The 288,358-nt window shown below is 42.7% G+C and overlaps 5 protein-coding genes, 3 long non-coding RNA genes, 1 other non-coding gene and 3 pseudogenes across 14 annotated transcripts; 5 read left to right on the top strand and 7 right to left on the bottom strand.

The window, feature by feature from the left end:
* The first annotated feature begins 781 nt into the window (after positions 1-781).
* LOC144338806 (uncharacterized) lies at positions 782-3,205 on the top strand. Its single transcript, XR_013413189.1, has 3 exons — positions 782-959; positions 1,894-2,368; positions 3,071-3,205. It is a non-coding gene; the product is annotated as an uncharacterized LOC144338806 (long non-coding RNA).
* Positions 3,206-36,195: 32,990 nt separating this feature from the next.
* Positions 36,196-39,030, bottom strand: SLC25A5 (solute carrier family 25 member 5). Its single transcript, NM_001267009.1, has 4 exons — positions 38,854-39,030; positions 37,338-37,824; positions 36,975-37,115; positions 36,196-36,586 (listed from the first exon to the last, which is right to left on the bottom strand). Exons 1-4 carry the CDS (start codon positions 38,962-38,964, stop codon positions 36,429-36,431), a joined length of 897 nt encoding a protein of 298 aa, NP_001253938.1. The 5' UTR covers positions 38,965-39,030; the 3' UTR covers positions 36,196-36,428.
* Positions 39,031-39,258: 228 nt separating this feature from the next.
* Positions 39,259-43,395, bottom strand: LOC144338805 (uncharacterized). The gene is made up of 2 exons (XR_013413188.1): positions 42,946-43,395; positions 39,259-41,998 (listed from the first exon to the last, which is right to left on the bottom strand). It is a non-coding gene; the product is annotated as an uncharacterized LOC144338805 (long non-coding RNA).
* On the top strand, positions 39,260-41,537 carry LOC144338804 (uncharacterized). The gene is made up of 2 exons (XR_013413187.1): positions 39,260-39,373; positions 41,457-41,537. It is a non-coding gene; the product is annotated as an uncharacterized LOC144338804 (long non-coding RNA).
* Positions 43,396-52,940: 9,545 nt separating the features above from the next.
* Positions 52,941-102,721, bottom strand: SLC25A43 (solute carrier family 25 member 43). Of its 3 annotated transcripts, XM_077989517.1 has the most exons (6): positions 102,096-102,721; positions 94,466-94,707; positions 90,947-91,126; positions 81,600-81,685; positions 55,275-55,409; positions 52,941-54,571 (listed from the first exon to the last, which is right to left on the bottom strand). In XM_077989517.1, the coding sequence occupies exons 1-6, from the start codon at positions 102,368-102,370 to the stop codon at positions 54,371-54,373; spliced, it is 1,119 nt and encodes a 372-aa protein (XP_077845643.1). In that variant the 5' UTR covers positions 102,371-102,721; the 3' UTR covers positions 52,941-54,370. The 3 variants fall into 3 exon arrangements, with proteins under 3 accessions (XP_077845643.1, XP_077845644.1, XP_014983570.2); XM_077989518.1 differs by lacking the exon at positions 81,600-81,685; XM_015128084.3 differs by lacking the exon at positions 81,600-81,685 and having other exon boundaries at positions 90,954-91,126.
* LOC114675274 (U1 spliceosomal RNA) lies at positions 77,043-77,206 on the bottom strand. Its single transcript, XR_003726353.2, has one exon. It is a non-coding gene; the product is annotated as a U1 spliceosomal RNA (small nuclear RNA).
* A 99-nt stretch (positions 102,722-102,820) lies between the features above and the next one.
* Positions 102,821-241,430, top strand: LOC144338803 (A-kinase anchor protein 17B-like). 2 transcript variants are annotated; one of them, XM_077989520.1, is made up of 9 exons: positions 103,187-103,317; positions 107,709-107,799; positions 115,863-116,008; positions 117,815-117,925; positions 120,275-120,367; positions 151,670-151,756; positions 156,986-157,273; positions 158,620-158,722; positions 240,667-241,430. In XM_077989520.1, the coding sequence occupies exons 8-9, from the start codon at positions 158,691-158,693 to the stop codon at positions 241,097-241,099; spliced, it is 465 nt and encodes a 154-aa protein (XP_077845646.1). In that variant the 5' UTR covers positions 103,187-103,317; positions 107,709-107,799; positions 115,863-116,008; positions 117,815-117,925; positions 120,275-120,367; positions 151,670-151,756; positions 156,986-157,273; positions 158,620-158,690; the 3' UTR covers positions 241,100-241,430. The 2 variants fall into 2 exon arrangements, 1 of the variants encoding a protein (XP_077845646.1); XR_013413186.1 differs by lacking the exons at positions 158,620-158,722; positions 240,667-241,430 and adding an exon at positions 159,747-160,167 and having other exon boundaries at positions 102,821-103,317; positions 115,866-116,008; positions 156,986-158,040.
* On the bottom strand, positions 119,535-120,181 carry LOC106995306 (small ribosomal subunit protein uS17m pseudogene; annotated as a pseudogene).
* Positions 224,788-251,520, top strand: AKAP17B (A-kinase anchoring protein 17B; annotated as a pseudogene). The gene is made up of 4 exons (XR_013413176.1): positions 224,788-225,213; positions 243,564-243,699; positions 245,498-245,669; positions 247,276-251,520. The product of XR_013413176.1 is annotated as an A-kinase anchoring protein 17B (transcript).
* Positions 251,521-252,977: 1,457 nt separating this feature from the next.
* On the bottom strand, positions 252,978-261,201 carry PGRMC1 (progesterone receptor membrane component 1). Of its 2 annotated transcripts, NM_001194918.1 has the most exon segments (3): positions 252,978-254,295; positions 256,976-257,131; positions 260,761-261,201. In NM_001194918.1, coding segments are annotated over 3 exon segments (588 nt in total). In that variant the 5' UTR covers positions 261,089-261,201; the 3' UTR covers positions 252,978-254,191.
* A 534-nt stretch (positions 261,202-261,735) lies between these two features.
* On the top strand, positions 261,736-274,833 carry LOC100427534 (acyl-coenzyme A diphosphatase NUDT19 pseudogene; annotated as a pseudogene).
* A 616-nt stretch (positions 274,834-275,449) lies between these two features.
* Positions 275,450-276,614, bottom strand: LOC711588 (heterogeneous nuclear ribonucleoprotein A1-like). The gene has a single exon (XM_015128073.3). The coding sequence runs from the start codon at positions 276,551-276,553 to the stop codon at positions 275,651-275,653; it is 903 nt and encodes a 300-aa protein (XP_014983559.2). The 5' UTR covers positions 276,554-276,614; the 3' UTR covers positions 275,450-275,650.
* Positions 276,615-288,358: the final 11,744 nt, after the last annotated feature.

Raw genomic sequence — 288,358 nt, 5'->3', positions numbered from 1 at the left:
AACACACCTTTCCCAAACGTCAAGTGATGCCCTCCTTCTGGTATATAAGAATTCCCGGCCGGGCGCGGTGGCTCACGCCTGTAATCCCAGCACTTTGGGAGACTGAGGTGGGTGGATCATTTGAGGTCAGGAGTTTGAGACCAGCCTGGCCAACATGGTGAAACCCCATCTCTACCAAAAATACAAAAATTAGCCGGGTGTGGTGGTGCACACCTGTAATCCCAGCTACTCAGGAGGCTGAGGCGGGAGGATTGTTGGAACCTGTGAGGCAGAGGTTGCAGTGAGCTGAGATCACACCACTGCACTCCAGCCTGGGTGACAGAGTGGGAGTCTGTCTCAAAAACAAAAACTGTCCGGGCACGGTGGCTTACGCCTGTAATCCCAGCACTTTGGGAGGCCAAGGTGGGTGGATGACATGAGCCCAGGAGTTGGAGACCAGCCTGGCCAACATGGCAAAACCCCGTCTCTACCAAAAATAGAAAAAAAAAAAAAAAAAAAAAAAGGTTAGACGGGCATGGTGGCATGCGCCTGTAATCCCAGCTACTCAGGAGGCTGAGGCAGGAGAATCAATTGAACCTGGGAGGCGGAGGTTGCAGTGAGCCAAGATTGCATCACTGCACTCCAGCCTGGGCAATAGAGTGAGACTCTGTTTCAAAAACAAAACAAAACAAAACAAAACAAAACCAAAAAACAAAAAAACAGTAATGGGCTTTTGGCTGGGCGCGGTGTCTCACGCCTGTAATCCCAGCACTTTGGGAGGCCGAGGCAGGTGGATCACGAGGTCAGGAGTTCGAGACCAGCCTGGCCAACATAGTGAAACCCCTTTCTTTACTAAAAAACACAAAAATTAGCTGGGCATGGTGGCGCATGCCTGTAACCCCAGCTACTCTGGAGGCTGAGGCAGGAGAATTGTTTCAACCTGGGAGGCGGAGGTTATGGTGAGCCGAGATCAGGCCACTGTATTCCAGCCTGGGCAACAGAGTGAGACGCCATCTCAAACAAAACAAAACAAAACACACCAAAAAAAAAACCAAAAAACAAAAACTGATTGAGCTGACTAGGTACCAAAGATACCACTATGAATGACAGAAATGAAGTTCCTACCTTCATGGAGTTTATGGCCTAGTGAGAGCAAAAAAAAAAAAAAAAAAAAAAAAAGTTTTTGTTTGCTTTGCTTTTTTAACACGTAGATGTTTTCTAGCCACGTTGTCTGTACTCCATCATGTTCTGGTCAGGGTTGGAGTACCTCTGGGACCTTTGAACCTTGTGTTTCTGGTGCCAAAGTAGTTGTGAACCTTGGGCTTAACCAGTGGTGTGTTTGTAAATGTTTAATGACCAGCTCTCTGGGTGGGGTAAGGTATGTGTATGTTTGTGTATGTTTATGTACATAAGCTAATTAATTACAAATTTTACTGATGTAAAGGATATGTAGTACACGAATTATCCATAACAATAAAATATACAATATTATTTGTTGTAAATACAATATAGCCAAGTGATTCTCACAGAATGCTTTCATCGATTGTTGCCCAACTCTTGTTGCACTTGAACAAATGTAGTTCTTTTTTGTTCTTTTTTTTTTTTTTTTTTTTTGAGACAGAATTTTTGCTCTTGTTGCCCAGGCTGGAGTGCAGTGGCACGATCTCGGCTCACTGTAACCTCCGCCTCCTGGGTTCAAGCAATTCTCCTGCCTCAGCCCCCTGAGCAGCTATTACAGGTTGGCACCTAATCAACACTCAGTAAACATAGTAGATGCTCAATAAATATTAGTTGGATGAATGGATTAAATAAACATTTAATCTACTGTTACCCAGAACTTTACTATTATTATTATTATTATTATTATTATTATTATTTTATTTTTTTGAGACAGAGTCTCACTCTGTTGCCCAGGCTGGAGTGCAGTAGCATGATCTCGGCTCACTGCAACCTCTGCTTCCCAGGTTCAAGCGATTCTCGTGCCTTAGCCTCCCGAGTAGCTGGGATTACAGGGGTGTGCCACCATGCCCAGCTAATTTTTTGTATGTTTAGTAGAGACGAAGTTTCACCATGTTGGCCAGCCTAACGAACTCCTGACCTCAAATTATCCAACCGCCTTGGCCTCCCAAAGTGCTGGGATTACAAACATGAGCCACCGTGCCTGGCTGAACAAATGTAATTCTGACATGAATGTTGGTTGATATTTTCATTTAAGTGAGAAACAATGATGTCAGAACTGCATTCATTTGTCCACAATGTGAGTGATTTCTATTTTTTTTTTAATGGAGTCTCACTCTGTTTGCCCAGGCTGGAGTGCAGGGGTGTGATCTCGGCTCACTGCAACCTCCACCTCCCGGGTTCAGGTGATTCTCATGCCTAAGTGTCCTGAGTAGCTGGGATTACAGGCGCACGGCACCACACCTGGCTGTTTTGTATTTTTAGTAGAGACAGGGTTTGGCCATGTTGGCCAGACTGGTCTTGAACTCCTGGCCTCAAGTGATCCGCCAGCCTCGGCCTCCCAAAGTGCTGGGATTACAGATGTGAGCCACCGTGCGTGGCCGATTTCTTTGCTGAATAGGTTAGTGGTTTTCAAACTCTGGAAGACTGTTTTCTCATTTTTTGGTATGACTCACAATCTAACAGCTATAGATATGGCACACCTTTGAGTTTTATCTGCATTATTAACATTGTTTCTATTGCTTTCTTTCCTGTAGATAGACAACAAAAGAATAGATCAAGCCTGATTTATAGCATTTGCTGATTTCTGAGTTGTAAGTGTTCCCACCATGGCTGATTTCAAGCACTTAACTTCAATGTGATGTTGGGAAGAGACGCAACTGCACACTATTATACAGTATTTCAACTCTACAGATACTGTAGACATAAATAATCTGAAGAGCACAGGTAATAGTAAAATGAAGGCTGGTCGCGGTGGCTCACGCCTGTAATTTCAGCACTTTGGGAGGCCGAGGCGGGAGGATCACCAGAGGCTGGGAGTTCGAGATCAGCCTGACCAACATGGAGAAACCCCGTCTCTACTAAAAATACAAAAAAATTAGCCGGGCGTGGTGGCACATGCCTGTAATCCTAGCTACTTGGGAAGCTGAGGCAGGAGAATCGCTTGAACCCGGGAGGCAGAGGTTGTGGTGAACTGAGATCGTGCCACTGCACTCCAGCCTGGCCAACAAGACCGAAACTCTGTCTCAAACAAAAACAAAAACAAAAACGAAAATGATTAGGATATGATGAGTTTTGGGACATTGATTACCTTAGTTTTCAATATAATTTATTTAATTGTAATTTTATATATTTTAAAATAAGTGCTATGCTTAATGACTGACTCACAAAACTTCTGAAAATATAGCATCTGGTGCTAATGGGCCAGAAGGAGCCAGCTCCAGCGCATACCCGGGGCCAACTATATTTCCAAGTCCTGAACGACCCTTATCGCTACTCCCATGCCCCTCTGCCATTCATTCAGGGCCCCATAGCCCACCACCTTTGATGGGAGCTCCCGGATTCCAAAGCAAACCCTGGCTGGCACCAAAGCCTCACTGCCACCTTGAGCAAGAGTTCTGGGGACAGATTGACAACAGTGGCTTTTCCATGGGTGGGTGGCCTCTTTTTGCCTGGGAAGGGATGAAAGAGAGCCAGGGACACTTGCACTGACTCTGGAATGCACACCTGGCAAGCACTCAAGTCTAAGAGGAAGAGAAAGATAAAGGTGTGAGTGCACGGGAGCTCTGGCTCAGCCCTCTGTCAACTTGGCCCTGCTCCTGGCTGGGCTGAAATTGATTTTGGAAGGCTTTCCAGAAAGGCTGGTGATGCTGGAGACTGTGGGCTGGGGGGCAGGGCAAACCTTTCTCTTCTGCCTCCAGGATGTTACCCAGAGCTCTGGAAGCTACTCCCAAGGGTGATCCAGTGTTTGCCCTTGAAGTCTACATTTTCGGTCCTATTTCCTTTTCAGCAGCAGAAGTGGCTGGCAGTGGGATTTGGGTCTGGGCCTCATGCTGACTGGCTTAGTCAGCTTTGGAATCTGACCCTCCCTGGTGAAGAAAGCTGGGCCAGCATTTGGGGCGGTCTTCAGCGTGCAGGCCCTATATGCTGTCTCCTTTGGGCCGCACACACTTGTCTTTGCTCCTCAGGTAACCCCTGGGAAACTTATCAGGTGCAACTGCTCTGATGCAGTTGGGGCAGTGTTGTGATGGGCTGCTCTGATGTCATTGCATGAATGAAGGTTCTGTGTTTGCACCTAGGCTGGCAGCTCTCCAGGGGCACGGTCCTCAGCCTCACCCTAGGCAGCACTCAGTAGAAGGACCAGCCCTCAGAGACTGGCTGAATGAATTGATGAGTACAAGCCTGGCTGACATTCAGGATTTCTTCCTGGTGAAACAGAAGCACAGCGTGGAATCCTGTGTGGAAGTGCTCGTGTTGGCGTCTTGTACAAAGAGTGTCCTTCATTACTGCTAACACTTGGGGGGAGGGGAACCTCACTAATCCCCCCGTGCCCAACACATACACACACACAAAGGTTTCTACTAGCCAAATGTTCTGTAACCAGGAAGTTCAGATGCCATTTTTTTCTCCCAATCTATGAGAAAAGTCACCTCTGTCCCCACTCACACGTGCACCGCTATGCGCTGTGCCTACCAGGGCTGGCAGAAGTGTGCTGGCTGGGAGCGATTTGCTCTTGGCACCAGCCTGAGAACATCCTGTGCGACTAAGAGGGTGGTGCTGCCCTCCCTGCAACACAGGGATTGGGAATTGATTGGGGCGAGGGTGCAGACACTAAGAACTCAATGCGCTCTGAAAGGGGAGGGCTCCAACCTCAACAGAATTACAAGTGTGCCACTCCCTGCCATGCCGCCTGCATCCCAGCATTCACACACATCCTCCAGCAGATGCTGTCTGACACTATTCACATGGGTTTGGAAAAAAGGGAAGGCCTGCCATAAAGTCTGCAAAGAGGTGTGACTATGGAGTTTCAGTAGGAAAAAAATCTCTGGGGGACCACAATTCCTGTTGTCCTTATGGCTATGGGTCATGGTTATGGTTATGGACAATTAAGGAGGCGATGTAAAAACCACTGTCCAGGAACCCTCCCTGCATGTCCCCGAGGATTACACCTCCACACCCTTGTCAACATGTCCTGGGCTTTATGACCCTCTGAGTGCACCCAGCTTTGAAAGTTCTGGTGTTTGCACGTGTGTGTGTGTGTGTGTGTGTGTGTGTGTGTGTGAAGGAAAGAGAGAGAGACAGTGAGAGACAGAGAAAATTAATACTCTTGTTTCCAGACCAGACTTTGCTCCTGTGCTCGAAACACACACACTTCCATCCAAGGGCCTCCTGGACAGCCCCACTTACATGTCCTATAGGCAACTCAGATTGAATCTACCCAACACAACTTGTCATCCTTTCCTTGCCCCTCAAACTCACAGTTTGTCCTGCCTGATGATCCCTTTCTCAGTGAGTGGCACTGCCACTCACCCATCTGGCCAAGCAGGAAATCTGGGCACACACTCGTCTCACACCCCCATAGGCCTAGTCTTCAGGTCAGGCCCCCATCTATGTAGAAGTGCAGCAACACCTCCTGATGAGCTTTCCTGCCTCCAGTTCCCCCGGTATCCCCACCCCACCCTCCAATCCATTCTCAACCAACCAGTCCCAAAGGAAGTGCCCAAGGCAGCAGGAAGCAGACCTGCCTGACAAACAAGTCTTTCTCTCCAGATTGTAGGTGCCTGATGTTCCCCCTTATTCCAGTAGTTTCTGGGGACAGCGCTGCCGTATTAGCTAGCTCACCACTCTAGGTTATCTGATTCACCCTACTGGCATTGGCATTGGCAGAAAGGAAGGAATGTGAACTGAGAAGAAAGTTTTGAGACTGGGCGCGGTGGCTCATGCCTGTAATCCCAGCACTTTGGGAGGCTGAAGCGGGCGGAATACCTGAGGTCAGGAGTTTGAGACCAGCCTGACCAACATGGTGAAACCCCGTCTCTACTAAAAATACAAAATTAGCTGGGCATGGTGGTGCGTGCCTCCCAGCTACTCAGGAGTAGTCCCAGCTACTCAGGAGGCTGAGGCAGGAGAATTGCTTGAACCCAAGAGGTGGAGGTTGCAGTGAGCCGAGATCGTGCCACTGCACTCCAGCCTGGGCAACAAGAGCGAGACTCCATCTCAGAAAAAAAAAAAAAAAAAAAAAAAAGTTTTGACACCAATGAGGAAGTCAGGGGAAGGCCCAGAGAAGGATATGCGCATGTTCATAGGACCAGAGGGGACTTTTGGGGAGTGGCTTCCTGAAAAGGTGTGGGCTGGGTTCTGAAGGGACAGCCCATGAGGAAGCCCAACCCCGAAGAAGGCAGGGCCGGTGGAAGGGAGAGGTCTCAGCTTGTCAGCTCCTGCCACGACAGGTGACTGTGCTTCCCTCCCAAGGTCTTTCTGTGGGGAGAGCCAGCAAATAGCTCTCTGAAAAACTGACAGAGCCACACATTTCTTCCTTTGGGTGGGCAGATCCTGATCCTCCTCAGAGTCTGAGGGAGGCTTTTTCTCTTACAAAACTCAAGTCTCTTCTTAACCCCCATCCTCTAGGCCAGCTGGAGAGACAGCCCCCTATAAGATATAGCTTGCACCAACCCCTCTCCAGTCCTGCAAGGTGACATTGACGCCCACGCTCTTCCGTGGCTGCCTCTGACATCTCCAGGACACTGCCCCAACCAGTCCTCCAGGATGTGACACCACCAGACTTCTTGGGAAGAGCCCACCGTGCCTCATTCATCTTTGTGTCTGTACTGTGATGTGTTGTTCAAACATAACCAGAGCTAAGAAGATGACCACCATGCATCCTGCTACTCAGCCTGCAAAATGCCCATCTTTTCTGCATCCTGGTACTTCCTCCAAGGTCAACCCCTTTCCCTACACCCTTTTTGTTTTTTGTCTTGTGTTTGCTTTTTGGAGACAGGGTCTTGCTCTGTTGCCCAGACTGGAGTGCAGTGGTGTGATCATGGCTCACTGAAACTTGACCTCCTGGGCTCAGTTGATCCTCTCACCTCAGCCTCCTGAGTAGCTGGGACTACAGGTGCGTGCCACCACACCTGGCTAATTTTTGTATTTTTTTGTAGGGACGGTGGGGGGGTCTCTCTATGTTGCCCAGGCTGGTCTTGAACTCATGGCCTCAAGAGCTCTTCCTACCTTGGCCTCCCAAAATGCTGGGATTACAGGCATGAGCCACCATGCCTGACCCCTTTCACTCCTTTGAGAATACACCTTTTATTGCCCCAAAGTCCGATTCTGACCATGGTGAGCAGGTCTCTTCAAGATCTAGCTTCTGCTTTCATTTCTCACCGCTCCCTCCCTAATCCTTGGTACTCTGTGTCTTGCCATACTTTTATTTATTTATTTATTTATTTTTATTTTGGGACAGAGTCTCACCCTATCACCAGGCTGGAGTACAGTGGCATGATCTTGGCTCACTTCAACCTCTGCCTCCCGGGTTCAAGCGACTCTCCTGCCTCAGCCTCCCGAGTAGCTGGGACTACAGGCGCGTGCCACCATGCCCAGCTAATTTTTGCATTTTTAGTAGAGATGGGGTTTCACCATGTTGGCCAGGATGGTCTCGATCTCTTGACCTTGTGATCCCCCCGCCCGGGCCTCCCAAAGTGCTGAGACTACAGGTGTGAGCCACCACTCCCGTCCTATACTTTAAAAACTCCTTATTTGGAAGTAATTTCAGGCCGGGTGCAGTGGTTCACGTCTGTAATCCCAGCACTTTGGGAGGCCAAGGTGGGTGGATCGCCTGAGCTCAGTAGTTCAAGGCCAGCCTGGCCAACATGGTGAAACCCCATCTCTACTAAAAATGCCAAAAAAAAAAAAAAAAAGGAGCCAGCAGGAGGATCACTTGAACCTGAGAGGTGGAGGTTGCAGTGAGCTAAGATTGCACCACTGCACTCCAGCCTGGGCAAGAGTGAAACTCCGTCAAAAAAAATAATAATAATTCAAATTTATAAAATGTGCAAAAATAAAAAGAGCACGAGGAACATTTGTATACTCTTTACCCAGATTCATCTGCTTTTAACATTTTATCTCATTTCCTTTATCATTTGTGTTCTCTCTCTTTCTCGCTCTTTCTCCATACAGATACACACACACATTATGTATATACATTTTATACATGCACACTATGTATACACGTATACACATACACACATAATATATACGCATTATGTATATACATTTTATATGCATACTATAAACACACACACTTTTTCTGAACCATTTGAGAATAAGTTGTATATATCTTGGTCCTTTACTACTACACTTCAGTGTACATTTCGTAACAATAGAGATATCCTGTTCCAGATTTAAAAAAAGCTAAATGAAATACCTGACCCTAGAGTAGCTCCTGTACTTGAGAGGAAAAAAATGTTCTAAAGAACATTCCCACAGCATTTTTTTTTTATGGAGTCTCGCTCTGTCACACAGGCTGGAGCGCAACGGCACGGTCTTGGTTCACTGCAACCTCTGCCTCCCACGTTCAAGCAATTCTTCTCCCTCAGCCTCACAAGTAGCTGGGATTACAGGCGTCCGCTGCCATGCCCAGCTAATCTTTTTTTTTTTTTTTTTGTATTTTTAGTAGTGACAGGGTTTCACCATGTTGGCCAGGCTGGTCTCAAACTCCTGACCTCAGGTGATCCAACCGTCTCGGCCTCCCAAAGTGCTGGGATTACAGGCATAAACCGCCACGCCTGGCCCACAGCATTTGTGTGTGTGTGTGTGTGTGTGTGTGTGTGTGTGTGTGTGTGTGTGTGTGTGTGTGTTATGACCTTGATAGTTTTGAAGAATACAGTTCTTTCTCCTGCTAGCATTTTTTAACAGAGCATTGCCTGATATTTCCTCCTGATTAGATTGGGGACATGCATGTCTGCTGGCACACTGCACAGGTAATACGATATCTTATCTACAGGCACTTGATATACATCTGTCTTTCATCAGTGATGTTAATTTTGATCACTAAAGGTGGTGCCCAATTTCTCTACTGTATGGCTACATCTTTTCCTCCCTTGCAGGTAATAAGCAGGCTGTGGGAGATGCTTTAAAATCATGCACATATTCTGCTTCTCATTTAAAATCCCTCCTAGATGTTGCAGTGAGCCGAGATTGCACCACTGCACTCCAGCCTGGGTGACAGAGTAAGATTCCGTCTCAAAACAAAACAAAACAAAATCCCTCCTAGATCTAGCATCCATTGATAATTCCTGTCTGATTCAAATTTTTTTTAACAAAGGTGACTATTTATTTGAATAAGAAAATATATCACAACAAATTACAACCTGAAAAACTGACATATATCACAAACATCTCAAAAATCTACACACATAAGGTTTTTATTGACTGCCTGATATACTGCTATGCTTTTGCTATTCTGTTTTGTTCTTTATTCTTTGAAATTCTCTTCATACCATAATAATTTGTAGACCATTTCCTACGAAAAGAATAGAAAGATGATTTAGCATTTCCTTTAGCATAATCTGTATGGGAAAAGTTAGTTGCATGGTAAGAGTTAGTTTCATTCCCAGGAGCCTCAGTATCACTTCCGGTAATCTTCTTTTATCTGCAGCCATGGGAGTTTACTTGTACTCACCCTACTGAGCCCATCTCAGGCATAAATTCATGTCCTAAGGAATGCATTCATTATTCCTAGGGGTTTAATTTGTATCTCAGGTAAAGTGCTGAGCTTCCTTCGTAGATGTCTAGGTGGGCATCCTTGCCATATCCTTCACGTACACCTCATTCTCTGAGAGGTTTTAGAGTCTCCCAGAAAGAAAAAGTATTTCCCTTTTTTTGTTTTGTTTTTTTGAGACAGGGTCTCACTCTGTCGCCCAGACTGGAGTGCAGCGGCATGATCTCGGCTCACTGCAACCTCCACCTCCCGGGCTCAAGTGATTCTCCTGCCTCAGCCTCCTGATAGCTGGGATTACAGGCATGCGCCACTACCGCCCTTTTTTTTTTTTTTAAGTAGTGACGGGGTTTCACCATGTTGGCCAGGCTGGTCCCGAACTCCTGACCTCAAGTGATCCACCCACCTCAGCCTCCCAAAGTGCTGGGATTACAGGCGTGAGCCACCACGCCCGGCCGCTTTTCTAGTTTTCTGAGATGCCTCGTTAGGTTGTTTATTTGAAATCATTATACTTTTTTGATATAGTTGCTTATTGGTATAAACTTGGCATGTTGTGTTTCATCTGATATTTTTGTCTTTTCGAGACAGGGTCTCATTATGTCCCCCAGGATGGAGTGCAGTGGCACAATCATAGCTCACTGCAGCCTCTGACTCCTGGGCTCAAGTGATCCTCCCACCTCAGCCTCCTGAGTAGCTAGGACTACAGGCTTGCACCGCCTTGCCCAGCTTATCTTTTTAATTTTTTGTAGAGACAGAGTCTCGCTGTGTTGCCCAGGCTGGTCTTGAAACCCCCGGCCTCAAGTGATCCTCCCACCTAAGCTTCCTAAATCTCATGCCTGGGATTACAGGCGTGAGCCACCACATCTGGCTCATCTGATCTTTATAATGATATTTGCAAAATGATGTGTTTCTAACTCTCATGCTCCCTCCATCCACATTTGCCAGTTGGCCCTTGCACTCTAGCCATATTGAACCATTTTTGGTTCTCCACACCTGCTAAGTACTATTGGCTAACTCCTATTTATCCTTCAGCCTGGACTGTTACAATTGGTAATGCACAACATTCACATTGTAGCCATGCCACATGGCAGCTGTGGTTGAGATGGCACTTCCTTTTTTTCTTTTTCTTTTTTTTTTTTTCTTTTTTTTTTTTTGAGACGGAGTCTCGCTGTGTCTCCCAGGCTGGAGTGCAGTGGCGTGATCTCGGCTCACTGCAAGCTCCGCCTCCCGGGTTCACGCCATTCTCCCGCCTCAGCCTCCCAAGTAGCTGAGACTACAGGCGCCCGCCACCACGCCCGGCTAGTTTTTTGTATTTTTAGTAGAGACGGGGTTTCACCATGTTAGCCAGGATAGTCTCGATCTCCTGACCTCGTGATCCACCTGCCTCGGCCTCCCAAAGTGCTGGGATTACAGGCTTGAGCCACCGCGCCCGGCCGGCACTTCCTTTTTTTCTTGAGACACAGTCTTGCTCTGTCAACCAGACTAGAGTACAGTAGTGAGATCTTGACTCACTGCCACCTCCGCTTCCCAGGTTCTAGCAATTCTCCTGTCTCAGCCTCCCGAGTAGCTGGGATTACAGGTGTGTGCCACCACACCCAGCTAATTTCTGTATTTTTAGTAGAGACAGGGTTTTGCCATGTTGCCCAGGCTGGTCTCGAACTCCTGGCCTCAAGTGATCTGCCCACTTTGGCGTCTGAAAGTGCTGGGATTACAGGCATGAGCCACCACGCCCGGCCGAGATGGAGCTTCCTCTCGGAAGTGTTCCCAGATTCCCCACATGTCAGTTAGTTAAACATTCTTCCTTCTTTGCTCTGAAATCTCAGACTGCTGACCCCTCTTAACACTCTTGTCACACTATATTGTAATTATTTTTTGTTTGTTTGTTTGTTTTTTGAGATAGAGTCTTGCTCTGTCGCCCAGGTTGGAGTGCAGTGGTGCAATCTTGGCTCACTGCAACCTCCGCCTCCTGGGTTCACGCCATTCTCCTGCCTCAGCCTCCTGAGTAGCTGGGACTATAGGCGCTCGCCATTAACCCCGGCTAATTTTTTGTATTCTTTAGTATACAAAATTTCACTGTGTTAGCCAGGATGGTCTCAATCTCCTGACCTCGTAATCCGCCCGCCTCGGCCTCCTAAAGTGCTGGGATTACAGGCGTGAGCCACCACGCCCGGCCAACACTATATTTTAATTCTTACTTCTCTGCCTGCTTCACTGGGATATAAGCTCCACAAGGGTAGGATTTTTTCTCTCTTCTTCTTTGCTGTGTATCCCTTGCTCCTAGTACAGTGCCTGGCCCACATTATCTGTTCAGCAAATGTCAAGTCAATAAATAGTTTGATCTTATGGTACAGCTCGTTTTAATTCCACTTTATTAAACTAATAAACGAATTCCATTTATATATGTGTGACTGGCTTCTCTGGCAGAGGACAAAGTCCTTAAGGGAAAGGACTATGCTTAAATCGACTTTGCATCCTCTTCCCCTCCCCTTGGTACTTGGTACGGGACCTTGTTCATAAGGTACAGGAACTCAACAAATGTTTACTGAATGAGTCTGTATGTGCATATTGGTTGTTAAGGGTACACTTTTTTTTTCCTTTGCATAGAACTGCACTGAACTGTTAGTGAGCAAGATCTGAGAAGCAGGCGATGTGCTCTTTGAACTCCTGCTGTTCTGGCATGCCAGGGCCCAACCCTGACTGAGCCCGAGGCACAGGAAGGAAATGCAGTTGCAATGTGATTAGGGTCAGGAGGGTTTCCGTAATTGAGGCACACCAAAACCTGAGTGAGTCTCTGAGGGTGATCAAGGGTTGCCCAGGACCTATTCTGAAGTTCTGAAGCTTTCCTAGATGACAGTTTCTGGCTCCTCCTACGGAATCCCTCATAGGAGCCCCTGGCAAAGCTAGATCCCTAGGCTAGATGAGCTGACTTTGGAAGTCTTTCTGGCGCAATGTCACTTGCAAGTCAAGCTGTTTGTGTTGGGATAATGTACAAAGAAGAAGGCTGGAGAGAAGGCCTAGGAGGGGCTGGGCTGACAATCCAGCCCTTTGAAGAGCAGAGGCCACCTCTGTGGTCTAGGGCACAGCCTGCCAATCTGGCAGAATGACCTCAGATGATGGCTGAGACAACAGCTGGATTCTGGATCGTCGTCTTGCTCTGCAACCCCGGGGCCCCGTATCCTCAGGCCCATTGCCACAGCAGCACATGCTTCTCTGTGGAGGCTGAGACCTTTGATCAGCTCAGTAGCCACAGCAACTCTTCCTAGACGGCCCGGGCGGGGGAAGCTCCCCTGTGGACTCTTACCAGCCCTCTCGGGGCAGAGTGGGGGCCCCAAGAGCAGCACCAGGAAAAAGTGTAGTAAGAACTTTGGATGACACAATCTTGCCTTTACACAGGAATTTTAGCCTAGATACAGGCTATTTTTTAGTTTTTCCTTTCTGTGTAAGAAATGCACCATACAAGACAACATTTAGCTTTTTCCCAATAGGAAAAAAAAACGCACCAAAGGGCCCAAGATCAGTAAGTGAAAACCTTGAAACTTATAGCCAGGGAATAGAGGGACATGCATCTAACACAGGAACCACTGACATGGACATTTTTCGTTTTGTTTAAAAAGCATGTGTAGGCCGGGCGCAGTGGCTCACGCCTGTCATCCCAGCACTTTAGGAGGCCGAGGCAGATAGATCAACTGAGGTCAGGAGTTTTTGGCCAACATGGTGAAACCCTGTCTCTACTAAAAATGCAAAAATTAGCCAGGCATGGTGGTGGGCACCTGTAGTCCCAGCTACTTGGGAGGCTGAGGCAGGAGAATTGCTTGAACCCAGGAGGTGGAGGTTGCAGTGAGCTGAGATTGCACCATTGCACTCCACCCTGGACAACAGAGTGAGACTCCATCTCAAAAATAAAATAAAATAAAATAAAATGAAAATAATAAATAAATAAATAGCATGTATATGGCACTTACCACATGCCCAGGCACCGTTCTAAATGCATTACAGTCTGTTAACTCACCAACTCCTCATAACAAGTCTTTTAAAGTAGGTACAGTTATCCCCATTTTACGGTGGAAGAAATGGAAGCAGAGAGAGGTTAAATAACTTGTCCAAAGTTGTAACTGCCCAATGGGTTCACCTTGCTCACTGCCTAGACGGAGACGATTTATCAAGACAGGGGAATTGCAATGGAGAGTTCGGCCTATGCCCAGCAATGAACAAGGACAGCTTAAAGGTTAGAAGCAAGACGGAATCGGTTAGGTCTGATTTCTTGCACTATCATAACTTCCTCAGTTATAATTTTGCAAAGGTGGTTTCAAAGTCACACAGGTGATAAATGGCAGAGTCAGGATTCCAGCCCAGGCAGCCTCTGTTTGCTTCGGCACTCTGCCCTGCTGCCTCTTTAAGTTTACAAGCCTCGTGATCATAGAACAGGACAGGGAGTGGCCCTCTTACTCCTCCCTTTTTCTTTCTTCCTTAGGTTCTTTTATATGGATTAAGTGCAGGAGTCCAGCCTGTCCCCTAGCCACATCAGGGAGAAAAAAGTGTGTGTGTGTGTGTGTGTGTGTGTGTGTGTGTGTGTGTATGAGAGAGAGAGAGAGAGAGAGAGAGAGAGAGAGAGAGAGAGAATATGAGAGAATATGAAGGTGGCACTGCTGTCTGGATGCTTCTGGAAAACCCAGGTCTGTCAAGGACTGAGGAATACTGCAGTGGAAACTCCTGCATTTTATTTCCTGAGCCAGAATTCTGAGATGAGTATGCATAGAGACTCCCCTAAGATGAGCAGCATCAAAGTCTCTTTAACCCTTGCCTCAGGGAACAGTCACCTAACAAAGAGGAGCTGGGGCTAAGCTTCAGTTTTACACTGAGCAGAGCAGGGAAGAAAATCCATGCATTAGGGTGCTCTTTAGAATTCTATTGTGAAAGAGAATAACTTGTTTATATTAAGCAAGGCCCCAGTAGCCTCTTTGTAAATTTCAGTCTGGAGAAAATAAAGCCAGAGCTGCAAGTCCAAACAGGTAAAAAAAAATTTTTTTTGTTTGTTTGTTTTGAGACAGAGTCTCACACTCTTGCCTGGGCTGGAGTGCAATGGCGCAATCTCAGCTCACTGCAACCTCTGCCTCCCAGGTTCAAGAGATTCTCCTTGCCTCAGCCTCTCAAGTAGCTGGGATTACAGGCACCCGCCACGACGCCCAGCTAATTTTTAATTTCAGTAGATCCGGGGTTTCACCATGTTGACCAGGCTGATCCGCCTGCCTTGGCCTCCCAAAGTGCTGGGATTAGAGGCGTGAGCCACCACGCTTGGCCCCAGGTAAAATTTTGATAAGCTTGTGGAAATTTTAACTAGAGAGTTCAGGCACCCATGGCTGGGATGAGGGCAACAAATCTGGAGCAACAAACATGCAACCAACAAGATTTTTTTGATAGCACACTTGTTTGGCACTTCTCTAGGCACTGGGATACAAATATGAGAAAGAACGCTACCACCTAAAATAATAGATGCCTGGATAGGCATAGCTTATCTCTGGAAGGGAACACCAGAATGTGGTCATGGAGATTACCTATGGGTGGCAAGGGAACAGGGGTGGGAGGGAAACTAACTTGTTACTGTAAACCCTTTATACCTTGTCAATTTGGTATCTGAGGATATATTACCAATATATTACCCATTCAAAAGATAAATGTGATAACAGGGAGACACAAATATGTAAATGTGTAATAGAGAAGTAAATAGCAGCATGAGCTCACAAAAGCATGTTTACAGTGCTAGAGTTACTGACAACAATGGAGGAGCCATGATATAAAGACTGAATTTACTAGTCCAGGCATGATGGCTCAGCAGATCATCTGCGGTCAGGAGTTCAAGACCAGCCTGACCAACATGGTGAAACCCTGTCTCTACTAAAAATACAAAAATTAGCTGGGCATGGTAGCTCATGCCTGTAATTCCAGCTACTTTAGGGGCTGAGGTGGGAGGATCACTTGAGCCTGGGCTATCGAGGCTGCAGTGAGCTGAGACTGTGCCACTGCACTCCAGCCTGGGAGACAGGAGTGAGACCCTGTCAAAAAAAAAAAAAAGAGCGAATTTACCAATTTGGCTTCCTGGCTTAGGACAGAATTGAGGCTTCAGCCATGACAGTGACTTCTAAGAAGTCCCTCTACCTCTAGCCAGAGGTCCTGGCTAGAAGAAGAAAAAAAAAAAAAAAAAAAGGATGTTTTCTTGTCTTTTTCCAAACACATCACAAGAGCAATATATAATCTGACAAGAATGCAGAGACAGGTAAGACCCGCCTAAGGCAGAAGGAGTTTTGTCCTTCCATAGGCAATGGCCTCCTCCTCCCCTCACAAAGGTGACTGTGTCAGTAACAACTATTTACCTTGCAAGCACATACCTGTGCGTAGCCAGACCTACTCCCTGGCATAGAGAAGTGATTCCTGACACACTGCATCCAACTGGGCTTGGGGCAACGCCACCTGCTCACTCTAGCCTAAACCTGCTGAGGAGCTAGCACAGTCCTGAGAAAAAGGGCCAAGAAATCACATTCTGGCCGTGAGTGGTGGTTCACTCCTGTAATCCAAACACTTTGGGAAACTGAGGCAGGAGGCTCACTTGAGGCCAGGAGTTTGAGACTGCAGTGAGCTCTGATCACACCACTGCACTCCAGCCTGGGCAACAGTGAGACCCTGTTTCAAAAAAAAAAAAAAAAAAAAAAGAATAACAAGTGGATAATGCAATTATCCACAGGTGGATTGTTTTTTTTCTGGATTATAGGCTGACAATTTTTTTTTTTTTTTTTTTTTTTTGCGAGACAGAGTCTCACTCTGTCAGACAGGTATGATCTTGGCTCACGGCAACCTTTGCCTCTTGGGTTCAAACAATTCTTCTGCCTCAACCTTCCAAGTAGCTGGGACTACAGGCACCTGCCACGACACTCGGCTAATTTTTGTATTTTTTAGTAGAGACAGGGTTTTGCCATGTTGGCCAGGCTAGTCTCAAACTCCTGACCTCAAGTGATCCACCTGCCTCCGCCTCCCAAAGTGGTACGATTACAGATGTGAGCTACCGTGCCGGGCCGATACTGACAGTTTTTAATCCTGGCCTGACTTTTCCCTCATATACCCCTCCCCCAGGCTACCTTTAGACTTCCTTTATCCAAAGCCCAGTGGGTCTGCTAGGGAAATAATGTCGTGATAACTATGACTGCCTCCGTTTATTGAATGCTTCCAGGGGCCAGACATCAGGCTGTGTTACATGTATTAGTCTTCATGCAATCCTCACAAATACCCAAAGAGAAAGGTATTCTGGCTATATCTGTGTTTTGCAGATGAAGAAACTCAGGGAGATAAACAGCTAGCAAAAGGTGGTGACTAGACTGAAAACCAGATTGTGTGGCTGAGCGCCCATACCGCTGGTCTATAAAGGCTCTTAACCACTCTTCTATTCTGCATCCCATAAAGTTAATTTTAATTAGCCCCATCCAACTCTATTTAGGAAGAGAAATATGCTGCCAAAAATCACTTACAATATCCTAAAGCTAAATATAAAAGGCTTTTCTATTATCACTTGTTTGGGGCTATTTAGTCCGAGGCTTCCTTCCAAGGGCCTGTGTAACCAAGGGTTATATGGCAGCTTAGCATCTGGGCAAACAGGAAATGAGCCCAGCTCTGCTGGCTCTGTCAGGGCCCTAAAAAGATCTACTCACAGGGGAAGTTAAACTTAGAGAACCAGGATGGACCAGGTGCGGTGGCTCACACCTGTAATCCCAACACTTTGGGAGGCTGAAGGGGGGCAGATCACTTGAGGTCAGGAGTTCGAGACCAGCTTGGCCAACAGGGCAAAAACCTGTCTCTACTAAAAATACAAAAATTTAGCTGGGTGTGGTCGCACATGCCTGTAGTCCCAGCTACTTGGGAGGCTGAAGCAGGAGAATCGCTTGAACCCGGGAGGTTGAGGTTGTACTGAGCTCACGCCACTGCACTCCAGCTTGGGTGACAGAGCAAGACTCTGTCTAAAAAAACAAACAAAACAAGAAAACAAAACCCAGCATGGAAATGAAAACCTTAGACCAGGCCCTGGGATCAGAAATGTCAAGAATAGCCTTCCAGTTTACTGTCCCTGGGGTGGGGAGTTTGGGGGTCGGGGGACACAGGCCTGGGATGAGCATTTTGCAGTTGATAGCTGATGGTTTTGTGGGCTGGCTTCTGGGTCCCATTGGGTCATGTTCTTGGAATTCTAGATAGATGTTCAGGCCCAGAAGAAAGAAACTTGCAGAGTCGCTTATCCCATATTATCAGCTTCTCTGCACCTGCAGAGGGAGATTGGGCCTCATCTTCCGTAGCTTGCTGTCATGGATTTGCCTTCCTCTTCTAAAACGCTGTGGCTGGAGACCGAGAGACTTCTCTAACAATCATCCGAGACACTCTTTCCCTCATATTACTTCTTTGTTTTTACTTTTGTTTTTGAGACCGAGTCTCGCTCTGTCACCCAGGCTGAAGTGCAGCGGCATGATCTTGGCTCACTGCAACCTACACCTCCCAGGTTCAAGTGATTCTCTTGCCTCCGCCTCCCAAGTAGCTGGGATTACAGGCACCTGCCACCACGCCTGACTAATATTTGTGTTTTTTGTAGAGACGGAGTTTCACCATGTTGGCCAGGCTTGTCTTGAACTCTTGACTTCAGGCGATACACCAGCCTTGGCCTCCGAAGTGCTGGGATTACACGCATGAGCCACCGCACCCGGCCCCTCATATTACTTCTTCACTGACTTCTTAATGCACAGTCAGGGAGCTGAGCAGCTGCCTGAAATTGGCTGGGCTGGGCCTGAAACCACTCAGCCCTATCACAGCAGCCTCCGTCCTTGCTGATGCAGACCCATGGCGCCAGCCCTGAACACATCCTCTCTTTCCCTTTTTCTGGAATGCCCTCTCTGCTCCGTTCTCACACCTCCTGCCCCTTCACCTTCAATCACTCAGGGAAAAACCCACTTCCCAGCTGCCGGTTGTGTCTTCCAGGGTTTTTCTGTACTCAATATAGTCAGTGCTACCACCTTGCTTTGTTGTTACTGGAACGATAACATGGATTCCAGCTACCATTTCCTGAGCACTACCTGTGAGCCAGGCTGTATCTCATTTATGCAGTATCTCACTGAAACCCCACAACCACCCTGTGAGGTGGGTACTGTTTTTACCCTCCCCATTTTACAGATGAGGTAACTGAGGTTCAGGAAGTTAAGCAGCTTGACTTATAACATAGTGCTAAGAAGTGATGGGGCCGAGATCTGAACCCAGGTCTCTGTGATATCTGAACCAGTGTGGGCTTGCCTTTTCTCTTCCATCAGATTGGGTTTAGTGAAGGAGTCTTTGATTTCTCCTGGATTTCCACCTCCCCACACCCAATCCTGGGCTCAGCTTGCAGTGGGCACTTGCCCGACTGATCTCAGTTTGCAGGGGTCTTCCTAGCACCATCAGGCCCACTGGGCTTCACACTCTGCTCCTTCCTGGAGATGCAAATGGTGAGGTGTCCAGGAGCTAGAAGCTGGAGGAAGTGTCAAGTTTGGCCAATAACCAATGTCCCCTGTAGGGGACATTGGCTCTTTGGCTTCCCAGGGCTCGCCTCATTGCCACATGGCAACACGCACACCTCTGATGTTGCAGCTCCTGCTAATAGGGCCGGGGAAATGAATGGCATTGATATCCTCTTTGTGCTTGTTCAGATAGCTGAAGCACCTGTGAGGGGAGATTGCCCCTTTTTTTTTTTTCTGAGATGGAGTCTCGCTGCGACACCCAGGCTACAGTGCAATGGAACGATCTCGGCTCACTGCAACCTCCGCCTCCTGGGTTCAAGCCATTCTCCTGGCTCAGCCTCCCGAGTAGCTGGGATTACAGGCACGTGCCACCACGCCCAGCTAATTTTTGTATTTTTAGTAGAGATGGGGTTTCACCATATTGGCCAGGCTGGTCTTGAACTCCTGACCTCAAGTGATCCGCCCACCTTAGACTCCCAAAGTGCTGGGATTACAGGTGTGAGCCACAGCGCCCAGCCGGGAGATTGTCTTTTAATTTCACCAGTATTGCCATCATAATTGGACTTTGCCAGATATAATCTGCCCCCTTGTGGACTGTGCTGTCCTGACAATTTGAAGGAAGAGAGGGAAAAAAAAAATACAGGCAGTCTCTAAAATTCCTGGGAAAATGTCATTGCCCGAAAAATTTGCAGCGTCTGGGAATTGGTCATTCCGACTTTCACTGACCAGGGCCAGCAGAACCCCCTGTGAGTCTTCTGGGTTATTTTACACTTTGACAGGGGGTGGCAGACAGGCTCAGCTCTGTGCTTTTTGGCAGTAAAACACACGCAGCAGGTCTCCGCACCTTTCTGAGCTCATACCTATCTCTCTTTTCTAATTTACGTCATCTCTCCACAGTTTCCTTTCAAAAATAACGAGTTCTGGCCAGGCGTGGTGGCTCACGCCTGTAATCCCAGCACTTTGGGAGGCTGAGGCGGGTGGATCATGAGGTCAGCAGTACGAGACCAGCCTGACCAACATGGTCTCGTACTGCTGACCAACATGGTGAAAACCTGTCTGTACTAAAAATACAAAAATTAGCCGGGTGTGGTGGCACGCGCCTGTAATCGAATCCCAGCTACTCAGGAGGCTGAGGCAGGAGAATCACTTGAACCCGGGAGGCGGAGGTTGCAATGAGCCAAGACTGCGCCATTGCACTCCAGCCTGGGAGACAGAGTGAGACTCCGTCTCAAAAACAACAACAACAAAAACAAAACAACACAAAAACAAACAAACAAAAAAAACCAAGTTCTGTTATTCTGCTTTCTCTGCCATACCTATCCTTTCACTCCCATTGCCATCACCCTAGCCTGTCCCTAATCCCTTTGCTGTTGCAACAACCATGGACACCTGTGTCTCCTCTTCTCCTCCACTTCAACCCACACCTCACACCACATCTGTATTCATCGTCCAACACCCATCCTACTTTGTGTGTGAGCAAACACATATTGAGAGCCTACTATGTGTCAGGGACTGTGCTAGGCACTGAGGGTAGAGCAGAGGCAGAGGGCCCTGTCCTCCTGCACTTGGCATTCCCAATCATTCATATCTTCCTGCTTCTGTGCCCTTAGTGCATGCCCTTCCCTCTGTCTGGATTGTCTTCCCCATACCTCTTCACCACAGATCAGTGCAGTCATCAGGGCCCAACTCAAATCTCACCTCCACCGTGCAGCCCTGACCACCCGCCCCCAGTGATTGCTCTCTAAGCGAATCCATTAAATACTTATCATCTGGACAGCTCATTTGGCACATGTCAGATGTTCTGGCATTCTTAACTCTCATATTTATAAATGGATCCTATCACTCAGGAAACATTTCCATTCTCCTCAAGAAACATTAACTGGGTGCCTCCTATATATTTTAGCAGTGGTAAACATAATGAAGCTCTGTGGTACCTCTTTCAGTTACTAACAGCTTTCACAAGTATCTTATCATTTGGTTTTCACAAAACACCATCACTTCCATTTTATGTTTCAACTTAAAATATATAATGTATATCCCAGCTAGAACAGCTATTGTCAGAAAGACAAAAAAAAAAAAGTGCTGGGGAGGATGCAGAGAAAAGGGGACTTGTACATTGTTGATGAGAATATAAGTTAGTACAGCCATATGGAAAATGATATGGAGGTTTCTAAAAAAAATAAAAAATAAAAACCTACAAATAGGACTACCATATGATACAGCAATTCCACTCACTACCGGATATTTACCCCCAAAAAGGAAATCCATGTATTGAAGAGATACCTGCCTCTCCATGTTTATTGCAGCATTATTTACAATAGCTAAGATATGGAATCAATCTTAGTGTCCATCAATGGATGAATGGATAGAGAAAATGTGGTACATATACACAGCAGAATATTATTCAGCCATAAAAAAGAATGAGATCTTGTCATTCATGACAAGATGGATGAGCCTGGAGGACATTATGTTAAGTGAAATAAGTCGGGCATGCTCTGCATGTTCTCACTTATATGTGGGAGCTAAAAAAATCCCTGAGCTCATAGAAGTAGAGAGTAGAATTATGATTATTAGAGGCTGGGAAAGGTAGAGGGGAGGGGAGGATAGGGAGAGGTTGGTTACAAAGTTGCAGCTAAATGGAAGGAATAAGGCTGGGTGCAGTGGCTCATGCCTGTAATCCCAGCACTTTGGGAAGCTGAGGTAGGAAGATCACTTGAGGTCAGGAGTTCGAGACCATCCTGGCCAACCTGGTGAAATCCCATCTCTACTAAAAATACAAAATTAGCTGGGTGTGGTGGTGAGCGCCTACAATCCCAGCTACTCACGAGACTGAGGCATGAGAATCCCTTGAACCCAGGAGGTAGAGGTTGTAGTGAGCAGAGATCCTACCACTGTGCTCCAGCGTGGGCGGCAGAATGAAACTCTGTCTCAAAAATAAATAAGCCGGGCGCAGTGGCTCACACCTGTAATCCCAGCACTTTGGGAGGCCAAGGCGGGTGGATCACGAGGTCAGGAGATAGAGGCCATCCTGGCTAACGTGGTGAAACCCCATCTCTACTAAAATACAAAAAATTAGCCAGGCGTGGAGGGGGGTGCCTGTAGTCCGAGCTACTTGGGAGGCTGAAGCAGGAGAATGGCGTGAACCCGGGAGGCGGAGCTTGCAGTGAGCCGAGATCGTGCCACTGCACTCCAGCATGGGCGACAGAGCAAGACTCCGTCTCAAAAGAAAAAATAACCAACTAACTAACTAACTAACTAAATAAATAAAATAAATAAATGGAAGGAATAAATTCTCGAGTACTGTAGCACTGTAGAGTGGCTAGGGTTAACAACAATATATTGTACATTTCAAAATAGCTAGAAGATTTGAAATGGTCCCAACACAAAGATGATAAATGCTCAAGGTGATGGATATGCTAAATAGGTGGATTTGTTCATTACACACTGCATGCATATATGAAAATATGACAGGTATCCCATAAATATGTACAAATATTATGTATCGATTAAAAAATGAAAACATGTGGCTGGGTACAGTGGCTCACACCTGTAATCCTAGCACTTTGGGAGGCCGTGGTGGGCGGATCACTTGAGGTCAGGAGTTCGACCAGCCTGACCAACATGGTGAAACCCTGCTTCTACTAAAAATACAAAAAATTAGCCGAGCATGGTGATGCGTGCCTGTAATCCCAGCTACTCGGGAGGCTGAGGCTGGAGAATCGCTTGAACCTAGAAGGCGGAGGTTGCAGTGAGCTGAGATCACGCCACTGCACTCCAGCCTGGGTAACAGAGCGAGACTCCATCTCAAAAAATATAAATAAAAAAATAAATAAAATAAATAAAAATGTGTACTGTTAAAAATGTAATTTAAACTACTTACTTTAGGGCTAAATATGTTCTCATGAAAATTAAAACATTATAAATCTGGCTATCATTATAGATCTGACCACCCCTACCCTACTCCAGACTCCCTTAGAGATACAGAAGAGGAAACTGAGACTCAAAGAAGTGACATGATGTGCCCAAGGCCACAGAGCTAGTGCCTGTGGGGCATTTTCTGATTCTAAATCTCTCTCTCTCTCTTTCTTTTCTTTTTTGAGACGGAGTCTCACTCAGTCGCCCAGGTTGAAGTGCAGTGGTGCAATCTTGGCTCACTGCAACCTCCACTTCCCAGGGTTCAAGCGATTCTCCTGCCTCAGCCTCCCGAGTAGCTGAGAATACAGGCATGCGCCACCACGCCCGGCTAATTTATTTATTTATTTTTTTGTATTTTTAGTAGAGACAGGCTTTCACCATGTTGGTCAAGCTGGTCTCGAACTCCAGACCTCAAATAATCTGCCTCCCTTGGCCTCCCAAAGTGCTGGGATTAGAGGCGTGAGCCACCGCGCCCAGCCTGACTCTAAATCTCTTGCCATTCTCATTTTTCTACACTGCCTCCCATCACCACAAGAATCCTGTTTATTCCTCACTGTGTCCCTGGTGCCCAGCACAGGGCTCTGCACCAAAGCTGGGGTTCAGCAAATGTTTCCATATCAATGGATTCCCCGGCAGAGGGTTTCCTTTGCACGAAGGCATTACCTTCTGATGTGGGCTACACCGACCTCATCTGGTCAGTGAAGGCTTGAAGTGGCAACTGAAGCCATGCAGGCATCCTCCCAGGTGTCCCTTGTGCCACCCCAGAGCTTGGCGACATCAGGGATCCTGAGAGTCTCCTTTGGGAGCCAATACAGTGAGATCTAGTAGAGGTACACCAGGTGTTTGCTGGGCACACGCTTTGCGGCTGCCGGTATGCCAAGGGCCGTGTGTGACTCGGGGGAGAAATGCAAAGTGTGATATTGTTGAGCCAAGATTTGTACGATACGTAGGACACAGTGACCAGCCAGCACATATCCAAGTTCTAAATTATGCAGTGCTGATGATGCTTTGGGGGTTCGGAGGAGGAAGAGTTTGGCTGGAGCGGCCAGGGGAGGCTTCTTAGAAGGCGGTGGGTTTAGCTGAGCTTGGTGGAAAGCGGCCTGCGTAGAGGACACAGCTCTCCCAGCGGGATCGGCCGCGGTGCCCAGGCCGAGGCGAGAAGCAGCGCGCCCTCTGCAGGCAGCTGCGAGAGGCGGCCGGAGACCCGCCTGGGCGCGTGGACTGGAAAAGGAAGGAGTTGGCCATCGGCCGCTGCCGCTGCAGCTGCGCTGCGACTTTCTCAGCCAACCTTGCACTTCCGCGACTTTCAACCGCCATTAGGCCCGCAATAGCAGCGTTTTTCGCTCTGTGTGTGTCCAGCCCTCCTCGCTCCTAGTTGTCTGCAGCTCCCCGCCTGGCGGGCGGGGGCATTTCCTTCTGCTGCTACTCCGCACAGTCCTAGCGGACTGTTTCAGCCACCGCGCTGAGAGCGCTCTTTACAAAGTTTGCCAGATTACAAAACCGGCGCTTAAAGGGAAGGGGCGGACTCTGAGAGAGCCCGTAGTCATTTAACAAACACTTAAGCGCATATTATATGCTAGGCTTTGTGCCAAGCGCCTCGCAAATACTAATTTATTTCATCCTCACTACAGTGCCAGGCAGGTGGTGTTCTTGACCCCATTTTCCGGCTGAGCAAGCTGAGGCAGTGAGACTTAGAATCTTGCTCACCATTTCACAGCTGGAAAGGGGCGGAACCATGCTCTTAACCACTGCACCAAGCGCCTCTCCAGGGGCTCCTCACATGGAGTAGGTCCCCAGACAGGCTGATGGTCCCCAAAGAGCCTGAACCTCTCCCCTTCCTCTGGGTCTGCGTGCTTATTTTCCAGGCACGGCACCATTAAGTGCTGCTTCCTGACTCTCTCTAAGTTGGGGGAGGGGTTCCCTTTGTTTTCAGCTGCAGGTGTTACACGTGGCTTGCCAGGTGCCTCAGTTTCCTCATCTGGGAAATGGTAATGCTAGCACCTGCATCAGAAGGCCACTGAAAGGATTAAATGGGTACCCAGACACAATGAAAAGAGTGCCTGGCCCACAGTCAAAGCTCAAGAAATGACAAGGGATGTTACTCCTGAGCAAGTCTGCTGCTGCACTCCTGGAGGCCTCCCACTCACAAGTGAGAGAGAACAAACTGCCTGCTTCCTGAGCAGGTCAAAGAGGGCCACATTCACTCAAGGGTTCTCGAGGGCTTTTAGTGGCTGAAATTGTCTTAGAAGCTGGGAACATTAGGCCCAGGTCTGGGAGCAGGTCTGGCCTAATCAGCCCTAATCAGTCACATGGGTGTGCAGTTGGTACAGCTTTATTCACGGCGTCCTTAAGTGCCCCAGGAACATGTCTGTTCCTGTCTCCTTGGAGTGGCCTGAGTCATGTTTTGTGACAAGCCACTGTTCAATATTGTCATCATCACAACCAGACATCCATCAGGCACTTACTATGTGGAGGGCTCTGTGTTAGGGGCTCATGACAAAACGGCCAGCACATGTGTGGCACAGGCCAGCACCCCATGAACACAGTATGGTAGAAGCCCTGGATGTGGTTCTTCAGCTGTTTTTCACACAGATTTCAGGAGGGGAGGGGTGTGTGCCAAGGTCCTGCCTCTCGGATTCTCTAGCATGGACAACATAGCAGCAGTACAGGAACTAGTTGGTTTCCCAACCCCTGCAGTGTCCAGAGATCTTCCCTGTAAGCCTGGGGGCTGGAAAAACAATAGCGGCAAGTCAAAAGGCCCTGGACATTTGCTGAATTATGATGTAAGAAAATGAAAAAGAAAGAAAGACCCTGTACATTTATTGCTACAGAATTGTTCCCAGGTATCAAGTGGCTGGATTGAGCCAAAATTCATTCATGCCAATCAATAAGCAATGCACAAACCCTACAACATGCCATTCATTCATTCTCTATTTATTTTGTAATATATATATATATATATATATACATATATATTTATTTATTTATTTTTGAGACAGGGTCTCTCTCTGTTGCCCAGGCTGGAGTGCAGTGGCTCGATCTTGGCTCACTGCAACCTCCATCTCTCAGGTTCAAGCGATTCTTCTGACTCAGCTTCCCAAGTAGCTGGGACTACAGGCGCATGCCACCACACCTAGCTAATTTTTGTATTTTTAGTAGAGATGGGTTTTCACTGTGTTGGCCAGGCTGGTCTCAAACTCCCAACCTCAAGTGATTCGACTGCCTCAGCTTCCCAAAGTGCTGGGATTACAGGCATGAGCCACTGCGCCTGGTTATTTTATTCATTTCTTTATTAAGAGACAGAGTCTCTGTTGTCCTGGCTGGAGTGCAGTGGTGCGATCTCAGTTCACTGCAACTTCTACCTCCTGGGCTCAAGCGATTCTCCGGCCTCAGCCTCCTGAGTAGCTGGCATTACAGGCATGTGCCACCGCGCCCAGCTAATTTTTTGTATTTTTAGTAGTGACAGTGTTTCACTATGTTGGCCAAGCTGGTCTCGAACTCCTGACCTCAAATGACCACCCTCCTTGGCCTTCCAAAGTGCTGGGATGACAGGCGTGAGCCACCGTGCCTGGCCCATTTTCTCATTTATCTCCTCCTTCAGCAAACATTTACCACACGTTCACTATGTGTTAGGTTCTATCCTGAGCTTTAGGAATGTAAAGAGATACGAGACATAGCCCTTAATGAGGACAGACAAGTCAACACTTGGCTGTGATACCATGAAATAAACATTATAATTCATTCACTTAACAAATATTTCTTGAACATCTACTATGTGCTAGGCACTGTTCTAGGCACTGGGGACACATGAATGAAACAGACAAAATATCTGCCTGTGTGGAGCTGACAGAGATAGATTACTTTAGAAGTGCAGAGGAGAGAGCAATGAGTACGGGCAGGTGGAGTCTGGGAAGGCTCCCAGAGGTGGTGCAATCTGAGCTGGGTCTTGAAGGATAATGCCCTGGCAGAGGGGCAGGTAAGGGCATGCTGGGAAAAAATAATAGTACAGCCAAGCTTGGAAATATGGAAGTGAATGGCATAGGTAGGAAATGGCAAGTGGAACTGCAGATCATGTGCAGGAGGAGGAACAGAACATGAGGCGCACAGTACTGTCTCTCAATATAAGGTGCAATCAGATAAATAGCCCAAAGCCCAACTCACTGCCTTTTTCTTTTTCTTTTATTCTTTTTTTTTTCTTTTTTTTGAGGCAGAGTCTCACTCTGTCACCCAGGCTGAAGTGCAATGGTGTGATCTCAGCTCACTGCAGCCTCCGCCTCCTGGGTTCAAGCGATTCTCCTGCCTCAGTCTCCTGAGTAGCTGGGATTATGGGTGCCCACCACCACACCCGGCTAATTTTTGTATTTTTAGCAGAGATGGGGTTTCACCGTGTTGGCCAGGCTGGTCTCGAACTCCTGACCTCAGGTGATCTGCCTGCCTAGGCTTCCCAAAGTGCTGGGATTACAGGCATGAGCCACTGCGCCCAGCCTCACTGCATTTTTCTGAGAGCCAACCCTGGCTAGAGGTAAGGGTGCGGCCAACACCACCTCCTCCTGTGGTTGTGTTAGTTGGTATGGGCCTTACCCAGAGTCCTAATGACTTCAGCCTCAGGCTTGTAACCTTAGAGAGAGGCTCAGTATTCCTTGCGAAGAGCCGTCATTTAAAAGGAAGATCTGTCTTGGAAAAGCCATAGAAATGTGAATGAAATAGAATTTAACTCTGGAGCTTTAGGGTCAAGTAGTTTTTAATGACCATAATTCTTAAATTGGCCAAAAATAGAAAATAACCCATACTCTAAAAATGGACTTTATAAACAGTGCTTTGGTTATTATAATTTATTTTTTTCTTTTGTCATCTCTTTTTTTTTATCCAACTGAGGTTATTATAATTTCTATTTAATATTTGTCAGATGGATTTTGTCCGTTGGTATTGAAACTACTCGGCTTTCATATTTTTATTATTATTATTATTATTATTTTTGAGACGGAGTCTTGCTCTGTCGCCCAGGCTGGAGTGCAGTGGCCGGATTTCAGCTCACTGCAAGCTCCGCCTCCCGGGTTCCCGCCATTCTCCTGCCTCAGCCTCCCGAGTAGCTGGTACTACAGGCGCCGCTACCACGCCCGGCTAATTTTATTTTATTTTTATTTTTTTGTATTTTTTAGTAGAGATAGTAGAGACGGTGTTTCACTGTGTTAGCCAGGATGCTGTCGATCTCCTGACCTCATGATTCGCCCGCCTCGGCCTCCCAGAGTGCTGGGATTACAGGCGTGAGCCACCGCGCCCGGCCGGCTTTCATATTTTAATACAGTTCATGACCCCAAATAAATAGTTGGACAGGGTCACCTTGAAGTTCTCTTTGAAACCTTTTGCCGAGTCAGATAGCTCAGAGGACATTACCTCACCTCTCTAAGCTTCAGTTTCACAGCTGTGAAATGGAGTGAATAATAATACCTGCCTCTCAGGACTGTTGAGACAATCGGGAGAGTTAATCCGTGTAAAGTGTGTAGCACAACATCTGGCATATAAGATGTCAAAATAATGAGCTATGATCTTGATTCTGTAGTTTTAGAGAAATTACTGTTACCTGTTTGTATCGATTGTTTAATCTGAAGATGCAGGCTTAACTTAATTCAATCTGTCTAGCCCTAGAAACTCCAAAAAGAACCACAGCCCACAGTAGATTTGAGAAATTATATTGTAGCTTAAACAAGGAAAGTCGATTTCCAGGTTTCCTGGTAGACAAACTGAGCCACTAACAAGTGACGGGATGTGATATGACCGAAGACAAAGAAGCATGGAGCCAAAGTGGGATTACAGTTTCAGTAGTCAAACTCCTAGCTTTCTGTCTTAATTGGCAAACAGCATGCTTTTACCCAGAAGCCCAAGCGCCTTTACGCCCTGATCTTGACTTCCGGGGTAAAGCCACTATGAGGCTCAATTTTTGTAATAAATGGACTCCTGAACCCTGGACTTAGTTGTAAAAGTGAAAGGAGATCCTTTGCTTCTAAAGGTCTCGGTAAATTTTCTCCTCCCTGCAGCTTCTTTCCCTAGGGAGTGAAATCATATGGTTGGGTAATCAGGCTGGGACCTCATGGATTCCTTGAAATACTACAAGAGCAAAGGAAGCTGTGAGAAGAATCTTGGTGATCACACAGTGGCCCCTGGGTCAGGTGAGCAATGCAGTCTGGTTGTGAGGCAGGACGGATTTATCTTTGATCTTTGGTCTCTTTTCATAATCAGTGTTGTAAAATAAGGGCTCTGAGTTAGAGCTCAGGATTATCACCATAAGCACATGTTTCTATTCATTCAGTCCATTCCAAAAATGTCCTTTTCTTTCTTTACAACCTTCTCTCTCTCTCTCTCTCTCTCTCTCTCTCTCTCTCTCTGTGTGTGTGTGTGTGTGTGTGAGATCCACTTTCTATAGTATATATAGCATTTTCTTGAGACTGTTTTAGAAAATCTGCAGGTCAAGGAAAAATCCATTAAACCATTCTCCCATGAATGAAGTGAAAATAATTTAAAGCATTTCAATAAAACAATAACAGTTGGGCCAGGTGCAGTGGCTCCTACCTGTAATCCCAACACTTTGGGAGGCTGAGGCGGTTGGATCACTTGAGGCCAGGAGTTCGAGACAACCTGGCCAACATGGTGAAACCCCGTCTCTACTAAAAATACAAAAATTAGCCAGGTGTGGTGGCGTGCACCTGTTGTCCCAGCTACTCGGGAGACTAAGGCAGGATAATCGCTGGAACCCAGCGGGTGGAGGTTGCAGTGAGCCAAGTTCACACCACTGAACTCCAGCCTGGGCGTCAGAGCAAGACTCTGTCTCAAAAACAAAATCAGTAATAGTCATAATAAGAGCAAAATTGTGTAAAGCAGGTGCCTAGCATTGTTCTAAGCACTTTACATATATTAACTCCTTTAATCTTCACACTATTCCTATGAGGTAGGTACTAATGTTATCCCCATATTCCACATGGGGAAACTAAGGCACAAAACAGTTAAGTAAAAGTTGAATTGTTGTCAAGTAAGAAAGTTTGGTATTTGAAAATGAGACCTCTAGCCTCAAAGCTTCTCATGAGCGAGTCCTGAGCAGAAAGAAGATGAGTGGTGTGCTCTGAGGGAGGTCAGGTGGTGAGGAAACCCCAGACTGATGTACAGGGCTGCCTCCAAATTCCTTCATCTACTCCAGTTCCACGGGCAGGAGTGCATCTGGGTTTTGTGGAAGTGTCAGCTTATATGATTTTGGCTCCCTCTTTTTAAAAACACAAAATTTATCTTTTGAAAATGTTGCCAAACCATATGACCAAATGAATACGTGGTTAGGGCTTGGGAGGGGCCCATGCAAAGGGTGGCTTCAAAGGGGAAGCATCCTTAGCTCCACAGTACATCTGCCTTTGCCTCTGCCCATGAGATGTCTGTTTCTTGCCGAACCGGGTATTGGAGCTCATTTAGACAGAAGAGTTTTCCTTTTCATTCCCAAACACGAGGCCCTCAGAAGTTACCAGTCAACAGCTATTTAACTGATACTTTATTCTGGTTATGTCTTTGCAACCATAACCATCTCCATTCCGGGACTGAAAACGTTAGAGACAGTGTAACATGCCATGTGATCAAATTCGGCATGTTCTCTAAAATCTCAACAGTGCTAAATTGCCTCCCCATGTTACGAAAGTTGCCCAAGGAAATGAAATCCCAGGATGGATGCTCGCCATCAAAATAACCCCCTCCTTTCACTGTCCCCTTCCCTGATAGTCATGGAAAAGCCAAGGATTAATAGACTCCTTTAATTTAACTCAGTTTTGTCTCTGATGAGGGTCCAGTGAAAGCAACTGCCCAATCTGTCGCTTGAATACTGTTTATATTTGTTGCCGGGATACCAAAGGCTCTCTTAAGCCTTTGGCTAAGAAGAGCACCATGCATCTGACCTTGTTCACCTGCACATAAAGCAAATAATGGCTGAAATGATAGGAAAGCTCCTCCAAACATTTGGAGTGGAACACAAGGCATTTTTGTGTACAAAATTGCAGCGCCTAATATTTGTTGTTCAAATAAATCTCAACCTGCATACGGAAGTGCACATTACACATAATAAGATGAGGCTTTGAGAAGACAGATGTTAATTATTTTGAGGTAAATCAGAGCACCTCTGACCCAAACACTGAGCTGTAATTTGTTGCTCAGCTTCTTGGTCCTGAAATTAATGTAAATCTTTACATTCGTAATTTTACTTGCCAATGCCAACCCACTCACACAGTCTGTAAATGACTGCTCTGAGTCAGAGACTATTCATTTATGACTGTGTTAGATATTTTAAAATGTTCTCTGAAAGGATTAAATCACCTAATCCCAGTCTTTTCACCAGCTCTGCTTTCCGTAAAAATGATGGAGCTGGAGGACGTCTAAACTAGAAGGGACTTTAGAGTTTGTCTGTTCCCCAAATTTCTCCATTCAAGGATAAGAAACCAAGACCCTGATGTTAGAAGTGACTTGTCCCCAGGTCACTCAGCGGCCAAAACTAACCTCCCTCCGGCAAAACAAAAACAAACAAACAAACAAACAAAATACCCAGGTTAGGATTTTAATAAATGGCGACACTTAGAAATCCTTGCTCAGAGTCCGGAAGCTACCCTTTCCCTGCCCTCCTGCCTCCGACAGCTTCTGTTAGTCCTGGTACTCCACAGTCTGACTCGGTTCTAAAAGAATCATGCCATTTTGAATCCAAGTGGTCAGAATACGATTCCGATAAAACAAATCAGCGGCCGTTACAGCAATATGCATTCGTTTTGGGGGGATGGATAGCCAAGAAATTGCTAATAACGGTGACTTTTGAGGAGGGGACTAGTGATGGGAAACGCAGGACAGGAAGATGTTTACTTTTCATTTTACATATTTTCTTTACTATTTGACTTTTATTACCATGTACAGATGTTAACTATTAAAAACCTCAAAAGCAAATTAGAAATACTACGTTCACAAACTTCAAAGGAGAAATAGAATTTACCCCAGTAACACGGATGCTTGAAAATCTATGATACAGTACAGCAGTACTTTAAAAAATTTTTCTCCTGAAGTATCTATAATGGCAGAGGAGACTGAATTGGTTTCCCCAGGAGTCTGGGGGCAGTGCCAGAAATGGCTCTTGTATACCACAACTCTCTTTGCAGTTTGTTTTTAAAATGCATTCAAATTAATAGACTGTCTAGCATCTCTGCATCTCTTTTGATACAAAAATGACGGTTTAAATGACTTACCATTCACGAAAACTGCCCGTCTGGGAAGACACCCCTCGTTTCTTTCTCCGGCGTTCCGGAGCGCCCGTAGCACGCTGCTTCCAGTCACTGAGTGCAGAGGGCCTTGGAATAGGAAGCACGGCTGTGCACAAGCTGACCTGTGTTCTGGCTCTCTCACCTGGAATCAGGCTTCACGGATCCTGTTATGCATTGAATAGTAACAAAACAACGGCATAAATTAGGGTGTTGCTAAGATTGTGTACCATCAACGTTCGCATGAGCATAATGGACATAATGAATTCTATAGCACTATCGTGCACAGCTTGGCGAGATTAAAACCACTTTGTCTTTAAATTAAATTTCAAAAATCATTGAACAAGAATAGAAAGAACAACAACAAAAAAACCCCCCACCTCATCTATGTCAGCTACCCAATTGCAGGAGGCACCACTTCTTGCTTTCTGATCATTAATGCCTGGTCCTAGGTTTATTTTAATAGCTGCCAGCTCAGTGAGTCTACATCTATTGTAATAACCATAAAGGGGCTTGGGTCCTCTTGCATCGTGTATGCAGCCCTTACTGGAGAGCCTCTTATCCCCTTTCAGGAACAAAATCTACAGCTGAAAAACATCTAAGCTGAAGTTTATTTTGTATAAATGCTACACAATATAGTATGTCTAGTCTGTTGCAGAAAAAGAAAGGTGAGCTTGAATTCATTCTTAAGCAATGCTGTACTTGGGCAAATCTTCACTCAACAAACCTGGGTGCCATATTACGAGAAAGTTCACATCGGAGTGCTTGCTAAATGCTAGGCACCATAATTCTGGCGCTACATGCTTTCTTGTGCTTAACCCTCACTCACAACACCCCTAAGAAATATATGAGCAGGCCAGGCACGGTGGCTCACGCCTGTAATCCCAGCACTTTGGGAGGCCAAGGCAGGCAGATCACCTGAGGTCAGGAGTTTGAGACCAGCCTGGCCAACATGGCGAAAACCAATCTCTACTAAAAATACAAAAATTAGCTGGGTATGGTGGTGCATGCCTGTAATCCCAGCTACTTGGGAGGCTGAGGCAGGAGAATTGCTTGAACCTGGGAGGCGGAGGTTGCAGTGAGCTGAGCTCGCATCACTGCATTCCAGCTGTTAAAGATGTCATAATCTTTAACAGCACTGCAATCTCAGCACTATGTAACTGTGCCAGCTCTAATCCTCTACGCTGAATGGGTGACAGAGCGAGACTCCGTGTCAAGAAAAAAAGAAAGAAAGAAGGAAAGAAATATATGAGCGCTATTATATTCCCACTTCACAGACGAGGAAACTGAGGCTCCTGGGGATTAAGTGATTTGCCCAAAGTTACACAGTTATCAGCAGAGCCAGAATTAAAATCGAGGTACGTCTGATTGATTCTAGAGCCCCCGAAATCTGCCTCCTAGGAATTGTCAGTCACCATTTATGTAATACTTATTATGTTCTATGGTAGATGCTTTGCATAAATTATTTAATCTTTGTAACAATCCTCTGAGACAGTCATTATTAATAGCCTCATTTTATAGATAAGGAAAACCAAGGTTTAGAGAAATTAAGTAACTTGGCCTAACACAACTGAGCATCAGAGTCCAGATCTTCAGCCTAGGCCTCTTTGATCCCAGAACAGAATTCTTAACAACTAAGCTATACTATGATTCAGGTGCCTGGCCAGAGGATAAACATAAACTCTGGGATCTTTGGGCATTCATCCATGCCGTGCACACCTCTCTGTGAATAGCTCTTATACATGCCAGTGTGTGGCATGTTCCTCCGGAATGAGCTTTACATGTGCACATGGAGCACCCATCCTATCATTTTTTTTTTTTTTTGAGATGGAGTCTCGTTCTGTCGCCCAGGCTGGAGTGCAGTGGCGCAATCTTGGCTCACTGCAAGCTCTGCCTCCCGGGTTCACGCCATTCTCCTGCCTCAGCCTCCAGAGTAGCTGGGACTACAGGCGCCCGCCACCACGCCTGGCTAATTTTTTGTATTTTTAGTAGAGACGGGGTTTCACCGTGTTAGCCAGGATGGTCTCGATCTCCCGACCTCGTGATCCGCCCGCCCTGGCCTCCCAAAGTGCTGGGATTACAGGCGTCAGCCACCGCGCCCGGCCCCTATCATTTTTAATGTTGTGGCTTGACAGACATAATGCTTTATTCTTAGTACAAATCTCATGGCAAAATCCACTGGATTTGAGCCCTAATCAAGAGATACAGAAAGTCCAAACACTGTCACATGGATGCCAAATAAGGGTTTATTGAAAATAAACATAAATGCCCTCCATTGACTGGGCTTATTAGCATGAAGCAAAATGCAGATGCTATTTCCTCTTTGTGAGTTTTGAGGTCGTGGTCGATGTCTGGCCCTCTTTATAATCTTTAACAGCACTGCAATCTCAGTACTATGTAACTGTGCCAGCTCTAATCCTCTACTCTGAATGGGATTAAAAATGGCTTGAGACCGGGCGCAGTGGCTCACACCTGTAATCTCAGTACTTTGGGAGGCCGAAATGGGCAGATCGCGAGGTTAGGAGTTCAAGACCAGCCTGGCCAACATGGTGAAACCCTGTCTCTACTAAAAATACAAAAATTAGCCCGGCATGGTGGCAGGTGTCTGTAATCCCAGCTACTCAAAAGGCTGATGTAGAATTGCTTGAAACTGGAAGGGGGAGGTTGCAGTGAACCGAGATTGCATCATTGCACTCCAGCCTGGGCAAAATAAATTCCATCTCAAAAGATAGATACATAAATGAATTTTTAAAAATGGCTTGAGCCGGCCGGGTGCGGTGGCTCATGCCTGTAATCCTAGCACTTTGGGAGGCCGAGTGGGTGGATCATGAGGTCAAGAGATTGAGACCATCCTGGCCAACATGGTGAAACCATCTCTACTAAAAATACAAAAATTAGTTGGGCGTGGTGGTGTACACCTGTAGTCCCACCTACTCAGGATGCTGAGGCAGAATTGCTTGAACACAGGAGGCAGAGGGTGCAATAGGCCAATATTGCACCATTGCACTCCAGCCTGGCAACACAGCAAGACTCCATCTCAAAAAAAAAAAAAAAAAAAAAAAGGCTTGAGCCAGGTGAAAATGGATGAAGGCAACTGGATGAAATTGGTATTGATTCTAAAAATTTTTGTTTAAATGAGGTGATAGTCATAAAACAAATGTAACCATTTTAAAGTGGACAATTCAGCTCACGGTTCATAATTAATAACCATAGGACTACCAAAGGTGGGTTCATAGTATTTCTTGGAGAAAGCTCATTCAGCTATGACCATCCATAGGAAATGGAACAATGTTTTTTGGATGCACTGGGCCTGAATTCCTTTGCTAATGTGTTGGAAATGTTGGTAGGTGGCACAACCAAGTTATTCTTTGTTAAGTGGATGGCTGACAATTTTTTTTTTTTGAGACGGAGTCTCACTCTGTTGCCCAGGCTGGAGTGCAGTGGCCGGATCTCAGCTCACTGCAAGCTCCACCTCCCGGGTTTACACCATTCTCCTGCCTCAGCCTCCCGAGTAGCTGGGACTACAGGCGCCCGCCACCTCGCCCGGCTAGTTTTTTGTATTTTTTAGTAGAGACGGGGTTTTACCGGGTTAGCCAGGATGGTCTTGATCTCCTGACCTCGTGATCCGCCTGCCTCGGCCTCCCAAAGTGCTGGGATTACAGGCTTGAGCCACCAGACAATTGGTTTTAAAAAGACAGTTCTTCATCTCCAGAGATATTGTAGCATTTATTAAAATGTAGCATTCACTAAAAAGGTAGTATTTATTCAAATGTAGCACTCAAATATAAAATATATTTTTATATGAAAATAAACTGCAGACAAACAAAATTTATTTTAGATATTTTTATTTCTCCAAATTTGTTATTTATCAGGAGTGACTGAAATAAAAAATACAATTGAGTCCCATCATCATCATGGAAATGGCTTTAAGAGAAAACTGGTCAGATGAATATTATTGCTTCCCATTTTCAACCAGTAAATAGTTGCCACTGAGAAACTGACAGCCAGGAGTCTGTCAAGAATGTTCAAGATATGTTATATAATACAACATGCCTGTTCACAGGGGGAAAAATCCTAGGAAATAACTTATGTGTACTTCTTGATTTCATCATACAAGACAAGCACAAAAGCACCACCCATGCCCCTGAGAACATTGGACCATGCACCCTTGAAAAAAGCTTTGCCTCCTTCATCACGAGCTATCTTCCTCCAGCAGTCAAGCGTGCCTGTGTACATGATGTCAGCTGCAAAGAATAAAGACAGAGTTGGTGACTGAAGGCCGATGAAAAATCCTAAGATTCACTAGGCTAAATAAAGCAGAGCCCTACCTCTAAGAACATCAGCTTTAAACCCAACATTCACACATTAGCATGGGCAACACTGAAATATTAATGCTGTGACCACAGGAATACACAGACTACCCACTGGTCTTAATCTCTAATACCAGTTAAGCACCCTCATTCATAGGCATCTGAAGGGCCGGATCAAAGGCAGCTGTGGAATAGACACAGATGCTATCAACCCCATCCCTTGACTTGGACAGCCAGCCATTTCTAAAGGTGGGCATCACTAGTTTGTGGCCGCAGCTTGCCCCACGCCTACAATTTTATCTTCTGCTCAAGGGGAACTTACTTCCTTTGCGCCCTGACTGCATCATCATGCGGCGGCGAACAGTATCAAATGGATAGGAAGTCAACCCAGCAACAGCAGTGACAGTCTGTGCGATCATCCAGCTGATGACGATGTGAGTGTTTTTGGGATCCGGAAGCATTCCTGGGAATAGGAAAGAGATGCTTTTACCAAAAAGTAGAGTTTTACTGACTTCCTTTCCCCACATCCCCTAAACATGTCATCTGTGCATGAGGGTCGCACTGGATGATCTTGGCTTCCTTCAGCAATTAAAAAAACTCTCTAGCTCTTGGAATGTTAGGTTGGTACAACGCTCTTTTAAATTGTCTCCTAAGAACACAACTTTAAAGCCCACAGCAAACTTACCCTTTGCAGTGTCATAGATACCGAAGTAGGCGGCTCGGTAGATGATAATACCCTGCACAGACACGTTAAAGCCTTGGTACAGGCCCTTAATCCCATCAGATTTGTAGATCTTAACCAGGCAGTCACCGAGGCCTCGGAATTCCCTTTCAGCTCCAGCTTTACCCACATCAGCTGCTAGACGGGTACGGGCAAAATCAAGAGGGTACACAAAACACAGGGATGTGGCCCCTGCGGCACCACCTGATGCCAGATTCCCTGCAAAGTAGCGCCAAAACTGGGTCCTCTTGTCCACACCACCTAGGAAGATCTGCTTGTATTTATCTTTGAAGGCGAAGTTAAGAGCCTGGGTGGGGAAGTATCTGATGACATTGGCCAGGTTACCGCGCCAGAAGGACAGAACTCCCTGCTCCTTGGGAATACGGACCACGCAGTCTATAATGCCTTTGTATTGCTTATCTGCAGTGATCTGCTTGCTGGCATGCTGCACCTAACAGACAGGAAGAAGCCAACAGGGACAGTTATAACCATGCGGAAGGGAAAGAGAAGGGCATATGCCATATGGATCAATACCCTTTAAGGCTGGCTCCCCTCTCCCAAATCTAGTCTTCGTATATCATACTGGCTGGAGCCTCCCAACCATATGAGGCTGTCACAGGGGAAGAGGTGATCGGCACCAGAGGTATTAAGCCTCCACCCCTCTGAGTGGGGAGGGGGCATCCTCCAGCGGACTCGTGACCTTTAAACCTGAGATAAAGGTCATTACCTCAAACCCAGGTTCAGAGGCATTAGGGCGAGTCCCACATAGGGCGCGGTCACCTTGGGGACCGCAGCCTACGCCTCCGGTCTCCTGAGCTGCTTCCGTCTCGCTCCGCCCCCACTCCGCTTCCAGAGGTGACCCGAGCGCCGCCGCCGGCACCCCTACACGCTCGCCCAGGGGCGCCCTCTAGAGCCAGCACTGGAGAGCGCGCGGCGCAGGGAGGCAGGCGGAGGGGACACGGCGGCCGCGGCTGCGCGGAGGCGGACGTAAAAGGAACACGCGCTTCCCGGCGCCGGCTTCCGGCCCGGCGAGGTTTGAGCGCGTCCGCGGGCTGGGAGGCCGCCGGACCCGGGCGCATGGCCTTCCCCGGGCAGTTATCTCCTTGCCGCGACCTTGAGGTCTTCGTTAAGAACTGGCGTTCCTCTTTCTAACGCCGGCTTTCGGCCTTCGCCCTTGACGCCCAGGCCCGGGGAGGCCGTCACTCAGGGACTGCTCCATCCGAGTCGGCCGCCTCGGGGATGCCGAGAGCCTGGTCCTGCTCTCCGCCCCTGGCCCCTTTCTAGACTCACAACTTCAGGTCACTAAAGGCGCCTCCCACCAGTTTGCCTTCTGCTCTGCCTCTGCGCCCGGCTCTGGCCTCTCCTAGCCGCTTCCCTGGCCATGTCTTTGGAGTTCGCTCCCCGCCACCCCTCGGGCGCCCGCCTTCTGTGCGACCCTCCCCCCCACTTCCTGGTTGGGCTCCTGGATCCCAGGACGTACCTGCAGCAGCAGCTTGACCCGCTCGATAGGCGCTACCGCCGTCTTGGAGATGGCTGCGGCCACTCCACCTGCCAGGAAGTCCTTGGCGAAGGACACAGCGGCATCTGTCATGTTGAAAGGAAAGAGGCGGCAGGCTGCTGCGGGACGGGACTGGGCCGGGAACCGGCTTTGACTCCGGCGCTGCGGGGCGGAGCGAAGCAAATGGCCGATTTATATAGGGGGAGCCGGCGCCGGAGCGGCAGGCGTCGGAGGCGGGGCCGGGGCGGGGTCTGGGCCCCGGCGCGCTGGGCGGCAGAGCAGCTGAGTGGCCCAGCGCGCAGGGGGAGGAGTCGTGGAGGGCTGGCCGGGACCGCTCTCCGCGCCGCCCGGGCTCGCCCTCGGCACCTGACCCGGCAGGAGGAAGGGGCGGGTCCAGAGGACACCCGGGACTTGAACGCTGAACCCTGACAGAGGCCTCGGAGTGGGTAGGAACGGTGAGGTCACGGTGTGCCTGGACAAAAACCCTTGGAGCAGAACTAGGGTGAGACGCATTTGTTACAGGGATGCCAAAAGAACCCTTCAGTCATCGAGATAAACGATACTTTAAAAAAGTCGTATGGGCAAACATCCTGCTGGCCGGCCCCCTTGTTTTGTAAATAAAGTTTAATTGAAGTGTCAAGGCTGAATTCAGGGTGAGGCAAGCGAGACAAAGTCATGCAAGTGCAGGTTGGGATCCTGTCTGTATTTCAAATGCTGATCATTTGTTCATCATGAATTTTTGCATTGCTTTTGATTTTTTTTTAAATAGTGCATTAAAAATCATTTGTCTTAATTACTGAGTTGTGTTTCACCAAGGTGAGTGCCTCACTCTTCCCACCCTAGGCCGGGCACTGTCCTGGAGCCAGTGAAACCAGACGAAATTAAGGGAACAACAGACGAAGGAACTGCCACCGTGCCCCAGACCCTGGTTTGCAAATACAGTTCAACAAAGACCTTGCCAGGAATTGGCTTGGGAGAGTCCAAAGGACTGGGCTGGGGGTGGGGAAATGATTTTAGCCAGAAGGTAAATATAGAGGTTGTACCCAGAAGGTTAAGAGGCTTAGGAAGGTTAAGAACTACGTTGACATTTGGCTTCCAGGACCCCAGGTAAAGTGCCCTTGGATCGAATAGATTTCTGAACTCCAGAAACATTTAGAGGAATCAGTAGAATTAGATTGGCAGCCATTGCGCCAATGGACAAGTGCTTACTGAGCCCCTTAATCCCTTCACTGGGTAAGCATTTGCCACACATGTCCTCAAAAACCTACTTGTTCGCTTAAGTGGACTCCCTCAGGTTCAGAACAGGAGCAGAGAGTGTAATCACAAATTCCGTGTCTGAATAATCATAACAATGTTTATAAAAATAAGGATGACTGTTGAAAACGGCAACTGCGGCTGAACCTTATGTGCCCAGACTTCAGAATTCCCAAAGGCAAAATGCCAGCAGGCCTTTGCACGCTGAACACATAGTGGTCATATCCTTCACTTTCCTTTCCTGCCCTCTCCCATCTTCTCCAGATCTGCCTGTGAAAGGACCCAATTCTAGGACCCTCCAGGATGGTTAGGCCCTTCCTCTGAAAGTACACTTTGCAATTTGTTAGTCACCTCAAGAACCCCAGCGATCCAAACTGATACAGGCAAATTGCAGGTGTTCAAAGGAGCAATTTTGAATCTAGCTTTGTAGATCCTGGGAGAAATCTTTGACCTGCGTTAGTGAAAGGCTACAGTGTTTCTCAGCTGACTATAATAGTGAGGTAGCTGGATGCAAGAAAACAGCTTCAGAGAATGGTAGAGTATATCCTCCAAAGGCGATGTTCACTTCTCTATTCTGGTGAGAGAAACAAGAGCTAAGGCAAAATTCTACAGAGGGCTTTATTGGAGAGAGGTGGATTTTATTTATAGTGCATTTAAAAATAAAATTCAAAACCTTTCTAGTTTGAACTCTTGACATTCTGATGAATGCATTTTTATTCAACTGTTAATTATTCCTCAGTACACCTCGCCATCACTTGTGTATCCCTTTTCTTCATGTGACCTTGCCCTGGCCACATCTGCTACTCTCTTTGAGCATGATGCCTCTACTGCATTCTATTCCAGAGCTCATTGTTTTGTCAGTTTTTTTCTCTCCACAAAAAAAGGTGATCAAATAATTACATAGAATTTTTCCCTTCTCAGTCTTTGGGTAACTAAGTGTGGTTTTATTGACGATGAAATACAAGATGGGTCATTTAAAAGCAACTTCATGCCATCACTTGGTATTTTGCTAAATCCACAGTGAGCTGGAGCTCCCCTAGTCGCCTATCACCGTGTATATTTTAAGGAGTCAGATATTCTCGAAACTGTTAAGGCCATGAAAGACAAAGAGAGTAAGGAACTGTCATAGATTAAAGGAGACTAAAGAGACTTGACAACTGAATGTAATATATGACACTCAACTGGCTTTTGGACCAGAAAAAGGACATTGGTTATATTGGTGAGGTTCGAATATCTGTAGATGACCAATACTATTCTTGGTTATGGTGGTTATGTAAGATGTAGAGAAGTTGAATAAATGATATAAGGACATTTTTGTACTGTTTTTGCAGCATTTTAAAAAGTCTGAAAGTTTAAAAACTTTTTAAAGAAAAAAGAAGGAAAAAGAAACAAGGAGCAAGCATCCAGGAAAATAGAGAATAGAGTCTCATTCTGTCACCCAGGCTGGAGTGCAGCGGCACGGTCATAGCTTACTGCAGCCTCGAACTCCTCGGCTCAAGTGATCCTCCTGCCTTGGCCTTCCAAATTGCTGGGATTACAGGTATGAGGCACTGCACCCAGCCGAGAAGAATATTCATGATGATGATAATGATGATGTTGATAATGATATATGGCTGGTCAGTTAATCAAAACTAATTCCTCCATTGAGACATAGTGCTGTGTTAGAATTATTGTGTTTCTGGGAGGTATGTAAAATATAAGTCTAATAAAGAGGAACTAAAGCTAAGGCAATGCCTAGTAATTCTCAAGGAAAAACAAGGAAGAGAGTCAGAGATGACACTTTTAAGACCTCAGATATCTATGTACCAACACCCAGAATATGGGTAATAAAGGTAATGTAAAATTTTTTTTTTTTTTGAGACAGAATTTTTCTCTTGTCGCCCAGGCTGGAGTGCAATGGTGCGATCTCCGCTCGCTGCAACCTCTACCTCCTGGGTTCAAGCGATTCTCCAGCCTCAGCCTCCCAAGTAGCTGGGATTACAGGCATGCCAACCACCACACCTGGCTAATTTTTGTATTTTTAGTAGATACGGGGTTTCACCATGTTGGCCAGGCTACTCTCAAACTCCTGACCTCAGGTGATCTGCCTGCCTCAGCCTCCCAAAGTGCTGGGATTACAGGCGTGAGCCACAGTGCCCGGCCGGGAATGTAAAATTTTAATACACTCAGGAAAATGCAGTTTTATAGGTATTGTTTAGATTTGATAGGGTGGAACTTCTGGCTAGCATCTGGAAAACTTGGTTCAGAGATACCATACAGAAGAAGAGGAGAGCAGTAATAAATCAAGAAGGTATAACTAGTAATTCTGGAGGGTGAAAAGCATTCAATGAGAATGAAACAGATAAATGAAAGTGATTATAGTTGTAGAAGTATACAAGAGACTGCTCAGATTAAAAGTATGGGCCGGGCGCGGTGGCTCACGCCTGTAATCCCAGCTCTCAGGGAGGCAGAGGCGGGAGGATAGCTTGAGCCCAGGAGTTCGAGACCTGCCTGGGTAATATAGCGAGACCCCGTTCTCCACAAAAAGGAAAAAAAAAAAAAAAAAAAAAAAAAAGATAAAAGTATGAATGGGGCCGGGCGCAGTGACTCACGCCTGTAATCCCAGCACTTTGGGAGGCTGAGGCAGGTGGATCACCTGAGGTCAGGAGTTTGAGATCAGCCTGGTCAACATGGTAAAACCCCGTCTCTACTAAAAATACAAAAATCAGCCACGTGTGGTGACTCACACCTGTAATCCTAGCTACTCAGGAGGCTGAGGCAGGAGAATCGTTTGAACCCGGGAGGCGGAGGTTGCAGTGAGCCCAGATCACACCACTGCACTCCAGCCTGGGTGACAGAGTGAGACTCTGTCTCAAAATAAAAATAAAAAATAAAATAAATAAAAGTATGAATGGCACTTCATAAAACTGTCACACAGACGAACAAGAAAGGGTGATCAGAGACATAGAACATCTGAATATCTGCTGGAAGTTATTCTGATAGCAACATATCTGATACATTCTTTTTTCTTATTTTTAAGACCATCTTAAAGTGAAGAAAACATCTGACAGATTCTTGGCTCTCTTGCTGATACAGTGTCATTACAGTTCTCAAAAGAATGAAGAAGCAATGAAAGAAGCAATGAGGTAAATTGCTAAGCTGGGCTTAATCCTGATAATAAATAAGGAAGATTTGGTTAGCGAAGTGAAAGTGACAAGAATCTTGGGGAAAGTGATCCTGTCATCTGGATATCTGTTAAGCAAAAAAAACTAAAAAAAAAAAAAAAAAATTGCTGGGCATGGTCACATAGGTTAATTAACGTGTGTGTGTGTGTGTGTGTGTGTGTGTGCGCGCGTGTGCGCGTGTGGTGTATGTATGTGTATGTGTAAGGTAGACTTCAAAAGGATCAGAGAAAAGATAAGTATGATCTCCTGGCCTAACACCAAAAAAGAAAGATAGCTCAAGAGGGAGAGGGATCCAGTTGAAAATTCAGAACTGTAGAATTTGGAAAAGTTCCAATGATAAATTAAAAAGGAAGAGATTTCTAATAAACTACAGTGTCCTTATAGATTATTCTCTGATGAGCTCAGATCTTAAAAGTACATGTATATATGACAGAAGGAGGACTATGCTTCCAAGGACAAAGCCCAAAGAATGTCACAAACCTCTAGGAACTGAGTCATAAGGGCTAAAGTCCAGAATAAACCCAGGCTTATAAAATGGGACGCACCGCAATAAAGGGTTTTAATGCCCTATTTAATGCAAGACATTTAAGGATGAGGAGATAGAGCTTAATGGTAGCGTGTGTGAAGAAGAGAAGTAGGTCCTAGTTCACTGTGGGTTGGCAATGCCAAAAAATACCAATGAGTCTTGAGTTGCACTAAGAGAATGGTAGTGACCAGATCAGAGGGACTTTCCGTTCCACTTGGGTTTCTGTTGGCCAGCCCATAGAGTTTTACATTTAATTCTGGATGCTACATTTAAGAGGACATTAACAAACTGGAGCATATTCAAACAAGGCAATCAGGAAAGTGAAGTGTCTATAAGTCATGTATTATGAGAAATGGCTGAATGAATGAGAGATATTTAACTGGGAAAGAGATTTGGGTGAAAGAAGGACATCATAACTGTCTTCATAAATTAAACATTCTATGTGGAATTAACACCCACTGGTAGAAGTTTCATGAAGGTAGACTTCAGCTCAAAAAGACATTACTTTGTAAAATGTGAGCTACTTAAAGGTAGAATGGGTTGCCGTATGATGGGGTGAACTTTTTGTTACTGGGAAGGCTAAAGGTTGAGGCAGAATAGCCACTTGTTAGGGATGCTATGGAGGAGATCACTGGGTTGGTCTGGAAAACAGTTCTACACCCTTTCCAATTCTAAGATTCTATGGCTCTATCCTTTTGTGTCTATAAGATTGAGTGGATTTGAGCATCTGGGTCTGGGAATCTGGGGCAAATAAGAAGAGAAAGGTAATTTAGCCCAGTGGTTAAGAGGGTGGGCCCTGCAACCAGGTTGCTTAAGTTTAAATTCTGGCTCTGCCACTTGCTAGCTGTCAGGTCTTGGGTAAATTGCTTTACCTCTCCAAACTGCAATTTCTTCAGGTGTAAAATGAGAATGATAGTAGTACCTATACCTCAGAGGACTGTAGGCACATGCAAATGAGATAATATATGCATAGAACATCACTTAATATGTGTTAGATTTTATTAATTTTAAGAAAAATACAGCTGGGCATAGTGGCTCACATCTGTAATGCCAGCACTTTGGGAGGCTAAAGCGAGAGGATCGCTTGAGCCCAGGAGTTTGAGACCAGCCAGGGCAACACGGTGAAACCCCATCTCTATGAAAAAATTAAACAGTTAACTGGGCGTGGTGGCACATGCCTATAGTCGCAGCTACTCGGGAGTCTGAGGCAGGAGGGTCACCTGAGCCAGGGAGGTGGAGGTTGCAATGGGCCATGATTGCACCGCTGCACTACAGCATGGGTGGCAGAGTGAGACTCTGTCTCAAACAAAACAAAACAAAACAAAACAAAACAAAACAAAACAACAGTCGGTGGATTCCAGCCCATGGGTGACTGCTTAAAACAACAGTCTTATTGAGATGTAATCGTCAGACAATAAGACTGTACATATTTATAGAGCACAATTTGCCAAGTTTTTTCACATGTATACACGTGTTAAGCCGTCACCACAAGATCACGAACATATCCATTACCACATAAAATTTTATTGTGCCCCTTTGTAATCTCTCCATCCCCAAGCAACCTTTGATATGCTTTCTGTCACTATAGATTAGTTTCCTAGAATTTTGCATTTCCTAGAATTTTGTATAAATGAGATCATATATTATGTACTCTTCTTTCTGGGGTCTAGCTTCTCTCACTTTGCATGTTACTTTTTGAGATTCATTCATGTTGTGTGTATCAATAGTTATTTACTTTCTGTTGCTAAGTAGTATTCCATTGTGCAGATATGCCACTTTTTTTTTTTTTTTTTGAGATGGAGTTTCACTCTTGTTGCCCAGGCTGGAGTGCAATGGCATGATCTTGGCTCACTGCAAACTCCGCCTCCTGAGCTCAAGCGATTCTCCTGCCTCAGCTGCCCAAGTAGCTGGGATTACAGGCATGCGCCACCACGCCTGGCTAATTTTTGTATTTTTAGTAGAGACAGGTTTTCACAATGTTGGTCAGGCTGGTCTTGAACTCCTGGACCTCAGGTGATCCACCCGCCTTGGCCTCCCAAAGTGCTGGGATTACAGGCATGAGCCACTATGCCTGGCCCACGTTTTGTTTATTCATCATTTGATGGACGTTGGCTAATTTCCACTTTTTGCCTATTATGAATGACACTGCTATAAACTTTCCTATACAAGTTTCTGTGTGGACATATGGTTTTATTTCTGGAGTTGTCACCTAGAAGTGGAATGGCTGGGTCACGTGGTAACTCTATGTTGAACGATTTGAGGACCTGCCCAAGTTTTTTCCAGAGTGATTGTACCATTTTACATTCTCAACAGCAGGGTACGAGAGTTCCAGTTCCTCCACATCAGTCACTGCAACCTTGACCTCCTGGGCTCAAGTGACCCTCCCACCTCAGCCTCTCAATTAGCTGGGACCACAGGCGCCTGCCACCACCCCTGGCTAATTTTTAAATTTTTTGTAGAGACAGGGTCTCCCTATATTGCCCAATGGGGGTGGTTAGTTACCATTTAAATGCAATTTATAAATAATTTTTTTTTAGACAGTCTTGCTCTGTTGCCCAAGCTGGAGTGCAGTGGCGTGATCTTGGCTCACTGCAACCTCTGCTTCCCGGGTTCAAGCAATTCTCCTGCCTCAGCCTCCCAAGTAGCTGGGATTATAGGCGTGCACCACCACACCTGGCTAATTTTTGTATTTTTAGTAGAGATGGGGTTTCACCATCTTGGCCGTGCTGGTCTTGAACTCCTGACCTCAAGTGATCCACCAGCCTCGGCCTCCCAAAGTGCTGGGATTACAGGCATGAGCCACTGCACGTGGCCCAATTGCATAGAAATAATTTAACTCAGAAAAATTTAACTTAGAAATATTTATATATTTTAATAAATTTTATAAGCTGTGACTATCTTCTAAACCTGTGCAGGGTAAAATGTACATTATTCAGGTGATGGTTACACGAAGACGAGACCTCTCCACTAAGCATTATATTCATATAACAAAATTGTACGCATACCCCTAAATTTACACAAAACACCCCCTGCACATATACATTTTGCTTTATGGATCTCCAACTTTAGTCTGAATAAGACTAAATAACTTTATGGGGAAAATTACATATTGCATCTATATAATTAAATGTAATTTGATATATATAAAATCAGGCACCTTGGCATAACAATCAGGATCCCCAGGTGAGCTTATTGAAAATGGAGCACAGATTCATCTTTGATAAAGATGTATAATTTCTTCTAATTCCAAAGTAAACATAATGAGCACACAAAATTTTATTTCAAGTTTCCTTTTAGAAATGTGAGCAAAAATATTTGTTTCAGGATCTAATATGTGATATTTATCTTCTGATGACTACTCTAGCTGTATGTGCTTTGCTGTATGTCAAACACACCCCCCTCGTTTCCATCATCCTATTGTAATATTTTATTTATTTATTTATATTTATTTTTGAGATAGGGTTTCACTCTGTTGCCCAGGCTGGAGTGCAGTGGCATGATCATGGCTCACTGTCACTGCAACCTTGACCTCCTGGGCTCAAGTGACCCTCCCACCTCAGCCTCTTGATTAGCTGGGACCGCAGGCGCCTGCCACCACCCCTGGATAATTTTTAAATTTTTTTGTAGAGACAGGGTCTCCCTGTGTTGCCCAAGCTTGTCTTGAACTCCTTGGGCTCAAGCAGTCCTCCCACCTTGGCCTCCCAAAGTGCTGAGATTACAGGCCTGAGCCACTGTGCCTGGCCCCATTGGAATATTTTAGACAGTTCCTAAGTAACAGCTGTCAAATGGACCTGAATATTATATCAATTAGTTTGGATATTACTTTCATATTTGGCTAGCAGTGACAACAAAAGGGAGAGATGCAAATGACTGAATAATTTATTTTTGCTTTCTGCTAGTACACGACTTTCCCCGTGTCTATCCCTTCTCCAGTCTTCTATTGTTGTTATACTTGTTTTTTTCCTCCTCATTGTCTTTGTGATTAGATTAGGGGCACCTGCATCACAATAGAATGTATTAGGGCTTCAAGTCAGCATGCCCGGTTCAAGTCGCATCTTTTTTTTTTTTTTTTTTTGAGATAGAGTCTTGCTCTGTTGCCCAGGCTGGAGTGCAGTGGTGTGAGCTCAACTCATGGCAACCTCCGCCTCCCGGGCTGAAGCAATTCTCCTGCCTCAGCCTCCCGAGTATCTGGGATTACACGTGCCCGCCGCCACACCCAGGTAATTTTTGTATTTTTGTAGAGATGGGGTTTCACCATGTTGGCCAGGCTGGTCTCGAACTCCTGACCTCAAGAGATTCACGCACCTCGGCCTCCCAAAGTGCGGGGATTATAGGCGTGAGCCACCGTGCCTGGCCTCAAGTCACATCTTGAGGCCTTTCTTTAGCCACCATCCTCAGTGTCAGTTTTTGTTGCTTCCCACTCCCCCAGAAGTTTCTTCCCATCCACTCCTTTGCTGCTCTTACTCAGTCCCTTGCCATCTATTTGCTGATGACACCCAAATTCCTATCTCCAGTCATCACTCTTCCCCACACTCTAGACTTGTCCCTATTATCCTGAAATAATTATCAATAATGTTCTGATATACTAGTTTCCTATGGCTGCTATAACAAATTACCACAAATACATTGGCTTGAACAACACAAATTTATTAGCTTGTAGTTCTGTAGTCACAAGTCTGATGTGAGTCTCACTGGGCCAAAATTGAAGTGTCGACAGGCCTGCGTGCCTCTCTGGAGGCTCCAGAGGCAAATCTGTTAGTTTGCGCATTCAGGTTCTTGGCTGAGTTCAGTTCATTGTGACTGTAGGGTTGAAGTCCTTTATTTCCTTGCTGGCTGTCAGCTGAGGGTCATGCTCAGCTTCTAGAGGCCATACCCATTTCTTGGCACCCCGAAACCTTTGTCTTCAAAGCCAGCAATGGCGAGTCCAGTTCTTCTCAGGCCTCATTTCTCCTGCCTCTTCTTCCATCCTTGCATCTCCCTGACCCATTCTTCTGTCTTCCTCTTCCACTTGTGATTTTTTTTTTTTTTTGAGACAAAGTCTCGCTCTGTTGCCCAGGCTGGATTGCAGTGGTGTGATCTTGGCTCACTGCAACCTCCACCTCCCAGGTTCAAGTGATGCTCCTGCCTCAGCCTCCTGAGTAGCTGGGATTACAGGTGTGTGCCACCACATCTGGCTAATTTTTGTATTTTTAGTAGAGGCGGGGTTTCACCATGTTGGCCAGGCTGGTCTCAAACCCCTGACCTCAAATGATCCGCCTGCCTTAGCCGCCCAAAGTGCTGGGATTACAGCCGTGAGCCACTGTGCCTGGCCCCACTTGTGATTTTAAGGATTGTGATTAGATGGGGCCCACCCAACGAATCCAGGAGAATCCCTCCATCGCAATGTCTGTAACAGTAATCACATCTGCAAAGTCTCTTTTGTCATGAAAGGTAACATATTCACAAGTTCTGGGGGTTAAGGTGTGGACATCTTTGGTAGGGGCCATTATTCTGCTTACCATGACTGGTTTGGACAATTACACAGACAGCATGTGGTCCAGCCCACTGTCTACTTGACTTCTCTACTTGCATGTCTCATGGGCATTTTGAATTTAACATGTCCAAAACAGAACTTTTAATTCCTCCCCACCAAAACTCTGTCCCTCCTCAGTCTTCCTCACATCAGCAAATGGCAAGATCATCTACCTGTTCTTAAGTCAAAGGGCAAAAACCAGCCAGGCTCAGTGGCTCACATCTGTAATCCCAGCACTTTGGGAGGCCGAGGCAGGCCTTGATCACTTGAGCTCAGAAGTTCGAGACCAGCCTGGGCAACATGGTGAAATCCCATGTCTACAAAAAATACAAAAATTAGCCAGGCATGGTGGTGCATGCCTATAATCCCAGCTACTCAAGAGGCTGAGGTGGGAGGATTGCTTGAACCTGGGAGGCGGAGGTTGCAGTGAGCCGAGATTGCGCCACTGCACCACTGCACTCCATCCTGGGGGAGCAGAGTGATATCCTGTCTCATGAAAACAAACAAAAACCAAAAACCTAGGTGCCACCCTTGATTCCTTTCTTTAACTCCCTCCATTCAATCCTTCAGCAAATCATGCTGAGTCCACCTCCAAAAGACATCTTGAACTCATTCATTCCTCTCCATCTTTATTGCCACCATTCTAGTCCATGCCATCCTTTCTTGCTTGGACTTCCGAAATTGCTTCTTAACTGGTCTCTCTCACTTACAGCCTTGCTTCCCTCCAATCCATGCTCCACTCCAATCCATGCTCCACACAGCAACTGAGTAATCTTTTAAAAAATCAATTAGATTATGTCGCTTTTCTGCTTAAAAACCTTCAATGCCTCCCCACAGCATTTAGAATAAAATTTGACTTCTTGTTCTGGCCCACGTGGCCACATAAGATCTGGCGCTCTCTCTCCAATCTCATGTCATCCCACTCTCTCACCACACTCTGGCTACCCTTGCCTCCTTTCTGTTCACAAAGGCTTTCCCACTGCCACACTTCTGCACTTGTTCTTCCCTCTGCCAGGAATGCTCTTCTCCCTCGTTCTTTTTTCTTTCTTTCTTTTTTCTTTTCTTTTCTTTCTTTCTTTTTTCTTTTCTTTTCTTTCTTTTCTTTTTCTTTTTTTTTTTTTTTTTTTGAGACAGAGTCTCGCTCTGTCACCCAGGCTGGAGTGCAGTGGTGCGATCTTGGCTCACTGCAACCTCCACCTCCTGGGTTCAAGGGATTCTCCTGCCTCAGCCTCCTGAGTAGCTGGGATTACAAGCGTGTGCTACCACGCCTGGCTAAGTTTTGTGTTTTTAGTAGAGATGGGGTTACACCATGTTGGCCAGGCTGGTGTCAAATTTCTGACCTCAAGGGATCCGCCTGCCTTGGCCTCCCAAAGTGCTGGGATTACAGGCGTGAGTCACCGTGCCGGCCCTTTTTTTTTTTTTTTTTCTTTTTTGTAGGGCAAGTCAAGTGAAGCAGTGGGAGTGGGAAGAACAAAGAAATCTGTAGCTGGTTGTGGTCAATTACTTGTAAACACCACTGCACTTTGACCAGCCCTCCCTAGTTCTTTGCATAGTTGGCTCATTCTCATCCTTCAGGTCTCATCTCAAATGTCACCTGTCAGAGTGGCCTTCTCTGGCTCTGTGATTTAAAATATTCCCCTGTGGCTTCAGCCGGGGAGGCAGAGGTTGCAGTGAGCTGAAATCGTGCCACTGCACTCCAGCCTAGGTGACAGAGCGAGACCCTGTCTCAAACAAAACAAAACAAAAACCAAAAATAAAATATTCCCCTTACCTCCACATAATTCTCTAATAAAGCACCCTGTATATAAGCACCCTCGTAACATTACAGTCCATGATTACCTAAATTATTGATTAGTTTACTTGTTTATTGACTGCCACTCTCACTAGAATATAAGCTCCTTGAGGGCAAGGACCTTATCTGCCTTTTGTGCCACTGTGTCTGTAGTATCTAACAGTTATTGAATAAATGCACAAAGCTACTCTTCTTGCTCTGACCCACTTTTGCTTGCTTCCATCTCTGTGACACTGCATATGCCCTGCCTTTAACCTGCAATGTCTTCCTACTCGTGACCAATACATATCCCTTAACTTCCTTCAAAACTTAGCTCAAGACTCATGGTTGAGTGCGGTAGGCCATGCCTGTAATCCCAGCACTTTGGGAGGCTGAGGCAGGTAGATCACCTGAGGTCGCGAGTTCAAGACCAGCCTGGCCAACATGGTGAAACCCCGTCTCTACCAAGAAAATACAAACATTAGCCGGGCATGGTGGCAGGTGCCTGTAGTCCCAGCCACTCAGGAGGCTGAGGCATTAGAATCACTTGAACTGCGAGGTGGAGGTTGCAGTAAGCCAAGATTGCATCTCTGCACTCCAGGCTGGGTGACAGAACGAGACTCTGTTTAAAAAAAAAAAAAAAAAAGACTCACAACCTCCCCAAATCCCTGTTGATCACTAGTCTCTCTCCCATGTGATGATCCCTTTAGTTTTTTATTCACTAAGTTTGTATAGAGCTCCTTGGCAATCTTATGAACAGTTGATACTACATTATCATGCCTTTGCTTGTATTTGCTTTGTAATCAGTCATTTCATATATGTAGGTATGTTTTGTTCTTTAAGACCATAAATTCCTCCTGAGTCAATATTACATCACACATCTTTATAATCCTTCTCAAGTACTTAGTTCAGTGTGGTGCTCACTGTCAGCCACACAGCAGAAAGGCAGAACTCTCTTTTCGTACTCCCAAGAAAATGAAATTAGCTGGTAGTTTATTTTAGAAACAGAACAAAAGTTTTAGAGTTCTTCTGATATTAGAAAAATCAGGAATATTATTTTCTCCACTTAATTTAATGAAGAAAAAATCAAAACTGCAGCTCAGAAAACATTTCTGTGCATGACAACTGCAAGAGCTTAGCTATCTATTTAATAATACTTGTGGAAGGGCGGGGTGCCGTGGCTCACACCTGTAATCCCAGCACTTTGGGAGGCCAACGTGGGCAAATCACCTAAGGTAAGGAGTTCGCGACCAGCCTGGCCAACATGGTGAAACCCCGTTTCTACTAAAAATACAAAAATTAGCCAGGCATGGTGGCGGGTGCCTGTAATCCCAGCTACTCGGGAGGCTGAAGCTGGAGAATTTCTCGAACCCGGGAGGAGGTTGCAGTGAGCTGAGATTATGCCATTGGACTCCAGCCTGGGTGACAATTAAAAAAAAAAAAAAATTACTTGTGGAAGAATACACAAGATATTATCATGAAATAATGTGAGGTTAGGATTTTAGAGTTAGTTAAAAAAAAGGAAAAAATATTTTTGCAGCTTTCATAACTGTTTGAAAAGTTGTCTGTTTCAAGGAAAATAAAGAGTAATAAACATGAACTGTTCACTCTGGGTAAAGAATCTGCCACCCTCCAAACTCTAACAGATTGAGCTACAGATGAGATTTCCATGTGTGTGTGTTAACTGCCATTCTCCATAAAACAGAATGCCGCAGCAGTTGGAAAAGTGAATTATTTTGGTATACTTAAATAGGATAAGGCTCTGAGAGTTTACAGATTTGGCCAGTATGTATTTGACCATAGTTTTATAACTCAGACTAGCAATAAATGACCAACACATCGTTTTTTCTTTGGAAAATACATTTAATCAGAAAAAATACTTGCAACATACTGAAAATCTCTGTGTAGGAGTGTATGTCTGTGTATAAATTAACAATTTAATGTTGGATATTAATGCATTTTTAAGTGCATAGATAGGTGCTATTTGAAAAATATTGTTATTTAAACTTTACATAGAATCTCTAAGGTGGAACAATCCTGAAATTTGATTTTTAGGAAGTTTGATACAGATGATTAGGTTAAAGTGTTTATAGTCAGTTACATTTTTTTGGGTATGTGTGTCAAATGTTCCATTTGATCCTTTCTAGGCAACTGGGACATCTTTGAGAATAACTTGACTAAATAATTTATTTTCAGGGTAGGCTTGCAAAGCAAGTTAAAAAGGCAGAGAATTTAGGCCACTGAACTGTACATGACTTCAATCAGAAGTTCTTCGGGGGGATAATTAAGCAGTCATGGTATAAACTGTCTTTGTGAAACACAAGATTTATAAGCCTGGGATGCTTCAAATTTCAAAAAATAAGGATGACTCTACTACAATGGTGATCGCTTTTAAATGTTTGCTATTTCCATTTAGTTTCTGATAAGGCATAATTTACACTGTGGTGTGTGTACTCAGAAGTCAGCAAAAATTTGAGTTCAAGAAAGATTGTACTGGGGCAGGGTGCAGTGGCTCACACCTGTAATCCTAGGGCTTTGGGAGGCCAAGGCAGGAGGACTGCATGAGCCCAGGAGTTCAAGACCAGTCTGGGCAACATAGCAAGACCCTGCCCACCCCCCCCCCCAACAGAAAAATAAAATTAGCTAGGTGTGGTGGTGTGCACCTATGGTCCCAACTCTCAGGAGGCTGAAGCAGGAGGATGTCTTGAGCCCAGGAGTTCGAGGCTGCAGTGAGCTATGATTGTGTCATTGTACTCCAGCCTGGGTGACAGAGCAAGACCCTATCTCTAAAAACAAAACAACAACAGACTGTATTGGGAAGTCTCTGGTCAAACTGAGTGAAACTAGGCTGACGTTGGTTTGTGCAAGCTTTGCATGGACTACAAGTGACCCAGTGGCTGACCTCACAACGTGGTATCCACTCAGCCACTTCAATTACCTGTTGCTTTGAGATGTCATGGCAATGCCCTTTCTTTGGTGTCACGTTTCTATTCAGAGCATAAATTGTACATTTTGTCACTGCTAGACTCTGGTTATAAAATCTCGTGGAATGCTATCATGATACACTCTTGTTGGGAAACCTTCTCATGGTGCGGGTGTTCACAGGGACATCAGTTTGGAGATTTGAGGTGGTGCATGGCCAAACCGTCTCATTTCCCAGAGCAGCAGATAACAGTAGCTTCTCATCCCTCCTCAGGTGTACAGTTATGAGGCTACATTTATCTGTGATTGCAACACGCTGTCAGTCAGTGCACTTCTAGTTCCATTCCATTTTATAGAGTTGGTTTTTTAGACTTCAGTTTTCTCGTTTTGAAGAACTTCTTTAATTCTCGTAATTCCTGTGGCTGCAAACTCTGATCGACTCCTGGGGTCAATTTATAGCTCAGTGGAGACAGAATGTAACCATTTTGATAAAGACAGATTCTCTTGCAGAACTCAAAGGTGCTAAACATAATTCCAAAATACGGAGCTATCTGTTAAAACCGAAAATGAAGATCAAGTTAAATTCTTAAAAAGAAAACATCAATGTGTCTGCAGTCAACTTGGATCAGAGTAAATTATCTTGTAAAGTGAGATAATGGTGGTGGCAACACAAATGGTAACTCTTTTTGGAATCAGGGAAGATGGCAAAAGGAAAGCTGGTTCAGTGTGGGTTGGGAGAGGAATGACAGTGATTGAAGGGCATGACCCGCCTGGGAGGCGCTGGATCTGGGTCATATGCACGCAGACTATCTGATACTGCCTGTCACTATATGCTGACCTTGACTGGAATCATTTACATGCCAGCTAGTGCAAGGTTAGTCCAGAGCGCTTAACGTTTTTTTTTGGTCATGGAGTTCTTTGGGAATATGATGCACATATGCATATACACATATATTTTTGCATAGAATTTTAGGATGAGGGGTTAGGTTCCCCTTAGGGGCCCATGAACCTCCATATTAGGTATCTCTGCACTAAATGCTCAGCTCCTCTGGAATGGGGTATAAGATACTCCACCACTGCACAGGTTCCCTTCTCTACAGGGCTGACAGACAGTGTGCATTCATGGGCCTTGTGCTACCCATTAGTGCTAGAGGGGGTTTTCCAAGCAAACTGTGGTGGGGGTTGGGGGTGACAAAAGAAGAGGGTAGAATTGGAAGAGGCAGAGGAGCAGCGGACACTGGTGGCTCTTCTCACCTTCAGTAAATTGGCTGTCAATCCATTCCAGAGCCCCAGGATCCCCTGGGCCTTCACTATCTGCCGGAAGCAGTCCACTGCTCCTGAGAAATGGACATCTACTCCTCCGCTGTGTGGGAGGTAGGGGCTCTGAGCCTGGCAGGGAACAGAAGCTGGGATGAGGTGATTGAAACACTAGGAAATAAATGTCCTAGCAGAAGGAGGCAGGGTCTCAAGTCTACACTCTGGACGCTGGGCTCCTGGCCAAGATGATGGCAAAGAATGGCTGCTGTGGGGTTCTTCTTGTTCTATGGGCTTAGAATGGATATTAACATGCAATACAATCATGATACCCTGTCCATATATTTGTGGTTTATTTTGCCTGGATGGAAGCAGACATTAGGGACAGATTCAATTTCATACTTACATTCCCTCCCAACCTATGCCTTCTGGACATGATAAACATAATCCCATGCCCTTAGCCTTTTTAAAGTCTTCTTCTGTTTCCTTGTCTTTACTGGTCCTTCCCCTGTGGAGCTCCCAAGTGGAGGCTGTTCATTTCTCCACCTCATAGATGTGACAGGGTGGGGAGCAGAGCGATGGTGGCATTCTTCTCGCTCTCTGTTGCTGTTCCCAAACCCTTCCTCCTTCACTCTCATGACAGAAGCACTTAGCTGGGGCTGATGTCACTGAACCGTACTCCTTGGCCTGCTATTATCTACTAATCTGGCCACTCTCCCACATTCATTAAAGACTGTGACACCTGGTGGCTCACCCTCTCCTAGCCTCGCCATCATCTTAGGTAACTTTGGCATCTATAAAGATGACCCAGCCCATGACCAGTTTCTGGCCTTTGGCTTCAGTGATCCTCACCTTTATACCATTTTGGCCACCCCTTGGATATCATCACCACCTTCAGAGCCATCCTGACCGAACCCTATTATTACCAAAATGCTCCATCTCTGAAAGGAACATTTTATCCTTCAATAATATTATTTTTTTGAGACAGAATCTCACTCTGTTGCCCAGGCTGATGTGCAGTGGCATGATCTCGGCTCACTGCAGCCTCCACCTCCCAGGTTCAAGTGATTCTCCTGTGGCAGCCTCCACCTCCCAGGTTCAAGTGATTCTCCTGTCACAGCCTCCCGAGTATCTGGGACTACAGGTGCACAACACCACACCTGGCTAATTTTTATATTTTTAGTACAGACAGAGTTTCACGATGTTGACCAGGCTGGTCTGAAACTCCCGGCCTCAAGTGATCCGCCTGCCTCGGCCTCCCAAAGTGCTAGGATTACAGGCATGAGCTACTGCATCCAGCCATCCTCTTAGAAAAATAATTTTACGATCAGATGAAATGACTTTTCAATATACCATCTACATATAAAACTGGTACTACCTGTCCACTATGAAGGGGATGTCCCCTCATACCTGGCTTTCAGAAATGGTGTTGAGTTTAGATTAAGCTATGCATGTACTTTGGTTTGTTTCTGAAACATTTAGTTGGGGCGGTATGGCATTCTGTGGCAATGGAAAGAAGACTATCAATGTGGGAGAGGAGGTGTGGTACAACACTAAGAAGAGCACAACTCTGGAGTTGAGTAGGTTCATTTCGAGTCCTAGTTTCTTCACTTACTTGGCCCTGTGACCCGAGGCAGCTTATCTAACCTTCAGAGCATTCACTGCCTTTTAATACTTGGAATAATTTACTTATTTATTTCCTTTATTTACCTGCTCCTTCCCTGCAACTAGAATTTCAGCTACATGTAAGGAGGGATTTTTTGGTCTGTTTTATTGACTTCTGTATCCTTAGTATCCTTAACACACAGAAGATATTTAATAAACATTTGAATAAATGAAATGCATTCCATTGTCGACCTCCAGGTTGCCAAATCCAGTGGCTCTTTTTGGCTATATTATTACTGGATTTTTTTTTTTTTTTTTGAGACGGAGTCTCACTCTGTCGCCCAGGCTGGAGTGCAGTGGCCGGATCTCAGCTCACTGCAAGCTCCGCCTCCTGGGTTTACACCATTCTCCTGCCTCAGCCTCCCAAGTAGCTGGGACTACAGGCGCCCGCCACCTCGCCCGGGTAGTTTTTTGTTTTTTTTTTTTTTTAGTAGAGACGGGGTTTCACCGTGTTAGCCAGGATGGTCTCGATCTCCTGACCTCGTGATCCGCCCGTCTCGGCCTCCCAAAGTGCTGGGATTACAGGCTTGAGCCACCGCACCTGGCCTATTACTGGATTTTTTAGGGGGCAATATTTGGCACTGATATCCAGCAACTCTTTTGGTCCTCCTCAATTTATATACCTTTTCTGGGAAATTCTACCATAGCTTTTGCTTTAAACACCTCCCACAGGCAGATGGCTCCCAAATCTTTATCTTTGGCTCTGACCTCCCACTGACCTCCAAAACCAAGCACCCAACTGCCTACTGGGCAGCTCTACCTGGATAGTACACAAGTACTCAAAACTCGACACACCTAGAACCCATTGTTGCCTTTCTCCTTGACAGTGTCAGATTTATTCTTTCTTCTGTATTTCTTATCTCAGTGATGAACGGCCCAACTGTTTAACAAGCTACCTCAAACCAGAAACCTGAGATTCCTTCATTTTGCCCACCCTTACTGCCCTATCCAAGCAATCATCAAGTCCTATCAATCTCGTCTTCTAAATAGAGCATTTCTCAAATGCAGCTCCTCCTCTCCATCCCCACTGGCACTCCCATAATTCAGGCTACCAAAATCTCATGTGGGCATTACTGCAGCAGTCTGTTACTGGCCTCTTGGACCCACTCTTGTCCTTTTCAATTATTTTCTTTTTTCTTTTCTTTTCTTTCCTTTTCTTTTTCTTTTCTTTTCTTTTTTTTTGAGACAGAGTCTCGCTCTGTTTCCCAGGTTGGAGTGCAATGGTGCAATCACGGCTTACTGCAGCCTCAACCTCCTGGGCTCAGGTGATCCTCCCACCTTAGCCTCCCTGGTAGCTGGGACTACTGGCATGTGCCACCATGCCCTGCTACTTTTTGTATTTTTTGTAGAGACAGGGTTTCCCTATGTTGCCCAGGCTGGTCTCGAATTCCTGGGCTCACATGATCCTCCCACCTTGGCCTCCCAAAGTGCTAGGATTACAGGTGTAAGCCACCACACCCAGCCTCCAATTCATTCTTCTTCCTTTTTTTTTTTTTTTTTTTGAGACGGAGTCTCACTCTGTTGTTCAGGCTGGAGTGCAGTCACATGATCTCAGCTCACTGCAACCTCTGCCTCCTGGGTTCAAGCGATTCTCCTACCTCAGCCTCCTGAGTAGCTGGGATTACAGGTGCATGCCATCACACCTGCCTAATTTTTGTATTTTTAGTAGAGACAGGGTTTCCCTGTGTTGGGCAGGCTGGTCTTGAACTCCTGACCTCAGGCGATCCACCTGCCTCAGCCTCCCAAAGTGCTGGGATTACAGGTGTGAGCCACCATGCCCGGCCTCATTCTTTATACTACAGCCAGAACGCATTTCTAAGATTCCAGTTCAGACCACTGACTCCTTTGCTGACTTTTTACTGCTATAGGATAAAATCTAAGCTCCTTAGAATGACATGCAAGGCCCTTCATGACAACTTTTCCAGCATGAAAAGCATCACTCACCCCAATCATACTGACTGCACTCCTTAGCTCTTTTTTATACTCCCATTATCCCCTCTAAAGACTATTTATTTATTTGCATATTTCTTTTTTTTTTTTTTGAGACGGAGTCTCGCTCTGTCGCCCAGCCCAGGCTGGAGTGCAGTGGCGCGATCTCGGCTCACTGCAAGCTCCGCCTTCCGGGTTCACGCCATTCTCCTGCCTCAGCCTCCCGAGTAGCTGGGACTACAGGCGCCCACAACCGCGCCCGGCTAATTTTTTGTAATTTTTAGTAGAGACGGGGTTTCACCGTGGTCTCGATCTCCTGACCTTGTGATCCGCCCGCCTCGGCCTCCCAAAGTGCTGGGATTACAGGCGTGAGCCACCGCGCCCGGCCTGCATATTTCTTGATACTTACTATATGCCAGACACTCAGGATACATTAGTGAACCAAACAGACAAAAGTCCCTGTTCCTATAAAGCTGAAATTCTAATTGCAGGGGAAGAGTAGACAAAGAAAGAAAATAAATAAGCAAATTATGCCAAATACTAAGAGGAGGTGAGTGCTCTGGATAAAATAAAAGCAGGGGGAACACTCTGGCCTGAGTGACGGGATAGATGGAAGTGCCATGAACTGAGATGGAGGACGCTATGGGAGAAGCAGGTTGGCTTTTTGTTTTTGTTTGTTTTTTGAGGGTGGGTGAAAACATCAAGAGTTCAACTGTGCAATGCCTGTTAGCCATTCAAATGGAGACGGGGAGTTGGCCATTCAAATGGAGATGGGGAGTCTGGAGTTCAGGGGAGAGGTCAGGGCTGGAGACATAATTAGGGAGTCATCAGTACACAGATGGTATTTAAAGCAAGGAGACCAGATGAGATCAGTTAGGGTTTGAGCCTGGGGATACTTCCACATTTAGAGGTCAAGGGAATAGTAGGCCCAGAAAAGAAGACTGAGAAGGAGCAGTCAGTGAAGAAGGAAAAAGGAAAGTGTGGTGTCCAGGAAGCTGAGTGAAGGTGGTATGTCAAGGAGGAGGGAGTGGTGAGCTGCTGAGGGCCCAGTAAGATGAAGACTGAGAAGTGACCATTGGATCTAAACACATGGAGGTCACCGGTTATCATAAATAGAGAAGTTCTGGCTGGGTGCGGTGGCCCACATGTGCAATCCCAGCACTTTGGGAGGCCGTGGTGGGAGGATTGCTTGAACCCAGGAGTTCAAGACCAGCCTGGGCAACATAGTGGGACCCCTATCTCTGCACAAAATATAAAAATTAGCTGGGTGTGGTGGTGCACACCTGTAGTCCCAGTTACTTGGGGGGCTGAGGTGGGAGGGTTGCTTGAGCCTGTGAGGTTGAGGGTGCAGTGAGCCACGATTGTGCCACTGTACTCCAGCCTGGGCGACAGAGTGAGTCCCTGTCTCAAAAAATAAAAGAGAAGTAGGCCGGGCGCGGTGGCTCAAGCCTGTAATCCCAGCACTTTGGGAGGCCGAGGCGGGTGGATCACGAGGTCAGGAGATCGAGACTATCCTGGCTAACATGGTGAAACCCCGTCTCTACTAAAAATACAAAAAACTAGCCGGGCGTGGTGGCAGGCGCCTGTAGTCTCAGCTACTTGGGAGGCTGAGGCGGGAGAATGGCGTGAACCCGGGAGGCGGAGCTTGCAGTGAGCCGAGATCACGCCACTGCACTCCAGCCTGGGAGACACAGCGAGACTCCGTCTCAAAAAAAAAAAAAAAAAAAAAAAAAAAAAAAAAAAAGAGAAGTTTATTGGGTGGTGGAGCAAAAGTCTGACTGGAATGGATTCAAGAGAGAATGGGGCTGGGCACGGTGGCTCACGCCTGTAATTCTAGCACTTTGGGAGGCCAAGGCAAGTGGATCACCTGAGGTCAGGAGTTCGAGACCAGCCTGGCCAATATGGCGAAACCCTGTCTCTGCTAAAAATACAAAAACTAGCGGGGCATGGTGGTGGGCACCTGTAATCCCAGCTACTCAGGAGGCTGAGTCATGAGAATTGCTTGAATCTGGGAGGTGGAGGTTGCAGTGAGCCAAGATCACGCCACTGCACTCCAGCCTAGGCAACCGAATGAGACTCTGTCTCAAAAAAAAAAAAAAAAAAAAAAAAGAATGGGAAGAGAAAGATTAGAGACGATGATTATAGACAACTCTTTCAAAGAGGCCTCTTTCACAATTGTACTGTAATCATGTCCAATTTACATGTCTGTTTGTCATAGTGTTCTATGAACTCTATGAGGTCTGGGTCTTTTTAATTTCCGTGTCTCTAGTGCCTTAACCAGCAGTTGATATTTGCAGAAAACAAATATCAAAATTCATTTCATTTCTGTCTTCACAAGACAGATGGTTCTATTTTACTAAGATGTAATGAAATAGTACAGAATATCACACATGTAGTCCATATTACTATTGCCACTACTGATACATAGCTGCTGACATTTATTGACTGCTTATGTGTCTGTTGCAGTTGAGGAAACTGAGGCTCAGGGACAGGTTAAGTGATTTGACCAAGGTCATACAGCAGGTAATGAACACATTTCATTGTTAGTTGTTTCCTGTCTCTTTCCCTCAGGACACTATGAGACCTGTGATGGCTAGGACCACATTTTACTTAGCTTTTCTCTCTTTCACCCTCCTTAAAAATCTGTAGAAGAATGAATTACAATCAGAGAAGCAGTGTGAAAACTCGATTTTACTGATTCAAACCAGGCTTTCTGGACTTCTTTTTTTTTTTTTTGAGATGGAGTCCCACTCTGTCACTCAGGCTAGAGAGTAGTGATGTGATCTCAGCTCACTGCAACCTCTGCCTCCCAGATGCAAGCAATTCTGCCTCGGCCTCTCGAGTAGTTGGGACTGCAGGTGCATGCCACCACACCCAGCTAATTTTTGTACTTTTAGTAGAGGTGGGGTTTCGCCATGTTGGCCAGGCTGGCCTCAAACTCCTGACCTCAGGTGATCCTCCTGCCTCGGCCTCCCAAAGTGCTGGGATTACGGGCATGAGCCACCTCTTTGTTGCCCCTGACCATGAAAGCTGGCTTTTTCTTGCTCTCCTTCTGATTACTAGATCTCCAAGGCCTTGATTACTTTAGGCTCTGATAACGCAGATCCCTAAACCAGAGATCCAAATCTGAAAGGGACCCTAAGATCTTCCCTTCCAATTATTCGTTTCACAAACGAAAACCTACAACCTGGAGAAGCAGAGCAACTTAACCAAAGCCCCAGCTGGTGCGTAGCAGAGGCAGGCCTAGAGGTCAGATGCTCTGCCTACTGGGCCACTGCAATCTGCACTCCAGGATCCTGCCTCCTGGTGACTCTGTGACCTTGGCCTCTAGGCTCCAAGGCTTTGTACTACAACTTATGCCACACCTGATAGTCACCTAACTCATGCCCTTGCAGGACACCCCACCCCACTACTGTTGCTGCACAACCCTGGCAATGCCAGTCATCATCTTGTCCAAGTTAGACTTCAGCTTCTCTCATGATCCCCAACTATACGGACATTCAATACAGCATATAGTAAAAGGCCAATTCCAACTAGTGGGTATGTCGGCCTAAATGAGTGAAATCTAAATTATGAAATTTTGGAAAGACACTCCATTTTATTATATATGACTGGAACTAGATTAATGAAGGGCAACCTAGTAGAGACACTTTTCAGGCCTTACTTTCATGCATGGTTGAGTGATCTGTGGAAGCCTAGGTAGAGCACGAATGTTCTGCATGTGGGTTTTAGCATCACACACACCTGGATTGGAACCCTTGTCTCTCTACTCACTAGCTATTTGATCTTAAGCAAGTTCCTTAACTTTTCTTTTTTTTTTTTTTTTTTTTGGAGACAGGGTCTTACTCTGTCACTCAGGCTGGAGTGCAGTGGCATGATCTTGGCTCACTGCAACCTCTGCCTCCTGGGTTCAAGCGAATCTCCTGCCTCAGCCTCCTGAGTAGCTGGGATTACAGGCACGCACCACCACACCTGGCTAATTTTTGTATTTTTAGTAGAGACAGGGTTTTGCCATGTTGGCCAAGCTGGTCTCGAACTCCTGACCTCAAGTGATCCACCCACTCGGCCTCCCAAGGTGCTGGGATTACAGGCGTGAGCCACTGCACCCAGTGAGTTCCTTAACTTCTCTGAGCTTCAATTTCCTTATTTCAAAAATGGGAGTGATAATACCTAGCTCTTAGAGTTGCTGTAAAAATTAAATAAGACAATGAAGAGTGCCAGCAACATTATAAGTGTCAATAATGTTAGCCATTATTAGTAATAAATAGGTACTTCAGCAGGCTTTAAAAGCAGCTTCTTTCGGTTAACAGTTTAAATATCCCTATAATTATGCTATTTATATGACTAATTTGCTTACTAAGCCCTGGGTTATTAGAATTTTAGGTTGGTGGCATGCAAATCAATGCGATTTCACAATTCTTTATTTTATTTTAATGATTGTTATATCTTTCCTCATTAATCCAGCTCAAAGGATCAATATTCTATGCTTTAAAAATATAGAATGCCTGGGCGCGGTGGCTCATGCCTGTAATTCCAGCACTTTGGGAGGCTGAGGCTGGCAGATCGCTTGATCTCAAGAGTTCAAGACCAGCTTGGGCAACATGATGAAACCTCATCTCTACAAAACAAAAAAAAATTAGCCGGGCATGGTGGCATGTACCTGTAGTCCCAACTACTCAGGAGGGAGTAGCTCCTGAGGTAGGAGGATAGACTGAGCCCAGGAGGTTGAGGCTGCAGTGAGCCAAGATTGTACCACAGCACTCCAGCCTGGGCAACAGAGCAAGACCCTGTCTGAAAAAAAAAAAAAAAAGAATTCTCTATCAAGGTGAGGGGTGAAACTTGAGTTATGCCTTCTCTTTAAGGTGCAGTGACAAGCAAACACAGATGATTGTGAGAAACAGAATATGAAATGGACAAGCTGAATCTCCCAGCCTGGTCGTAATCCCAGCTACTTGGGAGGCTGAGGCAGGAGAATTGCTTGAACCCGGGAGGCAGAGGTTGCAGTAAGCTGAGATTGTGCCACTGCATTCCAGCCTGGGTGACAGAGTGAGACTCTGTCTCAAAAAAAAAAAAAAAAAAAAAAAAAGAGAGAGAGAATGGGAAGAGAAAGAGTAGAGATGGTACATAAATACAGACAACTCTTTCAAAGAGTTCTCTTTCAAAATTGTACTGTAATCATGTCCAATTTACATGTCTGTTTTTCCTAGTGTTCTGTGAACTCTGTGAGGACTGGGTCTTTTTAATTTCCATATCTCTAGTGCCTTAACCAGCAGCTGACACATGACCGGTGCTCAATGAATGGTTTGCTGAATGAGTACATAAAATGCTCAGTATAAGAGTGGGCTGGAATTTTTAAAGCATTTTCACATAATTTTATGCATGAGTTATAAAAATGGTGGATAAAGACTTACACAGTGTAATGTAGAATCTTTGTAGAAGACAAATATCAAAATTCATTTCATTTCTCTCTTCACAAGACACTGTAGATGGTTCTATTTTACAGTAGGCAAAATGGCTAGGGGTCTTCAAAATGGCTGGATGTCTTACTTTAAAGTGTTTCCTTTAGCATTGTTCAGACTCAACCTCCTTTCTTTATTACCCTCTCAGTAAAGAACTGTTACCAAAGGGATACTAAGCCTCCTTTTCCCTTACAAAGAATCTGCCTAATCACAAGCCTTCAAGTTCCTCCTGCTAATGTAAGACTGAAATATTGAAAAGAGGAAATTATGTTCATGCAGGAAAGTAACCTCCTTATTTTGCTACCAAATAAGATGATTGATTTATCATCTGCCAGTTTCTGGTAAGAACTGTAAAAAGCCCCGAGTCATGAGTCAAGGGAATCATTCTATAATCTAGTGCTCCCCACAGCTAAAACAAAAAGACACTAAGTAACACGAATTACATAACAGGTGAATTATAATCAACTTGTGATAAATCAAGGCCCATCTATATCCAGTCTTAGGACCTTAACAATCTTTCAAATTTCTTGACTGAACTCTACCTGCACTGCCAAGGCACCAGTGTGTATGTGGATTGTTGCAGCAGTTTTCCTAGCAATCTTGCCTTCTCCCGCTGAGAGTCCATTCTTGTACAGTGATTAATTAATTTTTTTTTTTTTTTGAGATGGAGTCTTGCTCTGTCACCCAGGCTGGAGTGCAGTGGCGCAATCTCAGCTCATTGCAACCTCTGTCTCCCGGGTTCAAGCGATTCTCCTGCCTCAGCCTCCTGAGTTGCTGGGATTACAGGTGTGCACCACCACGCCCGGCTAATTTTTTTGTATTTTAGTAGAGACGGGGTTTTACCATGTTGCCCAGCTGGTCTTGAACTCCTGACTTCATGTGATCCACCTGCCTCGGCCTCCCAAAGTGCTGGGATTACAGGCGTGAGGCACTGCGCCTGGCCACGTACAGTGATTTTTAAAAATCAGATCCTTTTACTCACCTGCTTAAAACGTTTTAATGACTTTACATTACTCTTAGAATAAAATCTAAATTTCTTACTGGAGCCTACAAGCCATAGTACTAATATGGTAGTAAAGTTTAACAACTGGTTCTCTGGGGGAAAATAAAGAAAAAGGGCTGAATTGTAGCATTTACCAATTTCAACAGCGTCAGTACCCCTACTGTGGCTGATTTCAGGCTGCCAAATGTGAAGTCAACCAGCTCCCAAATTTCCTGAAATTTAACAGTCAGTTTTCCTGAGCCAGTAGGAAGTGGTTCCAGCATGCTTGTAGGCTACAAGGTCCTATATGATCTGCTCTGCCCACCTTTTTTTTTTCTTTTTAAATATTTTTTAGGTTGGGTGCGGTGGCTCACACCTGTAATCCCAGCACTTTGGGAAGCCAAGGTGGGCGGATCACTTGAGGTTGGGAGTTTGAGACCAGCCTGGCCAATATAGTGAAACACCATCTCTACTAAAAACACAAAAATTAGCCAGGTGTGGTGGTGCATGCCTGTAGTCCCAGCTACTTGGGAGGCTGAGGCACGAGAATGGCTTGAACCCAGGAAGCAGAGGTTGTAGTGAGCCAAGATCGCACCATTGCACTCCAGCCTGGACGTCACAGCAGACTCTGTCTCAAAAAAAAAAAAAAAAAAAAAAAAAAAAATTTTTTTTTAGCAGAGATGTGGTGTCACTATGTTGCCCAGGCTGGAGTGGGCAACACAGGCTATTCACAGGTGCAATCCCACCTACTGATCAGCACAGGAGTTTTGATCTGCTGTTTCCAACCTGGGCTGGTTCACCCCTCCTTTGGCAACCTCGTGGTCCCCCACTCCCAAGAGGTCACCATAGTGATGCTGAACTTAATGTGGACATCTCATTAGCTTAGTGCTCTACAGTCCAGAACTCTTGGGCTCAAGTGATCCTCTTGCCTCAGCCTTCCTAGTAGCTGGGACCACAGGCATGCACCACCATGCCCGACCCTCCCACCTTTTCAACTTTATCTTGGGTCACTCTTTTGTTACCCAAGGGTCACAAAACCCTTCAACTGCGCTGGCCTTCTTTCTGTTCTCCTCTGCTTGATGATTTCCAAATTTCTATCTGTATCTCTCCTCTGAGTGACTGGATCATGTTGTCAACTACCTACTTGACATTGCCACTCAGAAGTCTACTGAACATCTGAAACTTTTTATGTCCTAATCAGAACTCTTGATTTTGCTCCACTCCAATCTTGACTGTCCTCTAGTTTTCCTCATGTCAGCAAATGGCACTGTCATCAACCTACTTGCTCAGGCCCAAAACCTGAGTTACCTTTAAGTTTTCTCTGTCTCTCACCTTTCTCTGATCTAATCCATCACTAGCCAAGTTCCAGTGACTCTAAATTTGTTTACTTTTCTTCCGTTCCACTCTCACCCTAGTCCGAGCCACCATCATCTTTTGCCCATACTACTACAACTGTTACTAGCTGGTCTACCTGCCCTTATCCCCCATCTAGCAGTCAGAGTGATTTAATCAGTTTACTCCCTTGACTTCAACTCTTCAGTGGGTCCCCCATTATCGTCAGGATAAACTCCAGGCTGTTTAATCTGGCTTACCAGGTGCTCCATGACCTGGCCTCTGCCTACTGCTCAGTCTGATCTCTTGCTGCTACCTGCATTATAATCTGTGCGTTGGATACTTTTCAAGTCTACTCCCAGTACCTCACATCGTCTCTCTTGAGGGTCAGTTTCCTTACCCATCGTTTGATCTTCAGTCTCTGCCCTCTCCAACTCATCCTCCACATTGCAGGCAAGTACCCTTCCAAACTCATCAGATGCCACCATTGCTTTGCTCAGAAGCCTTCAATAATTCCCAATTTTCTAAAGAAAACATTTTGAGAAGACAAATTCTCCAAAGAAGTTTACTAAAGACAATTTTAACAGAATTCAAAACCCTTTACAATTTGGCCCCTACCGGTTTTCCTAGTATCATTTCCCACTGCCATCCTGTGATGATTAATTTCATATGTCAACTTGGTTAGGCCACAGTACCCAGCTATTTGGGAAAACACTAGTCTAGATGTTGCTGTAAAGGCATTTTTAAGATGAGTCTGACATTTAAATCAGTAGACTTTAAGTAAAACAAATTCCTGTCCATAATGTGAGTGGCCCTCATCCAATCAGTGAGGGCCTTAAAAGAAAAAAGACTGAAGCCCCTCAAGGAAGAGGAGATTCTGCCAGCAGACTCCCTTCAGATTTAAACTGCAACATCAACTCACCCTAGTCACCCATGCCCAAGTCTGATGCTACCTCATACTGAAATTTTTCCTGATTCCACAATTGTGTACTGCTTGTTTTCTTCCTCTTCTTCAACTTTACCTCTCTCTCTATTTATTTTTTATTTTTTGAGACGGGGTCTCACTGTGTTGCCCAGGCTGGAGTGCAATGGCACGATCTCAGCTCACTGCAACCTCTGCCTCCCAGGTTCAAGCAATTCTCTGCCTCAGCCTCCCGAGTAGCTGGGATTACAGACACCCGGCTAATTTTTTTTGTATTTTTAGTAGAGATGGGCATTCACCATCTTGGCCAGGCTGGTCTCGAAATCCTGACCTCGTGATCCACCTGCCTCGGCCTCCCAAAGTGCTGGGATTACAGGCATGAGCCACTGCACCCGGCCGCAACTTTACCTCTTTTTAAAACTTTTTTTTTTTTTTTTTTGACGGAGTCTCACTCTGTCACTGAGGCTGGAGTGCAGTGGCACGATTTTGGCTCACTGCAACCTCTGCCTCCTAGGTTCAAGTGATTCTCCTGCCCCAGCCTCCCGAGTAGCTGGGATTACAGGTGTGTGCCACCACGCTCAGCTAATTTTTGTATTTTTAGTAGAGACGGGGTTTCATCACGTTGGCCAGGCTGGTCTCGAAATCCTGGCCTCAAGTGATATGCCCGCCTTGGCCTCCCAAAGTGCTAGCATTATAGTCATGAGCCACTGTGCCCGGCCCTCTTTTTAAAACTTTTTATTATGAAAAATCTCAACCATATATAAAAGTAGAGAGGCCAGTAAAATGAACACAAAGTTCTATCACCCAACTTCAACAATTAGCTATACGTGGCTAATCTTCTTTCATCTCTACCCCCATGAGACATCATTTCAATTCATCTGACTTACATATTATTAATTAGAATTATGTTTATCTAAACTATAATTGCTCCTTAAAAATATATGTATAATAATACTGCTATCACACCTAAAAATTTATAATTCCTTAATATAATCATATATTGAGTTCAGTTAGTATTCATATTTCCTTGGTTATTTTATAATTGTTTTCCAGCTTCTGTTTGAATTGGGGCTCTCTCTCTCCATATCCTGTGCTCCCTTAGCTTTTTTTTTTTTTTTTTTTTTGAGATGGAGTCTCACTCTTGTCACTCAGGCTAGAGTGCAATGGAGCGATCTCGGCTCACTACAACCGCCCCATTTCCCAGGTTCAAGTGATTCTCCTGCCTCAGCCTCCCAAGTAGCTGGGACTATAGGTGCCTGCCACCATGTCCAGCTGTTTTGTATTTTTAGTAGAGACGGGATTTCACCATGCTGGTCAGGCTGGTCTCGAATTCCTAACCTCAAGTGATCCACCTGCCTCAGCCTCCCAAAGCGCTGGGATTACAAGCATGAGCCACCACACCTGGCCTCCCTTAGCTTCTCATTTAGACCTCTGCTGTGGCACACTCTACCTTATATGAGTTATCTGGGTGTAAGTCTTTATGCTCCCTCCCAGTCAGCAAGCCAATCAGCAGGCACGGGGCCTTCCTAGTCATCCTAGCTCTTCAGGATCTTTCACTCTCCATCGTACATACCAGGCACTCATTAAATGTCAAGTCAAATTCCTGTCAATATCAGTGTCACTAGTAGCTTTTCCCAAACACAGCTGTTTACTCACATAAGCTACATGGATAGTCATGAAATAAAAAAATGGCCTAGCATTGAGTGCTTTCTTTTTTTTTTTTTTCTTTTCTCTTTCTTTCTTTCTCTTTTTTTTTTTTTTTTTTTTTGTTGGAGACAGAGTCTCACTGTCTTCTGGGCTGAAGTGCAGTGGCGCAATCTTGGCTCACTGCAACCTCCGCCTCCCAGGTTCAAGCGATTCTCTTGCCTCAGCCTCTTGAGTAGCTGGGATTAAAAGTGACTGCCATCAAGCCTGGCTAATTTTTCTATTTTTTAGTAGAGACAGGGTTTCACCATGTTGGCCAGGCTGGTCTCGGACTCCTGACCACAGGTGATTCGCCTACCTCGGCCTCCCAAAGTGCTGGGATTACAGGCATGAGCCACTGCGCCTGGCCCACTGATTGCTTTCTATATACTATCTCATTTAATCCTCACAAAAGCCTCATGAAAGAGGTAGTATTATCGTATTAGCTTGATTATATAGATGACAAAATGGAGTTGGTGAGAGGATAAACACCAGTCTCTAAAATCACAGACCATGACACAAAGCATCAACTTGAATCTGGGTCTGTTTGACTCAGAGCCAAGCTCCACTCCACTAAGCTCCACTGTCTCCTGATGCTCTGGACTGAAAATACTCTCTCAGCCCTTTACAGACTTGTTGCCACACATCATTGGTGGATGTGGCTGCCACAGCATGTACACTGAATGAGTTCTTTATGCCGAGACAGGAGCCTGTGCTGTGGTATGAATAAGTGCCTCTACAAGTGTCCTACTAATTGGGTGTCCAAAATACAAAGGCAAGTATGGGCTGCTGGTTGCTCTCAAAGGGCAAAGGAATGGCAAGGCTAGATCCCAGTACATCTAAACCCTTAGCCGCATTAGGCTGACCACGGAAGCTTTTAAAAACCCTCAGTGACTGGGATCCATCCCTAGAGATCGCAATTTAACTGAACAGGGATGAGGGCCTGGACACTAGCACTTTTTACGAGTTCCCCAGCTGATTCTGATGTGCAGCCAGCGTTGAGAGCCACTGATGTGGACCTTCCATGGCACAAGGCAGCTCTGGGCTCAAACTCGAGTTCATCAACCTGCTGCTGACACTGAGGGTGCCTGGGAGACAAAGCACGAGTCCTGAAGCCAGACTGTTTGGACTGAGTCCCCCCGCTTTGCCACTCACTAGCTCTGTGATGGTCGGCAAGTGCCTTTACCTTCTGGAGCTTCAATTTCCTCATCTGTAAAATGGGGTAAAAATAATAACACCTACCTTACAGAACTGCTGTCAAATGATTTAATACATGTAAATTGCTTAGAACTGTATTTGACATAGAGCAAGCGCTAAAGAATTAACCATCATTGTTGTTATTATTATTCAAACTTGTAAGAAAGACAAGTATGCTGAAGACCAAACCAACCCGTTAGATTGGAATGGCCATTCATCCAAACTGTATCTTACTAGTAAAGAGAAATGAAACATGTCAGGCAGCTTGTCACAAGAACCTGAACTTAAGTCCTCCTACACAAATCCAGGCAACTATCCCATAGCTGTCTAGTTCAGACCCACAGCTCCCAGGATGAGCACACTGGATTCTGCAACCTGGCATCATCTGAAACTATCAGAGCAGCCCGGCCTGACTTTGTTACTATCTGTGTAACCCTGGTCAAGTCATTTAGCTCCCTAAACTTTAGTCTTCTCACATGTCAAATGAGGAGACTGAAACACAATGACCTTGAAGACCCTTTCCAGATCCTGTAATCCATGCTGCTAGCCAGAATCCGTGCTCCTTCCTTCCTCTAGGACTTCAAACCTGCCATTTCTTCAGCCTTGCTAAGTCTGTCTTATTGATCAGAATAAACATCATTTCCCCAGGGAAGTCTTCTGAGACCTCCACACGAAGTCAGGAGCCTATTGAACACTTGCAGTCACCCTGTGCTTCTCCTTCATGACACTTAACACAGTTTGTAATGACTCAGTGTATGATTATTTCGTTCATGTGTACTCCTGCCCCCAACTGCTCCATCTCATAGACTGTAAATACCGTGGGGGCAGCAACCACATTTGTTGTGTTTATGGTTTTGGCTTCAAAGCTTACCTGGTGCACAGTAGAGGTGTTTAATACATATTGAAGGAAAGAAAGAACAAACTTGCAGTAGATACAAATAAAGAACAAAGACTTAAAAGCAAAGCACTTGATTATTCCTGTGATAAATTCCTCAGAGGTCTTCCAACAGAGGCAGCATTTTTGTTGTTCAACCTTTCCATGAGTACTGAAATAACTGAACAATATTCATAAAGATGTAAAACACAGCTGGGCGCGGCGGCTCATGCCTGTAATCCCAACACTTTGGGAGGCCGAGGCGGGCAGATCATGAGGTCAGGAGATGGAGACCATCCTGGCCATCATGGTGAAACCCCATCTCTACTGAAAATACAAACATTAGCTGTGCGTGGTGGCATGTGCCTGTAGTCCCAGCTACTTGGGAGGCTGAGGCAGGAGAATTGCTTGAACTCAGGAGGTGGAGGTTGCAGTGAGCTGAGATTCTGTCACTGCACTCCAGCCTGGCGACTCTGTCTCAAAAAAATAAAAATAAGAAAAAGATGCAAGACACATACGCCCTTTGACCAAAGCAAAAATTCTAGGAATTTAGCCCAACAGTCCCTAACCTTTTTGGCACCAGGGACTGGTTTCACGGAGGACCATTTTTCCACGGACAAGGGGTTGGGGGGAATGGTTTTGGGATGAAACTGTTCCATCTCAGATCATCAGGCATTAGATTCTCATAAAGAGTATGCAACCCAGGTCCCTTGCACACACAGCTCACAATAGGGTTTGCACTCCTATGAGAATCTAATGTCACCACTGATCTGACAGGAGGCAGGGCTCAGGCCGTAATGCTCACTTGCTGGCTGCTTACTTCACGCTGTGTGGGCCAGCCTGGTTCCTAACAGGCCATGGACCAGGGGTTGGGGACCCCTGTTTATCCTACAGATCTATTTGCATGTGCGTGAAAAATGTATGTAACAAGGAGATTTGTTACAGCATTGTCAGTAATAGCAGAAGACTGGAAATAATCCATATGTACATCAATCCAGGACTAGTTAAATAAACAGTGTATCATACTGTGGAATACTATGTCATAAATGAAAAATATGTGGCAGCTCTATCTGGATCGATGTGATATCATTTCCAAGATTTTTTTTTTTTTTTTTTTTTTTTTTTTTTGAGACGGAGTCTCGCTCTGTCGCCCAGCCTGGAGTGCAGTGGCCGGATCTCGGCTCACTGCAAGCTCCGCCTCCCGGGTTTACGCCATTCTCCTGCCTCAGCCTCCCGAGTAGCTGGGACTACAGACGCTCGCCACCTCGCCCGGCTATTTTTTTTTTTTTTTTTTGAGGCGGAGTCTTCACTCTGTCGCCCAGGCTGGAGTGCAGTGGCACCATCTCGGCTCACTGCAAGCTCCGCCTCCCAGGTTCGCGCCATTCTCCTGCCTCAGCCTCCCGAGTAGCTGGGACTACAGGCGCCCGCCACCGCGCCCGGCTAATTTTTTGTATTTTAGTAGAGACGGGGTTTCACCGTGTTAGCCAGGATGGTCTCGATCTACTGAGCTCGTGATCCGCCCGCCTCGGCCTCCCAAAGTGCAGGGATTACAGGCGTGAGCCACCGCGCCCGGCCAGTATTCCGGCTATGTTTTTGTATTTTTTTACTAGAGACGGGGTTTCGCCGTGTTAGCCAGGATGGTCTCGATCTCCTGACCTCGTGATCCGCCCGTCTCGGCCTCCCAAAGTGCTGGGATTACAGGCTTGAGCCACCGCGCCCGGCCTAATTTTTTTTTTTTTTTTTTTGAGACGGAGTTTCAATCTTATCACCCAGGCTGGAGTGCAATGGTGTGATCTCGGCTCGCTGCAACCTCTGCCTCCCAGGTTCAAGTGATTTCCCTGCCTCAGCCTCCCGAGTAGCTAGAATTACAGGTGCCTGCCACCACGCTCAGCTAATTTTTGTATTTTTAGTAGAGACGGGGTTTCACCATGTTGGCCAGGCTGGTCCTGAACTCCTGACCTCAAGTGATCCACCTGCCTCAACCTCCCAAAGTGCTGGGATTGCAGGTGTGAGCTACTGTGCCCAGCCAAGATACATTTTTAGGTGGACAAAAACAGGGCACAGAAGAGTGTATGTAGTGTGCTGCTGCTGATCTAAAAACAGAACATAAATATACAAGTTTATGTGGATCTTTGTATAGATCATCTTTGGGAAGATACAGGTAAGAAACTGCTAACAACAATATTGACTCACAGGAGAGCTGGGTGGCTAAAAGGACAAAGGTTAGAGAGGTTGACTTTTCAGCATATACTCGTTGCACCTTTTGGATTTTGTATCATGTGTATGTGTTACCCACTCAAAAGACAGAATACTTAATTTTAAAAGGGCATGAAGAAGGAAAGACCAGAGAAAGAAAAGGAAAAAAATTCACAGGGAAAGGAAAAGAGTCTTCGAGTTGGAGCGCACAGGAAGGAGCTCAGAACCTTCTGCATGTTATCTGGAAACAACTTGTATCTTCTGTGGATGTGGAGGACACGACCTTCTGACTAAGCTGCCCAATTCACAAACCATCTGAGGACATATATGTGGGGGAGGCGGTTGTGGCAGAAGGCTCCAGTCTTTTGGCAAATCTCCAATAATCAAACAAACAAAAAAAACCATGCCAATCATATTGGAGTAAACGAACCTTTCTGTCCTGTGAACCACATGACCCATGTTTCTCTTGGCATAGCCGGGACCCAAATAGTTGTCCTTGTACATCTGGGAAGCACCCGGGCTCTGCAGCGGGGACACTGGTATGAGTGGGTGTAGGCGGCTGCCCACCAGCAAGGCAAGCCTACAAGCTCCCCTTGATCCCCTATAGCGTGAATGCCTCCCGATTCAGTGGCAGGCTAGAGGGCTGACTAGCTGCTCAGAAAGCCTGCGATCACGATGGGGGAAGCAAGCAAACCACAGTAGGTTAGTATTCAGCTTGGACGGAGAGAAGAGAAACAGCCAGTTCCTGTGTGGTGATTGGGGGTGGGGGTGGGGAAACCCAAAGAGCAGCTGGGCCCGACTGCAGAAAGCAATTGCCATGCAAGTGAGCAGAGCTGCTGAGGCCCGGGTCACAGACCTGGCATGTGCTGCCTGCTGTGCCAACTTTGAGAGCGTCACCTTGCCTGGGGTTGAGATAGGGTGGGGAGGGTGAAGGAAAAGATTTGCCAGTGACAGTTCTCAGAAGGCTGGGAACATACAGATGTGTGCAGTGCTTGCGCATGGAGCCTCTCTGTAAAGCCTGTTGTTACACTAACCAAACCAAAAAATTCTGTACGAACTCTCGATTCCTGTTGCTGCTCATCATTAGCTATACATATTGAGGGTCTATTGAGGTTCTGTGACCCCAGCTCATTTGTGTGTTTACAGTAATCATAGGAAGCATGGAAACGCATCTGGACTGGGTTGTTTTTTGAGATGGAGTTTCACTCTGTCGCCCAGGCTGGAGTACAGTGGCGTGATCTTGGCTCACTGTAACCTCTACCTCCGTGGTTCAAGTGGTTATCATGCCTCAGCCTACTGAATAGCTGGGACTCCAGGCACATGCCACCATGCCCAGCTAATTTTTAAATTTTTATTAGAGACGGGGTTTCGCCATGTTGGCCAGGCTGGTCTGAAACTCCTGGCCTCAAGTGATCCACCCACCTCGGCCTCCCAAAGTGCTGGGATTACAGGCGTGAGGGGCAAGGATGGGATCCAAAGCCCACACTGCTACCCACTGAGCTAGTCTGCCCATTACAGCCTCAAGAGGAACACAGCCATCATAGGCAAATAAGCGACAGTTCTGCAGAAAAAAGGTGAAAATTGGTGCTTCACTAATTTTGAATTGAATTGAATGCTCCCAGCCAGCTGCGGGTCCTCCCTGTTGACAGCAGACCTTTCCTGGGACCTTTCTCTCCCTTTCCCTTACCTCCCTCTTCACCTCCACTTTGAAGTGGGGAGTGAGGGTGGGAAGATCCTATCTTAGGTGCTGTTACTGTTTAGCTGGAGTTCAAAGAAGCCCGCTCAGCACAGGGTGGTCATTTTGACTCCCAGATCTTTATCTGTTCCAAGGAATAAGCCAGCTCCGGTCAGGTGAAGAGGACAGAGTGATTTTACACTCAGTGTAGTTAGGAAGGCTCTTCCCCATGCCTTCCTTGCCTTCCCTCCAGGGACTAGTCTTGTTTCCATGCTCTACAGCTGCCATCCCTAAAGTATTTCGGGCACTCTTTATCTTCTGAAAAAAGAAAAAAAAGGGTGGGGGGGGGGAGACTTTTCCTTTCCTTTCCCTTTAATAGTGATGCTCATACAGAGCCACCTTGCCTAGATATCTACCTATATTTGAAAAGCATCCTTTTTTTTTTTTCCTGACTGCTAACGCAATGCTACTCAGTTAGAAGAATTTGGTTCACAAAGGGGCCAGACCTAAAAGTAAGATGACAGCAGGGACAGTTGAAAATACAACAAACTAAAGGTAAGGCTGCCCTCCTCTCCCACTACCCTGAAGGCTCAGAACCTAGCAGTGTTTGTACCTCTGGACAGGTAATTTGACTCTGTTAGGAAAACAGAACTCTGTTCCTACTGAGAGTAGATGCTATGCCAACCGGGAAATACTGAAGTAGGCAGAAAACCTGGAACTTTGTTAGCACCTCCTCGCAGGGATAGTTACAACAATTTACTCTCCCATTCTGGGGCTTTGCTTCTGCTCCCTGCCCTGCCCGCTGTGGTAGGCGGGCTTTCTTCCCAGTCCCTCTGAGCAGTTGTCGTTCAAGGCTGGCCAAAGGCCTGTGGCTACTGAATGGTCTATGCCTGTGGCTCACTGCTCATTATGGCTTCTCAAGTCAAAACCACAAGTAGGGCTTTCCATTGCCAGACTGCCAGGGACTAAAGCAGGCCCCAGGACAGCCCAGTTTTCCAAAGATTTTTTTTCTCTCTCTAACTCGAGTTAACCATTCCCTGGCCAAAGCCAGGCTCATTATGCTCTGAGTGTTTGTGTCCTCCCAAAATTCATCTGCTGAAATCCTCACTCCCAGGGTGATGGTTTTAGGAGGCAGGGCCTTTGGGAGGTGATTAGGCCATGGAAGCAAAGCCCTCATTGAATGGGATTAGGGTCCTTTTAAAAGAGATGCAAGAAAGCTAGCTCCCCCTTCCACCATGTGAGGGCAAAGCAAGAAGGCTCCAGGAAGCTGGCCTTCGCCAGGTATCAAATCTGCCTTGACCTTGGACTTCTCAGTCTCCAGAACGGTGAGAAATACATTTTGGTTGTTTATAAGCCATCTAGTTTATGATATTTTGTTATTGCAGCCTGAACGGAATAAGACAAGGCTCTGGCCTGTCAGTTTCTGAGCTTGCAAAGTATTGATTTTCTCAACTCCTCTTGCACTGAGGCTGTGGACTCCCAATATCAAGGTTTGCTTTCCTGCTCCCTCATCCTCTAGTCCGGCACCTGGGGCAAGGGAACTGAAGTCGAAATGATCCGATTACCTCGCCTACAGGATTAGGCTCCTGTACTCTTGGTGAATAAGGAAGGGCCTGAGGAAGGAGAGACATAGGTTCAAGTCCCAGCTCCGCCACTTACTTACTAGCTATGTGATGGTTGGGTAAGTGACTTACACCTTGTGCCTTGTTTCCTCATCTATAAAACAGGAGTACTAAGAGTACTTATTTCATAGGGTCAATAAAGACAGTTAAATGGAATAAACGGCCTTGTACACATTAAATGACCAATAAGTGGTAGTTATTATTATATTATTTTCTTTCTTTTTTTTTCCCTCAGAGGAAAGCATGAATGCAGTCCTCCACTACCACAAATTATGCAGTCGAGTTTCCCACATTTGGGGAAATCGCAGGGGTCAGCACATCTGGAGTGCAATGGATAAGCCTCGCCCTGGGAAAATCACCTTCATGATCATGGTATCTCGCCTGCCAGGTAAGTATATATTATTATAATTTCTTAATCGCAGGGAAGGCTTTCTTGTCATCACTTCCCTTAACATAGTTTGCCCCCATCCTTATCCCTGACAAAAACCTCCCCAACAAAGTACAGCATAGATTTACATGCATTCATTCAGATCTGGTCACATTTACAGAAAGCAATCAACTAACAAAATACAGTTGACCTTTGTTTTTCTTTTCTTTTCTTTTTTTTTTTTTTTTTTTTTTGAGATGGAGTCTTGCTCTGTTGCCCAGGCTGGAGTTCAGTGGTGCAATCTCAGCTCACTGCAACCTCCACCTTCCGGGTTCAAGTTATTCTCCTGTCTCAGCCTCCTGAGTAGCTGGGATTACAGGCAAGGGCCACCATGCTGGGATAATTTTGTATTTTTCGTAGAGATGGGGGTTTCACCATGTTGGCCAGGCTGGTCTCGAACTCCTGACCTCTGGTGATTGGCCTGCCTCGGCCTCCCAAAGTGTTGGAATTACAGACAGGAGCCACCATGCCTGGCCTACAGTTGACCTTTGAACAACATGGATTTCAGTTGTCCTGGTTCACTTATATGTGGATTTTTTTCAATAAATACAGTCGGCCCTCTGTTTCTGTGGGTTCTGCATTCACAACCAAATTTGGGATGTGGGACTTTTGTATAAGGAGGGCCAACTTTTTGTGTCCACAGGTTTCACAGGGCCGACTTCAGGGCTGAGAAATGAGTGGATTTTGGTATCAGAGAGGGGTTCTGCAACCAATGGCCTGCAGATACCCAGGGATGACTGTATAAATTTGATGGTGCTATGATTTGTCAAGCACTTCCAGCCACCATACAAAGCGCCAGGAGGCTGGAATGAAGAGGAAGTGTAAATCAAGATGGTGTCAAGAATTTTTCCTTCTGTCCTTTTAGCATATTTGTCTATCCTGAAACGTTAATGGCTGTTTGCACTGAGATGCATAGAACCTGATTGCTAGGGCAGGAGATGGAAGACAGTGCATTCTCAGAGTGAAGTGCATAGACAGTTTTAGACAGGGGACATGCAGAGGTTTTCTTAGGGCAGCAGGTTGAGCAGGAGGCAGGCTTGGGTGTTCTTACTTTCATCTTGGGTAGGTACAACCACACGGACTTGGGACTCACCCAGCAGACAGTGAGATCTCCTAAGCTGTCCCTAAACTTCATTCATTTTTAAACAAGTATTAGGTGTCTGCTACATGAGGCTGTATGTTGTGAGGATATACAAATGTGTAAGACATACTTCCCACAGGCAAAGAGTTTGCAATCTAGAGGAAATAAGGGACACAAAAGATTATAACAAAAGGAAGCATGTAGCATGGGTCATAAGACAGCTCTAGCAAGAGTGAGCTATTCAGGAGCGGGAGACTACTGCTTGGGGAGATGGGCGAAGACTTCAAGAGGCGGCTTTTATAGTGATGGGACACCAGGGCAATAGTGTTAAGATGGGAAGAGGTAGGGCATGGAGAGAAATGCCACGGAAAAGAAACTGGCTGGATCAGAGGGCACATATAGGCTAAAAGCATCATTTAAAAGGGGTTATTGGGCCGGGCACGGTGGCTCATGCCTGTAATCCCGGTACATTGGGAGGCTGAGGTGGATGGCTCACCTGAGGTCAGGAGTTCAAGACCAGCCTGGCCAACATGGTGAAACCCCGTTTCTACTGAAAATACAAAATTAGCTGGGCGTGGTGGCATGTGCCTGTAGTCCCAGCTACTCGGGAGGCTGAGGCAGGAGAATCACTTGAACCCAGGAGGCGGAGGTTGCAGTGAGCCAAGATTGCACCACTGCACTCCAGCCTGGGCAACAAAGTGAGACTGTTTAAAAAAAAAAAAAGGGGTGGGGGGTGGTATTCACCCACAAAGCTCTTAGAACAAAATAACCATGCCCTTGGGGGTTGGGTGGGGGACAGTGAAAATACAGCATCTGTAGTTATTAACTGAGTAGACTGTTAGTTAACTCAGCTTCTCTTGCCCCAGAATCCCCTCCGAAGTGGGCTGAAGCACCTCCATTGTGGTTCTACAAAGGCAAAACATCTACCTTGATCCATCAAGCTAGGACAGCTGTTTTAGGGGTTGGAAAAGCCAACTCATTTCTTAAACAACAGGTATGTGCTATAGTAGGTCAGAAAAGACAGCCATCACTGAGACAAACCTCAGCTGAGCCTTTAAGAAAATTGGGACAGATGTTCCAAGACAGAGGTAACCTCATGAACAAAGGCCTGGTGACTGGAATGTGAAATGCACTTAGTCTTCAGGGCTTGGGAGAAGGGGCTAAGAAGATTAGTTTGATGAACTTGGAGGCTTGAATAGAGCAGAGGTCAAACAAATGTGTGTTTTGTTTAGCCCAGCCAGTACCTAACAATTTTCATTTGCCAGCCGTGAAAAACTGGGAGATTTTACATAAAAATCTGGATTTTAGACTCCTTTGAAAACTGGGCCTACATTTCTAAATGGCATCCGTCCTTTGGAGGAGAGGAACTGGCCACAGCCTCTACTGGCTCTCTTTATTCCTTTCTGCTATCCATATTTAGATGCAAATCACATTTTGTGAGCACAGTGAAGTTTAGCTCTTCAGAATGCTTTTGAAAGCCATGATGGCTCAGAATGCATTTGAAGGCTTTTTTTTTTTTTTTTTTTTTTTTTGAGATGAAGTCTCGCTCTGTCACTGAGGCTGGAGTGCAGTGGCACAATCTCAACTCACTGCAACCTCCACCTCCTAGGTTCAACTTATCCTCCTGCCTCAGCCTCCTGAGTATCTGGGACTACAGGCACCTGCCACGATGCCCAGCTAATTTTGTGTGTGTGTTTTAGTAGAGACGGGGTTTCATTATGTTGGCTAGGCTGGTCTTGAACTCCTGACCTCAAGTGATCCACCCACTTCGGCTTCCCAAAGTGGTGGGATTACAGACGTGGACCACCAGGCCCAGCCTGAAGGCTTTATTCTTTACAGGGTAAGTATACGTTATCTGGGATTCCCTACATTCTCTTTTTCATGTTACTTCCAAGTTTCTGCAGGCATTTGTTTTTGTAACTTCTTATATAAAGGGCCTCTGTGCAACGAGGATCGCAGAGTTGGTAAGGGAAACATGCCAAGCCAAGGGGCTCAGCCTTTTTTCTCTGGGGACAATCAAGAAGGACACAATAGGCTGAGTACAGTGGCTCATGCCTGCAATCCCACCACTCTGGGAGGTCAAAGCGGGAGGATGGCTTGAGCCCAGGAGTTTGAGACCAGCCTGGTCAACATAAGGAGACCAGGAGACCCGATCTCTACAAAACATTTAAAAAATTAGTCAGGCATAGGTGGCGCATGCCTGTGGTCCCAGCCACTTGGGAGGCTGAGGTGGAAGGATTGCTTAGGCCCAGGAGGTTGGGGCTGCAATGAGCTGTGATTGTGGCACTGCACTCCAGCCTGGGAGAGACAGCAAGACCCTGTCTCATAAAGAAAAAAAAAAAGGATATAATACAGACAGATCTGAGAAAGACTCATCTGCCAGAATCCCATATGGGCTGGGCTGGAGAGGACTGAAATGAGCACTGACTCTGGAGACAAGTTTCCTGGGCTTATATCCCAGCTCAATGAGTCTATGGGTGAACTTGCAGGCTATAGAACCTTTCGGTGCCTCAGTTTTCTCATTTGTAAAATGGACTTAATAACAGTGCCCACGTTATAGGGCTGTTGTAAGGATTAAATGAGATAATGAACATGAAGCACTTAGCACAGTACCTGGTACATATTAATATTCAATGCTTAAGGTCATTTTTAGAATTAATCCTGGAGACCAATGAGGAGATTACTGTCATAGCCTAGATAGGAGCTGGTAAGGTCCAAGATTAGGGCAAGAGGCAGTGACAGAAAGAAAGACCAGCATGGGAACATTAGGAATGAAGAAGCAACTGGGCTCAAGGTTGACTGCGTGAGGGGAAGGGGAAGAGTCAAACACAAGTTGTGGATTTCCAGCCTGAGTCATTAGGGCAATGATGGAATTGAAATGGAAAACTCTGGGATGACAGTGTTAGGAAAAGAAGTCAGCTTGATGCATATTAAGTTGGAGGTAACAGTGGGGATACAATAGCCCAATAGTGATGTCGAGCAGGCTGTGGGAAATGTGGGACCATGGCTCAGAAGGGAGGTCAGGGTTGAAGATGTAGATATGAAAACGAAAAACTGCAAGAGGGGATGAGCGCCCTGAGAGGGAATGAATGAAGTGACTGTGTCCAATTCAGCAAAGGTAACCCGAGGTGTCGAGCATCTCTATTTGAGTAGGCTGGGGCCTCTGTTTATTCACTGACCATGTGTATTCTGCTCAGTCAGCTGTACCACTCAGATACCACCTTTGTCCTTCATCTTATGTGCTTTCAGTTCAAATGCTGACCTGGCCCAATCCTGCTTACCTTGTGAGCTGTGATGGGGTCAAAGTCCACTGGGGTATAAAGCAACAGGCTCATACTTGGTTTTATATTTGATGAAATGGAGACACCTAATATGGGCAATAGGGGAGGGTGTCAGGCAGAGTTGTGGGGGAACCAAGCATGTGTCTGTTGCCTCCCTCCTGATCCTTTCAGAAGGCCTGCCAGATTCCAAGGCTCCTACATTCTCAGCTGCTCCCTGGATTTTCAGGGCAGTATTCCCCAGCCTATCTCCCTCTCTTTTCCATATGCACCTGTGCAGAGAGCCATTTTCTCAGGACTCCCTGCTTCTTATTCGGGGTATACAGATTGATCAGATGAATTCATCTCTGTCAATATTTTACCCCTCCTACCTTTCTCTGAATACACTAAGTTCTGCCATCTCTTCTGGCCCAGGCCCTGGGCTAGGTGTGGGAAATAGACGAAAAGGCCGGGCTATACCTGGAAGGGCTTGAGCTAAGATGCACTGAAGCGTGAAGAAGGGGATTTCAGGCAGGGTGGTTGGGGTTCATGAAAGCACACCAAGTTGGGGGCACCTCATTCCATGTCTGCACAGGCCTGCCCCACCCCCCTTCCCACCAGAAGTCATTCTATCAAGACATGCACATGCATATTTATTTACCTCTCAATTCTCTAGCATGCCAGCCAGGAGCCAAGGCAAGAAAAGGAAAAAGGGATAAAATGAGTGTAAGCATGATGAAGGAAGGGCTCAGCTGGTTAAACAAGACTTCTGATTACTGTCATTATGTTCAAAGGAGTTCCAACCTGATGTGCCATTAAATGGGCTGTGTGTGTCTAGAGAAAAGCATATTAAGAGAAAGAGACATCCAGACAAAGGGGCCAGTCAGTGCAGGGATTGAGAAAAATTCCCTGTGTAGCGCATTATCCAACAGACACCTGCCATTGATTTGCTTCATGACAGGCAGTGCAATGGGGAAAGCCAATGGAATGCAAATGTTGCCATTAAGTGCGCTCAGGTCAGAGCAGCCCAGTGGCCCTGCAAAGGTCCCTTGTTACTTATTCTGCTGGCAAACCCTGCCTGCTCCAGCGGGGACAGACTGTTTTTAAAGCCCTCTCTTCTCGGTAAATTTGGAGTGTGTGCTTTGTAGGACAAATAACAATAACAACAAAACCAACAAGTTTAGCATTAGCCTGTGGTTTCTAGGCCTCTTAGTCTGCAAACCGAAGATGGATTTCAAGCGGGGATTATGAAGTTTTTAACTCGACAGAGATCACTGAACTTCAGGCTCCAATCAGGTGGTGCTCAGCTACTCTCTATTTACTGCAGTGACATCTAATGGCCAGAAAAGCCCAATGCCATGTTTGCATTTAAAAGCAGTGTGCAGTTCTGTCTTGGGGGTGATATATTTTTTTTAATATAGGGTGGACAAAGTATTAGTATGTTACTAACACACTAAAAAAGTGAAAAATAACACTTTCACTGAAACCCTAAAAGTTCACTTCCTATATCTTTGGATGACATTTATATTGTTATTCATAATTACATGCTGATCCTATTTTGTGAAAACGGTGCAATTACCTCTTCAGATTTTTTTTTTTTATACAATCATCATGACTTTGCATCTATTTAAAAACTTCTTCTGGCCGGGCGCGGTGGCTCAAGCCTGTAATCCCAGCACTTTGGGAGGCCGAGACGGGCGGATCACTAGGTCAGGAGATCAAGACCATCCTGGCGAACACGGTGAAACCCCGTCTCTACTAAAAAATACAAAAAACTAGCCGGGCGAGGCGGCGGGCGCCTGTAGTCCCAGCTACTCGGGAGGCTGAGGCAGGAGAATGGCGTAAACCCGGGGGGCGGAGCTTGCAGTGAGCTGAGATCCGGCCACTGCACTCCAGCCCGGGCGACAGAGCCAGACTCCGTCTCAAAAAAAAAAAAAACAAAAAACTTCTTCTTATGCTCTATATATGCATTATCTGGAAGGCTCCCATACAAGGAAAAAGATGATCAGGATTACCCCCAAATACCCACTTCTAGTGTATCTTACCCCAGTTTATAGTGGGTTGTTGTGGTAGGGGTATAGCATGCAGATGGTGTAGAAAGCAGTGTTGGCTGGATTCTCCCAGATGAGGTCACTGTTCTAGCTCCCAGGAAGAGAAAGCAAAACTAAGGTTTATGGGGAAGACTGGGATCCTTCCCCCCTCCCATTTAGATGTCATTGGACTTCATCTGAAACCGTTTTTCTTTCTTTCTTTTTTTTTTTGAGACAGAGTTTCACTCTGTCGCCCAGGCTGGAATGCGGTGGCATGATCTCAGCTCACTGCAACCTCCACCTCTGAGGTTTAAGCGATTCTTCTGTCTCAGCCTCCCAAGTAGCTGGGACTACAGGCACATGCCAACACACCTGGGTAATTTTTTTTTTTTTTTTGTATTTTTAGTAGAGATGGGGTTTCGTTATGTTGGTCAGGCTGGTTTTGAACTCCTGACCTCAGGTGATCCACCTGCCTCGGCCTCCCAAAGTGCTGGGATTACAGATGTGAGCCACTGCATTGGCCTGAAACCCTTTTTCACTGACTAGCCCTACCCCTTGAGGCTCAAGGCCCTGGTTTTGGACTGGCCCACTATGGGGAGGAAGCTAAGCTCGAGAAGCCTTGAACTATGCATGAAGTGGCAGAAAGTGCTGGAGAGATGCCACTGGCAGTGAGAAATTCTTAGGACCAGGATTAAAAAAAAAATGAATAAAACACTTAAAGTATATCATACTTCTTTCCCACCCTACTTCTCCCTAGATTTTTAAAGAGAAACTATTTTTTTGTTTGTTTGTTTGGAGAGAGCATAATTACGCTGTGAAGAAAACAACTTTTCTAAGGTTTGAACTAGATGAAATTGCTGTTTGAATGATGTCAACAAAGTTGAATATTGGCAATTTCATCTGGTTCAAGCTAAAGAAAGAAGACTGAAAGTAAAGGAGAGACATACTGTGTCTCTGAATAAAAGATGAAATATTTTACATAAATTACTCCAAGTGTATGGGTTTTACATAATTGCAATCATAATCACAAGGTAATTCTAAAGTTATCAGGAAGAACAAACGCCTGAAAATAATCAAGGAAATGTTGAAAAGAAAAACAATGCGGAGGGCTATATTCCACTAGACATTAAAAGGTGTTTTTCGGCCAGGGGTGGGGGCTCATGCCTGTAATCCCAGCACTTTGGGAGGCCAAGGTGGGCAGATCATGAGGTCAGGAGTTCGAGACCAGCCTGGGTAACATGGTGAAACCTCATCTCTACTAAAAATACAAAAAATTAGCCAGGCATAGTGGTGGCACACGCCTGCAGTCCTAGCTACTCGGGAGGCTGAGGCAGGAGAATCGTTTTAACCCAGGTGGCGGAGGTTATAGTGAGCTGAGATCGCGCCACTGTACTCCAGTGTGGGCGGCAGAGCAACACTCCATCTCAAAAACAACAACAACAAAAAAAGGCATTTTTCTAAAGTTATGGTCATTAAGATAGACAGAGACCCTAGTATGTGGCTAAAGTTGCAGCACAAAGTAGTGGAGAAAAGAATAATTATTTTAAAAATGGTGCTTAAACAATTTTATTTATTTATTTATTTATTTTTTTTGTATTTTTAGCAGAGACGGGGTTTCACCATGTTGGCCAGGATGGTCTCGACCTTTTGACCTCGTGATCCACCCACCTCAGTCTCCCAAAGTGCTGGGATTACAGGCATGAGCCGCCATGCCTGGCCATCATACTCAGCTAATTTTTCTACTTTTTGTAGAGACAGAGTCTTGCCATGTTGCCCAGACTGGTATCAAACTCCTGGACTCAAGCAATCCTACTCATTTCAAACTCCCAAAGTGCTGGGATTACAGGCGTAATCAAGTGATTCTACCTATCTCAAACTCCCAAAGTGTTGTGATTACAGGCAGGAGCCACAGCACCTGTGCACCAGTAAATTTTTTTGTTGTTGTTGTTGAGACTGAGTCTTGCTCCGTCGCCCAGGCTGGAGTGCAGTGGGACGATCTCAGCTCACTGCAACCTCTGCCTCCTGAGTTCATATGATTCTCCTGCCTCAGCCTCCTGAGTAGCTGGGACTATAGGCATGCATCACCACGCCCAGCTACTTTTTGTATTTTTAGTAGAGACAGGGTTTCACCATGTTGGCCAGGCTGGTCTCGAACTCCTGACCTCAGGTGATTCGCCCACCTCGGCCTCCCAAAGTGCTGGGATAACAGGCACAAGCCACTGCACCCTGACACACCAGGTAAATTCTTAATGTATTAAAATGTTAAGTATAAGGCCGGGCACAGTGGCTCACGCCTGTAATCCCAGCACTTTGGGAGTTTGAGATGAGTAGGATTGCTTGAGTCCAGGAGTTTGATACCAGTCTGGGCAACATGGCAAGACTCTGTCTCTACAAAAAGTAGAAAAATTAGCTGAGTATGATGGCCAGGCATGGCGGCTCATGCCTGTAATCCCAGCACTTTGGGAGACTGAGGTGGGTGGATCACGAGGTCAAAAGGTCGAGACCATCCTGGCCAACATGGTGAAACCCCGTCTCTGCTAAAAATACAAAATAAATAAATAAATAAATAAATAAAATAAAATAAATTAGCTGGGCATGGTGGCACGTGCCTGTAGTCCCAGCTACTCAGGAGGCTCAGGCAAGAGAATTGCTTGAACCAGGGAGGCGGAGGTTGCAGTGAGCCGAGATGGCACAACTGCACCTCAGCCTGGCAACAGAGCCTGACTCTGTCTCAAAAAAAAAAAATTGACTGGGTATGGTGGCGCATGTCTGTAGTCCCAGCTACTCGGGAGGCTGAGGTGGGAGAATCACCTGAGCCTAGGAAGTCGAGGCTGCAGTGAGCCGAGATCACACCACTGCACTCCAGCCTGGGCAGTAGTGAGACCCTGTCTCAAAAAAATAAAAAATAAAAAATAAAAAAGAAGCCAAGTGTAAAAATCACAACTAAAAAAGTATTTAAAGAACATATAAGTGAACGGTCATAGGATTATGGGATAGAATAGGCCTTTTAAGCAAAAAAGCAAAATCAGAAACAAAAAATAATACTAATAGATATAATTAGATAAATTTCTAAAAATATGTACAACATAACATCACCACTCCAGCCTGGCCAACATAGTGAAACCGTCTCTATAAAAAAATACAAAAATTAGCCAGGCATGGTGGCAGGTGCTTGTAATCGCAGCTACTTGGGAGGTTGAGGCAGGAGAATCGCTTGAACTGCTACTGCACTCCAGCCTGGGCGACATAGCGAGACCCTGTCTAAACAAAACAAAACAAAACAACAAAACCCACCACCACCACCACCACATAAACAGCATTAGAAGCCAAATGTCAAACTGAGAAAAATACATGAAATGTATGACAAAGGGTTAATATCTTTAATATATAAAGACTTCTTACCAATGAAGAGAAAAAGTTGAATATTCTAGAAAAATAGGGCAAGGACTATATAAATACAAAATTTACAAAGAAATACAAAGGGCCAATGCAACCCTGCTTATAATCAATCAAATTAAAATTAAAATGATGAGATACTACTTTTCAGCTATTAGGTTCACAATGCTTTAAAAAGTGACAATATTGATAATTAATATCAATTAATATTTAGAGTTTAGAAGTTGAACCACTCCTTTAGTGCTGGTGAAATTATAAACTTACAACCTTTCTGGAGTGCATATTTCATGAACAGTCTTAGAATTGTTCATATTTTGTGACCTGTAAGTCAATTTCTAAGAATATAGCCTAAGGATATCATCACAGATACGAAAAGAATATAAAGGTTTTCATTACAATGTTATCATAACTCAAGAATTAGAAAAAGCCTAAATATTAAAAAAATGAGAAATTGTTACATATTTTTGGCACATCCATATGGTGGAATATTATTTGATAATTAAATACTTAATGGCCCAGGGAAATACCCATTATATAATAAGTGAAAAAAGGATACTAATTTTTTTTTTTGAGATGGAGTCTCGCTCTGTTGCCCAGGCTGGAGTGCAGTAGTGCAATCTCGGCTCACTGCAACCTCCATCTCGCAGGTTCAGGGAATTATCTTACCTCAGCCTCCCAAGTAGCTGGGATTACAGGGACGTGCCACCATGCCCAGCTAATTTTTGTATTTTTTAGTAGAGACGGGGTTTCGCCATGTTGGCCAGGCTGGTCTGGAACTCCTGACCTCAGGTGATCCACCTGCCTCGGCCTCCCAAAGTGCTGGGATTACAGCTGTGAGCCACCGCGCCTGGCCTAAGGATACTACTTTTTATATACAGTGTGAACACAATTTTGTAAAAGAAATAACCTTACATATATTTATATGTGTGTGTGTGTATATGTATATGTATGAAGATCCATAGAAGGAAAACTATTAATCATTATAATCCATGGGTGTTGGACTATGGGTAATTTATTTTCCTTTTTGCATTTTTCTGTATCTCCCAAATTTTCTACGACTTATGTGTATTACTTTTTTTTTTTACTGTAGTCAAATATACATAAAATGAACCATTTTTAACCATTTTAAAGTATATGTGCATTCCTTTTTTTTTTTTTCTTTGAGACAGGGTCTCTCTCTGTCACCCAGGCTGGAATGCGGTGGCAGGATTATAGCTCACTGTGACCTCGACCTCTTGGGCCCAAGTAATCTTCCTGCCTCAGTCTCCCAAGTAGCTGGGGCCACAGGTACACACCACCATGCCCAGGTAATTTTTTATTTTTAGTAGAGACAAGGTCTCGCTATGTTGCTAAGGCTGGTCTCAAACTACTGGGCTCAAGTGATCCTCCCATCTTGGCCTTCCAAATGTGCATTATTTTTAAAATTAGAAATACTAAAAAAAAAAAAAAGATAAGCATGCACTAAGCAGACTTTACATTTATGCAGAAAAGCAAAGTCAAACAAAAAAAAAGTAATAGATATAATTAGATAAAATTCTACAAATATATACAACAAAACACCACCACCACCAACACATAAACAGCACTAGAAGCCAAATGTCAGCCAGGCACGGTGGTTCATGCCTGTAATCCCAGCACTTTGGGAGGCTGAGGCAGGTGGATCTCTTGAGCTCAGGAGTTCGAGACCAGCCTGGTCAACATATAGTGAAATCCCGTCTCTACCAAAAATACAAAAATTAGTTGGGTGTAGTGGCACATGCCTGTAGTGCTAGCTCTTGGGAAGCTGAGGCAGGAGAATTGCTTGAACCCAGGAGGAGGAGGTTGCAGTGAGCTGAGATTGTGCCACTGCACTCCAGCCTGGGTGTCAGAGTAAGACTCTGTCTCTCAAAAAAAAAAAAAAAAAAAGTGAAGCCAAATGTCAAACTGGGAAAAATGTGTGAGATGTATGACAAAGGATTAATATCTTTAATATATAAAGACTTCTTACCAACGAATAGAAAAACTTTGCACCTATACTACCATTACAATGATGTGACAATTATCTGTTTGGACAAGGACAGGAAAGGAATGCAACCCAGACAGATAAAGTTTCAGGGAGTGGAGTGGCATTATTGAGTGTAATCATAGTGTGTATTTGTCTGAAGGCAGTTTTGATAAGCACCTTCAGGCTGTTTAGTGCTGAGGTAAGCGATGGCCCCGGGCAGCCGGGAATACTACAGAGGGAAAGCGGAGCGGGGAGGGGCATTGAGCAAGCGAGGACAAGTTAGAGTCCCGGGGGAAAACCAAACTTGGTTGGGACTGATCATTTAAACTTGGATTCAGCTGACCCCAAATTAATTTCTATAGAGTTCTTCAGGAATATATTACTTGTATAAATCAGGGTTTGCCCAGAAGAGGCCATGGAGACAGGCTAGCCCATGGAAGTGGAATATTTTTTTTAATTTTAATTTTAATTTTTAGTTCTGTGATACATGTGCAGGATGTGCAGGTTTGTTACATAGGTGAACACGTGCCATGGTGGTTTGCTACACCTATCAACCCATCACCTAGGTATTAAGTCCAGCATGCATTAGCTATTTTTGAATTTTAAGGGCCTGAGCAGGGCTAAGAGAAGATACAGCACCTCAGCCCTGCTAGGATTCTGGGCCTGCTGCCACTGTACAGATATAACTGTTACCCATCCAACCTTATTTGAACTAGTCTGATTTTTCTTTGATCAAAATTGGCTTATTCTAGGCTAAGTCAATTACTCACTTTGGAACCTCTGATTCTAGGATTTTGCCTCAGTGGTCTCACTAAGGTGCCACCCTTTTTTTCTTTTTTCTTTTTTTTGAGACGGAGTTTCACTCTTGTTGTCCAGGCTGGAGTGCTATGGCGCAATTGCTCACTGCAATCTCTGCCTCCCGGGTTCAAGCGATTCTCCTGCCTCAACCTCCTGAGTAGCTGGGTTTACAGGCAAGTGCCACCACACCCAGATAATTTTGTATTTTTAGTAGAGACAGGGTTTCTCCATGTTGGTCAGGCTGGTCTCAAACTCCTGACCTCAGGTGATCCACCCTCCTGGGCCTCCCAAAGTGCTGGGATTACAGGTATAAGCCACTGCGCCCGGCCCAATGCTGCCCCATTTTAAATGCAGTTCCTTCCTCAGCGAGGGAGTCAGGGATGCTGGACCCTTGTTAGCTATAGTTCCTAGCTTATGTTGGTCCTATCCAGTCTGCTTCACTGAGGTAAGGCACAGTGTGGAAAGCAAGAGTGGCATCCTTGCTGTGGAGGCAGGAAGGACAGGGAGCATTATTAGCAGGCTGCATTTAATATTCTACTCTCTGCTGGTCTTGGAGGAAGAGAGCCACAAGTGATATAATCAGGAAGTCAGGAAAGAAAAGGGAAGCCTCATCTGGAGGCTTTTTTCTTTTTTACTTTTTTTTTTTGACAGAGTCTTTCTGTGTCACCCAGGCTGGAGTGCAGTGGCGTGATCTCAGCTCACTAAAACCTCTGCCTCCCAAGTTCAAGTGATCCTCCTGCCTCAGCCTTCCGAGTAGCTGGGATTACAGGCACCTGCCACCACTCCCAGCTAGTTTTTGTATTTTTAGTAGAGGCGGGGTTTCACCATTGACCAAGCTGGTCTTGGACTCCTGACCTCAAGTGATCCACCCACCTCAGCCCTCCCAAAGTGCTGGGATTACAGGCGTGAATCACTGCACCTGGCCTGGAGGCTTCTTAAAAGACCAAAAAACAGGATGGGAATGAGGAGGCAGCCTGGGCTCAAGCCAACAGCTCTGAGGTTAGCAGCAGAAATGCCACAGCGTGGGGGTTTGTGCACAGTATTTGTGTGAGCAGTCGGAAGCTCCTTGGAAACCTGGCATCACTTGGGGTCGGTGTTTTTTGCTGTTGTTACCCACCCACAAACACTGCAAAGCATTCCACCCCCCATCCCGCTCGGATAACTCCTCACCTGCATCTTTCTCTTCACGGTCTCAAAGGGAAAGGAGAGGGTCTGGGTCACTGCAGCAGCCAGACAGACATTAGCAAAGTTCTGTGGGAGAGAAAACTGATCTCGGGGTCCATTCCAGATTTTCTCCAGGTTCATGTGAACAAGAAGGGAGCCAGCAGAGAACGGGAGAGCACCTGTGAAACAAGGCCAGGGAGAGGTTGCTGCTGTGTTGGGAAAACACTGGCTTGAGAACATAAATTCCTGGGAGGATTCCGGGGAAAGAAAACAGGACGGGCTCTGGGGTTGCTAAAATCCCTCCAACTCAAGGAGCATGGGGGAACTTTCTTGAGTGACGATAATGTGCTATATTATATTGTCCACTTTACTGGATGTAAATTGTACTTTAAAAAAGAACCATACGGCTGGGTGTGGTGGCTCATGCCCGTAATCCCAGCACTTTGGGAGGCCGAGGTGGGTGGATCACGAGGTCAGGAGATTGAGACTACCCTGGCCAACATGGTGAAACCCCATCTCTACTAAAAATACAAAAAGTAACTGGGTGTGGTGGTGGGTGCCTGTAATCCCAACTACTTGGGAGACTGAGATAGGAGAATCACTTGAACCCGGGAGGTGGAGGTTGCAGTGAGCCGAGATCGCTCCACTGCACTCTAGCATGGGTGACAAGAGAGAAACTCCATCTCAAAAAAAAAAAAAAAAACCATACACAAATATTGAACTCTAGTTAATAACATACATGTTGAAGGGTTTAGGGGTGAAGTATACTGATATTTGCAAGTTACACTGAAATCATTAAAAAAAAAAAAAAAAAAGTGGACTGACTGAGCACAGTAGCGCATGCCTATAATCCCAGCACTTTGGGAGGCCGAGGTGGGCAGATCACTTGAAGTCTGGAGTTCGAGACCAGCCTGACCTCGTCTCTACTAAACTCCATCTCTACTAAAACGGAAACTCTGTCTCTACTAAAAATACAGAAAGTAACTGGGTGTGGTGGTGCATGCCTGTAATCTCAGCTACTTGGGAGGCTGAGGCATGAGAATCGCTTAAAGCTGGGAGGCAGAGGTTGCGGTGAGCCGAGATTGCACCACTGCACTCCAGCCCGGGTGACAGGGATGAGTAGCAAAATGTTAATTGTAGCATCTAGATGGTCCATGGATGTGTACTCTATATTTCTTTTAATTTTTCTAAATATTTGAAGCTTTTTTTTAATGTTTGGGGAAAAATCACTCAGGTAAAAAAAGTCAGTGGGCAGCCCCTCATTATGTTTTGGAGGACAGGAGGGACTGCTCTCTAGCTGAGAAGGAAACATTCTGTGAAAACTGGAAAGTGAGAGACTCTCGGTGGTGAGGGAGGTCACCTGACCTCACCTTTGGGAATTACGTGGTCATATCATGGCCCAGTGGGCACCCTACACTGTGTGGCTTCCTCACCTTTCTAAGAACTGAGATGGTAAGTAATATAGTAGGTGGCACTTTCACAAACTTCCAGAAACTTTAGGAGCCATCTTTAGTTTACAGAGGGACTACATTTCTCCCTCAAAATGAAATTTAAAATAGGGGATAATACAAGTGAGATTGCTTATCTTTAGAAAAATGTAATGTTTATTTAATTGGCTCACCAACCTTCCATTTACCTTCATTCAGAAAACATCTGGAAAGCTTAGGTTATGTGCCGGGCCCTGTGCCAGGCGCTGGGAATCCAAAGAGCAACAGGCTAATTTCTGGAGATGCTCATCATCGAGGAGAAGAGACAGTCAGGGAAAAGTAAGTATAACGCCCCTGATGTGTGCCACAACAGGGGGGCTATATGAAATGCATTAGGTACACAAGGATCAAAGGGATTAATTTTGCCTGGGGCTTCAGGAGGGACTTGATGGAAGAGAGAACTTTTGAACTGGATCTTTAGGAATGAGTAGGAGTTCATCAGACTTTGACAGAGTGGAAAGGCAAAGGGAACAGCATGTTTAAAGGGAGTCATATTTCCAGGAAATCCAGGTTTTTCTGAATGGCTGGAGGATGAATGCAGGTGGAGGTGTGGCAGGAGATGAGGTAGGACAGACTGGCAGGGGCCAGGTCTGAAGGATCTGGAATGTCCTAAGGAATTTGGGCTTTCTCCTGTAGCTCAGGAGTCGCTGAACACTTTTAAGGACAGCAGTGAAATGAGGGCCATGAAACGATGAAATTGCATGTGGAGAGATCACCTCAGCCGGGCAGCAGTGCACGGGGAAGACTGGGGCAGGAGACACCAAGAGTGGAAGCAGGTAGGAGCCGGAGTCTGCGGGAGACCCTGAGAGTGTGAGTCGTAAGGATCTGTGGGAAAGAGGATGAGTCAAATCGACAGAGCTTGGTGATTCAAGTGGGGGTGGAGTGAGAGAAGAAGTTGAAGTGATCCCTAGGTTTTTTTTCTGGCTTGGGCCATGGGGTGAAAGGAAGGTAGTCTCATTCATTAGGGAACACAGGAGGAAGAGCTAGTTTGAGACCAATGAGGACATCAGGGTTAATCTTGAATTTGATGTGCCTAGGGAGCATGCGGTGAAGGTGTCCAACAGCAGGGACTCATACTACCATTGGGAATTGGTATCAGTCAGGGGCTAACAGAGGGCTCTGGAGTTCTATGGCTAGTTTCTCCCACTTTCTATCTATGTGGACTTGGGCAGGTCACTTAGCTTCCTGAAGCATCTATCTCCTCATCTGTAAAGTAAGGCCTCATGAGAAAGTGCATGCAATGCTTTTGGCACAGCACCCAGCATGTGGTAAGTACTTCCCCCCAAAAGTTGGTCATTGTTACTAAAGAGGTAGAGAATGAGGGTCACAGAGTACACTGACGCTTGTTTAAGCCACTAGCACAGATGAGGCCACCTAGGGAGGGTTTGGAGGATGAGAAGCAAGCTAAAGGGGAGGCTAAAATGAAAGCTAAGGAAGGAGCCCAGGGGAAGAGCAACATGTCGGGGCTGGCAGTATCAGATGAGCCAGATGGGCCGGATAAGTCAGATAAGAAAGAGCTGCCAGAGAGATGGGAAGACACCCAGGACTTGGACGGGTCCTCGAAGCCAAGTTTCCAGAAGAAGGGGTGGTCAACCTTATCAAATTCAGACAAAGGGCAAAAGTCTGCTGGATTTTGCAATTGGGCCATAAATGTGTAGCTCTGGCAAAGGTTACAAAGACCCCGGAAGACACAGTTGTTACCCTAGTTGCCCTCATGGCATATCAATGCGTATGTACACTGAAGACTCCTTCTGCAGTCAGATGGAGAGTGGGCAGAATTGCATTCTTACCGGTTTGCTGAGTCACCTCCACTTTCCGTTCTACTCCCCTCCCGGGGATGTAACTGGCCACAGTTTAGGAGTGAAGCGTATGGCTATGGAATAGAATGAAGCTAATTGGCTCTATGTAGGTTGAACCCATATAACCTTGACCTCAGTAAAACTGATTTAGTGGCTCACAAAGGTATACAATACATTTGTAATTTCAGAGGACATAGCCTTTTCTTGGACAAGGTGAAAATGTCCATCTTACCTACAACAGTGAGGGAAACCCCTCGATAAAGGGCAAGGAACCCTTCCTGTTGGTAAATAGTAGAAAAAGCATGGAGGAGCCCCCTGTACGATGGTTCCAGCATGTTCTGCACGATCAACCGGGTTTTGATGAGGTCTGTAGGATATGTTACAATGGTGGAAACCATGCCTGCGAGACTCCCAGCCATGATGGAGCTCCACTGGGAAATGTGGCCCAGGTCATCTGTGAACATCACAACAAACCTGGGAGAAAATAGGGGGAAAGGCCAGAGGAATCAGCTATGGATTGTGCTAGAGTTCTCTCCACTAGTTCTTGAAATATTTTCCAGCATTTCAAAGAACTTCACAAAGTGAGAAGTTACTATAGTACTATATAAGCATTCATGAATAACACATTTACATTTTTCTATATTTATATGACGCTAGTTGGCTATAAGAGATGCCTAAGTTTCTTATTTACATCTATCCCAAGTCCTTCCCACTTAAAGCATTTTCTTTTTTTTTTTTTCTTTTTTTTGAGACGGAGTCTCGCTCTGTTGCCCAGGCTGGAGTGCAGTGGCGGGATCTCAGCTCACTGCAAGCTCCGCCTCCCGGGTTCATGCCATTCTCCTGCCTCAGCCTCCCAAGTAGCTGGGACTACAGGCGCCCGCCACCGCGCCCAGCTAGTTTTTTGTATTTTTTAGTAGAGACGGGGTTTCACCATGTTAGCCAGGATGGTCTCGATCTCCTGACCTCGTGATCTGCCCGTCTCGGCCTCCCAAAGTGCTGGGATTACAGGCTTGAGCCACCGCGCCCGGCCAGCATTTTCTACTTTTAGCTACGTAATTGTCGATCCTGGCTTGCCTATAGGGTGTAAATGCACAGAAGTACCTGGTAAATACCAACTGGAATGCAGTCTTTTAGTTCAGCTGAAACTTAAAAGGAACAAAATTTCTTGAAATGATAACTTTGAGCATCTCAGTAATTCCGTTGTTTTTTCTTTCTTTCTTTTTTTTTTTTTGAGGCAGAGTCTCACTTTGTCGCCCAGGCTAGAGTGCAGTGGCACAATCTCAGCTCACTGCAACTTCTGCTCCCCAGGTTCAACCAATTCTCATGCCTCAGCCTCACAAGTAGCTGGGACAACAGGCACACATCACCATGCCCAGCTAATTTTTGTAGTTTTAGTAGAGATGGAGTTTCACCATGTTGGCCAGACTGGTCTCGAACTCCTGACCTCAGGTGATCCACCCCCGCTCGGCCTCCCAAAGTGCTGGGATTACAGGCATGAGCCACTGTACCTGGCCCAGAACTGGGCACTTTGGGAGGCCGAGGCAGGTGGATCACCTGAGGTCAGGAGTTCGAGACCAGTCTGGCCGACATGGTGAAACCCCATCTCTACTAAAAAATACAAAAAAATTAGCCAGGCATGATGGCATGTGCCTGTAATCCCAGCTACTCGGGAGGCTGAGGCAGGGGAATTGCTTGAACCAGGGAGGTGCAGGTTGCAGTGAGCCGAGATTGCGCCACTGCACTCCAGCCTGGGCAACAGAGCAAGACTCGTCTGAAAAAAAAAAAAACAGATAAAATACTTTTATTCTAGCCCAGCTCTGTTCACTTACCTTTGATTCCAAACTCTCTATATCCTTCTCCCTCTCTCCCTAGCCCCACTCTCTGGTAGAAAAAAAAATTTTTTTTTTTTTGAGACAGGGTCTCACTCTGTTGCCCAGGCAGGAGTACAGTGGCACGATCTGGGCTCCCCAGGCTCAAGAGATTCTCCCACCTCAGCCTCCTGAGTGGCTGGAACTATAGATGTGTGCCACTATGCCTGGCTAATTTTTTTTTTGTAGAGATAGGGTTTTGCCATATTGGCTAGCCTGGTCTCAAACTCCTGGGCTCAAGTGATCTGCCCGCCTCAGCCTCTCAAAGCGCCGGGATTACAGGTGTGAGCCACTGTGCCTGGCCTATCTTTTTAAAATGAGAGCATCCCCAGTTACTTAGCCTTCAAACCTCCAGTGAAGAGGTACATTTCCTGTTCTTTCAGTTGCCCGTAGGCCAGGGGCATCTCCTTCAAGCTGTACAAGTCTTGACTTCATTTTGTCAACCTATCTTAGCCACATTAACTGAAATAGTCATTTGAGTTAATCAGTTGCTTTTAAACATACAGGTAAGTAAAGGTGATGTGGTGCTATGATACATACATTGGTTTTCACCCATGGTTCCTGGCTCCTAACTTCCGTAGTCCTTGTTATAATGTTGGGGCACTTTACGTCTCAGGAAACAGAATCTTTCTCTCTTTGACCTTCTCCTGCCCTCCTTTTACCTGCCCAAGGTAGGACTCTAATCTGACTGTGGGTTAAAAGATCCTCATTCCAGAGAGGGTCCTGCCCCATACCCTAGAGCAAACTTTTCCAACCCACAGCCCACAGGCCGCACGTGGCCCAGGATGGCTTTGAATGTGGTCCAATACCAATTTGTAAACTTTCTTAAAACATTATGAGATTTTTTTGCGACTTTTTTTGTTTTTGTTTTAGCTCATCAGCTATCGTTAGTGTATTTCATGTGTGGCCCAAGACAATTCTTCTTCTTCCAGTGTGACCCAGGGAAACCAAAAGATTGGACACCTCTGCCCCAGAGAAAGGAATGCTGCACAGAGGCCAAGAAAAGTCTGAACAGACAGGCCTTGCTGGGTTTAGATCATGTGCTTTTCATCCAATCACATTTCTACATGGTTGTCAATCATGTCTCTAACAAAGCTACCATAAAACCCAGGAGGGCAGGGTTTAGGAAGCTTCTGGGTGGCTGAATACGTGGAGGTTCCTGAAGGGTGGTGTGCCCAGGGAGGGCATGGAAGCTCCATGCCTCTTGCCCCTTACCTCACCCTGCACATCTCTTCTCTGTGTCCTTTGTGGTATCCTCTATAGTTAACTGATAAACATTAACTATTTCCCTGAGTTCTGTGAGCCACACTAGCAAATTAATCGAACCCAAAGAGGGGGTCGTGGGAACTCCAACTTGAAGCTGGTTGGTCAGAAGTTCTGGAGGCCTGGCTTGGCATGGCAGCTCACGCCAGTAATCCCAGCACTTTGGGAGGCCGAGGCGGGCAGATCACTTGAGGTCAGGGGTTCGAGACAAGCCTGGCCAACATGGCGAAACCCCATCTCTACTAAAAAAATTATAAAAATTAGCCAGGGATGGTGGCGGGCACCTGTAATCCCAGCTACTCAGGAGGCTGAGGTAGGAAAATAGTTTGAATCCGGGAGGCAGAGGTTGCAGTGAGCCGAGATCATGCACTGCACTCCAGTCCAGGTCACAGAGTGAGACTCAGTCTTAAAAAAAAAAAAAAAGTTCTGGAGGTTGGACTGTGACTAGTGCCTGGTTGGGGGCCATTCTGGGAGACCAGGCCCTTAACCTGTGGTGTCCGACATTGTCTGGGTAGACAGTGTCAGAACTGAATCAGAGGACACCTAGTTGGTGTCCATTTATCAGAGTGTGGGGAAAACCCCACACAAATTTGGTCACAGAAGTCTTCTTCTGTGTTGAGGGTTGTTGTGGTATGAGAGCAGAGGAAAAACCCAGTTTGACAGAGGGTTTTCTCAAACAGGTGGCATTCACCAATAGACTATCTGCCTCAGTTGTACTGCCTGCCTGCCCACTTCCTCGTTCCTCCCTCTTCTATACCCTGGTCAAGTTGGAGGGGGACCTCAGGAAGGACAGGGGAAACAGAGGAAGTAGAAATTTTTGACTGGGGCTGGGCGCGGTGGCTCACGCCTGTAATCCCAGCACTTTCGGAGGCCAAGGCAGGTGGATCACGAGGTCAGGAGTTCGAGAGCAGCCTGGCCAAAATAGTGAAATCCCGTCTCTACTAAAAATACAAAAATTAGCCAGGCATGGTGGTGCGCACCTGTAATCCCAGCTACTCGGGAGGCTGAGGCGGGAGAATCGCTTGAACCTGGGAGGCAGAGGTTGCAGTGAGCCGAGATTGCGCCACTGCACTCCAACTTGGGCGACAGAGCGATACTTCTTCCAAAAAAAAAAAAAGAAATTTTTGACTGGAGGGGCGGTCTGCAGCAAGCTGGAACCACCTAGAAGGTGGAGTTTGAAATGCCCAAAGAAACACCATTCATTCTCCTTGTCCCACTCTTATTCCCCATCCCACTTGGTCACTTCTAGGGCATAGTTAATTCACTACCCATTTATTGAAGATCTATAATGTATCAGACCCTGTGTTAGTCCTCAGCATAGAGCCTAAGGGAGTTCAACACTTCTGATAAGGAAATGACTGGTAGGGGCAAGCGGAGAGGAAACAGGCCCTTAATTCACTGAACGACTTGATGAACAAGGGAGAGGAGCCGTATTTTATATCAGTTTCTTTTATAGAGTCTCAATATCAAATATACACAATTAAAAAGAAGAACCATAGGAAGTCCTTTTTTTCTCAGACTTCTCCCATTTGATACAGAGATAAGGCCTACCAATTGTTTCCCCTAGAATCTCAGAGTCAGGGCAGGCAACCCTGATAATCCGCCAGTGACGTCATCCTGGTCCATGCATCTTAAACTCTTGATTGGCTAGGTAGGGTGGCACTGTTCCCTTTTCTGTTCTTCCTCCCACCCCCACACATACATGTACAGAAGCTTTTTCTAGTGAGACTAGTGAACTGCAGCAACCCCTTTCAGCCAGCACAGATAAAACACACAGCCTGGATATGTGTAATGAGAACTGCCAATACTTCAACCTAACAGGTTAGCAGCCAATGCAGCCAAACATAAGCTCATGAAGTGCTTATTCAATAAAGAAATAGTGTTGGTTACGAACAATTTCAGAGTTGCAGGGACCCAAACTAATATTTATTAGACAAGATAGACAAGCGGTTGTGAAGTTACAGGGGAGGAGGGGGGGTCTTCTATTTGATACATCTGAAAGCCACCCATTACAATAACCTAGCTCCCAATAGACTACTGAGTGGACTCTTGATCGTAAATCCAACTAAGCAGATATTTCTGCTGTGCGATGGTAGACAGAGACCTGAACTAAGGAGCCAGAAGACTTGGCTTCAAGTTCCAGCTCTTCCATTAATCATGTTTGTGGACAAGTCACTTAACCACCCCATTTCCTGAACATTCTGGATGTTTATGTTTTGTTCAAACCCATGATCACAGGCCCCCAGCCAACTGTTTTGCAAATTCATGGTCAGAAAAGAGTAGAAATGAATCAGTATAATGATGAATCAAGAGTATCATGTTGATGCAGGAAGGACGGCATCGTGATTAATCAACCACTTTGCTTTCCAACTATGCCTTGCCATTCAACAACATACTTCCTTTTAGTTTTCAGAAAGAAAATAATCCTGTAGGGAAAAAAAAAATTCCTAGCAAACCTAGCCCATGTAAGTCTCTGTTCTCGTTCTCCCACACATCTCCTCCTCTCTGCTCCCATGGTCACCTATTGCCGGTGCCCTCAGCTGCTATGTGGACTAGTGCGACAGGTTCCTAACTGGCCCTGCTGTCTCCACTCTTCCTCCTCTCTAGTCATCTTTGCCACGATGTGACAATCATTTCCATTGAATTGCTTTAATCACAACACGCCTCCCCCCACCCCCCACAAAAACCTCCCATGGCTACCCTTAGATACCAAGTCAAGTCCAAATTCCTTAATCCAACCCTCTAATATCTCATTCCAACCTGCTTTTCTGGTTGGGTTTCCTGTTGTGCTGCTTGCCTTCCCACCTCTGTGCCTTTGCTGACATCAACTGCAGTATCTTTCTCCCCATCTCTGCCCAGCAGACTCCTACTCATTCTCCCAGTGCCAAACTGAATTTTTTTTCTCCTCTATGAAGTCTTCACATTTTCTCCTCCTCATCGCTTATCAGAAGGGTACATTTCTAGAGCACATTACTCATGACAATCACATGCTACCTTGTGTGTTATGGTCATGGACATATTAGTCTTACTCTTTTATTACTCTGTAAGCTCCTGGGGCACAGGGACCATGCCCCTTCCATCCTGGTATTGTTCTCAGCATCGTGCACACAGTGGGGACTTAATGTAGCCTAACTAAATTAGTGTCAAATGGTTGCAGGGAGGCAGCAAGATATAACAGAAAGACTATGAGATTTGGAGTCAGAAGGCCAGGTAGTGGAGCTCAGCTCTGTCACTGATAAGAGGTGTGATCACTCTGAGCCCAAATTCTGCATCTGTAAAACAGGCACAATGCTTCCTGTCCTATGGACCTTACAGGGCAAGAGGCATGAGCTATAAAAATCTAATGATGTGCATATACTAGGTGGTTAGCAGAAGAGCCACAATACTTAAACCAGCCTTTGAAGTTCCGCCCCCCACTGCTCTGGACATATTTTATCCCATCCAAAGGAAGATTTCCACACTACTTTGTAGAGAAGAGGGTGAAATGGGGGAGAAACTGAGTCATTAAGACTCAGAGGAGAACTGTTTACAGACTGCAGGCCAGATGTTGATGAGGGCAAGCAGGGGTGGGGAGGAAAAAGGGCCTTAACTGTCATGATCCTACCCACGAGTCCCTCTGCAGAGGAAGAGAAGAGAACTCTACTTCCAGGCAGAGGCAAAATGAGTGCTGGCCTAGAGGCCTAGGTGATAAGGATCATTCCATTTGGCTTGTCAGCTGCCAGGTGAGCCTTCCAGCTCTGGCCTCCCAAGTGAGTGACACTGTCAACGCAAAATCCTTTGACTATTAGCCGCCAAGGCTAAACTATGTGGTCAAGACCGACCCTCCCAATTGTGGGCTGTTTGTCTAATTCAGAGCCAAGGCGATGTCAAAGATGCCACTGTGCCCACTGAATGAGGAACACAGGGACCATGCCCCCAATACAGAAACATCTCTGCTTCCTGAAATGCCATCACTACCAATTCATTCTTTTAGGCTTGGTTTCCAGTTCAAATGCAGGTACCTCTGAGCTCGGTGGAAGCTTTAAGGCTGCATTTACACCTTAAGATCTTTTCCTAAGGAGGAGCTGTTGATGTGGCAAAAGGCGGAAAAGGCCGAAAAAATGAGGCCAGTGGGGTGAAGCAGTAGGCTGAAGGGGCCGTTCTCAGCTTGGGGCGGGGAAGCTGCAGCCTCTGTTGGAACCTGAAGTCAAGCTTCATTTAAGTTGGGGAGATGTGTGGGCAGAAATCTGCGGTCTTTTCGTATCAATGGATTGGGTCCTTTCCTCACACCAAGCACTTTCTTCTCGGGGCTTGGACCACACAGACAAAAACACCTTTAAAAGGGTCTCTCTCCTCCTACGCCAGCCAAAGCAGAAGTTTCCAAATTGGAGGACGGTGGAAATGGTTAGGACTCATCTCTCTAGAGAGCTTTTTATTCCTTTCCTCCAAACCCTTTGCTGCATTCCACCTCCTCGCCTGGTCCAATCCGGAAAGCCTCTTGGACCAGGGCTGCGGACCACAAAACTGCATCTTGCAGGGCGGTAACCCCAAGAGAACGTGAAAAACATTGGGACTGCACGCTGGGGACCACAGAGGTGGCCCACTGCCCCGAGGGGCCCACATGGGATCGACAAGGGGGCCGTCCCTATTCCAGGGCCCCGAGTCCAGGCAGCAGGGCGGCGTCGGGCCGCGGCTCCCCGCCCCCCCACCCCCGTCAGGCCTCCGGGTTCCCAGGCCCCGCCCGGCTCTTACTTGCGGTAGGCGGCGAGCTGCACGACGCTGCAGGGGAAGAGGCGCAGGCACGCCACCGCGTTCCCCTTCCACAAGGCCCGGGGCCCCTCTGCCCGCCACACGCGGTGCCCCGTGGCCCACGGCCCCCGGGCGTGGCCTCGCACGACGCCAACCTGGGCCAGCACGGTGGCGAGCTCCAGGGGCGCGGTGAGGCTGAGGCTGAGCGCCCCCGCCAGCCCAGCACACAGCAGCCTTTGGCCGCCTGTCAGTCGGCCGTCCCGCCTCCACGTCGCCATCGAGCCCCGGCCCGGGCCCGGGAGACCGCGTGGCTCGGGCCTGGGGCTCTCCGGCCACGGGCGGAGGGGGCGGAGGGGGCGGGCCCCAGGCCCCGCCCGGCATGGGGCGGACCCGCGTGAGGGACGGGAAGCCCCGTCCACGCCCTAGCCCGGCCCGAGGCTGGTGGGGGTTGGGGCGCGAGGGCCCGGAGGGTCTGGGCTCCGAGGCCGCGGATATTATGGGCATAGTCTCCCCAGTTGGCAAGGCTCGAGTAGCGACTTTCAGTTGCGAAACAGTCACTGTTCTTTCAAGGCCCGGCCTGCTAGACATCTTGCTTCCTAAATGTTCAGTGCGTCCCCGCCGCCCCTCCCTGCCTCTCCTCTGGTTTGCCCCTTTTCTCCCTTTCACATCCCACTTCTCTGTCTTCCTCACCTGGCTCTTCCCTCCTCCTCCTCCTCTTCCTTCCAACCTCTTTTTTTTTTTTTTTTTTTTCCTGCCTGACCAAAAAGCCTTGATGGTTTCCCAGTGCAGAAGGTAAAAAATTCTAACAACCACAGCTATCTCTCAAGCACTTGTCAAGTACTGGGCTTTACAGATGTTCTCATGTAATCCTCAAAACGGCCCTACGTACCTATGTCCTCATTGACAGAGGCTATGTGGGTGTGGGGATTTGAATCTGGACTCTTGAAACTGCTAAGATTCTTGGCTCTGCAGCTTACCAGCTGTGGAACCTCGGGGAAGTCACTCAACCTCTCTGTGCGTCAGTTGCTTTATAAAATAGAGATTATAATTTTTTTCTCCTAGGGGCTGTTGTAAGGGTTAATGAACAATGACTGGTACGAGTAAGCAGTTTATATGTGTTAGTTCTAATTAGATATTCTTTTACAGGAGAGGAAACCAAGACACAGAGAGGACTTGCTCAGGCTCACACAGCTACCTACAAAGCAGAGACTGGTTTGAAATCTAGGTCGGTTTATGTCAATTTCCATTAACGGCTACACTATGCGTCTACTAGGACTGCACAGTTAACTCCAGTAGGGACATTTTCAGTGGTTCTGTAAGCTAAGAGAATAGAGGCAAAGAATGGCTAAGAGAGGCTCGGCCAGAATCCAAGCATTCTTTAATCAGTTCAAAAATTTCAGAATTTCAGAATTTCTGTCTCTTTTTTTCTAAAAAAGCCATGTCACTAATAATTACAAGGAAAGGAACAGTCAGCAGTCTGTTGGTGTGAGCAAGATGTTCCGCATACATAGTTGCTTTTAGGCTTGTATAGTTGTTTATGTTTACTAACACACAATGCTGTAGGAACGTTTTCTAAAAGGCATTGCAGGGTTTCTCCTGTTTTATTTTTCACTGTTAGTCTCACTTGAGATTACAAGGTTTTGACTGTGAGAACTTGTTCTAGTTGCAGAAGCCTTGCTCTGCTCTCAACAATTGGGGAATGCTTATTTTCATGTTTTGTGAATTCTCCTGTCTTGCTGTAAGCTAATTTCATGGCTGGGGGAAGCTTGAGAAAGATGTATGACTCTGAAGACCCGAGGACCCTGACTTTAAAAGGGCTTGAATTGGAATTTGGGGATTACAATAAGGAAACCTTCGGGTACTGGTACTTCCTAAAGCACTTTGTTGGACAACAGGACAAGATTCTAAAGCTCCTTCAGGAAGTTCCTGGGTCTGGAACATTTCATGTGATAACCCCATTGCATGGAGATTGGGTCAGCCAAGTTATGTTTTTTTTGAGACAGAGTCTTGCTCTGTCGCCCAGGGTGGAGTGCAGTGGCGTGGTCTCGGCTCACTGTAACCTCTGCCTCCCAGGTTCAAGTGATTCTCCTGCCTCAGCCTCCTAAGTAGCGTAGCTGGGACTACAGGTGCGTGCCACCTTGCCCGGCTAATTTTTTTTGTATTTTTAGTAGAGACAGGGTTCGCCATGTTGGCCAGGCTGGTCTCGAACTCCTGACCTCAGATGATCCACCTGCCTTGGCCTCTCAAAGTGCTGGAATTACAGGCATGAGCCACCGTGCCTGGCCTATTTTAACCTTGAAAGTAAAATGTGTATTTTTCACTACAGGTACACTGAACCGTAAAATGAATAATACCAAACTGTATATTGGATGCCTTCTGTCTTTTCATGATCATGTGCTAACCAGGTGTTCATATTTTATTCAGCCAGAGTCTCATTCATCTGCTTAGCATTGGGCACCTTATGTATATTGATCCTAAACATAAATAAATCTCTGAGGATATCCTATTTTGGATTGTGACTTGTAGACTCAGGCCAACCTTGCTGCCTCTTTTTCACACTTGTTGAAAAGTCTGTGGAGAGCAAAGTAGGTTAACAATCTCCAACTTTGGAAAATGTACATGATGTGAAATTGGGGTGCTATGCTAAAAATCAATGTGTGGTAACTGAAAAAAAGGGAAGAGGCAGTGAGTAAAAAAAAAAAAAAAAAAAATCTTAGAAGTTATATTGTAATGTAAGGAGAAAGGTGGCCAGCTGAGAGTTAAGCCATAGGCAGCTTCCTGTTGCCCCAGTCAGGGCTTGGGAGATGCTAGCAGGTTTTTAAATTCTCCAGCTTTCATTTTTCAGTTTGTCTTCTCACCAACTGAAATCTCTCAGTACATTACTTTAGTTTAACTTGCTAGTATTTCTTAAAATATAATTTATCTTGTTATATTTATACTAATGTTGATTGATTCCCACTCTCCTAATTTTCTTTTATTTTTTACTTTTTTGGAAATTTATAAATTATAAAGTAGTATATACCTGTTGTAACAAGACAAATAGTCCAGAAGTGTATTAAAGAAAGTTAAGTTCCCCTGCCCATGCCCTGAGGTAACCACAGTTAAGAGCTTGGTGTGTGTGTGTGAATGTTCTTCCTCATATTTGTTTTCATGCTCAGACTAATAAATATTATATGGGGTTGCTTTCTCCTCCTTTCCGCTCTTCCTTCCTTCTTACCTTCCTTCTTTCCTTCCTTTGAAACAGAAATGAAATAATTCCTCTGGAAGGATACCCAAAAAACTGATAATCAGGTTATGTTTGGGGAAGGAAACTGGGAGACTTGGGAACAGAGGTGGAAGGGAGATTGAGTTTTGACTGTGTGCCTTTTTATTTTCTTTTATTGTTTATTTATTTAGTTAGTTAGTTAGTTTTGAGACAGAGTCTCGCTCTGTCACCCAGGCTGGAGTACAGTGGCACTATCTCAGCTCACTGCAACCTCTGTCTCCAAGGTTCAAGCGATTCTCGTGCCTCCCCAGTAGCTGGGACTACAGGCACCCACCACCTCACCCATTTAATTTTTGTATTTTTAGTAGAGACAGAATTTCACCATGTTGGCCAGGCTGGTCTCAAACTCCTGACCTCAAGTGATCTGCCCCCTTTAGCCTCCCAAGGTACCGGGATTACAGGCGCGAGCCACCGCACCCAAGCCTGTGTGCCTTTTTATACTGTTTGCCTTTTTCTCCTGTTTTTTTTTTTTTTTTTTTTTTTTTGCCATGGCCATGTATCATTAATTTAAAAAATTCTCTTCTCTATCAATTTTCTCTGAGGGTGCAGTGTTTTCTGTGACATTGCCTTGCCATTGGTGAGATTTTTCTTTTTTTTCCTTTTAATGACACATCTTTATTTCCTTGGCAACTTTTTTTTTTTTTTTTTGAGATGGAGTCTCACTCTGTTGTGTGGGCTGGAGTGCAGTGGCACGATCTTGGTTTACTGCAACCTCCGCCTCTTGGGTTCCAGCGATTCTCCTACCTCAGCCTCCTAAGTAGCTGGGGTTACAGGCACCTGCCACCACACCCGGCAAATGGCTAATTTTTGTATTTTTAGTAGAGATGGGTTTTCATCATGTAGGACAGGCTGGTCTTGGACTCCTGATTTCAGGTGATCCGCCTGCCTCGGCCTTCCAAAGTGCTGGGATTACAGGCGTGAGCCGGCAACTTTTTTTTTTTTAAATGTTAAAAAACTCTTGATGAAGTTCCGAAAGAAGCAAACAAGATACAACCTTCCTTCTATTTACATGGTACTTGCGATCCTGGAAAATGCCATGTACAAAAATACTGTGCAAAAAATGTTTTATCTTTAGGAGTAAAGCAAAGTTAAGTTCTCAACACAGATAATTGTAAACAGGTTTTCCACCTGCATGAATGTCTGATGGGATCTTTGAGAGCCATGAAGGATGCAGGACTGTCTTGTGCCTTGCAGATGTGCAGCTTCCCTGGCCTTTCTCCAGTAAATGCCAGCAGAATACCCCAATCACTGTGGTACTCTTCCCCGCAAATTTCCAAAATGCTTCCTAGGAGGTGCTGCTATTCTTGCTGAGAACCACTGCTCTAGCTGCTTCCTCTGATTGGAATGTTCTTTTCCCAGTTTGCAGAGTTGATTTCTTTTTGTCATTCAGAGCTCAACTTAAATGTTACCTCCTCTCAGAGGGCTTTGCCTGACTGCCCAATCTATAGGGCCCTCAGTCTACCACATTGTCCCATTTCAATTGTCTGTATAGCATTTATCCCTGTCTGCTGTTTTCCTTTCCTGTCATTTTATTGTCTGTTTCCACCTACCAGAATGTAAGATCCATGAGGGAAGGGATCTTGTCTCTTGTTCACAGCAATGTCCTTGTTACCTGGAATGGTGGCTGGCACATTAGTGCCCAGCAATCATTAGTTAGATGAAAGGAAGGAAGGAAGGGAGGGAGGAAGGGAGGGAGGGAGGGAGAGAGGGAGGGAGGGAGGGAGGGAGGGAAGGAAATCTCTTCTTCAGTTGTACAAGTTGCAGAAGATTGGCAGAACATGTCTTCATGAAATGGTTTAAGTTAAATATGATAAATACCAAAATATTAGCTTAATTCACAAGATCAGTAGACTCATCAATTTGCAGCAAATAATACCAACCTCCTCAGAAGTTGGGTATTTGCTATTTTAAGTTCCCAGCCACATCTGTAATTTTAAAAAGAACTGTGATATTTGACAAAGACACTTGCTTTGTTCCCAGTCATCATTTTCACTCTGTCTTTGGCAGCAGTTTTGGTAAGTGTGTGAACAATGAATTCAGCAGATCTAACCTTTGCAATTCAGTACAACCTTATAAAATGTGGTTTCCACAGCTTTTGTCTTTGGCCTGTTGTGTTTAGCTTTAGGTGATGATGAAATGTCCTTCTATTCTGCTTCAAAATTTTTGATGATATTTGAAGCAGGAAGATTTTGTATCAAAATATATGAGCCTTTTCATTTATTCACTCACTCATTCACTCATTTATTCATTTACTCATTCCGCAAATGTTTATTGAATACTTACTCTATATCAGGAACTGTGCAAGTGATACATATGTCACATAATGGAGTTTAATTTTCTCTCATTACCAGGTGATATGGTTTGGCTGTGTTCCCACCCAAATCTCATCTTGAATTGTAACTCCAACAATTCCCTCATGTTGTGGGAGGAACCCACTAGAAGGTAATTGAATCATGGGGGTGGCTCTTTCCTGTGCTGTTCTCGTGATAGTGGATAAGTCTCACAAGTTCTGATGGTTTTAAAAATGGGAGTTTCCCTGCACAAGCTCTCTCTTTGCCTGCTGCCATCCATGTAAGATGTGACTTGCTCCTCCTTGCCTTCCAACACGATCATGAGGCCTCCCCAGCCATGTGGAATTGTAAGTCCATTAAACCTCTTTCTTTTGTAAGTTGCACAGTCTCAGGTATGTCTTTATCAGCGGTGTGAAAATGAACTAATACACCAGGCCATGGTAATCCAAATTTCAGTTATTTTTCATGGGAGTTGCATGATACTTTTGGTTTCTTTGCTGCTGTTTTGTTTGTTTTTGTTTTCAGAGACAGGGTCTTGCTCTGTCACCCAGGTGGGACTGCAATGGCATGATCATAACTCACTGCTGCCTCCAACTCCTGGGTTTGAGTGATACTCTCACCTCAGCCTCTGCAGTAGCTAGGACTACAGGCATATGCCACCACGCCCAGCTAATTTTCAAAATTTTTTTGTAGAGATGAGGTCTCATTGTGTTGCCCAGGCCGGTCTTGAACTCTTGGGCTCAAGCAATCCTCCTCCTGCCTTGGCCTCCCAAAATGTTGGGATTGCAGGCATGAGCCACTGTGCCTGGCACTACTGGTTTTTTTTTTTTTTTTTTTGAGACGGAGTATCGCTCTTGTTGCCCAGGCTGGAGTGCAGTGGTGCGATCTTGACTCACTGCAACCTCTGCCTCCCGGGTTCAAGCGATTCTCCTGCCTTAGCCTCCTGAGTAGCTGGGATTACAGGCATGCACCACCACACCTGGATAATTTTTTTTTTTTTTTTTTTTTTAGTAGAGATGAGATTTCTCCATGTTGGTCAGGCTAGTCTCGAACTCCTGACCTCAGATGATCTGCCCACCTCAGCCTCCCGAAGTGCTGGGATTATAGGCATGAGCCACCATGCCTGGCCAGTATTTTTTTTTTTACACCAGTAGATGGTCCAAGTGTTGGAGTGATACATCTCTAATAACTATCTGAAGACCTACAATTAAAGTCGTAACATTTTTACCACACAGATTCCACCACTATACTTTGTGTAATTGATATACAGCATAATCACCATGTTTTGTTGTAGAGTCCTAGGAATTTGGGCACATGTATAGACTGGTGTGACCACTACCACAATAAGGATCCAGAACTGTTCCCAACTTCTCATGTGCTGTCCTTTTGTAGTCAAGCCCTCCCCAACCCCCACCTGGGCAACCACAGATTTGTTCTCTATCCCTATCGTGTTGCCTTCTGAGAATGTCATATAAATGGAAGCATATAGCATGTAACCTTTTGAGAATGGCTTTTTCTTTTTCTTTTTTCTTTTTTATTATTATTATACTTTAAGTTCTAGGGTACATGTGCATAACGTGCAGGTTTGTTACATATGTATACTTGTGCCATGTTGCTGTGCTGCACCCATCAACTCGTCAGCACCCATTAACTCGTCACAATACCTTTAAGATTTATCCATGTTGTGTTCATCAATAGTTTCTTCCTTTTGATTGCTGGATAGTATTCCATAGTATGGATGTACCACAATTTGTTTATCCATTGTTTTAGTTTGTGCTGCTACCACAAAATACCTGCGACTCGGTAACTTACAAAGAACGAAAATTTATTGCTTACAAATCTGGAAGCTGGAAAGTCTGTAACAAAGGTGCTGGCATCTGGTATGGTGAGTCCTTCTTGCTGCACCACCTCATGGCAAAAGGTGGAATAGCAAACTAACCAAATGCAACTTGAAGCCTCTTTTATAAGGGCCTTAATCCCTTCTATGAAGGAGAAGCCCTAATGGCTTAATCACCTGTTAAAGGCACCACGTCTGGATGCCATCACATTGGCAACACCTTTATTTTGGAGGGGACACATTCAAATGATAGCATCCCTTCATCTGTTGATGGACATTTGGTCTGATTCTGGTTTTTGGCTATTATGAATAATGCTGCTGTGAACATTCATGTACAGGTGTTTGTATTAAAATGCTTCCTTTTATTTACTACCTAAAAGGTAGCATTCTATAGACATATCTTTGGCACTTTGCTTTTTCACTGTAACTTTATTTTAGAAGTCACTCCACTTCAGTTTGTAGAGACTTTTCTCACTTTTTTTTTTTTTACAGCCACATAGTATTCTATTGTATGGAGGTACCATAGCTTATTCAGCTATAAACCTATGTATGGACATTTATATTATTTCCAATATTTTGCAATTATAAGCAATGTTGTGATGAATGACCTTGTGCATATGTCTCTTTGGATTGTTAGGGGTTTATCTTCATCTACTGTGACACTTAAAAATCCTATTTATAGGTTGGGCATGGTGACTCAGCCTATGATCCCAGCACTTTGGGAGGCCAAGGCAGGAGGATCACTTGAGGCCAGGAGTTTGAGACCAGCCTGGGCAACATAGTGAGATGTCGTCTTTACAAAAAATTTTAAAAATTAGCTGAGTGTGGTGGTGTGCACCTGTAGCCCTAGCTATTGTGCAGGCTGAGGTGGGAGACTCCCTTGATCCCAGGAGTTTGAGGCCCTAGTGAGCTATGCTCTCCAGCCTGAGTGACAGAGCAAGACCTCATCTCTAAAAAATAAAAATAAAATAAAATCCCATTTGTAATCACTGACCCACGGTGAGTTTAACAGAAAACAAAACAGAAAAAATGAAGCACAGGCCCAACTTCTAGTAAAAACAATACACACTTTTACCTATTTCCTGTACTAAGGAGTTGTCAACTTTTATAAACCATGTGCTGGTGCACCAGTGAAAAAAATGCATTGAAGTAGTATATGAACCTTCAAGATACAAGGCCCCATCTTGCTGCTCTGGGTTGTGAAGTATGTCCCAAAATGGCAGTGGTCATTTGCAATGGGCAGATCAAGGAAACATGAGGTGTGCATGCTGGGTTATTGGCCATATGAATATTGAAATCACTGAGAATGGCAAGGGAAGTTGGAACAAAGAGGACAGAGAGACTGTGAGTGCAGAACTAAATTCTTCACAAATGAGGGTAGTGACTGGGAAGGTGATAGAAGACTGCCACCAGGAATGGGAGAGGATGATACAAGTGGATAGCATGAGCCAAGGAAGAGCTAGAGATTTCTCAGGAGGGAGGAGGAACGAAGATCAGAAAGTGGTCTTGGGGAGCGAGGAGAGCTGGAGCTCCACCTCCTGGCACTCCCTGAGGCATTTAGCTGTTGCGGGGATGAGAAAATAAACAACTTGCGCTTGAAAGGGGTCAGCAGACAGCCAAGGTTTCGATTACAGCAGGGATGGGGGAAGAATGTCTTGAGAGATTTGAGGCTTTGGAATTTAACCCATCCTAGACTTGGAGTGCTAACCTTAACTAAAATCTCTCTCAACCTAACCTGCTGATAAGGTCCAGCTGTTGGAGTGTGAAGTGTTCTTTTACTTCTAGGTCAGTTGGTATTTGTGGCAGCAATGAAAGGGGGTGCAGTGAGTCACTAGCCTTTTGCTACCGGGGCACTGGTGTTATCAGTAGAGGGTCTTGACTGCAAGCTGTCCAGATTCTTGAAGTTTTGAACAAGTAATTGGACAAAATGCACAGCAAAGCAAGGAAAGAATGAAGCAACGAAAGAATGAAAGCAGGGATTTATTTAAAATGAAAGTGTACTCCACTCTGTGGGAGCGGCAGAGCAGCGCTCAAGACCCCCGATACAGAAACTTCTTGGGTCCAAATAACCCCTAGAGGGTTCCCATTGGCCACTTGGTGTTCACCCCATGTAAATGAAGTGGTGGCCCACAATCAGAGGCTGAAGTGAAGTTACAAAGGTCATTCTCCTATGCAAACTTCTGATTGGTGCAACCAATCAGAGGCTAAAGTGAAGTTACAAAGTTACACTCCTGTGCCTTTTGCAACCAGTGAGAGGTACTTTCAATTTCCCATCTGCCATCCAGAAAAGGTGGGGATTTGGAAAGGGAGTAGCCTCTGGTCCTTTTGTTACTTAGGCATGGAAAGTTAGGGTTTTCCTTTCAATTTAGTTCTAGGAAGTCAGCGTGAAATGGCCTTAGAGTCCATAACTCCAGTCCCTATTCTCCTGCCTCACTGGGAGTGGTTTTCAGTGTCTCTGCTGGGTGTTCTCCAAGGTTGACCTGAGGGCCTGGTTGGAGTGTCACAGGGTGGAGCTCCTCCTACCAGTGTGGCATGCATGGTTCTGGGGTTTAATGTCTGTCCCTAAACCACAGACTAGCCATATCTACCACAATATTGCCATCCTGTTGCTTTGCATATAATTTGCATGAGATTGTGTTACATTTAAAAGATGTCAAAGGAAAACGCTGACTGACTACTTAGCTAGACTTCACCAGACAGCAGTCCCTGCTGTTGACTTCTTAGCTCTGCAGATCCAGAAATTCAGCTTTATCAGGGTACCCTGCAGCAAGCAGGCTCAGAAGGCTGACTCTTAATAACTACCAGTCACTCCTTGTTCTCCTTTGTTGGTTTTTCCTCATCTCCATGACCTCTAAAATATTCAAGTGCTCCAGGCTCACTCCTTGAGCTTTTTCTCCATTTAAACCGATTTCCATGCTGATCTCATCTAGTCTCATGGGTTTAAATGTCATCTATGTCCTGATGACTCCCAAATATATACTGTAGTGTTCCCTCATCTGAAGTTTCATGTTCCTCAGTTTCAGTTACCTGTGGTGAACTACAGTTTGCGAATATTAAATGGAAAATTCCAGAAATAAACAATTCGTAAGTTTTAAATTATGCACCATTCTGAGTAGTGTGATGAAATCTTGCTTTGTCCCACCTGGGATGTGAATCATCCCTCTGTCCAGTGTACCCAAGTTGTCCATGATACCTGCCTGTTGGTCTCTTAGTAGCTCTCTCGGTTATCAGGTGGAAAAAACAGTATATATGTTGGGTTCAATACTATCCATGTTTTCAGGCGTCCACTGGGGATCTTGGAACAGTTCTGCAGATAAGAGAGGACTACTGTATCTCCAGTTTGGACTTCTCCCCGAACTCTGGATTCCCATGTCCAGATACCCCCTTAATAGCTCCACTTTTATATTTCATACACATCTCAATCATAAAGTGTCTCAAATGAGACCCCTGATCTACCCCATCAAATCTGTCCCTCCCTAACCTTCCCCATCTTGGCAAATGGAAACCTCATTTTTTTTTTTTTTTTTTTTTTTGAGACACAGTCTTACTCTGTCATCCAGGTTGGAGTGCAGTTGTGCGATCTTGGCTCACTGCACACTCTGCCTCCTGGGCACAAGCAATTCTTGTGCCTCAGCCTCCTGAGTAGCTGGGACTACACGTGCACGCCACCATGCCTGACAAATTTTTGTATTATTAGTAGAGACAGGGTTTCACCATGTTGACCAGGCTGGTCTTGAACTCCTGACCTCAGGTGATCCACCCACCTCGGCCTCCCAAATTGCTGGGATTACAGGCATGAGCCACCGCACCTGGCAGAAACTTCATTCTTTTGGTAACTCAGGCCAAAAATCTTGTAGTCATGCTTGACACCCCTTTTTCTCTTTAAAAACTATCATCCGTCACCTGCACTATTGGGATTATCTCTTAATGGGTCTTTCTGCTTCACCATTGCCCTCTTACACTGTATTCTCAAATCTGCAATTAGAATGATTGATCCTTTTAATTTTTTTTTTTTAATCAAGACAGAGTCTTACTCTGTGGCCCAGGCTGAAGTGCAGTGGCATGATCTTGGCTCACTGCCACCTCCACCTCCTGAAAGCAATTCTCCTGCCTCAGCCTCCCGAGTATCTGGATTATAGGCACCTACCACCACGCCCAGCTAATTTTTGTATTTTTAGTAGAAACGGAGTTACACCATGTTGGCCAGGCTGGTCTCGCACTCCTGACCTCGTGATCCTCCCACTTCGGCCCAAAGTGCTGGGATTACAGGCGTGAGCCACCGCATACGGCCAACTGATCCTTTCAGCATGAAAGTCAGATGGTGTCACTTCACTGTTCGGAACCCTCCGATGACTCTACATCTCAAAGTAAAATCCAAAATCCTAACATTGCTCTGAAAGGCCCTACACAATCTTTCCCTCGTTCCCCCCACTGTCCCCACATTATCTCTCTGACTCCTCACCACTACCGTCCCCTGCATTCACTCCACTTCAGTCACACTGGCCTTTCTGCTGATCCGCAAACAAGCCAGGCACTCCCTACCTCAGGCCTCTGCAGTTGGTGTCTCTTCTGCCTGGAATGTTTTTCCATAGCCATCTGAATGGCTACTTTCTTCACCTCCTTCAGAGATTTTCTCAAATGTCTTCTTCTCAGTGAGGCCTGAATACCCTGTTTAAAATTGTAACCCCCACCTTGGTACATCCTATCCCCCTTCCCTGCTTTCTTGTTCTCTATAGAATTTACCACTATCCATCTGACACACTGTATATTTTTCTTCAAAAACCTCTCTCTCTCTTTTTTTTTTTTTGAGATGGAGTCTTGCTCTGTTGCCCAGGCTGGAGTGCAGTGGCACGATCTTGGCTCACTGCAACCTCTGCCTCCCGGGGTCAAGTGATTCTCTTGCCTCAGCCTCCTGAGTAGTTGGGATTACAGGCATGCGCCACCACATCTGGCTAATTTTTTGTATTTTTAGTAGAAATGGGGTTTCGCCATGTTGTCCAGGCTGGTCTCAAACTCCTGACCTCAAGTCATCTGCCCACCTCACCCTCCCAAAGTTCTGGGATTACAGGCGTGATCCACCACTCTGGGCCAAAATCTGTCTCTCTTTAGTCTACTAAGATGTAAGCTCTACGAGGGCAGAGGTTTCATCTGGTATACTTCCATATTTTTGGCATTTAAAACTGTAGCCTACTAGGCACTCAATAAATATTTATTAAATATATGAATGAATGAATGATTCTACTCATAAGATACAGATATATATGAACCAAAATGTCTGTTTATTAATTGACAGTGAGAACTATAACTGTTAAGCAGACCTGAATACTCACATAGGATATTCAGGGAACCCTCTTCGCTTTAGGGAAGTCTTAAGGGGCTATCACACTGCAATAAGAAGTTAGTATAAAACACAACCTTAGAGCAAAGGGAAATATTAAAATACTCTTCATAGGTCTTCTATTTTATTTTCTTTTTTTAAATGGACCTGACATTGTGAGCATATCTTCACAGGTAATTCTACCAATCCATCTTCACTTTAGGAATATTCCTTCCAATTAGAATTGTAATATCCATAGAAGCTGCTCTGGGATCACTCCTGCACAGGGCTTTTTGGCTTTCTTTTATCCAGTTTCTTTTTTTTTTTTTTTTTTTGAGATGGGGTTTTGCTCTTGTTGCCCAGGCTGGAGTGCACTGGTGGGATCTTGGCTCACTGCAACCTCTGCCTCCTGGGTTCAAGTGATTCTCCTGTCTCAGTCACCCGAGTAGCTGGGATTACAGGCGCCCACCACCATGCCCAGCTAATTTTTGTATTTTTCATAGAGACAGGGTTTTACCATGTTGGTCAGACTAGTTTCGAACTCCTGACCTCAGATGATCTGCCCACCTCGGCCTCCCAAAGTAGTGGGATTACAGGCGTGAGCCACCGTGCCCGGCTCTTTTATCCAGTTTCTATGTAGCAGAAACACGGATAACTTTTAAGTTTTGCACTTGAGCAAATGGGTGGATGGTGATGTAATTAATTGAGATAGAGAAGGAATTTAAGCTTATTGATGACTTTATGTGAATAACTTAGACTGAAGGTGATGTGTCAGGATAAACTATAAAGAGTAAAAGCTTAGGTAAATCCAACTTTAGAGCTTGTTTCATGTTTTCAAACTGTTATATCAAAAGAAAAGTCTATTATGCCAGAGACTATCCACCAATATCCACATGCTCCCTTACATTTCCAGGCTTTCTTTTTGCCTAAGTGGAACCATGTGGTTTTGTTTTGGTGAGGGAACATGTGTAGGATTGATAACTGCCACTTCTAGGCCTGACCCATGTAATACCCTTAATGATTTTTCATGCTATTAATAAATCTCTTTGCTGTTGTACAGCAGGAAGCAAAGGACTCTGAAATGGTGAAAAACAATGCAAGGAACCTGTATCCTTGGGTTTCCCCTCAGAGGAAAACCACCCTGGACAGTTGCTCATACAGGAACCATCTCATGGGACTTTGTGTGAGTGAAAAATCAACCTTTGGGTAAGCCAATGAAATTTCAGCGTTTCTTTGTTACCACAGCAGATTCTAGTCTACCTGACTGTCTCTGTTTGTGTTGGTATACAGAAATCTCTGGCTGGGCGCAGTGGCTCATGCCCGTAATCCCAGAACTTTGGGAGGCCAAGGCGGGCAGATCACTTGAGGCCAAGAGTTGGAGACCAGCCTGGCCAACATAGTAAAACCCTGTCTTTACTAAAAATACAAAAAATTAGCGAGGTATGGTGGTGCGTGCCTGTAGTCCCAGCTACTTGGGAGTCTGAGGCACAAGAATCACCTGAGCCCAGGAGGCAGAGGTTGCAGTGAGCCAAGATCATGCCACTGCACTCCAGCCTGGGTGACAGAGTCAGACTCTGTCTCAAAAACAAAAACAAAAACAAACGAAAAGACCAGCCTGGCCAACGTGGCGAAACCCCGTCTCTACTAAAAATACAAAAAATTGGCTTGATATGGTAGTGCACACCTGTAGTCTCAGCTACTCGGGAGACTGAGGTACAAGAAACGCTTGAGTCTGGGAGGCAGTGGTTGATTGCAGTGAGTTGAGATTGTGCCACTGCACTCCAGCCTGGGTGACAGAGTGAGACTCTGTCAAACAAACAAACAAACAAAAAAAAAAAAAAAAAAAAAGAGAGAGAAAGAAAGGAAAGAAAGAAAAAGAAATATCTGAGCTAATAAAGAAAAGAGGTTTGTTTGGCTCATGGTTCCACGGGCTGGAATGTTGGGCCTCTTGGTAAAAGCCTCAGGCTGCTTCCACTCATGGCAGAAGGCAAAGGGGAGCCAGTGTGTGCAGAGATCACATGGAGAGAGAGGAAGCAAGGGAGAGAAGGGGGAGGTATCAGTCTCTTTATAACAACCAGCTCTCATGAGAAGTAATAGAGTGAGAACTCACTCACCACTTCCCTCCCTAGGGCATTAATCTATTCATGAGGGATTTGCCCCATTACCCAAAGATCTCCTAATAGGCCCCATCTCCAACACTGGGGATCAAATTTCCACATGAGTTTTGGGGGAACAAACATCCAAATGGCAGCACTAACTAATACATCTACACACTGTTGACCACAAGAAAGCCCCCTCTACCTGAGCTACACATGAAGATTATGAGAAGCACTTAATGCTTGACAGTTATGTTAAAGGTTTTTTTTTCCAGCTTTGTTATGAGCTTAGGGTAATGACCATATATAACTACTTTTGCTCAAGGAAGTCACTGACTTCCCTAAGGAAAATTCATCACTTGACTGAGTTTCAAGAAAAATCTTGTGTCTTTCTGGAACAAAAACCCTTAATCTGAATGATCATAAGCATGATTAGGATTAACTTTACGCAGCCCAAATGTATGCTTATATGATAAGCTTCATCAGTGTTCTATCCTGCCAGATAAACTGAATGCAATGATTACAAAAACTGTAGCTGCAGCACACACACCTTTTTTTTTTTTTTTGAGACGGAGTCTTGCCCTGTCGCCCAGGCTGGAGTGCAGTGGCACGATCTCCGCTCACTGCAACCTCCGCCTCCCGGGTTCACGCCATTCTCCTGCCTCAGCTTCCGGAGTAGCTGGGACTACAGGCACGTGCCACCATGCCTGGCTAATTTTTTGTATTTTTAGTAGAGACGGGGTTTCACCATTGTTAGCCAGGATGGTCTCGATCTCCTGACCTTGTGATCTGCCCGCCTCGTCCTCCCAAAGTGCTGGGATTACAGGCGTGAGCCACCGCGTCCGGCAGCACACATGCCTTGATGAAGATTGTGAGGCTGTGGTATTAAATGGTTTTCATTATCTGATTTTCCTAGTTGTGAATTAAACTGAAGAACTTGCTGAAAACATTTTGATCATAATGAAGAGACTCTTGAAATGCTTGATTAAGTGCATTCTAAAGAATTTCCCTAACGTGGATGGCAGTGGTGAGTGACTAATTGTGTCTATTTGGGTCTTCTAGGAAGCAGATGCTAATAAGGAGTTAGGAATGCAGGATGTTGATTGTGGCTAATACCTGTGAAAGATAAAAGGGCAGAGAGCAAGATTGGGTAGGAAAGGCATTCAAACTACGATGCATTATCTGACACATGTGAAAGGATAAGGGGTGGAAACAGAATTGGGCAGAGTTGCCTTAGATTTTAAGGCAGATATGACAAAGTCTTGGTCTCAACCCAGTGGGGAGTTCTGGAGGAAAGACTGCCTCTTAAAAGAGTCTCACATTGGGCAGAAGTGGCCAGGCCCTAGAACTGCCACCTTGCTTAGTTATTGACTGGAGGCTGCCCAGGGAAAGCATGGTTTTGTCAAGAATACTGCAGCCAGTCTTGGAAGGTCCTGCAACCTGAGGCTGTAAGCTAACTTCACTCCTCATAGTTCCACGGCAAAGTCTTTCTTGATGGGAGCTCTGAGCTATGCAGCTCCATGCTTGCCACAGTCCACCCTTGGTGTTGCCTGGATTAACTTCAGAGTTTCTGTTCAGAATTCCTGTGAACCTCAGAAGGTCTTCCTGAGGGAAGACTTAGAAGAGGAGGTTAGTGGGAAGAACTACAGCTCATCTTGCTGCAGTTGGTCTCAGGGCTGCCACTAGGTTTCATTTTCTTCCTTCTCTACAATCCATTCTATATTTGTACTGATTTTCTGCCTGCTTAATCTATCCATTGTTGACAGAGGGGTGTTGAAATCTCCAATGATAATAGTAGATGTATCTAGTTCTTCTTGCAGTTCTATCAGTTTTTGTCTCATTTATTTTGATGCTTTGTTGTTAGGTGCATACACGTTTTAAGATTGTAGTTTTCTTGAGACTTGACCCCCATAATGCCCCATTTTATTTTATTTTTTTTCAGAATTGTAAAATTTTATTTTCCACACGTCAACATTCTTATTAATACAGCTTGATCGAAAAAAACTCTGACCATAAGCATGTTGATGATTTCCCTTTGGAACTGGTGAAGTCAGAAAAATAAAATATTTATTTTGAATATATAGCATCCAAAATATTCACTTAATGTGGCCTTATCTGTTTATATTCAAAGGCTTTCTTCCCTCAAAATAAAGGTTCTAAGATAAATTCAAGATTCCTTTGAATGAAGAAAAGAAAACCGGCTGGGCACAGTGGCTGAGGCCTGTAATCCCAGCACTTTGGGAGGCCAGTGTGAGCGTTTCACTCCCAGGAGTTCAAGACCAGCCTGGGCAACTTAGGGAGACCCTGTCTCCACAAAATTGACAAAAAATTAGCCAGGTGTAGTGGCACGCTCCTGTGCTCCCAGCTACTCAGAAGGCTGGGGTGGAAAGATTGCTGGAGCCAGGGAGGTTGAGGCTGCAGTAAGCCAAGATTGATTGCACCACTGCACTCCAGCCTGGGTGACAAAGTGAGACCCTGTCTCGAAAAACAAAAACAAAACCTTCTAAAACAGTGAGCTTACAAAATGCAACAGACTGCTAGACACACTTAGTGGTAACGTGAAAGTATGTTCACTGAAAAGAAAATTTGAAGCATGACCATAAACCTTTGTGAAAAACCATAATATGCCCTTTACTTCATTTAACTATTTTATAAATACCAAGAGAAATTGGACACAGTTTGTGATGAAACTTAGAAAAATTTCTTTTTCCATAAAATAAGCATGTAAGTCTTTCCCTTTGGCTTCTTCTTCCATTCCTCCTTCCCTGTGCTGAAGAGATATTGAGTTCTTCCAGATTTTTGCTTAGCTGGGTGGTTTCCGAACTCAATGGACTCTCCAGGTAGGTAGTTCCTGCACAGGGTTTTCCTGTCACTGGATCTATGACTTTTCCAACGTTGAAAACTATCTCAGCCTGTTCATGTTTCACATGCTTTGTTCGTGGAACAGGTAAAGCCTTGAGAAGCACAATATCCCCAGTTGTGCACTGCTGAAGGGCATTGTGAGCAAAGTAGGTTTTTCTCTTATTATAATGCTTTAATAAATAGGGATCCAGAACAAGCCTGGTCACTCTCACTTTAGCAGTCATTTGCATTTTTGTCCAAGTCACCTTCCCCACAATCCATTTGGCATGGACGGATGAACGAACCATGGACATTCTGTGGCTATGGTCACCTCCGCTACTACTGTGCAGCCACCTGACCTGTGGAGTGCCAGTCACAGCATGATCCCCATTTTGTTCTTGATGACATTCCTTGTTCTGAAACCTACTTTATCTGATAGAAATATAACTACCCCAACTTTCTTTTGGTTAGTGTTTTTTTTTTCTTTTTGTATATCTGTGGCTATCTTTTTACTTCGTTTTTAATTTTTTTGTAGAGATGGAGTCTCACTGTGTTGCCCAGGCTGGTCTCAAACTCCTGGGCTCAAGCAATCCTCCCGCCTCAGGCTCTCAAAGAGCTGGGATTACAGGTATGAGCCACCATACCTTTGACTTTTAATATGTCTCTGTCTTTATATTAAATGTGGGTTTCTTATAAACAGTATGTAATTGGGTCTTTTTTTCTTATCCACTATGACAATCTCTGTCTTTTAATTGGTGCATTTAAACCATTCACATTTAAGGTGACTTTGATATAGTCAGACTAATATCTACCATTTTTATAACTATTTTCTTTTGTATATTTATTTAAATTGATACATATTAGATGTACATATTTTTGGGATACATGTGATAATTTGATGCATTTACATAATCGGATCAGGGTAATTGGAATATCCATCACCTTAAACATAAATCTTTTTGTTGAATTATTCTCCTCTAGCTATTTTCTTTTTTTATTATTATTATTTTTTATTATACTTTAAGTTCTAGGGTACATGTACACAACGTGCAGGTTTGTTACATATGTATACATGTGCCATGTTGGTGTGCTGCACCCATTAACTCGTCATTTACATTAGGTATATCTCCCAATGCTATCCCTCCCCCCTACCCCCATCCCACGACCGGCCCCAGTGTGTGATGTTCCCCTTCCTGTGAGCAAGTGTTCTCATTGTTCAGTTCCCACCTATGAGTGAGAACATGCGGTGTTTGGTTTTCTGTTCTTGCGATAGTTTGCTGAGAATGATGGTTTCCAGCTACATCTATGTCCCTACAAAGGATATGAACTCATCCTTTTTTATGGCTGCATAGTATTCCATGGTATATATGTGCCACATTTTCTTAATCCAGTCTGTCATTGATGGACATTTGGGTTGTTTCCAAGTCTTTGCTATTGTGAATAGTGCTGCAATAAACATACATGTGCATGTGTCTTTATAGCAGCATGATTTATAATCCTTTGGGTATATACCCAGTAAGGGGATGGCTGGGTCAAATGGCATTTCTAGTTCCAGATCCTTTTTTTTTTTTTTTTTTTATACTTTAATTTCTAGGGTACATGTGCACAACGTGCAGGTTTGTTACATATATATACATGTGCCATGTTGGTGTGCTGCACTCCTTAACTCATCATTTACATTAGGTATATCTCCTAATGCTATCCTTACCCCCTCCCCTCTCCCCACAATAGGACCCAGTGTGTGATGCTCCCCTTCCTGTGTCCAAGTGATCTCATTGTTCAATTCCCACCTATGAATGAGAACATGTGGTATTTGGTTTTCTGTTCTTGCGATAGTTTGCTGAGAATGATGGTTTCCAGCTGCATCCATGTCCCTACAAAGGACACGAACTCATCCTTTTTTATGGCTGCATAGTATTCCATGGTATATATGTGCCACATTTTCTTAATCCAGTCATGACTCATTGATGGACATTTGGGTTGGTTCCAAGTCTTTGCTATTGTGAATAGTGCCACAGTAAACATACATGTGCATGTGTCTTTATAGCAGCATGATTTATAATCCTTTGGGTATATAACCAGTAAGGGGATGGCTGGGTCAAATGGCATTTCTAGTTCTAGATCCTTGAGGAATCGCCACACTGTTTTCCACAATGGTTGAACTAGTTTACAGTCCCGCCAACAGTGTAAAAATGTTCCTATTTCTCCACATCCTCTCCAGCACCTGTTGTATCCTGACTTTGTAATGATCGCCATTCTAACTGGTGTGAGATGGTATCTCATTGTGTTTTTGATTTGCATTTCTCTGATGGCGAGTGATGATGAGCATTTTTTCATGTGTCTGTTGGCCGCATAAATGTCTTCTTTTGAGAAGTGTCTGTTCATATCCTTTGCCCACTTTTTAATGGGGTTGTTTGCTTTTTCTTGTAAATTTGTTTGAGTTCTTTGTAGGTTCTGGATATTAGCCCTTTGTCAGATGAGTAGATTGCAAAAATTTTCTCCCATTCTGTAGGTTGCCTGTTCACTCTGATGGTAGTTTCTTTTGCTGTGCAGAAGCTCTTTAGTTTAATTAGATCCCATTTGTCAATTTTGGCTTTTGTTGCCATTGCTTTTGGTGTTTTAGACATGAAGTCCTTGCCCATGCCTATGTCCTGAATGACGTTGTCTAGGTTTTCTTCATCTCTTTTTGAGATGGAGTCTTGCTCTGTCATCCAAGCTGGAGTGCAGTGGTGCAATCTCAGCTTACTGCAACCTCTGCCTCCCGGGTTCAAGCAATTCTCCTGTCTCAGCCTCCCGAGTAGCTGGGACTACAGGTGCATGCTACCACACCTGGCTAATTTTTGTATTTTTAGTAGAGATGGAGTTTCACCACATTGGTTGGGCTGGTCTTGAACTCCTGACCTCAGGTGATCCACCTGCCTCGGCCTCCCAAAGTGCTGGGATTACTGGCGTGAGCCACCGCACCTGGCCTCTTCTAGGTATTTTGGAATGTACAGTTGATTCACATTAACTTTAGTCACTGTACTGATTATTGAAAACCAGGTCTTATTTCTTCTAAGTGTGTATTTGTGCCCATTTTTATAACTGTTTTCTATTTATTGCTCTTGTTCTTTGTTTTTTCCCCATCGTCTTTTTCTGCCTTTCCTGGTTTAAATTGAGCTTTTTAAATGATTCCATTTTATCTCCTCTCCTAATGTATCAGTTGCAATGGTTGCTCTATAGCTTATAATATACATTTTAATGAATTTATTTATTTTTGAGACTGGGTCTCACTTTGCCACCCAGGCTGGAGTGCAGTGGCTCGATCTTGGCTCACTGCAGCCTCGACCTCCTGGACTCAAGTGATCCTCCTACCTCAGCCCCCCAAGTAGCTGGGACTACAGATGCGTGCCATGGTGCCCGGCTAATTTTTGTATTTTTTTGTAGAGACAAGTTTTCGCTGTGTTGGCCAGGCTGGTCTCAAACCCCTGAGCTCAAGCGATCCTCCTGCCTCAGCTTCCCAGTGTCAGGATTACAGACATGAGCTACCATGCTCAGCCTATAACGTACATTTTTAACTAATGTAAGTCAACCTTCAACTAACACTATAAGGCTTCATGAGTAGTTCAGGCACCTTATAACAGAGTATTTCTAATTCTTACTTACCATGTCTCTAACCTCCAAAATGCTTTGGTGACAGCTGTAGCGTATAGTTCAATGGGACTCCTGCTACGACCCTGGCAAGAGTGTGCCCACCTCTTACACTGTAGAGCCCCAGATTGTGGAGACTGAAAACACAATGTCTTGCTACTAGTAGGTTATTGAGAATGATGGTACTCTTGCTTTCACCCCTTGGTTCCTGCACCCATGTATTTTTCCTCTTGGTGAGATGGTGCCATATAGAGGTCTCTAATTTAGTGCTTACACTGCATCCTGGAGGATGCTACCACATCTTTGCAGCATGTTGCTTCTGAGCTGGTGCTTCAGCTGCTCCTTGCCATTCCATTGCTCTGTCAGGCCAGCTACTTATGAATGGTGTGGAATGTGACATGCCTAGGGGATCCTATGGTCACAGGCACACTCCCAAACTTCCTTTGCTATGAAATAAATTCCCTGTTTGGATGCTGTGCTGTGTTGGATTCCATGGTGTGGATCAGGTACTCCTTAAGCCCCTGTATGGTGGTGCTGGATGAGGTTCTGTGGGCAGGAAAGGCAAAACCATATTCAGAATGAATGTCCATCCTGTGAGAATGAATTGCTGGCCCTTCCAGGATGGAAGAGGCCCCATCATCCCCGTTGCTAGTTATGAGCCCAACTCTGTGATTGCCCCACTTACCATCCATTCTGGCCTGCAGAGGAGAGCCACATTGAATTTACTGGTGATGCTGGCATCCCTCTCTCCAGCACATTCCTTATGGCCTGGGTGAACTGGATGTTCCCTGAGTCCTTCTGTACAAGAGAATTCTCCAGTGGGTCTTCTGGCCCGACATAACATACGCACTCCAGCATGTCCACCTCCCCAAGCCTTCTCATTCGTTTCTTTACTATCTGCCAGGGCAATATAGGCATTTCTACTGCACTTAGTGTCAGACAACATGTTTTTCATGCTACTAGGATCTATCCTAGAATTGTGTTTGTGCTGTCTTCCAGGGTCCTTCCCTGGGTGTATACCAGGAGAGTACTCCTATATTGGTAAACTAACTTGTATCCAAATTTGTGTTCTACCTCATTGCTTATTACCTGGAATCCCTTGTTAGAGAGACTTTTTGGGTCTCTAGACATCAATTTCCAGTAGTCTCTAAATGTCTGTCCTTCGTGTAGAGTCATTTAAGTCTTAGGTCCTTTTAGGAGAAGGACTCAAACTATGGTTTATAATTGCCATGGTGATGTAGGGTTCTTCTTCCAGGGGACCTAGCCACCTCTTCAGTCAGTGAGTCCTAGGTCTGATAACTGACTCAGATCCAGGAACTAAGCAGGAGATCATGGCTTTTTATAGGGGTGCTGATCCTCAACCTTCTGTTCATCTATTGCCACTTAAAAAATTATGTAATTAAATGATATTCTTGTTGGCAGTCCACCTATTTTGCCTCTAGGGACAATATGCACTATTAATCCTCTTGACTCCTCGAGGGTCAAGCGTCCTTGGCTGCTCCTCGGATTGCTAATCATTATGGTAAGTGTAGCCTTCTGACTTCAGCCACTTGGCCCTTATAACTTTGGCTTCCATTAACAAGCCCAGCTCTGTGATTGCCTCTCCTGTAGTCCACCTTGGCTTGCAGAGGAACAATACCGTGGAACATCTTGGTGATGCTGGCACCCCTTTCACCAGGACATTCCACATGGCATTGGTAAATGGTGCATCTCCTGAGCCCTCCTGTGCAACATAATTCTCTGGCTGGTCTTCTGGACTCAGTTTATATAACCACTCCAGCATGCTCACCTTCCTGCGCTACTTAGTTCCTTTCATAACCATCTGCCCTGGCAATTTAGGCATTTCATCCTCACTCAATGTGGGTTATCACTTTCCCCAGGGTTCTATGGGCCACCCTAACTGCCAGTTCCCACCAACTCCTAGGGTCCTTGTCACAGTGTTAAATCCTGTATTCCTAGACAGTGCTGCCAAATCAATAAACTATTCCTTACCTAGTCTTATGTTCTGGCCCCATTGCTCAAATACTCTAAATCCAGTCCATGGGACCTCTCTTGACTCCTAGTATCTGTTGGCTAGGTCTTACAGCTCCTTTGGGGTATAGATCTTTTCCTTTCTTACCAGGCCCAGCACATCCCTGGCTGGCTTACACCCTGATTTAACCCTAGTTACTGGTCTTATAGCCAGGAGAAAAGGTGGAGGCAGAACTTGGTGCCTTACAAGGGAAAGGCCTTTGTGCTGTCTTTCCACAAAGGATGGGGTGAATGCCAGCCCTTAATAGGGAGAGATGAGTTACTGCTGCAGGCTCTAAAGGTTTAGAGCAGTCTGAAGAGTCAAAATCTTTGGGAGCACCCACTTAGACGTTCCCATGCTGTTTGCCACGATCCTGGGTTTGCCTAACTGGAGTGCTGACTTGGGTATCGTGGACCTGCCTTGGATGAGTTTTCAGTCATCTTTGGAGCTTGGTCATCCTGAGTTTGATCTCTAGGTTTTTCTGCTCTCTCACTGAAGGAGATAAGAACATCTTTATGAGCTACCAAAGAGGTCCTCTGGCTTTCATGCTTAGTTTTCAATTGTTAACTGCCCTCAGCCACTTAATTTTCCCTTCATATGGTATCCATGAACCTTAATGACAGCCAGCCAAGTCCACTGTCCTTCATTGCACCTGCCAGAGCATTTTCTTTTTACCAGAACATTCTCCCAAGTTACTACCAGTAACAGTTTTAGCAGTTGGGCCACCATCTTGTACCAGGGACTATCCGTGGTCCACATACTACTTGGGAAGAAGTCCTCATTTCATTTCATTAAGTGATCCAATGCCAAAACTCCAATCATCTCCTGCTTTCTCAGACCAATCCTGGTACCAATTGTGTCAGTTCAGGTCCTCTGGGAAGCAGACACTGAGACAGAATTAACATCGTAAGAAGTTTATTGGTGTCTTGCTTGTGAATTACAAAAGGGGAGGAAGCAAGATTGGTCAGGAAATGCCTCAGACCATGACATAGACTTGACACTTGTGAATAGAAAGGGGAAAGGTAGTATAGTTGAGAAGGGAGAGTCTCAGATGACAATGCAGATCTGACAAAGCCAAATCTCTGAGTCAGGATTCCCCAGGACTCAGTCCTTGGCCCTTCTCCCTTCTCTAGCCCCACTTACTCCCTTGCTGATAATACTTTCCAGTTCCAGGGCTATAAATACCACCTATACTGATGAATCCCAAATTTCTATCTCCAGCCCATGCCTTCCTCCTGAGCTCTAAGCTTATATATTCAGTTTCCCACTTGAAGATTTACTGATTCCCAACCTAACATGTCTAAAACTGAGCTTTTGCTTCCTACCCTGACCCATTTCATTCTTCCTAGATTCTTCCACACCTCAGTCAATAGCTCCCACTATTCACTCAGTTTCCTAGTCATCTTTGACTTTTTTCCTCTCTCTTATATCCCATACGTATCAAGTTCTAAGAGCCCTTCTGTTCTTCACCCATGCCAACATATTTCTATGTCAAGACCCTTTCAAGTGTAGTTTCCTCTGCCTGAAATGAGCTTCCCTGTCTTCACATAGAGATCCTTCTCTTCCTTCAACTTTGCAATATAAATATTGTCTCTCCAGAGAGGATGTCTGTGAATACTCTCTCCTAGCCACCCTGTATTTTCTTTTCTTTTCTTTCTTTCTTTTTTTGAGACAGAGTTTCACTCTTGTCACCTAGGCTGGAGTGCAATGGCGCTTTCTCAGCATACTGCAACCTCCGCCTCCCAAGTTCAAGTGATTCTTCTGCCTCAGCCTCCAGAGTAGCTGGGACCACAGGCATGCACCACCGCGCCTGGCTAATTTTTGTATTTTTAGTAGAGACAAGGTTTTACCATGTTGGCCAGCCTGGTCTTGAACTCCTGACCTCAGGTGATCCACCCGCTTTGGCCTCCCAAAGTGCTGGGATTACAGGTGTAAGCCACCATGCCCAGCCAAACCTTGTATTTTCTTAATATTACTTAACAAGTTTGTGGCTATGTATTTATCTTTTTTTATGTCTGTCTCCTTCATTAGCATGTAAGTGTGCCATGTAGTGTTTTCAAAGAATATTTATTTATTTATTTATTTTATTTTTAAGACGGAGTCTTGCTCTGTCGCCCAGGCTGGAGTGCAGTGGCGCAATCTCGGCTCACTGCAAGCTCTGCCTCCTGGGTTCACGCCATTCTCCTGCCTCAGCCTCCCAGGTAGCTGGGACTGCAGGTGCCCACTGCCATGCCTGGCTAAATTTTTTTTTTTTTTTGTATTTTTAGTAGAGATGGGGTTTCACCATGTTAGCCAGGATGGTCTTGATCTCCTGACCTCGTGATCTACCCACCTCGGCCTCCCAAAGTGCTGGGATTATGGGCGTGAGCCACTGCACCTGGCCTCAAAGAATATTTATTGAATGAATAAATGAATTAAGCATATTTCCAACAGTTTATTGTCTTCTGTCATTGAATTGAACCATTTAAAAAATTGTGTATTAGAGAAGTAAAGAAGTGCCCTTAAGGACATCTAGTCCAGTATTATGCTGGACAACGTCAGTGCTTCATTAACTAATGCTGCATTCGTTACCTAAGGCTGTTAAAACATGGTGGCACAAACAATGTAGAAATGTATTGTCTCACAGATCTAGGTAATAGAAGTCTGAAAACAAGGTGTCAGCAAGGTTGGTTTCTTATGAAGACTGTGAAAGAGAATCTTTTCCATGCCTCTTTCATTGCTTCTGGGGGTTTGCAGCCAATCTTTGGCATTTCTTGGCTTGTAGATGCATTTCTTCAATCTCTGCCTTCATCTTTTTTCATATGGCTTTCTCCCCGTGTCTCGGTCTCTGTCCCAGCATTCCATTAAAAAAGAAAATTTATGGTCAGGCACGGTGGCTCACACCTGTAACCCCAGCACTTTAGGAGGCTGAGGTGGGTGGATCACCTGAGATCAGGAGTTTGAGACCAGCCTGACCAATATGGTGAAACCCCATCTCTACTAAAAATACAAAAATTAGGTGGCACGCGTCTGTAGTCCCAGCTACTTGGGAGGCTGAGGCAGAAGAATCGCTTGAACCTGGGAGGCGGAGGTTGCAGTGAGCTGAGATCGTACCACTGCACTCCAGCCTGGGTGACAGAGCAAGACTCCGTCTCAAAAAAAAAAAAAAAATTAAAAAATATTTTAAGTTCTGGGATACATGTGCAGGACGTACAGGTTTGTTACATAGATAAATGTGTGCCATAGTGGTTTGCTGCACAGATCAACCTATTAGCTAGATGTTAAGCCCCACATGCATTAGCTGTTTATCCTGATGCTCTCCCTCCCCCAAGAAGATTCTGTATCCAGGGCCCTTGAGCCACTGCTCCGCCCACTCCCACACTGTGGAGTGTACTTTCATTTTCAGTAAATCTCTGCTTTCCTTGCTTCATTCCTTTCTTGCTTTATTTGCGCGTTTTGTCCAATTCTTTGTTCAAAATGCCAAGAACCTGGACACCCTCCACCTGTAACAGAACAGAATAGAGAACCCAGAAATAAAACTGCATACCTCCAGCCATCTGATCTTTGACAAACCTGACAAAAACAAGCAATGAGGAAAGGACTCCCTATTCAATAAATAGTACTGGAATAACTGGCTAGCAATATGCAGAAGACTGAAACTAAACCGCTTCCTTATACCATATCATACAAAAATTAACTCAAGATGAATCAAAGACTTAAATGTAAAACCCAAAACTATAAAATCCCTGGAAGACAACCTAGGCAATACCACTCAGGACATAGGCACAGGGAAAGATTTCATGACAAAGACACCAAAAGCGATTGCAACACAAGCAAACATTGACAAAGGGGATCTAATTAAATGAAAGCATTTCTGCACAGCAAAAGAAACTATCAACAGAGTAAACAGACAACCTACAGAATGTGAGAACATTTTTGCAAACTATGCATCTGATGAAGGTCTAATATCCAGAATCTATAAGAAACTTAAACAAATTTACAAGAAAAAACTAAACGACCCCATTGAAAAGTGGGTAAAGGACATGAACAGACATTTTTCAGAAGAAGACGTACGTATGGCCAACAAGCATATGAGGAAAAGCTCAATATCACTGATCATTAGAGAAATGCAAACCAAAACCACAATGAGATACCATCTCACACCAGTCTGTATGGCTATGATAAAAAGGGAAAAAAAAAAAAAAAGCAGATGCTGGCAAGGTTGCAGAGAAAAGGGAACACTTGTACACTATTGGTGGGAGTGTAAATTAGTTCACCCATTGTGGAAAGCAGTATGGTGATTCCTGAAAGAGCTAAAAGTAGAACTACCATTCAACCCAGCAATCCCATTACTGGGAATATACCCAAAGGAATATAAATCATTCTGTTATAAAGACACGTGCACATGTATGTTCATTGCAGCACTATTCACAATAGCAAAGACATGGAGTCAACCTAAATACCCATCAGTGATAGACTGAGTAAAGAAAATGTGGTACATATACACTATGGAATACTATGCAGCTATAAAAAGTAACAAGAGCATGTCCTTTGCAGGGACATGGATGGAGCTGGAGGCCAGTATCCTTAGCAAACTAACGCAGGAACAGAAAACCAAATACTTCATGTCCTCACTTATAAGTGGGAACTAAAATGAGAACATATGGACACATATAGGGGCCTTTCACACACTGGGGCCTTTCAGAGGGTGGAGGGTGGGAGGAGGGAGGGGATCAGGAAAAGTAACTAATGGGTACTAGGCTTAACACCTGGTGATGAAATAATCTGTACGGCAAACCCTCATGACACACATTTACCTATGTAACAAGCCTACACATGTACACTTGAACTTAAAATAAAAGTTTTTAAAATAGAATAAATAGGGTTACTATACACAAAAATAAAGTCTTTTTTTAAAAAGGCCATTTTCAAGAGCAACAAAAAATAAAGTATTTATGAATAAACTTGTAAAGCTTCATTGAAAGACATTAAAGATCTGAATAAATCATGAGATAAGCGATAAAAAAAAATCACCTACTTATCAATAAATTCAGGGCCATCAATGAGTAAAAAAAGAAAATGGGGCCGGGCGCGGTGGCTCACACCTATAATCCCAGCACTTTGGGAGGCCAAGGCGAGTGAATCACCTGAGGTCATAAGTTCGAGACCAGCCTGGTCAACATAGCGAACCCTATCTCTACTAAAAATACAAAAATTAGCTGGGCATGGTGGCGCATGCCTGTAGTCCCAGCTGCTCAGTAGCCTGAGGCAGGAGAATCGCTTGAACTGGGAAGTGGATGTTGCAGTGAGCTGAGATCGTGCCACTGCCCTGCAGCTTGGGTAACATCTAAAAAAAAAAAAAAAAACCATCTTAAAAAAAAAAAACCAAACCAAAATGGATGTAAAGTAAATAACAGTAGACAGGATATTGAAACAAAAGTAAGATAACTTTGTGAACATCTTTATGCCATTAAATTTGAAAACTTAAATGAAATGGATAATTTTATATAAGGCTAAAATTTACCAAAATTGACTCAAGATAAAATGGAGAAAACTGAACAGACTTACATTTGTGAACTAAGTTGAAGCAGTGGTTAAAATCTATCAACCAACAAACAACCACCACCTACCCGCTAGGTAGTTGGTTGTATAGGTGAGTTCTATCAGATATGCAAGGTACAGATAATCTCAATACTATATAAACTGTTGCATTAAATCTCCCCCAACTCATTTTATAAGGCTAGCATAACCTCTATGCTAAACCAGGCAAAGATATTATGAGAAAGGAAAATTATATGCGAACTTCACTTATGAACATACATGCCAAAATCTAAAACAAAATACTAGCAATCAGAATGAATAATGCATTGAAAATACCTATGACCAAGGTGGGTTTATCTCAGCAATAAAAGAGTGATCTAACTTAAGAAAACTATTAATTTACTTCACCATAATAATACAAAGGAGCAAAACTAGCACTTCTATTCAACCTTGTACTGTAGGTCCCAATTGGTGTAGTAAGAAAAGGAAAATAAATAAAAAGTAAGGATCAAAAAAGGAGAAACAAAGCTTATTATTTGTAGATGACATGACTGTCCATATAGAAAATACAAAAGTATATGTAAAATATTGAAGCAAGGTTTTATAAAAGCTATATATATATATATAAAATAGTATACCAATTACAGCTTACAGTAGAAACAAAAACTAAAAGACTCCCAGGAATAAATCTAACAAAATATGTACAAGACTTATATGCAAAGAAGTATAAATCTTTATTGAGTAACATTAAAGAAAATCTAAGTTAATAGATAAAATACGTTTATGTATAGGAAGACTTAATAATGTAATGATGCAAAGTCTCCCTAAATTCATTTAGAGATTGAATGCAATTCCAATTAAAATTCTAAATAGAACCAAGAATAACCAAGACAATATTAAAGCAGTACAATATACCCTACCTGACGGCAGCACTTCTTATAAGCTATAGTAATTAAGACAGTACAGAGAAAAACAGACCAGTGGGACAGAATACAGAGAGCCCAGAAACCACATGTAAAGAAAATCTTAATACAGGATCAGTGTGGAAATGAATTATTTAATAAATGTTGCTGGAACCATTGGTTATTATTTTGAAAAAAATAAAATTTCACCCAGACATTGTATACAGAAAGAAACTCAAAGTGGTTTTATTTTATTTTATTATTTTTTTGAGATGGAGTCTCACTCTGTCACCCAGGCTGGAGTGCAGTGGCGTGATCCTGGCTCACTGCAACCTCTGCCTCCCGAGTTCAAGGGATTCTCCTGCCTCAGCTTCCCAAGTAGCTGGGAGTACAGGCACGGCATGTACCACCACACTCAGCTAATTTTTTTTATTTTTAGTAGAGACGAGGTTTCACTGTGTTAGTCAGGATGGTCTCGATCTCTTGACCTTGTGATCTGCCCGCCTCAGCCTCCCAAAGTGCTGGGATTACAGGCGTGAGCCACCGCGCCCTGCCCAAAGTGATTTTATGACCTAAATGTGACAAGTAGTTACAAACTTTTAGAAGACAGCATGGGCAAATATCTTCTTTTTTGAGACGGAGTTTGGCTCTTTCGCCTAGGCTGGAGTGAAGTGGCACGATTTCAGCTCACTGCAACCTCTGCCCCCCGGGTTCAAGCGATTCTCCTGCCTTAGCCTCCCAGGTAGCTGGGATTCTAGGCACCCACCACCACGCCTGGCTAATTTTTGTATTTTTAGTAGAGACGGGGTTTCGCCATGTTGGCAAGGCTGGTCTCGAACTCCTGACCTCAGATGATCCACCCGCCTAGGCCTCCCAAAGTGTTAGGATTACAAGCGTGAGCCACCGTGCCTGGCCAGGGCAAATATGTTTATGACTGTGTAGTAAGGAAGGCTTTCATAAACAAAATACAGCTAGATAAGCCATAAATAAAGTAAAATCTGGATAAATTATACTACATTAAAAATTTAAAACTTGCGTACAAGAAGACAGGTCATAAACAAAATGAAAAAACAAGCTTCAGTCTAGGAAAAGATAATTGCAACGTGCTTGCTTTTATCTCAGACCCTTGGCCATTGATTTTTCTCTGCCTGGAAGAATACTCTTCATTCAAATATACGTCTGGCTCTCTTCTTCAATTAATTAATGTGTCTGTCCAAATGTCACCTCCTCAAAGGGGCCTTCTTTGACCACTGTATTGAAAATAAAACCATTGTCACTTCATCTTCTCCGTTTACTTTATCTTCATAGCACTTATTACTACCTGATATTCTATATCTATTTGCTCTTTGTTGCCTGTCTCCCCACTAGAATTCAAACTCCTTGAGACCAAGGACTTTGCCTTGCTGACTGCCACATCCTTCCGTCCTCAAATAATGTGTGGCATATAGTATATACTTAATAAATACTTGTTGAATGAATGAATAAATGAATATAAGTGATAAAGGGTTAGTATTAGAATATGTAGAGACTACAGATTAGTTAAAAACCAACAAATGGCCCGATAGGAAAATTGTCAAGGGCTATGAACAGGCAGGTCACAGAAGAAGAAATCTGAAGATACAGTAAAAATACGGAAAGCTATTTTATATAATTTGTAATCAGGAAAATACAAAATTAAACAATAATGAAACCACCACATCATACCCAGAGACTGGCAAAAATTAAAAGTTTGATGATATTAATTATTGGTAAGGGCTTGGGGAAAGGAACTGTTTACTGTTAGTTGGAGTATAAATTGGCACAGACATTTTGGAGAATAATTTTTTTTTTTTTTTTTTTTTTGAGACAGAGTCTCACTCTGTCACTCTGTCGCCCAGGCTGGAGTGCAGTGGCACAATCTCGGCTCACTGCAGCCTCCGCCTCCTGGGTTCAAGCAATTCTCCTGCCTCAGCCTCCTGAGTAGCTGGGACTCGAGGCGCGTGCCACACCACGCCCGGCTATTTTTTTTTTTTTTTTGTATTTTTAGTAGAGATGGGGTTTCACCATGTTGGCCAGGATGGTCTCGATCTCCTGACCTTGTGATCTGCCTGCCTCAGCCTCCCAAAGTACTGGGTTTACAGGCGTGAACAACTGCTCCCGGCCAAGAATTTGATAATATCTAATAAAGATAAACATATGCATACCCTAATTTCCCAGAAATTCTACTCTCAGGTAATATGCTAGAGATACTTTTTCTTTTTTTTTCTCTTTCTTTCTTTTTTTTTTTTTTTTCTGAGACGGAGTCTCTGTCTGTCGCCCACACTGAAGTGCAGTGGCACGATCTCGGCTCACTGCAACCTCCACCTCCTGGATTCAAGCGATTCTCCTGCCTCAGCCTCCCGAGTAGCTGGGATTACAGGCATGCACCATCATGCCTGGCTAATTTTTTGTATTTTTAGTAGAGATAGGTTTCATTCACCATGTTGGCGAGGCTGGTCTGGAACTCCTGATCTCACGTGATCTGCCCGCCTCGGCCTCCCAAAGTGTTGGGATTACAAGCGTGAGCCGCCGCACCCAGCCAGAGATATTTTTTCATATCTGAGTCAGGAGACTACACAAGAATGTTCATAGCAGCGTTGTTTGTAATAGTAAATGACTGCATGTAACCCAAATATACACCACCAGTTGAATAGAAAAATAAACCATGGTAGGCCGGGCGCGGTGGCTCACGCCTGTAATCCCAGCACTTTGGGAGGCCGAGGCGGGCGGATCACAAGGTCAGGAGATCGAGACCACGGTGAAACCCCGTCTCTACTAAAAATACAAAAAATTAGCCGGGCGCGGTTGTGGGCGCCTGTAGTCCCAGCTACTCGGGAGGCTGAGGCAGGAGAATGGCGTGAACCCGGGAGGCGGAGCTTGCAGTAAGCCGAGATCGCGCCACTGCACTCCAGCCTGGGCGACAGAGCGAGACTCCATCTCAAAAAAAAAAAAAAAAAAAAAAAAAAAAAAAAAAAAAGAAAAATAAACCATGGTATACTTATACAATGGGATACTATTGTCAGTAAAAATGAACAAATTTTAGCTATACACATTGATGGGAATAAATTTCATAAACACACTAAGCAAGAGAAGGAAATTGCAGAATACATGCTATATAGTTTGATTTCTGTAAAGTTCAAAAGATGACAAATTGGAATATGTTTTCTGTGGATAGATGAATAGGTGGAAGGCACAGTGTTTACCTCTGAAGGTGGAGGGAGTGGCATGAGATCAGAGGAGGCTACAGTGTTACGGCTTTTTTTTTTTTTTTGAGACGGAGTCTGGCTCTGTCGCCCAGGCTGGAGTGCAGTGGCCGGATCTCAGCTCACTGCAAGCTCCGCCTCCCGGGTTTTCGCCATTCTCCTGCCTCAGCCTCCCAAGTAGCTGGGACTACAGGCGCCCGCCACCTCGCCCGGCTAGTTTTTTGTCTTTTTAGTAGAGACGGGGTTTCACCGTGTTAGCCAGGATGGTCTCGATCTCCTGACCTCGTGATCCACCCGTCTCGGCCTCCCAAAGTGCTGGGATTACAGGCTTGAGCCACCGCGCCCGGCCTGTGTTATAGCTTTTATTACTTTATTTATTTATTTGAGACAAAGTCTCACTCTGTCACCCAGGCTGGAGTGCAGTGGCGCCATCTCCGCTCACTGCAGCCATGACCTCCTAGGCTTAAGTGATTCTCCCACCTCAGCCTCCTGAGTAGCTGGAATTACAGGCATGCACCACCACACCCAGTTAATTTTTTTGTATTTTTAGTAGAGACAGGATTTCACCATGTTGGCCAGGCTGGTCTCAAACTCCTGGACTCATGTAATCCACCCACCTTGGCCTCCCAGAGTGCTGGGATTACAGGCATGAGCCACCGAGCCTGGCCAGTTTTTAAAAAGAAGCAAACATGTTAAGATTTGACAAAGATGGGCAGTGATAATATTATGACGTGAGTTATCATTTTGTTAGTCCCCTAGTGTGTGCTTGAAAAGACTCATTTGAAAGAGTATCGGCCAGGCGCAGTGGCTCACGCCTGTAATCCGAGCACTTTGGGAGGCCGAGGCAGGTGGGTTGCCTGAGGTCAGGAGTTCGAGACCAGCCTGGCTAACGTGGTGAAACCCCGTCTCTACTAAAAATACAAAAATTAGCCGGGCGTGGTGGTGCACACCTGCAGTCCCAGCTACTCGGGAGGCTGAGGTAGGAGAATCGCTTGAACCCAGTGGGTGGAGGTTGTGGTGAGCTGAGATTGTACCACTGCACTCCAGCCTGGGTTGACAGAGCAAGATTCCATCTCCAAAAAAAAAGAAAAAAAGGAAAGAGAAAAGAAAAAGTACCACCAGTTCGGTACCATCGGTATTTGTATTTGTGTATATATGTGAGTTGAAAAGGTGAAACAGTTTGGTAATGCTACTATTGTCTCACTCTCATGGCCTCTTCCTTCTGTTTACATTGTCCCAGATTTAGGGTTATTTGCTGGACAGAGATCATGCAGTTTTCAAGTTTGAAACTCAGCTTAATTTGGGACAGGGATCAGCAGACTTTTTCTGTTTGGGCCAATTAGTAAGTAATTTGGGGCCGTATGGTCTCTGGGCCAAATATTAAACTTTGCTGGCCATGTGGTCTCTGTTGCAACTACTGAAGTTTCCCATCATAGCATGGCAACAGTGTGGTAGGCAGAATTCTAAGATGGCTCCTGAGATTCCTGGCCCCTGATGCATAAAAACTTTATCTTAGTTATTTAATCAAACACTAACCTAGGTGCTGCTGTGAAGGGATTTTGGAGACGTACTTAATGTCCCAAATCAGTTGACCTTAAAATAGGGAGATTATGCATGGTAGGTTTCACCTAATCAGGTGGGCCTTTAAAAGGGATAGGGCTCTTCCTAGTAAGAGAGATTCAAAATGTTACAGAGGTTTAATGTGAGGGAGACTCTCTATTGCTTACTTTGAAGATAGAGGGGGCCATGTGGCAAGGTATCTAACCAGCCTCTAGGAGCTGAAGGTAGCCCTTGGCTGGTGGCCAGCATAAGAATGGGAGTCTCAGTTCTACAACTGCAAAGAATTAAATTCTGCCAGCTAGGTGAGCTTGAAAGAGGACCTTGAGCCTCAAATGAGACTACCATCCCAGCCAGCGCCTTGATTTCAGCCTGGTGAGACCCTGAACAAACAGCCCAGTCCTGCCGGGACTGCTGACCAGTGGAAACTGTAAGATAATAAATTTGTGTTTTAAGCCACTAACATTGTGGTAATTTGTTATACAGCAATAGGAAAGTGATGCAAACAGCCATAGACAATATGTAAGTGAATGAGTGAGGCAGGATGTGTTCCCAGAAAACTTTATTTATTAACACTGAAATTTGAATTTCATGGAAATTTCGTGAGTCACAAAATATTTTTCTTCTTTCAATTTTTTAAGTGTTATATATATATATAAAACTATCTATCTATCTATCTATCTATCTATCTATCTATCTATCTATCTATCTATAGTTAGCTCATAGGCTGTACAAAAAACCAGTGAGGGGATGGATTTGGCCTGTGGGTTACAATTTGGCAAACCCCATATTTAGAAAATTGGTGCATTTTTTGGTCAAACCCTCTGAACTTTGGAGAAGTTTTCAGGTCTCATAGGAATACGGACATCAGTCTCTAAAACACCCTTTTATTCATGATTTTAAATGAGTTGTAGCTCATTTTCTTCACATAGCATCGTAAGCGTCATAGCATTTTTCAAACACACAATACATTTTAAAATAATTTGCACTAATGGTGTAAATCTCTTCTAGATATCAAATCTAAACTATAAAACCATTTAATTTATACATCAATTTCTAGCACTCAGATAGGTTCAAAGGAACATTGCCAACTTTAATGAAAATATTGTAGTTATTTATTTATTTTATATCCCCCAAGGAAGTACTCTTTATTCTTTTGATTGTATGATTCTAATTAGATGATAAACATGCATGGCCTTTCTTAAGACATGTTAATTAGTATGGATGTTGCTATAACAATCTTCTGGCAATTTATGTTTTCCGAATATCTGGTATATCATGCATTAATTTTTATCATTTAATGAAATTGCTAAATCAGGAATTTAGAATGCTGTGTTTAAACTTTCTTTAATTAGAAATGGAGATATGAAAGCAGGTAGGACTCTTGGAAACAACAGTTTGATAGCACAAGATAGACATGTTTTGGGGACACTTTCTGGATTAGTTTCCTGGGGCTACTGTAACAAAGTAGTACAAACTGAATGGTTTAAAATAACAGAAATGAGGGGAGGGGGGAGGGGGGAGGGATTGCATTGGGAGTTATACCTGATGTAAATGACGAGTTGATGGGTGCAGCACAGCAACATGGCACAAGTATACATATGTAACAAACCTGCACGTTATGCACATGTACCCTACAACTTAAAGTATAATAATAATAAATAAATTAAAAAAAAAAAAAAAGTAGATTATGCCAAAATGAAAATTATATTAGTAGTAGAATCTGCAGACAATAAAAAACGTAAATGATAAAAAAAAAAAAAAAAAAAAAAAAAAATAACAGAAATGTATTTTCTCACAGTTCTGGACACTAGAAGTCTGAAATCAAGGTGTCTTCAGGGCCTGCCCCTCTGACACCTGGAGGGGAGAATCCTTCCTTGCCTCCTTCTAGCTTCTGTTGTTTTCTGGTAATCATGGGTGTTCCTTGGCTTGTAGATGGATCACTCCAGTTGTTGCCTGTGTCATCACATGGCCGTCTTCTCGCTCGTTTCTCTGTGCATCTTCTACTCTTAGAAAGACACCAGCCATATTGGATTAGGGCCCACCCTAATAAACGAACTTAACTTGATTACATCTTTGATTATTTCCAAATAAGGTCTCATTTTCAGGTGAGGTAGGAGAATAGGGTCTGGAGGTAGGGAACCTGAGGCTGATTCACACTGACTTCCTAGAATGAAGTGGAAAGGAAAACCTAACTTTCCTTTTTTTTTTTTTTTTCTCCCAGAAGCAATCATGAAAGCCGCGGGAGTTTATTTATTTAATTTTTTTCCCCCTAGACGGGGTCTCTCTCTGTCACCCAGACTGGAGTGCAATGGCGTGATCTTGGCTCACTGCAACCTCTACCTCCTGAGTTCAAGTGATCCTCCTGCCACAGCCTCCTGAGTAGCTGGGATTACAGGTGCCCGCCACCACACCCAGCTGGAAAACCTAACTTTCCACACCTAAGTAACAAAAGGACCAGAGGCTTTTTGTTTCCCTTTGCAAACCCCCACCTTTTCTGTGGGGCAGATGGGAAATTGAAAATACCTCTTTTTTTGCATAGAATTGTAACTTTGTAACTTCCCTTCAGCCTCTGACTGCGGGCCAAGTCTTTGTTTGCACAGAAGTGCAACTTTGTAACTTCCCTTTAGCCTCTGATCGTGGGCCACCACTTCATTTACATAAGTTGAACACCAAGTGGCCAATGGGAAACCTCTAGGGAGTATTTGTATGCAAGAAGATTCTGTGTCGGGGCCCATGAGCAGCTGCTTCAGCCCACTCCTACCCTGTGGTGTGTAATTTCGTTTTCAATAAATCTCTGCTTTCCTTGCTTCATTCTTTCCTTGCTTTGTCCAATTCTTTGTTCAAAATGCCAAGAACCTGGACACCCTCCACTGGTAACAGAGCAGAATAGAGAACCCAGAAATAAAACTGCACACCTACAGCCATCTGACCTTTGAAAAACCTGTGGGTTTTATCCAATTCTTTGTTCAAAATGCCAAGAACCTGGACACCCTCCACCGGTAACAACAGGTACTGGGGCTTAAGACTTCAATATATCCTTCTGAGGACATAATTCAACACATAACCCTTTCACAAAGAAAATGACAAGAATTTAAGATAGAATAAGAATGTTAGAATAGAAATGGTCTTAACAGTTTTCTACAATAACCACCTACTTGTATTTTTGAAGAAACAGGCATGGAGTGATTAGGAGATTTACCCATGGTCACACACAGATAAAAAAGGACAGAGCTGGAATTGGAAATTGGTAGTGACAGGGAAATTTACAAATCATGCAAATACATTTCTGGTTAAACACCTAAAACAGTCAAGGCTGGCCCTCGGAAAAAAGTGGGAATTAGGCAGCTCATCTGAGTCTTTCTCATCTCCCTTCATTTATTTCTGCTTTCTTCCCTGTTGGAACCTCCTTGGCCTCACTCTCTCCTCTAGGAGCAGGTGGCATATACTGAGCGCTTCCTATGTGCTGGACATTGTGCTAAGTCTTCCTCATTTAATTCTCATAACATAGTGGTAAACACTATTATGATCCCATTTTACAAATGAGGAAACTGGACTTCAGATATTATGATTCTGTTTTATAAATGAGGAAACTGGACTGAGATGCAAACACAGGCAGAGCTCACATTTGTCTTAAAAATTGTTGTATACATCTAAAAGGTACAAATGTAATTTTGTTCTATGGATGTATTGCACAGTTTGAAATCTAGGCTTTTAGTGTATCCATGACTCAAATAATGTGCATTGTATCTATTAAATAATTCTCAGCACCCACCCTCTCCCATCCACATTCTTTTTTTTTTTTTTTTTTTTTAACTGCTCTCTTATTCTATTCCTCCTTCTTGCCATTGCCCCCCACTGCCATACACCTACACACAGTTTATGCTTTGCTCACAGTCCCTTCCTGGAGGCCCTCTTTAAGCCTGCCTTCCTAGACAGGGTTCTATATTTCAGAATCGTCTCTTGTACTCTGCCTGTTTCAGTGACGAGGTGGTACAGAAAGAAACCAGTTGGCTGTATGAGCAGGTCCTTCCAGGGGCGGAGGGTCTGTTTTGCAAATTTGAGGATTCAGAAACTTTGTCAGCTCTCCCAGAAGTGTTCGGGTCTAGGGATGGGATTGCCCTACCTAAATTTACAATTGGTTGATTGCAAATCCAGAATACCAATTTGTGGATTTACACTGAGAAAGATGCCTGCGAAGTGCTGCAACCAGAAAGCAATATTGAAAAGGGAGAGCTGCCCAGACAGGGCCTTGCCAGGGGTCTGATAGCGAGATTCTAATGCCCATGAGTAGGGTGCTGGTCTCTCTGCCACTGAAGGGAACAGGACAGATGGGCTGGGAGTGCAGGCCATGGGCTTGACTCCTGGGTAGCACAGTCCCAGGGGCTAGGTTGTCTCAGGGCTTTTCCTCAGGCAACCTGAGGCAGAAAGTCAGATACTTATGTGGAGAAGGGCCAAGGCTCTAGCAGGAAAGCCAGTGCCAGGACTTGAATTCAGAGGACAGAAAGGGGAACACGAGGAGGGAATTCAGTAGCTCAGGAAGATGTGGGCAGGCAAACAGTGCTGGATTCTTTGCTCAGTCTGAGCCTTGTCTTGGACTCTTTGGATTTAGGCCTGCACAAGGTCATCCTGGTGATCAAACCCCAGCTTTCTCCTGAGGGCTTTGACTTGACCTGACCTTCAGGGCCTTGGCAGACTGTGCTGCCTCTGGCAGAAGCTTCATACTCTGGCTCTGACCACATAAATCCCAGTCCTCCCCAGGATGGGAGGATTCAGGTATTTAGCCACAAATCTACGGTTCCTGAGGTCCCCATTAGCTGCCCTGGCAATGCCCGCCACCCTCCACTCCCTGAGTCTGTCATGGTCCAAGAAGGAAAATGCAAAGTTCCATGGGTAGGTTTCTACTTTGGCAGACCAGAAAGTACAGGTGAGGGCAGAGTTGATTCCATGGCTGGTTCAGAGAGCAAGAAAGCTTTAGGTAAAAGTCTTACAACAGACATGTTGGATTTTTCCACTGTTGCTTGCCTTTCTCTTTTTGCATCATTGGATCCAGAAATCGTTAGGTTTTTTGCCTCTGTCATGTTATCTCTCACTTGCGGACATTATTGCAACAGGCATTAACTTCTTATTTTATTAGTAGCCATTAACCATACACAATTGATCTATGTGGCTTCTAAAGAGCCACATCAATTGCACCTGTGTTCCGGTCACCTCCACTGACAGCTGGCTTCAGCAGTCACCCAGCTGGATGAGCTGCCCTGGATCAGAGCATTGTCTGTTAATCACTAGTGAGTACCAAGTACCTAGCACTCAGCAGTAAATATTTGTTGAATAAATGAAGAAATATGTGATTGAATGTAAACTTTTGAATGTGGTCCAGTTTGTCCCAACATTCACAGAGAAGCAGACTGTGGTAACTGCTCTTACTTTTTGTTATTTATTTATTTATTGAGACAGAGTTTCACTCTGTCACCCAGGCTGGAGTGCAATGGTGCGATCTCGGCTCACTTCAACCTCCACCTCCTAGGTTCAAGCGATTCTTGTGCCTCAGCCTCCTGAATAGCTGGGATTACAGGCATGCACCACCATGCATTTTTGTGTTTTTAGTAGAGAAAGGATTTCACCACGTTGGTCAGGACGGTCTTGAACTCCAGACCTTAAGTGATCCACCTGCCTCGGCCTCCCAAAGTGCTGGGATTACAGACACTTTTTGTCTTTTAAAAAGTACACAGGTGAGCAGGCTGGGCACAGTGGCTCATGCCTGTAATCCCACCACTTTGGGAGGCCGAGGCGGGCAGATCACGAGGTCAGGAGATGGAGACCACCCCGGTGAACACGGTGAAATCCCGTCTCCACTAAAAAGACAAAAAATTAGCCGGGCCTGGTGGTGGGCGCCTGTAGTCCCAGCTACTTGGGAGGCTGAGGCAGGAGAATGGTGTGAACCCGGGAGGCGGAGCTTGCAGTGAGCCAAGATCGCGCCACTGCATTCCAGCCTGGGTGACAGAGCGAGACTCCATCTCAAAAAAAAAAAAAAAAAGTACACAGGTGATACAGGAATCATTCTCATAAAAGATTCAAACATTATAGAAGCATACAGAACAAAATCCTTACTACTCTCCCTCCCACCACCCATACCCTGAATCCCAGTCTTCTCCTTGAAGGTAACCACTGTTACCAGTTCAGTGGGCATAATTTCTGTCTACTTTCCATGTATTTACATACATGTAATGTACATGTGTTCATATATATATGTGCCTTTCTTTCATAAATAGGATTACATTATATTTATTGTTTTGCAACTTGCTTTATTGTATTTAGCAATATATCATGGGCATCTTTCCACACCAATACATCTACATCATTGTCAATAATTGCATAGTATTGTACAACATGGACATATCATATTTTATTTAACTAGTCCTATATTGGTAGGTATTTTAGTGGTCTACGGTTGGTCTCTAATATAAACACTGCTGTAATAAATATCCTTGCTATCCATATTTATTATATACACTTTAATAAGACAAGTTCCTCCTGCCCCATTATTCTTCCTTTTCAGCATTTTTCTGGTTATTCTTTCTTATTTTCCATATGAACATCAAACAAGCTTCTCTAGTCCCTAGAATAGGCAGTTTTACTGGGATCATGTTAGATTTATAATTTAAATTAAAGAGAATTGACCTATTTTGATGTTAAGTCTTATTATTTATTTATTTATTTTAAATTAAATTTTATTATTTTGTTGTTGTTGATGTTGAGACGGATTCTTGCTTTTGTTACCGAGGCTGGAGTGCAATGGTGCGATCTCGGCTCACTGCAACCTCCACCTGCCTCCCGGGTTCAAGCAATTCTCCTACCTCAGCCTCCTGAGTAGCTGGGATTACAGGTGTGTGCCACCATGCCCGGCTAATTTCTGTATTTTTAGTAGACATGGGGTTTCACCACATTGGCCAGGCTGGTCTCAAACTCCTGACTTCAGGCGATCCGCCTCCCTCGGCCTCCCAAAGTGTTGGGATTACAGGCATGAGCCACCGCACCCAGCCATCTTTTCGTTTTTGTCTGAAGTTTCTAAAAACATTTTATTTTAAAATCATTACAAAATTAATAAATGTCTGTTGTAGAAGCTTTAGAACACTTAGAACTGTACGCATTAAAAATTACCAGCTTTCTGCGCGTCCCCCCCCCAATTCCTATTGCCCACAGGTAACCACTGTTATCAGGTCATGGTCTCCCTCACTTCTTCAAAAATAAAATCATGCTATTCCTGTGATCTGCAACTTGCTTTTTTCTTAAAGTATTTTCCAAGTAGCTTTCCATGTCAGTACATACAATGCTGCCTCAATATTTTTAGACTGCTGCAGTTTATTACCCTCTGTGGATATGCTAGATTTTAAAAAATGCAATGCCTTGTGATAGACATTTGTGTATGTCCAAATTTTATTATTATAAACCATTTTATAATAAACAACCTTATTATATAGTATCATGCACATTATGTGATTTTCTGTAGGATAAATTCCTAGCAGTGGAATTACCCGTGTCAAAAGTTATTGTGCATTTAAAATTTTAGTTGATATTGCCAAATCACATTCCCAAAAGTTTTTAACAATAGTTAAAAGAGAGTATATGTTTTTCTAAAACCTTGTCCTCACTAGGGCTATTAACCTTTTTAATATCTGCCAATCTGTAGTTTTCGTTTCTATTTCTTAAATAAGTATCAGGTTGAACATCTTTTCATATACTATGTTTGCTGGTAATTTGTAATTTGCCTTCTATGATTTCTCAATTTTCATCCTTTGTCGATTTGCCTGCCTTTTTAATCTTATTAATTTTTTTTTTTGAGACGAAGTCTCGTTCTTGTCCCCCAGACTAGAGTGCAATGGTGCGATCTCGGCTCACTGCAACCTCCACCTCCCGGCTTCAAGCAATTCTCCTGCCTCAGCCTCCCGAGTAGCTGGGATTACAAGCACCTGCCACCACGGGACAGGATTTCACCATGTTGGCCAGGCTGGTCTCGAACTCCTGACCTCAGGCGATCCACCCGCCTCAGCCTCCCAAGTGCTGGGATTACAGGCGTGAGCCACTGTGCCCGGCCAATCTTATTAATTTATAACAGTCCTTTGTGTATTACCAATACTAGTCTTTTACTTTGCATATTTGTTACAAATACTTTCCCTATTTTTATGCCTCTTGGCTTTGTTTATGATGTGTTTTGGCTGTTTATAAGTATTCAAATGTCATACAGGCAAATGTTTAAATCTTTTTTATTTTTGATTCTAGATTCCACGATTATAAAAGATATTCTCCTGGCTGGGGCATGGTGGCTCACAACTGTAACCCCAACACTTTGGGAGGCTGAGGTGACTGGCTCGCTTGAGGCCAGGAGTTCGAGACCAGTCTAGGCAACATGGCGAAACCCCATTGCTACTAAAAATACAAAAATTAGCCAGTCTTATAACCTGGTCTCAAATAAATAAATAAAAATATTCTCCTATATTTGATTTTACTCACTATATTGTTTTATTTTGAAATTGAAATCTTAATCCCATCTGGAATATATTTTTGGGCAGGCGGTGAGGTAGTGATCTAGCTCTATATGTTTCTACATGGCTAGTGAGTTAAGGATATTTAGGTGCTAGTAAAGGTGCTAACTCAAGCTAGCTTGATGGGGGAAAAAAGGGAATTTATTATAAGAATATGGAGTATTTCTCTGGAACCCAGATCTTGGATAGAGCTTAATTTCCCAAACGGCTGGAATCAGAGAAGGAAATGGTGTCAGGAATGCAAAGAGTAGCTTGTTGCCATTTCTCAGCTCTGCTGCCCTCTGAGCCTTGGCTTCATTCATCTCTGTGGGTGGGCTTTCTCGGCTACTTGGTCTTGTTGGTGGAAGCTGTGTATACCAAAGCTCAACCCCTGAGCTTTTAGGTCTCCTCCCTTAAAGATGTCAACCCTTCAGACTGGAAGAGACTCTTCTCAGTCTAGCTTGGGTCAGGAGTTCACCTCTGATCCGACCAGCTTTGACTAGGGAACTTGGGTCACTTAATGTGTACGTGGCTGTTGTGGACCCACTCCTGAAACCTTATGAATTGGAAAGGAGAAGATAGAAGATAGAAGTTCTCTGAGAAGAATCACTGTGACCTGGGCAGACACATCTACTACACTATTTGTCCCAGCACCATATTTTTTCAGCACCATTTTTGAACAATGTGTATCCCCACTAATAATCTCTTCCACTCTCCTGGATGACTTTTCCACGCTGCATTAGCTATGGCAAGTGAACAGGGTTCCATTGCTAAAGGAGACTTAGAGGACTCAAATGGCATTACTCACAAATACATAGTTTATTACAGGAAAAGGATACAACCAGGGGTCTGGAGTGGTCAGGGACAGGATCCTATTGTCGTCCTCTCTAAGAGCCATGATAGCAGGACCCACTTTATCACTTGGACCACTGACATGTGCACAGAACACACTGACATGTGCACAGAACACCTCAGAACCAGGGAGTCCAAAATGGACTCCCAGATGGGCCAGTCACACAGGCATATTTTAACCTCAACAGTAGAGCCCTTTGAGGGAGGGACAGATGTCACACAGAGACCAGGTACAAATAATCAGTCTCACTGTTACCAATACATAATGTCGACAAGCTCGGACAAACCACTGTGAATCTCAAGACTCATGGCTACAAAACAACACCATTAACCAGTATGTTTTGTGTCTTGATAGGGGGTCAGTGTCACGCTAGAACTTCAGTAAAACAACTAGGGCTAATTCTGGACATGCTGGAATTAACCTCACAACCCACACTTCTTCCTTTCTCCTCTGTTTTTGGGTTCTGGTGTTTTAACAATTTCTTGTGATCTGAAAAATTTTTGTAAGTCTTTTTTGCAGTGATTGAAGTCTGAATGTTCGATTTGATTTTTCTTACTTTGGACATTTACTTCAAATTTACTTCAAAATTTACCTCTAAAACATCTGGACTACTTTGGAAAACAACAAGGATTGATAACTCTGTATTCTATAGGTAGTGGCTAGCATTTGTTTTTTTGAGTCGACTTCCTAATCATTAAGAAAATTACTTTAATAATTCAGTTTACATCAAAATTCTCTTCTGCCTGCTTTTAGATTGAAAGTAAGTTCAACTTGCAGTATTCAAATACTGTGGAAACCCACTTAATTTAATGGTTTCTAAATCATGCAAGGCAAAAACATCTTACCTAAAGAGCTTTCAAAAACTCATGATTAAAACATATTTTGGAATAGAATTACTTTATTTCAATTTTGCTTTATAAACGGAATGAGCAGAAATGCATTAAACCCCAGAAACCTGCGTTACCACCATTTGGTGTAATTCACATGCTGAAAATGTAATATTTTTAAAAGGCCCCAGAAAGCCCATAATAGGCTGTCTTACTCATGTTTGTGCTCTCATCTTTGTTAAAGAGAGCACACGGTCCCATTAGCCTCTGGGCATTGTCAGGCCAAATGCACAGAAGCATTAACTGAATACACAGAAGTCTCAATTAGGCAGTGGTTTTTTTGCCAGTAACATAAGGAGAAAAACATTTTGATTAAAATTGGGAATGGAGAGGGGCAATTTTGTTTCCATTGCAGATACCTGATTAGCTATGAAAAGGGAACGTGCTTTCTTTAAGCTTTGGGTTAATAATCTGAAAACCTATTTCTCTGGCTTTTGTTAAAAAAAAAAAAACCCAATCAGATGTGATGCTGGAGGCAGAAACCATTAAAAGAAAAGAATGAAAACATAGACCACATTTTAAAACTCTATTAAAATACCATAAATAATGTTGAAATTCAAACAATATATCTAGAAAAAAAATATTTGCAACCTATATGAGATGATTCTAACTAATTGACTAACGTAAAAAGATACATGCTTAAATAGAAAAAAAATGGCAAAGGACCCAGCTGTGACACAAAGCAAGAAATACAAATGGAAATAAAGATTAAAATGTGTTCTGCTTCACTGGTGATCAAAGTCATGCAAATTAAAATCACATTGCTATTTTTACAAACCTACCAGGGTGGCAAAGATTAGAAGATTATTAGTATCCGGTGCTTAAAATGGTGTGTGGAAAGGGCATTCTGAAATATTACTGATGAGAAAAGTCAATTGAGTGCAATTTGGTAATGTGTCAAAACTCAAAATGTGCATACTTGTTATTTAACAATTCCAGAAATCACAAATCTGTATTTTGCACATGCATAAAATATGTTCAAAGATATTAATTGCAGCATTATTTATGATTGCCAAGGAGATAACAACCAAAATGTCCATCAAAGGGAATTGGGTAAATAAATATGGTACCACTTAACTAAGCAACTTCAAAAATTAATGAAGTAGATCTATATGCACCGATAGGAAAAAAATCCCAAGAACTATTACTGAGAAAAGCAAGTTCCAAACCACAAAGTATCATCACTGTCTCTGGTACTTTTTGATGTTTATTTTTAAAAAGCCTTTACCTGGGGTATATTTTATATAAAATAATCATCACATATTTCAACTGTACAATTCCAAGCTTTTTAGTATATTTATAGAGCTATGCAACCATAATTACAACCTAACTTTAGATTATTTCCATCTTTCTTTTATTTCAATAGCTTTAGGGGTTGATATGGTTTGGATATTTGTCCCTTCCTAATCTCACTTTGAAATACAATCCCCAGTGTTGGAGATAGTTCCTGGTCGGAGGTATTGGATCATGGGGGTGAATGCCTCATGAATGGCTTTGGTGCCATCCTCTAGGTGATAAGTGAGTTCTTGCTCTGAGTTTATGCAAGATCTGGTTGTTTAAATGTCTCCAACGTTAGCACCTCTCCACCTTCTCTCTCTTGCTCCTATTCTCACCATGTGATATGCTCGCTCCTCTTCACCTTCTCCTATGATTGGAAGCTCCCTGAAGCCCTCACCAGGAGCTGAGCAGATGTTGGTGCCATGCCTGTACAGCCTGCAGAACCATGAGACAAATTAAACCTCCTTTCTTTATAAATTAGCCAGTCTCAGGTATTTCTTTATAGCAATGCAAGGATGACCTAACACAGGGCGTATAAGTGGTTTTTGGCTACATGGATGAATTGTATAGTGGTGAAGTCTGGTTTTTCAGTGTACCTGTCACCCAAATAGTGTACATTGTACCCAATAGGTAATTTTTTTCCTTCTTTACCCTCTCCCACCCTCCTCCCTTTCTGAGTCTCCGGTGTCCATTATACTACTCTGTATGCCTTTGCATACCCATAGCTTAGCTCCCGCTTATAAGGGCGAACATGCGGTTTTTGGTTTTCCATTGCTAAGTTACTTCACTTAGGATAATGGCCTCCAGTTTCGTCCAAGTTACTGCAAAATACATTATTTTGTTATTTTTTGATAGCTGAGTGGTTTGTACTCCATGGTGTATATATACCACATTTTCTTTTTTAAAAAAATTATTTTAAGTTCAGGGGTACATGTGCAAATTTGTTACACAGATAAACTTGTGTTTTGGGAGTTTATTGTGCAAATTATTTCATCACCCAGGTATTGAGCCTAGTACCCATTAGTTAATTTTCCTGATCTTCTCCTACCTCCTACCCTTCATCCTCCAATAAGCCCGTGTATACCATTCCCCTCTATGTGACCATGTGTTCTCCTCATTTAGCTCCCACTTATAAGTGAGAACATGTGGTATTTGGTTTTCTTTTCCTGTGTTAGGATAATGGCCTCCAGTTCCATCCATATCCCTGCAGAGGACATGATCTTACTCCTTTTTTATGGCTGCATAGTATTCCATGGTGTATATGTACCACATTTTCTTTATCCAGTCTATCATTGATGGGCATTTAGGTGGATTCCATGTCTTTGCTATTGTGACTAGACAACATTTTCTTTATTCACTCATCAGTTGATGGGCGCTTAGGTTGATTCCACATCTTTACAATTGTGAATAATGCTGTGATAAACACATGTGTGCTAGTGTCTTTTTAATATAATGACTTCTTTTCTGTTGAGTAGATACCTAATAGTGGGATTGCTGGATCGAATGGTAGAGCTACTTTTAGTTCTCTGAGAAATCTCCATACTATTTTCCATAGAGGTTGTACTAATTCACATTCCCACCAGCAGTGTAAAAGTGTTCCCTTTTACTGCATCCATACCAACATCTATTGTTTTTTGACTTTTTAATAATGGCCATTCTGGCTGGGTTTTTCTCACTGTGTTTTTATCTCACTGTGGTTTTAATTTGCATCTCCCTGATGATTAGTATTGTTGAACATTTTTTTATATACCTGTTGGACATTTGTGTATCTTCTTTTGAGAAGTGTCTGTTTATGTCATTTGTCCACTTTTTAATGGGATTATTTGCTTTTTCTTGATTTGAGTTCCTTGTGGATTCTGGATATTAGTCCCTTGTTGGATATATAGTTTGCAAATATTTTCTCCCATTCTGTAGGTTGTTTATTCTGTCCACTCTCTTTGACTCACTCCAACCATCTCTTGTCAGTCCTAACATTACTTGAAATAGTTGATCACTCCGACTTTGAAGCACTTTTTCAGTTGGCTTCCAGGACCTCACGCTCTCCTGGTTTCTTTTGACCACATTGGTTCCTTTCTTTGTCTTTTATTCATCCCTCTTCTTTTCCCCAACTTCTCCAACATTAGAATTTCCCAAGGGCTTGGTCTTGGTCCACCTATTTTCTCTCACTCTCCTTGCTCCATATCTAATCTCATGGCTTCAAATATAATCCACGTGTTGCTGTCTGCCTAATTCACTTCTTCAGCCAATCCTTTCTCCTGAACTCCAGATTCATACATCCAACTGCCTACTTGACATGGCTTAGCTGTGTTATAGACATCTTAAACTACTTTTCCTGTTCCAGACTGAACCTTCAGATGTTCATCCCCATAACTTACCTTCTTTTAGTCTTCTACATCTCAGTAAATGACAATTTCACTCATCCAGTTGCTCAGACCAAAAACCTTGGCATCATCGTTGACCCCTCTCTCATACACTCCACATCTAGTACCAAATTTCCTGTGAAGCTAATGAAGCTTAAGCATCAGAGCCGCTCACTTGCAGGGGCGCCTTACAAGACACAAGGCTCCTTATGGTGGGATAACATAGTCATATGCTTTTGTAAAATTTACAAAAGTAAAATATTTTAATTACAATCAGTTAAGACAGCTGTCTCTTTTCACTCTCACTTCCCCCTGTATCACTCTTCCTTCATGGCGGGATTGGCATTGGGTGGCTGTGAACGTTGTTGGGATCATGCAGAGGAGAAATTTAATTGGGTTTACATTTATTTTTGATTTGATCATATATATTTACATGGCTGGCAGTTATCTCTATATCACTGTTAACCATCTCAGCGTAAGGAGTGGCTTCCAGAAATACTCTCACCTCAATTACCTTACTATGCTGGCTAGTGGTGCAGGGCCAAAGAGCATATCTCAAATACTAACACCTTCTATAGCACCCAGCATTGGGAGTATGTGTAGTTGAGGAGAAATAGATTTGGAATGTACAGAGCCAGAAACTAGTCTGTGGAAAATTATTCACTGGACATGTAAAACTATATATGGAGGACTCGGTTCCGCCTAGTCAGAATGGGAGTTTTCTTCTGTCACTAATATACTCAATAATGCAGCATGTGTAACTATAAACACAGCGTATGTTTTTTTATTGTGGTAATAACAATTAACATAAGATCTACCCTCTTAATATATTTTAAACTAAACAATACAGTATTGCTAGCTGGAGGGACAATGTTTTGCAGCAGAGCTCTAGAAAATCTTCATCTTGAAGAACTGAAACTTCATACCTGTTGAACAACAACTCCCCACTTCCCTTTCCCATAAGCCCCGGGCAACCACCATTCAACTCTGCTTCTATGAGTTTAACTCTTTTATTTTATTAGAGATAGGGTCTCACTCTGTCACTCAGGCTAGAGTGCAATGGTGCAATCCTAGCTTACTGTAGCCTCGAACTCCCGGGCTTAAGGGATCCTCCTGCCTCAGGTTCCTGAGTAGCTAGGACTACAGGTGTATGCCACCATGCTCAGATTTTTTTTTCTTTTTTTTGTAGACATGGGGTCTCACTATGTCCCCCACGATGGTCTTGAACTCCTAGGCTGAATCAATCCTCCTGCCTCAGCCTCCCAAAGTGCCACAGGTATGAGCCACCATGCCCAGCCAAGTATGATAATTTTAGATACCACATATAAGTGGAATCACGCAGTATTTGTGCTTCTATGCCTGGCTTATTTCCTTTAGCATAATGCCCTACAGGTTCATCCATGTTGTCACATATGGCAGGATTTCCTTCTTTTTCAGGCTGGTTAATATTCCATTGTATTTATATCTCATTTTCTTCATCCATTCATCTACTGATGGACATTTAGGTTGTTTCCACATCTTGGCTATTGTGAATAATGCTGCAGTCAAAATGGGAGAGGTAATATCTCTTTGAGACCCCAATTTTAATTCTTTTGGATAAATATCCAGAAGTAGGATTGTTGGATCACATGGTAATTCTGTTTTCTGAGGAACTGCCATACTGTTTTCCATAGTGGCCACATCATTTTATATGGAAATCTTGTGACACAGAATTTATCAGAAATGCTTTGTTTTCAGAGCATAAGCCTGTAGCAGTATTACAAATCATGATTTTTGTCTATGTATGAATTTGCATGTTTTATGCATTTTAACATATTGGATCATGTTTTAGTGTATCTGACTCATCTTATTCTGATGAAGACTGGCAGTTTCAGATGAAATGGCATATGCAATTGTCACGAACATGGGAAAATAACCTGAAGAAACAAGTGTTTCAATCACAAAAAGCCTAAACATATTAATCAGTAACTCAATGTATGCAGTATTAAAAGTGATTTGATTATATAATTACATAACTCAATACAATGCAGTGTCCATTTTTCAATACACTGCAATTGTTCTTATAAATGCTTTATTTTCAGATGAATTTTGTGGTGTTCTTCAGATTTTTGATGAACCTGAATTTAAATATGATAAGAAGGAAGAAAGCCAAATATGTAAACTGAAAGAAAGAAGACTAGCCTGTCAAAACTTGTCTTATTATTATTACAATGGCAATTAAAAACTTTATTAAAGCAAAATAAAAGTCCAATAAAATACAAATTTTGGTTAATAATGTTAAAGGAAAGACAAAGTTATCTTTCTCTTCTTTTTATAGAAAATGTTATAAAATCATCATGTGGCAGGGAAACAAATGGTATGCAACCTACAATATGAGAAAGTTACAGGGAGTATGTCAGGAGGTTAATATTAAATTATTTTTCTAGATTTTCTGATGTTTGTAGTATTTGTAAGCTTTTATAAATTCATAATATATTGTGATTTCTCAGTTTAAAGAAATATTCACTTTTGTAACAAATTTTTTATTGTTCTTCTTAACAGAGAACCCCCCAAATTGTATGTTAGGCCACATAAGCCTAGGTCTATCCTCCTTATATCCAGTCTTTTAGCAAATACTATTGACTCTACCTTCAATATCTGTACAGAATCTGAGTACTTCTCGCCATCTCCACTCCCACCACTCTGGTCTCAGCCACCCTCATTTTCTGCCTGGATTATTGCAATAGCCTCCTAATTTTTCTTCTTGCTTCTTCCCTTGTCCTCTTGTAGTCTAATGTGAACAGAATAGCTAGAGCGATTATTTTAAAGCCAAGTCCTATCTGGTCTCTCCTCTACTCAGAACTCTCCAGTGGTTTCCATCGTCACTCAGAGTAAAATCCAAAGTTCTTTTTTTGTGCCCTTCAGAGACCTATGTGACCTGTGCTCCCACAAATCTCTCTGACTTCCTTTCCTACTCCTCTCTCCTAACCTGCTCCATTCTAGCCTCTTTGGAATGGAGTAAACATACTTCTATCTTGGAGCATTGGCATTGGCTATTCCCCCTACCCGGAATGCTCTTCTTTCAGATATCTGCATGACTTACCCCCTCAGTTCTTTCAGGTCTCTGCTCACATGTCACCTTATCAGTGAGACCTTCCTTATATAAAATTACAGGCTCCCCATCACTCATTATCTCCCTTCTCTGCCTTATTTTTCTCTATATCACTTATCACATCTGATATAATACATATTTCCCTGTATATTTATATATTTTCTTTCTCTCCCATAAGAAGTAAGTTCCACAAGGGAGAGGACCTTAATTTGTTCACTAATGTATCCACAGCATCTAGACACGTGCTTGGCACATAGCAGACATCCAATAAATATCTATTGAATGAATGAAGGACAAATCCTATATGCCCATTTAGGCAGTGGAATTAGAGGATCTTCTTCTCTTTCTCCTTCTTCTTCTTCTTTTTGACGGAGTTTAGCCCTTGTCACCCAGGTTGGAGTGCAATGGCACCGTCTTGGCTCACTGCAACCTCCGCTTCCTAGGTTCAAATAATTCTCATGCCTCACGAGTAGCTGAGATTACAGGCGCACGCCACCATGCCCAGCTAATTTTGTATTTTTAGTAGAGATGGGGTTTCACTATGTTGCCCAGGCTGATCTCGAGCTCCTGACCTCAAGTGATCCACCCGCCTTGGCCTCCCAAAGTGCTGGGATTACAGGCGTGAGCCTCCACGCCCGGCCCCTTCTCTTCTTTTTTAAAAAAGGTACTTTAAAAAAAAAAAAAGGTACTGGTAAAATATACACAGCATAAAATTTTTCATTTTAACAATTTGTAAATGTACAGTTTGCTGGCATCAACTATATTCACACTGTAGTATAGCCACCACCTCCATGCATCCCACAGAACAGTTCTTTTCTTGCAACATTGCAACTCTGTACCCTGTTTCTTCTTTATACACTAAGTTAATGCCTGAATTTCTTATAACAAACATTTATTACTATAATGTCAAAAGGCCATTTCCATTTTGGGAACAGACTAATCATAAATTTATATTCCTTTCATAAGACAATAATTGAGAAAAGACTGTGTTTCTATTCCTTGAACAGATTAAATGTGAAACTGTCCAGTTTTTTAAATGATTCATTAATGTGTTCCTCTGGGAGCTTGAATATTCAGTACCAGCTGTTTCCCTCAGTAATATCTGAATTTAATATTTTACCTTAAGAAATATGATGCCAAAGAAATAGTAAATATTTAACTACATATGGTATTATTTTAATATGTTAACATGTTTTCTTTACTTGGAGTTTGTTTAATTAGCAATACTGTCACAGTTCTGCAACATCATAATATAGAGAAGGGAGAGAGGTAAGTGGCACCTACTCAGAGCCTCCTAGGTGTCAGGTGCTTTGCAGATATTAGGAGTGGCCTCCATGTCCTCAGACCTCACTCACTTGGCATTACACTCCAGATTGACTTTCACCATCTCCATTTTGTGGCAAATGCTCTTGACAAGATCACCAATTATTTCCCTGTCACTAAATCCCAATAGACAATTTTCAGTCTTTATTCTCTTAACCTTATAGCTGCAGTTAGCACAGATTATCATCCCCTTCTTATCAAAACCCCTTCTTCCTTTGGTTCATATTCAGAGCTTTTTTATTTCACTTCCTCAATACTTTTATTATTTTTCAATTTCTCTCCATATCCACTGTCGCCACCCAAACTGGTCTGACACTGTATACTCTTGCCTGGACTACTCTTCTAGCCTCCTAACTGGTCTCTCTGCCTCCAGTCTGCCCACCCTCAATCTGTTTCCTACACAACTGCCAATGGCCTCTCCAAACTACGATCACACCACTCCCTTGTTTATGACTCCTTGATGGATTTTCTTTGCTCTAAAATTCAGTATCTTTATTCTGGTCTACAGAGCCCTTCATCCTCTTGTTCCTGCCTGTCTTGCCAGACTCAGCTTGAGCCACTCTCATTTTTGATCTTTCTACTTGAGGATTCTTTAAGTTTCTTGAATAAGCCAAACACTCTTTCATCTCTGGATCTTTGCACACGCTCCTCCCTCTGCCTGGACAACTCTTTATTCATTTATTTATCCACTCAACAAATACTTATTGAGTGCCTACCTGGTGCCGGGCACTGTTCTAAGTATTGGGGATATAGCACTGAACAAAATAGAGATTCCTATGCTTGTGGAGCTTGCATTCTAGCCAGAGGAGAGAGAGAAAAATTAATGAAGGCAATAAATAAGTAAACCGCATGGTATTTTAGACGGTAATAAGTACTATGGAAAAAAGAAAAGGTAGAGAGCAAGGTAAGCAGGATCTACAGTACAGGAGAGGGTGGGTTGCTGAAATTTTCAATGGCAAGCTCAAGGTAAGCCTCCTTGAGAGGGTGATATTTAAGCAAAGACTCGAAGAAGGTGAGAGAATAAGCCATGTGGATATCCGAGGGAAGAACATTCTAGGGAGAGGAAGTCGTCATTGCAAACTTATGAGGGGGACTCTTGCATGCTGTGTTAGAGGAATGGCAAAGAAGATGGTATGGCTGAAGTGGAGTAAGCAAGGCCAAGCACAGTAAGAGATGGTACTGAAGAGACAGCCGGAGCCTAGACTGTGAAGGGGCTGGGAGGCCACTTTATGGAGTATGGCTTTTTTTCTCCGAGTGAATTGTGAAGCTATTGGTGGGGTTTGAGCAGAATAGTTATATAATCTAATTAATTTTATTCAAACATCCCTCTATGCAATGTTGAGAGTAGACTCACAGGAAGATGTGGGTAGGGGAAGATGAAGCAGGAAGACTGTTCGGGAGGATAGTACAGTAATCCAAGTGAGAGGTGATGGTGGCTTGGGCCAGAGCAGTAGCATTCGAGGTGGTGAGAAGGGGCTGGATTATGGACATATTTTGACAGTATAACCATCTTGACTTGCTGGTTAGATATAAAATGTGAGCAGGGCCATATCCTATATGTAGGATCTGAAACTTATCTAGTTTGTGGGCCTTGTTTAAAAAACATACAAAATAAAGTACAAATGTGAGTATGTATATAAAATAAGAAAAATTATGCCAATCAGGTAGACTTTGTCAGGACAAGATGAGTCAGGTACTCTAACATGTGATTTGATATGCTGGGATTCATAAAACCCGTGACTTCACACACATACTCATTGGTTGTAGTACTGCCTCAGGTCTGTGTCCTATAAACATAGGAATTCAGATCAATTCTATTTAATGATATTCCCATAAAAAAAAGAGTATGCTGCACTTATAATTCTGTATGCTGCATTGTCCAGTATATTCTTAACCGTTAATAAATCCCTTTTTTGGAGACAGGGTCTTGCTCTGTTGCCCAGGCTGGAGTGCAGTGGCACAATCACAGCTCACTGCAGCCTCGACCTCCCAGGCTCAAGCAATCCTCCCACCTCAGCCTCTCGACTAGCTGGGACTACAATACAGGTTCACGCCACCAAGACTGGTTAATTTTTATATTTTTTTTTGTAGAGACAGAGTTTTGCCATGTTGCCCAGGCTCATCTCGAACACCTGAGCTCAAGTGATCCGCCTGCCTCGGCATGAAAAATCCCATTTTAATCTAGGCATCAGTAAGAACCAAATCTTCTGCATACAAGTCTATGTTTTAGAAGGATTTTCCACAGTCTAGCTTCTGGCTGTGTACATTTCAAACCTTGTGTCACCTCCACTACCTCCATGCTTCCAGTGTCAAGTACCATAGGACAGATTCATATCACAATGTGACTTCTGGTTCTCTACTGTTCTGTCACTACACCAGGTGAGTCAGCACATTGGCTGTAAGCGGTGTTCCAGGAAGCCAACCTTTTACTGGGACAGCAGTATGCAGTATGCAAGGAAGTGACTGCAAACGACATAAATGTATCTTGCCAAAGCCCAGCTAAATGTATCCCTAACTCAACTTTACCTAAGCAGGATCCCAAAAATGTCCTTGGTCACTCCAACAGCACCTAATACAAGGGGAAACATGATGGAATGAAATTTGGAATGGAAAGAGACAGTGGTCTTAACTGACTGCAGTAAGAATATCTTACTGTCCCAAATTTTACAAAAGTATATGACAATGTGAACACATTCCTAGGGGCCTTTCTAGGGCCTTGGAATGTGAGGGTTCCTGAGGCTAAAACTTCATTAGCTTCAGGTGAAGCTGGCACTGCATATGGGGTGTGACAGGAAGGGAGACATTAAGGATGATTCTGAAGGTTTTAGCCTGAGGAATGAATAGGATGAAGTTGCCATTCCTGAGATGGTGAACACCTCAGGAGGAGAAGGTGGATGAAGTGGAGAGGGCGGGGAGGGGGAAGATCAAGAGTTCAGTGTGACCACGATAAGTTGAGATGTCTATTAGGCAGCCAAATGGAGATGCCAAGTAACTCTTACCATTCCGTTGGTGGACTAGTTCTACTTGTCTTTCACAGTTCAGCTAAGTGTCATCTCCTCATTTTGGACTCACTGGGTAAGGTTGAGTCCATTGTTATATACTCTGCAGCATGCTGTACCTCTCTTTTTGTAAGAATTAACACTCCCGTGACGATTTTTTTTTTTTTTTTGAGACAGAGTTTCACTCTTGTTGCCCAGGCTGGAGTGCAATGGTGCAATCTCAGCTCACTGCAACCTCTGCCTCCCGGGTTCAAACGATTCTCCTGCCTCAGCCTCCCGAGTAGCTGGGATTACAGGCATGTTCCACCATGCCTGGCTAATTTTGTATTTTTGGTAGAGACGGGGTTTCTCCATGTTGGTCAGGCTGGTCTCGAACTCCTGACCTCAGGTGATCCACCTGCCTTGGCCTCCCAAAGTGCTGGGATTATGGGCGTGAGCCACTGTGCCCGGCCGTGATATTTTTAATGGTTGTTGCTATGGTTTGGATATGTGTCCCCACCAAAGCTCATGTTGAAATTCGATCCGCAGTTTGATCATGTTGGGAGGTTCAGCCCAATGGGAGAAATTTAGGTCATGGGGGTGGGTCCCTCAGGGATAGATTAATGCCTTCCCTGGGGTGGGTGAGTGAGTTCTTGCTTAGTTACCTGAGAACTAGTTGTTAAAAAGAGCCTGACACCTCCCCTCACTCTCTCTGGCTTCCTCTCTTGCCATGGAATATCTGCACAGTCTAGCTTCCCTGCGCCTTCCACCATGAATGGAAGCAGCCTGAGGACCTCACCAGAAGCTAAGTAGATGCTATGGCCATGCTTCTTGTACAGTCTGCAGAACCGTGAGTCAAATTTTTAAAATAAATTACCCAGCCTCAGGTATTCCTTTATAGCAACACAAAGTGGGCTAAGATAATTGTCTGTCTTGCGCTGCACTAGATAAACCTGGGACTGTGCATTACATACTGCTGCTATCTGTAATGTATAACACAGTACACAGCACTGGATAGATCTTCAAGAAATGTTGAAATGTTTGTTGAATAAATGATACACAGTCAAGTAATTTTTCCAACTCATGGCTAGAAAATGGCAGAGCTAAGACTTGCAGGGGCATATTTTTTCAATGTTTAAAAAACAAAGCAAATGACGCATAACAGAAAAGTGCACTTAACACCAATGAATTTTCACAAATTGAGCATACTTTTTAAATTAGCACTCAGGCCAAGGAATAGAACATTGGCAGCATCTCAGAAATCCCGTCATGCTTCCTTTCTAAATTACTACCCCTCTTTCTTACCCCAATGTAACCAACATCCTGATTTCTAACATCATAAGTTAGTTTTTCCTGTTTTTGAACTTTATATAAGTGGGATATAATAGTATATACGCTTTTGTGTCTGGCTTCTTTTGCTCTATGTTTGTGAAATTTAGAAATGTTGTGAGTAGCAGTCATTGCTCATTTTTATTTATTTTTATTGAGAATTACACAGCAGTTTTCAAACTTTTTGGTCTCAGGATCCCTTTAAACGTATACCAATTATTGAGGAACCAAATAAATTTTGCTTATATGGGTTATAGCTATTGATATTTACTGTATTAGAAATTAGACTGGGCGCGGTGGCTCACGCCTATAATCCCAGCACTTTGGGAGGTTGAGGCGGGCGGATCACCTGAGGTCAGGAGTTCAAAACCAGCCTGGCCAACATGGCGAAACCCCGTCTCTACTAAAAGTACAAAAATTAGCCGGGTGTCGTGGCGAGCACCTGCAATCCCAGCTACTCAGGAGGCTGAGGCAGGAGAATCACTTGAACCCAGGAGGTGGAGGCGGAGGTTGCAGTGAGCCGAGATCACGCCACTGCACTCCAGCCTGGGAAAAATTTTAAAATATTTATTAATTAAATAACTCATTACATGTTAACATAAATAAATAACATATTTTAGTGAATATAATTATATTCTCCAGAAGAAAAATATTAGTGAGAAATATGGCATTGAGTATAAACTAGGGTCCTGGCAAGTATGTTAGAATATTGACCCTGTATGCAGTGGCTGACTTCCAGAGGTCTTAGCCAAACCCCAGAAGAGCACAGGAATGATGGCAGTGGGAGGCACTAGGATGGAGACCATGCACAGTTCCATTGTCTCTGGGTTTCATGCTTCAACAAGCAGCGGGTACAAATGGGTGTTTCAAGGAGACATGACATTGGTACACGGAAGGGACCCAGTCAGTTTGGTAAATGTGTAAATGCATGATGTGGTGGGAAAAAAAAAAAAAAAAAAAAAAAGTTGATCACTTTGGGTAGGAAATGAAGATAATGGGAGGGCACAGACCAGGCAAGTAGGGAAGGGAGTGGTGGCAGAAAATAATATGTTTGTTTGGGAGGCAGAAGACCTACTTTTCAGGGTACGTGGCAGACCCTTTAGTGTGGTATTTATGGCTTCAATCTGCTTTCTAGACCCATCTGCTACTCTGTCCCATGGTCCAGCCATTTCATTCCCCAGATAGGCATGCACGTGCACACACACACACACACACACACACATATCTCTGCCACTATTCATGCTATGTCCTTTACCTGCAATGGCCTCTCTTCTTTGTCTCCCCTTTACTGCCCAGTTAAATTTCTGATGATTCTTCAGGACCCAGTTGAAATGCCTGCTCCTGAGCACCCGCCCAGACACTGACCTACTTCTTCGTCTTTGCATCTTAGCTCATCATTCTCTTTTATGTTCCCAGAGCACTTTGTACTTACTCCTATTTCAGAATTTGACCTGTGTCATTATTGTCCAAGTGTCTGTCTTCCCCTCTAGACCAAGAACTAGATAAAGCAAGCCACGGATCTTAGACACCTGTGAGTACCCAACCCTGAACATAATTCCAGGCATATAGTAGGTGCTCAATATATGCCCACTGAATTATTAAAATGACTTGGGTCTGTAGTGTTTGTCCTGCAGCTTCAAGTGGACAGCCCAGCTCTTCGTGACCTGGTAAGACACTTGCATATATATATATATATATATGTATATATATTTTTTTGTTTGTTAGTTTGTAACATGTTATGTCCTCTGAAGTGAATAGCAATGGTCCTGTTAAAAGTTATGAAGCAAGAATGGGTGGAAACAGACAGGAAAAAGATAAAGAAAGCAGGAATACTCTGTTCTTATATTTTTAAAAATCTACTTGGTAGTATATGTTTTTGCTAAGAAAGAGTAGAGGCAGCCCTGGTCATAGCACTGCAGTAGGAGACGGGGATGCCCCATGACGCATCTTCCTCACCACAAGACTTCCATCAAATCCCTTAGTCTGCCCTCTGGTTAGGGACAATATCACCTTCTTCTCTTATCTCAAGGCTTAGGCTTTTCACATAGCCAAAGACCCTCTGAAGTTATGAGTATATTTTTAACAAGAGCCATATGGCGATAATGTCCTGCCTTCACTGTCCTCCTCAGTAAGGGCATATCACCCATCTTCTGATTCCAAGTCCTCCCTCCTTTGGGAAGCCTTTCCTGAGAAAAGCCCACAAATTACGATGCCTCTTGACTCTTTTGGCTGGGGAGTTGAGTGACACAGTATATGAGAGTGTAAAGATGGAAATGTTTCGCATGCAAGCTTTTTCCCAACTAGACTTGAGACCTTGTCCGCAGAGATAGTGGCGCATCATTTTCTGTCCCCAGCAATGTCTCACATGAGGCATTCCACATCGGTGCACAATAAATATTTGCTGATTGATCAAGGATGGGTGGGCAGGCTGGTCTGTACCTTTCAGAGACTGTAGGTCATGCATATTTACTTTGTCTGTGGCTGATTAATTAACCTTCTGTTGTCAAGCCATCTCTGAAGCTGGAAAGATAAGAAACAGCCCTGTCTCAGCTTCAGATTTAGAGGTCAGGAGACCTCTAAATTTCTCTCTGTGGCTTCTTCATTAACTGGTACAAACTTGGGCAAGCCAATTTGTTGCTCTGGGTCTCAGTTTCCTGGACTGAAAAAAGAATGGGAGACTTAGGTTTCATGGCCAAGATAGAGTAACAGAACCCAGGCATACCCTCCTGTGTGAAACAATAAATAAAAACAGACAAAATACATGAAACAATGGGTTTTGAGACATTGAACATTAGGCAATGAAGGACAGTAATCCCAGAGAGATGGGAACAAACAAGGGGAGCCCTATGATAACCTTAGCCTGTTTCCTTCAGAAATTTTCAGAAAGTGACATAGGGAAGGGTACTGAAGTAGAGCCTGGTGGACCTCCTTGAATTAAGGAGACAGAACTGAGGGTCCAGGGAGACCAAGAAAAGAAAGCTCATAGGAAAGAAGGCAAGAGAGGAAAGAGCTACTCTAAGAAAGACCTAGAGTACTCAGTAGAGTACTGATCAGCATGTATGTGTGAGAAAGCTACTCAAAGGTGGCAAATAACCATCTGACATGATTAGAGGGAACTGTGCCTTGTGCTCACATAGGGCCAGAAATAGTGCTTCTTCCTGCCAGGCAGACTGGAGAAACTCATAATTCATGGGACATTGAGTAGTCAGGAGGTCTTGCCTCAGTAATGGGAAATAACTAGCCAAGACTAAGTGCTGTTGCAGACCCACCTAACCAACCACAAAAGCAAAGCCAAAAGAATCAAACTGTTTCCAAGTGATTTAACTGACCATACCAAGTGTTGATGAGGATGTGGAGCAAATGGAACTCTTATTCACTGCTGGTGAGACTGCAAAATGGCACAACGCATTTGGAAATCATTTTGGCAGTTTCTAAAAATGTTAAACATACACCTGCCATATGACCCAGCCATTCTATTTAGGTATTTACTGAAGAGAAATGAAAGCCTATGTACATTCAGAGACTTGTACGTGAATGTTCAAGGCATCTTTATTTATAATAGCCAACAACTAGAAACAAACCAAATACCCATCAGTAGGTGAATGGATAAATTGTGCTGTATCCATGCAGTGAAATACTACATGCAACAATATGGATAAATCTTAAAATGATTATGCTGAGTAAAAGAAGCTAGACAAAAAGCACATACTATATGATTCTTTTTTTTTTTTTTTGAGACGGAGTCTCACTGTGTTGCCCAGGCTGGAGTGCAGTGGCACAATCTTGGCTCACTGCAAACTCTGCCTCGTGGGTTCAGGCCATTCTCCTGCCTCAGCCTCCGGAGCAGCTGGGACCACAGACACCTGCCACCATGCCTGGCTAATTTTTTGTATTTTTCAGTAGAGACAGGGTTTCCAATCTCCTGACCTCGTGATCTGCCCACCTCAGCCTCCCAAAGTGCTGGGATTACAGGCGTGAGCCACCACGCCTGGCCTATGTGATTCCATTTTTATAAAATTGTAGAAAATGCAAACTAATCTATAGGGACAGGAAACAGATCAGGGTTTGCCTGGGGATGGTTTGGAGAGGAGAAACAAGTGGGCAAGTGAGAGAATACAAAGGAGCATGAGCTAACTTTTGAGTTTTTAGATGTGCTCATTATCTTTGTTATGATGCTGGTTTCACAGGTATCCACATATATCAAAACTTATCAGATCATACACTTTAAATATGTGCAGTTTATTGTATGTTAATTATTCCTTAATATAGTTGTTTTAAAAATCCATTAATTTATAACATACTTTGAATTAATCTTTTACCCATCCATGCTTAATTTTGTAACAACACGCATTAGTCTTTTGGAAAATGTTGTTTTACTGAGGTATGCAGGCAGACCTTCCAAATATTCACAGATTTTGCCATATATTATTTAAAAAGTCACATTTGTTACTAGTACCACAGACCTCATCAGGACAGTCTTTAAGCATGGGGACACTGTCAAGCTCATACAGATTTTCCAAAATTCTATTTTTTACTTGAAAGCTCCCATATATTTTATTTATTTATGTATTTTTTAGAGATGGGATCTCACCGTATTACTGGGGCTGGTCTTGAACTCCTGGGCTCAAGCAATCCTCCCACATCAGCCTGCCGAAGTGCTGGGATTACAGGCGTGAGGCACTGTGCCTGGAGAAAGCTCCAATATTATCATTGGTAGCAAATACTGCTAGTTAAGTGACAGACTCACTTTGTTCATTTTCCAGGAAGTGTCTGCCAAAAGCCTAAATCTGAATAACTGTAGTTTGTCTGTTAGCCATTCTTTCAAGTAAAAATAGGGTTCCATGACAAAATTGTCTAGTTCAGCTCACAACTCTAACAAGTACTTTTCCTCGAGACAACCATTATACATTGGTGTGTAACAGATGTGCCTTATGCATGCTTTCTAGTTCATCATATGGAAAATGTACCCAATGATCAGATTTGATATAATTGATTTTTACTGCTTCATCAAGGACTTTGTTTACTGTGAGTGTGTAGGGTGAAGAATGCCATGAATACCAGTACAGTTGGTACTACTGCCTTGATTTGTGCTGAGGTGCTGGCAATATATATATACCTTTGCTTTTGCACCATCAGTACAAATGTCAATGTGTCAATGTAGTGAAGAAGGCAAATATCCTTTTAGTGTTATCAAAATGATTTTGACCTTGAGGACCCCTTGTAAAGGTTTTGGGGACTCCTCAGAGATCCACAGATCACATTTTTGAGAAAAGGTTCTATGCAGCATTATATTGTCAGAATATACTACAATCTATTGATTTTTACTATTGTCAGACGTTTGGAATATTCTGTTTTGAGCTATTACAAATAGAAGTGATAAGAATATCTTTGGACACTTCTCTGAGTTATACATGTGCATGTATTTGTGTTGAATATGCTTAGAAGTAAATTTGCTGGCTCACAGTGTATATGTATGCTCAAGTTTAGTAAATTATGCCAAATGGTTTTCCAAAGTGGATGCATTATTTCACACTCCCACCAGCAGTGTCTGAGTTTTAGAGGATTTGAATTCAGATGCATCTGATTGTAAAGCTCAAGCTCTATACAGTGATAGATTTTGCTTTTTAAAATAAAATTAATAGTTGTTCATGATAAAAATTCACAGTATAGACGAGTTTAAGTTGAAAAGTACTACAAAAATGAGAACACTACTATAAAAGGATATGTGTACAAGGATGTTAGTGATAGCTCAGTTTGCAGTGGCAAAAAAGGAAAACAGTTAATGCCCATCAACATTTAATAATACATCAACAGTATTGAATATTAACCATTAAAAAGGAAGAATTAGGGCTGGGTGTGGGCTCACGCCTGTAATCCCAATACTTTGGGAGGCCAAGGTGGAAGGATCTCTTAAGGCCGGGAGTTCAAGACCAGTCTGGGCAATATAGTAAGACCCCGTCTCTACAAATAAAAAGTAAAAAAAATTATCTAGGTGTGGTGGCATACACCTTTACTCCCAGCTACTCAGGAGGCTGAAATAGGATCGCTGGAACCCAGGACTTCAAAGCTGCAGTAGGCTATGATTGCACTACTGCACTCCAGCCTGTTCAACAGAGCAAGATCCTGTCTCTAAAAAACCAAAAACAAAAAAGGAGGAATTAAGTCTATGCCAGCAGACTTAGAGGAATTCCTCAAAGTTTCATTAAGTGGCAAAGAGACAATGCTGAGAATCATACATAGTATGATCCCGTTTTGTTATTTGTAAAGCAAATAACAAGAACAGCCTATGCATATATGAATAGGTTTGTGTATGAATAACTGGACATGACTAAAGGTGCTAAAGGTCACATAACAGGCTGTTAATTATGTTTAGGGATTGGGCAAAAAAAAAAAAAAAAAAAAGCGTGGATAAACATGCCCGTGATAAAAACAGCATGTATGAGATCCCATCTTTGTAAAAGTGTGTGTGTGTGTGTGTGTGTGTTTGTGCGTGTGTGTATGAATAGGGAAAGGTAGGGAAGTATGGTCATTGTCTTAATCTGTTTCCTGTTGCTATAACTGAGTACCAGAGACTGGGTAATTTACAAAGAAAAGAAATTTATTTCTTACAGTTCTGGAGGCTGGTTGTCCAAGGTTGAGGGACCACTTCTGGTAAGGGACTTCTTACTGCATCGTAATATGGCAGAGGGCATCACATGGTGAGGGGACAAGAGCTTGCCAAACTGGCTTTTATAACAGACCCAGTCACATGATTACCCATGAATCCATGAATCCATGAATGGATTAATCCATTCATGAGGGCACAGCCCTCATGACCCAATCACCTCTTAGAAGACTCACCTCTTAATATTGTTACATTGGTGAGTACGTTTCAACATGAGTTTCAGAGGGGTCAAATATTTAAGCCAGAGCAGTCTACCAAAGCATAATTTGTGGTTATCTCTGAGTAGGATTTGTTTGTGATTTTTTTCCTTCCTTAAACTTCTATCTATCACCAGAATTTTTAAAGAATAAATATATGTTACTGGGACAAAGATTTGTAAAAGATGCTGGGTATACTGACTAGTTATCTGGAAAAATATAAAATGAGATCCAATCTGTACACCATACACAGGAATCAACTCTAAATGGATCAAGGATCCAAGTGTAATACATGAAACTATACAGATATTAAAAGAGGCTGGGCGCAGTGGCTCACTCCTGTAATCCCAACACTTTGGGGGACTGAGACATGTGGATTGTTTGAGCCAGGAGTTCGAGACCAACCTGGGCAACATGGCAAAACCCTGCCTCTACTAAAAATACACACACACAAAAATAGCCGGGAGTGGCGGTGCACACCTGTGGTCCCAGCTACTTGGGAGGCTGAGGTGGGAAGATCATTTGAGCCTGGTGGGTGGAGGTTGCAGTGAACTGAGATCATGCCACTGCACTCCAGCCTGGGTGACAGAGTGAGACCCTGTCTCAAAAAAAGAAAAAAAGAAGAATATATGAACAAATTCCCTTTTACCCTTGGTGTAGGGAAAGACTCTTTAATCATGACTCAAAATCTTGAAGCAATAAAAGAAAAAAAATGGATAAACTTGACTACATTTAAAAATTCCATGGCAAAAAAGCCTCATCATAATCAACATCAAAAAACAACTCAGAAACTGGAAGCAAATATGTGCAATATGTATCACAGATAAAGGGGCTGGAATTGTGACTATACAAATAATGCTTCAAAATTGATGGGCATAGGTCCCCAAAACTCAATAGAAAAATGGAGAAATACATAAACAGACAATTATCTGTCTATCATCTGTAAATAGCCCCTTAACCTTGTAACCTCACATATAATTAGGTAAATGCAAATTAAACCAACACCAGGATATCATTTGCCCCCATCAGATCAGCAAAAATTAAAAAGTATGACAGTATGTTCTGTTGGCAAGTCCATAGTTACATAAAGAAATAATGGAATTCATACCTAGGGAGAAGGGAAAGCACTTTCTCACAGAAGAATGCCAGTTAATAAATGTAGAAGGAATGACGGAAATAGAAAATCACCATCTGACAAATATCACAGTAATAATTGTGTTAGGCAAGAATCATCAAAGGATTAGTGGGCAAAGCATGATGAGAAACAGGATGTTCATATAGTCTCAAACTACCTCTCCACAAACTATAAACTAATTTGGAAAAGAAAAGGAGTAAATTTACAGTGGAGCAACCCAACAGATACCCCTTAACCAGGTGGTCAAAGTTAACACAACCAGTAATTAGACATATGCATTGCGTGTCTCCGAATAGGATGCAGCAAAAAGGGCCTTGCATTAATTTTGTGGTTTTCTTTTCCCAAATGCATAACCTGTACTTAGTCATAAGAAAACATGAGACAAACCTAAATTGAGAGACATTCTGCAGAATAACTAGCCGTTACTTTTCGAAAGTGTCCAGGTCATGAGAAACAAAGACAGACCGAGAAGCTGTACCAGACTGCAGGAGACCGAGGAAATATAACAACTAAATACAGTGTGGGATCCTGTATTGGATCTTAGACCAGAAAAAGAGCAGTAGTGAGCCAATTGACGACTTCTGCATAAAGCCTCTAGATTAGTCAATAGTATCATATCGATGTTAATTTCCTAGGTTTGATAATTGCATGTAGTTATATAAGATGTTAACTTTTGGGAAGCTAGTAGGGGGCAGATATTTGAATTATTTGTACTGTGTTTGCAAGTTTTTTTATAAGTCTGAAATTATTTCCAAATCAAAAGTTAAAATATGAAAAAAGAATAAACATATATTGCTTATATAATCAGAAAAAACACACACAAAAAACCTAATTTTATTGTGTAAGCCAAATAAAACTAGTTTTATTGTGTAAGCCAAAATAAAAATAAACCCCCAAAATTCAAGTGAAATCTCCTTTCCCTTTACCCTCATCTGCAGCTCCATTCCACAGGGGTAACCACTGTTACCATTTTCTTGTTTATCTACCCAGGAGTTTTTGCTGTTTATATAAGCATATGGGGGGTGTGTGTGTGTGTGCGTGTGTGTGTCTAAAAGGGATATACACACACACACACCCACACACACCCCACAGAGATTGAGGCAGGAGAATAACGTCTGGAGGCAGGGAACCTAAGGCTGTTTCACGCTGACTTCCTAGAACTAAATTGAAAGGAAAACCCTAACTTTCCATGCCTAAGTAACAAAAGGACCAGTGGCTACTGCCTTTGCAAACCCCCACCTTTTCTGCACCACAGATGGGAAATTGAAAGTACCTCTGATTGGTTGCTTTTTGCATAGGAGGGCAACTCTGTAACTTCACTTCAGCCCCTGATTGGTTGCTGCAACCAATACTGATTGGGTGTAATTTTGTAACTTCACTTCAGCCTCTGATTGGAATCAGACTGATGGTGGGCCACCACTTTATTTACATGAGGTGAGCACAAAGTGGCCAATGGGAAACTCTAGAGGGTATTTGGACCGAGAGGATTCTGTATCCAGAGCTCTTGAGCCTCTACTCAGCCTGCTCCCACACTGTGGAATGTACCTTCGTTTTAAATAAATCTCTGCTTTTGTTACTTCATTCTTTCCTTGCTTTGTTTATGTGTTTTGTCCAATTCTTTGTTCAAAATGCCAAGAATCTGGACACCCTCCACTGGTAACAAGATGATATTTATTCATACTATTCTGCTTCTATTTTCTTCATGAAATGGTATATTTTGGCTACTTATCAGTGCACATCCACATACATGCACCTCTTTCTTTCTTTTTTTTTGGTTTAATCTTTATCAGTTGGCCAGTCCCTGTTAGTTGTCATTTTCATTGGCTCCTGTTTTTCACTATTGCAAGAAATGCTGCAGTGAACACCCTTGTTGATGTATGTTTGTGCATATGTGCAAGAGTATTTCAAAAAGGAAATTCTTTTTCACTTGGGGTTGGAATCACCGTCCTGCTTTGTATTCTGGCTGGACGGGAAACAAATCTGCATTAGACCACAGTGGAGTCTGGTCCTCTGTGGGAAAATAAGCTTAACATGGAAAGCAGTGGAGCCCTGGCCCCCTGCTGCATATTGGAGTACACATTCTCGTGGCCAGAATACTTGTGTCTTTCTCCTGAAGAGGAAAAAGCAATTTTTACTGCCCAGCTCTGCATTTTCAATATATCATTTATCAGTCACTCCACACTTCTGTCAGTTGAACTTTAATTTTATTTAACAAACACTTCTAATATGGTTAATGTGTGCTGGTCACTGAAATATTTTGCAAATGTTAACTAATTTCATTCTCATAACAGTCTTATGTGCTAGGTACTGCTATCATTATCCTCATTTTTCAGATGAGGAAACTGAGGCACCAGGATGTTAAGTAACACACCCAAAGATACACAATAGCTCCAATGTCATCCCGCTGTTCCTCCTTTACCATTTTCTTCTAGTATACATATCACAAAGTAGAGGGTTAGGCCCATGTCCTTCCCTGAGCCATTCGTCTGGTAGCTACTCTTCTCTGCTGTTCCATGGACCAACACTCAATTTTCTGCTGATCTCCTCCAGAAATCCAGCACTCAAGTCCCCTTCTAAGAAGGATAAACAGACACTGGTGAGTGAATGAAGGGACACCACACATTCCTATACTGTCCTCTCATTTATACTTCCCAAAATCACCACCAGGGTTGTACAGATTTTGCAGAAGGCCTGTGAATAACTGAAAGGAGTTTCAAGTATGGGGACTTTAAAAAAATGATCTACTGTCCATGTCCATGTCTGTAGACCAAGAGAAAATCACCAGAGAGGCCCATTACAGAGAGAACCCTCATGCCCTTCTTCTTTGAATTCAGCTTTACCTTTTTCCTCTTCTTTCAACCCATCAAATGAAACTCCACCCACCCCCTACTCCCAGGATTTGGTCTTGCCCCAGGTCCCACCTCTATCTCCCCTAAAGCCCATTGGCCCACATCTTAGTTATTCAGCCTGGCATATGGCTCTGAGCCTTCCAAATGGACAGGTTAGGGTAGGCTCTGGCATTCCAGGTGTCATCCCTTTCCAAAGGTCTCCATCAGTAGGGGTCACAGAGAGATAAATGCTTTTTTGTTTTTCCTGGTATCCAGTGGGTAACGGTTGGATGAAACACAGACACGCACGTCTATCTCTTCAGGCAAAACAACAGATTCTCGGAGAGAATGCTGTCTAACTCCAAATGGAAGAAAAGAAACCTTCTCCCAACTTTCCCAGATCGCAAGGGCGATGGTGCCTTACGTGATTATGCAGAGCAGTGCCCCTTTCCTTCTCATTTTCAAGGAATGAGAAATAGACTCAGAATGGAATAATAATCACTAAGATTTAGTAAACGTTTACTGTAGGTGAGGTTGTGGATGGTCTCATTTAAGCCTCATAACAATCCTGTGATGTTACAGGAAGTATAACTATCATCTTAAAGATGAGGAGACTGAGGCACAGTATATCATAAAGGCCACACAGCTGGTAAGTGGGACAGCAGGAATTTACACTTGGCAGCAAAGTGTCCAGAGCCTGTGTACTTTCTGTAACACCATACAGCTTCCTTATAGTTCAGATTGTAGGTGGTAGAGGTGAGATTTGAACCCAGATCATTTGACTCAGGAGCCTGAGCTCCCAGCACCTTAAGGCTCCGGCAAAGGCAGCTACTTACATACACAAAGAACTGGCTTTGGGATGACTGCATGGTATTGCTTTAAATTGCCAGATGAGGCCCTTCCCTCTCACTGATCTGTCAGCAGAAAAAAGGCAATGTAAATGTTTATGCTGCTCTAGTACAAGCAAACCCCTAGGGATCCTTTCATGATGGACACACTTATGAAATCATCTAGATTTAGAGCAGATGAAAGACTGCTGGGGTTTCTGTTGTTTTGCTTGGTTTGGTTTTAGCATTTCTTCCTGCGGCTCTGAGCAGAGAATCTGGAATTTGCCTTGGGTCAAACCTGCCCTTTCTCTGGGAGAGACCACTTCATTGAGGCCTCTTAGTAAGTTACCTATCTGCCAGTGTTCCTCGATGGTGGTGGAAAAGGGGAAGGCAGATGCCGTAGACTGGGGTTTTATGTATTCTGCTAAAATTAACGGTAAAGGTGGTCTTCACTGGGTTTTGCTTCAGCTGGCACAATCTGGGAATGAGGTACGAAGAACACAGTGTTTGGCCAAGGCAGAGGGATGTGAAGGCCCCTCTCAATAGAGGTTGGCCATCTGTTTGAGGGTGACTTGATCAGCCTAAGAAAAAGCAGGATTGGACATGTCCCCTCCTGCCTTTCACTTCCTCCCTGCTAAATGGGGTGAGGTAAGATCAGTACTGGAGGTAGTGTCTTGCTCCAAATTTTCCCATATCATGTCTTTTGGGTTTCTTTTTGTGCAACATTGGATCCTATGGGTATAAAGTACACAGTGAGGTGCTGGGTGGAGTTGAGGCCAGCTGAGTCTAGTGAGGAATGGTGAATGGTGAGGTGGGTATACATGAAAAAGGGGAAGCTGAAGGCAAAGGTGACAGGGTTCATAATCTCCAGATATATAACTGGGCCCTGGGAGTGGTCCTTGGGTATGTAATAGCAGCAGGTGGAGCAGACACTGGAGTAGGAGAGCTTGATAAAATATTTGGAAAATGCAGATGTCCCTTTGGCCTTCCTGGGGGAATCTAGAATGCTTCCAGTTAGTGACAAGACTTTTATTGTCAAATCCCCATAGGCCTGCTGGGTACAATTGTTCACTGTACAAGGGAATCTGGTTGAGAGGGTCAGTAAGGATTGAAATCCAGTCTTCACTGTACTCACCAATTCATGCAACCTGGTGCAGAGGTGTACATCTGGAGAGCCTTTTTCAAATTTGCATGCAGGCACCTCATGGCCTATGGGCAGCCATGACCCTCACATCCAGTACAGTGTCTGGTGCATAATAGGTAATTGACATCTGTTGACCAATACAAAAGATGGTGATGCAGCTGGTTGGTATGAGAAAGAAAGCTGCAATGACTGTGAAAAGAGGTGCTCTAATAGATGAGTGCAGAGTGTGGAAGGCAAATTTAGCATTTGGGAGGTGTGTGGCCCAGTTATCTTATTGGTTGAAGGTGAGTGACAACCAGAATCTCCCCCAAAATCTGTTTTACTTGTTCTATCTGGCTGTTGTTCAGTTTGGTTGTTGTGGGCAATGGACAAGTGGATTTGGACATGGTGGATCAGAAGTGTGCTCTATAGAAACTTTACACAAATTGGGCTCCCCAGTCAGATGTTACAGGGTAGGCTGTGTTAGAAGTGGAACAATTATGTCTCTGAAGAATAAGGTAGAGATAACTGGGGAGGAAAGTGGTCCAGCTGAAGAAAGAAAGTGGGCTGTTCTCATGAAGGTGTTGATTTCAATGATTATTATGTTATGACCACAGTTGGCAGAGAATTGGTGAGGAAGGTAAAGAATGTCTCCTGGGAACACTTGGTGATTGAGGGAGGGTGGGGTAGCTCTGTTGAGCTTCTTTAGCCTTTTTTGTTTTCCTGTGGCCAAAAACATGCCTCAGTGTAGTACAGGATGTTGAGTAAGTCAAGGTGCTTCATGCTGTGTGTTTCAAAAGAGCATTGGTAACGAGCTACAATAGCATCATAGCACAGACTTAGGACCTACATATGGGGCTTTGCTGTCAGGGATGAACAGGCAGTTCTGCTTATGTAGTAGGTCTCCCTTCAGTATGCTTCTCTGGAGAACCCGCCTTGAGATGATCCTGGATCTCTTCATGGTGCTGCTGGACACAGGTTAGGGAATCATTAGGGAAAGAAAGTGCTACTTGAACATTTTCCAACAAGTCACTTTGCAGCATGTCTTCCTTGTTCTGGGAACAATCACTTGGAAAGGCTCTCTGGGTAAATCTGAGGCAGGTAGGTAATCATTGCTCTGGGCTAAGGGTGTAACAAGATTTTTTGTGGTTTGACAAATGCTGCCTTTCCGCAAATTCCTTGGTTTGTTGAGCTGGTTGCTGGGGAGGAAGTATGTAAATTTGCACAGGGGCCACGGAGCCTCCTTGGAAGAAAGGGATTATGATCCTATACCTTTCTCATATAAAAAAGTATTTTAGCTCAAATTTTACTTCTTCAGAGAGGCCTTCCCTGATCACTCAAGTTATTATCACTTTATTTTGTTTTATAATTTTCATTGCACTTAATATTTGTACCTATCTTTTTGGGAAAAAGATTTACTTGTTTATTGTATACCTTTGCCCACTAGAATATGAGTTCCTTGAGGGCAGGAATATTCTCTGCCTTGTCTATCCTGTATCACTGTGCTTTGAATCATGCCTGGTACAATAGTAATGTTCTATAAGTATTTGCTGAAGGAATGAATGAATGAATGAATGGAATAGCTATGTGGGAGGTTACAAAATTAAAAGTACAAAGATTCTTCCTGCTTTTACCCTCAGTCTTACTAATCAGAGTATCATTTGATACCTTTGAGCCTCTTTTGACCATTTCTGGGATTGTTTTCTTCTGTTGGTTATTTCCATAATTCTTAATAAGATGCTTTTACTTTGAAATCTTGATTTATTTCCTTTAAGCAGTATTGACTTTCCTCTTTCCTTTTCTCTTTTTTGTTAGCTCCTCAATTGTTTACCGTTAACACTTTGCATAACATACTTAAGCTTCCATTTATACTTACTTCTTGAGGCTTACTCTGTCAAATGAAGAAATTACTCCCCATTCCTCCTGGTTATTTGAGTACTTTTACATTGTTAAAGTTTAAACCATTTTCATATTTACATTCCATTCTATAACTATATTTGTCTTTCATGCTTTGTCTATAGGTTGATTCTGAAAGCCAATAAACATCACTTGCAAAATTATAATTTTGTAAATGTTATTAGTTGCAGAAAAGAGAATGTGTGATTTGATCACTGGAGGAGATGTCATCCTATATCTCTATACCTAGGCCACTTGAAGGGAAATAGTACAAATTTCCAGTTCAAATGGTTTCTCTTTTCTTACACTCCAATTGCTGAGTTATGCCACATTTTAGATTGTTTGATATATGGATCATGACTTTTTGAGGAAGTTTTCCTTTCTTAGAATTTCTAATTATTTTTTGGCAGAAGATATAGGTGCCTTTGTCACCCATATTACTGATACCTTCACATAGTCGTTCACATAGATGACTTGTTAAATGCTCTAACGTATACCCACTTTTTCTATGCCTCCCTCCTTCACAGCTACCATTTTAGGATTTTTTTTTTTTTCATTGCATTCCTGGGTTATCATCTCTGTTTCTTAGATCCCAGGTCTTTCTCTTTCTTGGATCTCTTTTTTTGATTGTTAGAGTACATCCTCAAGTAATTTTTTTCAGAGAAGAGAGCTGGGGGGTAAAATTTCTGAGTTCTTTCATGCCTAAACATGTCTTTTTATTTTTATTCTTATATTTGACTAATATAGAATTCTAGGTTCAAAGTCATTTTCCCTCAAAATTCACAGGTATTATTTTGTTTTGCTTTGTTTTGTTTGCATCTATTGCTGTTAATGAAGATTTCCATTTCTTTGTACATAATTTTTTCCCTCTTTCTGGAAGCCTTAAGTATCTTCCCTTTATTCGTGATATTTTAGAATTTCATAAGGCTGTCTTTAGGTGTGAGGCTTTTTCTTTCATCCTAATTCCCACTCAGTGATCTTTCAAACTGAAATTTTTCTTCAGTTATGAGACATTTTTTTCTGTTTTTAAAATTACCTCTTTTCCTCTCTTGTTTTTGCTTTCTTTCTGGAATTTCATGTAAACGGATGTTAGGCCTCTTACATGGATATTTTGTATATTTTTAAGCTTTTCTCTCAAATTTTGCTGTTGTTGAGGCTGGATCCAGACACACTAGCACGGAAGGCATGCTTTGGAAAGGAAGACTCAAGGCGTCTTTTAAACACTGGAAGCCAAAGCCTGAGTTATGTGAACCCCAAATATCTGAGACAGGTCTCAGTTAATTTAGAAAGTTTATTTTGCCAAGGCTGAGGACATGTGCCCATGACACAGCCTCAGGAGGTCCTGATGACATGTGCCCAAGGTGGTCAGAGCGCAGTTTGGTTTTATACATTTTAGGGAGACATGAGACATCAATCAACATATGTAGGATGAACATTGGTTTGGTCTAGAAAGGGGGAATGACAATTCGAAGCAAAGGTGGGACAACTTGAAGTGGGGAGGGGGCTTCCAGATCCTAGGTGGATAAGAGACAAATGGTTGCATTCTTTTGAGTTTCTGATGAGCCTCTCCAAAGGAGACAATCAGATATGCATTTATCTCAGTGAGCAGAGGGGTGACTTTGAATAGAATGGGAGGCAGGTTTGCCCTAAGCAGTTCCCAGCTTGACTTTTCCCTTTAGCTTAGTGATTTTGGGGTCCTAAGATTTATTTCCTTTCACATTCCCCCCCCTTTTCTTTTTCAAAATCTTTTGGAGAAAGCATTTCAGAAGAAAATGAGTCTCTGGTCTCAGGTTTCGTCTGATCTCTCATGGCTAGGTTGGTTTATTTCTAGATGGTTAGATCCTGAATTATTAGGAAAGTTCATTTTTAGCAGGTTGTGAAGTTTCATGTCCTATGAAGTGAACATAGGGAGAAGAAGGGAGAAAAACAACAGGCTGGGCGTGGTCACTCACGCCTGTAATCCCAGCACTTTGGGAGGCCAAGGCGGGCAGATCACCTGAAGTCAGGAGTTCAAGACCAGCCTGGACAACATGGTGAAACTCTGTCTCTATTAAAAACACAAAAAATTAGCTGGGCATGGTGGTGGGCACCTGTAGTCCCAGTTACTCAGGAGGCTGAGGCAGGCGAATTGCTTGAACGCAGGAGCAGAGGCTGCAGTGAGCCAAGATCGTGCCACTGCACTCCAGTCTGGGTGGCAGAGTAAAACTCCGTCTCAAAAAAACAAAAACAAAATGAACAACAACAACAACAAACAAAAGAACAATCCTGGAAAATTGGTATAAGCCATATTAGTCTGAAATCCATACATCAGTAGGCAGGTATGAAAGTGGTTTATGTATGTAAATAGGTTGCTGTTATTTTCTTCTAAAGTTTAAGTTGTCTGGCTTCAGTTCACAGGGCTTTATGAAAGCACAGCTTAGTTTTCAGTGACTCCTAATTAGGAAAAATGGGGGAAAAAAGAAGGAAAAAAATGGAAAACATTATTTCGAAGACTTGTAACCAAGAAAAAATAGAATTTGGTCCAGACTGTAGAAAATAATAAAAACTGAAAAACATTAGGCAAGACTAGAATCTAACAACAGGTGTACTATAGTTTTTGAAACATAATTTTTCTCTCTCCAGTTTTCCATCTTTACTAAAGATAAATCATGGTAGGACTTATTTGCTTTATTATACTTGGCCTGATTATTTGTATACAGTGCAGCAAGAGTTATTATTTTTTACACAGGTTTTTAAATTGGCGTTGATGGAACTTTGTTCCATAGAAGGAATCTCAGATAAGACTTTTTTAAAGCCAAGCCCAGCCATGAATTTGTACCATCAAATACCTATGAGTTGGGGCCAGACACAGTGACTGATGCCTGTAATCCCAGCAATCTCGGGGGCCAATGCAGGCGGATCACTTGAGGTTAGGAGTTCGAGACTAGCCAGGGCAACATGGTGAAATCCTGTCTCTACAAAAATACAAAAAATATTTAGCAGGGTGTTGTGGCACATGCCTGTAATTCCAGCTACTTGGGAAGCTAAGACAGGCGAATTGCTTGGACCTGGGAAGCGGAGGTTGCAGTGAGCTGAGATCACACCACTGTACTCCAGCCTGGGCAACAGATCGAGACTCTGCCAAACAAAACAAAACACCTATGAACTGGGTGAATTCCTCCCCTCTTGAGGTTCCAAGATAAACTGAGGGCTCCTGCACCTGTCAGAAAGTGGCATTCATTACTTAGCACAGGTCAGGAACCCTGTACAGGGACTGTTAGACAATGTATAAGGCCAGTTTTCCCATGGGGCTTTTATTGGCGCCACAAGTCAAGTTTGATTCCTTATAGGAAAGCACACCATTCCAGTCAAAGCTTTGGTAAAATAACCAGTTTCTCCAATTGTGTCCTGTTATAAATGAAAACAGATTCTTTTTTTTTTTTTTTTTTAATTATACTTTAAGTTCTAGGGTACATGTGCACAACGTGCAGGTTTGTTACATATGTATACATGTGCCATGTTGGTGTGCTGCACCCATCAACTCGTCATTTACATTAGATATATCTCCTAATGCTATCCCTCCCCCCACCCCCTCCCCACAATAGGACCCGGTGTGTGATGTTCCCCTTCCTGTGTCCAAGTGATCTCATTGTTCAATTCCCACCTGTGAGTGAGAACATGCGGTGTTTGGTTTTCTGTTCTTGGGATGGTTTGCTGAGAATGATGGTTTCCAGCTTCATCCATGTCCCTACAAAGGACACGAACTCATCCTTTTTTATGGCTGCATAGTATTCCATGGTGTATATGTGCCACATTTTCTTAATCCAGTCTGTCACTGATGGACATTTGGGTTGATTCCAAGTCTTTGCTATTGTGAATAGTGCTGCAATAAACATACATGTGCATGTGTCTTTATAGCAGCATGACTTATAATCCTTTGGGTATATCCCCAGTAATGGGATGGCTGGGTCAAATGGTATTTCTAGTTTTAGATCCTTCAGGAATCACCACACTGTTTTCCACAATGGTTGAACTAGTTTACAGTCCCACCAACAGTGTAAAAGTGTTCCTATTTCTCCACATCCTCTCCAGCACCTGTTGTTTCCTGATTTTTTAATGATTGCCATTCTAACTGGTGTGAAATGGTATCTCATTGTGGTTTTGATTTACATTTCTCTGATGGCGAGTGATGATGAGCATTTTTTCATATGTCTGTTGGCTGTATGAATGTCTTCTTTTGAGAAGTGTCTGTTCATATCCTTTGCCCACTTTTTGATGGGGTTGTTTTTTTCTTGTAAATTTGATTGAGTTCTTTGTAGGTTCTGGATATTAGCCCTTTGTCAGATGAGTAAATTGCAAAAATTTTCTCCCATTCTGTAGGTTGCCTGTTCACTCTGATGGTAGTTTCTTTTGCTGTGCAGAAGATCTTTAGTTTAATTAGATCCCATTTGTCAATTTTGGCTTTTGTTGCCATTGCTTTTGGTGTTTTAGACATGAAGTCCTTGCCCATGCCTATGTTCTGAATGGTATTACCTAGGTTTTCTTCTAGGGTTTTTATGGTTGTAGTTCTAACATTTAAGTCTCTAATTCATCTTGAATTAATTTTCGTATAAGGAGTAAGGAAAGGATCCAGTTTCAACTTTCTACTTATGGCTAGCCAATTTTCCCAGCACCATTTATTAAGTAGGGAGTCCTTTCCCCATTTCTTGTTTTTGTCAGGTTTGTCAAAGATCAGATGGCTGTAGATATGTGGTATTATTTCTGAGGGCTCTGTTCTGTTCCATTGGTCTATATCTCTGTTTTCATACCAGTACCATGCTGTATCGGTTACTGTAGCCTTGTAGTATAGTTTGAAGTCAGGTAGTGTGATGCCTCCAGCTTTGTTCTTTTGGCTTAGGATTGTCTTGGCAATGTGGGGTCTTTTTTGGTTCCATATGAACTTTAAAGCGGTTTTTTTCCAATTCTGTGAAGAAACTCATTGGTAGCTTAATGGGGATGGCACTGAATCTATAAATTACCTGGGGCAGTATGATCATTTTCACAATATTGATTCTTCCTATCCATGAGCATGGTATGTTCTTCCATTTGTTTGTGTCCTCTTTTATTTCACTGAGCAGTGGTTTGTAGTTCTCCTTGAAGAGGTCCTTTACATCCCTTGTAAGTTGGATTCCTAGGTATTTTATTCTCTTTGAAGCTATTGTGAATGGAAGTTCATTCATGATTTGGCTCTGTGTTTGTCTGTTACTGGTGTATAAGAATGCTTGTGATTTCTGCTCATTGATTTTGTATCCTGAGAGTTTGCTGAAGTTGCTTATCAGCTTAAGGAGATTTTGGGCTGAGACCATGGGGTTTTCTAAATATACAATCATGTCATCTGCAAACAGGGACAATTTGACTTCTTCTTTTCCTAACTGAATACGCTTTATTTCTTTCTCTTGCCTGATTGCCCTAGCCAGAACTTCCAACACTATGTTGAATAGGAGTGGTGAGAGAGGGCATCCCTGTCTTGTGCCAATTTTCAAAGGGAATGCTTCCAGTTTTTGCCCATTCAGTATGATATTGGCTGTGGATTTGTCATAAATAGCTCTTATTATTTTGAGATACATTCCATAAATACCGAATTCATTGAGAGTTTTTAGCATGAAGGGCTGTTGAATTTTGTCAAAGGCCTTTTCTGCATCTATTGAGATAATCATGTGGTTTTTGTCTTTGGTTCTGTTTATATGCTGGATTACATTTATTGATTTGCGTATGTTGAACCAGCCTTGCATCCCAGGGATGAAGCCCACTTTCTCATGGTGGATAAGCTTTTTGATGTGCTGCTGGATTTGGTTTGCCAGTATTTTATTGAGGATTTTTGCATTGATGTTCATCAGGGATATTGGTCTAAAATTCTTTTTTGTTGTATCTCTGCCAGGCTTTGGTATCAGGATGATGTTGGCCTCATAAAATGAGTTAGGGAGGATTCCCTCTTTTTCTATTGATTGGAATAGTTTCAGAAGAAATGGTACCCCTCCTCCTTGTACCTCTGGTAGAATTCAGCTGTGAATTCGTCTGGTCCTGGACTTTTTTTGGTTGGTAGGCTATTAATTATTGCCTCAATTTCAGAGCCTGCTATTGGTCTCTTCAGGGATTCGACTTCTTCCCGGTTTAGTCTTGGGAGAGTGTAAGTGTCCAGGAAATTATCTATTTCTTCTAGGTTTTCTAGTTTATTTGCGTAGAGGTGTTTATAGTATTCTCTGATGGTAGTTTGTATTTCTGTGGGGTCGGTGGTGATATCCCCTTTATCATTTTTCATTGCGTCTATTTGATTCTTCTCTCTTTTCTTCTTTATTGGTCTTGCTAGCGGTCTATCAATTTTGTTGATCTTTTCACAAAACCAACTCCTGGATTCATTGATTTTTTGGATGGTTTTTTGTGTCTCTATCTCCTTCAGTTCTGCTCTGATCTTAGTTATTTCTTGCCTTCTGCTAGCTTTTGAATGTGTTTGCTCTTGCTTCTCTACTTCTTTTAATTGTGATGTTAGGGTGTCAATTTTAGATCTTTCCAGCTTTCTCTTGTGGGCATTTAGTGCTATAAATTTCCCTCTACACACTGCTTTAAATGTGTCCCAGAGATTCTGGTATGTTGTATCTTTGTTCTCATTGGTTTCAGAGAACATCTTTGTTTCTGCCTTCATTTCCTAAGAAAACAGATTCTTATTGTACTTATGCATGTCAGTCCATGTAGTTAATTCCTGTTCTGCTTGATATTCACGAACATTTCAGTTCTCCATGAGTCCTGAAAGTTTTTCTTTTATTCTGATGTCACAATCTCCAAAATTTTCAGAAACTTGTATTCAAGAGCATCTGTTAGAATTTTATAGCTGATTGTAAAACTACCTTCTAAAGAGGACGAAAACAAGACAGAAATTGTCCATGGATGACAAAAAGTTTTAGGGCAGCCATAGTCAAAGACACAATAGACAAGGAAATTTGTTGTCTCTGTGGCACACAATAATTTAAGGAAACAATTATAATTATGACTGATTATGTACAGTAAGCCATACCAGAATTATAGGACTTTCCCATAATTTTGGAACACATACCAATAACATATTTATATAGATACAGCTCAGAGAAAACCAAACACCATTTCACACTTGACAATGTTTCCTGTATGATGTTTATACCAAATAGGCCAAATTATGTCATTTTTGGACTTTAGGGAACCTAATATCTTAAAGGATTAATTAGATCAGGAAAAGACATAATTTATAATTTGATTTTGGAAGGTGTCAAATATCAAAGGTTTAAAACATTTGATATCACAGGTCATTGTAAAATATCATTGTAAAATAAGTCATTCATTTCACCAAACTGATAACTCAAGAATTTCAAAAAAAGGCAAAAACCTTCATTCTTTGAGAGAGGAGACTTTATTTTCCAAACAATAAGCCCTAATAAAAACAGCATGACGCCAATTAAATTTGTTTTTCAAAATTTTATAAACAATCTATAAAATTTTAATCGAACATAAGATATAACTTCAATAAGCCTTTTTTAACCTTTATAACCTTTATTAAGGAGTGGGTTAATGCTTCAAGAAAACCTTATTAATCTGACACAGGGGCCCATATGCTGGTCTTACAGCAGTGTGCCTTTGACATTAATGATTAATTTATAGATAAACTGAACTTATTTTATCTCTTAACATTGGCCCTTACAATCTCATGCCCACCTCTTCTGCAATAGTACCTGGACCTTGAGGAGTTAGATAGCTTTAATTTCTGGCCTGTGTCTCAGGAATGCAGTTTATTTTGATTGGCATCTTCTACTGGGCCTGAAGATGAGGCTTTAATTGCTGTGAGTGTTTAAGATTATGGAGGAATTGGTGTCCTTTTTAGACCCAGGAGCCAAAGCCCTGTAACTCTTTGTCACAATGACTTTACAAGCCCATACAGAAAGATACATGAATGTAATAACCTTAATTTAAAAAAATTTTTTGATCTCAGTTTTTTTCCTAAGTAACCCAAAACTTAATAATAATAGCATAGGAATTGTTTCAATAAACCATAAAATCTGTTAGGCCAGTTACCAAAAGGCAAAAGAGAAGACCTTCGGCACTGCACAGAATATTATGTTGGAAGAAAGCATTTCCTTTAGACTTTTAAGAAAACGTTAGCATCAGGCCACAACAAACAAAACTCAAGAAGAAAAACTTATATGAGTTGAAAAATGAGTTGGAGAGCCTTACTATTTCTTGCCTTTTAAAAGGGGAGAGAAAACCAAAAACAGCAAGATGCAATAAAAATTGAACTTTGGGTTAAAAAGTTAAAATCTCTTATAATTTATTAAGAATAAATCAATCCCTTAAGAAAATTTCACTGTTCTAACCAATTATTTAGTGTGTAAGTGTTTTTTTTTTTTTAACATCAAGCCCAATCTCTAGAAAGACCATTATAATTTCCCTTTAATTAATATACAACTTGATCATATGAAAGTTTTTTTAAAATAAATCCTCTTTTTTTTTTTTTGAGGTAGGGTCTTGCTTTCTCATCCAGGCTGGAGTGCAGTGATGCAAACCTTGGCTTACTGCAAACTCTGCCTCCCAGGTTCGAGCGATTCTCCCACCTCAGCCTCCCGAGTAGCTGGGATTAGAGGCACATGCCACCACACCTGGCTAATTTTTGTATTTTTAGTATTTTAAACATCTATTATTTAATTTAATATAACTTTAGAGTCTAAATTATGATGAGTTTGTCTACAAGTATTCATCCCATTACATTTACCTAATTATTTCATTTTAATTGTTTACCTAGATTATTTATGAAAACTGCAATAGTCATGATTTAAAGTTATGGAACCGCCACTGCAAAATTATATCTGAGACAGTTGAAAAGATCTGACCTAACTGACTCCATCTTGCTTCTAACCTCCAAGCAGTCCTTGTTCATTCCTGAGCACAGGCCAAACTAACTTTGGGAGGAACTCAGTTTACAGTTTGGCTTTGAAACAAAGATGGTAACAGTCCCTTCCCAAAACAAACCTTACTGCCTGTGGACTGGACTGCATAAAGCCAGAAGATTAGAAGTTATGGTAATCTTACTAAATTCAAGATGTCACTATTTTCATTAAACTAATATCAATGTCTCATTTATCAAAGATTACACAACAAAGATCATTCTGTTTTGGGCTAGGTTTATGGTTTCGTAACCCCTATGCCAAATTTTGACACCTTGTAGTATTTGGCAGGGATAAGTATGAAACTGCTTGATTAACAAATGCAAACAAAAATGTATGCTGGAAATTCTTAAGACATTTTTAATATTACTTTACCAATAATTTTAAAGCCAGCTTACTTATTAAAGATTTTACTTAACTTATGTAAACTAGAAAAAGAATTTGACAAGTCTTTTGTTTTTTCCTGATAAAGTATTTGATTCGAGTGCTTTTATTTTCTTAAGCCAATTAATTAGAGCTCTTGCATATATTTTCAGTAGTGAAACATTGGGTACATAAATACATAGACAAATTAGGCATGCTGATGCAATGTACATCTTATAGATTCATAAAATCCTTTTATTTTTCCCTATCTTAGGCTTTCAAATTCTTGATAACCTGTTTCACTACCCTAGGCAGTTGTCAGCTAAACAGACTTAAATTTGCATATTAAAGGAAACAACTCAGGTGAAAATCAAATAGCAAGATATACATCATAAGGTATGGAGAGAAATATTTTGGTGTGCTAGAGGGAAATTAAAATGGATTTAATTGCCAATTAAACATAAAATCATAGAAATTATAAAGGCCTTTAAAATACACACACACACACACACACACACGCACGCACACAAAGATCCTATAGCTTTTACTTCAGAACCTTAGTCATGAGGTAAATACAAATTCACCAGCTTGCAAAAAAAACCGTGTTGGATCCAAACAGTGGTTTTTATCTTAATAGAAAAATAACAGCAGATTTGACTGGGGGCCACGTGGAAGTATCTGGGGGACTGACCCCTCGAAACGTTCAGTGGCCCTACAGGGAAATCCCCAACAAAAATTAATTTAAAAAAAAAAGGCTTATCCATAAAATGCACCCGGTGGTGCCTTTTGGCTGGGAGGAGCAAAATGCCCTTTCTCTTCAGAGCTGAGGAAACTCAGTCCTTCATTTATCTATGAAAACAACAGTTCAGTTCCTCAAGCAAATGCACATAGACAAGCTGAATCGAGATTAATTTTGGGAGAAAAAACAATAGAGAAGACCCTTTAGAATACATCTCTGAGCTAGAATTAAGATCCTTAAATAACAACTTCCTAGGAGGGAAACAATAACAACAGTCAAGACGACTTCCTGTAAACTGTGCTCAGCCACCCCTAATTTTGTAGCTCTCGTCCGCCATTACATATGGGGCAAGGTCAAATCCTCTCACAGTACAAGGTTATTTCTGGTACTCCCAAAGCCAAAAAGGTCAGGTCATGCAATACAGGAAAACAGAGCTTTAGACCTAAGAAAAATCTGTCCATGGCTCTTGAAACTCCTCAAGGAAAACAGAACACCCCAAAAGGGGTGAGTGGTGTCTTTGTTCTGAATTCTTGAAAGGGGCTCAAGTCACTGGAAGCCTTCTCTAGATTTTTTGGTACTGCAGATGGCAGAAGAAAAGTAAACGAAAGAACATTTGTTTTTTAAGACAGGAAGCAAACACAAAATCCAAGCACATGGCTTTTTGTTCTGTTTTTTCCTCTTTTGTAGCTGCAGAGGAATTTTAGCCAAATTAGAGAGGCTTTGTTACCCATAATTTGGAGTTCTCACTCAGATTTGACCAAGTCAGGTAGAGTTGGTCAAATCTGATGGGAGGAAGACCAGAACAAACAACAACAACAAAAACCCCAACAATATGATCACTGACCGCTCTAATGGTAAGGAGAAATTAAGACTAGCTGGTTGTTAACTTACCTAGGAGTGAGTCTCAGGTTGAAGACTGCTTGTAGAAGCAGGAAAAAAACTCAAACTTGTCTTTCTTATTGGGAGTGAGCTCAAATTCCATAAAGGAGTTACTTGCTTTCCATCATAATGGAAGCAGGGAATCTTGCCTTCTGTGTTAGAAGCAAGTAAAACTCCAAAAAACGGGAGTTGTACAGCAAAATAAACTTTACATCTCTATCACATTTAGGGATATCAGGGATTCTTTGGAGGGGGTGCTCCCAGACTTCAGCAAATTGTCCTATTGGTTTGAGCCATAAAGTTGCTCATGCTGCTACCAAGCACCACTATGAGATTTGTCAAAGGTCAGGGGTACCTCCACTCAGAATCCCTTCATGGTTACCGAAATTTGAACACTGAATATCTAAGATAGGTCTCAGATAATTTAGAAAGTTTATTTTGGCAAGGTTGGGGACATGTGCCCGTGACACAGCCTCAGGAGGGCCTGATGACATGTACACAAGGTAATCTGAGCACAGTTTGACTTTATACATTTAGCAAGACATGAGACATCAATCAACATATGTAAGATGAACATTGGTTTGTGGTTTGGGCCAGAAAGGTGGGACAACTTGAAGTGGGGAGGGGACTTCCAGGTCATAGGTAGATAAGAGACAAATGGTTGCATTCTTGTGAGTTTCTGATGAGCCTCTCCAAAAGAGACAATCAGATGGGCGTCTGTCTCAGTGAGCGGTGACTCTGAATAGAATGGCAGGCAGATTTGCCCTAAGCAGTTCCCACCTTGACTTTTTCCTTTAGCTTAGTGATTTTGGGGTCCCAAGATTTATTTTCCTTTCACAGGTGCATATGGAGATCTATCAGCAAAGTTGTCACTGAAGTCTTTTCTATACAATTGTACCATGGGGTAGTAAAAAATTTGTTGATGGGGAGTTTCTTTTCATAGGAGTATTCCAGTTAATGAGTGAAGAAAGAATGATAGAATATTGCCATTTGACAATTCCAGTGAAACAATGGACTAGGCAATGGTCATCAATGTCTGCCAGCATCACAAGAAGAGAGACAAGCAGATATTACGTACCTCTGATGAAAGTACACAGCACCACTTATGAAACTGTCTTGCTAAAAAATCAAACCTGAATCTGAACAAACCCCTAGATCTAACTACCAGTTTACTTGAAATATATTACTAGGATGCAATCAGCAAAATCCATAGACAGTGGGAAACTCTATAGGAAAAATTAGTATCTTTACTAATCAATTCTAATGGGAAAAAAAGAAATAGTGGAGGAACCTATAGATGAAAAGAGACTTAAAAGACATATCAACCAATTGTGATATGTGGATCTTATTTGCATGCTGATATGACCAAAAAATGTATGAAACTCTCAGGAACATTTTTTTGTTTTTGTTTTTGTTTTTGTTTTTGAGACAGAGTCTGACTCAGTCACCCAGGCTGGCATTGGCAATGCTGTGAGTAATGTGGGCTCAGATAGCTAACCATTCTAGTTTCCCAGGACTGATGGGGTTCCTGAAACAAGGCTTTTTCTGGAAAGTTCCACTCAAAGCAGAATGAGTTGGTGGCTCTAAATGGCAAACATAAGACCTAAATACAATACAACAATTTGAGGGTATTGTGTACAATACCCAAGGAAATTTTCCTTGGCTTCTCAGCCTGAAGACATCTCCATAAGTATTTTCTGGGGAAGACTCACAGAGGAACAGGGTTAGGACTAGTGTGGTAGCGGTTGAAGTACGATAAACATTGACATTTCACATATGACAACTTGCCTTCCAACTGAAACTTAAAGTCCTTAGGAAAAAGAGCTGGGTTTTGCCTTCTCTTTTATTTCTCATAACCCCTAGCACAGTGTTGAAAAGTCGTTCTTTATACAATGACCACATTTTGCATAGGTAACTCTGCACCCCTTTTCATCCACATACGCACAACAGCTGTTGGGAGATGAGTGACTATTTCATTTATGCCTTTCCTTCTGTATTAGTCAGGCAGGGTTCTCTAGAGGGACAGGACTAATATGATAGATGTATATATGAATGGGAGTTTATTAGGAGAATTGACTCACACGATCACAAGGTGAAGTCCCACGATAGGCCGTCTGCAAGCTGAAGAGCAAGGAAGCCAGTCCGAGTCGCTAAATCTTAAAAGTAGGGAAGCTGACAGTGAAGCCTTCCGTCTGTGGCCAAAGGCCCAAGAGCCCCTGGCAAATCACTGGTGTAAGTCCAAGAGCCCAAAAGCTGAGTCTGATGTTCGAGGGCAGGAAAGATCCAACACGAGTGAAAGGTGAAGGCCGGAAGACTCAGCAAGTCTACTCTTCTGCCTTCTCCTGCCTGCTTTATTCTAGTCACGCTGGCAGCTGATTAGATGGCGCCCACCCAGATTAAGAGTGGGTCTGCCTCTCCCAGTTCACTGACTCAAATATTCATCTCCTTTGGCAACACCCTCACAGACATACCCAGGAACAATATTTTGCATGCTTCAATCCAATCAAGTTGACACTCAGTATTAACCATCACACCCTCCAAATGCAGGGATGATTTGAACATGATGGAGAAATGAGCATCAGATTTACCTTCTTGCTGTAAACAAATATAAATAAAATATATGGAACAAATATTTTTAGACATTAGATAAGTAATAGCCTGCCAGAAAAAAATTCAATGTCCCCCAAAGCTCAACACTCTTTAAAGGAAGACAAAACATTCTAGAAAGATAAGATATAGTCAATTCTTATTATTCAAATTATTTATTTACAAATTCACCTACTTGCTACGATTTATTTGTAACCCCAAATCAATTCTCATGGTACTTTCACCAGCTTTCAGGGACACATAGAGAGCAGCAAAAAATTTGAATTGCCTAAAGTGCATGTTCCCAGCTGAGGCCAAACAAGGCAATGTTCTGCATTCTTGCTTCAGTTCTCATACTGTAAAAAAGTGTCATTTCCATGGTCTATTTAGTGTCACATTTTCCACATTTTTATTAGTAATTTCATGATCTTAAACGGTCCCAAAGTGTAGTACTGAAGTGATGTTTAGCATTCCTAAGTACAACAAGGCTGTGATGTGCCTAATGGAAAAAAAATATGTGTTATTTAAGTTTTATTCAAGAATAAATTAAAGTGTCATTGGCCTTGAGTTAAATGTTAATGAATCACCAGTATATAATATAGAAGATATCTTCAAACAGAAACACATATAACACACGGCTACATATTGATCAGTTGATGAAACTGTTGTGACCAGAGGCTTGTAGGAACCTGTGTTTCCCCTAGGATCAGTGGCTCAGTATTTCTTAACTCAGTGTGTGTGATGACTTTATAGATCCCCAAATAATGAGAATCAATTATAATTCATCCCAAGCAGGCTTACTCTATGAGAAATGTTAAAGGAAATTCTGCAGGCTTGAGTGAAATTATGCCAGTTGGAAATTCAAAGCTACATGTAGAAATGAAAATGGTAAACACTTGAGTAAATATTTAAAAACTTGATTTTTGAATTTCTTAATGTACTAGAAAAGACAATGGACTATGTAAAGCAAAAAGACTAACAATGTATTATGGGATCTATAAACTATATAGAAGTAAATATGCATGAAAACTATAGTACAATGGAAAAGGGAGGAGTAAAAGGAAATATACTGTTATAAGGTTTTTACATTATGTGTGAATTGGTACAATATTAATTCAAAGTACTCTGTCATAAGTTATTGGCCAAGTGCAGTGGCTCATGCCTGTAATCTCAGAACTTTGAGAGGCCAAGATGCATGGAGTGCTTGAGCCAGGAGTTAAGAGACCAGCCTGGGCTACATGGCAAAACCTCGTGTCTACCAATAATGCAAAAATTAACCGGGCGTGGTGGTTCACACCTGAAGTCCCAGCTACTTGGGAGGCTGAGATGGGAGAATTGCTTGAGCCTGGGAGGTGGAGGTTGCAGTGAGCTGAGATAGCGCTGCTACACTCCAGCCTGGGCAACAGAGAGAGACCCTATCTCAAAAAAAAAGTACACTGTAGTAAATTATGGATGCATATTGTAATCCCTAGATTAGGACAAGTTGATTGATGGTATCTTAATGACTATCAACTTGTATTGATTACTGAGAAAGGAGTGTTACTGTCTCCAAATATAATTGTGGATTTGTCTATTTCTCCTTTAAATGCTACCAGTTTTTGCTTCAAATGTTTTGCACCTTTGTTATCAAGTACATAATGTTTTAGAATTCTGTCTTCGTATGAATTAACCCTTTAATTCATAAAATACTACTACTAAAGATAACAAAATCAAATAAGAAATATGACTAAGAAGTCAAAATAGAATACTAAAAATATTCAAGTAATGTCAAGGAAGGGAGAAGAGGAGGAAAAAAAGAACAAAGAAAATATGGGACAAATGGAAAAAAAATACCAAGATGGAAGACTTAGAAACAATCATATCAATAATTACATTAAACATAGGAAACACCCCAAATGAAGGCATAAGTTGTTCAGGCTGCCTATAAGAAACCTACTGTAAACATAAAGATAGGTTAAAGTAAAAAGATGGAAAAATATACTATGCACATACTAATAATAAGAAATCTACTGACAATATTATCATCAGACAAAGTAGACTTTAAGACAGGAGGACTACCAGAGACACAGAGGGATATTTCATACTGATAAAATGGTTCAATCATAAGAAGACAAAATTCTAAAAGTGTGTGTACCTGGTAACAGAGCTGCAAAACTTTTGAAGCAAAATCTGGTATAATTTAAAGGAGAAATAGACAAATTCACAATGATATTTGGAGGCTTTAACACTCCTTGCTCAGTAATCAATTGAACAAGTTGAAGTCATTAAGACACCATCAATCAACTTGTCCTAATTGACATTTATAGTTCACTCCTCCCCACTCTCCCAAAACAACAGAACACATTCTTTTCAAGTGCATGAAAAACACTCACCATGAGAAACCATATGCTGGGCTGTAAAGGAAGTATCAATAAATATAAAATGATAAAAATAATAAAAGATATGTTTACTAACCATAAAGGAATTAAAGTAGAAATCAATCCTTAGAAAGATATCTGGGGAAAACAAAAACGAAACAAACACAAAACACAAAAACAACAACAAAAATGAAAGATATCTGGGAAATTCCCTAAATGTTTAAAAATTAATCAAATGCAGTGATAACTGGGCACTTTTGATGGACTGAACTGGAGTCCAGTCACTACTAAAGTATACAGTCTCTCTTCTTTCTTCCTGTTTCCTAAACACACATCAGTGTCTATTTGCATTCGCTCATATATGTGGGGTCCTTTGCTTTGTAACCATGATGTAAGACAAGAGCTTTTCGTGATGAGAAGGGCTAGAAGAGGATAAGAAGAGCTCTAAGGGGATAATATGGCATCAATTTTCTTTCCGAACCTTTAACTTCCATGATTAAACAAATGAGCACAATAAGTTGCTGGACCTGCCTAAGGGAGATTTTAAGAGGCTGAGTAAAACCTGAGCTGTTTCAAAGCCCCAGTGACAGAGTATGGCACAGAGCTGGGGAGGATACCCTTCTAATCCAAACCATCTGGGGATCTCAAAGATTGAAAGCTTTGGGAGAAGTGATAGAAAGCACTGTTAGCATGTACATTGGCATTTCATGATGGACACGAAGCAGTTAGATTTCTACAGGTAACCTTGGAGGTAGAAGACATGGAGAAGCTGAAACTGGAACAGCAGAAACATAGTGGGACTCCCAGAAATAAGTGGTATGGGCCGGGTGCAGTGGCCCACGCCTGTAATCCCAGCACTTTGGGAGGCTGAGGCGGGTGGATCACCTGAGGTCAGGAGTTCAAGACCAGCCTGACCAACATGGTGAAACCCCGTCTCTACTAAAAATACAAAATTAGTTGGGCGTGATGGCGCATGCCTGTAATATCAGCTACTTGGGAGGCTGAGGCAGGAGAATCGCTTGAACCTGAGAGGTGGAAGTTGCAGTGAGCTGAGATCACACTGTTGTATTCCGGCCTGGGCAACTTTGTCTCAAGAAAAAAAAAAAAAAAAAAAGAAAAGAAAAGAAAAATAAGTGGTACGGGTTGGGGCACCCTCAAAGTGGGTTGTGGTTTTACTGTTACACAGATGCTTACCTAATAGGCATATACAAATTACTAAGAGCAAAAGGTAAAATAGTCTACTTTTCTGGAATAAGTAACAGTGCCAGTGTTAGGGACCGTCTCGATAATTTAGAGTTGAGATTCTATGCAGAGAGAGGGATAAGGCAACTCCTCTGAGCAGTCTCTTTTCAGGACTCCAGTAGATTCCACTATACAGAGAATTACTATGCCTTGTTGATTCTTGACCATGAAAGATCCCTTACTTTAGTTCTTAGCAGGTTAAATTTGGAAAGGACCCCCACAAAACCAATGATAAATGCAGGAGGCTGGTGTAGACCTACATAAACAGTGTTCAGAAGGCTAAACACCAGATGTAGACCTGAGGTTTTCAAGAAATGATAAAAGCAACATAAAGAATTTTTACAAAGTTACATAAAGAATTATTATAAAGCTATGTTAAGAGCCAGAAGACAATTGAGAAAGGGGTACAATTGGTATTGACATACTGATGGATGATAAAGATAGAGCAGAACTCCTCTGTTCTCACTTTGCACCTATATTTTTTGTCAAGGAGAAATTTACATACTGAACAGTCTAGCCCAGTGCTTTTCGAGCTTTAACATGCAAATACATCACCTAGGGATTTTGTCAAAATGAGATTGTGATTTGGTAGGGGCCCAATAATTTGCACTTCTAACAGGCTCCCAGGTAATGCTACTGTTGGTCCTCGAACCACACTTTGAATAGCAAGAGTTTAGACCAAATACTGATAAAAGAAGAAAAGTCCAGGGTATGTAAAATGGTTGTCAAAAGAGTATTTCATTGCTTTAACCAGGTTCAGGTGTCTGGACAAATTATATTTCTCAGCGTATTGGAAGAACTAGCAAATGAGGCCTCTAAACCACTTTTGGGGATAATTTTATTTCATCAATTTGGAGAATATGCAGGGGGGTTGCTAGAAGCCTAAAGACATGCAAATGTGATCATGGATTTCAAAAAGGAAATAATAGAGGAAGTGTAAATGGACAGAACAATAAGCTTGATGTTGATTCCAGGAGACAATCTAAAGTGGATTATTTTAAAAGGATGGTTTATGTTCACTGGATCCAGTGTAATTTCACTGGGAATGAAACCTGTCAGACTAGTTTCATTATTTTTTAATTTTTAAATTTAATTTAATTTAATTTAATTTTGAGATGGAGTAGACTAGTTTCATTATTTTTTATTTTTATTTTATTTTATTATTATTTTTTTGAGATGGAGTCTCACTCTGTTGCCCAGGCTGGAGTGCAATGGCACGATCTCGGCTAACTGCAACCTCCGCCTCCCTGGTTCGAGCAATTCTCCTGCCTCAGCCTCCTGAGTAGCTGGGACTACAGGCGCCCGCCACCACACCTGGCTAATTTTTTGTATTTTTTTAGTAGAGACGGGTTTTCACTGTGTTAGCCAGGATGGTCTTGATCTCCTGACCTGGTGATCAGCCCCCCTTGGCCTCCCAAAGTGCTGGGATTACAGGCGTGAGCCACTGCACCCGGCCTAGTTTCATTATCTGTAATAGGTTTACTAGAATGATGGGTCAGAGCAGTGCAGCAGATAAAACAAGTGAAATTTGGCAAAGCACTACCTGAGGATTTTCATGATATTTGCAAAGTAGCACAATAAGGACTTGCTGTGAGAATAATAAGGGGGATTAGTAGCTGGTTGACCAAGTCTACCCCGAGGGCCCTGATAAACGATTAATAGCTCTGCAAGGGCAGTCTCCAGGCCTGTTACAAGTCTTTATTATTGGCCTGATCTACTTCAGAAATTTTATCGTGGCTTAAATCAGAGGTTCTCATACCTTGGGGGCAGGAGATGATTGTTAAAATATAGTTTCCAAATCTTCAATCCTGGCCTCTAATTTAGCAGGTCTAGATCAGGACATAGTAATCTATGTCTTAAATTATTTCAAGATAATACTGAGGAAGGTACTCTGCGGAGCTCAATTTGGAAAACAAAAAACAAAAAACCTGATGAATAGGAATGAACACAAGCAGCTCAAAACACAAGGGACTCTTTTAAAAGTGTGTATTTAGAGTTTCCCTATTGCTTACGGGATAGTAAAGCCGAGGGTAATATTTCCTTAGAGACAGAGCCCCATACCCTGAGGCTACTCATTTTCTTGATTTGAATGAGACTAAGAGTGTGAACATATTTTTGTCTTTGATCTCTATCGTTTGAATTAATTATTTTTTAAAGCCTAGGACTTCTGCTTTTGGGAAAGTGGAGTACACATACCTTTTGCTAAAAACTCTTGTCATTGTATATAAAGCAAACATAAGAAGACTCTGAAAGGTGAAGAGAAGGCAGACCGCCTAAGGATCTTGGGACCCAAGAAATGATATAGTGATGAGTTTCTTGGGTGGTTATTTTTATTTTATTTTTTTGCCTCATATATCCTAGACTTGGGCTAAAGAAGGCAGCAATCCAGAACTGCAGAGGTTGGCAATCCAGAACTGCCAATGAGTAGACAAAAAAGGCCCCAAGGAAAATCTGTTTTCTCTAGCCCAAAGACCAAAATGGGGCAGTCTGGCAGTAACTACGCTGCTCTAGTCAAACAGTACAGAAAAACTGCAGCAACACCCCTATCCATGCCAGCAAAGGCCTAGTGGAGAGCCTAGACTTCCACCCACACGAGGTTATATAAGAAGGCCTCCTAACCCTCCTGCCTGGTGCTGTCAGAGGAGGCCTGGAAGAGAGTCAGGACTTTAGCCACTTCCCGGGAATAACACAGCCTCCTCCACTTATGTCAGTAGAAGCCACGTGGAGAACATTAAGAAGCCTCCCTGTACCTCTCGGCCAGGTATCAGTGGAGCCTGAGTGGGGAGCTGGAACTCCTACCCCCACTCAGCAGCCCCTCTTCAGGTATGAAAGGGGGCCAAGGGTGTAACTTGCACTTTCACTACCACCTGGCAGTAACGTGGCAGCCATCTCTTTTCCCCAACAGCACAGTGTCATAGGAAGCTAGGAAAAACGGAAAGTTTAACATCTAGGGTCATATAGTATACCCAGAATGTCAAGGTTTCAATACGAAATCATACCAAGAACCAGGAAAATCTCAAACTGATTGAATAAATACAATGAATAGATTCTGTATTAGTTTCTGAAGGCTGCCATAACAAAGTACCACAAACTGAGTGGCTTAAAAACAACAGAATGTATTGTTTCACAATTTTGGGGCCTAGAAATCTAAAATCAAGGTGTTGGTTGGTCCATGCTACCTCTAAAACCCACAGTGAAGAGTTCTTACTTGCCTCTTCCTAGCTTTCAGTAATGGTCATCAATCCTTGGCATTCTTTGGCTCACAGCTGTATCACTCCAAACTCTCTTCTGTCATGGCATGTCTTTCTCCCTATGTGTCTCTGTCTCAATTACCTTTTCTTATACCTCTTCTTCTTCTGATGTCAATAAAGACACATCAGTCATATTGGATCAGGACCATCCTAATGACTTCATCTTAACTTGATTACATCTGCAAAGATCCTATTTCCAAATAAAGTCACATTCACAGGAACTGACATTAGATCAACATCTTTTTATTTGAGGGAAACAACTCTTAATAGATATTAATACTGAGATGGCAGAAATGTTAGAATTATCTGACAAATATTTTAAGGCCACCATGATAAAAACGATTCAACATGAAAATGTGAACATGCTTGAAACAAATGAAAAAATAGAAAGTATCAGGCTGGGCACAGTGGCTCACACCTGTAATCCCAGCACTCTGGGAGACCGAGGTGGGCGGATCACAAGGTCAGGAGATCGAGACCATCCTGGCTAACATGGTGAAACCCCGTCTCTACTAAAAATATAAAAAATTAGCCGGGCGTGGTGGCGGGCACCTGTAGTCCCAGCTACTCGGGAGGCTGAGGCAGGAGAATGGCGTGAACCCGGGAGGTGTAGCTTGCAGTGAGCCGAGATTGCGCCACTACACTCCAGCCTGGGTGACAGAGCGAGACTCCATCTCAAAAAAAAAAAATAAATAAAATAAATTAAAATAAATAAATAAAATAGAAATAAAAAATAGAAAGTATCATGAAAGAAATAGAAAATACAAAGAAAAGCAAAATAGATATATCAGAGTTAAAAAATACAGTCACTACATAGAAAAGTTAGTGGATAGGCTTAACGGCAGAGTGGATGTGACAAAGGGGAACAATCAATGAACTGGAAGACAGGACAATAGAAATTACCCAATCTGAGAAACAGAGAGAGGAAATAGATTAAAAAAAATAAACCTCAGGGACCTGTGAGACCATAACAAAAGGACTAACATTTATGTTGTCTCAGAAGGAGAGCAGAAAGAGAGTTGGGATTGAAAAGTACTCAGAAATAATAACTGAAAGCTTTCCAAATTTGGCAAGAGATATAAACCTACAGATTCATGAAGCTGAGTAAATCTCAAAAAGGATACACCCAAAGAAATCCATGACAAGACACATTGTAATTAAACTTCTGAAAACTGAAGACAAAGAAAAAAATTCCTGAAAACAGCTGGAAAAAATGACACTTTACCTATAGGGGGAGAACTATTTGAATGACAGAAGATTTCACATCAGATGCCATGGAAGGCAGAAGAAAGTGGCACAATATTTTTATTTATTTTTATTTTTATTATACTTTAAGTTCTAGGGTACATGTGCACAACGTGCAGGTTTGATACAGAGGTATACATGTGCCATGTTTGTTTGCGGCACCCATCAACTCGTCATTTACATTAGGTATTTCTCCTAATGCTAACCCTCCCCCAGGCCCCACCCCCCGACAGGCCCTGGTATGTGATGTTCCCTGCCCTGTGTCCAAGTGATCTCATTGTTCAATTCCCACATATGAGTGAGAACATGTGGTGTTTGTTTTTCTGTCCTTGTAATAGTTTGCTGAGAATGATGGTTTCCAGCTTCATCTATGTCCCTGCAAAGGACAGGAACTCATCCTTTTTTATGACTGCATAGTATTCCATGGTGTATATGTGCCACATTTTCTTAATCCAGTCTATCATTGATGGACATTTGGGTTGGTTCCAAGTCTTTGCTATTGTGAATAAGTGGCACAATATTTTTAAAGTGCTGAAAGAAAAGAACTGTCAAGCTAGCATCCTCTACCTAGCAAAAGCATCCTTCAGGAATGAAGGGAAAATTGAGACACACTCAGATAAAGGAAAACTAAGAATTTGTTAGCAGCAGACCAGTCATAAAAGAATGGCTAATGGAATTGCTTTAAACAGAAAGGAGGTGATAGAGGAAACCCTGGAGTATCAGGAAGGAAGAAAGAAAACAGTAAGAAAAAATATGGGTAAATAAAATTGACTTTTCCTCTTGAGTTTTCTAAATTATGTTTGATAGTTGAAGCCATAATTGTGCACTGTCTGACATGGTTCTAAATTTATGTACAGGAAATATTTAAGGCAATTATAAGTGGGAGAGGGAAAAGGAATGTAAAGGGAGGCAAGGTTCTTACACTTCGCACAAACTGGTAAACTGATGATAACAGTAGATGGTCATAAGTTGTATATATATAATAGAATACATAGAGCAATCACTAAAAAATATGTGAAGAAATATACTCAAAAACATGACTACAGTTAAATCAGAATGGATTTCTAAAACATATTCAAGTAACCCCCAGGAAGGCAATAAAAAGAAAATAAGACATGAAAAACAGAAAGAACAAACAGAATTTAAAAAATTAAATGGCAGGCTTAAGCTCTAACATATCAATAATTACATTAAATGTAAACACTCTAAATATAACAACTAAGAGACAGACAGAGATGGGCAAAGCGGACTAAAAAATATGGCCAGAGCAAGATATCAGAATAGGACTTTCTAGCACTCATCCCCCACAGAGAACCATCAATTGAACAATTATCCACACCCAAAAATACCTTCACATGAGCTAAGGAAACCAGATGAGAGATTACTGCATCTAGGTCTAGCATAGAAATAAAGACAAGACATACAAAGGGAGTAGAAAAGACAATTTTACATCATCTGTGTCATCTCTCCCCCTACCTCAAGCAGCACAGCGTGAAGAGAGAGATTCTCCATGTGGGAGAAGGAAAGGAAAGTGAACACAGGACTTTGCCTTGGGCCCTAAAACCAGGCCCATTCCAGTAAAACCCAGCATGGAACAGACCCCCATGTCCCCAAATTCCAGGCTGGTACCAGCAGAATGTGGTCTAAGCCCACCCTGGTGCCAGGTAGGATCCCACAGCCCCAAACTCCAGGCCTGCCTGGTGGAATTGGTCAACCCCAGCAGTCCCAGACCTCAGACTGGCCCCAACACTAGGCCTTCCCCAGCACCAGGTCAGCCCCCACCGACTTAGACTCTAGACCTGCTCCAGGGCTAGGCCAGCCCCAGCAGCCCTGGGCTTCAGACCACCCCCAGCCCTGGGCTAGCCCCTATAGCCCTAGTCATCATGCCAGTACTCACAGACAGAACCAGTCTCTAGACTGGCCCCTGAAGATACTGGATCAGGCCCACTCAGCCTCAGGACAGACCCTGCGGCTTTAGGCTCCAGGCCTGCCCCAGGTCTCAGACCGACCCAGAGTCAGGTTAGCTGTCATAAGTCCAGACTTTAAATCCACCCTAATGACAAGTTAGCACCCCTGGCCTCAGGTACCAGACTGGTACCCAAGGACGTAGGCTCCAGCAGCAGAATATACACAGGTGCACATGGAGCATTCTCCAGGAGAGATCATGCTAGGCCACAAAACAAGTCTTAACAAACTTAAGAAGATTGAGATCATATCAAGTGTCTTTTCTGACCACAGTGGCATAAAACTAGAAATTAATCACAGGAGGAATTTTGGAAAATTTACTAATACATGGAAATTAAACAACATGCTCATGAATGTCCAGTGGGTCAAAGGAGAAAGTAAATGGGAAATTTTAAAATATATTGAGACAAACAAAACTGGACCAAAACTTATGGAATACAGCAAAGGCAGTTCTAAGGGGGAAGTTTATTGCAATAAACACCTATATCAGCAAAGAATAAAGATCTCAAATAAACAACCTAGTGTTACACCTCAAAGAACTAGAAAAAGAAGAGCAAACTAGCCCCAAAGTCAGTAGAAGGAAGGAAATAATAAAAATCAGAGCAGAAATAAATGGAATAGAGGCTAGACAAGCAATAGAAAAGTACAATGATGAATAGACAATTCTGAAAAGAAGATATACAAGTGGCCAACATACATATGGAAAATGCTCAACATCACTAATGATCAGGGAAATGCAAATCAAAACCACAATGTGATACCACCTTATTCCTGCAAGAATGGCCGTAATGAAAATATTAAAAAAATGGTAGATGTTGGCGCGGATGTGGTGAACAGGGAACACTTCTACACTGCTGGTGGGAATGTAAACTAGTACAACCACTACGGAAAACAGCGTGGAGATTCCTTAAAGAACTAAAAATAGAACTAACATTTGATCCAGCAATCCCACTACTGGGTATCTACCCAGAGGAAGAGAAGTCATTATTTGGAAAAGAGTTGCACAGGCATGTTTATAGCAGCACAATTCACAATTTCAAAATCATGGAACAAACCCAAATGCCCATCAATCAACAGGTGGAAACTGTAATATACATATATATAATATATACATCAAATATAATATATATTATATATATATATGATGGAATACTATGAAGCCATAAAAAGGAATGATTTAACAGCATTTGCAGTGACCTGGATGAGATTGGAGTCTAGATGTAACTCAGGAATGGAAAACCAAACATTGTATGTTCTCACTGATATGTGGGAGCTAAGCTATACACAAAGGCATAAGAATGATACAATGGACTTTGGGGACTTAGGGGGAAGAGTGGGAGGGGGGCGAGGGATAAAAGACTACAAATATGTTGCAGTGTATACTGCTCAGGTGATGGGTGCACCAAAATATCACATATCACCACTAAAGAACTTACTCATGTAACCAAATACCATCTGTACCCCAATAACTTATGGAAAAATAAAATAAAATAAATAAAAAGAGAAGCACAATGAAATTAAGAGTCTGTTTTTTGAAAAGATAAAATTCACAAACCTTTATATCACAAACTTTTATATAGACTAAGAAAAAAAGTGTTAAGACTCAAATAAAATCAGAAATGAAAGAGACGTTACAACTAATAATACAGAAATACAAAAGGTCATAAGAGAGTATGATAAACAGTTATATACCAACAAATTGGATGACCTACAATAAATGGATAAATTCTTAGACACATACAACCTATCAAGACTGAATCATGAGGAAACAGAAAATTTGAACAGGCCAATAATGAGAAATAAGATTGAATCAGTAATTTAAAACACTCCTATCAAAGAAAAGCTCAGAACCTGATAGTTTGACTGCTGAATTATACAAAATATTGAAAGAATTAACATCAATTTTCGTCAAACTCTTCCAAAAATTTGAAGAACACAAACTACTTCTAAGCTCATTTGATGAGGCCAGCATTACCCTGATACCAAAGCCTGAGGAGGCTACTATAAGAAAAGAAAATTCTGAGCCAGTATCCTTGATGAACACAGATGCAAACATCTTCAACAAAATACTAGCAAACCAAATTCAACAGCACATTGAAAATATCATTTACCATGATCAGTGGGATTTATCCCAGGGATGCAAGGATAGTTCAACATACACAAACCTATAAATGTGATACACCACATTAACAGAAGGAAGTACAAAAACCATATGATATCTCAATAGATTCAGAAAAGCATTTAACAAAATTGCTTGAAAATATCCTTTCATGATAAAAAAAAAACTCTCAAAAAATTAGATATAGAGGTGCTGGAGAGGATGTGGAGAAATAGGAACACTTTTACACTGTTGGTGGGATTGTAAACTAGTTCAACCATTATGGAAAACAGTATGGCGATTCCTCAAGGATCTAGAACTAGATGTACCATATGACCCAGCCATCCCATTACTGGGGATATACCCAAAGGATTATAAATCATGCTGCTATAAAGACACATGCACACGTATGTTCATTGCGGCACTATTCACAATAGCAAAGACTTGGAATCAACCCAAATGTCCATCAGTGACAGACTGGATTAAGAAAATGTGGCACATATACACCATGGAATACTATGCAGCCATAAAAAAGGATGAGTTTGTGTCCTTTGTAGGGACATGGATGCAGCTGGAAACCATCATTCTTAGCAAACTATCACAAGAACAGAAAACCAAACACCGCATGTTCTCACTCATAGGTGGGAACTGAACAATGAGATCACTTGGACTCCGGAAGGGGGACATCACACACCGGGGCCTATCATGGGGAGGGGGGAGGGGGGAGGGATTGCATTGGGAGTTATACCTGATGTAAATGATGAGTTGTTGGGTGCTGACGAGTTGATGGGTGCAGCACAGCAACATAGCACAAGTATACATATGTAACAAACCTGCACGTTATGCACATGTACCCCAGAACTTAAAGTATAATAATAAAAAAAAATTAGATATAGAAGAAATGTACCTTAACATAATAAAGGCCACGAATGACAAACCCACAGGTAACATCATACTCAATAGTGGGTATATACCCAGTAGTGGGATAGCTAGATCATATGGTAAAAATTTTACTTTTAATTATTTGAAAAATCTCCATACTGTTTTCAATAATAGCTGTACTAATTTACATTCCCAATAACAATGTACACGGTTCCCTTTCTCCACATCCTCACAAACACTTGTTTTTATTTTATTTTATTTTTTAGACAAGGTCTCACTATGTTGCAAAAATAATTGCCCAGACCAATGTCATGGATATTTCCCCTGTTTTCTTCTAGTAGTTTCATAGTATCAGTTCTTACATTTAACACTTTACTCCATTCTGAGTTGATTTTGTATATAGCGTGAGACAAGGATCTAATTTCATTCTTTTGTACATAAATATCCAGTTGTTCAAACACCAATTATTCAAAAAACAGGCAATAACGAATATCGGCAATGATGTGGAGAAAAGGGAGCCATTGTATACTGTTGGTGGGAATGTAAATTAGCACAATCACTATGGAGGTTCCTCAAAAACTAAAAATAGAACTTCCATGTGATTCAACAGTCCCACTACTAGGTATATACCCAGAAGAAAGGAAATCAGTTTATCAAAGAGATATCTGCACTCTCATGTTTATTGCAGCAGTATTCACAATAAGCCAAGATTTGGAAGCAACCTAACTGTCCATCAATAGATGAATGGATACAGAAAATGTGGTGCTTATACACAATGGAGTAATGTTCAGCCATAAGAAAGAATGAGATCCTGTCATTTGCAACAACATGGATGGAACTGGAGGACATTATGTTAAGTGCAATAAGCCAGGTACACAAAGACAAATCTCACATATTCTCACTTATGTGTCGGAGCTAAAAATTAAACCAATTGAACTCATGGAGATAGAAGGTAGAAGGATGATCACCAGAGGCTGGGAAGGTTAATGTTGGAGGGGAAGTGGGAATGGTTAATGGGTACAAAAAGATAAATAGATAGAATGAATGAGATCTAGTATTTGATAGCACAACAGGGTGACTACAGTCAACAATAATTGTATATTTTAAAATAACTAAAAGAGAATAATTGGATTGTTTGTAAGACAAAGAAAGGATAAATGCTTGAGGGGATGGTTACTCCTTTTACCCTGGTGTGATTATTACACATGGCATGCCTGTATCATAATATCTCACGTACCCCATAAATATATATACCTATTATCTAACCACAAAATTAAAAATAATTTTTTTTGTTTTTGTTTTTTTTTTTTTTTTTTTGAGACAGAGTCTCGCTCTGTCGCCCGGGCTGGAGTGCAGTGGCCGGATCTCAGCTCACTGCAAGCTCCGCCTCCCGGGTTCACGCCATTCTCCTGCCTCAGCCTCCCGAGTAGCTGGGACTACAGGCGCCCACCACCGTGCCCGGCTAATTTTTTGTATTTTTTAGTAGAGACGGGGTTTCACCGTGTTAACCAGAATGGTCTCGATCTCCTGACCTCGTGATCCGCCCGTCTCGGCCTCCCAAAGTGCTGGGATTACAGGCTTGAGCCACCGCGCCCGGCCAAAAATAATTTTTTTAAAAAGATGTTAGCAAATACAATTCAGAATGTATAAAAGGTATTACACATAATGACAAAATGGTACTTATTTCAGAGATGCAAAGCTAGTTCAACATTAAAAACTCAATCAATGTAATCTGTGATACTAAAAGGCCACTGAAGAAAACTTATATGATCATATAAATTGATGCAGAAAAGTGACTTGAGAAAATACAACACCCATTCAGAATTAAAAAAACTCAGTTTTCTAGGAATAGAGGGAACTTCCTCAATTTGATAAAAGGCATATACAAAAACCAAGGTGATGACAAGAATGCCCTCTCTTGCCACTCTTTTATTTTATTTTATTTTATTTTATTTTATTTTTAAGACAAGGTCTCACTATGTTGCCCAGGATGGTCTCCAACTTCTGGCCTTAAGTGATCCTCATGCCTTGGCCTCCCAAAGTGTTGGGATTACAGGCATGAGCTACCACGCCCAGCTGCCACTCTTTTTTTTTTTCCTTTTCTTTTCTTTTTTTTTTTGAGACGGAGTGTTGCTCTGTCGCCCAGGCTGGAGTGCAGTGGCGCAATGTCGGCTCACTGCAAGCTCTGCCTCCCGGGTTCATGCCTTTCTCCTGCCTCAGCCTCCCGAGTAGCTGGGACAACACGCGCCTGCCACCACGCCCGGCTAATTTTTTGTATTTTTAGTAGAAACGGGGTTTCACCGTGTTAACCAGGATGGTCTCAATCTCCTGACTTCGTGATCTGCCCACCTTGGCCTCCCAAAGTGCTGGGATTACAGGCGTGAGCCACCACGCCCAGCCAGCTGCCACTGTTATTCAACAAAGTGCTGGAAGTTTTAGTCAGTGCAATAAGATGAGAAAAGGAAATAAAAGGCATACAAAATAGAAAGGCATAAATAAAACTGCCTCTATTTGCAAATGACATAATTGTCTACACAGTAAATCTCAGGAATCTTTAAAAAACCTTCTAGAACTAATAAATGCATTCAGCAAGGTTGTCAGATACTAGATCAACAATGTGGACACTAAAATGAAAAATACAATACATTTACAATAGCTAAAAAAATGTAATACTTCAGTGCAAATCTAACAAAACATGTAAAGCACTTGTATGCTGAAGACTACAAAATTCTGATGAAGAAAATCAAAGATCTATATAAATGGAGAGACATACCATAGATGGAAAACTGAACACAGTAAAGACATCAATTCTCTCCAAATTGATATACAAGTTTAATGCAATAATTATCAGAATCATAGTAAGAACTTTTGTAGACAAAGACATGTTTATTTTAAAATTTATATGTAAAGCAACAGGCCCCAGAATAGTTAAAATGTAGTGAAAATAAGATAATAAGATTAAAGTATATGGAATCATTTGTGTTATGACTTACTATGATGCTATGGTAGTCAAGATAGTTTGGTATTGGTGGAGGGATAAACACAGATTGGAGGGACAGAAGAGAGAATCCAAGACAGACTCTTAAAAACAAATATGGCAAGCTGATTTTTGACAAATGCACAAAAGAATGCCAATGGAGGAAATATAGCTTTTTCAACAAATGATGCTAACGCAATTTGATATCCACAGGCAAAAAACAGAAACAAAAACAAAAACAAAAAACAAACAAAAAAAACCCACACCTTGACCTATATATCACATCTTACACAAAAATTAACCCAAAATGGATCATGAACTTAAGTGTAAAATGCAAAACTATAAAGGTTTTAGGAAAAAAACACAGGAGAAAATCTTTGGGATCTAGGGCTATGTGAATAGTTCTTATGCCTGACACCAAAGGCATTAGCCATAAAAGGAAAAATTTATAAATTGAAATTAATCAAAATGAAAAACTTTTGCTCTGTGAAAGAGGATGAAAAGGCAAGCTATAAGCTTGGAGAAAATATTTGCAAACCGCATACCTAACAAAGGACCAGTATACAGAATATTTAAAGAACTCCCCAAAACTTAACAGTTAAAAAAAACAAAACAATCAATTCAATCAGAAAATGGACAAAAGGCATGAAGAGGCATTCCATGACTGAGGAGATATAGATAGCAAATAAGCATAGTAAATGATGTTCATTGTAAGGGAAATGCAAATTAAAACCACATTGAAGTATCACTATGTATTTGTCAGAATAAATAAAATTAATATTAGAGACAACATCAAATGCTAGTAAGGATGTGGAGAGATGGAATCACTTATGTACATTGTTGTTTGGAATGTAAAATGATACCATCATACTGGAAGGGTGTAGAGCAGTTTCTTTCTTTCTCTCTCTCTCTCTCTCTCTCTCTCTCTCTCTCTCTCTCTCTCTCCCCCCCTTCTTTCTCTCTCTCTTTCTTTCATCTCCCTCTGTCACCCAGGCTGGAGTGAAGTGGTGTGATCATGGCTCACTGCGGCCTCAAACTCCTGGGCTCAATCGATCCTCCCACCTCAGCCTCCCAAGTAGCTGGGATCACAGGCACGGGCCACCATGTTGGCTAATATTTTGTATTTTTTGTAGAGATGGGGTTTTGCCATATTGCCCAGGCTGGTTTCGAACTCCTGGGCTCAAGTGATCCACCTGCCTCGGTCTCCCAAAGTGCTGGGATTACAGGCATGAGCCACTGCCTGACTGCGGTTTCTTAAAAAACTAAACATGCAGCTACTATATGACCCAGCAATTTCACAGAATAGTTCCTGTTCCCAGAGTTGTTTTACAAGGCATAACTGACTGAAAAATACTGCCCATAAGACATTAAGTCACATGAGTGGACTATACATGGACATTGAGAATTACTAGGCCTGAAAATTATGGACCCCCCATCTTCTTGGGCTTTTTTATTTCCATGGTGGCCAAGCTCTGTCTCTCCCCTTGGCTAGTCTTTGAAATTCAGGAGCTGATAGCTCCTCTGCTGCCATCCGTCTAGCTTGCCTGGCATTGTGCTGAAGAAGTTGACTTTGGCTCCCTCTGAAACCCCAAGTGTGTTATGTAGCTTTCTCCTCCAGATCTAACCAGCTACCTAATGCAGGAATTACCAAACTCTTGAGGCAAGCAGGAAACATCCCTTTTGCATTCCTGCCAGTCAGACTGGCTAGGATGGGAGTGGGAGTCAGGATGCCGGATGGGACCCTCAGCTGGGATCCAACCTGCTCTACTTCCAAGGGCCATGTAGTGATTTGTGGCTTCACTCACTCCTGCATAGGCCTCCTGGCTTGCTTTCAAGATAAGAGTCAAAGGTTATGAGCCCTCACCAATTTTTCCTGGGTAAGGAAAACTCATTTCCTTTCCTTGGCATTTGTCCCCTTTCCTCTCTTTCTCATTCAAAGTATCACTTTTACAGTCTTTTCTGGGAACTTCCTCTCTCCAATCTGTGACACCTTCTATAATTCCTGCCCTTCTATTTTCATTTTATGTTGATGCCTGTACGGTCATATGTGAAAGCCTTTTAGAAACTCCAACATATTATGCAATTGCAAAGCATCATTGCTGCTTGCCTGTTAGATGGGCAAGGTCCTGTGCTATAGGCTAACTGAATCTGCCCACAATTAGCTTACATCTAATGGGAAGATAACTAATATTAATACAGAGAAACATATGCCAAGAGCCACAAGAACAATAAAGAAAATATGCTATGAATTCAGATGTTTCACTCCCATCTTCCAGAAATCAACAGGGCAGACAGGAGGCTTTGCCAGAGAACCTTTTCAAACCTCGCATTCTAAGTTGCCATCGTGTCTGTATTAATTTCTTATTGCCACTCTAATAAACGAACACAAATTCAGTGGCTTAAAATAATGCAGACTTACTATCTGACAGTTCTAGAGGCCAAAAGTTTTACAATCAAGGTGTCAGTATGTATTAGTCCATTCTCACATTGCTATAAAGAACTACCTGAGATTTTATAAAGAAAAGAGGTGTAATTGACTCACAGTTCTGCAGGCTATACAGGAGCCATGGCTGGGTAGGCCTCAGGAAACTTATAATCATGGTGAAAGATGAAGGGGAAACAAGCACATCTTCATGTGGTGACAGGAGAGAGAGTGAAGGGGGAGGTGCTACACAGTTTTAAACAACCAGATCTCGTGATAACTCACTATCATGAGAACAGCAAGGGGGAAACCCAAACCCATGATCCAATCACCTCCCACCAGGTCCCTCCCCCAGTACTGGGGATTACAATTCAACATGAGATTTGAGTAGAGACACAGAGCCAAACCATATCACAGCAGGACTGTGTTCCTTCTAGAGGCCCTAAGGGAGAATTTGTTTTCTTGCCTTTTCCAGAGGCCGTCTGAATTTCTTGCTTGTGACTGTATTCTCCATCTACAGAGCACATCACTGCAACCTTTGCTTCTGTCATCACATCTTCCCTGACTTTGATCCTCCTGCTTCCCTCTTACAGGGACCCCTGTGATTATGCTGGGCCCATCTGGATAATCCAGGATAATCTTCCCATCTCAGGATCCTTAACTAATCCCATCTGCAAAGTCCTTTTTGCCATGTAAGGTAACATATTCGCAGGTTCCAGGGGATTAAGACAGACATCTTCGAGGATTCATTATTCTGTCTACCACAATTTCCTATCTCTCTACCTGGAGAAGCCCTTTTTCTGAATCATCTACAGACTCCTTTCCCTGTGGCATCTGCCATAATGCAGGGCTCTAGGCTTTCTGTTTACATTCACTGTATGGTTACATAAGAAACTTTTGGCTTTTCGATTTGTTGTATTTTTGTTTTGCTTTTAGTCAGAGGCCCCTCAGGATGAAAGAAACTGTCTCAATCTTCAGTGATATAGAATTCTCTATCCTTGAATGTAAACTAGCAGATCCTGGGGGGATTCCTTTCAGTCCTGAGAAGTCTCAGTCTCACTCACAGTAGAATTTCAGGAATTAAGCTGACTAAATGTGTTATCTCAGAGACGTCTGCTCTTAAAGAGGGACTCCAACAGATCCAATGCTTAAGACATTCTCTCAAGGGTCAGTTATTCACAACTGACTAAAAGTTTTGCTATATCCCTTCAACCTCTTCTGTACTTTAGCTAACACTTTTCTTTTGTTTACATTTTAAAATTGCAATTATATCTGAAAAATCATGCATTAGGTGTACTAGTTACCTTCTTCAAATAAATGTTAAACACAAAGCTACTAAAATCCCCTCTTAAGTGGTACAAGTGGTACGTAAACTGTGTCTGTTTTGGGGGAACACCTGAAAGTAATCTCATGCTGACACTTTAGGCAGTGTGGGAGAATGCAGGAGACACTTTCGATTTGCCCTAAAAGTCAGAGTATCAGAGGACAATTGCCGCAGACCCTCAAAATGCATCTACCCATCTACCTGCATTTTTGCCTGTATTCTGCCTTCCATCACATTTCTGTGGATGACCTATCTGTGCAACCCATCCACTTGTACTCTGGATCCCATTCTTTCTTACTACTTCAAGGTCATTGCTCCAGCAAGCCCCCTCCCCCGTACACATAATCAAACTTTCCTTCTTACTGGGCAATTCCCACCGGCATATAAGCGTGTTTTTCTTCCATAATAAAAAATTCTCTTGACCCCAATTTTTTTTTTTTTTTTTTTTTTTTTTTTTTTTTTTTGAGATGGAGTTTTGCTCTTGTTGCCCAGGCTGGAGTGCAATGGCATGATCTCAGCTCACCGCAACCTCCACCTCCCGGGTTCAAGCGATTCTCCTGCCTCAGCCTCCCGAGTAGCTGGGATTACAGGTGTGTGCCACCACGCCAGACTAATTTTGTATTTTTAGTAGAGACGGGGTTTCTCCATGTTGGTCAGGCTGGTCTTGAACTTCCGACCTCAGGTGATCCGCCCACCTAGGCCTCCCAAAGTACTGGGATTACAGGTGTGAGCCACTGCACCCGGCCTTGACCCCACTTTCTGTTCTAGCTAATGCACCCATTTCTTCACTCCTGCCTACAGCCAAGTTCTTTGAAAGGATTGCCTACACTTGCCAACTGCAATTTCTCGCTCCTCTTTCTCTCTTGAACAAATTCAAATTAGGCTATCACTCCAACCACTCCACCTAAACTGCTTTTGTCAGGACCACCATCATGTTACTAAATTCAATGGACTATCCTCTCATCATCTTACCATCTTACCAAGCAGGAGCACTTGACATAGTTGATCACTCCCTCCTCCTTGAAACACCTTCTTCATCTGGCTTCCAGGACAAGATACTCTCCTGGTTTGCCTCCTACCTCACTAGCTCCTCCTTCTCTGTCTCCACTGTTGTTTCCTTTTTATCTCCCCAACCTCTAAACATTCATGTTCTCCAGGGCTCATACCTCAGATCTCTTATCTATCAATATTACTTTTTTTGGTGTCCCCATGCAATCTCATAGCTTTAAATACCATCTCTGTGTTGATGACATCATAACATACATCTCCAATTCAGACCTCAGCCCTGAGCTCCAGACTCATATATCCAACTGCCCAATTGACATCTGCTCTTAGATGTTGAGGTAGACAGAATTTTAACGTGGACCCCAGGATTCCTGCCCCCTGGTGTACATGCCATGAATAATCCCCTTCTTTTGAGTGAGGGTGAGACCTGTGAATATGACGGATGTCACTCTGGTGATTAGATTGTTATGTGGTAAAGGTAAAGAAATTTTTGTAGATGTAATTAAGGTCCCTAGTTAGAAGTTAACTTTGAGTTAATCAAATGGAAAATTACCCAGGGCAAGCCTGACCTAATCAGGTGAGCTCTCTAAAACAAAGTCTAGAGATCACAGATCTACTCTCTTGTTAGCCTGAAAGAAGTAAGTTTTCATGAATTCTATAGCTGCAAGGAAGCAAATTCCGCTAACAACTATGTGAACTTGAAAGGATATCCCTTTATAACACTATTCGCCATCTCACATGTTATTTTTATATGTAATTTGTTTATTGTCTGCTTCAGCCCCCTCCCCCCATGTACATTTCCAAGGGAAGGGATTTTTCTGTTTTATTCATTGACGAATCCTTCAATGCTTTAAAGAGTACCTGTTACATAATACATGCTAATAAATATTTGTTAGATGAATGAATAAATGAATTTTATTTATTGAGTTTTTCATGTTTCCCCACAACCCTTTTCCACCACTAACTATTCTCTCACCAAATTCCAGCATTACAAACTTCTGTCTCTTTCATTGAGACATGAATTGACTTTGCACCCTTAAAAATGACATCCTGAAAGATTAGTCCCACCTCTACTGAGGGAGTTTCAAGTACTCTAACCAGAAAGTCGTCATCCTTGGCAGATATCTTGGTTCGGGGTACCAGATGGACCTGGATTGGAATACTGGCTCTGCCATTTGGTAACTGTGTAAGACCTAAAGTACATTGCTTCATTTCTCTGAGCCCCAGCTTCCCCTCTGGAGAGTAAGAATATTGTCTGCAGTCATAGGGTTTCTGGGAGGACTGAAAGTAGACATGCATTTTTAATGTCAAGAACAGTTACTGGCATAAAGATGCTATCATACTACACACACGGCTCTGTAACTTGCTATTCCTGTGGTTTTGTACATCTATCTTTACATCCTGGTATTTTAATTTCTGTAGGATAAATTCCCAAAGTGGGATTCCTGGCCCCAATGGTATGTGCTTTAAAAAAGTTAAATGGTGCTGGATTATTTTCCAAAAAGGTTTTAACAATTCATACTCTTTTTGTGTGGGTGTAGTAGGGTCTTACTCTGTTGCCCAGGCTGTAGTGCAGTTGTGCGATCTCGACTCACTGCAACCTCTGCCTCCTGGGTTCAAGAGATTCTCCTGCCTCAGCCTCCCAAGTAGCTGGGATTACTGGCGTGTGCCACCACGCCTGGCTAATTTTTGTATTTTTGGTAGAGACGGGGTTTCACCATGTTGGCCAGAATGGTCTCAAACTCCTGGCCTCAAGTGATCTGTTCGCCTCGGCCTCCGAAAGTGCTGGGATTACAGGAGTGAACCACTGCACCCGGCCAATACTCTTAACAACTATGTATGAGAATGCCTGTTTCCCCGATGCTTACCAGTAGTGGATGTTATCAGTGTTTCTCATTTTTGCTGATGAAAATAGTAAATGGAAAAATGGTATCTCGCTGTGTTTATTTCCATTTCCTTTATCATTTGTAAATATAAATATATTTAAATATTTATATTCATTTGCATGTCTCCTTCTGTGACTTACTTTCCTTTGTCCAATCTTCTTTTGGATCATTTGTATTGTTCTTATCAATTTATAGGTTGAGAGTGTGAGGAGTGACTGCTAAGGTGTACAAATTCTCTTTTGGGGGCAATAAAAATGTTCTAAAATTAGATTGTGGTGATAGTTTAATAATTCTGTAAATGTACTGAAAACCTTTGAATTTTGCACTTTAAGTTAGTGAATTTTATGGTATACAAATTATTATCTCAGAAAACTGTTGCAAATGAAAAAAATTTTTGAAAAGATGATTTTTTTAAAACGGTGATTTTTCATGGCTGCATACAATTCCCTTTTATGGAGTTATTGTGTTTTATTTAAGCATCCTCAATTGTTTCTAATTATTTCCAATGTTTTATTCTTATAAAAATTGTGATGGGGGCCAGGTGTGGTGGCTCATGCCTGTAATCTCAACACTTTGGGAGACTGAGGTGGGAGGATTACTTAAGGCTCAGAGTTTGAGACCAGTGTGGGTAACATAGCAAGACCCTGTTGCTACCCCCTAAAATTTTTTTAACTGGCCAGGCATGGCGACGTGTGCCTGTAGTCCCAGCTACTCAGGAAGGCTGAGGCGGGAGGATCCCTTGAGCCCAGGAGTTTGAGATCACAGTGATCACTCCACTGCGCCACAGTCTGGGAGACAGAGTGGGGCTTTGTCTCTTAAAAAAAAAAAAAAAAAAAAAAAAGAAAGGAAAAAAAGTGATGAATTTCTTTGTACATGAATCTCTGCTTTTTCTTAGGATATATTCTTAGAATAGAAATTACTGGGGTGGGGGGGGAAGATGGTTTTTAAGGGGGAAATATGAAGATGGTTTTTAAGGAGGAGATATGACTTTCTTTTCTTTTCTTTTCTTTTCTTCCTTCTTCTTTCTTTCTCTCTCTTTTTTTTTCTGGTGTTGTTCCCAAAAGGGAGGTATGATTTCTAATAAAAAATGTAAAAGTAGTTGACAATGATTTCATGTCAATCTGAGTATTTTGGAGTTTTCTCATTAAGTTTAGAATGCCACATTCAGCATCTCAAAATTGTTGTTGGCCTGGTCCCTCCTACTATGGTACACCAAGTAACACTATAGTTGGTGACAGAGAGCGTTTTTAGTTCTCATCACACAAATATATAAAATTTATTTCTCTCTTTATCATCAGTTGTTTAACTTACAACTGTCTAGCAACTTACTGATTGCTAGAAAAACAAGATGAGAAGCTACATTGCTTTCCCTGGCTCAAATCCGTGGGGGATTAGGGGCTAATTTTAGCACAGTTGTAGGCAAAAGCAGGAAGCAGTGCTTATGTGGTTTCTTTACTACAGTTTCATACCACCTTCACATCTTGCTAACATACACTGGAGAAAATACAATAATAATAAGAGTAATAATAATGATAGGTACTATTGACAGATAATCATAAGGTCCTTCTTTAGACAGAAAGGAACCTATCTTCTCCGTTAGTTGTCCTAAATACTAAGAAAGAAATTCATCCAGAAGGAATGTAAAGGAAAAGAGTTTATATCTCCTACCTGTTCTCTAGACTCACCCTCAAGCCAAGCCCTTTTTCCATCATCAAATCTTCAGATTTAGCCAGGCAAATTGATTAATGATGGTTGATTCACTGATTTCCAGAACATTAGCAATGCTTGAGAGAAGCATTGGTGCACGCCTATAATCCCAGCTACTCTGGAGGCTGAGGCAGGAGAATCGCTTGAACCTGGGGGGCAGAGGTTGCAGTGAGCAGAGATTGTACCACTGCACTCCATCCTAGGTGACAAAAAAAAAAAAAAAAGAATTATTCCTGGGTTTTAGTTCTGACTCTGCCATTAACCTGTTATATATCTCTGGGTAAATCATACATCCTATCTGGATCTAAGTTTCCTATCTGTAGTCGATTTCTAAGGGCTACCAAGTCCCACATGCTATAGTTTTAAGGAAACAGTATAATTAGGTGTCTTCCATTGAAAAGTAAGGCAGGGAACACACTTGAGTTGAAGTCAGAGGAAAGAAACTGAGTCATATCAGAAACCTATTATAACCTAGATTATTTTAAGTTAGATTCTTAAGATTATCATGAAAAAATATGCATTTGAGGTTGTACAACTCTTTGCATTTACTAAAAATCATAGAACTGTACATGTACAATGGTGGATTTTGTGGTATGTAAATTATACCTCCATAAAGCCATTAAAATATAAATTTGATTGTCATTTTATCACCAAATAATCATTGGCAGGGTGTATGAAATCGTGAATTGAGAATCTGCTGATTTATACACAGGCATGAAGATGAGTGATAGCAAAGGGATATGTTAATAATCTTGGGGCTTTGTTGGCTCAGGTAAGCTACTGGGCTCCAGGGAGATTGATGGAGCTAAAATGTCATTGTCACATGGGAGGTAACTATTGATTTCACTGACAAGCCCTGTAATTATGGAACACAATGCCTAGTTACATTAATTAGAAGTGAGTAAGAGAGTGGAGCTGGAGGCCATGCTGGCAAGGGGAGAGGGAAAGTGGAGATCAATCTTCTCTAAGATGTGGCTGGAGCATACAGGGAGTGAAGCGAGGGGAAGCTGAAAAGTAGGGTGGAGGTTGGAACCAGTTTGAAGATCTCTGAGAAAGGCATAATACTTACTACTTTGGATTGTATATATATTCAATAAAATTATATATTAAAAATTATTTTAAAATTGTAAAGCACTATTCAACTAAAATTATTTTTAATAGGCAATACTGGTCCTTGGTAAAAATGCAAATGCTACAAAAGCATGATGTAAAGGGACAGACAGTGACAAGTATGTTTCTTCCCCACCTTTGTCACCCATTTACTCTCTACAGAAGTATCCACTATTTAATCTTTTGTGTGCATCCCTCTGGAGAAATTCTATTATTCTATCCACATACAAATTCATGTATATATGTGTACATATAAACGTATTTTACAAATGACAAGATACTGTTCACATTGTTTTTTATTTGTATTTGTATTTACTTAACAATGTAGCTAGGAAAGCACTCCTTATCAGCTTATATTGATCTGCCTCATTCTTTTTTTTTTTTTTTTTTTTGAGACAGAGTCTCCCTCTGTTGCCCAGGCTGGAGTGCAGTGGCACAATCTCGGCTCACTTCAACTTCTGCCCCCTGGGTTCAAGCGATTCTCCTGGCTCAGTCTCCCAAGTAGCTGGGATTACAGGTAAGCACCACCACACCCAGGACATTTTTTATATTTTTGGTAGAGATGAGGTTTCACCATGTTGGCCAGGCTGGTCTCGAACCTCTGACCTCAAGTGATCTGCCCACCTCAGCTTCCTAAAGTGCTGGGATTAAAGGCTTGAGCCACTGCGCCCAGCCTGATCTGCCTCATTCTTTTCAAACACCTATAAAGTATTTCCTTGTACTGCTATTTATTTAACCAGTCTTCTTTGGAGGACATTTAATTTATTTCATTGGCATTTGTTTTATCTTCTTCAATTAAACTTGACCACTTAACAGCAAAACCAGTTCTCAACATAGTGATGAAGGTATTGGGTTTTTTTGCTTAATATGTCAATTTATTGCTATTTTAATTTTTTCAGTAAGAGTAATAATCTTAATATCCCCAAGACTTTAAAAAAATCATTTTGATGATGCAATAAAGAGCTGCAGGGAAATTCAAGCGCAATTCACTTGTAAAGAGCTGATTTGGCCTGGCTAAATATAGTCTACCAGGCAGCTTGGGCAGGGTTTCAACATATGCACACTCCAATTTGGAAGGGGAACTTAAGCCTTCAAGAAGACTTCTTTGAAAGAGAAGAACCCAGAGAGGCAGTAGAATAAAGTGGAAAGATTTCTGGGCTGGGTTTGGTTGCTCACACCTGTAATCCCAGCACTTTGGGAGGCCGAGGCAGGCGGATCACTTGAGGTAAGAAGTTCCAGACCAGCCTGGCCAACATGGTGAAACCCTGTCTCTACTGAAAATATAAAAATTAGCTGGGTGTGGTGGCAGGTGCCACCTGTAATCCCAGCTACTCGGAGGCTGAGGCAGGAGAATCTCTTGAACCCGGGAGACAGAGGTTGCAATGAGCTGAGATTGTGCCACTGTACTCCAGCCTAAATGACAGAGAGAGATTCTGTCTCAAAATAATAATATAATATTATTATTATTATTATTATTCCTGGGGCTGGAGTCAGAAGACTTGAGTTTCAGCCCCAGTTTTGTTACTAACTGGCTATGTGACCTTGGGTAAATCACCCCCTTAGGGGTTCAGTTTTCCCTCATGTGTTAAATAGGGGCAGAAATAGCAAACTCCTAATGCTATTATACGGACTGGATGAGTTAAGACAGTCACATAAAGTACCTTATAAATGTTAAGTATAAATATTACCCTAAGGGACAGAGAGACATAAAGCCAAAATAGCTTGAGCTCTGGGTAGAATAAATACACATATGAGCACAGATTGTAACCTGAAAGCTAAAAAATGGGCTAAGAAAGAAACGACCCCTTCTCAGATTTTTATGAATCTGGAACTTAACAAAGAGCAAAGTAACCCTTTTTGGAAGAGTTCCTGTAGGTCTACAGTTTAAATGCCCATCTTTTTCACAAGCTGTTGTAAAGCATATTCCTATAGATACTTCCTTTTTTTCCTCTTTATAGTTCTCTATATTACAACTCACTGACCAAGGATATAAGTCCCTAACTGTCAGTGAGAGTGAAAGAGAATATTTGCATTTTAAAGGTGGAAATGCTCCCTATTTAGATATGCCAGTTTAGAGAAACCCAACTGATTATATATTTTATTTATTTATTTATTTATTATTTTTATTTTATTTTTTTAGATTGAGCTTCACTCTTGTCACCTAGGCTGGAGTGCAATGGCGCAGTCTCAGCTCACTGCAACCTCTGCCTCCCAGGTTCAAGCAATTCTCCAGCCTCAGCCCCCCGAGTAGCTGGGATTACAGGTGCCCGCCACCACGGCCGGCTGTTTTTTGTATTTTTAGTAGAAATGGGGTTTCACCATGTTGGCCAGGCTGGTCTCGAACTCCGACCTCAGGTAATCCACCCACCTCGGCCTCCCAAAGTGCTGAGATTACAGGCGTGAGCCACCGTGCCGAGCCGATTTTTTTTTGAAAAGAATTGGACCATTTGACTTTTCATTGGTAGGAGACCTAGAAATAGTGAAGGAAAAGCCAACCAGCACCCTGTGAGAGAAGAAAGAAAATGGAGAGGGAGGCCGGGCACAGTGGCTCACACCTGTAATCCCAGCACTTTGGGAGGCTGAGGCAGGCGGATCACCTGAGGTCAGGAATTCGAAAGCAGCTTGGCCAACATGGTGAAACCCCATCTCTACTAAAAATACAAAAATTAGCTGGGCGTGCTGGTGCATGCCTGTAATCCCACCTACTTGGGAGGCTGAGGCAGTGGAATTGATTGAACCCAGAAGGTGGAGGTTGTAGTGAGCTGAGATCGTGCCACTGCACTCCAGCCTGGGAGACAGAGCAAGACTCCGTCTCAAAAAAAAAAAAAAAAAAAAAAAAAAAGGAGAGGGAGACAGAGATAAACTAAGTGTAAATTGACGCAAGATTTTTGGAGGGCAATTTGGCAAGGTGTGTGTGTGTAGAAGACAGCCTGCTATGAGGGATCAGAGTCAAGCAAGTTGGTGAAGGCATCCCTGTGGAGGGGCAGCCTGGTGTGGGAAGTCAGAGCCTGAGAGGGCTAACAAGGACATCCCCATGATGGAGTGGCATGGCATGGGCTGTTGGAGCCTGAGTGGAATGAAGAGGTCATACACATTGGGGGAGAGGTAATGTAGCGAGCCAGAGTCTGAGCAGGCTGCAGAGGGAATCCATGAGTCAGGGGAGGCTGGTTATGGAGAATCAGAGGCACCCAGGCAGGGAGAACAGAGCTGTCAGGGAGGGGTGGCAATGGACATAGGAGATTGATGATTATTTTAGTATCTATTTCTTTGCTTTTTTTTCTCTTTTTTTTCTGAGGAGAGGTCTCTGTCACCCAGGCTGGAGTGCAGTGGTATGATGATCTCGGCTCACTGCATCCTCTGCCTCCCAGGTTCAAGCGATCCTCCTACCTCACCCTCCAGAGTAGCTGAGACCACAGGCGCACACCACCATGCCCAACTAATTATTTTATTTTTGGTAGAGACAGGATTTCACCATGTTGCCCAGGCTGGTCTCAAACTCCTGAGCTCAAGTGATCCACCTGCCTTGGCCTCCCAAAGTGTTAGGATTACAGGCATGAGCCACCACGCCTAGCCAAGTGTTAGTATATGTTTCAGTGTGACAATTTACCCCAAAACTCAGCAGCTTAACACAATGCACATCTATTATCTCAGTTTTTATGTGGCAGGAATCTGGGCATGGCTTAGCTGGGTGCCTCTGGCTCACAGTCTCTCACAAAGCTAAAATCTGAGGCTTCAACTGAGGGAGGCTCTGCTTCCAAGCACATTCATGTGGTTGTTGGTGGGATTTATTTCTTCAAGGGGTGTTGACTGAAGACCTCAGTTGCTCAGTGGCTGTGGCCAGAAGCCTCCCTCAGCTCCTTGCCATGTGGGTCTCTCCATAGGGCAGCTAGCTTCCCTCGGCTAGTGAGAGGGAGGATGGGAGGGGGGGAGAGAGAGAGAGAGAAAGGGAGGAGTGGGTAGGGCGAGGGGAGGGAGAAAGAGAAAGAAAGAGAGAGACTAGAAGCCAGAGTCATCTTATAACCTAATCTTGGAAGTAACACCCCATAACTTTTGCTGTATTCTGTCATTAGAAGTGATTCACTAAATCCAACTCACACTGCAGGGGAGGTGATTCCACAAGTGGTTGAATACCAGGAGGCAGGGATCACTGAGCACTATCTTAGAAACCTCCCAGCACAGTTACATAAAGGAGTATTGACAAAAATGAGTAAATATATTAAGAATGATGTAAGCTATCTTCTCATTGTCATAAATTATGACTAATGCAGAAAGAAAGAAAATTAGAGGCCGGGCGCGGTGGCTCAAGCCTGTAATCCCAGCACTCTGGGAGGCCGAGGCGGGCGGATCACGAGGTCAGGAGATCGAGACCATCCTGGCTAACACGGTGAAACCCCGTCTCTACTAAAAAAAAATACAAAAAACTAGCCGGGCGAGGTGGCGGGCGCCTGTAGTCCCAGCTATTCGGGAGGCTGAGGCAGGAGAATGGCGTAAACCCGGGAGGCGGAGCTTGCAGTGAGCTGAGATCCGGCCACTGCACTCCAGCCCGGGCGACAGAGCGAGACTCCGTCTCAAAAAAAAAAAAAAAAAAAAAAGAAAATTAGAATGAACCCTGTGGTGTTGGATTGGATATATCAGAGTAAACTCATGGTTAGATAAATGACGGATGGATAGATAGATAGATAGATAGATAGATAGATAGATAGATAGATAGATGAAAATGTGTGTGTGTGTGTGTGTGTGTGTGTGTGTGTGTGTGTGTGTGTAAGTGTATATAAGTGAGGCCTCTGAGAGGCTCAGGGAGCAGCAACACACCAACAGCAATATATACACCTGGTGCTCAGATTTGGCTTCTAGATACCATTTCCACTAAGAGGAATCAGGGCTTCTCCAGGCTGATTTTGGGACTGCAGAAGGCAAAGTACAAGATGAGCCTGGAATATTTTGTGCCAGAAACTAAGGAGGTGCTTGAAAAATGATGGGGTCATGTCAAACGGACATAGAAACCAGCTTAAAGGGGCTCCCAGTGGCCAAATCCAGGACAATTTGAGCGTCAAAGTAAACAATGATAATAATGGATTATAATCCATTGAATAAAAATAGGAAACTATAAGTCTATATTGGTATAAATAAATAAATGAATAAATCGAAAGTTTGATGAGGAATGGAATATTTACACAGTTTCAACATACTTCCCCAGAAGGTATGTATTAATTACAAAGAATAACTTCACAGTGGAGAAGCCTAGCACTTACCATCTTAGTCAAGAGATCAAAACGACCATCATGAGTAGTAATAGGACACATTGAAATTACGCTCCGCTTGACAGAATGCAATTAGAGCCTAGCGTCACTTCTGTGATAGCCCTGCCAAAAATAAGTAACCTAAATCTAATCATTGGGAAACATCAGATAAACTCAAAATGAGGGATGTTTTCCAAAATAACTGGCCCGTAGTCTCCAAAAGTGCCTGAGTCTTAAAAGTCAACAGAAGACCAAGGAACTCTTTCAGACTGAAGGAGGTGAAGGACATATGACAACTAAAAGCACTGCACGATTCTGAACTGGATCCTTTTGCTGTAATAGATCATTTCGAGACATCTGATGAAACTTAAATGGTACCTGGGGATTCAATGCTAGTAATCTATTAATGTTAATTTCCTGATTTTGATGGTTATTTCATTCATGGTTAGATAGGAAAGTATCCTTGTCATTAAAAAAATAAAAAGGTACACACTAAATTATTCAGGGGAAATGGGGCATCAGGGTGGCAAATCACTTTCAAATGGTTCAGGAAACAAACAAACAACAACAACAAAAAAACAGAACAGCCTGTATTACACTTCCAACTTTTCTATAAGTTTATGATCGGTTTAAAATGATAATAGTAGTAGTAATAGTAATTTAAAAATAACGAAAAGAATGTCATAATCATGAAAGTCAAAGACAGTCTGAAGAACTGTTTCAAGATGAAAGAAGGCTAGATATAAATGAAAAATGCAATATATGACCCTGAATTACATCTCAGACCCCCTCCCCCCAATTTTTTTGCTACAAAGAACATTATCTGCACAATTGGAGTATTATGAGTAAGGCCTGTAGGGTAGATAATAGAACTTTATCAATATTAACTTCCTGATGTTAATATTTGCACTGTTCTTATGTAAGGAAATTTTTTCGGCCAGGCACAGTAGCTCACACATCTAATCCCAACACTTTGAGAGGATGAGGTGGGCGGATCACCTGAGGTCGGGTCGAGATCAGCCTGACCAACATGGAGAAACCCCGTCTGTACTAAAAATACAAAATTAGCCGGTCATGGTGGCGCATCCCTGTAATCCCAACTACTCAGGAGGTTGAGGCAAGAGAATCACTTGAACCCGGGAGGCAGAGGTTGCGGTGAGCCAAGATTGCACCATTGCACTCCAGCCTGGGCAACAAGAGCAAAACTCTGTCTCAAAGGAAAAAAAAAGAGAGGGAGAGAGAGATTTTTTTCTTTTTTCATAAATGCATCTAGGACAGAAAGAGAAATATTTTGTTCTAAGAAATACATACTGAAGTATTAAAGTTAAATGGACATCATAACTAAAATTTACTCCCAAATGGTTCAGAAAAAAGGTAATATGCATATATAGAGAAAATATGATAAAACAACTGATAGACTGTTAACAATTGGGGAAATACGTGTGTTCCTGCAACTTCTCTGTAAGTCTGAAATTATATTACAATAAAAAGTCACAAAAATGTACATATCTTTGTTCTCACAATTATCTTTCAAAAGGTATCCAACATGTATATAAAGATATTCATATATGGATGTTCACTGCAGTATTGTTTGAAATAGCTGAAGATCAGGCTCAAACAAATTGTTCATTGATAGTGGATTTTTCATACTATGAAACACTATGTAAGAGAATTGGGTATATACCTGGGCTAAAAATAAGGAACAAATCACCTTACATTGAATAGAATGGCTGCTATAAAAATAAACAGAAAATAAGCATTGGCAAGGATGTGGAGAAATTAGAACTTTTGTGTACTGTTGGGGGAATGTAAAATAGTACAACCGCTATAGAAAACAGTATGGAGGTTCCAAAAAACAAACAAACAACAACAACAAGCACACACACACAAAACCCAGAGCTATCATGTGATCCAGCAATTCCACTTGTGGGTATATATCCAAAAGAATTGAAAGCTCAAATAAATGAGCTGCCTTGTTTCAAAACAATACATTTTCTACTAGTTTCTGCTATATTCACTGATTCAACCAAGTTTTAAATATAAAGATAACAGAGTTACATTCCACAGTGACATAAATATATTAAAGTAAACTAAAATTTCCACAAAAGTCTTTTCTTTTGTTTTTTTTTTTCTGAGACAGAGTCTTGCTCTGTCGCCCAGGCTGTAGTGCAGTTGTGCGATCTGGGCTCACTGCAACCCCCACCTCCCGGGTTCAAGTGATTCTCCTGTCTCAGCCTCCCAAGTAGCTGGAATTACAGGCGCGTGCCACCATGCCCGACTAATTTTTGTATTTTTTAGTAGAGACGATGTTTCACCATGTTGGCCAGACCGGTGTCCAACTCCTGACCTCAAGTGATCCATCCCGCTCGACCTCCCAAAGTGCTGGTATTACAGGTGTGAGCCACCGTGCCTGGCCTTTTTTTTTTTTTTTTTTTTTTTGAGATGGAGTCTCCCTCTGTTGCCCAGAGTGAGGCAGGGGTGTGATCTCAGTTCACTGCAACCTCTGCCTCCTGGGTTCAAGTGATTCTCCTGCCTCAGCCTCCTGAGTAGCTGGGACCACCCAAGTAGCTGGGACCACAGGCATGCACCACAACACCTGGCTAATTTTTGTATTTTTTGGTAGAGACAGGGTTTTGCCATGGTGGCCAGGCTGGTCTCGAACTCCTGACCTCAAGCGATCCACCCACTTCGGTCTCACAAAGTGCTGGGAGCGAGCCACAGTGTTGTGCAGAAATTTCCACAAATAGTTTTAAAAGGCAAGAGGGTCAAATGAATTGAGTGGGTTTCATGGCTGCCTTTCAATACAATTCTGTGCCTTCAGGTTGTACCCACGGCTAATGATTTTATCCAAAGGACAACAGGCCAGGCACAGTGGCTCATGCCTGTAAGCCCAGCACTTTGGGAGGCCAAGGCAGGCGAATTGCTTGAGGCCAGGAGTTTGAGACCAGCCTGGACAACATGAAAAACAACAATTAAAAAATGTGTTTCCTTTCTCTACTTAAAAAAAAAAAAAAAGAAAAAAGAAAAGAAAAGAAATTAGCTGGGCGTGATGGCCTGTGATCCCAGCTACTCAGGAGTCTGAGACAGAATTGCTTGAATTTGGAAGGCGGAGGTTGCAGTGAGCTGAGATCGCACCATTGCACTCCAGCCTGGGTGACTGAGCTACACTGTGTCTCAAAAACGAACAAACAAACAAAGAAACCCAAAGTACAACATTTGGAGACTGCACTTTTTGCTGTTTCTCAGGTAAGGTAAGTTGATTTTTTTTTTTTCAGTGCTATCAATAACATAGTAAATCAATGCTACATGACAGTTTTCCAGTGCTACATAACATAACTCTTATTTTGTCCAGACTCAGAAGGAAGCTTACAGTAGATGAATCCCTTGCAAACTGATTCATTTCTCGTGTTGATTTTCAAAGGTCTAGAATAGGATGGCAGCATTTCAAATTATTGAACACTTGAATAATCTCCTTGATATTTTTTATTCACCTTAAAACTCGATAGTAAACAGGCATTACTGATTTGGGGGTTATAAAGGATTTGTGACAGCAAAAGTTAAAAATTTGTTTTCTTTCTAATATTTTGATTCTGTTGTCACTTTGTTCAAAAACTAATGATAATTTTCTGCCCTGTGTATGTATATGGACCATAATAATATAATTGGGTATCTGCTATCAAATTTATAGTCTTCAAGAAAAAGTCACATCAAATAACAGAAACTGCTTAAGCCCCTTTTATTTTTATTTTGCAATGCTAGAAGGAATTCTAAGCCGTATTTCTTACTGCTCTTTAGGTTTTACTTTTCTAAATTTTAATGGTATCTTACACTTATGATGTATTTAACTTACATTAAAATGTAGATGTTTTAAGAATTTTAGTTTTGTTAAGGCCTTTCTAAATATAATTTAAGTAATAAAGGATTATTATAAGAGTAACAACTAGGATTAGGAATTTTTTTAGGTTCGTCTGTGCTATGTTTACTGATTACATCACTTAGAGTGACATTGTACTTTGAAAATATATATCAAATGATAGCATAACAGGGTAGTTCTGTTACTAAATATTTTGTGCAAATCTTAAAAAAAAAAGACTAATTTTTCTGATAATCTCTTCTTGTAACTGGTAAATTCAAGGGTTTTGTCTCACCCAGGAAAGGCTTTTCATTAAAAGATGAGATCGAAGCATTATGCCACTGACATTTATTAAATGCTCACAATGTGCCACTCTCTGGGGTAAGTCCAGATACCAACGTTCAAAATAACATTGCAAAAGATTATTCTCATTACACAAATGAAAAAAGAGTGGCCCAGAAAATTAAGTCACTTGCCCAAGCTGTGTTATAAAGCTAATAAGTGGGAATAACTGGATTTTGAACCATGATTTTTTTTTCCCAGACATTGGTAGTAATAGGTTTTCAAGTCAGTTTTCTTGGTGTTATTTCTATTTTTGCTTTTATTTTTAAGTTTTGTTGCTTATGCCCCAAAATGAAATGAATGACATGCATTCTTCATGTACATTGTTTGAAACAAAAGTCCTGGAAATACACTAACAGGAATATAATTTATTGATAAGCTGAATTCTGTTTTACTTTTTCCCAGTAGTCTATGCATTAGAAAAGAAAATATTTCACTAAAGTAATTAAAGCACAAAATCTTTTTTTTTTTTTTTTTTTTTTTTTTGAGACGGAGTCTTGCTCTGTAGCCCAGGCTGGAGTGCAGTGGCCGTATCTCAGCTCACTGCAAGCTCCGCCTCCCGGGTTCACGCCATTCTCCTGCCTCAGCCTCCCGAGTAGCTGGGACTACAGGCGCCCGCCGCCTCGCCCGGCTAGTTTTTTTATTTTTTAGTAGAGACGGGGTTTCACCGGGTTAGCCAAGATGGTCTCGATCTCCTGACCTCGTGATCCGCCCGTCTCGGCCTCCCAAAGTGCTGGGATTTTTTTTTTTTTTTTTGAGACGGAGTCTCGCTCTGTCGCCCAGGCTGGAGTGCAGTGGCGCGATCTCGGCTCACTGCAAGCTCCGCCTCCCGGGTTCCCGCCATTCTCCTGCCTCAGCCTCCCGAGTAGCTGGGACTACAGGCGCCGCCACCACGCCCGGCTAATTTTTTTGTATTTTTTAGTGGAGACGGGGTTTCATTGTGTTAGCCAGGATGGTCTCGATCTCCTGACCTCGTGATCCGCCCGTCTCGGCCTCCCAAAGTGCTGGGATTACAGGCTTGAGCCACCGCGCCCGGCCAAGCACAAAATCTTTAAGATTCAACAACAACAACAAAAAGCTTTAGATGACAAGAGAAGCAATTTTTCCTTTGTTATTACTTTAATATATCCCATTTGGAGCATTGGTTAACCTAAAATACAAATCAACGTAATGATTAGCAGCATAGCATCTAGAACTAAATTGCTCAGGTTAGAATCTCAGCTCTTGTTACCTAATCGCTCATGTAGGGCTGTAGCTCAAACCTTCTATGCCTCAGTTTCCTCATTTAAAAAATAGGGACAAAAATGGAATTTCGGTCATAGTTTTTTTTGTTAGTACTAAATACCTTTATACAGTTTGTATATGTAAAACCTTTTTCATGGTTCTTAACACAATAAGGAATAGCTATTAAATTTTCAGGTCAATTTATTTAACTGAAATGATTATGTGTATTGCATCAGTGTACACAGATTTGTTTTATATTGGATGGAATATAACTTAAGAGATTAAACAATACAAAATGTTATACTAGATTTTATTTTAAAGCATAAGAATATTCAAAATATTATAACTATATTAAGCTATATTCTGTATTTTAATTATATATTAAAACTGTATTCTATAGAATGGGCCTTGTGATATGGAAGTCAAGAAAGTGAATGCTACCTGAGGGAGCTCCACCAGAGAAGCCAAATGTCTATATAAGGGACGTGGCCATCGTGGTCTCCTCTGTGCTGAAGGGTCTATACTTTGGGGTGGGGTGGGGTGTAAAGGATAGACTCAGTTCCTGTATTCCACTTTCAAAAGATATAAAGGAATTAAATTCAGAGACGAGCCTTGAACCCAGCTCTTTAGAGCAACAGAGCCTGGAGGAACGTGGCCGGAATTGTGTTCAAATTGTTGGACCACCATGGGCAGGATGGACAAGACTGGCTTTACATGTCCTCAAACGTGCAGAAGTTACCAGGGGACCGGTTTCCCTCACCCTCAAACCAGGAGGTCGGAGACCCAAACGGTGGTACGCGGAGTCAGTGAGTCCTGGTCGCTGGAAGTTGGCCAGCCTCAGAAAGCAGGCCCCAGAAACAGAAAAAACAATGCGGGGATAGTCAGTCGATGGCTTTTGTGGTTCTTGCTCACTCCATGATGTGTAATTTTGGCCAAGCGCGTGGCCACTTCCCAGCAGTCCCACTTCAGGGATGAGGTGAACAACATCACCTCTTGTTGTATACACCTCTAGTTGTATACTCGTTTTTTCAAAGGAAATAGGTCGCGTGGGGGTTGGTAGGCCAAGTGAGTTTCAGCTTCTAAATCACTGTAACTTCGTGGCGGCTGGGGGTGAGTAGCCTGGTCAAAGCCTCGAAATCTTCGGGAGCAGCGGCGCATTGGGATAAACTTCGGCTCGGCCTTTGCAGCATGAGAGGGGTGGGGTTACTTGAAGGGCTCCTCAGGAGAAGGCGATTGGCCCTGGGGAAATCAGGGGGCGGGACGAGTCCATCATTGCCACTAGTCTTGCCGGCAAGTTCAGGGCAAGCGGCGAGGGCGGCCGAGCCCCGAGGGCAGCCAGCGCGCGGGCAGAAGAACCAGCAGTCGCGAGCCACTAGGCAGCCGCGGTGAGCTCGCCAGAGCCGCAGGGGATCGAGGAGGTCACGGGGCGTTGGCACTGGCGTTGCCCTCTTAGATAAGGCGAGGACGCTTCTGCGCGCGGTAAGCTCGACGCGAGCCATTCAACAGCTGGCTTCGCGAGCGACAGTCGCACGGGGTGACTGGGACCGCTGACGGTTGCGACTGCGGCGGTTGGAGGGAGGCGACGACGGCGGCGTAGGCGTTGGCGGCAGCGGCAGCGGCAGCGGCGTCGGCGTCGGCGGCGGCGGCGGCGGCGGCGGCGGGGGCGGTAGTCCCGTTATCCCAGCGGATCGTGAAGTAGAGACGAAGGGTTCCTGAAGCTCCCGGTAAATGCCCTCCGCTCTGTCCTCAGAGAAGGCAGCCACGCTGGGCCCTCGGTGGGGATTGGGGAGGGGCTGCACAAGAGACCCGAGTTGCCCCTCTTGCCTCAGCAGAGTCACGTTTTCCAGAGTAACGCCGAGGCTCTTCCAGGTCCACTCTCCCCTCACCCCAGACCCCGCTGCGCCAGGGAGCGCACCGGAACCCACTCGAGGGCTCACCCAACCGCTGCTCCGGCGAAGGTCGAGGCATTCCCCTGGGGCACGTTGGCAGTGATATCCTGCTAATGGGAACTGAAGGTGCCCTCTCCTGCTCGACCGGTACGCCAAGTGCCCATCATTAGCAGGTCTCTGCCGCCGCCGCCCCCTGATGACCCTCATCCTTGGCTTTAGGGACTTCTCAAGAGATTCTGAGTCTCGGCTTGAGGTTTCCAGCGGGGTGGATTAAGACCGTTTTAATCTGACCGTGACTTGCTCACCCACAAGTCTTTCGGGATGCAAGATCCTGAGCTTGGGTTGGTGGGCAGAGAGGCGAGGGGAAGAATCAAGTTGGGGAGGCCCATGCTATAGGATATGCATGCCATACCCGCACTTAGGGGAAATCATAGTCGTGGTCCTTGGGACAAGTGCCGCCTTTTGGTCTCCTGCTTTTTGTGTTTTTATTTAAAGTCGACCATTACAAGAGGCAGAATTTTCTAGTGCTGCTAACTCTGAGGGATAACAAACGTGTACTGGAACGCTGGGTTCCGGTATGGGAAACAGGTTAGCTTTTGGGCCTCTTCTTGGTGTCTTTTCTAGATTGAGAATATGGTCTCTTGGCCGGGCGCGGTGGCTCAAGCCTGTAATCCCAGCACTTTGGGAGGCCGAGACGGGCGGATCACGAGGTCAGGAGATCGAGACCATCCTGGCTAATACGGTGAAACCCCGTCTCTACTAAAAAATACAAAAAAACTAGCCGGGCGAGGTGGCGGGCGCCTGTAGTCCCAGCTACTCGGGAGGCTGAGGCAGGAGAATGGCGTGAACCCGGGAGGCGGAGCTTGCAGTGAGCTGAGATCCGGCCACTGCACTCCAGCCTGGGTGACAGAGCGAGACTCCGTCTCAAAAAAAAAAAAAAAAAAAAAAAAAAAAAAAAAAAAAAAAAGAATATGGTCTCAAAGATCATGTCCATTTTGCCCTGTTTTCCTGCCTACCTCTGATCTAACCTTGGAACCTCATGCTGTTGAGAGTGTAAACTTGTGCAGTGCTATTGGTAGTGCTCACTCTTCATGCTGAGAAAACTATTTTTTGGAAAAATATGTTGGGACTTCTCAAATTCTGTTTTGTTGTTTGTTTGCCTTTTGAAGCATGTGACATTCCAGCAGTTACATTTTTCTGTGCTCTGGTTTTTTTGGGGGAGGGGAGAGAGGCCAGGGGAGGCCTTCAAAACATGGAGTAACTTCCATGAAGGCATTTTTCCTTCAACCATTGTGGAGCACAGAGGAAAGCGACTAGTGGAATAGGCCTGCTGGCGAAGGTGCCAAGAGGATCCCAGCTGCCACACACATTAGGATGGATGGGGCTGACTTGAGGTGGAGTAACATTGGGTGGGAGGGGGGCAGGGCCTGCAGAGTCCACCGTGGCTTTTGTAGTTGCTTTCCATTTTGTTCCAGCCAAAGAGTATACCTGCAGTGCAGCCTGTTTGTCCAAGTTCCCATCATACACTTACGTGAAGAGAGTGGCCTTTGCTGGCTTTATGTGTCATCTCTACCCACAGTAAGAAAGGCGAGGTATAGAGATTAGAGAACATGGAGATGGCAATGGTGGTGGTGCTGATGTGTGTGTGAGAGAGAGACTTATTCCAAACAGTGAAGCAGTTTATCTTCCCAGCGTGCATTCCTACCTTTGCTAGAGACAGAGACTTTTGCTGAGTTATTTCAGATCCAGGGCGCTGGTAGTTGTCCAACTCTCTGATTCAGTGTACACTTGGGTCTGTGGGTTCTATGTTGTATCCAACATGCTCCTGGCACTTTAAGAAGCTATAAAACCAAGCTGTGGGCTGAGGCAGGCTAATGCCTGGGGTGCAGTTAGAGCAAATGTGGACATCATGGAATCCAGTTGCCCTTTGCTCAGAAGAGACAAAGGGCTGGAGCACTTGCAGAAGAAGAGGAAGGTCAGTGAAAATTTAGTAGTCATAATAATAATGAAAATTTACTGAACACTCACTGGAAGTTAAGTACTTTACTTGGATCTTTTTTTTTAAAATACTTTCCAAAGTGTTGTCTTTTATTTATTTATTTATTTTTATTATACTTTAAGTTCTAGGGTACAAGTGCACAACGTGCAGGTTTGTTACATATGTATATGTGTGCCATGTTGGCGTGCTGCACCCATTAACTCGTCATTTACATTAGGTATATCTCCTAATGCTATCCCTCCCCCCTCCCCACTCACTCCCCACAACAGGACCCGGTGTGTGATGTTCCCCTTCCTGTGTCCAAGTGTTCTCATTGTTCAATTCCCACCTGTGAGTGAGAACATGCGGTGTTTCGTTTTCTGTTCTTGGGATAGTTTGCAGAGAATGATGGTTTCCAGCTGCATCCATGTCCCTACAAAGGACATGAACTCATCCTTTTTTATGGCTGCATAGTATTCCATGGTGTATATGTGCCACATTTTCTTAATCCAGTCTGTCATTGATGGACATTTGGGTTGTTTCTAAGTCTTTGCTATTGTGAATAGTGCCACAATAAACATACGTGTGCATATGTCTTTATAGCAGCATGATTTATAATCCTTTGGGTATATACCCAAAGATGGCTGGGTCAAATGGCATTTCTAGTTCTAGTGGATTATTTTAATTAATTAATTTATTTGGAGATGGAGTTTCACTCTTGTTGCCCAGGCTGGAGTGCAGTGCACAATCCCAGGTCACTGCAGCCTCCATCTCCCGGGTTCAAATGATTCTCCTGCCTCAGCCTCCCAAGTAGCTGGGATTAAAGGTGCACGCCACTGCACCTGGCTAATTTTTGTATTTTTGGTAGACACGGGGTTTCACCATGTTGGCCAGGGTGGTCTCAAATTCCTGACTTCGAATGATCCACCTGCCTCAGCCTCCCAAAGTGCTGGGATTACAGGCGTGAGCCACTGCACCAGGCCGCATCATTTTATTTAATCCCACCTGTAAGATAGGCACTATTATCGTCTTCTGAAGCTCAAAGAGGTTAGGTAGCATGCCCAAGGATGTCACCAAGCTGGTCAGTGGCAGAGGCGGGATTTGAACCCGAATCTGCTTGACACCAGACCTTGAGCTCAAAAGCATTTTGGTTTTTACTGTCACAGGGAAGGTTACATAAAAGAGGTGAAATGGAGCAAGGTTTTGAAGGGTGAGTAGGCTTTAGATGAGGAGAGGGGATATTTGGCTGAGGGGATCAACATCTTTAAAGGAACTCAAGGAAGATTGGCCCAACTAGAATGGGGGATGGACACAGGGGCGTGGTGAAAATAGGACTGGCAAGGTAGGCCCTGGGCCACTGCTCAAGGGAAACAAGCCCCCACTTGGGAAGTTTCACACTCAGGATTAGCTTCTTGTCTTATTGTGTAATTAGGAAATTGTCAGACATGCAGTGAAACTGTCTCTGTGAAGGGTGAGTAATCTTAACACACAGGAATGCTGTGGACCTTATTGTGAAGCATTATCCATAGATGGTAGCTTTCCTCAGGCCTGGGGTTGAAAGCCCACTGTGCTAGGGCCCCAAAGAGACATTCTGGTGGGCCTTGCTGTTCTTCATCCTTTGCTTGCACTCAGGTTTTCTGTTTGCTGAATAGTTGATGTGTATAGGATCTGGGTCAAAATGATTAAAAGAAAAATCAGGGAGAATAAAAACAACTCAGAAGTGACTTCCTAAAAGATAGCATGTTAAGAATATTAATCTGGAGTCCCAGAAAGTGCTCCATATGTTTTAGACGGGCAGGTATAAGCCGCTCTGTGTTGGCATTTGAGATGGGGAGTTCTTTGTTGTGCAGGTCTGTTTAGGAACTGCAGGGCAGTTAGCATCGCTGGCCCCCTGCTAACCAAATGGCAGTGGTGTCCTCCCCATGCTAGTTATTGTGACAGATACAACTATTTTTATGCATGTCCCAACACTCTTGAAGGGAGCAATACTCACACAGTTAAACATGACTGGAGCCTATTCTCAGGAATTCTAACACTCATTTCGTGTGAAAGAATGTTAAAACCATTATTGCTTGTCTGTAGCCCAAAGTACCAAATGTCTCTCCTGACATTCACCATTTTCTTCCTTAGATTCCAGTTAATTGTCTCAATTTCTTTCTCTTTCTAGACTCAGTTGTTTGAGGGTGACTCTTCCCTGTGGTCCCCAAAGTGTCTTAAAGGTGCTTGGTAGGTACACTTAAATTAATCTCAATGTTCACTGATTAATGTTAATAGGTCTAGGAGTCAAAATGAACAAGCAAGTCTGCATTATCATTTCACTATGGGTCTTTAGGTGCTGTTATTAGTATTTTAAGTATGGAAATATACTTTTTTTTTTTTTTGAGACAGAGTCTCACTCTGTCACCCATGCTGGAGTGCAGTGGTGCGATCTCGGCTCACTGCAACCTCTGCCTCCTGGGTTCAAGCACTTCTCCTGCCTCAGCCTCCTGAGTAGCTGGAATTACAGGCGTGCATCACCACGCCCGGCTAATTTTTGTATTTTTTAGTAGAGACAGAGTTTCACCATGTTGGCCAGGCTGGTCTCGATCTCCTGACCTTGTGATCTGCCCACCTCAGCCTCCCAAAATGCTGAGATTACAGGCGCGAGCCAGTGTGCCCAGCTGGAAGTAACACCTTTTAAATGTGGTTATTGAGCAAAGTCTCTGTTTTACATAAGATTTAGCATTATTAAGTTCCTACTGTGTGTTAAGTACTGTTCTAGGCTCTAAAGATATAATGGTGAACCAGACAGATGCAGATTAAAAAAAAAAAAGGTTAGCAATGACACACGATGATCAGATGGTTTCTGTGTTATAGTGAAAATAAAATGGGGTGATAGACTACCAAGTCACAGGGGTGAGAACAGTGCTATTTCAGAGAGTGTTCAGGGCAGGCTTCTCTAAGCAGGTGACATCCAAGTCAAATGAGAGCAAAGAGAAAGCACCAGCCATGAGAAAATCTTGGAGGATAGCCCTTCAGGCAGAGGGAACCACAAGAGCAAAGTCCTGAGGAGTGAACCTGATGCATTTGAGGGGCAGTAAAAAGGCCAGCGGGGTGGGATGGAGAAAACTAGGGTAATAAGGGAGAAGGGTACAAAGCTGAGTTGAAAGAGGTGGGCAGGGGCCATGTTTTGAAGGTAAGTAGTTTGGATTTCATTCAAAACATGATGGAATGCCGCTGGAAGGTTTTGAACAGAGGAGTGACATGATCTGACTTAGGTTTTTAAAAATACGACCTTGGCTGTTGTGTAGAGTAGACTCTGTAGGGGCAAGGATGGAAGAAGAAGGACCAGTTAGGAGGCTGTTGCAGTAATCCAGGTGAGAGATGACAGTGGCCTGGACTGGGGGGTAGCAGTGAAGATGGAGATGAATTTGGGATTTGTGGTAAAGGTGGAGTCAAAAAGACTTTGGAAGGATTAACTCCTAGGTTTTGAGTCTAAGCGCCTGGGTGCAGGGTGGCTCTACTTAGGGAGCTGGAAATCACTGGGAGTCAGGGGAGCAAGTGTGAGGTGGAGGACAGGTTTAGGAGATGCAAATTAAGGGCTCTGATGCACTTGTTAGGTTGAGATGCCAATGATACATTCAACTGGAGACATTGAATAGGCAGTTGAATATCAATATAAAGGTTGGCTGGAACTACAGCCTACATAAAATTAAATGCAGATTAAAGCTGCTTTAAGTTGTCATTTTATACTAATAAAGGTAGCAGAAAGAAAAATGATAATGATCCAATGTGATCAGGACTGCAGGGGAATCAAGTATGTTAATGCTGCTGATGGCCTAATAAATTGGCTTTTAAAAATATTTACATAAGACCTGGAACGGTGGTTCACACCTGTAATCCCAGCACTTTGGGAGGCCGAGGCGGGCGAATCGCTTGAAGTCAGGAGTTCGAGACAAGCCTGGCCAACATGGCGAAACCTCGTCTCCACAAAAAAAATACAAAAATTACCCGAGTGTGGTGGCATGTGCCTGTAATCCAGCTACTCAGGAGACTGAGGCATGAGAATCACCTGAACCCGAGAGGCAAAGGCTGCAGTGAGCTGAGATCGTGCCCCTGCACTCCAGCCTGTGAGACAGAGTGAGACTCTGTCACATACACACAAAAATAATAATAATAATAAAAAATTTACACAAAGATTTCCATAGTAGCACTCATTCTCATAATAGTAGTGTAGAGCAGTGGCAGTACTCTTTTGGAAAGAGTTATGCTCTTTCAAAAATAATTGAAGACACAAATCCCCAGGGAGAATATCCAACTAAATGTATAGTAAGTATAGAATTTCTATGTAATTTTTCTCTATATAGAATTTCTTTTTTAACAACCTTTAATTTTTATTGACACATTGTAATTGTACAAAATTTCTAGAGAAACTCTCTATAGGCATGAAAAATGAGGAATTGTGATGACCATATCAATATCTGGAATTGTTAATAAAACAGGTGCAAAAATCAGATCATGATGGCATGTAAGTACAATGGCGTAAATCTTACTTGCTGTTCGTGCTGAATATTGTTAATATACAGTTGTCTTAATTTTAAAACAATTTCATTCACTTTTGACTTTGTACCTGTTTCTCTCTGGCAGTGTTCCCTGGTTAGGATGCCATAACTTCATTTTGGTCCACTGTGAAGGGTTCAAGTGAATTGTGGCTTCTCCAATCTTTCTTCCCTTGATCACATTTTCAGCACGAGGTATTGGGTAATATCCTATTCTGTGGGACTTGTAGTCAAATAAGTTTACCTTGGGATTTTTAAAAGGTTGGGAAATACTGTTACTCTTAAAAACTGGGTAATAGTGCAAAGCAGGGTCCCATGTGAAGGTTGCTTTTGACCTGTAGGTGGCGATTGGTGGGCAGGAATTTTGTTGGTAATTTTCAGATTGTGGAAATACAACTGAGAAGCAAAACACTGGCAACTTCATGATATGCATTTCCCACAAATAATACTCTGATTATTCAGTGATTGAGGCAAAAGCATGGAAGATAGCCACATTCCTTTAATTCCCTGATAGCTTTTTTTTTTTTTTTTTTTTTTCATGAGAAGAGAAAGCAGTGAGTCTTCTTCAGTAGCATTGTTTATTAATCTAAGGTATAAAGTAGCATTCCTGGCTGGAGGTGTCTGGAGAGAGGTGTTCTTCAATAAAAATGTTCCTGGTGCAGACGAAGGAGCAAAAGACCAAAAGACTGGTCAGATAGGTCTGCTTACTGCTCTGTGCAGGTTTTTAAAAACAGCTTCTTCCCTTGTTATCTTGGAATGACTCCTGTACACACTTGCTTAGAGTTAGTTATGTGAACGCATTTGCACAGAAAGGCCAACACAAGACTTTTCTTCAGGTTAATTTATTTTCTATGAGCCTCAGAAACACTCAGAACACGTTGCTTTCACAAACGTTACCACATACAGGAAACTTTAGGATGATGTTTTAACACAAGGAAGAGAAAACAGGAAATTGAGTTGCTCAGAGTTAAATGAATATGAATCCAGCTTTCTTCATTTCAGGATCGAAATTCCACATACTAAACTCTACCTTAGAGCTGATTTTCTCTGAATGGTGGTAGAAGAGATCCTCTCTCAGTAGGACTCTAATATTTCGTTGTTGCAAATTTATCATTGCCGAATGGCTGTGGATCTCCAAAAATCCCTTCCATTCTGCCCAGAAAGCCCCCAGTGCCCCCATAAGCCCAGACCATTTTAATTTGGGAATTCGGTCATTTGTTGGGTCATATATTGGCTATATTCTTATTATTGCAAAACTGAGTGCCACTCATTTTAATGATGTGATTTTTAAATTATTCAAGATCAGAGCATATGGTCAGTCTCAGTTTTAAAATGTTGTTGACTTAATGACGTGTCAGAACACTTGAACGTCCATGCATGGCATCTTGACTGAAGAACCATGGAATGTTTTTATTTGGTCAATACATACTGGGATTCTGTAGTAGCCAGAAAATTGAAAATTGACTAGGTTAATTTGACCCGAATAAATTCTGGCTTCCCTGCTATTTCCATAAATATGTTGTATAATTGTATACATCTTAAATGTTTTCAAAATGACTAACTTTAAGATTCAAAAGCCTGGAGAAAAAAGAAAGGTAGCAAAGAGCTACTTTGAAAGAGGATATTGCATAGATGGTCCTATTTTTTCCACTGTTTTTTTTTAAAGTACCTCATTCAAATGGCCTTTCTAATACTGTGTCAGCAAATATTTATGAGAGTGAGAACAAGCAAGAGAGAATGAATAGGTGGCTACTTTGCTGATTACTCAAGTGCTTTTAAAGTTTCAAGTTATATTTCTGATCTAAAAACCCTGAGATGTATTAGGTGAATCTCTCCAGTATCTCCTGAAATGGGAGAAGATATTGGAATGTCTTAGGATGCAGACTGTGCAGAATTTATTGAGGTTTCACTGCTGGTTAAAACGAACATTTTAGGCTTGTGACAACATCTCCAGTCTATTTCCTTTTCTCTATTCCCTTATCCTACTGTTATTCAATCAGCTTTGCTACGAGATATAGAGGCAAGGAAGATGAGGTGACCGTGTTCCCTGATAATCTCTTAGAAATGTTTTGGCATTGGGAACATGTTGAGTGAAATGTTTTAGTAAAGCTACATACACAAGATACTGCTAGAATGCACACTGTGTAAACATTATTAAATAACTATAATTTTTAAGGTTGGAGGAGCTCCCATTTGCTTATGCAAAGATATTAAAGAATAAGTCATCTCAGTAGGGTTGCTTTTAATCATAAGGCTAAAGGAAAGATATGTGCATGTGGGTGGGGAGGATTGGGGAGGTCATGGTGAGCACAATAGAATATGGGAATACTAGAAATATTTATTAAAATTTGACTTTTTGATAATTTGTGAATATCATGATTCTGGCATTTCTTGCCATCAAGGTTTGGTTTATCTAGGCTCCTAAAACTTTGTTTAATAAATTAATCTATGCATATAATAGCGATTGGTGAAAATGATGGGAAAGTTATTAATGAATTCTACCATTACTGTCAATTGAAGCACAGGCTTATTAGAAGGGAAATTAGAGACAAATTAGGTTGTTCTAAAGAGTCAGTTTTAAGTCAAAGCCTAATAATTTGATCTTAGTGATTCCACACATTTTAGTATGTATATTTTGATGAATATATAAATATGCATAAAATACATAACTATATCTACAGTATAATAACTAAGCATAGATTGTATTTTTGTATATTTGGCTTAAACAGGGTTAAAACCAAGGATTGTGTTGGGGAGAAAATCACAAACCCTTTTTTTTTTTTGAGATAGAGTCTCGCTCTGACTCCCAGGCTGGAGTGCAGTGGCACGATCTCAGCTCACTGAAACATCCGCCTCCCAGGTTCAAGTGATTCTCCTGCCTCAGCCTCCTGAGTAGCTGGCATTACAGGCGCCCACCACCACACCATGCCCAGCTAATGTTTATATTTTTAGTAGAGACGGGGTTTCACCATGTTGGCCAGGCTGATCTCGAACTCCTGACCTCAGGTGACCCATCTGCCTCAGCCTCCCAAAGTGCCAGGATTACAGGCGTGAGCCACCATGCCTGAACTAGTTGAGTATTTTCCAAAAACATCTGTTTGCTTTTGCTGTGTTATAAATTATCATTTATGAGTTAAACGCTCTGCAGCTAAGCCAGGAGTGGTGGCTCACGCCTGTAATTCCAGCACTTTGGGAGGCTGAGGTGAGAGAGGTGAGAGGATTGCTTGAACCCAGGAGTTTGAGACCAGCCTCAGTAACATAGAGAGACCCGTCTCTACAAAAAATAAAAAATTAGCTGGGCGTGGTGACATGTGCCTGTAGTTCCAGCTACTCAGGAGGCTGAGGTGGGAAGATGGCTTAAGCCCAGGAAGTCGAGGCTGCAGTGAGCCTTGATTGCACAACTACAGTCTAGCATGGGGGACAGAACAAGGCCCTGTCTCAAAACAAAATATTTTGCAGCTAGATCAGTGATTGATGAGGGTAGGGAGGAAATGTGGAGGGACAATGGGTATTTTGACTACCTTGATTGCAGTGATAGTTTCATAGGTGTGTATACACATGTCAAAATTTACCAAAACATACAGTTTTGATACATGTGTAGTTTATGTTATGAAATGTGTAGTTTATTATATATCAATTTTGCCTCAATAAAGCAGTTCTAAAAGATAAGTTCTGCAGCCCATTGTGTAGCTAGTATTGCAATTGCCAAGTGAGCCTGTGATATTCAAAGTCCTGCTCTGGTCTCCCGGGCTTCCATTATGACTCACACAAACTTTGACTATGGGTTCAAATGCCTATAGGCATTTACAGTGATGGCAGAAAGAGGGGTGCTTTTGGTGGGTGAATGGAGTTGCTATTGTATTAATCTGTTTTTTTTACTATTTTCTGGACAAGTTGGTGTCAGCAGTTATAAATTGCTTCCTTTTAATAGCTTGTTATTATCATCCGAAGTTCCTCTTTTTAATTAAAAACAAAGTACAAAATTAATACATTCTTATTATAAACATTAAAAAATTGAAGCATTAAGAAATGTACAACATGGGCATATAGAGTAAAATAATGGATTGGAGACTCCAAAAGGTGGGAGGGTGGGAGGGAGGTGAGGATTGAAAAATTACCTGTTGGGTACAATATACACTATTCAGGTGATGGGTGCACTAAAAGCCCAGATTTCACCACTGCACAATACATGCATGTAAGAAATCTGCACTTGTACTCACTAAATATCTAAAACTAAAATTACTCCCTTCCTCTCTTCCCTTCCTTCTCCTCCTCCTCTTCCTCCTCCTTTTTCTCCTCCACTTCCTCCTCCTTCTTCTCCTATATTTTTTTATTAGTTTTCGACTTGAGGTCTCCTTAAGGAAGAAGCATCACAACGGGAGTTGGTTGTTGTGCACCTATGTCCCAGTCACTATGCTAGTTAATTTTTAGTGACTTAGAAGAAGTTGCCAATGACACTGCTATAGCAATGAAGCCATGCCATATATAAAAAGCTTACTTCTTAGTTCATACTAGGTCCTCAATATATTTTAAAAGTAAGATTAGATAATTAGCCCTCTATTTTGGGAGAGTAATTTAAGATGAAATATTTATTGACATTCAATTTTAAGATCTAAAGCATGTGAACAACTATGAAAGATATGAGAAGAACAAATGCCTTAGTTTGTTGTCATTTTTGTCCTTGGGAAACAGGAATTTAAGTTGTGAGGATTTTAAAGGAGGTCAGCTTTTTTTTATTTTCAAAAACAATTGGGTCTTCTTGGGAAAATCAGTTTGTTCTTGTAGTCATCCATTTTACCCAACATTCTTGATTATACGTAATTTGTGATAATTTCTAAATATCAAATCCATTATAAAGGAATTTAGAAATTGGCCTCCATGAAGCTACTTAAAATAATGTAACCCAGGCTTTGAAATCAATCCAAGAGAAGCATTCTACAGTGTTTTAAACAAAGGCAGTATCACTGGAGCAAATGGAAAGCTTGACAAGCCTGATTACTTTGAAGAGAGTAACTCTGTTTTGGGTGTATATTTTCTGGAATGTTTTTAAAAAACTGTTGCTTTATATTAGGTTGTGTAAATAAATACCTAATGGTTATAAATAAATGTTAGAGTTCAGTGTATCTTAATTGAATATCACATTAATTTTTCTCCTAGAGGGGCCTTAGTGTTGACCCTTATTGCAAATTACAGCAAACTAACTGGAGTTTTTTCCATTTTGCTATTTAGATAATGCTTCTGGAGAAAGAAAACATGTTTATTTTCATATCATCCCATTTCAGTGTTGCTGTCATAAGGATTTCTAGAACATAGTATCTTAGATACTGCTTTTGATGACCTTTTATAAAATCAGTCTATACAAACCTTGTCTTCTAAAGGAAGTTAACTTGGATTGTCCTTTAGGGGTAGTTATTAAATAATTATGTACCTATGAAGTTAGCCAAGACTTCGCAGTAAATTTTGTGTTAGAATTTCTGTCATCTGGCCATATATGTTTGGGTCTAAATTTCCCTAAAGTTGACATTAATGAGAAACTCTGGTGACATAGAGTCTGGATATATCCACTCAGAAAAAACTCCTTTATTGGGAAGTGCTATTTAAATTAAGCAAATAGAAGCTTAAATCTTTAATTCCCAGCATTAGTGATCTTGTTCACCTTAGTACTGCTTCAAATAGTTTGTTAATATGAAGTAAACAGCAAGCACTCATGTTTTGGGATTTTTCCAGTCCCAAAGTAGAGGACAAATTCACTTTGTCACTCATTAGAAAAGGCTGTCTCTTCTTAACTTTAACTTAGAGATCAATTTAGTTAAAGTCAACAGACTGGAGGAATAAGAGTAGATATGTCCATTTTAGACTTGGAAACCAACCTGGACAAGGGATGCTAAGTCAGGTGCATGGGTTAGAACTATAAGTTCTATGCATGTTCGGTGCATGTTCATTAATGTGCCACCCTTGCCGTGTTTGTGTACCATCCCCAGCAGGTTTTTAATGGGACTTTACATTTAAGATCAATTGTATAATAGATTAGAGATTTAGAATCTTGGCTTCTCAATGTATGGGCAAGTGATTTAATTTTCCTGAAACTGTCTGAATTTCTCCATCTGTAAAACAGGTAGGCAAATACCTACTCACAGGTTGCTTCATAAATCAAATGAGATAACGTAAGACTACTACCACTAATAGATAATATTATAGCTTATGTTTATTGAGAACTTCCTTTGTGCCAGGCACATTCTAAGGATTTCGCCTGTACTCACTCATTTAATCCTCCCCCAAATCTTATTATCTCTATTTTATGGTTAAGGAAACTGAGACACAGTATATACTCTTTGAAAGCTCTAAAAACATTAAACAAATATTATTAAATAAAGATTACATATTATTATTATTATTCACTTATAGAACAGATATTATTATTTTAATAGGCTTTATTATTTAGAGAAGTTTTAGGTTCACAAGAAACTTGAGCAGAAGGGGCCTGGTGTGGTGGCTCATGCCTGTAATCCCAGCACTTTGGGAGGCTGAGGTGGGTGGGTCACCTGAGGTCAGGAGTTCGAGACCAGCCTGGCCAACATGGTGAAACCCTGTCTCTACTAAAAACACGAAATTAGCCGGGTGTGGTGTAATCCAAGCTACTCAGGAGGCTGAGGCAGGAGAATCACTGGAACCTGGGTTGCGGAGGTTACAGTGAGCCAAGATCAGGCCACTGCACTCCAGCCTAGGTGACAGAGCAAGACTACGTCTCAGAAAAAAAAAAAAAAAAGAAGAAAATTGAGCAGAAAATATAGAGGTCCCACATACTCGTGCTCCTACACGTGCCTAGCCTCCCCCGTGATTAACATCTTCCACCAGAGTGGTTATATGTGTGACAATCAGTGAACCTACATTGACACATCATCATAACCCAAAGTCCATAGTTTACATTAGAGTTCAATCTTGGTGTTGAACATTCTGTGGTTTTGGACAAATGTTAATGACATGTATCTATCATTACAGTATCATACAACATAGCTCCAACTGCCCTAAAAATCCTCTGTGCTCAGCCTATTCATCCTTCCCTCCCCTCTAATTCATGGCAGCCACAGATCTTTTTACTGTTTCCATAGTTTTGCCTTTTACAAAATGTTATGTAATAGGAATCATATAGTATGTTGCCTTTTCAGATTGGCTTCTTTCACTTAGGAAGATGCACTTAAGTTTCTTCCACATATTTTCATGGCTTGATAGCTCATTTCTTTTTGGGGCTGAATAATAATCCATTGTCTGGATGTACCATGGTTTATTTATCCATTCACCTACTGAAGAACATCTTGGTTCCTTCCAGGTTTTGACAATTATGAATAAAGCTGCTATAAACATTATATGCAAGTTTTTGTTTGGACATAAATTTTCAATTCCTTTGGAGAAATAACAAGGAGTGCGCATTGCTGGATCATATGGCACGAGTATGTTTAGTTTTGTGAGAAACTGCCAAATCGTCTTCTGAAATGACTGTACCATTTTGCATTTCCACCAGCAATGAATGAGAGTTTCTGTTGTACCACATGCTCATTGTGATACTTCTTCCTTAAGGAGACCTCATTTGGTGTGGTCAGTGTTCTGGATTTTGGCCATTCTAATAGGTATGTGGTGGTATCTCATTGTTGTTTTAATTTGCATTTTCCTGATGACATATGATGTGAAGCATCTTTTCATATGCTTTTTTGCCATCTGGTGTATCTTCTTTGGGGAGGTGTCTGTTAGGGCTTTGGTCCATTTTTAAATCAGATTGTACTCTTATTGTTGAGTTTTAAGAGTTCTTTGTATATTTTGGATAACCATTCTTTATCTGACATATCTTTTGCAAATATTTTCTCCCGGTCTGTGGCTTGTCTTTTTATTCTCTTGACAGTGTGTTTTGCAGAGCAGAAATTTTAAAATTTAATGAAATCCAACTTATCAATTATTTCTTTTCTAGAATGTGCCTTTGGTGTTACATCTAAAAAGTCATTGCCATATGCAAGGTCTTGTGGATGTCTAAATGTTCCAGCACCATTTTTTGAAAAGACTATCTTTGCTCTGTTATATTGTCTTTGCTCCTCTTTTTTAAAGATCAGTTGACTGTATTTATGTGGGCCTCTCTGGACTTTCTATTCTGTTCTATTGGTGTATTTGTCTTTTCTTTTACCAAACCACTATCTTGATTACTATAGCTTTATAATAAGTCTTGATGTTGGATAGTGTCAGTTCTCCAACTTTGTTTTTTTCAATATTGAGTTAGCTATTCTGGATCTTTTGCCTCTCCATATAAACTTTAGAATCAGTTTGCCAATATCCACAAAATAACTCACTGGGATTTTGATTGGGATTACATTGAATCTATTGATCAAGTTGGCAAGAACTGACATCTTGAGTCTTCTTATTCGTGGACCACATAGTTAGTTTTTCTTTACCTTGTATAGATCTTGTACGTATTTTGTAAGATTTCTAACTAAGTATCTCATTGTTTTGTGTGCTAATGTAAATGGTATTGAGTTTTAAATTTCAAATTCTACCTGTTCGTTGCTGTTATATAGGAAGGCTATTGGCTTTTTTGTATTAACCTTATATTCGGAAGCCCTGCTGAAATAACTTATTATTTCCAGGCATCAGAAGATATTATTTTAATTCTACTTGTAGTATAGTTTTTCTTATCAATTTGTTCTAAGTCCAGCAATGCCAACACCATTTCACAATCCAAATCTGTATATTACTCCGTCTGTATCAAAATTTTCTCTTTCGCTCTCTAAGGTGGTCTGAGGACACCATGACAGTCACAGCGGTGTATGATAACTCTGAGGCAACAGAGCTCTGTGCAGCTCAGCACCTCTACCTCAAGCCCATAGCAAAATTGTTGATCAGCATATTGCTTCCAGGGAGTCTAGAACCTGTGAGGCCCTTCTCTAACTGGGAAGTTCTTGACCAGCTGAAGAGCCTGATTTGCCCTGACCAGTTCACCACAGTTTGGCTTTCCAATAGTACAGAGGACTTCATTCGATTTGAGGGTGAGGCTGAGACCCGAAGTTTGGTTCAGATCCTGAAGGCAAAGTTACATGGGAAGATTATCAAGTTAAATGGTTTGAAAAAAGACTTAAAAGTAGTGGCTACAGATGCCCAGGGAGAATGGGAGCACTTCCCCAAGGGAAGAGAGCCCTTGTTGAGTGACGGGGCTGAAGGACCATGAGAAGAGCCCAGATTCCATATATTTTGAAGACTTGCCCTGTAAATGGTTTGCACCTAAAGGTTCTAGCAAGGAGAAGCCATGTGAAGAGATCCTTTGGGTAGTCTTTGAAAGTTTTGGGAAGATCAAGAATGTGGATATCCTTATGCTTGGCCCCTACAGAGAAGTGATGACTGACAGGAGCTTTGGGGGTTTTAGCTTTGGCTTACAGACATTTGAGGCCTTCATACAGTACCAGGAGGCAACTGACTTTGTAAAAGCCATGCAGTCCCTTCGAAGAATGAAACTGATGCTTAAAGGAGATGATGGGAAAGCTCTGGCATGTAACGTTAAGGTAAGAAGTAGCCAGAGTTTCTTTTATTTTCCACTGTTCAGGTGATCCTGAGTAAAAGCTGGAAGGAAGCATCTAGAATAAATTTTCTTAGACCCTACCAGGCTCTGATCAATAGTTGATATATAAAGACTTTTATTATTTTTAATACATGGATGTTTAGGAAGAAAAACAATCCTGATTTGAACACTCATTCTTGTGCTATCAGGCATGCTGCCAGCTGTGACTTTAAAGTGATGGTTCTTATAATCTGAGGCTCTGTCTCAACTACTTGAGGGCATTAAAGAATTCTTCATGGCCCCTGTGGAATTATCTCATATGCTTATTATATTTGACAAGTTGCTGAGAGAGAGGAAGAGAGGAATACATACAATTTGAAACCACATGGAGGTCGGTTGTGGTGACTCACGCCTGTAATCCCAGCATTTTGGGAGGCCGAGGCAGGCAGGTTGCTTGAGGTCAGGAGTTCGAGACTGGCCTGGCCAACATGGCAAAACCCCGTCTCTACTAAAAATAGAAAAATTAGCCAGGCGTGGTGGCATGCACCTGTAATCACAGCTACTTGGGAAGCTGAGGCATGAGAATTGCTTGAACCTGGGAGGTGGAGGTTGTAGTGAGCCGAGATCACGCCATTGCATGCCAGCCTGGATGACAGAGTGAGACTCTGTCTCAAAGAAAAAAAAAAAAAAAAAAAAAAGAAACCACATGGAGAGCAGTTTTTTCCCTCTTTATTCCTGGGTCACAACTTAAATTTTCAGGATGTCTGTTAGGTAAACTGCTAAAACATAATCCTAACAAACTTGGATTCTTTACTTTCAAAATCAGCCTGTCTACTCCATCATGTCATCTCATTGATGTCTACATGTTTCGTCATCTCCTTCTTGAAGTCTTAACCCAGCAGTGGAAAAGATGCAACTAGACTCTCCTTTTTCTGTAAATCAGTCTTTAGCATGAATTTGGACTTTCAGCTTCCAGTGTATGAGTATGTGTATGTGTGCGCGCACACGTGTGTATATGTAGCTAGTTATGTTAAAATGTGTATTTTAAAATTATGAGCTATTCAGCCAGGCAAATGATATAGCAAATACTGTCATGACCACCCATGTACCACTGCTCAGCTTAAAAAATAAAAAATTAGGCTCCGTGCGGTAGCTTGCACCTGTAATCCTAGCACTTTGGGAGGCCAAGGCGGGTGGATCATGTTGAGCTCCAAGACAACATAGCAAAACCTCGTCTCTACAAAAAATACAAAATGAGTCAGGTGTGGTGGCTTTTGCCTGTGGTCCCAGCTACTTGGGAGGCTGAGGCTGGAAGATCGCTTGAGCCGGGAAGCAGAGGTTGCAGTGAGCCAAGATCATGCCACTGCACTCCAGCCTGGGCGACAGAGCAAGAACCTCTCAAAAAACAAACAAATAAACAAAAATAAATAAATAAGTAATAAATAAATAAAACATTACCACAAGATGAGAGACCACTTCCCGCTGTCCAGTGTCTGGTTTTAATTTTCTTGTGATTTGGTTAACCAAAAATTTTAACCTATTTTATACTATTTTGTAGTATCTCAGTCTGATTTTCACTTTATTTCAAGATTTGAAAAGTTGTTTACTAATCATGATAGATCTTCTCTCTCATCAGGTTAGTTTTTGTGCATCTTTGTTCTCCCTGCACCACAGACACTTCTGATTATTTTTGTTCCCGATGATTAAAAAAAAACTTTAACTCATTTGATCTTTTTAATGAACCAGAAGTAACAGACTGACATTTCTCAGCCTGTGCCTATGATGGCACTGTGATGGTGTCTATGACCATAATGTAAAGTAAGCTCCTCAGGGGTTTTTTTTTTTTTTAAACAGCTTTATTGAGGTATGACTGACAAGTAAAATTGTGTAAAGTTAAGGTGATGATTTGATATACTTATTCAAGGGTTCTGCCAAAGAAAATCCTCAAGCTTACAAGTACTGTTTGGCTGGTGGCTGAGAAGCAGTAGGAATATGAGTACTGGGACGCAGAGAGGACATTTTGAATTGAATTGATTTTGAATTACCATGTACCATCTTAGTTTTATCTTTCTGACCTGGGACGTGCTCAGCCAGCTGGCAAACTTTTCTAATGAAACTTTGAATTGTTTTGGAGCAGGTTACGTCTGATACGACCAAACACTTTGGGGAAGGAGCTGTAAGGAGGAGAAATCAGGAAAGGCTAAAATTACAAGAACTAGAAGAAGAAAGGAAAAAAGAAAAGAAAAGAAAAGAGAAGAGGAAGTAGCTGAAAGGTGTGTAGACCAACTTTAATGAAGATTTTTTTCTTTGATTTAGGGATTAATCCTTTTGGATGAACAGCTAGACTTGGTAGATAACATTGAGATGGGGGGCAAGGATTGGAGCAGATTGGAAAATGCCATTGAAAGCTACAGTCTTTCAACTGTGCTGTTACAAAACCAAAATAGCAAAACTGTTGAAAACAAGAGACTTCAAAAAAATATGTTTGTCAAGGAGGACAAATAATGAGGAATAATAGAACTAGCTAAATTAAGATGTCTGGAAATAAATGATTTTTTAAAAAAGGGACCAGAAATTTTGTAGTAAAAATCCTAGCCTGCCAACTTAGGAATTTTACCAGTTTACCAAATATTATCAAAATTTCCTAGCCTACTAATTTAAAATTCTCAAGAATTTAGGGCTGGGATGGAATTTCTTCTATAAAATGTTCAGTAATCAAGCTAACTTGTACACAAGAAAGCATGGATTGATTGGGAGTATTTTTCTTGTTGGCCTAAATTCTATCTGTGAATTTAAGAAGCCTCCATATATATTCTTTCTTTCTTTCTTTCTCTCTCTCTTTTTCCTTCCTTCCTTCTTTTTCTTTCTTCTTTTTTTCCTTCCTTCCTTCCTTCCTTTCTTCCCTTCTTTCCTTCTTTCCTTCCTTCCTTCCTTCTTTCCTTCCTTCCTTCCTTCTTTCCTTCCTTCCTTCCTTCCTTCCTTCCTTCCTTCCTTCCTTCCTTCCTTTCCTTCCTTTTCTCTCTCTCTCTCTCTCTCTCTCTCTCTCTCTCTCTCTCCCTCCCCCTTTCTCATTCTGTTGCCCAGGCTGGAGTGCAGTAGCACAATCTCGGTTCACTGCAACCTCTGCCTCAGCCTCCCGAGTAGCTGGGACTACAGGCTCGAGCCACTATGCCTGGCTAATTTTTGTATTTTGAGTAGAGACGGGGTTTCACCATGTTGGCCAGATTGGTCTTGAACTCCTGACCTCAGGTGATCTGTCCGCCGTGGCCTTCCAAAGTGCTGGGATTACAGGCGTGAGCCACTGCACCTGGCCTCTTTGTATTTCTTTCTTTGAGCTTATTGTTGATGTCCAGTTCAGGAGTTTGAGTCTAGAAGGGGTTATTGGATTGCCAAAGGTTGCCAGTCGAGTACAGATGAGCCAAAACTATGGAGCTTTGAAAATTAATTTTACTTCCTGGCCCTTCCTCATGCATGTTTATTCTTTTATTCTTTCATATAAATTGTAGCCATTCAGAAAAGGAGATAAGCAGGCTCACACCTGTAATCCCAGCACTTTGGGTGGCTGAGGTGGGAGGATCACTTGAGGCCAGGAGTTCAAGACCAGCCTAGGCAACATGGGGAAACCCTGTCTCTACAAAAATTAAAAAAAAAAAAAAAATAGCCAGGCATGGTGGCACACACCTGTAGTCCCAGCTACTCGGGAGGGCGAGGTGGGAGAATCACTTAAGCCCAGGAGTCTGAGGCTACAGTGAGCTATGATTGTGCCACCGCACTCTAACTTGGGTGACAGAGCAAGACTCTGTCTCAACAAAAAGGAGATAAAGAATACCCTTCCATGTGTCCCTTTCTTTTTTTACCAGTGGAATGATAGGAATTACTTGAGGTCATGTCTGTGAAACTTGGCCAGAGCTTGAGCCTAATAAATATAACTAGTCCCCCCCAAATCCAGGCTGAACATCCAATTTAGATAATCCTCTGACTTTTGGCTAAGTTCTGACTTAGGTAATTGTCCCTTCTTTCCCTTTCCCCACATTCCCATAAGGGCCTAACTGAGACAGTTCTAATTTTCAGGAAACAGAAGCCCAAAGCCAAAGCTGAGGCACCTCAAGAGCCGGACTCTTCAGAGGAGTGGGAGAAGAGGCAGTACCTAGTGTCTCAGAGGCGAGTTGAGGCACTTCGGTTCCTAAGTGTACTCCTGAGGAACATTTCAGGAAGGCTATTGCCAAATTGTTCTTCAAGTTTGGTAGGTACTCGCCTTTCTGAGACATTACCTTTGCATTTGAGCAGTGGTCTCTTGAAAATTCACTCCATGGAAGACTCATTGCATCCACTGGGGCTTATTTTAATAGGCTGACCTCTAACAACCCAATAGTAGTTTACAAAAGGGATATCCACATTCTCTAAAGGAGTTGCTTCCCAACTCTTCCATTTGACTCTCTCTCTCTCTCATTCTCTCTCTCTTTCTGTTTCTAAACTTCAGGACAGTATTACCCAGAACATTTAGCTAGTGTGTCTACTTTTCTAAGTTCCTAATGGATGTAACAGAAAAATGCCAGAGGGAAGAAACGGATGGGGGATGGATGTTAGGTGTTATTAACCTTACTTTTCCACTCATCTGCAGTAGGTTTGGTAGAGTCTTGAGACTTGTAACAAGCTCATGATAGTCTAGTTTTAAACTATTTGATAAGAAATTACTCACCCCACAGAGCAATTGTTATGTTTGGAGAGTTTCATTTTTGGAAGGTGTTTCTCCCCCTTCCTGACCTCTTAAAGATAGCCAGATTCTGCAGATGTCCTGGATTAAAAGCCAGAAAAGCTGCCAAAGTGTTCATTTAAAAATCCGTATTCAGTGTTTTAAAATATGAGTAGTAAATGCCATTAGGATTACATAAATTTTATGTATATTTGCAATCTCGACCTTTTTCTCATTAGTGTGGACAATCAAACTTAGTGAAATCAGGATCAGAAAAATGTCACATTTACATTGATAATAAGGCTAGCTGGATCTCTTTTCATTTTCCTTAATGACCTCTGAGGGTGACTCCTCCTAAAGAATCTATCTCTATGTGTGTGGTGTCTGATTTCTTGGCCTCGTAAATACCAATATCCATTATGCAGTCCCAGGTTCTAATCCCAGGTAGTGTGTAGGCACTGTGCTCTGATGTGTGTCAGGTGTCAGTGGGAGCACAGTACAAAGCCTCTAGCAGGATGGGGCCTGTGGGCAGCACCTTTCACCTGCTGTGCGGTTATGGAGAGCAGATAGCACTGCAGACATGATTGCAGATAGAACCATGATCACGGCCACATTTGCTACTTGCTGCCTTGCTTTTTACTGAGCACAGGGAGATGGGGAGGAAACTCAGAGACAGCTTTACCTGCAGTCCATAGTAAGAGGCTGGTATGAAAAGAAAGACAGTTTATCTTTTAAGCTAGTGGACCCTTTTAGATATACATTTCACCCGTCAGTCTTTTCTTGTACTGGGATTTTTCTGGGAGGGCTATAGATCATTTCTTATTCCTCTTTGTATCTCCAGCTCCTAGCACAATACCCGGAACATCAGGCACACTGATTTTCAAACAAGTGAGAAAAGAGTCATGTGCTTTGAAGGCTATGTAAAGTGTGGTGCCTTCTCACATAAGCATGGGCATAGACCTACTCAAAACAGTTCATATTAGACTAAGACATTTAATTTTGCCTTCTATTTCCTCAGTGCAATACTGTTCCTAATTTGGATCTATCCCAGGTATTAGAAGTCTCTTTAGAACAATGTCAGAAAGCACAATTTTTCTTTGGAATTTTTTAATCTGTTTAGTTTTTCATGAGAGATTTTTAATCTTTTTCTTTGAAGGGATCCACACAGTTTAACCCACAGGAGGTCGACATTATTGGCACCAAAGCTAATGCTTCTCGAGGGAACACATTGAAAACTCTGGAGGAAGAAGAGCTAAACACTCTGCATCTTCAAAATCAAGAGGAAATATCAAAATATCAGGTTGCCAAGTCAGACAATAAGCAAAAACAAAAAATGGAGAAAATAACTAGGGATCACTTACAGAAATCTTCCCACTGCCTTGGGGAAGAAAATTTAAGGTATTCCCCTAGAAAACAGAGAACTGGAATATTATTAGGTGATGAAGAATATGAATACGGTTTGTTTTTTGAGCATAACTCCTTGGAGATTACGATAATTAAAGGCCAGTCTCTTGAAAATGAAGATCACCACGGTTCTAGTGAATCCTGTTCCAAATTATCTGGGGGAGGCCAAGGCAGGAAACCTAAGATCCATGAAACAGATGCATTTTTTGACTATCTTTTCAATTATTATGAAGCTCCACAATATACTCGTATCTGCCTAGAAACAAGTCAGGTAGCAGGCACATGTCAGTGGCAGAGGGATGTCCAAACTAAGGGAGATGGATTTCAGATTAGTTTGAGAAAGCGTAGGCATCACTCAATCAATTCGAGCCAAGGGGAAAACCTGGAAAGGAAAGAACAGGTTCAAGAAAATGATTACTCATCAAACGTTTGTACTCAGGATCCTGAGCATAAACGAGGAAAAGTAGATTATGCCAAAGAATGTACTAATGGGTTTAAAACTCATTGCCAGGAGACAGCCCATAAAGCTGGTGGTCAGCTGTCCCCAACTGATGGAAACAGCTGTCTGTTGGAAAAGACTCATACTTATATTGAAGATTCCAAATCCACAAGGAAAAGCCAAGTGTCCACACCCCACGAGTCAATAGGCTTAGATTTACAGTTGACAGATTTCTTAGAGGAAATTAGTAGTGATTCTGAATGCTTCAGTGAAACCCTTAGTATAAACAAAGAGGAGAAAGAGAAATCTGTGGCCACATTTAATAGTTTCTCAGAAAAAGAACCTCTTGACACTGACAAAATGATCACACGCAAACAAAATACAAGGTTGAGTCAGCAGACATTTTTTTCAAAGTGGAGGAGTGATGGTGAGGAAAAATACTCTAATTACAGGTTTAGGACACCAGGCAGGAAGTCTGAGTATGAACCGAAATGGATATGTTCATGGCGTAGGGGTGAAAGTCATTTCATTACACATGAAAACAACAATGACCAAATGAAGGAACAGATAGCTCCCAAATACTTGTTTGACGAAGATTACTACCAGGAACCCAGTTCCAGTTATCTAGAGGGGAGGTTTAGTGATAGTGCATTGGACCAGAAAGTGAACTATGGGCCCTCTCAGGTGCCCGTAACGTCATCAAGAAGGGCTAGGTCTTTCTATTTTGGTAATTTTCACAGAAGAAGAGGGACTCCTTGGAAGTCAGAATATAACCAGAATTCAAGAAGGTTTAGAGGATGTAATTATAACTATTTCAAATTCAATTCTGATTATCACTATAGTAGACAAAATGGTCAGGAGTATATTGACTATGGAAGCTATTCAGGAAATAACTGCACTGGTTCTTTAAATTTTAAATGTTTTGATGGCCACTTAGATCAAGAGTATCTTTTTTCACAGTAAACATGTTACAAGAAGAAAATTTAAAACCAAATGTAGCCATGTAATTAACAACTACACAGCAAGACAGCAGCATTTAAAAGCTTCAGAACCTGTGTGTTTTATATTTCCAAAGCTTGCCAATACACATGGAGTCATTTTGACCTATGCTTTCAACTTTGGCAAGAGAAATAATATTTTGTATTTGACCCTGCTCAAGCTTTTAAATGCTACTTGATCCAAGGATAGACATTTCTATAGTTCAACTAAAACTTTAATTCTATGCCAGTGAAGGAGCAGATTAACATCGAGAGGGGTTGAGATGGCCCTCTATGGCTCCTTAGGTGTCACAACATCATCATTCAGTGTCATTTATCTCCAAAGATGACAACAGTGAATGAATAATGATCCTTTTACATGTTCTTTGATTTGGTCAGAAACACCACGTGCAGCAACAAACTTTCCTGAGTTTTATTTAGAAATAATTGTAGAAAAAAGAGACAACAGTTAGAACATAGACTTCTTCATGACATTAAAGGGTTGCATGAGCATCCACCAGGAGCAAATTCATCTTACTACTACATTTAAATGCTCAAAGAGTTGTCTTTTTCAAGACAGAGTCTTGGAAGAAGAATCTAAAAGTGGTCTAGATTGTCCTTTGAGGTTTAAGTGGATAGTATTTAAACCCATTAGCAGAGTTTTTTTTTTTTTTTAAGAACCCCATATCTTTCCATTTTAGAAAAATAGCATGATTGAAGTAATAAAACCAGTGGAATTTGCAAAAGGAAATACTGAAAAATTGTGGGGCACCAATAATGTCACTTGAAAAGAGAGGATGTGACTATTCCACTTCAGGTTATGTAATCCTTTCACTCAGGGCTGGGTTACATCAGTCTGTAAAAAGTCACTGAATATCCCCAAACTGAACTTTATTAAACAGTAACAAGTGCCTCTCTTCTCAATCCTTAGTGATGCCACTGAGTTTTTAAAAAGAGTCAAGAGAAAAGCCTACAGTTTTGTAGCTGGAGAAAAATGTGTATGTGTAGGATTTGTAAACTCTCAACATAAGCAATTGATCTTTTTACCTACTAGTTTTTGACTTCATAAATGTTTTTAAATTGGGATATTTTATGGATTCTTGAAGACTTACATTTTAGTGCAGTGCATGTTCTATAGAAAGCTCAGCTGATTCATTCTGCCTTACCTTGCATTTAGGACCTCAGGGGCAATAGATTGCTTTTTTTTTTCCTCCAACAAAACTATGCCTGACCTGGTAATTGAAGACATTAACGAGATTAGAGACTGTTGGCAACAGGAAAAAGTGATTTTAAATCCACAGAAGCAGTAAAGGGCAACACTTTGATATGACATGATTCATTCATACACCCTTAATTTGATATTCTGTAGTAAAGTACCAGCTGGTAGAGCCAGGTAGAATGCCAGTCATTGTAGCTGCCCAGATTATCACAATGTGTGCATATAATCAGCCTTTTGAGCAACCTGGTATGTGAAAGGGCTACAAAATCTTATTTATCTGAAGGAAGAGCCACAAGTTGTTTCATCGATCTCTTCTAATCATAGAGCTATGTTAGTACATGCAAGAAGTCAGAAATGAATGTACCATAGCAGATGCTGTTTATTATTAATAATATAATAACCAGTGGATGATTTGTTGGCTCCCTTGGGTTCAATTCCACTTTCAAGCCAGTGACTCTTCCATCAAAACTAGATTTGGCTTGTCAAATCTGAAAAACACCGCTCATGGGGCAAGTGCCTTGACTTAATGTTCAAAGTACTGTTGTCCAGAGCAGCCTTTTAAACTACTAACAGCTTGTATTTTGTCAGGCAACTTTCAGTAACCAGGTATTATTTTCCTTTGACGAAAACCTGCCTCTTAATTTTTCATGTGTCATGCCATTAAAACAAAGAATATTATGGGTTTGTAATGAGAAGCAGCTATGCTTGTTTTGAAAAAAACTCATTGTCATTTGATTTTTCTTTGCAGAGATTTTGGACATGAAAACAGTTTGCTGCTCAGTAGTCAGACATAAAAATAAATTGCAGAGTACAGCATGTGCAATTTTTATGTGTATTAGAACTGGTGCTAAGTCATTTCTATATAACATTTTTGTCTCTTTTTTTTTCTAAATACCATCCTGGGACTTAGAAGAAAGTAAAAATACTGGTTTTATGTTTACATTCTGAATAACCCTAGACTTTTATATGTCTTATAAAAGAGTCAGCCTTTTTGGTGTGTAGGCCCTAAATGAGGAAGACAACTTATCCTGTACTTTTTAATTGAATGGCTTAGTAAGGAGTAAAATAGAACTAAAATATTGTAACCACCTTCTTAATGAACACTGCTATTTTTTGTTGTGCTAAGTAGTGAATAAGTGTTTTCTCATATCTTTTTCTATGTCCTGTTAAGGGTCTGAACTTTAATCTTTGTCTTAAGGTATTTTCATGTTTTTCGTTGTATGGGTTGCTGGTAGTAATGCAAAAAGACTAAAAATATGTCAATGTGCTTTCAATTTGTTTAAATTTCTCAGGTAGAAAGCCATGTAACCTGGTAATTTTGAAAATAAGAACCAAATAAACATATTTTTACTTGTTGCAAAATTGTTTAAAATACTCATTTTTAAATAAATGCTGATAAGTCCACCTTTGGGGGAAAGTTTCTACTTACAGTATGCTGCTTTGTGCTATTGTTGATGATCTCTTTTCTCATTTGCATTGTTAGAGAAGTAATACATATTCCATTGTCAGATATATTAAAAATAAAATTATCATAGTGAATATTGTTCATTTATCACATGTATTGGCTAGCATGTTGCACATCCACAATAACATTTTCTGTGGAAATACAGATGCCTGATTTTAATATCGTTTCTATGTCACTTTTCCTGTTTTGTGGAAACTGACATTGTCAGAGTTCATGGGACTAAAGACCATAGTTTTCATTTTGGACAAACTGAAATCATATTTAGATTTAAGATGATCCTCCCTTTAGCACATTTTATCAGTGCTAATAAGAGGTAGCAAAATTGACTCCATGGAATTTCACCTAATTCCTTCAGCCCTGGGTGTCTTGGGCCACACATAAAATACACTAACATTAATGAGAGCTGATGAGCTAAAAAAAAAAAAAAAAAAAAAAAATTGTAAAAAAAAATCTCATGTTTTAAGAAAGTTTACAAATTTGTGTTGGGCTACATTAAAAGCTGTCCTGGGCTGCATGCAGCCCGTGGGCCATGGGTTGGACAAGCTTGCTCTAGATATTTTCCTCTTGGCCTGTTTAACTTAGCCTAATCTTCACATGCACATGAGATTTCAGGCTGCAAAGGTGGGCCCAACTTGTCTCCCCCACTCCCTCTCCAAAGCATAAGGCATAATATGTTACATGGCACAAAACAGGCACTCAAACATTTGGTGAATGAAACCAAGTGGGAAAAAAAAGAGCACATTAAAAAAACTCACAAGTACCTGCAATGTGGTTTGATAACATGAAAAATTGAAATTTCTTTGGTTCAGGGAGTATATCTCTTGTAAGAAAACTCTGCCAATGTTAACATTAAAATGACAAAACACTAATGGGTTGTCTTTGTTTATACAACTGACTGCATATGCAAATCTGTTATTCTTCTTTTGATATGAGGTGAATTAACTTTGCTACTGTAAGGATTCTGATACTTTCCTGATCAGAAAATTCATTAACATAAAAAAACCCAAAACCCTTCCTTAGTACTTGGCAATGACAAAGTCTTCAGTAATACTACTTCTTAAGAACCTGGCTATAGACTTCAAGGTGGAGATCTGCCATTTACAGTTTAGAAAGTTCTGATTTAGGCAAAACTTTGACAAGTCACAGAAAAAGCAATTCAATTCACTATGTCTTAACAGGACAAGCTGGTATTTGGTTTTTGGTGTGGGGTCTCCGTGAAATTTTGCCGCTTGTTTCTTTTGGAATACAAAAACTCTGCACTCAAAAGTGAAACTGAATTTTAAGCCAAAGTAAAATGTCTGAATCAGATTCCCTAGAATAAGGTTTTTTAAAAAATTTAAATAAGTCACCACACTATAGTGGGTAAAACCATTTTTATTAACTGACCAAAGCATATCATTTTGTTTTCTGATTTGAGGTAAAATCATTAAACACAGTTCACAAGAAAATACAACGACTATTTAACCACAATTACAAGAGTTTGAAATCTCACTAGCTGTTCATATAATACTTTTACAAATTCATACAACTGTATAGTCTACTTAAGCTTAGTGTTAACCAAAAGAGCAATATCAAAGACCTAGACACTTGACGACTACTTTTGCAGTGGGTATAGTTTTGTAACAACAGAATAACTGTTATGTTATGAATATACTTTACTTTAAAATCCACTTGGTTAGTGACTGTACTGTTTCCTCGTGGTTCAGGCGTGCGCATGAAGGCTCTTAGGAGAGCAAACACCTGTTCCTATTCTGTATGTCCCTCCCTCATTTCAAATGAGAATAACCAATTGAGGAAAATAACCAAATAACCATTGCCCCACCATGAACATGGGGCTTGGGAAGACAGTCCTACAATCTTCACCATATATTTAGGTTTTTAGGCCAGCCAGCTGTTTTTTTTCAAAGCTTTCTTTTGAATGTTCAGATCCTATTTTAATCCTAACTATAGACTACTGTGTTTGTGAAGGTGTCTGAGTGTCTATGTGAGGGCAAGGACAACAATGCAGTCCAGAAACACAGAAAATATGCTTTTTTGCAGCTGAGCTCTGTTTTGAGATTTCATTACTGGACAGTGCTTTAATCAATACCAAAGTCTTTGGAACACTGCAGATTTGCTTTAGAGGTAGATAAAACAGAAATCATGCAGTTAAGTCAATTGAGAAAAAAAAAAAAGGATTTGTTATCTTTAGAGAACATCATGACTAAAAGTTGATCCTTTGTTCTTGGTGCACATTTAAGATTTTTTGGGAAATACCCAAGTCTTCCTTGTCTCTCAGGAAAAACACATTTAAATTCATCCTGTACTAACTACAGATAGAAGAAAAACAGTATTAACATGTGTATTACAGCACTGCAGTTCACTTTCTGGATTTGTGACACACAAACACATCATGCATTCTAAGACAGAAGTTAATTTTATTAGTGTCACTAGTGATGTTAATTAAAAAACTTACAGCAAGTGCTCAAAATTTTTCTAAATATTGTAATCACTACGTTTTAAAGACAGAGTGGACTGTTACAAATGATTTTGCAAAATACAAAAATAGATATACTTCCACTGAATGCTTTAATCATTTTTCCGAGCACTCTCATCTTTTGGTTCTTCCTCATCTGAGTACACAGTGGGCTCCTCCCCCTCCTTCAGCAGTTTGCCCACGTGATGATACTTGACTGGAGGTGGAGAAGAAAACACAAATGGTCATTCTCATTCTTTCTAAAACATCATTACCACATTTCAATTTAAAGCATTTATTAGAGGCCTACAATATACTCAGCAATGTGTTGGGCTTCTTGAAGGATACAAAGGTGGTTTATACCACTGTCCTTGCTAACAGGGAATTCGTTTTATTCAGAAGATAGACATATAAAACAGGTGGCAATGTCTGGCAATGAGTGTGCAAGGTAATGTCAAAATGAATTGTTTGTGTGTAGGGAATGTTTAGAAGAACAAGGGCAAGTTATGAGTTCATCAGAAGGGTTACAGAATACTTCATGGAAGGAGGATATATTTTGGAAAAAATGTATACAAGGATTTAGGGAGGGAGTTCCAGAAAATGAAAACGTCATGTACAAATGCATACAGGTGAGACAATGTATCTGGGAAGCAGTAAAGAGACCAAGTTGGCAGGAGTAGTTAACATTTAGAAGTTAGTAGGAGATAAGATTGGCTAAGTAGTGTGGGGAAATATTATGAAAGATCTGAAAAGCCAGCCTGAGGAGACCGGACTTATAGGTGGCAAAGGGCACTGAAGGTTTACAAGCGAAGGAATGACACAGTAAAATAGTGTTTTAACAACAATATTATCAATGTGGTGCATAGGGCAGATTTCAGTAAGGAGAGACTGGGGACAGGGCGATCCGGAGGCTAGCGTGCAGATCCAGATGCAAACGAACCAGAGGCAGGAGTAGGGTGGTGTCCAGGGGAATGGAAAAGGACAGAATGAGAAGTACTTTGAAAGAAAACTGGAAGCATGAATTAAGTGAAAATTGGAGTTCCCATGGACCAAAATGGAAACTCTGTGGAGGGAGCCATTCTGGAGGCTCACATGACAGGACATCTACAACATGGAATGGACAAGTGAAGTCAGGATTGGCAGGAAAAAAAAAGGTTTCCCTGAAAATCTTTCAGAAAGAGAGTTCAATCCAATTGTGGGGATAGAAGCCATACTGTAGGGAGGAAGAAGGTATAGAGAGGAAATGAAGCAGTGGTTAGGAGCAAAAACTTGTAAGAAGTTTGACAGTGAAAGGAAGGAATAACAGTCTCATAGATGAAGAGGATAGCAGGAGACAGAATGTTTTTCCCATCACAGAGAAAAACCTACAGGTGGTTAAAGGAAGTGGTAAAGGAGCCAGGAGATGACTGAAGGTGTTGGGGAAAACAGATGTAAGGGTGAAAACCAGAATGCAAAAGACTTGAGAAGAGATGGCATCAGCAAACCACCACATCACTGTAGCCAAACTAATGCAGGGTCGATCATCTGAATGTCCGCAGCCAAGAGTCTCCTCTTCCTGAATATGAGTAGGAATTAGAGGAGTAACCAACCTGTCTAACAAGGTAACTAAAGCTGCTTTTGTGTGAAATAACTGTTGGGAACAATTGGAACTGTGGGAGACAAATAAAAGCTGGGTGGCACCTGGGAAACCTGCCTTAAGGGGAATCCACACCAGCTTTGAGTATAGCTGAGGTGTCACAACAGTATCTGGGGCTAGCCTTAAAGTGGGAAAAAAAAAATCACACTTTTTCTCCCATTGATGAAGGCAAGCCCTAGAAAATAGAGCTCTGTAAGTTACACACTACAATTCATTGGTTTCACATAGAAAACTAATTACAAAGGCATCCTTATGATGCCAAAAATTAGGGACTCTATTAGGTAACTGAACTATGTTTTCCAAAGTATAAAGACTTGCCTCTACACTTGGAAGTTATATGTAGCCTGCTTGAGACCCAAACTCAGAGGCAGAGACACATCTGGCTAATTATTAATCCAGAACTCTCTCTGAAGTCAGCATTATTTTCAAAGAAAATGGTTGGATAGAGCCAAGAGAACATGTAATATTTAACTGATTATAGAGAACACACATAGAAAACTACATTTTAAATGGAAGATCTTCAAATAATGCTCATGGTCTTTATATACTGTTTCATAAAAGCAGGGAAAGACTCTTACTCAAATTCTCGGCAGTGAAATATTGCTAGAGTGATAATTAAACAGTTAGATTTGACAGAAGCCAATTCCTGAATTCTCAAAATCTGAACTTAACCCCTCATTCCTACTTCTCCCTAAAGACCTCAGCCCATAGCATAAGCCAGAAACAAGCATCTCCTTTTACTTTCTTTTTAAAAATGCAGACACCATTGTTCCTGGGCACATTATAAGCATCATTTGTAGATGAGGCCTATAGTTAGGCTCAATTAGATTCAAAGAGAAGCTGTTTCACAGAATACAAGTCTCCCATTCTTCAACAGAGATGTGGGCTGCTTTTAAACGGCAAGCTCTACAAGAGAGGGCTTATGAAAATCCCTTTCTGTAGCCAAGATGGCCACTGTCCTTTCCCTGACACACCAAGCACCAAATCCTCATTTGGAATCTGTGCAAATCTCTCAAAAATTTTAAAATCAAAACCAGAAACCCAAGTTTCCATAGAGAACTGGCTAAAAATTGGTATGTAATCATAGTAAGTGACTCAGCACTGCTACAATTACTTCAAGCCATGAACTTGATCCGTCCAAGATTAAGGAGCCTATCAAAATGCACCCAAGTTTCAGGCTGCTTAGTAATAACTATTGTCCTGCCACGAATCCCCATTACTGGTAGAAATTTGACCCAGGCACAATTTTAAAAATGCTTACAAGTGAACTGAGACTCCCAGTCACTCAGAGTCTCCTGCTGGGCAGCAGTGAGGTCAGAAAGGTCATCATACTCATCCTTCAGTGCTTCCTTATCCAGGCAAAATGTGGCAAGGCCCCTGGATGCATCTCTTCCAGCAAAGACCCCGTACGGCCCCTCTTCAAAAACAAAACCAAAGATCAATTCTTTATTAGACAGTCAATTGCTCTGTGATTTACACACAGAAAATGGCTTCCCTATTCATCAACATAGCCCCATTTTTGAATATCAAATTCTATTCGGAAACCATAGTAATGCCGATATTCTGAACATTACGTAGGAGACGTAGAAAGCCCTGTTGCCATTTAACTTTTAAATAACTAAAAGTAAATCAAACTGCTATACATTTGCATCAGTCTCCTGTGGTTTCCAAATAGCTAGTAAAAAAGGCATACGTGGTTAGTGATCTCTTGGGGTAGTGGTAGTAGGGAATCATACAAGATAATACTGAGTCCATGGGTTAGAATTCAACTTTAGAACATTGAACTGGGAGCCTGACGGTTCTAGGCACTTAGGGCTACACCAGTGAGAGTTATGGTTTCTTAAGACAATAAGCACTGATGTGTACATGGAAACACATTTCCTTATAAATATATTCTGATATGTCTTAATGAAACAAAGATATCTTACAGCGATCTTTGGTTCCAAGGCTCAATTAAACATTAACTCATGGCATCTGCAGGAGAACCATTTTATAACAGTATCAGTGGTTAAAAAATCTATCCACATTACATAACCTTCACTGTCAATAAATAAGAGATAACACAGAGATCAGTCTTCATTATCTGTTTTTGGTGGGCTTGAGACGACTGTGAAAATACTAAAATTTTCATGGAAAAGAGACTGAATCAATACTGCAAAACAACTCTATAAAATGTGATTATCTGTGATATTACACTGAACTTTTGTCTAAGACAGCAGAGAATCATTCTGTGGGTACAAAAAGTGGATATTTAGAATTATTTAAATATTGCACAACTAAATGAAGAGAATCCAGTGTGGGTACAAAAAGTGGATATTCAGAATTATTTAAATATTGCACAACTAAATGAAGAGAATCCAGTGTACTTTAAACAATGTGTTGTTTCCCCCAAGGCAGATTGAATAGCAGCCCTGACATTAAAATGTTTGTAGGTAACCACCATGCCAAGTATGAGAATAGATCAAGTTTCAACATGGCCTGGTCACCTGAAACCACAATACGCTCAGAAATTTTTTACAAATTTTATGACTTTTAAATGCAATTAAAATTCCAAAGAAAAATGCTTATTTTTAATCATCATTACATGCTGCCACATCCACTAAAGGTAAAAAAAAATGCCCACATTTTTCATAAATGTACACCTCTAGTGGAAATGGCAGCACCTAGTGCTTGAGAATCGGCAAATGTAATGGTTTGAACCTCACTCGCCATTTCAGAAATTATGGTCATGGGCTTGGTAGAGTGAGTCTTTACCAAGCAAACCTCGTAGAATATTTAAACAAGGCCTAGTGGGAACATTAAAAGTCTTTAAAAAATACATATTATTCAATGCAATGTATATTCACTAGAATGTAAGCTCTATAGGCAGAGATTTGTGTCTGTTTTGCTCACTGCTATATTCCCACATCTACAACAGTGCCTTGCACAGAGTTAACAGGCACTAGAATGACTAATTTTTAGGAATCTTTTACAACATGAAGCATCACTTTCTACCATGATGTCACGGAGTCATGGGCTCACTGAATGACAGTGCAAGATAGAGACACAGGTCTCACAATAGGCCATCTTTATCACTTTTCAGAGGGAAAACTAAGGCTCAGAGAGAACAATACTCTGCACAAGGTCACACAGCTAGTCATGACCCAATCAGGACTAGAACGCAGGTTGCCTGACTCCCAGTTTTGTGCTCTATGCGCAGGCTGACATCCTCTCAATGACTCTGCAAACTACAGTCATGATGATGCCTCATGCACATGTTTTCACTCCTTTAATATTGAGCTCAATATTAACAGGTATTTACACGATTATTTTTATTGATAAAGCATCTATGTGTGCTACTCTAAGGGACAAATAATGTGTGTGGTTTTCAAATGATTTTGACAGTTACATGCCCACAGAAAGCAGGTATTCTAAAATATCCGCAGGCCCGGTGCAGTGGCTCATGCCTGTAATCCCAGCACTTGGGAAGTGGAGGTGGAAGGACTGCTTGAGCCCAGGAGTTCAAGACCAGCCTGGGCAACACAGGAGCGAGACCCTGTCTCTGAAAAACGAATAAAATGTCTGCAAGAAAAAACTGAGTTCCTTAACCTTAGCACATCTGATTTTGATCAGTTGGACTGGGAGATTAAAATGAACGCCTGAGTCTGACCTGTGTACCGCCTTCTGTACTTTTCCCTCTCTCAGGCCAGTGTGGAATGAGCACCGTCCATGTGGACACCCTCTAAGCTCCCTGTGTTTAGAGGAGTCCATATTGGAGGAGCGAAAACCTCCTCTTCCTCATCTCCAAGTATTCTATAAAGCAGGACTTCGCAAGCCTGGCTGCTTTTCAAATTCGCCTGGGAAGCATGTTAAAATACAGACTCCCCGACCACCTGAGACTCATTTGCAGCTCTGGCGATTAGGCTGGGAATCTGTAATTTTCCTCAGATGCATCAGGTGATTCTGATACGCAACCAGGTTTGCAAAAACCTCGACTCTAAGGAACCCATCAGGTCTGCCTCCTCCAACAGCTCAGCAGTGCAGCAGTCATCCATTCTTCATTTCCCTCTGGTTGGCTTTTTCTGATATCCCCCCACCCAGCAGTCTTCAGAGCGCTACTCCTTTTGTTTCTTGGTATCCTCCCACTTCTCCCTCCCTCCATTTTAATTTTTTTTTCGGCTTCTAATCCTTTCTCACCTGCTATAGACTAAATACCACATTACCTTAAAAGCTTGCCACGTTACCATTGTCCACCACATTCAGCCTTTATTCCTCCCTCAAACAGCCCCCTTCCTCCTTGTTCACCTTCCAGCCTTTCCCCATCTGCCACACACAGCACAAGCGCACACATACCAAACACATGCCACACACATACCTGACGCATGACCCATTTCAAGCGCGCATGCACACACCACACACACACACACACACACACACACACCCGATAAATCACATACACTAAACGCGCACACACCGCGCATGCACACACCGCGAGTGCACACACACATCACTATCCACCGGGCACAATGCTTTTACCTGCTGCTAATCCCGTCTCGGCGTTTTCTCCCATAGCCTCACATTTCAAAGCTACTCCCGGCGTCATTGGCCTTCCCCTCTTCTCTAGGTCTGGACCTTTTCTCTCTTTCGCCCTCCCCCATGCCTCCCTCGGAACACCCTCATTTCCTTCCTAGAACCCGACACTACCCCCTCCTCCTTCCAGGAATCCCCAAGCCCAGGTCCTTCGAAAACTCCCTCAACAGCCTGGGCTTTGATGTGTCCCCCCGCAACGCCTTCGAGCTTCGTGGTCCCACCCATCCCCGGCTTAAGCGCCTCAGCCTTTCTTCTCTAACCCCCTTCCAGCGCTGTCAGCGCGGGCCAGGGATCCGCGTCCCCGACTGGCTCGCAGCCCCTCTAGAGCGCCTCTTGTCCCCTGCCCACCTACCCTAGCTCGCCGCCATTCCTCCCTGCACTCAGGGTCGCCCCGCTCCCGCCTCGCCTCTCTCCCGCCCAGCCCCGTGCCGGGGGCCCCCTTCTTTTGTCTCCGAGACCCCCTCGCCGGCCGCGTACCGGGCCCGTAGAATTTGCGGCCTTTGGTCACGTCGAACACCTTGCCGTTGATGGCCATGAGTATGCGGGGGTCCTGGACGCCGTCGAAGCGCCGCAGCTCGGCGGGGGTGAAGTCGCGCCGCTTGAGGCGGGGCAGAGGGGGCGGCTCGTCGTCGTCGCTGTCGCCGCTGGCCGCCGGCTGGTCCCCGCGCACGATCTTGTAGAGCAGGAAGATGCAGAGGCCAAGCAGCAGCAGGTTGAGCGGCGACGTGAAAATCTCGTGCAGCAGCCCGCCGCTCTCCAGCTCGCTCGGGTCGGCGCCAGTCGCCACCGCATCCTCGGCAGCCATGATCTCTGGAGTAAAGGTTGGGCCGCGCTAGGCAGGGCTCCGGAACTCGCCGCTTTCTCCTCCCTCTGAGCGAGCGAGTGGCGCGCGGGGTTCGGCGGCCAAAGACTAGCCGGGGAGGAGGCGGGGCAGGAGGGGCGGAGCCTCCGAGCCCCGCCTACCCCGAGGCCACCTAAGCGCCCCGCCCTGCTCGGTCTGGTTAGGCAGCCCTCAGGCCCCCCACAAAGCCTCTGGAGTCCGGCGCCGCGCCCCCGCGGCCGCGCAGTGCCCCCCTCAGTTCTACCTGGGAGGCCCCAGCCCAGCCTCACGCCATCCTCGCGCCATCCTATAGCTGAGCGCGACGCACGCGCTGCCCTCCTCTGCGCCCCTGTTTTGCTCCTCGCAGACCGACCCGCTGGGAGAGCCTCGGCATTGCCGGGCTCTGTGCGAGCGCCCCTCCACCACCTGATGCGCGCCAGACACCGACTCCCTTTCTCTTGCTGCAGGCTTTTCCCTGCCTCCCGTTCCGAAGCCCCTCATCTTCCCCCGGCAGTTCCCGGGCCCTCCAAGCTGTCTTAGGAGACAGGAAACTCGTTCTTCGAACTCCATTTTCTGTGTTAGAGCCCTACACGACTCATTTTCACCTTGGGAACCCCCATTCGCTCTCCTTGATGGCCCTTCCCCAATTCTCCCCCAGATGCTGTAGGACCGACACCGCCGGGATTGCTAAAGTCAGTGCACAACTCTCCCTATTATCTGGGGAAACGAATCGGAACGCCCAGTTAACTTTGAATTTTTTCTCCGAGAAACCCTTTTGCAATTACTGATTTGCTCAGTCACCAGGCATTAACAAGCAACGTTCTCTTGTTGCTCTTTTTTCCCCCTCAGAATAATGTGAAAGTTTCTTTGTTTGGCAGCGTTCTTCCATTTGGAGTCTTTCAGGCTACCCTTGGCAGTCACAATAACCCTGAGCTGGAGCCCAGACAAAGGCGGGAGTTTGGAAGGATCCTAGGCCTGGTCCCTTCCTTTCCTAGGTATTTCATCCGGCCTTTGATGTGCTAACAGACTGCACAGAAGCAGGCCTCCACGGAGGAAGGGGTTGCCTCGTCCTAATCTGGCCCTTTTTCTGGTGGCAGGGGGAGGGGAGCAGAAGAAAGGATAGAGAGGGAAACAAATAATTAAAACCAAGCTGTGCACGCATCTGCAGCCCAGAGCAGTACTTTTCCACCAAGCGTTCTGTTGGCTTGCACATAATTTACTCCTCCCAACATGCAAGAGACTTGAGTAAAGATTGGCTTCCTACCTCAGAATTCTAAAAATTTCTGGCAAAAACTGCTTCCATCCCTGCCCCCCACATCTTCTTAAATCATTATAAAGTGTAATGAGCCAAACAATCTTTGTATCTATCGGGCCCACGCATTTTTCTCAGAGCTAAATTTGGGATTAGCTGAACCGGCCCCTCCAGATCTTTTGTCAAAACTCTTCAATTTAATCATGGGGAAACAGGCTCAAACTGAGGGCACTTGGCTATAGTTAGAATCTATCTCTTTTAACATGTATGACCAAGAAAATTTAGAAAGCTAATAAACTTACGAAAAACATTTTCATTTGCAACTAATATGACAAAGGGTTAATATTTCTTTGAGAGCTCATTTGGATTGATAAAATGTATAAGATTCTAGTCAATAAATGGGAAAAAATAGGAACAGGTAGTTCACAAAAGAGAGCACGCCAGTGGTGAATAAGCATATGAAACATGTTCAGTCTCATTAGTAACAAAAAGAAAAGCATGGAGATGCCACTATCACCTACTACTTTTCTACAGGAAAGATAAAAGGGAAAAAAAGGATAACACAGTATTGGCAAGAGATTGGTGAAACTCTCATACGCTGTTGGGTATAACCTTTCATTATCCATAAAAATATTTTCTATGCATTAATCCCACTTCTAGAAATCTGTTCTTTGACCTAGTAATTCCATTTTTAGGAATCCATCCCAAGGAGACAGAAATGCAGACAAATATTTCATTACTAAGATGCTCAGCAGAGATTCATTTTTAATACAGAAAAACTGGAAACAACCTAAATGTCCAACTTCAAATAAAATGACTAATTAATGCACTTGAATTGTGACAAAACCATTAAAAGGCCATTCAAATATCATCATTGTGGAGTCCTAATTAGGGAAAGGGAATCAGGCTGGTGGGAGCATGAAATAGCAAAAAGAAAAAAGCAAATAAGCTACAAATCTCCCTTTCTTCATGATCCAAAATGCAGCCCTCCTGCGCAAATAACTCACAGTCTTCCCGTGCCCAGCTATCGCCAGACACCTGTAAGTTAGCTCATTGCAACCTTGGCATTATCAATATTACACAAAGACCTCTTCAACAGACAGCATAAACACCATCCTATAAAATTTCCAGCAAGCCTTCATCTCCTGGCAGTTGGCTCCTCTCTTGCAGGCTGCCCTTTGTCTCTCTGGCAACATATATTTTCCTACTTTCTCTAATAAATCTACCTTCTTTTAACTAAAGCTGTCTTGATAAATTCTGTTACCCCTGTGCCACCGGCCCAGTCATCTCTCCCCCACAACAATCATGACATGGCAAAATGCTTGTGTTTTAATCTTGAGGGAAAAACAGGATACAACACTATACGCAGTATGAATTCAACTATGTCAAAACATTCATAAAAGGAAGTGTGGAAGGAAACATGCTAAAATGTTAACTGTTGTGATTGTTGGTTTCTTCTTTATACCTTTCTACATCATCCACAATGGGCGCATGTCACTTTTAACCTCAGGGGGAAAAATGGTTTATTATTTATTTTCTGAAAAAAATGTAGAATGATAATACATGTTCACTATAACAAACTTAAACAATACGTGAGCGTATAAAGTAAAAAATGAAACTCCTTTCTCCCTCTCCCAGTTCCCCAAACAGTACTTAAATCAGGCCCATACATTAGCCGTTTGGCTTATATTCTTGCAGATATGCAACACACACACACACACACACACACACACACACACACACACACGTTTTGTTTTATAAAACTGGGGGAAATTTTATATAATAAAAGTTTTATCATTTTTTTCCCCAATAAAGAGAGACACAGAGTAAAAAACAAAACAAAAACCAAGCCGTTAGCTCCCCACCCAGATAAAGCCTGCTGGAATGTTTTTTTCAAAGTAATATTTGTCTAAAGTTAGAAACTTCAAACTATGGGAAGATACAGAAGACAACTGTAGTCCCTCTCCTCACTCTTGATTCTCTTTCCTCAAAGGTAACCACTATTAAATCTGGGGAAAGTGTTTTCATGGAGGGATGGCGACGATTTATTATTCTCATTTATCATAGTCCAGTGTCTCTTCTGCTACACCTCTGTGTCCCCTTGGAGGATAATGGATTAAAGGAAGTCCTGCTTCACATGGAGGGTAGAAAACTTGTGCAACTTAAGACCTCAAGAAGTGATACAGTTTAAAAATATAAATGCTTGCAAACCAGATTTGATGTTCAATAAAGTGGGCTATTAGCTAACACTGCGATGTAGAGATTGTTGAAGAAAAGCATCCCATCATTCAGGCTCATGTCAGAATCAATGCTGAGTGGAATGGTCTCCTCCAGGGTGGCAGTTCTCAAGTTATCTGGAAATAAGCAAGAGTGCTCCTGAATAAAAAGCCCCCTTCAGAACATGAGGGTTGCCTTAATATGCTCTTTGGCTCCAAATCAGTTACTTGACCCAAGGACTACTTGTTTCCCAAGATACATGTTAAGTCTTTTAGTGTTTTCAAACTTTCTGTCTCCTTTTAATTATTTTCAAAGGTTTTAAAGAGCTTTTAAAGAAAAATAGAACAATTGGCTGATTAGCTAGAAAATGTTTGGGAAATAATTCAGCCTTACTAGGAAGCAAATAAATCCAAAGGAACATAATAACAACGCACCATTTCTCATCATTCAAATGACTGGAGTGTTCTTTTTTCTCTTTTGTTTCTTGGAGCTTTTTAAGAATGGTAATACTTGGTGTTGGCAAGCACAGAGCAAAACAAGCACTCTGACACAATTGGCAAGAGTAAAATTGCTAGAATGCAAGATTCATTTTGTTCACCAATATATTTCAAGCCCCGACACCATGTCTGGCACATAGTAGGCACGCAATAAATATTTGTTGAACTTAATTATGTTGTAAAAGGGTTTAGGCTTTCTAGAAAGCCCTTTGGCAATATGCATTAAAAGCCTCAAACTATTCCTAGTCTGTGGCCAAGAAATCTAACTTCCAGGAATTTCCCCTAAAGAAGTGTTCAGAGACGTGGACATAGATTTGTGTAGAAGAACCACAAAGCATGATACATGATAGCAAAATCTGGAAACAGCCTAAGTATCCAAAGATGCTCCCCATCTCACTCAGAGTAAAAGCCCAAGTCCTTACAGCACCTACAAGGCCCTACAGGATCTGCAGTACTCTACCCACCCTTACCTTTAAGACATTAGGATCTCACCACTTTCTTCCCTGGTCACTCTACTCCAGCCACAGTGGCCTCTTTGCTGCCCTTTAAACAAGCAGCCATATTTCCAATTCAGGGCCTCTGTACTTGTCATTCCATTTGTCTGGAATGCCCTTCCCTAGACATTCTCATGGGTCATTCCCTCACTGCTTTCAAATCTCACAACACCTTCTTCCTACTCCTCATCCTCCTTCCCTGCTTCATTTCCCTCATTGCATTTACTGCTTCCTAATATACAGTATCTTTTCTCATTTTTTAAATCTCTTCCAACTTGAACATAAGGTACACAAGAACAGAGGCTTTTGTCTATATTCTTCACTGTTATATTCCTTGTGCTTAGAATAGTGCCTGGCATGTAGTAGGTGCTCAATAAGTATCTGTGGACCTGAGTTTGAGTATGGAAACCCATTATGTTAAATTCTCATGCACGGAAAAAAAAATCTGAAGGAAACGCACCTAAAAGTTAAGAGTTATCTCTGGGTTGTGAGATTATAGGTAATTTTAGGTAATTTTTGCTATCTTCTTTATCCAGTGAATATAAACTCCTTTTATTATTGTAACAAGCAATAAAAAGTTAAAAAATTTAAAGACTAGAAAACAAAATTCTACAGTTGCCAACTATGTCTTGAGTGATAGTGTATGGATCCACATTCCCAATTTCAGAGACTGGAGACTTCGTGCTGAGATTTTAAAGAGACCCCAAAGGAACCTGCCCATCTGCATCCACTCAGCCAACCTTGATTGAGCTCTAGCTCTATGCTAAACTCTGTGGTGAGCCTACGGATGCAAAGTACTTTCCCTCAAAGAAGGAGCTCACAGTCTAGCAAGGGGAGACAGATGGTCAAAAGGTTACAGATGCTGCGGTTGAGGTCTCCACATGGTAAGGGGGAGGTTGGCAAGGGATGGTGGGAGGTGTGATCTAGGAAGGTTTCATACAGGAAATGACACTGAGCTGAGTCTTAAAAATGTTCATGGCACCAGTTAGGCCTATCAGTAAAAAAAAAAAAAAAAAAAAAAGAAAAAGAAAAAGAAAAAAATTTCACCAAGTGGACAAGGAAGGGGATAAATTTTCTGAGGAACCAGTAGTTCTCAAACTTTAGTGAAGATCAGCATAATCTGGAGAAGGGGAGGGCACTTATTGAAATGTCCACTCCTAGGACCAGCCACCAAAGATTCTAATCTAGTAGGTCCAAGGGAAAGCCTGAGAATCTTTAGTAATAGCTGACACTGTTTGAGCACTTATTACTTGCCAGGCAATGTTCTAAGCCCTTTTGTGGATTAACTCGAGTACTCTTCCTAAAACACTGTGAGGCAGTTGGTTATATTATCCCATTTCACGGCTGAGGAAACAGGTACAGAAAAGTTAAGGAACTTGTCCACTGTCACACAGCTAGTAAGTGGAATGTCAGAATTCAAATACAGTCAGTCTGGTTCCAACCTTGGCTGTTTACCATTAAGCTATTTGACCTGCATTCTAACATGTGAACAAGCACCCCAGGTGATTCCAATCCAGGTCAGAAACACTGGGATAGAAGAAACAGTCTGGGGCCGGGTGCGGTGGCTCACGCCTGTAATCCCAGTGCTTTGGGAGTCTGAGGTTGGTGGACTGCTTGAGCCCAGGAGTTTGAGACCAGCCTGGGCAACACTGTGAGACCCTGTCTCTACAAAAAAAAAAAAAAAAAAAGCAAAAATGTAGTCAGTTGTGGTGGTACATGCCTGTAGTCCCAGCTATGTGGGAGGATCACCTGATCCCAGGAGGTCAAGGCTGCAGTGAGCCATGATCATGCCACTGCACTCCAGCCTGGGCAACAGAGCGAGACCCTGTCTCAAAAAAAAAAAAAATTCTGAACAAAGGTACAGAGGTGCAAAACACCATGTCCCATTCTAGGAAAACCCTCTAATGACCCCCCATTGTCAGTGAAATCAAGTCCAGAGTCTTTGGCATGGTTTACCCAACTGTGGTGTGATACCTACCCAGATTTCACCTCCCACCCCCATTTCAGGACCCACGCACTCATTCTCCCAGGTCCCCAACTGCTGAAAGTGTTGGTGACTGACAGCTTGCAACGAAATCCTCTTCCTGAGATTGCACTGGGCTAACGAGAGCTTTCTAGCCCAAAGTCACAGATCCTTCTTAGTGCAGCCTGCAGGTAATGAATGGCCAATACAGGGATATAAAGGCCTGTCTTCCTTTCTCCATCTAAGGAAAACTCTGAAGAGTCATACCAGGCTCAGAACTCCCTGTGGGATTGATGGAAGCTGCATTGTGACTGCACTGAAGCTCAGCTTCTCCCTCCGCCCTATCCTACTCCCTTGTCTTATATTTCAGGTGTCGATTCCAAGAGCACTCTTCAGTCAATTTTCTACGTGGCAAACTCCATCACAGAGTCTCTTTCCCAGGCAACCCAGCCTTCCATGATCTGGCCTCAGATTACTTGTCCAGCTTTATCTCTTTATCTCTTTCTACTTTCTCCTTACCCTCAACACTCTAACCATAATGAAACTAGGAATGATGTGGCCAATGTCGCAGCTAATGTGAGTGCTATGAACATTTTACATGTGATTCCATTTGTCTAGAATGCTCTTCCCCAGATGTTCTCATGGGTCATTCCCCTTCCTGCTTCAAATCTCGTTTATCTTACAAGCGAGGTTCTATTATCATCCTCTTTTCATAGATGAGAAAAACCAATACATAGGTTAAGCTACTTGTCCAAAGTCACACAATTAGTAAGAGGCAGTGCTGGGATTTAAACCCAGCAGTCTGGCCCCAGAGCCCATGCTTTACATGAGATCATTTTGCTTTTTCGAAGTGTCATGCTCATAGGAACATGGAGGTTGCAATTGGAGAGGTGGAGACTGGAGCAGGGACACCAGCCTTACCGCAGGAGAAAATGAAGACTTAAATCAGTGTTGGGATAGTGAGGACACAAATGCAAGGATACATGTGATAAATGTTAAGGAGTTGGATGGGACAGGACTTTGGATTGCTCCTCTATTTCTCCCATTCCTTCTACATCTGACTTATGCCCCCAATTTTTGTATGGGTGGATGGCATATCATTCATCAAAAGAAGATATATAGCAGGAGGAGCAAACTTGCAAAAAGGACATTGTATGCAAATGGGGGTTGTGTTTTAAAGTGTGGTTCATAAACCAGCAGCTTTGGCATCCGCTGGGAGCTTGTTGGAAATGCACGATCTTGGGCAGTATGCCAGACGTACTGAATCAGAATCTCCATTTTAACAAGTCCTCCAGATGATTCACATGCACATTAATGTTTGAAAAGCACGGGCATAAGGAACATTCTGATGGTGCTATCCAGTAATATCTCCAATCGGGTATTTGGGTTCGGGGCTCAGGATGGAGGTCTGGACTGGAGGGGTAAAGACAGGAGGTATCAGACTATGGGTGGTAGCTGAAACCACTGGCATTGAATTAGATCCCAAGGAGAATATAGGGCAGAGGTCTCTCTCTCTTCAAGGCTCATTGCACAATGTTCTAAGCCAAGGTTGAAAATTGTTAGCCTTGGTGACTACAGCTGGCTCGAACACATGTTTATTTGACCCTCACATTATTTTAATTTTTAAAATATTAGATGTAAGCACTTAACCAATAGATTTTTACATAAAACCTGCATTTCTGACATAAAAATCTTCTCTTAAAAAATGAGAAGATCACTTTGGGAGGCCAAGGTGGGCAAATCACTTGAGGCCAGGAGTTCGAAACCAGCCTGGCCAACATTGTGAAACCCTGTCTTTACTAAAAATACAAAAATTAACTGGGTGTGGCACGAGAATCACTTAAACCCAGGAGGCGGAGGTGGCAGTGAGCTGAGGTTGCGCCACTGCACTCCAGCCCCAGCCTGGGCGACACAGCAAGACTTCGTCTCCAAAAAAAAAAAAAAAAGAGAGAGAGAGAGAGATCTGACATTATATCTCTGATTAGCAGCTGCCTCCTTTAGCAGGTACACCTAAAGAAGCCCCATTTCTCCCTGCTGTATCCCCAATGCTGAGAACAAGTATCAACTGTCTTTTATCACATTTACTCTGTTTTTGTTAAAGCAGAATTAAGTGGATAATCAAAATTTCTTTGTACCTATGACTCTATCAAAAGTGGAAAATGAAAGAGAACAGGGTTACTATTTCAAAATAAAAACAGGGCAAGAACACATTTCTTCGTGATTTCTGGCATATACTACATTGCCACACATCAACCAGACTTGCATTACTTACTCATATTACTGGCCTGGCATTTATAGGCAGGTTGCAGAGAGAAAAAGAGGGCCAAGATAGAGTCTTGGGGAAGATTAACATTGTAGGAATAAGTAGAGGAAGAGAAACCCACCAAGGAGATTGAGAATAAAAACCACAAGTGGTAGGAAAATGGCAGAATAGTGTGGTCCAATAGAAGCAAAGGGAGGAGACAGGGTTTCCAGGAGGGAGAGGTTTACAGTGCCAAGGGCTGTAAATGGATCAAGAAAGATGAAAACTAAGGTGTAAGTTGGACTAGACAGTTAGGAAGTCCTGGGTTACCTATGCCAGACTCTTTATTGTGGCATGAGAATGGTGAAAGTCTGGTTCCAGTGGCCTAGGGAGTGAGTGGAACATGAGGATTGAGGAGATCTATCTCTCAAAAAAGAACTTTGAGAAGCTTGACTAAGGCAAAGGAGGTAGGGAAAAGAGAGAATTGGATTCCTTGGTTTGATTTTTGTTGTTCTGAAAACTGTCATAGACTTCAGTTGCAGCAAGGTAGGTAGTAATGCTTAGAGGTTGAAAGTACAGGACAGAGTAGGTACTTTTTTTTTTTTTTTTTGAGATGGAGTTTTGCTCTTGTTGCCCAGGCTGGAGTGCAGTGGTGTGATCTCAGCTCACTGCAACCTCTGTCTCCTGGGTTCAAGCGATTCTTATGCCTCAGCCTCCGGAGTAGCTGGGATTACAGGTGCCCAGCACCACTCCTGGCTAATTTTTGCAAATTCTTTAGTAGAGATGGGATTCCGCCATATTGGCCAGGCTGGTCTTGAACTCTTGACCTCAAGCGATCCACCCACCTTGGCCTCCCAAAGTGCAGGGATTACAGGCGTGAGCCACCTCGCTCTGCCCAGAGTGGGTATTAATCAACCCTGTGGCATGGAATGAGACAAGAGAGGATGAAATCGAAAGAACAGGTGGAAGGATCATAGCTTCTCCTTTAAGAGGAGAGGGAGAGGGAATTCAAACCTGACAGTTTCAATGTTTTCCATGAAGTAGGAGGCAAGGTCAACTGTGAGGGGAACAGAATGGGGAGAGAGGGGAAACAGCAAGGGCTTGAGTATTGGCCAAGGCTAATATTTTTACCATTCCCTCCATAGGGGCTTTTGGAAACAGGAAGAAACAGGAGAAATACAGGCATTATGTTGCCTAGGAAACACAGTGGTTTGCTAAAGCAATAGTATGTTCTTTCGAATCTTATTAACCCTTTCGTATCCATTGTAACCTCAAAGAGAGCTAACTGGTGAATAGGGATGGAAGTAGAGAGAATTTTGCTTCATAGAACACACAGTGGACATCCTCTTTAGCCTGAGGAAAATATGAGGGTATGAGTAGCCCTGGGACAGGAGACTTAAATAAAATAGGAGAGACCATTAAAGAAGTGGCAGGCAGTAAGGTGTCAAAGACATTCCCCTATTTCCTTGTGCTGGTATGTGACCCACACCACACACACTCACACACACACACACACACACACACACACACACACTCCATCCCTTTGCATGTATACAGGCATGATCCCACTTTCCCACCAATCAGAAATATCTAGAGTTAATACGTGGGAATTATCCTTTCCTTGGTTTTTTTTTTGTGTGTGGTAAGATAATCTAATTGAAAATGAATTGTCTTCTGTTTTTTCTGCTATATAAGTTCATCGCTAAACAAAATTTATCTTTCTCTCTCTTACTCTTGCCACAGAGGATGGCCAGGGCTTTGTGACAAGGAGATCTGAGCTTTACATATGCCAGGAAGAAAGTAGAGAGGACCTTGTTTCCAAAAAGTCTCTAGGTTATTGAGAGCTTTGAGCTGAACCGAGAGTTCGGTTCAAAGGTCTCTGAGGGTGGGGAGGAGTGGAGTGTGGATCAGCTACATGCCCCAGCCTAGGCACATATTGTGGTTGGGAGGCAGTGTCCCAGAGTGTCCAGGATCCATGTCCTGGTCCGCACACCCGCACCCATGACTCCCCAGGAGGGTGTAAATTCTATTGAGGAAGTCTTTCCCTCCAGACTCAGTTGTCCTCCCCAAGCTGATGCTGGTCCATCATTTTTAGTGACTTTAACATCAATGTAGATGACCCATCCCACACCATGACCTTCCACTTCCTTGACTTTCTTCACCTCCAACACTTTTTCCTCTACTCCACATTAGCCACCCTCTCTTGGTCATACACTAGACCTTTTCAAAAGGCCAACTCTGATTAAACCCAGCTGTTCCCCCATTTCCTAACTGCACATAAACAACTGAACATCGTAGTAGAAAGCACAGTACTATACTTGCTGGTCTCCCTTGAAAAAAAACTTTGGAAAAGAATCAAAACTGTTTTATTCACAGATGACATGATCATCTATGTAGAAAATCCAACAAATTCTACAAATAAGCTACTAGAACGAATGAGTAAGTTAGCAAGGCTAAAGGATACAAGATTGACATATAAATACCAATTTTATTTCTAAATATTCAATAGCAACGAACAATCAGAAATCAAAATGAAGAAAGAGACAATAACATCCACAACAACGTTAAAACATCCACAACAACATATTAAACATGAAATAATTTGGGACAAAAACTATATGATTCTCTCTGTGTAAATGCCCAGAAAATACAATCTAACATATAGTGACAGAAAGCAGGTCAGTGGCTACCAGGGGATAATGAATGAGGAAGAGCCCACCTCTCTATTCTTGCTTTCAGCTGATGATATTGCATTTCATTTCTTTAAGAAAATAGAAACAATTAGATGTAAACTATCATCTCCCTGCCACCAAACCCACCAAACCCTACCTGCAGCTGTATTCTCTGTATTCCTTCTCGGTACTGTGCAGAGAGTGTCTTTACTCCTATCAAGGGCCTTCCCCTTGAACTCTGCATCTATTTGCCTAATTCTCAAAACCCTGGCTCCCATAGTTTATCTTCTTCTCTCCTTGATCATACTTATGAGCAGATAAACATGCTTTAGTGTTTCTTCTCTTTTAAGACACCTTCCCCCGGGCCAGGCGCCGTGGCTCATGCCTGTAATCCCCGCACTTTGGGAGGCCGAGACAGGCAGATCACTTGAGGTCAGGAATTTGAGACCAGCCTGGCCAACATGGTGAAAGCCTGTTCTCTACTAAAAATACAAAAATTAGCTGGGTGTGGTGGCACATGCCTGTAATCCCAGCTACTTGGGAGGCTGAGGCAGGAGGATTGCTTGAGCCTGGTAGGTGGAGGTTGTAGTGAAGCAAGAGTGTACCACTGCACTACAGCCTGGGCGATGGGAGAGAAACCCTGTTTCAAAAAAAACATAACAAAACAAAAACAAACAAACAAAAAAACCAAAACCAAAACCAAAAACCTTTCCCTAACCCCAAATCTTCCTAGTAGCTACTCCCCTGCATTTTCTGTTCCCTGTGTATCCAAACTTCTACAAAGGGTTGTCTATATGTATCATCTCCACATCCTTGCCTCCCATTCTCTCTTCCACTTACTCTGCTGGGCTTTTGTCTGCATCACTCCTTCAATGCCATTCTTATTTATGTTCTGATTCCATGGACATTTTTGTAACTTTATCTTTGGACTCTGTCTCTCAAAGTACGCTCAGAGCACTTTGTACACAGAGTACAACATTTGATGGAGTTGATCACTACACCCTGAAATACTTTCCTTACTTAGTTCCTGAGATACATCCCACATCCTTTGATGGTTTTTCTCCTTTCTTATTCACTACTCATTCTCAGCTGCCCATACCATTTACACCTCCTTTGCCAGACTTTTAAATGCTGGAGTGCCCCAGATACGTCCTGGGCCAGCATCTGTTCTCATTCTCTGCTCAGGTGATTTCATTCAGTCCTAATGTTTTTCATATACTTAAGACTCACATATTTAAACTTTATATGAAAGACAAAAGGAAGGAGAAAAAAGCATAAAATAAACTTTTTACCCTGGTCTTACCCCTGGACTCCAGATCCTGTATACATTAGGCATACTTGACATCAATAGGTATCAGAATATTTACATGTCCTAAATATAACTTTTAATTTCATCCTTGTATTAGACGCTGTACAGTGGTGAGAAACAGAAACTGCTTAGTTATTTAGAGGAGAAAAGGATGGGACACAGGGAATTAAGAGCTTACAAAAATCAGTGAAAGGGTTGGAAGAACAGGCTATAGCCTCGGCTGTAGGAATGACTACCAGGACTCTATCACTAAACAGGCCCATTGGGGTACTGTGACCTCTGCCCTCAGACAGAAAAGTGGGTCATCAAGAAGCCTCCGCTAGGATGATTGGCTTCAAGAATAGAGCAACGCCCAGGACCTCCCCGCCCGGGTCCTGCGCCAGAGCCCGGCCTCGCCCTTGAGCTGCAGCCGGGCCTGGCGCCTGCTGCGCCCGCTTGCGCCCAGGCCTCGCGCCACTTCCTGCGGCTGTGAGCGCACCTCGGCTGCACGCCCGACATCTGGGCGCTGCACCACTGGAGCGTCTGGCTCACCCCTTTCTCGCGTGGCGCAACTCGCCTCTTCAAAGCTTCCTTCTTCCTATGCTGCCTGCGCGAGCCGCTGCCAGTCTACCCCGACTTGGCGGAGGTGGTGGGCTGTCACTGGTCATTGCCATCAAAGGCAACTGAAAGTTTCTTATCAAAAGAAATTTGGCTGGCACCCCCACAGTTCTACGAAATGAGAAGACTTGAAAACTTTGCCTCTCTGATTTGCACAAATTTTGTTTGGATCTGGCATTAGAAGGACTGAAAAGGTGGCTGTCGATCACCTCGTTAACTGCTGATGGGATGCTCTAGCTTTTACCAGTGATGAGCTATACTTAGAAGATTCAGACTTTTTAGAAAATCTTTTCTCTGCTGAAAAAAAGACTGAAGAAATCATGAAGGAAGGCAAGCAATTTCACTGGATAGTAATAATACAATCGCCAGCTTTACGATACGTGACTGTTCAAAGTGCAAACACGTTTATCCTAAGAGCTCTGTAGTAAGAGTTATTTGTAGGGTGCTCATGCTTGTTTGTAAACTGGCCTACTTGAAGTCCTCGTGAATAACAAGGGTTGAATTTAAACTTGCTTGAAACTTAAGGAAGTGTGTGCCTATAAAAGTTATACGGCCGGGCGCGGTGGCTCACGCCTGTAATCTTAGCACTTTGGGAGGCCGAGGCGGGTGGATCACTTGAAGTCAAGAGTTTCAGACCACCCTGGCCAACATGGTGAAACCCCATCTCTACTAAAAATACAGAAATAAGTGGGGCGTCGTGGCGCAGGCCTGTAATCCCAGCTACTTGGGAGGCCGAGGCAGGAGAATCGCTTGAATCCGCGAGACTGAGGTTGCAGTGAGCCGAGATTGCACCACTGCACTCCAGCCTGGGCGACAGAGGGAGATTCCATCTCAAAAAAAAAAAAAAAAAAAAAAATTATAATGCAGTGTTTCTTATTTCAGGGAGCTCTCTTGCTTGTTTTATTTATTTTTTTAAAAGACATTTATTCAGCATCAGGATAAGACTATTATAATTAGCAATCAACAGCATAGGTGCAAAAAAAAATCTACATTAAAACCCTTTGTTAGAATGCTTTACACTTTCCACAGAACAGAAACTAAAATAACCTGTTATACAATTAATCACAAATACAGTTCTCGAGTTTTTTCCCATATTCATGAGTATTTGTCTAAAACATGTCTTCTTTGTAGCAGCTAGGCCCTGCCACCACTGTGCTTGGCTGAGTTCACAAATCTCTTGTAACCTGTAGCTTCCCTGTCACTTCTCTGGCTCTCCTCTCCTGCTAAGCTCTGTTTCCTAATTAAAATCTTCTGCCACTGCCATAGCTACTGCTGCTACTGGAACCGCCATAGCCACCTTGGTTTCATGGTTTGGCAAAGTATTGGCCTCCACCATCATAGGGGCCAGAGCTTCTGCCTCCAAAATTTCCTCCCTTCATGGGTCCAAAATTTGAAGACTGATTGTTGTAATTGCCAAAATCAATGTAGCTTCTACCACCTGCAAAATTGCTTCCATCATTACCAAATCCATTATACTCATCCCCACTGCCATCATATCCACCACCACCATGGCTGCCACCAAAGCCACCATGACCACTGAAGTTTCTTCCACGACTAAAGTTGTCATTTCCACCAAAACCACCTCCACGACCACCACCAAAGTTTCCAGAACCACTTCGTCCTCTTTGGCTGGATGAAGTACTCGCCATCTCTTGCTTTGACAGGACTTTCCTAACTTCACAGTTGTGGCCATTCACAGCATGGTATTTCTGAACCACAAGCTTATCCACGGAGTCATGGTCGTCAAAGGTTACAAAGGCAAAGCCCCTTTTCTTGCCACTGCCTCGGTCAGTCATGATTTCAGTCACTTCGATTTTTCCATACTGTTCAAAATAATCTATTAGGTGATGATGTTCTTCAGTGTCTTCTTTAATGCCACCAACAAATATATTTTTCACAGTTAAGTGGGCACCTGGTCTTTGAGAATTTTCTCTTGAGACAGCTCTCTTTGGTTCCACAACTCTTCCATCCACCTTGTGTGGCCTTGCATTCATGGCTGCATCTACCTCCTCCACAGTGGCATATGCGAAAAACCCAAAGACCCTGGAGTGCTTGGTGTTTGGAACTCTCATTACCACACCGTCCAGGAGCGTTCCCCATTGCTCAAAATGACTCCTCAGGCTCTCATTGGTTGTTTCAAAGCTCAACACTCCAATGAAAAGCTTCCTCTGCCGGTTGGGCTCTTTAGGAGACTCTGACTTAGACATGAGGGCAGGGAAAAGAGAGACTTTAACGATGCTTCTTCAGCGGCGTCCAAGGGCAGAAAGGCCCTTATTTTATTCTTTAAACCTTACAGTGTGCGACATGTATGAAGTTTGTAAAGTATTAATGATCTTGTTAACCAAAACAAGAAAAAAAAATTCACAAGGGTTCCCACTTCTGTATTGTTTTATTATTTCAAAAGTTTAAATAAGATGTTCTGCTGCTGTTGTTCTCAATGTCCACTGTTTTAGCATCTTCCCTGATGTGCTTTGGAAGTTGATCGATGAATTTCTTAGACTTTCTGTTGGAATTACTTTAAGGGTGTCTTATTAGATGGTGAAAATTAGACTGAGACACACTTCAAGTGACCATGTCATTGTTTTGTTGCTATGTCTTTAGCTTGATGATTAAGATACAATTCTTTTTAAAACCAAATGGCATTAGTCATATTTCCCAAATTAGAAATCTATTTTAGTTAATATTTTAAAGAAACACGAAGCCATAACAAAAATCTTTATTGTTTTTACTCCTGAGTGTTAATGAATGTAAAGAGGTTACAGATGTAGTGTTTAATTAATGATGTTTATTTTTTCTATATTTAACATGAGTAATTTTTCATTGTCTTTAAAGAGGAATAATGTTTATTGATTAAAGGTGAAAAATGATAGTTAAGACACCAGTTCTGTGTCAAGATCTTTGACTGTATTATACATTGTACAATTGACTTCCTTTTTCATGAAATGCCTTAGTTTTCCTACTATAAAATAAAGACAATGATGAATTAAAAGAAAACAAAACAAAGGAATAGAACACCATAGCTGCAGCCCAGTGAAGCTGAGCCACTACCACTGCCACCATAAACTGACTCTCAACAACCATGAAACTAGAGACTGAGACATGGAAACACTGACTTAGGTTGCTACAATTATTGCAAAAGTCCCTTGACTACCATTTCTTTCTCCTCTGTCCCCTCCTCAAACATGCACACACACACACACACACACACACACACACACACACACACACACACTCCAGCCAACACATAACACTATTCCAAGTTCCATTCTTATTACTATTACTATACCATTTCACAGAGGAGTAAACTGAGATAGAGAGAGGTTAAGTAGCCTAAGATTACAGTTAGTGAGTTGTACATGCTATTATCTGCCCTGCTCTTATCTCTGAACATTTCCTTGTCAGTTTTCACGTATCTAGAATTCTTCATGAACATATTTTTAATGACTGTATAGGATGCTATCATATGTATTTACCACAATTTATTTGGCCATTCTCCTATCTTGCATATTTAGATTTATTTCCAATTTTTCTTTATGAACAGCAACTGCAATGAGCACTCTGCATACAAATTATTTTGCTTATTTTTGATCATTTTCTTATGATACACTCCTTAAAATTCAACTATTGGGTCACAGGCTATGAAGATTCCTAAAAACAGTATTTGAGGGTTAGTAGTTGTGAATATTTTTAATCCACTTGAATATATTAATAGGCATACCAACCGGTAATATGCAAGAGTGCTCGTCTCATTGTGACCTCCACACTTAAACCGGGCATTTTCATCTTTCCAAGTTTTTGCGATAAGTATGCTGCATGCAATATTGGCATGCTCATACTAAAAATGTGTTCATTGTTTTTCTGAAATTCCAACTTAACTGTGTATCCTGTATTTTATCCAGCAACCCTACTTGAGGTGGATGTCCAAACTCTCTTCTTTTTTGAGGTATTCCTCCATTGTGAGCCTGGAAAACAAGGCTGAGGCCTCCTACTGTGGAAACTAAGGGAAGCACATATTCCCTCTCCACAAGCCCTGAGTGGTTAGGGAGCCCAATGGGAATCCAGGCTCTTACTGAAGACTTTGGATCTTGAGAGGTTTATACAAAAAGTGGCCATTTTGAATTCATTCATAGAAACTGCATCTAGCACACCAGAATGTCAAATCAGTGGAGTCCAGATGTAGCAGTGTTTTGTGGTGGTGGTGTGTAGAGGTGGTGAAGGTGGTTGTTGCCAGGAGTGACATACCAACCAAGCTGGTCCTATGGCAAATCTTGACTGGGGTCCTCCCATGATTCCTGACCATTTCTTTATCCTGGTTTACCTGCCTTTCTGTTGATTCCGTGAAATGCCCAATAATTTGCTAAATTCAGCCAGAGTCAGTTTCTGTCATTTGCAACCAAGAGCCCTGACATTTATAAATACAAGCCCAGATGGGCTGGAGAAAATTTGAAATCATGATATTTCCAAACTCCTTTTGTATTCCTAAAATTGGAATTTTAAAAATTCTCACCAAATGACTGTTGTTCAAGGGAAAGGGATTTGGCATTTTCCAAAATAAGCACTAGATGGCGCTGTGAGGTAATATGTTCTTGATTATGTCGTTGCCCAAATAATAAGGATTAAGATCATCAATAACACCATCACCAAGGATACTGTCAACAAGAATAGCTAAAATTAATTGAGTGCCTCATATGTGCCAGAAACTCTTCTACATGTTTTATGGAGTTGTAAACCAAAAATAAAATTCTAACCCCTCAACCAACTGATGGGCCCTCCCCGTGGCAAAGTGCATTCCAGAGTTAAGTTGAAAAACTAGTTCGGGCCATGACGGGAAGTGGATGTCAGACATGCTTCGTTATACCCTTCTCCGTTTTGGAATTCAGGCACAGCTGACCAGCATTAATATCAACACAGAGACCTTAAGACTGATAGAGGCCAGGCGCAGTGGCTCACGCCTGTAATCCCAGCACTTTGGGAGTCCAAGGCAGGTGGATTACCTGCGGTCAGGAGTTCGAGACCAGCCTAACCAACATGGTGAAATCCCATCTCTTCTAAATACAAAAAATTAGCTGGTGGAGTATGCTTGTAATCCTCCCAGGTAGCTGGATTACAGGTGGAGCATGCCTGTAATCCCAGCTACTTGGGAGGCTGAGGCAGGAGAATCACTTGAACCCGGAGGCGGAGGTTGCAGTGAGCCAAGATTGTGCCACTGCACTTCAGCCTGGGAGACAAGAGTGAAACTCTGTCAAAAAAAAAAAAAAAAAAGATTGATAGAGCAGACTCTTGAAGTTTGATAAGAAACATTTACAATTTATTCTATCTGAAGCCTGCTACCTGGAGGCTCCATCTACATGACAAAACCTTGGTCTCCACAATCCCTTATAGTAACCTAGACATTCCTTTATATTGACTCCAGGTCTTTAGATAATAACTCTTTCAACCAACTGGCAATCAGAAAATCTTTGAATCCATCTATGACTTAGAAGCAACCCCCTCACCTCTGCCCCTGCTGCCAGATGTCCCCACTTTTCCAGATAGAACCGATGTACGTCTTACATGTATTAATTGATACGTCTCCTTAAAATGTATAAAACCAAGCTGTAGCCCAACCACCTTGGGCACATGTTCTTAGGTTCTCATGGGGCTTGTGTCATGGGCCATTGGCCACTCATATCTGGCTCAGAATGCTACTCTTCAAATATTTTACAGTTTGACTCTTCATTGACAGAGTGAACTCATTTCTTACAACCAATAAAGCAAGTAATTTTATTAACACATTTTACAGAAGAAGAAATCAAGGCACATTCAGGTTAGCTAACTTATCCAAGATCAGAAAATCATTTACTGATGAACATAAAATTTGAACCAAAGAAGCCTGACTCCAGAGGCGGTGCTCTGAACCAAAATGCTCTACTACCTGTCATAATTATATAAGATAGCCAACATTTACTGATGGCCAACTGTGAGCCAGGCATTTTGCACAATGGAGTCATTATTGCCATTTTCCATATGAGGGAACTGAGGCTCCAAAAGGCTAAGTAATTCATGTTTCCATAGACACAGAGACAAAGCTGAGAGCATTTGTAAATGTAATTCCATGATGTTAGTAATGAAACGAAAATAAATACATAGATAAAATACTAATGTTTGTCACTTTAGAGAGTAATTCCACTTTGGGTAGAGGGAAAAATATACCTTGAAAATGATTGATTTACATTCCAATTGTTCTGTGATAAAATAAATAAAATACGATTGGCATGGTAAACAATTCTTTTCATTTCAGCTCTTCAGTGTGGACAAAATATTTTCCCTCTTTTGATTTTTCCCTTTAGGAGCCAAAGACGGTATGAAAGCTAAAGGTAGAATTAGAGTCTGGCATATTTGGGCTTTTGCATTTCTCATTATGAGGATGAGTGTGTCTCGTGATCAAAGTAGATGAATTAGGCAGCACCCAAAACATGTGACTTAGGTAGTCTCTGGGGAGGAACCGGCCCTTCTAACAAAATGATTGCAATATTTGTCTGGAAATGTGAACTAAGTTAAATAGCTAAGCAGAGTCTGAGGCAGAGGAGTAATGCTATCAAAATGTATTATAAAACTGCAACATTTAAAACAGTGATAGTGATGCAAGAAGAGACAGATCAATGGGTCAGAATAGAGCCTAGAAACAAAATAAAGCAAAAATATGTGTGTATATGTACACGTGTATACATATATATATATGAATTTATAAGGTAAAGAAAAGATCACAATTCAATGGGAAAGGGAAGGATTATTCGGTAAGTGGTACAGGGATGATTTGTAATCTGGGTAAAAACAATCACATCATTTACTGAAATAAGTTACCATTTATTTCTCCCAACTGAAACCTCCTTTGCGAAAAATATATCAGTGAGAAAATTATGGCAATGTGGTGGGGGACTGGAGATCTGATCTGGCCAACCTCCCTTTTGCCTTTAGCCTTCAAGCTGCTTTTAATTAATCCTGGGCTTCAGTCAAGCTAACTTTGGGAGGCATTTAGTTTATAGCTTAAATGATAATAGTCTTTCATCATAACTCAACCGCTTTTGTAAAGCTAAGGAGAGACCACCAGGCTAAGAGGATAAGAGGAGGCTGAATTCTGCTAAGGTGCAGACATAAACAATTACCCACCATTATTCCTGGGATCACAAGATATGCAACTTTCCCAATTACTGCTGATGACACCCCTATTGCAGAACTTAAGATTGGCCTTTTGAAATGTCTTTTCAGGTTCGTTGCATGTCTGACATCGATGGTTCCACCTGGACCTGTCAACCACTACTGTGGCCCTACCCAGAAGCAACTCAAGGCAAGAAGAGAGCTTCGACTCCCTGTGACTTAATCTCTGATCCAACCAAACTGCACTCCCCATCCCTAGCCCCCTGCCCATCAAATTATCTTTGAAAAATCCCTAAACTCCAACACTTCCGCCTCTGGTCAATTAAACTCTTTCTTTAATGCAATGTCATGAATTTACTTTGTTTTTGCACTGGGCAGGAAGAACCCTTAGGTCAGTTACATAACTGCAATTTTGTACCTTTTGACAAACATCTCCCCATTCTCAACCCCCACCGCTACCCCCAGCCTCTGGTAACCACCATTCTATTCTTGCCTCTATGAGTTAGATTGTTTTAGATTCCACACATAAGTGAGAACATGTGGTATTTGTCTTTCTGTGCCTGGCAGCAAAGATGTTTTAAAAATCATGACCCTCAACATTATAAAGCTCTTTCATGTACTGGTGAGGAGCAAACATTGCTCTGGCCTTTCTGGGTGGCAATTTGGCAAGATGAAAGAACCTTAAGAAATTTTGGGTCTTTTGTCCTAAAAATGTCATGTCTAGCAATTTTTCTGAAGGAAATAATGGTAGTACAGATAAAGATTTTGGTACAAAGATATTATTCATGTCGGCCTTGTGAATAACTAGAGGAGAACCATTAAGAGAATAGTTACATTATGGGACAACCGTGTGATAGAATGTCATGCAGCCATCGGAAATGATGTTTACAAAGATTTTTTTAATGACACAGGAAACCATAGATAATAAATTAGATAATCCAGAGAAACAAATTTCAAACATTCATCAGACCTACAAACAGGTAAACAGATTTATTCAGTGATCAAAAACCTCCATAACACCCATACTCCCTGCCTGCACCTTTTATAAAGAAGAGTCATTTTGTGATGAAACAAACTATAGAAAGTTTGAGGTTCAGGTTCTGGACCAACAGAACCCTGGAAGTGGGTAAGGTTTGTCTTCCCCTTCCCCTTTATATGCTTTTGATTATCTCGGGGCACGATTTTCTCTTTCCAGTGGCCTCCTGATATTGCTTTCCCCTCTAACAAATTTTTTTCTAAGACAAAGAGGAAGTAAACTAATTTATACACATTTATACTTTGCTGATAATATACACTTTTTCCCAGGAATATTTGCATGCTAATAGAGGCCAAAGCCTAAGCTAATAGAATGAATCCCTGATAGCCTGGCATTCAAAGCCATTCACTACATCCCCCTACCAGTCTTCTCACTCCTCCCCTATGTAAACTACACTACAGAAACAGTCTCTTGCTCTTCCAGACCAAGGGATCTACTTACTGCACCCTGTTCGCTGTACCTTCCACCACCAAGTGCTGGAGTTTCCCAGGATTCCCTTCCATTTAGAAGCTTTCTTGCCTACCAACTCAACTCTTGCTCATCCTTCAGGTCCACCTACATCCCACATCATTCCTGAATTCTTCTTTCATTTATTCTTTAACTCAGGTTCATTTATTTTTTAATTCTTTAATTGAGCACCTACCATCTTCCTGGCACCGTTCTAGGTACAGGATACATGGTGGTGGTTAAAACATACATGGACCCTGGCATCACGAAACTTAGTTTATTGGGAAACATCAACATCAAATAAGTAATCAAACACATGTAATAATTGTACATTGTGATAAATGCACTGAAGGAAAAAACAGGGTGCAGTGAGAGAATAATGAGGTCAGGGGAACAGCTGCCTTGAGTAGCCCAATTGTCCCTGACTTCTCCCTAAGTTAATCCCCTAAAGACTTCCTATGTTCAGATACCCACTCGAATATGCATTTGGCATCCTCTATGCACCAAGCTCTGTGCAATAATAATAGCGGGTACCACTGATGGAGCAGTTGCTGTATGTCAGACATTGTGTTGTGCACTTCATATATTTCATCTCATTTAGTCCTTAAAATGACTCTCTGAGAGGAGTATTATTATTATCATCTCCATTTTACAGTTGAGATGACTGAGTCAGAGTGGTTCAAGCACTTTCCCAAGGGTCATTCATTGAGTTAGTGACAAAGCCTGGACTTAAACCTAGGTTGTCCGGATCCCGAGTTCACTCGCTTAACTGCAATACTCTATTGTACTCTGTAAGATGTGTACATGTGGTATATGTGTGTTTTGGAGAGGATACACAGTTGAAGAGAGCAGCCTAATTGCTGGTTTGCCATACACGCACTGACCATATCATGCCATACCCGAATGCTCTCCTTGGTGCCCGAGGGAAGAAGAAAGAAATCCACTCTTCTGGAAGTCAAGGGTGGGGTGCGTGGGCAGTGGGGTTCACAAGATGGACCTTGGCTGAATTTGTATTTGTTTGACAGAGAAGGGAAGGAGATTGAGAGGCTTTGAGAACAGCCTGTCCAAAGGCACAGAGATGGAAAGAACATGATACGTTTGAAGAATGAGCAATCTGCTGTGACCATGCTTGGGGCTAGGGCTAGGGGCAGTGGAGGCGGGAGGCCGGGGGGTGCAGAGTTAGATTCTTCCTTCCATTTTTGGAAATATATGTCCTCTTTCCCCAGGGAAGGTGTCCATTTTTTTCATGTTGAAGGCAAAGCCGGGCATTTGAGGAAGGTACAGAGACAGAAGGTCACATACCACCCCTCTGCTTTCCAGAGAGTGAAAGATGGTAATCGTAGGAAACACGATAAAACTGTTAAAGGCACACTACATAAATTGTGAGATGAGTCGTGGCTGTGTTTTTTAGGGGACAGTCTAAAAACTGAAAATTTGTCCTTAAGCTAGAAAATTAAAGCTTTCCACTAGCAAGCAATCTGTGCTCTCCCTTGGCTCCTGCAAATCCTTTCAATGACTTTATCCTGGGTAACTGACATGGTTTTTGTTAATAGAACTATTCCAGATTTTAGGGAATGTACTGTCCCATGCTTCTCCTTTCTGGTATCCCCCTTAGTTTCCACAAACGCACCGAGCACAGACTGGTGCCTCAATTTCCTCAACTGCAGAAAAAGCGCAGTAATAGTCCCTATCTCACAGAGTTGTTGGGAGGATTAAATGAGATATTGGAAGGAAATAAAGTTCTTAGCACAGAGCCTGGCCCACAGTAAGCATACCCCATCAATGTTAATATAATTACCGAGCTTTGTTGGTTGAGTGTTGGTTTTGTTTTGTTTTGTTTTGCTTTTTTATTGTTTGTTTTTGGTTTGGTTTGCAAATGGTAAACTGGGAAAAGAGCCATTTGATGAGGGACAAAGGAATCTTTTTGTTCTTAATAGTCCTAAACACAGACAACTTCTAAGGTCAACCTCACTGGGGTTATTGCAATCATTATGAACTTAAGAAAGATTCCTAACCAGTCACTAAAACAATTCCCATCTCCACTGGCTTGCTTCTTTATCAAGGGCTAGCACAAAACCCAAAGAGATCACCTGCCTGTTTCTCCATGGAAATCAGCCCATATAAACTTCAAACTGAACAGTCCATACCTTCTTGCTTCTTGCCTCTTTTTTCTTGGCCTCGGGAAGTATCCCACTGATTCTCAATCCTGGTCTCAGCACTCACCTCCTCCTATCTCTGCTCTTCTAAGTTGATACACTTCGTTACCCATGGTTACATAAACTATAAGATGGCCAAACTGGAAAGAGCCTTTGATAAAAATTAGTCACACTCCTTTCCCTCATTTTAGAAAGGAGAATGCACTAGAAATGGGGGACGGCTAATTTAGCCAAGGTCACACATTGAGTTTGTGGCAGAGCCCTGTTTAGGGCCTGGAGGCTTTGCAAATACAGCACTGCATTAGTTCTCTAGGTTCATGAGGCAGACAGCCCTCAGTGTTGACAGCAATGTCAAAATGATTTGCCAGACATGTCTCGTAGGTATAAATTAATATCAATTCATGAGAGTGTCCAAGCACGACTATGAACTATTATTCCACTATGACTATCCCACAGAAGTGTTTCAGGACTCCCAGCCTGACCTAGCAGCAGAGCTAGCCTTGGACAGGAGTAAAGCCTGATTTTGGTGTGTGCTCATCACACCTTTCTCTTTCCCTAGAGTAATTTGGCACCCATTCTGGAGAGCAATTACACAGCCAGGAGAAGAAGAGAGCCTGAAGAGCTGTTTTGTTCTTCTATGGTGCCTTGTGCATGGTAGGCACTAGATAAATAGTTATTGAACTGAATTTCATTTAGCTCTGAGGGGACGTATTCACCACAGTGTACATGAAGATGTGTGCTGAACTGCACATTGAGAACACCCTTGATAGCTCATTCAAAATGGGGAGGTGAATTAAATGTATGCCAGATGTTAAGGAAAGACATGCTCATGCTTAGAATCTCAGGAAAATAAGGGGAACATAGTTCATCCTTATGTCAATGCTCCTCAGAAGTCCTGCCAAGTCCAGTGAAAAACCTAACATTCTCTGAAAGGTGTGTACCAACCACTTTCATGGAGTTTGTTGGGCTTTTGGTTTTGTTTTGATAGATTTAGTTGAAACCTTCTTTTTTTCACCCTATAGCCTCATCATCAGAGAAAATAGCCCGCCATCCACATTCCTTTACCCCATCTCCAGGCTTTCTTAGTTTGAGCAAAAGAGGATTTAGAAAACTTAAAAGCTATTGCTAAATATCAATATAGTAATATCAACTCTTAAGAGCAATTTGACCGTGAAAATGCAGCTACCCCCAGTGTGTATACATATTTAAGTGTATGAGACACGAATGCACAAATCTACCTGATTTTTTTATATAACAGTTTTATTGAGCTATAATTCACATATCATAAAATTCACTCCTTTAAAGTGCGTAATTTATGTTTTTTTTTTTTTTGTATATTCACAGAGTTGGCCAACCACCACCATCACTATCCAATTTCAGAATGTTTTAATCACCCCAAAAGAAAACCCTGTACCTATTAGCTGTCACTCTTCATTTCCTCCTCTCCTAGACCCTGGCAACCACTAATCTGCTTTCCATCTTTATGAATTTGCCTATTCTGGAAAATATGTAGTCTTTTTTATCTGAATATCATGTTCCAGTAATGAGCTCTCTATGTTGTCCTCTGAGCACTTTTGTCTACATCATCTTCTAGGCAACAAGCATAAAAGAAGAGGCCACCAGGACAGGGGAGTTAGGAATGTACCCAGAATAATGAGCACTTGAAAAGTTGGTATCACAAAGGTCATCACTCTGTCACCCAGTCTAGGCTTCAGTGACCAGGCAGACCTGAGATGATGCAATCATGGGACAGACCTCAGGGTTAGTGCAGTGTAGGGTAGCTGAGGCCTTCTGAATCTATCTCCACATCCTGTCAGGGTGCAGTCCTGGGTCTATTCCTTGCCCAATTCAGACTAGTGGGCAAACAGAGCTGCTGCTCACAACCTTCGTTAGCAGGCAGTATAAAGGAACACAACTGGAAGATATGCTTGATGGTAAAAGCATCACATTTCTTGTCCTGGTCACCATGGCAATCTAGACAGCCCCTAATCTCAAGTCAACATAGTCACATTCTGCTTCTCCCTCTCTCCTTTAAGGCAGATTTCTTCTGTTGAGAATGCTGGAGGGATAAGGAAATTGGGGAGCTGGCCAATCTTAGGATCCCCCTAAGACATGAAACCTTTCCAGTTGCATTCCTTCTATTTGCAGGGATCAGTCTCAAGCTACCTATTCCAGTGGAATGTTGTGTTTCATTTAGTTGCCTTGCTGTCCCCAGGACACATGCTGCCCTTTCTTTCCCCTCCAAACTGAGCTCCCCTCTCTTGTTCTTTCTCTTAAAGGCAGTGTCATAGATCCAGTTCCTCTGGCTGGAAACTCTATGGTCACCTTTAACTCACCCATTTCCGTCATACCCAACAAAGCATCAGTTTTGAGAATCTGTCACCTCGATGACAGTCTTTACTGGACTCCCTGCCTCTATTTCTGCCTCTTTACATATCAGCCTCCACACCACTCCCAGATGAATCCTGTCAGACATTACTTTTGGCATGTCATGATCAGGCTCAGAAGCTGTTAAAGATACCCCATCCCATTCCTGCCTTAGCAGTCAACTGGGAAGCTCAGCCCCATGGATTCGGCATCAGCTGCCATGCATCAGCAGAGCTTCCATCTGGTCCTTCTCCCTGCCTCTGTCTTGCTCATGTGTCTTAGAGCTCATAGACTTAATTGTCAATACCTCTCCTCCCCTCGCCCACACACAAATGGACACAAATGCACATGTATGCATGGTGTCCTAATGGCCCCAAATTTCATGTAGTTTCTCCTGCAAAAAGCACAATCAACCCACTTACTGAGCACCCATTTTATGCCAGGTGCTGTATCTTCATCATCTCCTCCAATCCATGGTAGTAAATGATACTCTTACATATAACAGAGGAAAAATGGGCTCAGAGAGCTTAAGAGAATTGATCGAGCACCAGAGCTGGCATTGGAGCCAAGATTTACTCTGACTCCAAAAACATTTAACCACATGGTTAAAAGACCAACAGTATCAAAGCCAAACTTCCTCCTGGCATTTAAAGTTTTCAAAAAACCAGTCCCATGAGTCAGCAATGCACTCCATCTGCTCCTGTCATTTGTTTCAGATGGGTAGTCTTGTCTCCCCAACTAACAAAGAAGTTCCTTAGGGCAGTGACAAAGGCTTTACTTGTCTTGGGGTCCCTCACAGGGGTTAGAGAAGGATGCAAAGCATTAGTTCTTGTGGGATGGAATAAAAATGCTTAAAATGCAGTACATGA

This window comes from Macaca mulatta, chromosome X (assembly GCF_049350105.2).
Source record: "Macaca mulatta isolate MMU2019108-1 chromosome X, T2T-MMU8v2.0, whole genome shotgun sequence".
Lineage (NCBI taxonomy): Eukaryota > Metazoa > Chordata > Mammalia > Primates > Cercopithecidae > Macaca > Macaca mulatta.
Note: the sequence above shows the minus strand (reverse complement) of the source record. Positions and strands in the feature narration are given on the sequence as shown.

Coding starts and splice junctions, on each gene's coding strand:
- SLC25A5 (NM_001267009.1), bottom strand. CDS start 38,964: ATGACAGATGCCGCTGTGTCCTTCGCCAAGGACTTCCTGGCAGGTGGA. Junction 37,825..38,853: donor GGGTCAAGCTGCTGCTGCAG/GTACGTCCTGGG, acceptor CCTGTCTGTTAG/GTGCAGCATGCCAGCAAGCA. Junction 36,587..36,974: donor GCAGTCAGGGCGCAAAGGAA/GTAAGTTCCCCT, acceptor TATTCTTTGCAG/CTGACATCATGTACACAGGC.
- SLC25A43 (XM_077989517.1), bottom strand. CDS start 102,370: ATGGCGACGTGGAGGCGGGACGGCCGACTGACAGGCGGCCAAAGGCTG. Junction 91,127..94,465: donor GGTTTCCCTCACTGTTGTAG/GTAAGATGGACA, acceptor CTTGTTTCACAG/GTGCTCTCCCGTTCTCTGCT. Junction 54,572..55,274: donor TGACAGCCAATTTACTGAAG/GTGAGAAGAGCC, acceptor CGGTTTTAACAG/ATAGCTCCGTATTTTGGAAT.
- LOC144338803 (XM_077989520.1), top strand. CDS start 158,691: ATGGCCATGCTTCTTGTACAGTCTGCAGAACC. Junction 158,723..240,666: donor CTTGTACAGTCTGCAGAACC/GTGAGTCAAATT, acceptor TCGCTCTCTAAG/GTGGTCTGAGGACACCATGA.
- PGRMC1 (XM_077987946.1), bottom strand. CDS start 261,088: ATGGCTGCCGAGGATGCGGTGGCGACTGGCGCCGACCCGAGCGAGCTG. Junction 254,296..260,760: donor CCGCAAATTCTACGGGCCCG/GTACGCGGCCGG, acceptor CTCCACCTCCAG/TCAAGTATCATCACGTGGGC.
- LOC711588 (XM_015128073.3), bottom strand. CDS start 276,553: ATGTCTAAGTCAGAGTCTCCTAAAGAGCCCAACCGGCAGAGGAAGCTT.